At 46.1% G+C, this 285003-nt stretch overlaps 5 protein-coding genes across 18 annotated transcripts; 4 read left to right on the top strand and 1 right to left on the bottom strand.

The window, feature by feature from the left end:
• The first annotated feature begins 6442 nt into the window (after positions 1 to 6442).
• PPRC1 (PPARG related coactivator 1) lies at positions 6443 to 24602 on the top strand. 6 transcript variants are annotated; one of them, XM_033184753.1, is made up of 15 exons: positions 6443 to 6665; positions 11887 to 12075; positions 12657 to 12803; positions 12916 to 13017; positions 13134 to 14375; positions 14406 to 16032; positions 17080 to 17133; positions 18231 to 18288; positions 19003 to 19073; positions 20955 to 21678; positions 22671 to 22820; positions 22928 to 22994; positions 23117 to 23238; positions 23478 to 23629; positions 24196 to 24595. In XM_033184753.1, the coding sequence occupies exons 1-15, from the start codon at positions 6513 to 6515 to the stop codon at positions 24297 to 24299; spliced, it is 4962 nt and encodes a 1653-aa protein (XP_033040644.1). In that variant the 5' UTR covers positions 6443 to 6512; the 3' UTR covers positions 24300 to 24595. The 6 variants fall into 6 exon arrangements, with proteins under 6 accessions (XP_033040644.1, XP_033040638.1, XP_033040628.1 ...); XM_033184747.1 differs by having other exon boundaries at positions 13134 to 16032; positions 19006 to 19073; XM_033184737.1 differs by having other exon boundaries at positions 13134 to 16032; positions 24196 to 24594.
• A 2200-nt stretch (positions 24603 to 26802) lies between these two features.
• Positions 26803 to 38567, top strand: NOLC1 (nucleolar and coiled-body phosphoprotein 1). Of its 4 annotated transcripts, none has more exons than XM_033184723.1 (14): positions 26949 to 27152; positions 31448 to 31503; positions 31614 to 31759; positions 31862 to 31983; positions 32784 to 32949; positions 33884 to 33996; positions 34119 to 34254; positions 34574 to 34702; positions 34909 to 35019; positions 35123 to 35167; positions 35201 to 35803; positions 36264 to 36370; positions 36534 to 36626; positions 36808 to 38567. In XM_033184723.1, the coding sequence occupies exons 1-14, from the start codon at positions 26949 to 26951 to the stop codon at positions 36964 to 36966; spliced, it is 2190 nt and encodes a 729-aa protein (XP_033040614.1). In that variant the 3' UTR covers positions 36967 to 38567. The 4 variants fall into 4 exon arrangements, with proteins under 4 accessions (XP_033040598.1, XP_033040614.1, XP_033040606.1 ...); XM_033184715.1 differs by having other exon boundaries at positions 35123 to 35200; positions 35231 to 35803; XM_033184707.1 differs by having other exon boundaries at positions 26803 to 27152; positions 31617 to 31759; positions 35123 to 35803.
• A 74193-nt stretch (positions 38568 to 112760) lies between these two features.
• On the top strand, positions 112761 to 116499 carry ELOVL3 (ELOVL fatty acid elongase 3). Of its 2 annotated transcripts, XM_033184683.1 has the most exons (5): positions 112761 to 112811; positions 113354 to 113570; positions 114550 to 114681; positions 115335 to 115486; positions 115743 to 116453. In XM_033184683.1, the coding sequence occupies exons 2-5, from the start codon at positions 113470 to 113472 to the stop codon at positions 116168 to 116170; spliced, it is 813 nt and encodes a 270-aa protein (XP_033040574.1). In that variant the 5' UTR covers positions 112761 to 112811; positions 113354 to 113469; the 3' UTR covers positions 116171 to 116453. The 2 variants fall into 2 exon arrangements, with proteins under 2 accessions (XP_033040574.1, XP_033040563.1); XM_033184672.1 differs by lacking the exon at positions 112761 to 112811 and having other exon boundaries at positions 113197 to 113570; positions 115743 to 116499.
• Positions 116500 to 117093: 594 nt separating this feature from the next.
• PITX3 (paired like homeodomain 3) lies at positions 117094 to 129011 on the bottom strand. Its single transcript, XM_033178603.1, has 4 exons — positions 128725 to 129011; positions 118850 to 118979; positions 118474 to 118676; positions 117094 to 118006 (listed from the first exon to the last, which is right to left on the bottom strand). The coding sequence occupies exons 2-4, from the start codon at positions 118965 to 118967 to the stop codon at positions 117419 to 117421; spliced, it is 909 nt and encodes a 302-aa protein (XP_033034494.1). The 5' UTR covers positions 118968 to 118979; positions 128725 to 129011; the 3' UTR covers positions 117094 to 117418.
• A 3583-nt stretch (positions 129012 to 132594) lies between these two features.
• On the top strand, positions 132595 to 275363 carry GBF1 (golgi brefeldin A resistant guanine nucleotide exchange factor 1). 5 transcript variants are annotated; one of them, XM_033184657.1, is made up of 40 exons: positions 132595 to 132873; positions 148558 to 148663; positions 149707 to 149773; positions 237206 to 237337; positions 243254 to 243372; positions 243841 to 243949; positions 244457 to 244517; positions 245595 to 245649; positions 250061 to 250208; positions 250528 to 250751; positions 251293 to 251458; positions 252200 to 252411; positions 253044 to 253142; positions 253742 to 253936; positions 254175 to 254364; positions 254949 to 255089; positions 255401 to 255489; positions 257089 to 257291; positions 258031 to 258154; positions 258791 to 258916; positions 259180 to 259262; positions 259927 to 260163; positions 260448 to 260541; positions 260921 to 261097; positions 261428 to 261492; positions 261578 to 261701; positions 261894 to 261965; positions 262104 to 262198; positions 262427 to 262580; positions 267865 to 268090; positions 268766 to 268926; positions 269054 to 269294; positions 269429 to 269622; positions 271749 to 271899; positions 271986 to 272116; positions 272318 to 272419; positions 272713 to 272826; positions 272969 to 273149; positions 273593 to 273721; positions 274520 to 275363. In XM_033184657.1, exons 2-40 carry the CDS (start codon positions 148568 to 148570, stop codon positions 274798 to 274800), a joined length of 5568 nt encoding a protein of 1855 aa, XP_033040548.1. In that variant the 5' UTR covers positions 132595 to 132873; positions 148558 to 148567; the 3' UTR covers positions 274801 to 275363. The 5 variants fall into 5 exon arrangements, with proteins under 5 accessions (XP_033040548.1, XP_033040524.1, XP_033040531.1 ...); XM_033184633.1 differs by having other exon boundaries at positions 269429 to 269634; XM_033184640.1 differs by having other exon boundaries at positions 251290 to 251458; positions 269054 to 269291; positions 269429 to 269634.
• The last annotated feature ends 9640 nt before the right edge of the window (positions 275364 to 285003 follow it).

Below are 285003 nucleotides of genomic sequence, written 5' to 3'. Positions count from 1 at the left end.
AGTTTTTTGTTTTGTTTGTTTTTGGTCCGTTTTGTCATTGCTGTAGTGCCTGGCATATGGAAGGCACTCAACAAATAAGCGATAATGCTGGTTTAATTCACATAGAAATATACGTCACACGAACTGGGGATTTTTGTCTCACTTGATCAATACACTTTCTTCCCATAGAAAATTATTATTATTATTTGTTTATTTTGAGACGGAGTCTTGCTCTGTCGCCCAGGCTGGAGTGCAGTGGCGTGATCTCGGCTCACTGCAAGCTCTGCCTCCTGGGTTCACGCCATTCTCCTGCCTCAGCCTCCTGAGTAGCTGGGACTACAGGTGCCCGCCACGATGCCCAGCTAATTTTTCATATTTTTAGTAGAGATGGGGTTTCACCGTATTAGCCAGGATGGTCTCTATCTCCTGACCTTGTGATCTGCCTGTCTCGGCCTCCCAAAGTACTGGGATTACAGGTGTAAGCCACCGCGCCTGGCCTATTATTATTATTATTATTATTACTATTATTTTTGAGACAGAGTTTCACTCTTGTTGCCCAGGCTGGAGTGCAATGGCGTGATCTTGGTTCACCACAACCTCCGCCTCCTGAGTTCAAGCAATTCTGCCTTAGCCTCCCGAGTAGCTGGGATTGCAGGCATGTGCCACCACACCCGGCTAACTTTGTATTTTTAGTAGAGAGGGGGTTTCTCCATGTGGTCTGGCTGGTCTCGAACTCCTGACCTCAGGTGATCCACCCGCCTCAGCCTCCGAAAGTGCTGGGATTACAGGTGTAAGCCACTGTGCCCGGCCCTATTATTATTATTTTGAGACAGAGTCTCACCGTGTTACCCAGGCTGGAGTGCAGTTGCACAATCTTGGCTCACTGCAACCTGCGCCTTTGGGGTTCAAGTGATTCTCCTGCCTCAGCCTCCTGAGTAGCTGGGACTATAGGTATACGCCACCATGCCTAGCTAATTTTTGTATTTTTAGTTAAGAGGGGGTTTCACCATGTTGGTCAGGCTGGTCTTGAACTCCTGACCTCAAGCAATTCACATGCCTGGGGCTCCCAAAGTGCTGGGATTACAGGCATGCACCACCATGCCTGACCTCCATAGAAAATTACAAGTCAGTTATTATAATCAGATGAGTATTTGGCGAGCATGGAGTCAGAAAAGGACAAACGATTGGAGGTTCCCAATTTTTGGTGGCCTGTGTCTCTAAGGTTTTCCTTCATGGTCGTTAGGAATGCATTTAAGGACTAGTATTCACAACACCCCTGTTCAGGTGGCACTGAAGACCCAGAGATATATTATCTTTTTTGAGTAGATTTTATGGAGACACCAGACTTAGGTGAATAGATTGTTTTTTCAGATGCTGAATAAAGCAAAAAAGTGGCAAATGTTCTGCTTTCTTTTATATTAGTCTTCCTCTCAAAGCCTTAAAACCAGTAGCATTTTATTTATTTTTAAAAAATTTTTAGGGGCCGGGCGCGGTGGCTCAAGCCTGTAATCCCAGCACTTTGGGAGGCCGAGATGGGCGGATCACAAGGTCAGGAGATGGAGACCATCCTGGCTAACCCGGTGAAACCCCGTCTCTACTAAAAAATATAAAAAACTAGCCGGGCGAGGTGGCGGGCGCTTGTAATCCCAGCTACTCGGGAGGCTGAGGCAGGAGAATGGCGTAAACCCAGGAGGCGGAGCTTGCAGTGAGCTGAGATCCAGCCACTGCACTCCAGCCTGGGCGACAGAGCGAGACTCCGTCTCAAAAAAAAAAAAAAAAAAAAAATTTTTAGGGCTGGGAACAATGGCTCACGCCTGTAATCCCAGCACTTTGGGAGGCCAAGGCGGGCAGACCACGCCCGCCTTGAGGTCAGGAGATCGAGACCATCCTGGCTAACATAGTGAAACCCTGTCTCTGCTAAAAATACAAAAAATTAGCTGGTCGTGGTGGCCGACGCCTGTAGTCCCAGCTACTTGGGAGACTGAGGCAGGAGAATGGAGTGAACCCAGGAGGCGGAGCTTGCAGTGAGCCAAGATCGCGCCACTGCACTCTAGCCTGCAGCCTGGGCGACGGAGTGAGACTCTGTCTCAAAAGAAAACAAAAATTTATTTATTTATTTATTTATTTATTTGGAGACGGAGTCTTGCTCCGTCGCCCAAGCTGCAGGCTGGAGTGCAGTGGCGTGATCTCAGTCACTGTAACCTCTGCCTCCCGGGTTCAAGTGATTCTCCCTGCCTCAGCCTTCCAAGTAGCTGGGATTACAGGTAGGTGCCACCACGCCCGGCTAGTTTTTGTATTTTTAGGAGAGACAGGGTTTTGCCATGTTGACCAGGCTGGTCTTGAACTCCTGACCTCAGTGATCCACCTGCCTCGGCCTCCCAAAGTGTTGGAATTACAGGCGTGAGCCACTGTGCCCCGCCTTAGAGCATCTTTTGGAGTATGTATCTTCCACACAGGAAAAACTGTGCCATCTGTATTAATCCTGCTGGCTACTCATAGGCAACTTTATTCCAAACTTTAGTGTTGCTCCTCATATGACTATATTATAGAGAAAAGTGTGAACAACACTCAGTTTCCAAATTAGTGGCTTTTAAAGCCTTTTTGGGAAGACAAAATTAACTCACCTGAAACAACTAATTAAGAAACAACTGGCCGGGCGCGGTGGCTCAAGCCTGTAATCTCAGCACTTTGGGAGGCCGAGACGGGCAGATCACGAGGTCAGATCAAGACCATCCTGACTAACATGGTGAAACCCCATCTCTACTAAATATACAAAAATTTAGCCAGGCCTGGTAGCGAGCACCTGTAGTTCCAGCTGCTGGGGAGGCTGAAGCAGGAGAATGGCGTGAACCTAGGAGGCGGAACTTGCAGTGAGCTGAGCTCGCGCCACTGCACTCCAGCCTGGACGACAGAGCAAGACTCCGTCTCAATAAAAAAAGAAAGAAAAAAAAGAAAGAAACAACAGGGCTGGGCACGGTGGCTCACACCCGTAATTCCAGGACTTTGGGAGGCTGAAGCGGGCGGATCACCTGAGGTCAGGAGTTTGAGACCAGCCAGACCAATATGGAGAAACCCCCTTCTCTAATAAAAATACAAAATTAGCCGGGCGTGGTGGCACATGCCTGTAACCCCAGCTACTCAGGAAGCTGAGGCACAAGAATCACTTGATCCCGGGAGGCAGAGGTTGTGGTGAGCCAAGATTGCACCATTGCACTCCAGCCTGGGCAACAAGAGCGAAACTCCATCTCACACACAAAACACAAAACAACTAAACAGCCAGGCACACTGGCTCACACCTGTAATCCCAACGCATTGGGAGGCCAAGGCAGGAGCATCTTCTGAGGCTAAGAGTTGGGGGACAGCCTAGGCAAGATGTGAGACCCCCAGACCCCCCAAAAAATTAGCTGGGCATAGCCGGGCATGGTGGTTCACCCCTGTAATCCTGGCACTTTGGGAGGCTGAGGTGGGCAGATCACGAGGTCAAGAGATCGAGACCATCCTGGCCAACATGGTGAAACCCTGTCTCTACTAAAAATACAAAAAAAAAAAATTTAGCTGGGTGTGGTGGTGGGCGCCTGTAGTCCCAGCTACTTGGGAGGCTGAGGCAGGAGATGGAAGTTGCAGTGAGCCAAGATCATGCCACTGCTCTCCAGCCTGGCGACAGAGTGACACTCCATCTCAAAAATAAATAAATAAATAAATAAATAAATAAATAGCTGGGCATGGCAGTAGTACCCAGCTACTCTGGAGGCTGAGGCAGGTGGATCCTTTCAGCCTGGGAGATTACAGTGAGCTATGCTATGATCTGCCACAGCACTCTTGCTCACTGCACTCCACACTCCAGTGCTGGGTACAGAGTAAAACCCTATTGTCTCTCTAACAACAACATCAAAAAGAAACAACATCTAAGAAAAGGTCCAGAAAAGGTCTTCTCTTTTCATGAACATTTGTGGGGATGTATAGTGATGCAATATTTCCAAAGGGCAATTTTCTACTGTATGTCAAATACATGCATTGTTTAACTCAGCAAGTGAATTACATGGAAACTATTCTATAGAAAGATTGCACAAAAGTGCAAAGATACATGTACATGACATATGCAAGGGTGTTCATCATAACAATATGTAATAGTGAAAACTGTAAACAAAAATATTATTTATTTATTTTTGAGAAGAAGTCTGTCACCCAGGTTGGAGTGCTGTGGCATGATCTTTTTTTTTTTTTTTTTTTTTTTTGAGGCGGAGTCTCGCTCTGTCGCCCGGACTGGAGTGCAGTGGCCAGATCTCAGCTCACTGCAAGCTCCGCCTCCCGGGTTTCCGCCATTCTCCTGCCTCAGCCTCCCGAGTAGCTGGGACTACAGGCGCCCGCCACCTCGCCCGGCTAGTTTTTGTATTTTTAGTAGAGACGGGGTTTCACCGTATTAGCCAGGATGGTCTCGATCTCCCGACCTTGTGATCCGCCCGTCTCGGCCTCCCAAAGTGCTGGGATTACAGGCTTGAGCCACCGCGCCCGGCCTGTGGCATGATCTTGACTCACTACAACCTCCACCTCCTGGGTTGAAGGGATCCACCTGCCTTGGCCTCCCGAGTAGCTGGGACCACAAATGTGCGCCACCACTTCCAGCTAATTATTTCATTTTTGGTAGAGATGGGGTTTTCCCATGTTGTCCCGGCTGGTCTCCAACTCCTTAGTTCAAGTGATCCACCCACTTTGGCCTCCCAAAGTGCTGGGACTACAGGTGTGAGCCACGAGTCATGGCCAGAAACAACTTAAATATAATTTAAATAATGATACATTTGGCCGGGCGCGGTGGCTCAATCCTGTAATCCCAGCACTTTGGGAGGCCGAGACGGGTGGATCACGAGGTCAGGAGATCGAGACCATCCTGGCTAACACGGTGAAACCCCATCTCTACTAAAACATAGAAAAAACTAGTCGGGCGAGGTGGCAGGCGCCTGTAGTTCCAGCTACTTGGGAGACTGAGGCAGGAGAATGGCGTAAACCTGGGAGGCGGAGCTTGCAGTGAGCTGAGATCCGGCCACTGCACTCCAGCCCGGGCAACAGAGCGAGACTTCGTCTCAAAAAAAAAAAAAAAATAATAATAATAATAAAAATAAATAAATAAATAATGATACATTCATAAAATAGAACTGGTGCTAAAGGCTCAGTAAATATTTAGCTAGTGAATGGATTAACATATTGTTACATAAAAAAAGCAAATCGTAAAACCATATATACAGATTGATCCCATATTGAACAAAAGACCAGTTTGTGCCCCTATATATTTTTCCATTCATAGAAAAAAGTATGGCCGGGCGTGGTGGCTGAAGCCTGTAATCTCAGCACTTTGGGAGGCCAAGACGGGCGGATCACGAGGTCAGGAGATCGAGACCATCCTGGCTAACACGGTGAAACCCCGTCTCTACTAAAAAATACAAAAAACTAGCCGGGTGAGGTGGCGGGCGCCTGTAGTCCCAGCTACTCGGAGGCTGAGGCAGGAGAATGGCGTGAACCCGGGAGGCGGAGCTTGCAGTGAGCTGAGATCCGGCCACTGCACTCCAGCCTGGGCGACAGAGCGAGACTCCGTCTCAAAAAAAAAGAAAAAAGAAAAAAGTATCAATGAATACACACTAAAAGGAACAAGGGGGTTAAATCTACATTTTTTCCTCTAAACAGTTTTGTATTTTTTGAAATATTTTTTGTGCTTTGTAATAAAGTTATTTAAAATAGAAAAATAATATGAAGTAGCTTTTAAGTGGCAAATGAATGAAGAGTAGAGACAGTGATGGACTGTAGAAATACAGAGCGGGATTCCTCTTGACTAGGATAACCAAAGCCTTTCCTAGATTAAATAAGGCATGAAATGTTTTGAGGTTCAAGTATTACAGGCAGACACATAGGCAGGAGAACACCTGTTTTCTTTAGGGAACAGCAAGGAGACCTGGATCAGCAAGAAACAAATTTGATAGAGAAGGCAACCTAAGTTTCTGAGTAGCAGCAGAGAGGGCAGAGAATGAGATATTTTCCGATTAAATTTGCAGTACTGCCGCAGTATGGGATTAGGTGAGGATTAGCGCTTGGAGTGCAAGTGCCCACTAGGGGGTGGTGTTTCAAAACATATATAGGCCCACTTCGACCCATTTGGACTAAGGTGAAAGGAACGTACAGCAGGTAGAAAGACGAAGAGGACGTTCCAACAGTTGGACAGGTTAACGACAATAAAATACGCAAATATTAACTTTCCCCCTTACTGCTAAGCGCTCCCTAAATCGGTATCCCAGTGTACCACGAAAGTAAACCCTACAGGATGTCTAGAGCTAGTGCCAAACGGTCCCCACGTAAAGCGACTACTACTCCCAGGAATCTTCGCGCGAGGCCAGGGCCTTCTTCCAGGGTGCAAGTGGGTCTCGCCGCAGGGCCCTCTGGGATTCGTAGTCTTGCAGTGTCATTCGGGAGTTGTAGTTCCCTTCCCACAATCGGCTGGGCGAGGCGGCGCCGGCGATCCGAGCAGCGCTGGGTGTTCAGGGGCCAAGATGGCGGCGCGCCGGGGACGGAGAGACGGAGTCGCGCCGCCCCCGAGTGGGGGCCCCGGCCCGGACCCTGGCGGGGGAGCCCGCGGCAGCGGTTGGGGAAGTCGAAGCCAAGCGCCGTATGGGACTTTGGGCGCTGTGAGCGGCGGGGAGCAGGTGAGAGGCTGGCTGGCGGCCCGCGGCTGGCAGCAAAGCGGTGTGTGCCGGGCGGTGACACGTGGACTCCACAGGAAAGGGAGGAATCGCCTGGGAGTCGATGCCGGGTGGCCGCGGGAGCCGGGCCGGACCAAGAGGACCCTAGGCCGTTTGCTGGGGGTAGGCGGGCAGCGGCAGCGTCTCTACGGCCATTCCTGGGGGACGCCGGAGGGGCAGAGCCAGGTGTCGGAAACATAACCCGCGGGTGGGGGTCAGGGGTTCGGACTTGGGGTCGAAGGCTGAGACCTCCCTGTAAGGATGCCCAGTGGGGCTCCCTGAGCCCGGCGCCGCAGTTCCCTTTTCGGAGCCACGTGGGGTGGGGGGAGCAATTTTCCCGGGAGAACTTGTCTGCCTCCCCTCCCCCTCTAGGCGGCCCGGGCATCCACGTGGGTCGGACTCCTGGTGGAGGGGGGCGCAGGCTGCGGGTCCACGTGGGGGCGGGGAAGGAACGTCCACGTGGCTCCCGTCCCAGGCTGTCGGGCATCTAGTATCGGCCTTGGAGCCTCGCTGACGCGAACTGGGTGTGTCTCCACCGGTCCCGCCATCTCCTGCCGGGGCGAGAGGCCCGGGCCGGGAAGGAAGGTAAGGGCTGCTAGAGTCAACTTTGTTCAGAGCCTTGGAGGTTTTTTTCCCTGCTGCTTGGGTGCGCAACGTCTCCCCACTGCTGATGGTGAAGGACTCTCCAGATGTCCCGGGTGTTTGTTCCCTGCGGATGGCGGAGTGTAATGGGGAGGGTAGAGGGCTGAGGCTGAAGGGTTGTGGAGGAGTGAGTTTGTGGCGCTTCTGTCTGACCGGCTTGGGGTGGGTTGTGAGTCACGGGCATTGGCGTTTTGGTTGCCTTGCAATCTTGCCTTATTAGTGATTCAAGGGGCATGGGGAGTGTCAACATATACCTGGGACAAGGTTAACAAAGGGAAAGGGAATCCTCCTCTCTCCTCACTTTTTCCTCCAGCATCTCTTTTGGGAAGGCATGCTCCTGTAATCTGACACACAGAAACTGGGGTGGTCCATATTTAAGGCTCTTTGGATATTTTGCTGGGGATGGGAAAAGTTGGAGGCGGTTTGAGAACTGTTCAACATGTTGTTCAGCAGTTGAACATCTACTGGATGAGGGGGAATTCTGTTAGATTTTTTTTCTTGGCTTTCAAAAAGTGTTGTCCTACTCTACAGAGGAGGGCTTCTTAGAGGTTTCCACCTAGGATGGAAGGGGCAGGAATTAGTTTGAACTGTTATCTCAAACAATTAAACTGAGTCCTTGACAGCGTTTTTTGTGTGTTACTAGGTGGGAGTTGGGCTGCAGGCTGTCTGGTAATGTCAGGTCCGGCAGACCAATCCAGGCCCTTGCCCAGGGGAGAATGGTTTCTGGGACAAGAATTTGGGAGCGCTAATCCCTTCTCCCCTACTTTTTCAGAGGTCACATCTTTTGGGGCTGGTGCTGCCCACCTACCAGAGCCCCAGGGACTAGGCTGGAATCTCAAGACAATGCCTAGCTCTTTATGAACCATTCATTTTCACCTCCATCAGGTGTCCAGTCAGAGAGACACCCTCACACCTCACCTCACCCATCACTCAATTCCCAAATAGCACAGGGAGAGGCAGGAAGGATCCAAGGTCCAGCTCTAATAGGCATTAACTGGTAATTTGGGATTGGAGAAGATCTCATGGAGAGATTGTCATTCCCTTCCCCCCAAAACCAAAGATGGGTATATGTGAGCTGGTCAGTCAACCAGTTATTGATTGAAATACCATTATGTTTAGGCACAGGGTAAACCACACAAACATGGTCTCTATCCCTCAGGATCTATGTTTGAATTAGGGTAGAACATGGTAAATAATAGTGAATGAGACAAAAGTGCAAGATATTTGGGTTTATGTAATTGGTAGTAGTGATCTACTTTGTACAGTCTGGGAAGGGACATTTAAAGCTGAGATGTTAAAACTGGAAAACCTTTAATCAGGGAATAGTGAAGGCCTCAAGGAGGAAGAGAGCATGGCTTATTGGAGAAACCGAGACTGTACTGCAGAGTAGTGGGAGAGGACACGCTGGAACAGAAGTCTGGTGGGGAAGACTTTGTAAGCTATATATATATATATTTTTTTTTTTTTGAGATGGAGTCTCGCTCTGTCGCCCAGGCTGGAGTGCTGTGGCCGGATCTCAGCTCACTGCAAGCTCTGCCTCCCGGGTTTAGGCCATTCTCCTGCCTCAGCCTCCCGAGTAGCTGGGACTACAGGCGCCCGCCACCTCGCCCGGCTAATTTTTTTGTATTTTTAGTAGAGACGGGGTTTCACCGTGTTAGCCAGGATGGTCTCAATCTCCTGACCTCGTGATCCGCCCGTCTCGGCCTCCCAAAGTGCTGGGATTACAGGCTTGAGCCACCGCGCCCGGCCTGTAAGCTATATTAAGAGTTTAAACCTGCCGGGCGCGGTGGCTCAAGCCTGTAATCCCAGCACTTTGGGAGGCCGAGGCGGGTGGATCACGAGGTCAGGAGATCGAGACCATCGTGGCTAACATGGTGAAACCCCGTCTCTACTAAAATACAAAAAAACTAGCCGGGCGTGGTGGTGGGCGCCTGTAGTCCCAGATACTCTGAGGCAGGAGAATGGCGTGAACCCGGGAGGCGGAGCTTGCAGTGAGCCGAGATCGCCCCACTGCACTCCAGCCTGGGCGACACAGCGAGACTCCGTCTCAAAAAAAAAAAAAAAAAAGTTTAAACCTAATCCTAAGAGCAGTAAAATGCCATTGAAGCGACTTAGGGAGGGTCTCAGGAAGTGATCAGATATGCATTTAAAAAGCTCTGGCTGTTTTTGAACCCTGGAGGGAGAAGGTTTGGTGGGGGGGAAAGCTAGTTGGGAGGTTTTTGAAGTTAGAGGTGCTGATGGCTGGCTCACTTTTAGCCTGAGCTTAGCACTTGGATGATCTTGGTACTCTGGGAGCTGTGCTATTTGGGAATTGAGTGATGGCTGAGGTCAGGTGTGAGGGTGTGTTTGACTGGACACCTGATGGAGGTGAAGATGAGTGGTTCATAGAGAGCTGGGCATTGTCTTGAGATTCCAGCCTAGTCGCTGGTGCTCTGGTAGGTAGGTGGTGGCAGAGGAAGCGGAGTTGCAGCCTCTTGGCTCATCCTGGAGTGTTTGCTGAGCCAGGTGCTATTCAGGTGCTGGTTTGTAATTATAGGATTGTGAAGGCCTGGGAGGAGTTAGTGCCTAAAACCTACCACCTTTCACTTATTCTCTGGGCCTGGCCTCCTAACGTGTCCTTAACCAACCTTTCCTTTCCCTGGGCATTGGTACCCAGCTCTGTTAGGAGGGCATATATTGTGGGGGCGGGGAGGGGGGAGATACCTGTTGCTTTTTTCTTTTGGAAGTGGTGCAGAATTTCACTTTGTTGCAGAAGGGGAAAGGGAAAGTCTTGCCTGTCTGTATGTGATCCTGTTCTCAGGCCTTTTTACTTCATGTTTCCTATACGGTAGTTTCCCCTTATCCACAGTTTCTGTTAACCTGCCGTCAACTGGGGTCTAAAAATACGTGAGTACAGTACAGTGAGATATTCTGAAAGCCAGGGAGAGACCACATTCACGTAACTTTTATTACAGTATATTGTTTTAATTGTTCTATTTTATTATTTCTTATTGTGCCTAATTTATAACTTAAACTTCGTCGTTGGTAGGTATTGTATGTATCAATACATACCAATGTATTGGTAGTATCTGCGGTTTCAGGCATCTACTGGGGGTCTTGGAACTTATCCCTCTAGGATAAGCGGGGGACTACTGTAGCGGAGATACCTGTGGCTCTGGCCTCACCACTACCATTCTAGTCCCTTCTGGCCCGGCCAACACCCACACTCTTGACAGGTCTGGGCGGGCTGCTTGATGGCTGACACAAGAGACCATAAATGCTGCTAGTTCTTAGAGGAGTGTTGGGCAGGGCCTTTCCATCTAGGGAATCAAGCTTTCTCTTCACTTGCTCTCACCTGGTAGGAGTGGGGAAGAGGCCTTTTGCTTGGAATTACCATTGAGAGGAGGTTGAGTGTCTCACTGTTGAGCTTTCAAAATAAGTATCGGCCGGGCATGGTGGCTCATGCCTGTAATCCCAGCACTTCCAGAGGCCGAGTCGGGTGGATCACTTGAGGTTAGGAATTTGAGACCAGCCTGGCCAATATGGTGAAACCCTGTCTCTACTAAAAATACAAAAATTAGCCGGGCATGGTGGTGGGCGCCTATAATCCCAGCTGCTCCGGAGGCTGAGGCAGGAGAATCGCTTGAACCCAGGAGTCCGAACCCGGGAGTTTCATGGGGCTGGAGGTAGTGGGGTAGGGTGTGATTGCCAGAAAACTCAATGGTACAGAAAAGTCTATGATTTTAGAGTTGTGAGGAGAGATCACCGTGGGCTGGAAGCTGGGGTGTCTTCTTGAAGAAGATAGGATGTGCACTAAGCAGAGGGCAGAGACCTAAATGGGGTTTGAGGTAGGTGAGGTTGTTGCAGCTGAAGCTGTCTCCTTGCTGACCTTTTTTGTTTTGGTGAGAGCCCCTCAGACTGTTATCTTCTTTTTTTTTTGTTTGTTTGAGACGGAGTCTCGCTCTGCCGCCCAGGCTGGAGTGCAGTGGCGCGATCTCGGCTCACTGCAAGCTCCGCCTTCCGGGTTTACGCCATTCTCCTGCCTCAGCCTCCCGAGTAGCTGGGACTACAGGCGCCCGCCATCTCTCCCGGCTAGTTTTTTTGTATTTTTTAGTAGAGACGGGGTTTCACCGTGTTCACCAGGATGGTCTCGATCTCCCGACCTCGTGATCCACCCGTCTCGGCCTCCCAAAGTGCTGGGATTACAGGCTTCAGCCACCGCGCCCGGCCTCAGACTGTTATCTTCACTGCTGCCAGTAGATGATTCTGAACAATCTTGATTTTTCTGATGTTTTTACTCCCAGGTTTTAATCTCCTGTGACTTTAGCTGTTTCTGGTTGGAGCCGAAATGTTTTTCTGCCCCAGAAGGTCCTTGAAAACTATCATCCTGGCTGGGGCTTTTGCTCATAGGTTGTACTTCTCTTCCCTGCTAGCCCAGAAGTTTGGCAACAGTGGGGCAGCTGCTGAGTTTGGGCCCAGCAGTGGAGGGTACCTGATTTATGGAGCATACCAATCAGCTGCTGCCAGAGGGCCCTTACCCTTCTCATCTTCTTCTCTGCTCCAGGTGCTGCTGCATGAGGAAGGGGGTGATTCTGGCTTTGTCAGTCTATCTCGGCTGGGCCCATCTCTGAGGGACAAAGACTTGGAAATGGAGGAGCTAATGCTGCAGGATGAGACGCTGCTGGGGACCATGCAGAGCTACATGGATGCCTCCCTCATCTCCCTCATCGAGGATTTTGGGAGCCTTGGAGAGGTGAGCTGAGGCTGGGCTTGGATATCTTCAAACAGAAGCTTTACATGGGAGGCTCTAGCTAAAATTCTTGGCATGGCTCTGCTCTCCCAGCACCTTAACTTCTTTCTGGGTGCCCAACCTGAACCCTTCAAGTGTATTTTTTGTCTCTAAGAGGGAACTAGGCTGCAGGCTGCCAGATTATGTCCCATATAAGAATTCCTTGCCTAACTTGGACTGTAGTCCAAGGCCTTTCCCACTGTCTAGGCCTCTGAACTACATGTCCAGAGGGTTCTGATCTCTGTTTTTGAGCTCATTTCTAGCCTGGCCGATGGTTGTCTGCTGAGCGTCCCACGTCTTATTTGAGGGTAGGGGAATGTGTGAAACCCAAGCTTGAGTCAAGTCTGACAGGTCTCTGTTGACACCAGAGAGCTGGTGGATGGTAACTGAGATCGGAATCTATGCCTTCTGGTATTCAGATCCCTCTTGCCCCATTAGCTGAGTTGAACCTGGGAGACTGATTCTTTCAATATCCAGTCCTTAGTAGGTCCATAGTAGGTCATTAGGGATGTTGGTAGGACCTTATGGTTGTTTTTCTGGAGCAGAGCAGGTTATCTCTGGAGGACCAGAATGAAGTGTCGCTGCTCACGGCTCTGACGGAGATCTTGGACAATGCAGATTCTGAGAACCTTTCTCCATTTGACAGCATTCCTGATTCGGAGCTGCTTGTGTCACCCCGGGAGGGCTCCTCTGTGAGTGTGGGACCAGGGGAACGGGATTGGTATGAAGTTTAGACCTGTGCCTGTGGACCTACTCATATAGCTCTGAAGCATAGACTGATCTCAGGTCTTTCTTTCCTCTTAGCTGCACAAGCTGCTTACTCTCTCTCGGACACCCCCAGAATGTGACCTCATCACCCCAGTTGACCCATTGGGGCCCAGTACAGGCAGCAATAGAGGGAGTGGGGTAAGCCTGACCTAGAGGGCTTCAGAAACTCCCAGGTGGGAGGAATGTGTGGGGACAGGTCTGGAAAATACTTTCGCAAAGAAAACTCCTCCTGAGACTTCTCTTCTCTCCTGCAGGTTGAAATGTCTCTTCCAGATCCCCCTTGGGACTTCTCCCCTCCTTCTTTCTTAGAGACTTCTTCCCCCAAGCTTCCTAGCTGGAGGCCCCCAAGATCAAGACCACGCTGGGGCCAATCCCCACCTCCCCAGCAGCGCAGTGATGGAGAAGAAGAAGAGGAGGTGGCCAGTTTCAGTGGCCAGATTCTTGCTGGGGAGCTTGACAACTGTGTGAGCAGTACCCCGGACTTCCCCATGCATTTGGCCTGCCCTGAGGAGGAAGATAAAGCAACAGCAGCAGAGATGGCAGTGCCAGCAGCTGGTGATGAGAGCATCTCCTCCCTGAGTGAGCTGGTGCGGGCCATGCACCCATACTGCCTGCCCAACCTCACCCAACTGGCATCACTTGAGGCTGAGCTTCAGGAGCAGCCAGATGATCTGACGCTGCCTGAGGGCTGTGTAGTGCTGGAGATTGTGGGCCAGGCAGCCACAGCTGGCGATGACCTGGAGATACCAGTTGTGGTGCGACAGGTCTCTCCTGGACCCCAGCCTGTGCTCCTGGATGACTCGCTAGAGACTAGTCCTGCCTTGCAGCTGCTGATGCCTACACTGGAGTCAGAGACGGAGGCTGCTGTGCCCAAGGTAACCCTCTGCTCTGAGAAGAAGGGGTTGTCATTGAACTCAGAGGAGAAGCTGGACTCAGCCTGCTTATTGAAGCCTAGGGAGGTCGTGGAGCCAGTGGTGCCCAAGGAGCCTCAGAACCCACCTGCCAATGCAGCACCGAGTTCCCAGAGAGCTCGAAAGGGCAGGAAGAAGAAGAGCAAGGAGCAGCCAGCAGCCTGTGTGGAAGGCTATGCCAGGAGGCTGAGGTCATCTTCTCGCGGGCAGTCTGCCGTAGGTACAGAAGTGACCACTCAGGTAGACAACTTGCAGAAACAGCCTCAGGAAGAACTTCAAAGAGAGTCTGGGCCTCTCCAGGGTAAGGGGAAGCCTCGGGCTTGGGCTCGGGCCTGGGCAGCTGCCTTGGAAAATTCTAGCCCTAAGAACTTGGAGAGAAGTGCTGGACAATGTAGTCCTGCTAAAGAAGGCCCTCTAGACCTCTACCCCAAGTTGACTGACACTATCCAAGCCAACCCTGTACCAACCCATCTCTCACTGGTCAACTCTGCCCAAGCCAGCCCCATGCCAGTTGACTCTGTTGAAGCTGATCCCACTGCAGTTGGCCCTGTTCTAGCTGGCCCTGTACCTGTTGACCCTGGGTTGGTTGACCTTGCTTCAACCAGTTCAGAACTGGTTGAGCCTCTCCCAGCTGAGCCAGTGCTGATCAACCCAGTCCTGCCTGACTCAGCAGCAGTTGACCCTGCAGTGGTTCCCATCTCAGATAACTTGCCACCAGTTGATGCCGTCCCGTCTGGCCCAGCACCAGTTGATCTAGCACTAGTTGACCCTGTTCCTAATGACCTGACTCCAGTTGACCCAGTGCTAGTTAAGTCCAGACCAACTGATCCCAGACGTGGTGCAGTGTCATCAGCCCTGGGGGGTCCAGCCCCCCAGCTCCTCCTGGAGTCAGAGTCCTTGGACCCACCAAAGACCATCATTCCTGAAGTCAAAGAGGTTGTGGATTCTCTGAAAATTGAAAGTGGTACCAGTGCTACAACCCATGAAGCCAGACCTCGGCCTCTCAGCTTATCTGAGTACCGGCGACGAAGGCAGCAACGCCAAGCAGAAACAGAAGAGAGAAGTCCCCAGCCCCCAACTGGGAAGTGGCCTAGCCTTCCAGAGACTCCCACAGGGCTGGCAGACATCCCTTGTCTTGTCATCCCACCAGCCCCAGCCAAGAAGACAGCTCTGCAGAGAAGCCCTGAAGCGCCCCCTGAGACTTGCCTTGTGCCTGTAGGTCCCAGCCCTGCTTCTCCTGGTCCTGAGCCACCTGTAAGCAAACCTGTGGCCTCAGCTCTCACTGAGCAGGTGCCATCCCAGGAGATGCCATTGTTGGCGAGACCTTCCCCTCCTGTGCAGTCTGTGTCCCCTGTTGTGCCCGCACCTCCCGCAATGTCTACTGCCCTGTCTTTCCCTGCAGGTGGGCTGGGCATACCCCCCAGTCTGCCGCCACCTCCCTTGCAGCCTCCTAGTCTTCCAGTGTCTATGGGGCCAGTCCTACCTGATCCATTTACTCACTATGCCCCCATGCCACCCTGGCCTTGTTATCCTTCTGTGTCCCCTTCTGGCTATCCTTGCCTGCCCCCCCCACCAACAGTGCCCCTAGTGTCTGGTACTCCTGGCACCTATGCCATGCCTCCCACTTGCAATGTGCCTTGGGCACCCCCTCCTGCCCCAGTCTCACCTTACAGTTCCACCTGTACCTATGGGTCCTTGGGATGGGGCCCAGGGCCTCAACATGCTCCATTCTGGTCTACTGTTCCCCCGCCTCCTTTGCCTCCAGCCTCCGTTGGGAGAGCTGTTCCCCAAGCTAAGATGGAGTCTAGGGGCACTCCAGGCCCTCCTGAAAATATACTTCCCGTGTCGATGACTCCTCCCCTCAGTGGGCTACCTGGCCATGGAGCTCCACAGATAGAGCCTACCAAGGTGGAGGTCAAGCCAGTGCTTGCATCTCCCCATCCAAAACACAAGGTGTCTGCCCTGGTGCAAAGTCCCCGGCTGAAGGCTCCAGCATGTGTGTCTGCTGAAGGTGTGACTGTTGAGGAGCCTGCTTCAGAGGGGCTAAAGCCTGAGACCCAAGAGACCAGGCCCAGGGAGAAGCCCCCCTTGCCTGCTACCAAGGCTGTTCCAACACCAAGGCAGAGCACTGTCTCCAAGCTGCCTGCTGTCCACCCAGCCCGTCTAAGGAAGCTGTCCTTCCTGCCTACCCCACATACTCAGAGTTCTGAAGATGTGGTACAGGCTTTCATCAGTGAGATTGGTGAGTGCAACACAGTTCCCCTACATAGTCTCCAAGTTGGCTGGAGGACTCTTCTCTGTAGAACAGGATAAGCCACCCTGATGAGGCTGGCCTTGGTTGTATTTCTTTGGGGGAGTTTTTTGTTTTCGTTGTTTTGTTTTGAGACGGAGTCTGGCTGTGTCACCAGGCTGGAGTACAGTGGCGCAATCTCGGCTCACTGCAACCTCCACCTCCCGGGTTCATGCTATTCTCCTGCCTCAGCCTCTCAAGTAGCTGGGACTACAGGTGCCCACCACCATGTCCAGCTAATTTTTGTATTTTTAGTAGAGACAAGGTTTCACCATGTTAGGCAGGTTGGTCTCGATCTCCTGATCTCGTGATTCACCCGCCTCAACCTTCCAAAGTGCTGGGATTACAGGCGTGAGCTGCCGCGCCGGGCCTTTTTTTTTTTTTTTTTGAGATGGAGTCTCCCTCTGTCGCCCAGGCTGGAGTGCAGTGGCACGATCTTGACTCACTGCAACCTCCGCCTCCTGGGTTCAAGCAATTCTCCTGCCTCTGCCTCCCCAGTAGCTGGGATTACAGGTGCTCACATCCACGCCTGGCTAATTTTTGTATTTTTAGTGGAGGTGAGGTTTCACCATGTTGGCCAGGATGGTCTCAATCTCTTGACCTCATGATCCCCCCACCTCAGCCTCCCAAAGTGCTGGGATTACAGGTGTGAGCCACCATGCCTGGCCTGTTTTTGTTTTTAAGAGATGAGATCTCACTGTGTTGCCCAGGCTGGACTTGAACTCCTGGGCTCAAGTGGTCCTCCCACCTCAGCCTTCCAAGTAGCTTGGATTTATAGGCACAGGTGTGTGCCACCATGCCTGGCTGTGGAGGGTTCTTCAGAGGCAGAGCTCTGGGTTGGTTTGAATCCTTCATGCTTTGTGCTGCTACCTTGGTTCACTTAGTACAGAGGGCAGGGAGAGTGGAAAGGGAGAAGTGAGATGATTTGGGGGCTTCCTGGGACCTGTGTACTCAGTTGATAGGGGCTCGTTTTCAATCCTGTGTTGTGTGCCTCCACAGGAATTGAGGCATCGGACCTGTCCAGTCTGCTGGAGCAGTTTGAGAAATCAGAAGGTGAGGGAACATGGGTAGTTTTGTTCCAACTCTTTTTTTGGTGATACTTCTTTTGGGCCTAGCCCTGTAGTTGCTTTTAACTAGGGTGAGAGGGGACAGCCTTAGCCACTAAAGCAGCTCCCTAATTGGAAGATGGAGACAAGATTGAACTGTGATGGTAATCTAAGCCAGGGACGGCAGTGATACAGCAAGGAAGGTATTAAAGAGAGTAGACTGAGAATCCAGGCCGGGCGTAGTGGCTCATGATTGTAATCCCAGCACTTTGGGAAGCTGAGGCGGGCGGATCACGACGTCAGGAATTTGAGACCAGCCTGGCCAACATGGTGAAACCCCATCTCTACTAAAAATACAAAAATTAGCTGGGCGAGGTGGCGGGTGCCTGTAATCCCAGCTACTGGGGAGGCTGAGGCAGGAGAATTGTTTGCACCCAGCAGGCAGAGATTGCAGTGAGCGGAGATCATGCTGTTGCATTCTAGCCTGGGTGACAGAGTGAGACTCCGTCTCAAAAAAAAAAAAAAAAGGGGGGGGGAATCCAAGCAGGTTGGGGTTGTTTAGGGACATTTTTCTAGAGAGAAGTAGCTTTCAGGCTGGACATTGAAAGACAGGTAGGAATTCACAGAGAGAATATGTGTGGCAACTAAAGGCAAAGGGTAGGTATAGGAAGAATGGCATATGGCACATTCGAAAGGCAATCAATAGCTGGCTTTCTCATTATAAAGCATGGATGTAGGTGCTATGGGGGACACTGAGTTGGTAACAAGGCAAAATAGAAAATGTGATTTGTAGAACGAGAGTAGGCTGTGAGGCCAGGAAGCTAGTCAGTCAGATCGTAGATCATCTTGAACACTAGGCTTATACATTTGGACATTATCTCAAATTCAGTGGAGGAATGTGGGTGTTTCTGAGCAGAAAAGAGACATGATTAAAAATAGTACTTGGTAATCCACTGGAGGAGACTGGATCTCTTCGAGGAGATCCCAACAGGGAATATGTAGGCAAAGTGGATTTTCCTCCTTTGAGTCTCAAAGCAAGCCCTTCTGTGCCGCCTCAGTCTAGAACATCTGGTTGGGCTTTTAACTAGTATGGTTTCTTTGCAGCCAAAAAGGAGTGTCCTCCTCCGGCTCCTGCTGACAGCTTGGCTGTAGGAAACTCAGGGTAAGTATGGAGATGTGAGCGAGTTACCCTACAGCTGTTGGTCAGCAGCCGGCTGACACTCCAGGACCATCAACTGGATGCCTCTGTTGCAGGGACATTGTAGACAGCTCTAGAGTCTTTCCCTGTTTCCCCACCCCTAACTCTGCCCATCACTACTGGGCAGTATCTTGGGTGGTGAGGTGAGGATGGGCATGTTCGCTGCCCTCCAACTGATTCCAATCAGGGGTTCCAAATGTCCTGGAGGTGCCTTTTATCTCCTGGCAAGTCATGCCTTTGGGGATTTCTTTCCTTCATCTAATAACACTTCAAGTTCACTCAGTGCTGGTAATGGTGTAACTTAAAGTGGAGGAAGATATTAATGGCTAGGAATCATTTTTCATGTTCATGGTCCTCCATCCTGTTCTGCCAAGCATGTTCCCCTCCACATTGATTTTAGGTTGGTTTGAGCTGGGCAGGTGAGACTCCTGATGTGAAGGAGGTGGCGGGTATTCAAGGTCATGGCCAGCCTGCCTCTTGGAATTGGGCAGGGCTGAGTTGAGACCTAATCTGTAGTTCAGTCAATAAGACCCTTTTGTGCAGGAAGAGGATGATGGGGGCAATTTGTGCATCCCATTCTTCTCTGCACCCACCCCCTCCCATTGATTTGTGAGAAAGGCAAATGTACAAGATGTTGAGGAGGCAATGAATCAGGCTTTCCCTTTTCCCCCCCGCCAGCAGCGTTGACATTCCCCAGGAGAAGAGGCCCCTAGACCGGTTACAAGCCCCAGAACTGGCCAACGTGGCAGGTGGGTTCAGGGTGGGGAATTCTGCCTGTGATTAGTCTATGCGGCAACATTTGCTGAGCCTACTCCAAATCAGTTGTGTGTAGGCATTAAGGATATAGAGATCTGATCTCCAGCCTTGAGGTACTCACAGTCTAGAGGGCAGATGTGTGAACAAATGAGCATGTTGAGTATCAGGTGCTATGTTACAGCCTATGGGCCGGGCGCAGTGGCTCGCGCCCGTAATCCCAGCACTTTGGGAGGCTGAGGCAGGTGGATCACTTGGAGGTCAGGAGTTTGAGACCAGCCTGGCCCACACGGTGAAACCCTATCTTTATTTAAAAAATACAAAAATTAGTTGGGCGTGGTGGTACATGCCTGTAGTCCCAGCTACTTGGGAGGCTGAGGCAGGAGAATTGCTTAAATCCAGGAGGTGGAGTTTGCAGTGAGCTAAGATTGTGCCACTGCACTCCAGCCTGGGCGACAGAGCAAGACTCCATCTCAAAAAAAAAAGAAAGAAAGAAAGGCTGGGCGTGGTGGCTCACGCCTGTAATCCCAGCACTTTGGGAGGCTGAGGCGGGCGGATCACGTGGTCAGGAGATTGAGACCATCCTGGCTAACAGTGAAACACCATCTCTATTAAAAATACAAAAAAATTAGCTGGGCGTGATGGTGGGCGCCTGTAGTCCCAGCTACTTGGAAGGCTGAGACAGGCGTGAACCTGGGAGGTGGAGCTTGCAGTGAGCCAAGTTTGTACCAGTGCCCTCCAGCCTGGGTGACAGAGCGAGACTCTGTCTTGGAAGAAAAAAAAAAGAATGGGTGTGGTGGCTCACGCCTTTAATCCCAGCAGTTTGGGAGGCTGAGGCAGGTGGATCACGAGATCAGGAGATTGAGACCATCCTGGCTAACACAGTGAAACCCGGTCTCTGCTAAAAATACAAAAAATTAGCTGGGTGTGGTGGCGGACGCCTGTAGTCCCAGCTACTTGGGAGGCTGAGGCAGGAGAATGGCGTGAACCCAGGAGGCGGAGCTTGCAGTGAGCCAAGATCGCGCCACTGCACTCCAGCCTGGGTGACAGAGCGAGACTCCGTCCCACCAGAAAAAAAAAAAAAAAAAACCCTATGGATTACAGTGAGATGTGAAGAGGGACAGTCAGGGTAGGGTTATATAGAAACTAATACCCTAAGCTGAAGCTTGAGAAACTTATCAATCAGGTGGTAGATTTATGGGAGAGGACATTCTAGGAAGATGGAGCAGCTTGAATGAACTGAAGAAACAAAACCAGCCAGGTATGTTTTGGGGAATTGTGAGTGGCTTGGTTTAGCTGGAGTGTAGTAGCTGATCAGGGCAGTGGGCAGAGGTAAAGCAAGAGATAAAATTGGAGTGGTAAATAGAAGGTCAGATTATAGGGACCTCAAGTGCCATATTAAGCTCTTTGGACTTTATCCTATGCATTGAAGAAACTTTAGCAGATTGTTTTTTGGGTGCTCCATCTAGCAGGAATATAGAAGACAGGTGGATGACTCTGAAACTGGAAGTGGGGAGACCATCAGAATATGACTACATGAGTAGGCAAGATGCAGCCTAGAAGTCAGGCAGTACTGGGTGGAGGGGGCGGATCTGAGAATGGAGAGCTAGACTCTAGGACCTGCCTGCCAGCTAGGTTTGGGTAGTGAGAGGATGAGGGCTTCAGGAAGACCCTAGCTGGCTGGATTTCTCTTCCTGGTCCCCAAGTTGGGGAACATGGGGAAGGAACAGTTGAAGCAGTGGGAGAAGTTGGGCTGCTTACCTTGCTTGGTATGCTTTGTGAGATGAGGTGGGGGTTTCTGTAGGCTATATACACAGTATTTGGAAGCGTAGAATCGGATCTCACCCTGCTATCTCCATCCTCCCTCCCTACCACAGGGCTCACCCCTCCAGCTACCCCTCCCCACCAGTTATGGAAGCCCCTGGCTGCTGTCTCACTGCTGGCCAAAGCCAAATCTCCTAAGTCCACCGCCCAGGAGGGAACCCTGAAGCCTGAAGGAGTTACGGAGGCCAAACATCCAGCTGCAGTTCGCCTCCAAGAAGGGGTCCATGGCCCTAGTCGAGTCCATGTGGGCTCTGGGGACCATGACTATTGTGTCCGGAGCAGGACTCCCCCAAAAAAGATGCCTGCCCTAGTCATTCCAGAGGTGGGCTCCCGATGGAATGTCAAGCGCCATCAGGACATCACCATCAAACCTGTCTTGTCCTTGGGCCCAGCTGCCCCTCCGCCCCCATGCATAGCTGCCTCCCGGGAGCCACTTGATCACAGGACTAGCAGTGAGCAGGCAGATCCCTCAGCGCCCTGCCTTGCCCCATCCAGCTTGCTGTCCCCTGAGGCCTCACCCTGCCGGAATGACATGAACACTAGGACTCCCCTTGAACCCTCAGCCAAGCAGCGGTCAATGCGCTGTTACCGAAAAGCCTGCAGGTCAGCCAGCCCTTCAAGCCAGGGTTGGCAGGGCCGCCGAGGCCGCAACAGTCGTTCTGTCAGCTCTGGGTCCAACCGGACCAGCGAAGCATCTTCCTCCTCATCCTCATCGTCGTCTTCCTCATCCCGATCTCGGTCCAGGTCCCTCTCCCCCCCACACAAGAGGTGGCGAAGGTGAGCTTTGATGGCCCTGTAGGTTCTCTCCATTTAGGAAGTTGACGTACTTCTGTGGTTTACTTTGAAAGCTTTTACACGTTGACTTTGGTACTTTCGGGCGCTAAGTCTTGTATTTCTGTCTTTGGCTTTTGTGTTTTCCCTTTTCCTGGATTGTTGAAGGAGGCAAGCTGTGAGACGATTGCTTCTGTCCCCTGTTGGAGTTTGGGGTATCAGTGAGGTCTCCTGCTTCCTTGAGACCTGCCGTGGGGAGACTTTTAGGGTTTGAGTTTGACCATGTTGATTTTTTTCACATACTGTATCAGCCTTCATTTTTGGTATTCTGGGTGCTATGTGAGGTAGTGGGTTACCTGTTAATAGAAAATAGTTCTTCCCTTAATCATCTGCTGAGGAAGGTGTCTGGGGCAGTTCCTTTGGATGTCGCTATGGCCTCATCTATTTCCTGGCAATATCTTTTTTTCTCAGTAACCAAGTTTTCCCACTTAATGAATAATTCTTGGGTTTTGGAGATGATATATATCTTCAGAACTGGCCCATACTACAAGTCTAGCAGTTACCTCTCTCTTTACCATGGTCACAGTATTTCCATGAGACCTGGTAGGAGAGCAATAGTAACCCAAAAGACCCAGGATTGGCCCCAGCACCACAGATAGCTTGGTGTAAGACCTAGGGCTCAGCCCTCTCCCTGAGTCTCCATTTATTGTTCTTCCTCTTTCTGATTTGTTAAGTATTTTTCAGTTTTTAATTGCACAATTGAAAATAAATGTGATCTCTTCCAAAACACTCCACAACATTCCAGGTACACCTAAAGTTCCACGAAGGGCTTCAGTTTGTTCATCTGTGAAGGAAAATTGTTCTTCTAGACCTCTTCTACTCTGCTTTGTCTTTGGTCCTGAGCTTCCTGAAAGAAAGATAGGACTGGGGCCTGGGTGAGATAAGCATAGTATACTTGAACCACTCCCAGCATTCCTGCATGCCCTCTTTTTCTTCAGGTCCAGCTGTAGTTCCTCTGGACGTTCTCGAAGATGCTCTTCCTCTTCTTCGTCATCATCTTCCTCTTCGTCTTCCTCATCCTCATCATCCAGTTCCCGAAGCCGCTCACGCTCCCCATCCCCCCGCCGGAGAAGTGACAGGAGGCGGCGGTGAGCACGTGTTTAGGGAGCACCATGCACCTGGGATGCAGGTGCCTAAGAGTTCTGAGTCTTGAATTGTCTTATGTTGGGGGGCTGACAACACCTTCTCTTGTCAGGTACAGCTCTTATCGTTCACATGACCATTACCAAAGGCAAAGAGTGCTGCAAAAGGAGCGTGCAATAGTGAGTAGAGGAACAGGTCATGGGAGGAGGGGGCTTACCTGCTGAACCTTGAGCTCAGAAAGCTGCCTGCAGCTGTAGCCCTGGCTCATGGTGTGCTGATTTTTTTTCATTTCCAAACAAAGGAAGAAAGAAGGGTGGTCTTCATTGGAAAGATACCTGGCCGCATGACTCGATCAGAGCTGAAACAGAGGTTCTCCGTGTTTGGAGAGATTGAGGAGTGCACCATCCACTTCCGTGTCCAAGGGTAAGCTTGAGCCCCAAGGTCAGGATGTTCTTTCTATCCCATTCATCTACCTTGATGTTTCTTTGTCTTGCCTCCTTGCTCTGGTGTGCTGAGCAATATGGGGCACCTTCATTTCTGCAGTCAGAAGGTTGGCCACTGGGAATGAGAAGAACCACCTCTGTACCCTGGGGTGCTGTGTCTCCTCCATGGCATGGGCCCATATAGTCACTCCAGCCCCTGCCTTACCCTCCTCCTACCAGAGACAACTACGGCTTCGTCACTTATCGCTATGCTGAGGAGGCATTTGCAGCCATCGAGAGTGGCCACAAGCTGCGGCAGGCAGATGAGCAGCCCTTTGATCTCTGCTTTGGGGGCCGAAGGCAGTTCTGCAAGAGGAGTTATTCTGATCTTGGTGAGTGGAGGGAGGGCCTAAAGCTTTGGAATACTTCATCCCCTCCCCAGAAGGGTTCCTAACCCTTTGTGAGTGGGGCTAGGCAGACTTATCTTAGTTTGACATACAAAGAACCCCAGGGGGCTGGGTGCAGTGGCTCACGCCTGTAATCCCGGCACTTTGGGAGGCCAAGGTGGGCAGATCACGAGATCAGGAGTTCAAGACCAGCCTGGCCAACATGATGAAGCCCCGTCTCTACCAAAAATAGAAAAAATTAGCTGGAGGTGGTGGCACACACCTGTAATCCCAGCTACTCAGGAGGCTGAGGCAGGACAATTGCTTGAACCCGGGAGGCAGAGATTGCAGTGAGCCGAGATCACAACACTGCACTCCAGCCTGGGCAACAGAGCGAGACTCTGTCTGAAAAAACAAAAAAAGACCCAAATGGGGACTGGGGACTCCTATCTCTGACTTAAAGTTAGAGCAGTTTTCACTCCATCCGTTTTTGGGATGGGAGATAGCCATTTGCAGACCCTGTGGTTGGGAAGTGTGGTCAGAGACCTTGAAGTTTGTCTTTACCTTTATAGACTCCAACCGGGAAGACTTTGACCCTGCACCTGTAAAGAGCAAATTTGATTCTCTTGACTTTGACACATTGTTGAAACAGGCCCAGAAGAACCTCAGGAGGTAACCTTGGGCCCTTCCCTGCTACCCTTTTTCTCCTTTGGAGGTGCCCAACCTCCTCCACCCCTTCCCCTACTCTAGGGGAGAGAGCTGCTAGTGAGATGACTGTTTTATAAAGAAATGGAAAAAAGTGAAATAAAAAATGTGTTGAATCAGATTTTTTAAAAAGGGTATTTGTTTTTTTATAACAGGTGTTGAAACAAGTTAACTTGCATTCCTATGTAAGATAGGTGGGGCTGAGGGGATCCCCAGTGTTTGGAATATAAGTCACTATGCAGACTAATAAACATCAACTAGAGAGAACTCCCAACTGCTGTTGTGCTTCTTTGTATGGTGCTAATGCCAAATGTATTCACTTTTCCTATCTGAACATGGTCCAGGGACATGCCTCTCCCTGGTCAGGTGCAAAAATCCCACTGGATTTGAAACTTGGTTCCTCAGATGTATTATCTGAAATGAGTCATTTAGGACAGTACTTCTCAACTTTAAAGGGAATTTGAATCATCTAGTGATCTTTCTAGAATGTAGATTCTGACAATGGGATGATGACACCGTCCAGGAAGGGTTTTTGATAACAAGGACCTAGAGAAGCTCACACTTGTTCCAAAGAAAGGTTTTCTAAACTGGGACTGGTGTATACATTCATCATGTCAGTTATGTTCATCATGTTATAATAGTTTGAGCACACTGCATGGCACAACAGGTGCTCAAATGTTTTAAATAATGCATGTCAGGCGCGGTGGCTCACGCCTGTAATCCCAGCACTTTGGGAGGCAGAGGCGGGTGAATCACAAGGTCAGGAGATCGAGACCATCCTGGCCAACATGGTGAACCTTGTCTCTACTGAAAGTACAAAAAATTGGCCAGGTGTGGTGGCGGGTGCCTGTAGTCCTAGCTACTCAGGAGGCTGAGGCAAGAGAATGGCATGAACCCAGGAGGCAGAGCTTGCAGTGAGCCCAGATTGTGTCACTGCACTCCAGCCTGGGTGACAGAGCGAGACTCCGTCTCAAAAAAAAAGAAATAATAATAATGCATGCATGTGGGTAGAATAGGAAGCATGGGGAAGAGGGAACTGTGGAGTTTTTTGTGTTTTTTTTTGCCTTTTTTTTTGTTTTTGAAATGGAGTCTTGTTCTGTCTCCCAGGCTGGTGGCAGTGGCACAATTTTGGCTCACTGCAACCTCTGCCTTGTGGGTTCAAATGATTATCCTGCCTCAGCTTCCTGAGTAGCTGGGATTACAGGCACCTGTCACCATGCCTGGCTAATTTTTTTGTATTTTTAGTAGAGAAAGGGTTTCACCATGTTGGCCAGAGCTGTTCTTGAACTCCTGACCTCAGGTGATCCACCCACCTTGGCCTCCCAAAGTGCTGAGATTACAGGCGTGAACCACTGTGCCTGGCTTTGTTTTTGATCTTTGAGATAGGATCTCACTCTGTGACCCAGGCTGGATTGCAGTGGCAGGATCATGGCTCATTGCAGCTGTGACCTCCCTGGCTCAGTTGATCCTCCCGCCCCAGCCTCCCAAGTAGGTGAGACACAGGTGCATGCCACTACACTTGGCTAATCTTTAAAATTTGTAGAGAGAGGGGGGGTTTCACTGTGTTGTCCAGGCTGACCTCTAACTCCTGGGCTCAAGGGATCCTCCCATCTCGGCCTTCCAAAGTGTTGAGATAACAGGTGTGAGCCACTGTGTCTGGCCAGTTTTATACAGGAGAGGGGAGTGTCTGGAGAAAGGCAAAGGAGAGGTGTGTTCTATGAGAATCCTTATCCTTCTTGAGCGGCATTAGTGGGAGGTAGCCAAGGGGTAGTGGGTAGGATTGAAGCGATTGCTAACTGCTAATATGATCTGAAATGTGGCAGAACTTGGAATTAACTTGGTAGATGTGAGCATTGATACTGGAGTTACTCATGACAAAGGGAGAGTGTGAACTCTGACCCCGGAGAAAGAAGGGTTATTTTCAACAATCTCTTCAGCTTGAAGAGATTGTTGGTGTGTGTGATTCAGGTTTGGTGCATGACATCTTTCCTCTTCATGGAGCTGACCTAAGGCGGAATATAAAGGGAATGGGAGGGGCGGCTTGGAAATCACTTGCCACCCTCACGACCGATAACTTGAAGGATCCTCTGAACAACACCTCCCACCCTCACGACGGATAACTTGAAGGAGCCTCTGCAGCAGAGGCAGGAGTCTGGAGGCTGGGATGGTATCAGAAAGGGCCTCCCTGGGTGTTGGAGGCAATGAAGATGAAGGGCGAGAATCCATTGGCCGCGCCAGTGCGCCAGTGGGGGCGGTTGGGAGATCTTGTAGACCAAGTCTAGAACGGGGAAGGACTGTTCGAGCCCGCTTGTCCACTCATTACTCTGGAATCCGAATCCCAGCAGGGGCGCGGGAAACCGCTGCTCTGAGAAAAGGTACCTCCCCCAGAAAGACAGCGCGGGAAGTCCCGAGTTTCCCGCCATGCCGAGGGCGTGACCCTTGACGTCAGAGCTCCACCTCCACAAACTGGCGGCCAGTGGGCTCCGCCCTTAACCAAGATGGCGAAACGCGTGGGACCGGAAAGAGTTTTTAGATTTCCCGTCTACCCTACCCCTGAAGTGGAGGTGGGACTGTCCTGTGGAGCCCCGCCCTTTCCGCTATGCGCCCGCGCGGCGCAATGATGTACACGGGCCCGCCCACTGCCCCTGTGGGGTTCCTGAGTCGTGCTGCGTCGACGACGGTAGTGACGCGTATTGCCGGGAGGATGGCGGACGCCGGCTTGCGCCGCGTGGTTCCCAGCGACCTGTATCCTCTCGTGCTCGGCTTCCTGCGCGATAACCAACTCTCGGAGGTGGCCAATAAGTTCGCCAAAGCGACAGGAGCTGTGAGTTCCGGGCTTGGGGTGGGGACCGGGCTGAGATGACCACAAAGCTTCAGGCCCTGATGTGCTTAGGTTTCCCGGTGGGGAAGTCTATGGGGTCCGCCAATCCAGTGTCTGCAAGGCCTTTACGCCGACCCCTGGGCAGTGCCCAGAGAAAACCTGCGGCCTTGGTCGCTCCTCTTCCCCCAGTCCTGACTAGATATCGCTGAGTTTTGTTGCTTTTTTTCCTTGTGGAGCCGTGCAGCGGCGGCAGCGTGGGAGCCTCGTGGCCCGAAGTCACATGGCTGGCAGAGTGCAGCGGGGAGCTAGAGCCTTGTCCCACTGAGGACGTTGGTTCTTCGGCATCTGGTTCTTCTGGGGTGCTTTTCGTTGGGTGAGGCAAACCGCGTTTTGACCTTACCCTCAGTCACATTTACTGGGCTTCAAAAGCAAGTGAAATTGCTTTAGAATGAAGGCCGGGATTTTCGTTAGTAAGGAAGAAAATGAATGAAAGTAGAAGCAGAGTTTTGTTTTGAGTTACACCGATGAGAATTGAGCATCATAAACAGCCCTACCAAGCAGGCATAGTAGTGGGCTTGGAGCTTTGGCTAATGGAATCAAACAAACCTAGGTTTGGGACCAGGCTCTGTCACTTTTTAGATACGTGACCCGGGCAGTTTATTTAACCTCTCTGAGTCTTTCTACAGGGATGTCATCATCCACTTTCTAGGATTTTTGTGAATTTCAGTAAGATGATGTGTAAGAGTAGCAATCTCGGTGCTGGTGCAGAGGAATCTTGTAGAAGTTAAAGCTGTACCATAATTATTGCAATTTAGGATGCTCCAAACACATGTGAGAGTAAGAGAACCAGGAATGTGAAAGGTTTATAATCTTTCACATCAACAGACGTCCCTGCATGGGAAGCGACCTTGAGGGAGGAGGTCTTTTGCGGGGATGATAGCATGACTAGGAAGGATGGCTTGCACTTTTAGCAGAATCAGGCTGCAAAAGCAAAGAATCAGATCAGCTTCAGAACTTCCTTAAGCTGGGACATGCTGCCATGTGATCTAACTGCTTTCTTAGTGAAACTGTTTAGAGTTGACTGTTAAGGAGACTGCAGAGAGTACTTTCACAGTGGACTGAATGGAATTGGACATTTCAGAATTAGGATTCATTTTTTTTTTTTTTTTTTTTTTTTTGAGACAGAGTCTCTGTTGCCCAGTCTGGAGTGCAGTTGCCCAAGCTGGAGTGCAATGGTGCGATCTCGGCTCATTGTAACCTCCGCCTCCCAAATTCAAGTGATTCTCCTGCCTCAGCCTCCCGAGTAGCTGGGATTACAGGCGCGCACTGCCACGCCCGGCTAATTTTTGTATTTTTAGTAGAGACAGGGTTTCACCATGTTGACCAGGCTGGCCTTGAACTCCTGACCTCAAGAAATCCACCCGCCTCGGCCTCCCAAAGTGCTGGGATTACAGGCGTGAGACACCATGCCTGGCCTCAGAATTAGGATTCTGAAATGGTTTTATGTGAGAAAAGCTAATCTTTGTGAAGAGTTTACTAAGGGTCAGGAGCTAAGCCTTTACATGCATTTAATTTTCTTTTTCTTTTTGAGGCGGAGTCTGGCTCTGTTGCCAGGCTGGAGTGCAGTGGCATGATCTCAGCTCGCTGCAACCTCTGCTCAAGTGATTCTCCTGCCTCAGCTTCCCAAGTAGCTGGGCCTACAGGTGTGCGCCACCAAGCCCAGCTAATTTTTTTTTTGTATTTTTAATAGAGACGGGGTTTCACCGTGTTGGCCAGGCTGCTTTTGAACTCCTGACCTCAAGAAATCCACCACCTGGGCCTCCCAAAGTGCTGGGATTACAGGTGTGAGCCACTGCACCCGGCCAATATGCATTATGTCTTATCCTCTCAATAACTTAATGAGATGTGTAGTATTATCTCCATTTTATAGAGAATAAAATAATCTCAGGGAGACTAAGTAATTTGTCCAAAGGTGAGTTCCCATGTGTCCTGACTCTGGTCCTTTACTCTTTTTTGTACCCCAGAGTCTCACTCTATTGCCCAGGCGGCAGTGCAGTGGTGCAATTTCGGCTCACCGCAACCTTCACCTCTCAGGTTCAAGCGATTCTTATGCCTAAGCCTCCCGAATAGCTGGGATTACAGGCGCCCACCACCATGCCCAGCTAATGTTTGTATCTTTAGTAGAAATGGGGTTTCATCATACTGGCCAGGCTGGTCTCAAATTCCTGATCAGGTGATCTGCCCATCTTGGCCTCCCAAAGTGTTGGGATTACAGGCGTGAGCCACTGCGCCTGGCCTGATCCTGTACTCTTATGTGTATTGTTTTGTGTGTGTTTGTTTCTTTTAGAGGGTCTCACTCTGTTGCCCAGGCTGGAGTACAGTAATGCAATCATAGTTCACTGTAGCCTTGAACTCCTGGGCTCAGGCAATCCTCCTGCCTCAGTCACTGGAGTAGCTAGGACTACAGACATGTGCCACCACACCTGGCTAATTTTTTTTTTTTTTTTTGAGACAGAGTTTCGCTCTTGTTGCCCAGGCTGGAGTGCAATGGCGCAATCTCAACTCACCACAACCTCCACCTCCCGGGTTCAAGCGATTCTCCTGCATTGGCCTCCCAAGTAGCTGGGATTATTACAAGCATGTGCCACCCCGCTTGGCTAATTTTGTATTTTTAGTAGAGACGGAGTTTCTCCATGTTGGTCAGGCTGGTCTCCAACTCCCGATCTCAGGTGATCCACCCGCCTTAGCCTCACAAAGTGTTGGGATTACAGACGTTTAGCCACCACAGGCCGTGCCACTGCAGTGCCATTGCACTCTAGCTTGGGTGACCAAGAGCGAAACTCAGTCTCAAAAAAAAAAAAAAAAGAGAGAGAGAGAGATGGAGGTCTCACTGTTTTGCCCAGTGGTCTTGAACTCCTGTCTTTAAGTGATCCTCCTGCCTCAGCCTGCCAAAGTTTTAGATTATAGGTGTGAACCACTGTGCCTGGCCTAAATGCAGTTCTTTTTTTTTTTTTTTGAGACTTGCTCTGTCACCCAGGCTGGAGTATAATGGTATGATTTCAGCTCACTGGAACCTCAGCCTCCTGGGTTAAAGTGATTCTCCTGCCTCAGCCTCCTGAGTAGCTGGGATTATAGCTGTGCACCACCATGCCCAGCTAAGTTTTTGTGTTTTTGGTAGACAGGGTCTTACCATGTTGGTCAGGCTGGTCTCAAACTCCTGCCCTCATGATTTGCCTACCTCAGCCTCCCAAAGTGCTGGGATTACAGGCCTGAGCCACCGTGCCTGGCCCCTTAATGCAGTTCTTTACATTCAATACAGTACTCACCAGTCTTGTTTGTTTCTTTCTTTCTTTTCTTTTTTTTTTTTTTTGAGACAGGGTCTTGGTCTGTCACCCAAGCTGGAGTGCAGTGGCGCGATCTCAGCTCACTACAGCCTCTGCCTCCGGGGTTCAAGCGATTATCCTGCCTCAGCCTCCTGAGTACCAGGGATTACAGGCGTCTGCCACCACACCCAGCTAGGAGACAGGGTTTCTCCATAGATAGTACATTGCTAAAGTAAAGAGAGTGAGCTTTTTTTTTTTGGCATATGGAGGTCTTGCTGTGTTGCTAAGGCTGGTCGTGAACTCCTGGCATCCAGTGATCCTCCTGTCTCAGCCTCCCAAAGTGCTGAGATAACAGGCATGAGCCACTGTGCCCAGTCAAAAGTGATTTTTTTTTTTTTTTTTTTTTTTTTTTTTAAGATAGAGTCTTACTCTTGTTGCCCAGGCTGGAGTGCAGTGGCGCGATCTCGGCTCACTGCAACCTCCGCCTCCTTGGTTCAAGCGATTCTCCTGCTTCAGCCTCCCAAGTAGTTAGGATTACAGACGTGTGCCATCACGCTGGGCTAATTTTTGTTTTAGTAGAGAGGGGGTTTCACTGTTTTGGCCAAGCTGGTCTCGAACTCCTGACCTCTTGATCCGCCTGTCTCAGCCTCCCAAAATGCTGGGATTACAAGCATGAACCACTGTGACTGGCTGATTTTTTTTTTTTTTTTTTTTTTTTTTAGGACTTTGGTCAATATAGATTGGCGAGCAGGGGGTTAGATGGTACCACAAACATGGGAATAGCCCAAGTTTTTTAGATCAGAAATTGGGAAATCCACAAACAATATTTTTTTCCTGATTTATGCACGTAGCAAAAGTTTTATGAAGATGTAACATTTATACCAAATTTAGTAATTATGTATATAACAGGCCACATTTAATGAAAGCATAAGCAGGATAAAATAATTTCCTTACCCAGCTCTTTTTCTTCTACAGACACAGCAGGATGCCAATGCCTCTTCCCTCTTAGACATCTATAGCTTCTGGCTCAAGTAAGCCTTTCCTGTTCCATTTTGGCTATTTCTCCCCCAAGGTGGGCTGGGCTATGTTTCTTGGTTTGGGAAGATTCCAGTCTCCTAGAAATTGGTCTAATCTACCTTAGCAGGTCTGCCAAGGCCCCAGAGCGAAAGTTACAGGCAAATGGACCAGTGGCTAAGAAAGCTAAGAAGAAAGCCTCATCCAGTGACAGTAGTGAGGACAGCAGCGAGGAGGAGGAGGAAGTTCAAGGGCCTCCAGCAAAGAAGGCTGGTAAGGCAAAGTAGCGGGTGGGCTCGGTGGTGCCAGGAAAAGAATTTACAGCCTGCTTGTTTCACATGGGTGGTTCTTACTGGGACCTGTGTTTTTGTTCAGCTGTACCTGCCAAGCGAGTCGGTCTGCCTCCTGGGAAGGCTGCAGCCAAAGCATCAGAGAGCAGCAACAGTGAAGAGTCCAGTGATGATGAGGAGGAGGACCAAAAGAAACAGCCTGTCCAGGTTTGCAGCTCTGGGAAGAAAAGGGGGTTTAAGGATTAGAAAGGAAGAAACCAAAATCTTGGCCTCTAACTTGTAACCAAGGAGTGATGCCGGCAATACAATAGGTGATTATGAGGAAGAAAATCTGGGGATTTTCAGGGAACTGATAAAAATATGAGGTCCAGGCCAGGTGCGGTGGCTCAAGCCTGTAATCCCAGCACTTTGGGAGGCCGAGACGGGCGGATCACGAGGTCAGGAGATCGAGACCATCCTGGCTAACACGGTGAAACCCCGTCTCTACTAAAAAATACAAAAAACTAGCCGGGCGTGGTGGCGGGCGCCTGTAGTCCCAGCTACTCGGGAGGCTGAGGCAGGAGAATGGCGTAAACCCGGGAGGCGGAGCTTGCAGTGAGCTGAGATCCGGCCACTGCACTCCAGCCCGGGCGACAGAGAGACTCCATCTCAAAAAAAAAAAAAAAAAATGAGGTCTGGAAGGGATTTGTGAGGTTGAGGTCAGGATTGGAAGCTAGAGGAAATTAAACCCATTCTGCTTGAGGAGTTTGGGTTCTTCTGGGACACTATTCAGGGCTCCAAGAATAATAGAGTGCGTTTTCTTGGGAGCTTTGGCAGGAACAGGGCCAGTGTATCAAGTGGCTGAACTTTGTTGTTTCTTAAGAGTTTTTTGCCCTTTCTATATCCTGTTCTTAGCTTTCTCTTGCTCTTACTGCTGCATTAAGCCCCTAAAAATAAAAGGAACATAGGATGCCCTTTGGGTACCTGGAAGCTTTTGTTGATTTCTCTCCTTGTGTCTTTTCTAACAGAAGGGAGTTAAGCCCCAAGCCAAGGCAGCCAAAGCTCCTCCTAAGAAGGCCAAGAGCTCTGATTCAGATTCTGACTCAAGCTCCGAGGATGAGCCACCAAAGAACCAGAAGCCAAAGATAACACCTGTGGCAGCTAAAGCTCAGGCTAAAGCCCCTCCCAAACCAGGTACTGTTTCCGTTCCCAAGAGGCTGGGCTGGGGACCAGATTGCTCTGGGGACTGGTGTTAAAACTGCTGATTTGGCACAGGGGTGAAATGGTACTGTTTATTGAACTGGAGGTATTGATTACTGGTCTTTTAATTTTAAAGGTTTTACTAATAACAAGATTTCATAGGAGCTGGTAAATAGAGAAACAGTTATTGCAGCAAGGAAAAATGTGTATTTTTAAAAATGATGTCCATTTGGTATTTTTTTGTGACATTTCATAGACATTTTATGTTCTCACACATCCCATTCCACTGTAACCACTTAAATATCTATTTGTTTTGCTTTTGCCTTTTTTATTCTTGTACGTCATTCTATGAGACAAATGAGAATTTTTCTTTTTTTCTGTAACTTGAGGGTTAGGTTATTTCTCTGAATGGAGGTTGAAGTGAAAGATTTTAGAGGGCATATTGAGGTTATTTATGTCATCTTTTCTTAGTTTTATTCCTGCCATAGGATAGGAAAGGCATCCTTTGATGTGGTAAACCATGGCATTCTCCTTGATGGCTGCTCTACAGTTGAAAGAATTGGTGGACTCCTGGCCAGGCACAGTGGCTCACACCTATAATCCCAGCACTTTGGGAGGCTGAGGCAGGCTGATTGCTTGAGGTCAGCCTGACCAACATGGCGAAACCTTGTTTCTACCAAAAATAAAAAAACTAGCTGGGCATGGTGGTGGGCACCTATAATCCCGGCTACTCCGGAGGCTGAGGCAGGAGAGTTGCTTGAACCACTGCACACTGCTCTGTGCGACAGAGTCAGAGCCAGACTCCATCTCAAAAAAAAAAAAAAAGGAATTAGTGGACTCCTAAGCTCTCTGCTCATAGGAAGGAGGTTTTTCATGGTACTGACTTGCCCTAATACTCCTTACTCTTTCCTTTTCTTGGGTATTCCAGCTCGAGCAGCACCTAAAGTAGCCAATGGTAAAGCAGCCAGTAGCAGCAGCAGCAGCAGCAGCAGCAGCAGTGATGACTCAGAGGAGGAAAAGGCAGCAGCCACCCCCAAAAAGGTCTGGGCCATAAGTTGGGTCAGGGAAGAGGTGACTAGGGTGGGATGTGTGTGTCTCCATTCCCTGGCAGGATTGGTTGGATCAGCATTTTCCTGTGGTAATCAGTTTTCTTTCCAATGCAGACTGTACCTAAAAAGCAAGTTGTGGCCAAGGCCCCAGTGAAAGCAGTTGCCACCCCTACCCAGAAGAGTTCCAGCAGTGAGGATTCCTCCAGTGAGGAGGAAGAGGAGCAAAAAAAAACCCTGAAAAATAAACCAGGTGACTGGACATGGAGAGTGAAGCTGTATGACTGCGGTCAGGGCCCAGCTTCAGTAATCACATGGACCTCTCCATAGAGCTGCTTGAGCGTCCTCATGACATGACAGCTAGCTTCTCCCAGTACTAGTGATCTGGGAAAGCAAGGAGGAATCTCCAGTGCTTTGTAAAACTTAGACTCAGAAGTGACACCGTCTTCTGTTAGAACTGAGTCATTGATTCTGGCCCATACTCAAGGGGAATTAAGCTTAATTTCTAGAAGAAAGTATCAAAAAAATTTGTAGACCTATCTTAAAACCATCACACTATCCTTTTTAAACAGGTCCCTACAGTTCAGTCCCCCCACCTTCTGCTCCCCCACCAAAGAAGTCTGTGGGAACCCAGCCTCCCAAGAAAGCTGTGGAAAAGCAGCAGCCTGTGGAAAGCAGTGAAGACAGCAGTGATGAGTCTGGTGAGTCAGAGGGATGCAGCCTCCCCTCAGTGTGGGTCTGGAGGAGGGGATGAGGAATAAGGGAGAGAGAAAGCCTTCCATCCCTCCATTGCATTTTGCTTAAAGCAAGACAGAGCTAAGGCTCTGTGTGTCTTCGCATTCTTTTTATTGCTGTCCTGGTTGGGTTGGGACTCTGGACCCAGCATAATGCTACAGGTTCTCCTTAGATTCAAGTTCTGAAGAAGAGAAGAAACCCCCAACTAAGGCAGTCATCTCTAAAGCAACCACTAAACCACCTCCAGCAAAGAAAGCAGCAGAGAGCTCTTCAGACAGCTCAGGTAAGGCATATGGAGGCCCTCAGTTCAGCTGCTCTCAGGCAGCTGCTAAGGGCTCCCCTGAATCTGAATCGGGGAGCTGTTGATTCCATCCCTCTGTATCTAGACTCTGACAGCTCTGAGGATGATGAAGCTCCTTCCAAGCCAGCTGGTACCACCAAGAATTCTTCAAATAAGCCAGCTGGTACCACCAAGAATTCTTCAAATAAGCCAGCTGTCACCATCAGGTCACCTGCAGCAAAGCCAGCTGCAACCCCCAAGCAACCTGTGGGCGGTGGCCAGAAGCCTCCGATGAGAAAGGCTGACAGCAGCTCCAGTGAGGAAGAGAGCAGCTCCAGTGAGGAGGAGAAGACAAAGAAGACGGTGGCCACCAATAAGCCCAAGGTGACTGCCAAAGCAGCTCCACCTCTGCCTGCCAAGCAGGCTCCTCAGGGTAGTAGGGACAGCAGCTCTGATTCAGACAGCTCCAGCAGTGAGGAGGAGGAGGAAGAAGAGACGACATCTAAGTCTGCAGTTAAGAAGAAGCCACAGAAGGTAGCAGGAGGTGCAGCCCCTTCCAAGCCAGCCTCTGCAAAGAAAGGAAAGACTGAGAGCAGCAGCAGTTCTTCCTCTGATGACTCCAGTGAGGAGGAGGAAGAGAAGCCCAAGGGCAAGGGCTCTCCCAGACCACAAGCCCCCAAGGCCAATGGCACCTCTGCACTGACTACCCAGAATGGAAAAGAAGCTAAGAACAGCGAGGAAGAGGAAGAAGAAAAGAAAAAGGCAGCAGTGGCAGTTTCCAAGTCAGGTCGGTACCCAGTAAAAATGCCCTCTGGGTTTTGTCCCCCCAAATCAGGATGGGATATACTCTTTGAGAGTAGGGTAGTGAGAGGAGGCCCACCACTGGGCTTCCAGTTGTGGAAACTGGAAGGAAGAACAGGAAACTGGTCTCTTTTTTTTTTTTTAATAGAATCTTACTCTGTCATCCAGGCTGGGGTGCAGTGGCATGATCACGGCTTGTGCAGCCTTAACTTCATGGGCTCAGGTGATCTTTCCACCTTAGCCTCCTGAGTAGCCGGGATGACAAGCATGCACCACCATGTCTGGCTCATTTTTTAACTTTGTATAGAGACAGAATCTCACTATATTGCCCTGGCTGATCTCAATTTCCTGGGCTCAAGCAATCCTCCTACCTTGGCCTCCCAAAATGCTGGGGTTACAGTTGTGAGCCACTGTACTTGGCCTGAGTCTGGCTTTTTGTTTTGTAGGTTCATTAAAGAAGCGGAAGCAGAATGAGGCTGCCAAGGAGGCAGAGACTCCTCAGGCCAAGAAGATAAAGCTTCAGACCCCTAACACATTTCCAAAAAGGAAGAAAGTAAGTTGTCTCACTTTCCTCTCAGGAACCAGCTCTTTAAAAGTAGAAAAATCTAGGATCATCTTGACAGCTCTGCCTGGCATGACCTGGCACATGTGTCCATGTGTATCACTCAGAAGAGCTGTTACATGACCACTCTGTCTTTCATTTCCTACTTCTGTAGGGAGAAAAAAGGGCATCATCCCCATTCCGAAGGGTCAGGGAGGAGGAAATTGAGGTGGATTCACGAGTTGCAGACAATTCCTTTGATGCCAAGGTGAGAGAGAGATCTGTGCCATTCTTGAGAGGGAGGATAGGTAGTGTCAGAGGGGATAGCTCTTGGTTCAGGTTGGTGGGAATCTTCTCTGGGTTCAGGTTGCCTTGAGCAGGGAGTAGAAAGAATAAAGTGACGGCCCTGGCATGGTCCTCCTGTGTTAATCCCCCTCTCTACTTAACAGCGAGGTGCAGCTGGAGACTGGGGAGAGCGAGCCAATCAGGTTTTGAAGTTCACCAAAGGCAAGTCCTTCCGGCATGAGAAAACCAAGAAGAAGCGGGGCAGCTACCGGGGAGGCTCAATCTCTGTCCAGGTCAATTCCATTAAGTTTGACAGTGAGTGACCTGAGGCCATCTTTGGTGAAGCAAGGGTTATGATCGGAGACTACTCACTTTCTCCAGCGGACCTGGGAACCTGTCTCTCTAGGTGAGGGTCTCAATGAGGACAGAAGTTTAGGGTAGGTCCTAAGACTTTACAATGTAACATCCTTTCTGGTCCTTTTCTCTCTTCCTAGTTTTGTACAGACTTGTTTTTGAGTGTTGAGTAGCAGGGACAAAATAAGGGAATGTTATTTTTAAAGAAAATTCATTTTCATTGTTGTCTCCTTACTTTTCTGTGAAAGTCCTCATACTGAGAAATTTGTATATTTTATATTAAATCATTTCCTATTGATTTTTGTTGTGATTTTCAAAGGTGGATTCCCACAGATAAAATCTTGGCTGTTGCCCAAAACATAGTAAAGGGTCAGGTGTGACTTTTTATAATTGGAAGAAAATTCTGCCTTTGTGAGTGCACATGTCCACATTTCATCCCTCCTTCCCTCAAAACCCTAGAGAGGGGCATTAAAGAATTACTGATGTATATGCAGTGTCTGTTAAGCATGCAGTATGTATTTCATCTTCATTTATTGGGTCTGGGACTGAAGTTTTTAGCCAGCATGGACCTGACCTACTTTTTGGGATAAAATTCACTGTTTTGTTACAGGCAGAATTCTGGTGTGGCATGTGCCATGGGTCATACTGAATAAATTTTTTTTCTGTAATTTTATCATTACATGATGTTTGCAAAACATGCCTCGTTTTTTAATTTGAAAGCAAACTTTTCTACTGTTGAAAGACATTTTTTGACAACTTCACCCTCCCTAGTATTGAGTACTAAGTTGAGGACTGCATCTTCTCGTTTTTTACAGTATAGAGAACAAAATGACATTAGTTTGAAAAATACATATGACTTGGTATCGCTGTCTTGGTTGCAGTGGTGATACAGAATTGGTTTCATTAATTCCTACATGGTTGGAAATCACTGATCAAGAAAGTGGGGAAAAAAAAAAAACGTTAAAACCTCAATCCTCAGTAGGAAGGTAGATTACATTAGGTGAAATTATAGGTAATCTATGTATGTGCTAATGGGGTTGGAAAGAACCTTACAGAGCATATTACCTGATAAACTTGAGTGGAGTGGGTTTGGGAGAACAAACTAATAGGATTATTGTGTCTCGTAGTTGGTACCTGGGAGCAGTTGACATGCCCCCTTCAGAACCTTAACTGTTAGTAACAGTGGCTGTAACAACACAAACCAGTGACCAGAGATACAACTCTTAGGCCAAGCTGGCCTGACGGTATGGCTGAAGGAAGTGACTGAGCAGTGGTGGTACTCAGCGAGACCAAGACGGAGAGGCAAGAGTCCACAGCTTTCTGGAGGCTAAGGCGTTCCGGTGGTAGAAAAGTGTGCCCCAAGCCTTCATGGATGAGTTACAGGTCTTAAAATTAGTCTCCTCTTGTTTGGATTCTATACTTGCTAAATAACCTGATAATAACCTGGTTTTCCATGTTAACTGCCTCTAGGAAGAAAATGTACTGTTCATGCTGACACAGATATTTCAGTCTGCATGGTAAAAGTTCTACATCTTACTACAAAATAATAAACTGGCTGGTTTATAATGTGTCTTGGGAGTTTTATTATTGTGAGTCTAAACCCCTTCCACCCCCTACTCAAACCAGAAAAACTTTGGTGCCAGTTATAGGAGTCTGGACCTGTGATTTCACTGCAGAGGCTTTTTGGCAGCAGCTTGCAGGGTTTTCTTGGCCACAGCTTGTCTCACGGTGCCTTTTCCAGGCTATATTCTAGCCTGTGCATAGTCCACATTGGGGGTTGGCAAAATGGCCTATGGGTCAAATCCAGCCCATGGCTTGTTTTTATATTAGGAACTAAGAATGGTTTTTACATTTGTAAAGGTCTTTTAAAAAGAGAGAATATGTGACAGAGATCTTATCAATGGCCCACAAAGCCTACGATATTTAGGATCTGGCCCTTTACAGAAGAAGTTTGCCAATTCTTGGTCTAAATCAGCAATTCCTAAGACATCAGCTGAAAATCAGAATCATCTGGGGAACTTAGAAACATGGATACTCGCAAAACCACAAAGAGATACCATCTCACACCAGTTAGAATGGCAATCATTAAAAAGGAAACAACAGGTGCTAGAGAGGATGTGGAGAAATAGGAACACTTTTACACTGTTGGTGGGACTGTAAACTAGTTCAACCATTGTGGAAGACCGTGTGGTGCCTCCTCAAGGATCTAGAACTAGAAATACCATTTGACCCAGCCATCCCATTACTTGGTATATACCCAAAGGATTAGAAATCATGCTGCTATATAAAGACACATGCACACATATGTTTATTGTGGCACTGTTCACAATAGCAAAGACTTGGAACCAACCCAAATGTCCATCAATGGATAGACTGGATTAAGAAAATGTGGCTCATATACACCATGGGATACTATGCAACCATAAAAAAGGATGAGTTTGTGTCCTTTGTAGGAACATGGATGAAGCTCGAAACCATTATTCTTAGCAAACTATCGCGGGACAGAAAACCAAACTCCGCATGCTGTCCCTCACAGGTAGGAATTGAACAGTGAGATCACTTGTACACAGTGGGGAACATCACACACAAGGGCCTGTCGTGTGGTGGGGGGAGGGGGGAGGGAGAGCATTAGGAGATACACCTAATGTAAATGATGAGTTAGTGGGTGCAGCACACCAACATGGCACATGTATACATATGTAACAAACCTGCACATTGTGCACATGTACCCTGGAACTTAAAGTATAATAAACAAATAAGAATCACAGATACTTGGGCTCATCCTGAAACCTATTGAGTCAGACCCTGGTGCTCTCTGGTGAGGCCCAGGAACTAGGGTATTTTAAAGCTCCCAGGTGATTCTAGTGAACAGCCGGAGTTGAAAACCGCTTATCTAAAGAGGATTTGAAAAGAAGTAGGCTGGGCGCGGTGGCTCAAGCCTGTAATCCCAGCACTTTGGGAGGCCGAGACGGGCGGATCACGAGGTCAGGAGATCGAGACCATCCTGGCTAACACTGTGAAACCCCGTCTCTACTAAAAAATACAAAAAACTAGCCGGGCGAGGTGGCGGGCGCCTGTAGTCCCAGCTACTCGGGAGGCTGAGGCAGGAGAATGGCGTAAACCCGGGAGGCGGAGCTTTGCAGTGAGCTGAGATCTGGCCACTGCACTCCAGCCCGGGCGACAGAGCAAGACTCCGTCTCAAAAAAAAAAAAAAGAAAAGAAGTGAATTGGTATTTCCCACCTTCATGCTTCCATTTTCAAATATAGTTGTTAAAAATAATAGGCCGGGCGTGGTGGCTCAAGCCTGTAATCCCAGCACTTTGGGAGGCCGAGACGGGCGGATCACGAGGTCAGGAGATCGAGACCATCCTGGCTAACATGGTGAAACTCTGTCTCTACTAAAAATACAAAAAATTAGCCGGACGTGGTGGCAGGTGCCTGTAGTCCCAGCTACTGGGGAGGCTAAGGCAGGAGAATGGAATGAACCTGGGAGGCGGAGCTTGCATTGAGCCGAGATCGCCACTGCACTCCAGCCTGGGTGACAGAGCAACACCCCGGCTCAAAATAATAATAATACAATAAAAACTCTTCTGAGTCTTGTTTGCTTTTTTCTGACAGAACTCATTTCCTCTTAGGCCTTGCAAAGCTGAGCGTGCTATGTTTTGCAGCTAGAGTGTTACACAAATGAGGCGGTTTAGCAAATTGCCTAACAGTATTAGGAAGGTTAACCTAAGTCTACATTTGTTTGTTTTTGAGACAGGGTCTTGCTCTGTTGTGCAGGCTGGAGTAGAGTGGTGCGATTACAATCACGGCTCACTGCAGCCTCAGCCTCTGGGCTCAAGCAGATACTTTGACCTCAGTCTCCTGAGTAACTGAGATCCTCCCACCTCAGCCTCCTGAGTAGCTGGGACTACAGTAGTCACTACGCTTGGCTAGTTGTTTTTTGTTTGTTTGTTTGTTTGTTTTGAGACGGAGTCTCGCTCTGTCGCCCAGGCTGGAGTGCAGTGGTCGGATCTCAGCTCACTGCAAGCTCCGCCTCCCGGGTTCACGCCGTTTTCCTGCCTCAGCCTCCCGAGTAGCTGGGATTACAGGCGCCCGCCACCTCGCCTGGCTAGTTTTTTGTATTTTTTAGTAGAGACGGGGTTTCACCATGTTAGCCAGGATGGTCTCGATCTCCTGACCTCATGATCTGCCCATCTCGGCCACCCAAACTGCTAGGATTACAGGCTTGAGCCACCGCGCCCGGCCCTGTTTTTGTTTTTAATTGTGTTTTGTAGAGACAGGGTCTCCCTGTGTTGCCCAGGCTACTCTCAAACAATCCTCCCACCTCAGCCTCCCAAAGTGCTGGTATTACAGGCGTGCATCACTGTGCCCAGCCCAGAGTGCACCTTCTCATGTAAAATGAAAATACGGCCGGGCCTGTAATCCTAGCACTTTGGGAGTCCAAGGAGGGCAGATCACGAGGTCAGGAGATCGAGACCATCCTGGCTAACACGGTGAAATCCCGTCTCTACTAAAAATACAAAAAAATTAGCCGGGCATGGTGGTGGGCGCCTGTAGTCCCAGCTACTTGGGAGGCTGAGGCAGGAGAATGGCATGAACTGAGGAGGCAGAGCTTGCAGTGAGCTGAGATTGTGCCACTGCACTCCAGCCTGGGTGACAGAGCAAGGCTCTGTCTCAAAAAAAAAAAAAAAAAAAAAAAGAATACTATCTTTTGACTCTCTCAGAGGCTTGTTGTAAGGACTGAGAATTTGAAGCACTTAGCACAGTCCCTGGCATATTATAAAGCACTCCATAACTGCCTCTTGCTCAATAAAAAAAGCTTTGGAAATGATGTTCCTTGGTTTCCTTGTGATGTGCAACATGCCGTTTTGGCAAAGGCATCAAGCATATGTTAATGATTATTTCCCTGCAATGGTTTTTTGTTGTTTCACGTTTATCATCTTCATTCCTGATACAAAAATGGATATGCAGAATTGGTCCTATTAGAAACTTTTTAGTTTTGTGAAGGATCCGGAATTCCCACCTCTTGCTGACAGGCTCTGGCACTGAAATCCGCAAATTCAGTCAACCAGACACATTGCTCATGCCCGTCTGCCTCATGCTTCATGGACACAGGCAGGAGACTTCCTAATGTCCTGTTGGGGACTTACCCTTCTCCTGGTGTAGCCTCACTGCAACCCTGTTAGGTGGGTATCGAGTAGATCATTCCATTTGGGGACAGGTGAGTCTTTGCTTTTGAGGACTGCCCTGTGTGTTGTAGGATGTGTGGCAGTGTCCCTGGCCTCTAACACTGCATGCCAATAGTTTCCCCTAGTTGTGACAACCAAAAACGGCTCCAGGCATTGCCAAATATTTCCTGGGAAGGAAAACTGCCACTAGTTGGAAACCACTGTGGAAACAGCTCAGAGTATCAAATGATTTACTTAGGGTTGATGAAACTGCAACTTAGTGGCACATTGAGACAAGAGCCCAGGTCTCTGTATGTCCAATCATGGAGCTACCTGTATCCAATAGTCTTTCTGAACCTGCTATGTACTCGTCATAGAACTCCCAGAGAGTTCAGTGTCTAATGGGGGAAGTCAGGCATGGGAGTGGTTTCTGTGCACTGAGCTGAGTTCTGTCCCAAACTGAAGGTCAGAGTAGCACCCGTAAAGGTACAAGCAAGAAAAGACTTGGCTTGGCTCGGCGCGGTGGCTCACGCCTGTAATCCCAGCACTTTGGGAGGCCGAGGCAGGCAGATCACGAAGTCAGGAGTTTTGAGACCATCCTGGCCAATATGGTGAAACCCCGTCTCTACTAAACATACAAAAAAATCAGCCAGGCGTGGTGGCAGGCGCCTGTAATCCCAGCTACTCGGGAAACTGAGACGGGAGAATCGCTTGAAACCGGAAGGCGGAGGTTGCAGTGAGCCGAGATCGTGCCACTGCACTCCAGCCTGGGCAACAAGAGCGAAACTCCGTCTCAAAAAAGAAGGAGAAGGAGAAGAAGAGACTTGGCTGATGTTGACCTAGGATTCTGAAGACAGCAGCAGTTTGCCAGGTGTGAGAAAGGTGCATACCGTGTAAGGAAGAGTGCCTTTTCCAGTGGGAGAAGAGGGCTGTTAGAATGGGTCAAGGAGAGGTGTGCGGGAGGTGAGGGCGAGATACTGCGAAATTTTACTGAGGGTTCAATGTCAATGGCCTTTTGTACCTAAGTTAGGAGTTAGTACTTTATTTTGTCCACCTGAATATGTTAGGAGATTTGATAGTCTAATACAATACTCCTGGCACTAATCTGGTCGTGGTGAAAGCAGTATTTCTGCCGGACCACCAAGTTCTCAAATCGGTAGTGCAGAGCCTGTCTGCAGTTACTGATATAGCCAGTAGGTGGCGATCTTGTCCCCCGTTCAGGGAGCTGGGCTAGACTTAAACAGAAGCTTAACTCCTTACTCCAGTTCTATTCAACAAACTTTGCTGGGCGCGATGGCTCACGCCTGTAATCCCAGCACTTTGGGATGCCGAGGCGGGCGGATCACGAGGTCAGCAGATCGTAGACCACGGTGAAACTCTGTCTCTACTAAAAATACAGGGCGTGGTGCCAGGGCGTGGTGGCTGGCGCCTGTAGTCCCAGCTACTCTGGAGGCTGAGGCAGGAGAATGGCGAACCCGGGAGGGGGAGCTTGCAGTGAGCCGAGATTGCACCACTGCACTCCAGCCTGGGTGACAGAGTGAGACTCCGTCTCAAAAAAACAAAAAAACTTGAAGAGCCTGCTGTGACAGCCTTTGGATACACAGATGAGTAAGACACAGGCCCTCATTTGAGGCCCTTTAGTTTTGGAAATTAGAGAAGGGAAGCTTTTCTGATCTCTGGTCTGTACTGGTTATCTATGAGAGGTTGTAGAAGATTCATGTTCCTCGTGGAACCCCAACTCTACCCCCAGGTCCTGGCAGGGTCTTGGGGCTCCTGCAACGGTGACTGACTGCAGATCCCACTGCTGATGGAAACTACGGGCCTGTGTTGTTCCTAGGTCTGGGAGCTCAGAGGCTCTCCTCTCTCTTCTGTCTTCCCTCCTCTCCCAGCATAATCTCAAGGAGCTCAGGATTGAGGAGAACAAATGCCAGGCTTCCGCTTTGGAAGTGGATACTTCCAAGTGGCAGAGGGAGTACAGAGCAGTTCCAGAAATTAGCCTGCCAAACAGAAATTTATCCATTCAGCAAAAATTCTTCGATTCAGAAAATATGAGTGGCTGCCATGTGCCAGGTACATAACATGTGATCCTATGTGGTAGCTGTTGAGGATACAATCCTGAACGAACAAAAAACACAGTCCCAGCAATCAAAGTTTACTCAGACTAGTGAGGGACAAAAATATTAATCCACACAAATAAATGTGTAAATACAAACTTCAGTGTGTGAAGGCAGGTTGTACAGAGCTATGAGAGCATGTAACGGGCAGCTGACCCATGTGGTGGTGGGACTTCCTCATGGATAGCATGATCATGTAACTTTTTAAAATTTTTTTTTTGAGACAGAGTCTCACTCTTGTCGCCCAGGCTGGAGTGCAGTGGCGCGATCTCCACTCATTGCAAGCTCCTCCTCCCGGGTTCATGCCATTCTCTTGCCTCAGCCTCCCAAGTAGCTGTGACTATAGGCGCCCACCACCACGCCTGTTTAATTTTTTGTATTTTCAGTAGAGACGGGTTTTCACCATGTTAGCCAGGATGGTCTCAATCTCCTGACCTGGTGATCCACCCGCCTCGGCCTCCCAAAGTGTTGGGATTACAGGCGTGAGCCACTGCACCCAGCATGACCATGTAACTTATTGTCTGAACTGAGATGCTTTTGAGAGGGAGAGGGAGGGAAATTAGGCTGAGATGAATAGGTGTAAAGTGAGGCTATGCTAGTCATGCCAGGACATATGGTCACTCTAGTAATAGAAATCTAAGAATAGGAAGTGATGTTTCAGCTGAAACCTGAAGGTAAGAGTTAATTAGGTGAAGGTAGGGGGTTGGGAGTGCAAGATGTGTGAGTTTTCCAGTTAGAGGGAATTGCACGTGCAAAGGCCTTTTGGTGCCTTGGGAGGATGATGGAGACCCCCACACTGAAAGAAGGTCTATGCAGCTGGAATGCAGAGTGTGGAGAGAGAGCAGTGTGACATGAAGCTAGAGAGGTAGGCAGGGGCAGAGCAGGCAGAGGCTTTGTAAGGCATATTTAAAATGTTGGTCTTTAATAAGGTAATAGGGGCCGGGCTTGATGGCTCATGCCTGTAATCCCAGCACTTTGGGAGGCTGAGGCGGGTGGATCCCCTGAGGCCAGGAGTTTGAGACCAGTCTGGCCAACATGGCAAAACCTTGTGTCTTCTAAAAATACAAAAATTTAGCCGGGTGTGGTGGTGGGGGCCTGTAGTCCCAGCTACTCGGAAAGCTGAGGTAGGAGAATTGCTTGAACCCAGGAGGTGGAAGCTGCAGTGAGCTGAGATTACACCATTGCACTCCAGCCTCGTCGACAAGAGTGAAACTCTGTCTCAAAAAAAAAAAAAAAGGGCAATAAGAAGCCATTAAAGGTGTGCGTGTCTTAGCTTGGGCTGTGATAACTAAATACCAGACTGGGTGGCTTAAACAACAGAAATTGATTTCTTTTTCTTTTTTTTTTTTTTGAGACGGAGTCTCGCTCTGTCGCCCAGGCTGGAGTGCAGTGGCCGGATCTCAGCTCACTGCAAGCTCCGCCTCCCGGGTTTACGCCATTCTCCTGCCTCAGCCTCCCCAGTAGCTGGGACTACAGGCGCCCGCCACCACGCTCGGCTAGTTTTTTGTATTTTTTTAGTAGAGACGGGGTTTCACTGTGTTAGCCAGGATGGTCTCGATCTCCTGACCTCATGATCTGCCCGCCTCAGTCTCCCAAAGTGCTGGTATTACAGGCGTGAGCCACCGCGCCTGGCCGTTGTTTTTTTTTTTTTTTTTTTTTTTTTTTTTTTTGAGGCGGAGTCTCGCTCTGTCGCCCGGACTGGAGTGCAGTGGCCAGATCTCAGCTCACTGCAAGCTCCGCCTCCCGGGTTTCCGCCATTCTCCTGCCTCAGCCTCCCGAGTAGCTGGGACTACAGGCGCCCGCCACCTCGCCCGGCTAGTTTTTGTATTTTTAGTAGAGACGGGGTTTCACCGTATTAGCCAGGATGGTCTGGATCTCCTGACCTCGTGATCCACCCGTCTCGGCCTCCCAAAGTGCTGGGATTACAGGCTTGAGCCACCGCGCCCGGCCTTTTTTTTCTTCTTCTAGAAACAAGGTCTCACTATGTTGCCCAGGCTGATCTGAAACTCCTGGCCTCAAGTGATTCTCCTGTCTTGGCATCCCAAAGTGCTGGGGTTACAGGCATGAGCTACTGTGTCCAGTTATGTATGTATGTTTTTAAAAAGGATTTTATTAGGGAAATGTTCACATATATATCAAACTAGGAAGAGCAGTATAATAAAGCCCCATCTTCCCATCCAGCTCTTAACAATACACAGTCCATCTTATTTCATCTCTATTAGCCCAACTCATAGCTTCCCCTTCCTACTTCCCACTGGATAATTTAGAAGCAAAAACAAGACTTTTTTTTTTCTAAACAGTCTTACTCTGTTCCCCACACTGGAGTGCAGTGGTGCAATCTCGGGTCACTGCAACCCTGTAACCTCCAGCCAGGCTCAAGTGATCCTCCCATCTCAGCCTCCCGAGTAGCTGAGAGTACAGGTGTGCACCACCACGCCCAGCTAATTTTTCATCCCATCAGAATATGTAAACATGTGGGTGCCACGGCTCTTGTGGGTACTGTCTCCCTCATGGTGAACAAGCCTCCTGGTGTTTCATCCAAGAAAAGGAAGGGTGTCAGCGGAACCACAGTCCTTCTTCATTTATAAATTGCCTCTTCATGTTATCTGCTCAAGTTTCCACCTAGAATTGCTATCACTGTGGCTCTTTCTAAAAATCCTTCTATTTAACTGGCTCACTGAAATTAGCCATAGGAAACTTGTGATTTGGTGAAGAATCATTCCTTGTAATAACCAAATGATGGGATGGTTTGAATAGCAACAGTGTAACACTTATGGGGGCCAACTCTAGAATCCAGGAAGTCTCTGCGTCTGAAGGATGGACAGTTCTTCCTGCTATGAATAAGCGTGGACTCTTCCCCTCACCCCCAACTGAAACCACAAATACCCGAAATCTTCTGGGATTCTGACTTAAGAGTCCTTGTTATAGAAGATCTGGTTGCTACGGAATATGAAACTGTGTGTGTCAGATGGAGAGATCCCCTTGAGCCTTAAATAGCCCTGAAAGTACACTGGGACGGTTTGCAATGGAATTAAAATTAGAAGTGAATATTTTTAGGTGCCCTTGAAGCTTTCTGGGGACTCAAAATTATCAAGAGTCAGGGACAGTCCGGAGGAAGAACGTCTGCAAAACTAGGTTCCTGGAAGTACGGATGGATGTGGTTTTTTGTAGACTTGGTGAGGAGCAGTGCCTCGTGAGAGCAGAATGTCCTGGCATAGCCAGTGCTTCCCGGCAACACGCTGCTCTGCCAGCCTCCAGAATTCCCCCGTTCTGAGTTTGATACCCTTAGCCTGTCCCCCACCTACTTCCTCCCCTCCCCTCCAGCCCTCTCACACGGGTGATTGCTACCTCTCTTTTCTTGGGCCTAGAGTTCCCAAGCATTGTCACATGCCAGTGTGCTCTCTGGGCTGGATGGCCTGAGCTTGTGTGTGGCGTGAGGGCTCTCCTGGGGCCTTCCCTTTTCTCAGTCACTGTCCAAGCCACAGGAGCAGTGCACTCACTGGATGTCTGTTCTTAACATAGCTCAACCGCTTCTCTATGTTAAAAAAAATCATTGCATTTTGGAAAGCAGTGCTCATCAAAAGCAACTTTTTTTTTTTTTTGAGATGGACTCTAGATCTGTCGCCCAGGATGGAGTGCAGTGCCCCACCTGGCCCAAAAGCAACTTTTAAAACCTATTTCATTGTTCCTTTAAATGTTCTCTCCCACTGAAACTGTCCTGGGGAGGCTAGCTACTGCTCTTCCATTTCCCCACATCAGGGTATTCTCCATGTCACTGAGTGGAGATGACTCCAGATATGTTTAAAGACTGAACAATTCACCTATACTGTGTAGGAAATTACCTCCTTAATTACCTGGTAGAATTGTCAGCCGACATGTTTATCCGATGATAGTAGTGTAGTTTTCTATTAATAATTTGCTGACTTTATCTAACCTGCACTCATGTACAGATTATTAGAAGTTTTAAAATGTAACTGATCAGTATTGATCAATCATTGTCTTGATTTTTTTTTTTTTTTACAGTGTATACTTCTTTTTTCTTTTTCTTTTTTTTTGGGACGGAGTCTTGCTCTGTTGCCCAGGCTGGAGTGCATTGGTGCCATCTCGGCTCACTTCAAGCTCCACCTCCCAGGTTCATGCCATTCTCCTGCCTCAGCCTCCCGAGTATCTAGGACTACAGGTGTCCGCCACCGGGCCCGGCTACTTTTTTGTATTTTTTTAGTAAAGATGGAGTTTCCCCATGTTGGCCAGGATGGTCTTGATCTCCTGACTTCGTGATCCGCCCACCTCGGCCTCCCAAAGTGCTGGGATTGCAGGCGTGAACCACCAGGCCCAGCCTACAGTGTATATTTCTAATCATGTTTTTTAAAGCCAAGAGAACTGGTTACATGAATGTTTATTTTCCTGAATGTATTTTTAAAATAAAGCTTCCTAATGGCCTGTAAACTTTGCATATATATAGTTTGATACATATTGTCACATTTGAAAATCTTGTGAGTTGTAACTCGTTGTATACGAAATACCGAATAGTGGGCCTGGCGCGGTGACTCAAGCCTGTAATCCCAGCACTTTGGGAGGCCGAGACGGGCGGATCACGAGGCCAGGAGATCGAGACCATCCTGGCTAACACGGTGAAATCCCGTCTCTACTAAAAAGTACAAAAAAATTAGCCGGGCGAGGTGGCGGTCACCTGTAGTCCCAGCTACTCGGGAGGCTGAGGCAGGAGAATGGCGTGAACCCGGGAGGTGGAGCTTGCAGTGAGCTGAGATCCGGCCACAGCACTCCAGCCTGGGTACCAGTGCGAGACTCCATCTCAAAAAAAAAAAAAAAAAAAAAAAAAAATCGAATAGTGGAAATTGTATAATTACAATCATGTAATTTAAAAGCCCCCCAAAAATACCAAAATTAGTTGGGCGTGGTGGCATGTGCCTATAATCCCAGCTACTCGGGAGGCTGAAGCAGGAGAACCGCCTGAACCTGGGAGGTGGAGGTTACAGTTAGCTGAGATCTCACCATTGCAAGCCAGGGTGGGCAACAAGAGGGAGACCCCATCTCAAAAAAATTTAAAAAGTTAAAGCCTTCAAGGAAAAAGGCTTTACTTTTCACACTTAAAAGAATTATCAGGCCGGGCATGGTGGTGGGCACCTGTAGTCCCAGCTACTCGGCAGGAGAATCATTTGAGCCCGGTAGGCGGAGGTTGCAGTGAGCTGAGATTGCGCCACTGCACTCCTGCCTGGCGACAGAACGAGACTCCGCCTCAAAAAAAAAAAAAAAAAAAGAATTATCAGTATAGTAATTAGTTGGTATCATTAAACATCCAGTCAGTACCAACATCCAGTCAGTAGAAATGGGATTTCACCATGTTGCCCAAGCTGGTCTCAAACTCCTGGGCCCAAGAGATCTGCACACCTCTGCCTCCCAAAGTGCTGGGATTATAGACATGAGCCACCACACTGGGACTTCAAAAAAATTTTTTTCTTGAATTGAGTAGTGCTTTAGAATTATCCATTAAGCTTCATGTTTATGCTTGCTGTATTTCACACACACACACACACATACAAAGTGCTGTTGTTTTAAAGAAGAATGCTGTGTTTCCTTGGGACAGGTGAAGTGGGAGGAGAAATGTAGAAGGAGAAAAGCAGAGAGATGGAGCAAAGAGGGCTCTGAGGAATACAAGACCTGCAAGACAAAAGGGAAAAGAATGGCTCTGGGGGCCGTGGACCCTGAGAAGGTGTTTCCAGGGTTCTCCACAGAGGGACCCCAGACCTTGCATCTGCAAGCCCACTCAAGAGCTCCAGGCTTCTGGAGAGGTCTCCATAGAGCGGGACTAGAAAGGCAGCCCCAGGAGCAATGATGGTGAGCCTGCCTGGGCCAGGGCAAATCCAGGACAAAAAGCAAAGGGGCCTGGGAAGTTGGAGAAAGTTTCTTTTCATTTTCTCTTTTTCATTTGAGGAAGGCAGCAGAGAGCAGTAGAAAGGACCAAAAGGCCCCATGTCTGAATTGTAGCACTAGTAGTTGTGTGATACTGGGTTATGATATTCCGTTAAATTTTTTTCTTTTCTTTTTTAATCTCTTCAAATTTATTTTACCAGACTCCATTAATTTTTTTCTCACCTTCATTATACAGGTTGAGTATCCCTTATCCAGAAGGGCTTCAGATTTTGTGTTTTTGTTTGTTTGTTTGTTTTTGGACTTTGGAATATTTGCATGTACATAATGAAATATCTTGGGGATGGGACCAAAGTCTAAACAAGAAATTCATTTACGTTTCATTTTCATTTTATGCACATAGTCTGAAGATAACTTTATTATATATTTATGTATATAAACATTATAAAAATATGTGTATATGTATATATTTTTGAGATGGAATCTCACTCTGTTGCCAGGCTGGAGTGCAGTGGCATAATCTTGGCTCACTGCAACCTTCGCCTCCCAGGTTCAAGCGATTCTCCTGCCTTAGCCTCCCAAGTAGCTGGGACTACGGGCGTGTGCCACTACACCTGGCTAATTTTTGCATTTTTAAATAAAAACAGGGTTTTGCCATGTTGGCCGGGTTGATCTCGAACTCCTGACCTCAGGTGATCCACCCACCTTGGCTTCCCAGAGTTCTGGCATTATAGATGTGAGCCACTGCACCCGGCCAATTTTACATTATATTTTAAAACAATTTTGTGGCTGGGCAGGGTGGCTCACACATGTAATTCCAGCACTTTGGGAGGCTGAGGTGGACAGAGTGCTTGAGCCCAGGGGTTTGAGACCAGCCTGGCCAACATGTTGAAACCCCATCTCTACTAAAAATACAAAAATTAGCTATCAGTGGTAGCCGGTGCCTGTAATCCCAGTTATTCGGGAAACTGAGGGAGGAGAATCTCTTGAGCTTGGCAGGTGGAGTTTGCAGTGAGCCCAGATTGTGACACTACACTCCAGCTTGGGTGACAGAGTGAGACCCCATCTCCAAAAATTAAAAAAAAAAAAAAGAAGCTGAGGTGGGCGGATCACTTGAGCCCAGGAGGTCGAGGCCCCTGTGAGCTGAGATACACCACTGCACTCCAGCCTGGGTGACAGAGCAAGACCCTGTCTCAAAAAATAAAATAGTTTTGTGCATGAAACAGAATTTTGACTTCATTTGACTGAGACCTATCACATGAGGTCAGGTGTGGAATTTTTCACTTGTGGCATCATGTTGGCACTTAAAAAGTATCAAATTTTGGAGTATTTTGGATTTCAGGTTTTGGATTAGAGATGCTCAGCTCAGCTTGCATGTAAATAATAACAACAGCCAAGCTTTATTATATGCTTATGAATAAGGCAGGCCCTGTAAAGCTTGTAAATATGTCTCATTTGACCAGGCGCGGTGGCTCACGCCTGTAATCCCAGCACTTTGGGAAGCTGAGGCAGGCAGATCACAAGGTCAGGAGATCAAGACCATTCTGGCTAACACGGTGAAAACCCGTCTGTACTAAAAAAAAAAAAAAAAAAAAAAAAAGCCGGCCATGGTGGCAGGCGCCTGTAGTCCCAGCTAGCTGAGAGGCTGAGGCAGGAGAGAATTGCTTGAACCCGCAAGGCGGAGCTTGCAGTGAGCTGAGATCGTGCCACTGCCCTCCAGCCTGGGTGACACAGACAGACTCAGTCTCAAAAAAAAAAAAAAAAACTTTTGGAGAAAGCATTTTAGAAGAAAATGAGTCTCTGGTCTCAGGTTTCATCTGATCTCTTATAGCTATTTTAGGACACTTTATTCCTAGATGGGTAGGTCCCGGAAGCTCATTTTTAGCAGGTTGTGAAGTCTCATGTCCTATGAAGAGAAAATGGAGGGAAGAAGAAAGAAAAAAAAAACAACAAACAAAAGAATAATCTTGGAAAAATTGATGTAGGCCACTTACTCTGAAGTCCATACATTAATAGGCAAGTATGAAAGTGGCTTATGTATATAAATAGGTTGCTGCTATTTTCTTCTGACATTTAAATTGTCTAGCTTCAGTTCACAGGGTATTGAGAAAGCACAGGCTGGGCGCGGTGGCTCCAGCCACTTTGGGAGGCCGAGACGGGCAGATCACGAGGTCAGCAGATCGAGACCATTCTGGCTAACGGGGTGAAACCCCGTCTCTACTAAAAAATACCAAAAAAAACTAGCTGGGCGAGGTGGCGGGCGCCTGTAGTCCCAGCTACTCGGGAGCCTGAGGCAGGAGAATGGCGTATACCCGGGAGGTGGAGCTGAGATCCGGCCACTGCACTCCAGCCTGGGTGACAGAGCGAGACTCCGTCTCAAAAAAAAAAAAAAAAAAAAAGAAAGCACAGCTCAGTTTTTAGTGACTCCAAATTAGGAAAAATGGGGAAAAAAAAAGAAGAAAAAAATTAAAACATTATTTTGAAGACTTGTAGCTAAAAAAAATTAGAATTCAGTTCAAACTGTAAAAAACAATAAAAATTGAAAAAATATTAGGCAAGACTAGAATCTAACAACAGGCATACTATAGTTTTAAAATTTAATTTTTCTCTCTCCAGTTTCCCATTTTTACTAAAGACAAATCATGGTAGGACTGGTTTGCTTTATTACACTTGGCATAATTATTTGTATACAGTGCATAAAGAATAATCATTTTTTTAACATAGGCTTTTAAATTGGCTTTGATGGAACTTGTTCCATAGGAGGAATCTCAGATAAGACTTTTTAAAGCTAAGCCCAGCCATGGATTACAGGCGTGAGCCACCGCACTCGGCTGCTTTCTGAGAAACTTTTACTATAATGGATTATAAAAAAAACCACTTTAAGGACAGTATCAATAATTTAATTTTATTATTATTATTATTATTTTTCCCCCACCCCCTCTGCCTCTTAATTATTTATGTATGTGTTTATTTTTTTTTTGAGATGGAATCTTGCTTTGTCGCCAGGCTGGAGTTCAGTAGCGCAATCTCGGCTCACTGCAACCTCTTTCTCACAGGTTCAAGCGATCCTCCTGCCTCAGCCTTCTGAGTAGCTGGGACTATAGGTTCACACCACAATGCCCAGCTAATTTTTGTATTTTTAGTAGGGATGGGGTTTCACCATGTTGGCCAGGCTGGTCTCAAACTCCTGACATCAAATGGATCTGCCTTCCTTGGCCTCCCAAAGTGCTGGGATTACAGGTATGAGTCACTGAGCCTGGCCAATTTATTTTTTTTCTCCTCTTAATTTTAAATGCTACAGAATGAAAGAACATATTTGTTTGTTTGTTTTTTTATTTGTTTATTGAGATGGAGTGTCGCTGTGTTGCCCAGGCTGGAGTGCAGTGGTGCGATCTTGGCTCACTGCAACCTCCGCCTCCTGGGTTCAAGCAATTCTCTGCCTCAGCCTCCCAAGTAGCTGGGATTACAGGCATCTGCCACCATGCCCAGCTAGCTTTTGTATTTTTAGTAGAGACGGGGTTTCACCATCTTGGCCAGGCTGGTCTTGAACTGCTGACCTTGTGATCCACCCACCTTGGCCTTCCAAAGTGCTGGGATTGCAGACATGAGCCACTGCACCCAGCTCATATTTGTTTATTTTTATTATTTTTAATTTGTTTTTGAGATGGAGTCTTGCTCTGTTGCCCAGGCTGGAGTGCAGTGGCGTGATCTGGGCTCACTGCAAGTTCCAGATTCTCCTGCCTTAGCCTCCCAAGTAGCTGGGACTACAGCTGCCCGCCACCACACCCAGCATATTTTTCTATTTTTAGTAGAGATGGGGTCTCACTGTGTTAGCCAGGATGGTCTTGATCTCCTGACCTCGTGATCCACCCACCTCGGCCTCCCAAAGTGCTGGGATTACAGGTGCGAGTCACTGTGCCTGGCCTTGTTTATTTTTTATTTTTATTTTTATTTTTATTTTATTTTATTTTATTTTTGAGACGGAGTTTCGCTGTGTCGCCCAGGCTGGAGTGCAGTGGCCGGATCTCAGCTCACTGCAAGCTCCGCCTCCCGGGTTCCCGCCATTCTCCCGCCTCAGCCTCCAAGTAGCTGGGACTACAGGCGCCCACCACCTCGCCCGGCTAGTTTTTTGTATTTTTAGTAGAGACGGGGTTTCACCGTGTTAGCCAGGATGGTCTCGATCTCCTGACCTCGTGATCCACCCGCCTCGGCCTCCCAAAGTGCTGGGATTACAGGCTTGAGCCACCGCGCCCGGCCTATTTTTATTTTTTTAAATTGAGACACAGCCAGGCTGGAGTGGTGAGATCTCGGCTCACTGCAACCTTCACTTACAGGGTTTAAGTAATTCTCCTGCCTCAGCTCCCAAGTAGCTGGGATTACAGGCACTAAGTCCCTAGGCTGCAAACAGCACAGGGACCCTTGGCCCAGCCCACAAAACCAATTTTTCCTCCTAGGCCTCTGGGCCTGTGATGGGAAGGGCTGCTATGAAGACCTCTGACATGCACTGGAGACATTTTCCCCATTGTCTTGGGGATTAACATTCGGATCCTCATTACTCATGCCAATTTCTGTAGCCAGCTTGAATTTCTCCTCAGAAAATGGAATTTTCTTTTCTATTGCATTGTCAAGCTGCACATTTTCCAAACTTTTATGCCCTGTTTCCCTTTTAAAACTGAATGCCTTTAACAGCACCCAAGTCACCTCTTGAATGCTTTGCTACTTAGAAATTTCTTCCACCAGATACCCTAAATCATCTCTCTCAAGTTCAAAGTTCCACAAATCTCTAGGGCAGGGGCAAAATGCTGCCAGTCTCTTTGCTAAAACATAACAAGAGTCACCTTTGCTTCAGTTTCCAACAAGTTCCTCATCTCCATCTGAGACCACATCAGTCTGGACCTTATTGTTCATATCACTATCAACATTTTTTTTTTTTTTGAGATGGAGTTTCATTCTTTTTGCCCATGCTGGAGTGCAATGGTATGATCTTGGTTCACCACAACCTCCACCTCCTGGGTTCAAGTGATTCTCCTGCCTCAACCTCCTGAGTAGCTGGGATTACAGGCATGTGCCACCATGCCAGGCTAATTCTGTATTTTTAGTAGAGATGGGATTTCTCCGTGCTGGTCAGGCTGGTCTTGAACTCCGGACATCAGGTGATCTGCCTGCCTCGGCCTCCCAAAGTGTTGAGATTACAGATGTGAGCCACCACGCCCAGCCCATTATCAGCATTTTTGTCAAAGCCATTCAACAAGTCTCTAGGAAGTTCCAGTCTTTCCCACATTTTTCTCTCTTCTTCTGAGCCCTCTAAATAGTTTCAGCCTCTCTCTTTTATCCAGTTCTGAAGTTGCTTCCACATTTTCAGGTATCTTTTCAGCAACATTCCACTCCTGGTACTAATTTACTGTATTAGTCCATTTTAATGCTGCTGATCAAGACATACCTGAGACTGGGCAATTTACAAAAGAAAGAAGTTTAATGGACTTACAGTTCCACATGACTGGGAGGCCACACAATCATGGTAGAAGGACAAGGAAGAGCAAGTTACAACTTACGTGGATGGCAGTAGGCAAAAAGAGAACTTGTGCTGAGAAACTCCCATTTTTAAAACCATCAGATCTTTTGAGACCCATTCACTATCATGAGAACAGCACGGGAAAGATCCACCCCCATGATTCAACAATCATCTCCTACTGGGTCCCTCCCACATCTCATTGGAGCTACAAGATGAGATCTGGGTGGGGACACAGAGCCAAACCATGTGACTGCATGTTCTCACTTACAAGTGGGAGGTAAATGATGAGAACACATTGGCACAAAGAGGGGAACAACAGACACTGGAGCCTACTGGAGGGTGGAAGGTGGGAGGAGGGAGAGGATCAGAAAAAATAACTAATGAATACTAGACTTTATACCTGCACGAAGAAATAATCTGTACAACAAACCCCTGTGACAAGTACAAATTTGCTTATGTAATAAACCTGCACATGTACCCCTGAACTTAAAAGGTAAAAAACAAATGAAATCAACCCAATAGTTCCAGAGACTATTATTTTGGATAAACATAAAAATTGACCTTTCCGGTCTTAAAGCTTGAAACTTATATTTGTTTTATTTGAGTTCCTTCCTCAGGAAATGACCTTCAGGCCTCTCCCCCCAAAAAGAAAAGTATCAATGAACTGAAACTCACCAGATCACTACATCCAGACAATGAGACTTTGGATCCCTCGTTCATCATGATTACTTCCTTGGCCCTTCCTACTTCCTGTTTTCTTACACGCTACATTTCTTCCCTGCTGTATAAAACCCTTGTTTCAGTTGGCCAGGGAGATGGATTTGAGGTTTTGAGCTCCCATTTCCTTAGCTGCAGCACCCAATTAAAGCCTTCTTCCTTGGCAATACTTGTCATCTCAGTCATTGGCTTTCTGTACGGCAAGTGGTAGGACCTAGACTGAATCCCGATGTTTCAGTAATGTATTTTGGTTCCCTAACTGGGAACATGTTGCTTGTAGCTCGGCTGCCATGGGTAGAGTCTCAGAAGCCCTCCTACGCAGCTGCCTGACAAATTTTATTTCATTTTATTATTTTATTTCTTTTGAGATGGAGTCTTACACTGTCACCCAGGCTGTAGTGCAGTGGTGCAATCTTGGCTTACTGCAACCTCTGCCTCCCAGTGGTGATATAGGAGTTAGAAGAAATCACTTAGGCAGATAGCAAGGGTATGGGAGTCCTCGGTAAGGCTTTTTTTTTTTTTTTTTTTTTTTTAAAGCAGCCCCCAGATCATTTTCTAACAAAGAACAGCCTGAAAGCTGGGAGTTTACAAGGGTGAATGCCAGCAGGAACTAAGGAGTAGACATGTTCAAGATAGCGACTTCATCTTCCCTTCTCTGCCAGTTATGTGTACTCTAAGGAGCAGACCACATGGTGTGGATCACCTCGCCTCTACTGAAAATATATAAAAATTAGCTGCACGTGGTAGTGGGCGCCTGTAGTCCCAGCTACTCAGGAGGCTGAGGCAGGAGAATCGCTTGAACCCGGAAGGCAGAGGTTGCGGCGAGCTGAAATCGTGTCATTGCACTCCAGCCTGGGTAACGAGCAAAACTCTTTCTTGAAGAAAAAAAAAAAAAAAGATGATATCGATAAACTGGAAAGCCTATTTGCATAAGATTAGGGTGGGGGCAATCAGCCTTCCCTGAGCATTATGTAAACATCATACCTGGTCAAACCAACCTGTGAGCCCTATGTAAATCAGACACACTAGAACAGTCCACACTAAATCAGACACTGCCTCCTCAAACTGGACTATGAAACTTGGTGCCTTCACTACCAGCCGGTCCTTTCCATTCAGAGACCCCTTCTCTATAGAGGAAGCTGTTTCTCTTCTCTTCTACCGATTAAACCTCTGCTCCTAAACTCCTTGTGTGTGTCCGTGTCCTAAATTTTCTTGGCCCACGACAATGACATATACACCTGAGGGCATATACCCCTGACAATGTAGCCACTTCACCAGGTTCAAGTGATTCTCCTGCCTCAGCCTCCCGAGTAGCTGGACTATAGGAATGTACCATGCCCAGCTATAGACCAATTGTAGCTGGAAGTGAGTTTCAGTTTCTCTCTGGCCCCACCATGGTCAGCCCCAACTGTGCTCCTGATTGCCTTGGAAGAATAGCCTTTGAAATTGGACATCTGCATCCGGATAGGTGAGTATCCTTTGTGGGTCCAGACAGCAGGATATACTCCTCTCAATTTGGGAAATTTTTAAAAGAATTTTCATTTGCAGATTGAACAAGCCCAACTGACTGAGGGAGGGAAACACCCTGACTGTTTTAGTGTGGACACTCTTGGGGGCTTGTTTATAACTGTATGTTGTGTCTGGGCAAGTGAGTGTCTTGTGTGTGTACCGGACAGCGGGATCAGTTCCTCTCAATTTGGGAAATTCTTAAAGGAATTGTTTTTTGCATTTGATCAAGCCCATCCAACGGAGAGAGGAAGCATCCAGACTGTTTCAGTTTGGACACTTCTTGGGGCTTGTTTTTTGCTGCAGCAGTTGGATTGTGTTTGGTGATTATGTGTGTTTTATATAGTCATGAGAAGTTAGAATTTGGTGAACTGATACTCATTTGCAATACTGTTTGGCCCCAGTGTTGTTTGGAATCTGGAGTTTGCTGTTTGGAATCTGGAGTTTGCTGCTGAATGGGAAAGTGGGATGGAGTTGTATGTATCCAGGCTTTTGTGCTGCTGTTCTAAGCAGGGTTGGGCCCGGCAGGTGTGTGACATTCTCCTTTTTTGCTGTTTGACCGCAGTGTTCTTTGGAGTCTGAGGAGGTTTGGCCTTTAAAAATTAAACTGCCATGGAAACTTCTGTACCCAAAATTTTGGTTCACAGCCTTCACTGGATTACCCATTTGGGGCAAAGTGTAACCATGTGAAACCAGTAAGCCTGTAGTGCTATCTCATAGCTATAGTTCCAGGGTAAAAGCTATTGGATCTTTGTTTATGTGTGTATATACACGTTTAGATGTGTTTATTTGTATGTACACTTATTGGTATATGTTGTGTCTACCAAACTGCCTTATAAGTAAAAGAGCACTCATAAATTAAATAAGTCAAAGCAATTTTCTTTTTTTTTTTTTTTTTTGAGACGGAGTCTCGCTCTGTCGCCCAGGCTGGAGTGCAGTGGCGCAATCTCGGCTCACTGCAAGCTCCGCCTCCCGGGTTCACGCCATTCTCCTGCCTCAGCCTCCTGAGTAGCTGGGACTACAGGCTCCTGCTACCGCGCCCGGCTAATTTTTTGTATTTTTAGTAGAGACGGGGTTTCACCATGTTAGCCAGGATGGTCTCGATCTCCTGACCTTGTGATCCGCCCGTCTCGGCCTCCCAAAGTGCTGGGATTACAGGCGTGAGCCACCGTGCCCGGCCACAATTTTCAAGTTCATGTGAGTTAAGTACATTTTTACTAAACCAACTGGCTTTAAAATTATTGGTAAAATGAAAATAGAAATGTCTTCAAAATTGTGAGCATACATTTTTGTCTGGATTTTATATTTGTCTCTGGTAGATATTTTGAGGTTTCAGGGTTTGGCATAGAAGGTTATAAAATTATAAACTAGCCAAAACAAATGCTATTCATGCACATTTTTTGAAAAGGAGTATTATGGGATCACTGGATGTCAATTTTTCTGGCCAGAAACCTCTGTGGCCGGTAGCGCTTTTGCCTGAGTTCTTGCCCTGCATTCAGGAAGAATGAAGAACACAGACAAGTGAATGGTGAACAAGACAAAGAGAAGCTTTATTTAGTATTGGAGCAGCTCAGGGGAGACCTACAGTGGGTAGTTCCTCTCTGTTACTGGTTGTTCCAACGTCTGCTGCTCTCAGCAGAGAGGAGGCCCTGGGGAGGGTGGCTCCTCTCTGCAGCTAGTCCACGCAGTGTCTCTTCTAGTCTCTGAAGGTCTTAGCAGAGAGGGTAGCTTCTCTCTGCCAGCTGGTCATTCCATTGTCTCTAGCTATCAGCAGGGAGAATAGCTCCTCACTGCAGCTGGTCTTCTTGTTGTCTCCCGATCCCTCTGCCCTGCTATGGCTGAGCCCAGAGCTTTTATGGGGCTCAGGGGGCAGGGAGTGTGTGTTGATTGGTCCACAGGAAAAAGCACCATGAGTTCCTCCTCCAATCAGCAGGAATGGCAGCCTGGTCCCCACACTTCAGGCCTGTCCTGGCATGAAAATGGGGCTTCACTGGGGACTTGCCCCCTTCCACCCAGGAGCCTGTCTGCCTCCCACAGCCATCCATAGTGCCCAGGCTGCTGGCACCAAGGGTCACCCGCAGGTCAGCACCAATCACTCTCAGCACCTCTCAACTTCACCTCCTGCACTCCTCAGTGCCCAAGGGGGGCAAGGCAGCAGGGCACTGGCATGTCAACACTGCCCTGAGCTTGCACACACCTGGCAGCACTGTGACAGCCCCCGGACTTGGCCCCAAGCCTGCTCCAAGATCGGAGTGGGCACCAGGAGCAGGGAGAGGCCAAGTAGCAAGAGCAGGCACCTCTGAGCCTTCAAGGGCAAAGAGGGGGCCTTCTCAGGTCCCCCAAGAGTGCAGGGATGCCTGGGACTGCAGCCCCAGTTTGGGCAGCTGCAGCACCCCACAGAGGGGTGGGATTCCTGCCTGCTCTGTGGAACTGGAGGCCTGTATCTGCAGCTGTGGACCAAGTTGCTGCAGCTGCACCCAGGAAGGGAGGGATCCTGCCTGCTCCCAACCCCAACAAGAGCACAGGGAGGCTCAGATCTGCAGCGAACACCTGTAGTCCCAGGTACTTGAGAGACTGAGGCAGGAGAATTGCTTGAACCTGGGAGGCAGAGGTTGCAGTGAGCTGAGATTGTGCTACTGCGCTCTAGCCTGGGTAACAGAGCAAGACTGTCTCAAAAAAAAATAAAAGACTTTTGTCAGCCACAATCGATGTTTTGCTTTGATTCTTCTCAAAAAGTGACTTATAATCAGCTACAGTTGAGGGCTTTCTTCTTTGGAGGAGTTCATGAAAAGGACTCTTGATTGGCAGGTTTCTGATAACTTTGGAGTTTGTGCCACTGAATTAGAGAGAAAACTTCCAGGACTGTAATGGAAAAGCTGGTGTGTTCATAAAAATTGCTAACTCAATATGAAACAGAGCAAGAGTTGATTGCATGAATTGAAACTGAAATAGTTGTTATGGCTTTGTGTTTGAAATATTGCTGATTCTTTTTTTTTTTTTTTGAGTCGGAGTTTTCCTCTTGTTGCCCAGGCTGGAGTGCAGTGGCGGATCTTGGCTCACCACAACCTCCGCCTCCCAGGTTCAAGTGACTCTCCTGCTTCAGCCTCCCGAGTAGCTGGGATATCAGGCATGCATCACCACGCCCAGTTAATTTTGTATTTTTAGTAGAGACGAGGTTTCTCTATTTGGTCAGGCTGGTCTCGAACTCTCGACCTCAAGTGGTCCACCTGCCTGAGCCTCCCAAAGTGCTGGGATTACAGGTATGAGCCACCACACCCAGCTATATTGCTGATTCTTTTTGTTTTTTCAGAGTCTGAATAATTTTTCTTTTTAAGCTATTTATAGTCTTTAAGCATACTTTAAGTATATTAAGTGGAGTATACTTTTTTTTTTGAGATGGAGTCTCGCTCTGTTGCTCAGGCTGGAGTGCAGTGGTGTGATCTTGGCTCACTGCAACCTCCACCTCCTGGGTTCAAGCAATTCTCCTGCCTCAGCCTCCTGAGTAGCTGGGATTACAGGTGTGCACCACCACACCCAGATAATTTTTGTATTTTTAGTAGAGATGGAGTTTTGCCATGTTGGCCAGGCTGGTCTTGAACTCCTGACCTCAGGTGATCTGCCTGCCTCAGCCTCCCAAAGTGCTAGCCACTGTACCCAGTGAAAGTGCAGTGTGCTTTTCATTTTTTTGAGATGGAGTCTCACTCTTGCCCAGGCTGGAATGCAGTGGTGTGATCTTGGCTCACTGCAGCCTCTGCCTCCTGAACCCAAGTGATTCTCCCACCCCAGCCTCCCAAGTAGCTGGGATTACAGGCGTGCACCACCACGTCTGGCTAATTTTTGTATTTTTGCTGGAGATGGGGCTTCACCACGTTGGCCAGGCTGGTCCTGAACTCCTGACCTCAAGTGATTCACCAGCCTCAGCCTCCCAAAGTGCTGGGATTACAGATGTGAGCCATCGTGCCCGGCTGAGTATACTTTTGTAAACAGAATTTGAGTCACATATCTCTTTGCCTAATTTCTCCAGAATTTGTAAACTATTTGTGAATATTTTTAATTCATGGCAATGTGTATGTTTGCATATACTTAACATATTTTCTTTTGTAATGGCGCACAATTGAAGGAACTGGTTATTTTCTCAGGGCTTTGACTGAAATGGTCTTGTGAGATGTTCCAGCAAAGCTGATTTGGGAGAGTCTATATGGACAATGATTCTTGCTGCACTTTGTGTGGGTAATCAGGCCGAGTATATGGGACTGCAGCTTATTTTGCAGGTAGATTGGTCCTGCTGTGATTTGTCTTTGGTGGAAAGAATGGCCTGTAAGAGAAATATGTGTCAGAAGAAACTCTATATTAGATTAACCTTTGATCCCTCGATGACTACATGGTCACCCATGGTAATGGAGCTTATGGAGGTTATGAAGCAGCCAGAAAGACAACCAGATTCCTCATGATTGAGGAACTGATCAATAGAAAGGGAACACTGAAACCAACCCAATAGTCCCATAGACTGTTCTTTTGGATAAACATAGAAATTGACCTTTCTGAACTTAAAGCTTGAACCTTGTATTTGTTCTACTTGAGTTCCTTCCTCAGGAAAGGACCCTTAGGCCTCTCAAAAAAAAAAAAAAAAGTATCAATAAACTGAAACTCATCCGATTATTACATTATAATGAGACTTTGGACCCCTCATTCATCAGGATTGCTTTCTTACCCCTCTCTAGTTCCTGTTTGCTTACACATTGTTACATTTCTTCCCACTATATAAAACCTCTTGTTTTAGTCAGTCAGGGAGATGGATTTGAGGCTGAGCTCCCATCTCCTGGGCTGCAGCACCTGATGTAGCCTTTTTCTTTGGCAATACTTGTCATCTCAGTCATTGGCTTTCTGTGTGGCGAGCAGCAGGACCTGGACCAAACCCTTGGTGTTTTGGTAACACAAAAAGAAGATGGCTGACTGAAGGCCTCTTGCACTTGCCTCCTCCACAAAGAAGAACCAAAATAGCAAGTAGATAATCATACTTTGAATCAAGCATCTAAGGGAATCCACTGGAACTCAACAGGCAAGTGACAGGAAACACCTGAGGCACAGGAGGAGAGGGAAGCGAGACAGCCAGCTCTGCAGGCCAGGATTGGCTGGGAGGCCAGAGAGTTTCCCCAGTGTGGGAAAGTGTAAATGAGAGATCCCTCGTGATCCACATTCCCACCTGAAACCCAAGATATGGGAAAATCTCATGACCCTTGCAGTCCCTGAGAATAGCATAGGAGCTGCCTGGAGACTGCGTGAAGTCAGTGCTCTAGAGAGGGAGTTCACACCAGGTCCCATACCCCTCCTCCCCGAGTCCTAAGCAGCTGCAGCATGGGGCCATTTTGAGAGCTAAGCATCTATCAGACTGCATTCTGTCCTGGAGCCCAGCAGCCCTTGCATCTCCACATCCCTAGAGCCCCACTGGCATCCACCTGTGTCCACCTGGAGGGTTGAAGCAGCAGACACGGTTGGACCCAGTGGAGGTTCCCTCCAATGTGGTTGCTCTAGCACACACTATCCTGCACCCTAGGGAACAGGTAGTACAGCACACCAGGGAAGCTGCCCCTGGGGCAAATAGCCAAAGCACAAGGTCCCTAGAGCCTGAAGGAGATTGGTTAATGGACACAAACATAAAATTAAATAGAAGGAATAAGTTCCAATATTCCACAGCAGAGTAGGGTGACTATAATTTGCAACAGTGTATTGTGTATTTCAAAATAGCTATTAGAGAGGACTTTAAAGGTTCCCAACACATAGAAATGATAAATACTTGAAGTGATTGTGAGAAACCCTCACCTGTCCAAAATCAAAGAATGGACTCAGAGACCCAAAATGCAGCAGAACGAGACTTAATGGTGGTCTTGGAAGATCAGGTGTCTGGTAGGCAGGCACACCTGGGGCAGTTACAGCAGGTAATTTACCTCCCAGCACACAAGGCCCTCCCCCGGCTCTTCACTGGTCGAGTACTATGGGGTTACAATCTTCCCAGATGTCGCCTAAGTTTCATTATTCCCATATAAGGTTATACCCCAGTCCCCTTTCTCACTTAAGTTTCAATTTCCCAATAATGAAACTTTCTTCCCTTTCATGGGCTGACCCCTCCTCTACATTCTGTTCTCTCATCATGACTTTCTAGGTGCATGAGCCGTTTGGTTTGTCACATCTGCAGGCTGGCTGCTAGTACACAGATTTATCATGCCTTGAAAATAGACCATTTAAAATATTTTCTCACAAATTCCCTCTTTTCTATTTACTTTCCTTGGTCTCATTTTTATCTAAACCTTTTGGTCCTCAAATTGCCCTAGAAGTCATTTACTTTCTTCCTCATAGGAGAGTGAGTTTAATTTCGTTTCTTTTCTTTTTCTTTTTTTTTTTTTTGAGATGGAGTCTCCCTCTGTCGCCCAGGCTGGAGTGCAGTGGCGCGATCTTGGCTCACTGCAAGCTCCGCCTCCCGGGTTCACGCCATTCTCCTGCCTCAGCCTCCTGAGTTGCTGGGACTACAGGCGCCCGCCACCGCGCCCGGCTAAATTTTTGTATTTTCAGTAGAGATGGGGTTTCACCGTGTTAGCCAGGATGGTCTCGCTCTCCTGACCTCGTGATCCGCCCACCTCGGCCTCCCAAAGTGCTGGGATTACAGGCGTGAGCCACTGCGCCCGGCCTTTTTTTTTTTTTTTTTTGAGACGGAGTCTCGGTCTGTCGCCCAGACTGGAGTGCAGTGGCGCAATCTCGGGTCACTGCAAGCTCTGCCTCCCAGGTTCACGCCATTCTCCTGCCTCAGCCTCCCGAGTAGCTGGGACTACAGGCGCCTGCCACCACGCCTGGCTAATTTTTTGTATTTTTGGTAGAGATGGGGTTTCACTGTGTTAGCCAGGATGGTCTCAATCTGCTGACCTCGTGATCCGCCCGCCTCAGCCTCCCAAAGTGCTGGGATTACAGGCCTGAGCCATTGCGCCCGGCCTTTTTGTTTGTTTTTTGTTTTTGAGACGGAGTCTTGCTCTGTCGCCCGGGCTGGAGTGCAGTGGCCGATCTCAGCTCCCTGCAAGCTCCGCCTCCCGGGTTTATGCCATTCTCCTGCCTCAGCCTCCCGAGTAGCTGGGACTACAGGCGCCCGCCACCTCACCTGGCTAGATTTTTGTATTTTTTAGTAGAGACGGGGTTTCACCAGATTAGCCAGGATGGTCTCTATCTCCTGACCTCGTGATCCGCCCGTCTGGGTCTCCCAAAGTGCTGGGATTACAGGTTTGAGCCACCGCCCCCAGCCTGCATTTGTTTTTTAACAGCTGTTTCAGGTCAGGCATGGTGGCTCATGCCTGTAATCCCAGCACTTTGGGAGGCCCAGGCGGACAGATCACTTGAGGTCAGGAGTTCCAGACCAGCCTGGCCAACATGACAGCACCCCATCTCTACTAAAAATATAAAAATCAGCCTGTCGTGATGGTGCACGCCTGTAATCCTAGCTACTCCAGAGGCTGAGGTAGGAGAATTGCTTGAACCTAGGAGGCAGAGGTTGCAGTGAGCTGAGATCATGCTACTGCACTCCAGCCTGGGCGATAGAGGAAGACTCCAGAAAAAAAAAAAGAAAGAAAAGAAAAAATAGATGTTTCAATTAATCTCTGTGTTAGTCCCCTCACACAAAGGGTAATACAACATCCCACTGCTGTTAAGACTCTTGGTACAATTATGAGAGATGTAAGGATTGAAGCTACCATGCCTTTCCTTTTTTTTTTTTTTTTTTGAGATGGATTCTGTCGCCCAGGCTGGAGTGCAGTGGTGCAATCTCAGCTCACTGCAATCTCTGCCTCCTGGGTTCAAGCAATTCTCCTGCCTCAGTCTTCCAAGTACCTGGGACTACAGGCACCCACCACCACGCTCCGCCAGTTTTTGTATTTTTAATAGAGACGGAGTTTCATCATATTGGCCAGGCTGGTTTCGAACTTCTGAACTTATGATTTGCCCCATTTGGCCTCCTAAAGTGCTGGGATTATAGGCGTGAGCCACTGTGCCTGGTCACCTTTCCACTTTTTAAATCATCTTTCTAGCCAGTCTGTAAATGGGTCATCAATCCCGGCCAGTTCGTTGGCTAGGCTTGTTAGCCCTTGTAATGCCTTTGTGATAGTTCTATGTGGGGCAGTATTACTGGGAATGAAAGTCCAACATTTTCCACCCAGCATAACATATACATCTCTTTTTTCTGCTAATATCATGTCTAATGCAAACCTGTTTTCCTAGGCCATTAGGCTGGTGGCATCTAACTGGCTAGCCACCCCCTTGAGGGCATCTTGAGTATAATTAATGAAAGTCTGCTGATTATAATAGATATAATTAATCCAATCTACTTGTTTGCTAATAGTTGACCAGCAGAAGAGTGCTGACTCAAGCCCCACAGCTATTAGGTTTTGGGCCTTGAATTAATTAGGCACCCCCCTGGGGACTCACTGAGTCAATGTAGATATTGGGATTAAAGGAATTTGTTAAATGTCTCCGGTTTTGGTGGCCATGTGAATTTTCAGGTATCGTATGGAATGCCAGGGTAAAGGGAATAGCCAACTGGAATAAAGCACAAGTCCTGGTCCAGGTGGACCATAACGGGGTTCCTCTTCCCACAATACCACCAGATATCAGCCCAGGGTATATGGAGAACTGAGTAATTGCCATTGCCTGACTCACCAGTGATGTTTAGGATGTGGGTACAAGTCGAGAGTTCTCCCATGGGGTTATTGAACTTAGCCCCCTGCCTAGAGAGTCAAGAGGAGTGGTTCATACTTCCTATAGGGAATGAGGGGATTGCTGTGGGATCCAACCTCTGCAATGCAGGAAAGAGCAATGACAGACTCTTACAAGTCTCACCTCCCATGCATTCTTGTCCTGCTATAGAGCCAACATGCAACGCATTCCTTCAGGATCGGTATCCCATCCTAGGGGAAACAGAACCACCTGTGTTTGAGGTCATCCTGCAGCACACATGTGGCAGTTACTCTTGCTGAGGACTTATACCGAAAATTTGACCTATTTATTTATTTATTTATTTTATTTATTTTTTTTTTTTTTTTGAGGCGGAGTCTCGCTCTGTCGCCCGGACTGGAGTGCAGTGGCCGGATCTCAGCTCACTGCAAGCTCCGCCTCCCGGGTTTACGCCATTCTCCTGCCTCAGCCTCCCGAGTAGCTGGGACTACAGGCGCCCGCCACCTCGCCCGGCTAGTTTTTTTTTGTATTTTTAGTAGAGACGGGGTTTCACCGTGTTCGCCAGGATGGTCTCGATCTCCTGACCTCGTGATCCGCCCGTCTCAGCCTCCCAAAGTGCTGGGATTACAGGCTTGAGCCACCGCGCCCGGCTAAATTTGACCTATTTAATGCAGGCATTCACATCTCCGTACCTTGTCTCAATTTCTCTCTTTCTCTCTCTCTCTCTTTCTTTTTTGGAGTCTCACTCTGTTGCCCAGGCTGGAGTGCAGTGGCACGATCTCGGCTCACTGCAACCTCTGCCTCCCAAATTCAAGCTGTCCTGCCTCAGCCCCACTAGTAGCTGGGATTACAGGCACGCGCCACCATGCCCAGCTAATTTTTTTTTTTTTTTTTTTTTTTTTGAGATGAAGTCTTGCTCTGTCACCCAGGCTGGAGTGCAGTGGCCGGATCTCAGCTCACTGCAAGCTCCGCCTCCTGGGTTTACACCATTCTCCTGCCTCAGCCTCCTGAGTAGCTCGGACTACAGGCGCCCGCCACCTTACCTGACTAGATTTTTGTATTTTTTAGTAGAGACGGGGTTTCACCGGATTAGCCAGGATGGTTTCGATCTACTGACCTCGTAATCCGCCCGTCTTGGCCTCCCAAAGTGCTGTGATTACAGGCGTGAGCCACTGTACCCGGCCCTCTGTCTCAATTTCTAAGGTTTGCCTTAAATCCTTCCATTATTTCTACTCTTTTAAGATCATTGTTGGGTGAACTAGAGTGTTTTTTGGGGTCTGGAGGTGGAGTGGTCCTAGGCAAATGAGAGGCTGAGGTCTTGACTAACTTGAGGATAAATCAATCTAGGGGCTGGGTGCGGTGGCTCAAGCCTGTAATCCCAGCACTTTGGGAGGCCGAGGCGGGCGGATCACGAGGTCAGGAGATCAAGACCATCCTGGCTAACATGGTGAAACCCCATCTCTATTAAAAAATACAAAAAACTAGCCGGGCGAGGTGGCGGGTGCCTGTAGTCCTAGCTACTCGGGAGGCTGAGGCAGGAGAATGGCGTGAACCCGGGAGGCAGAGCTTGCAGTGAGCTGAGATCCGGCCACTGCACTCCAGCCCGGGCCACAGAGTGAGACTCTGTCTCAAAAAAAAAAAAAAAAAAAAAAAAAAATCCATCTAAAGGATCCCTCCCTGTAATATCTGCCCCTAACCCATATACCCAAGATGCTACCTCTGGCTTTTGGTTTAAAATAGCTGGATTGTCGATAGTGATGAGTATAGGGTTACACTGTAGATTCTGACAATTATTTGGTGGGGAGCCCTTGGACAGATGTATTTTGTTATTTAGGGCCCTCCAAGATGGGGTTACCCACCCCATATTGACAGTCCAACCCTGGTATTGGGTGGTCCAGCAAACATCATCCCAGCTAGGTCAGGGACTTGCCCTACTGTAGCCTGTGTCTGGTTCAGGGCAGAGATACACTTATCTGCCTGTGAAAGCTGCTTCTGGTTTTCTAAACTCCTGCAGGATAAAATCTGGCAGGCATCAAACTTTATAGTTTGGGGTGCTATTGTTCTAGTCACATTAATCACCAATTTGATCAGGTAGGAAGGGGTCCCCTGCCAGTTTCCATTTAGACCTTCCACCCTTTGTATAGTAAGCCATCCCAACCATATTAATTTCCAAAAGTAGGGCCTTCCCATGGTCTTCTTTTTAAGTTTTTTTCAGAGTCAACTTTAAAGATTTCTCGGGTAACTGATACACTTTCCACTGGTCTCTCTTCCTCCCTTCTGGGGTTTCTTTTACCAGTCTTTTAACTCGTGTATAGTAAGTCCACCCCCGTTCAGCTGTTCATACAGCTGTCTTGGTGGTCAGGAGCACTTAATAGTGACCTTCCCAGCTGGATTGGAGCATATCTTCTTTCCAAGTCTTAATCAGCACCAAGTCACTGGGTTGGAAGTGGTGAACTGGGAACTCAAAAAGCGGGGTTTGAGTTAGAAGTCCTTTTAACCTAAGGGATGACAAGGTAGAGGATATGGCCAGTATATAATTTATTAAGAATTGGTCCTTGGTTTCCATAGTAGGAAGATCTGTAGCCCTGCCCAAATGTTGGAATCCGTATAGTAACTCATATGGGGACAGTCCCAAGTCTGTTTTGGGGCTGTCCTTTACCCTAAGGAGTGCTATTGGAAGACATTTGGTCCAAGGAATTTTAGTTTTTTGTTTGTTTGTTTTGTTTTGTTTTTTTGAGACGGAGTCTTGCTCTGTCACCCAGGCTGGAGTGCTGTGGCCAGATCTCAGCTCACTGCAAGCTCCGCCTCCCGGGTTTACGCCATTCACCTGCCTCAGCCTCGCGAGTAGCTGGGACTACAGGCGCCCGCCATCTCGCCCAGCTAGTTTTTTGTGTTTTTTTAGTAGAGACAGGGTTTCACCGTGTTAGCCAGGATGGTCTTGATCTCCTGACCTCGTGATCCACCCGTCTCAGCCTCCCAAAGTGCTGGGATTACAGGCTTGAGCCACTACGCCTGGCCAGGAATTTTAGTTTTAAGATTAGTTTGGTAATATGCTTTTTGAGAGTTTGATTCATTCTTTCTACCTTTCCAGAGGAAGGGGGATGCCAAGGGGTGTGATAATCCCATGTAATTTGTAAACTTTCCATAGATTTCATTTCTGTGAAATCTATTTGAATGCTATGGAATGGTCTCAGTCCGGGAGGTCTTCCTCCTGTGGCCTGTTTTCTAATTAACTTTTTGTTTGTCCCTTGACAAGTTACACGACTTCCACATATTTGTTTAGTGAGGATGTGGATCCCTATACACCCATTATCCCTAAGTATTCCATCACACAGAGCCTGGGGTTCCCAATGACTCCCTTTGTGTAATACAGACATCAGTTCTCTCATCAGGGGTTTACTTATCATTTCTCTCTCATCAGGAATTACCCATTTCCCAGCTTTAGCTTGAGTGACCCCCTATCCTGTCTATTTCTTCTTTCTCCTCTCTGATAAACTGGGGCCTTAATACTACCTTAGGGATGTCTGGGATCAGGCTAAATAGTCTAATTTATTTCTCCAGGGAGGCTTGCTTAGCAGTTTCATCTGCAAGTCTGTTTTCTGCAGCTTCTATAGTGTTTCCTTTCTGATGACCATTCATTTATTTATTTATTTATTTATTTATTTATTTATTGAGATGGAGTCTCTCTCGTCTCCCAGGCTGAAGTACAATGGCATGATCTTAGCTCACTGCAACCTCCACCACCTGAGTTCACATGATTCTCCTGCCTCAGACTCCCAAGTAGCTGTGATTACAGACCCCTGCCACCACGCCTGGCTAATTTTTGTATTTTTAGTAGAGACAGGGTTTTGCCATGTTGGCCAGGCTGGTCTCGAACTCCTGACCTCAGGTGATCCACCCACCTTGGCCTCCCAAAGTACTGGGATTACAGGCATGAGCCATCACGCCCAGCCTGTCTGATGACCATTTATATGAACTATGGTTACTTCTGCTGGAAGAAGGAGGCTTTCTAAAACCCATCTGACCAGTTCCCCATGTACCAATTTTTTCCCCCTGCTATTTATTAGGCCCTGCTCTGTCCAGATTTTTCCAAAACTGTGTACTACCCCATAGACATATTTAGAATCAGTGTATACAGTGTCTTCTTGGCCTTCAAGGAGCTTTACGGCCTGGTTAAGAGCATATAATTCACAAGTTTGGGCTGACCAGCCATTAGGTAATCTGCCTTCCTCACATAAGGAGTGTTTATATTATTTATTTATTTATTTATTTATTTATTTATTTATTTGAGTCTCACTCTGTTGCCCAGGCTGGAGTGCAGTGGCGCAATCTCGGCTCACTGCAAGCTCTACCTCCTGGGTTCACACCATTCTCTTGCCTCAGCCTCCCGAGTAGCTGGGACTACAGGTGCCCGCCACCACTCCCAGCTAATTTTTTGTATTTTCAGTAGAGACGGGGTTTCGCTGTGTTAGTCAGGATGATCTTGATCTCCTGATGTCGTGATCCTCCCGCCTCGGCCTCCCAAAGTGGTGGGATTACAGGCGTGAGCCACCGCGCCCGGCAGGAGTGTTTATTTTTATTAATGACAGCATGACCATTATGTGTCTTGGCACATATCACTTTGGACAACTCATACACAAGCAGGCTTATCCTACCATGTAGTAGAGCTTCTCTAAGGTCTGGTGTAACTTTGATTTGGTATTCTGTGATATCTAAGCAGTTATGGACTGATGCTGCTTTGTTCTTCTCGCCTTTCCATAGGAAACTGGCTGGATTCAGGCAAGTATCTGTTGTTATGACCAAATATTTTTCTAGTAACATGGCTTCATATTTTAGAATCCGAGAATCCATTAACCATCTCTCAACTTTTTAATATATTCCTGACCTGATGTGGGGTGCTCACTCTTAGGGCCCCAGCAGAGGTTAGCTTTTGACTCTCCTCTACCAGCAGGGCTGTGGAAGCTAGTGCTTGCACACATTTGGGCACCCTCGAGAGAGAGGATTGAGAAGCTTGGAGACAAAAGCAACAGGTTGCCTCTTCCCTCCCCAGGTTTGAGTGAGCCTCCCAAGAGTCACACCCTGGTCTACTGTTACAAATAGATGGAATGGTTTCTCTAAAGATGGGAGGGCCAGGACCAGGGCTGTAAGAAGGGCCTGCTTTAGCTCTTTCACTGCCTGAATTGCCTCTGGGGACTATTGCAAGGGATCGGGTTCCTCTTCTAGTAATTTGAGATTACAAGTTACTAGAAAAAAAATACAGGATCTTTTGTCTTTTGAGCACGAGTCAATCCATAACCTACAGTAGCCAGTTAAACCTAAAAATTTTCAGAGTTCTTTCTTTGTCTTAGGCAAAGGCCCACTATTCCTGGTATTCTTTCTGGGTTTATTCTCCACCTCCCTTCACTAATCAGGTGTCCTAAACATTTAACTTATTTTTCTACAAACTGCAATTTGTTCTTAGAGACATGCAACCCCGTTTCTCCTAGGATATTAAGCAAGCTTATGGTGGATTCTGATACTTCAGTCTTCCTCTCCATAGAAATTAAAAGATCATCTACATATTGTAATAACTGGGTTCCCCTGGAAGGTTGGAAATCCTTCAGGACTGTTTCTAAGATTTGACCAAATAAGTTTGAGGCTTCTGCGAAACCTTGTGGCAGCACAGTCTAGTAGGACTGTTGTTTTCTCCCAGTTATAGGATTTTCCCATTCAAAGGCAAAGAGATCCCTACTCCTAAAGTCTAGGGGACATCTTTTCTTTCCTCCTCCTCTGTTAGGAGGCCCATCATTACTTTTATTTATCCCTCCTCTATTCCTAGTCCTAAACCCAATCTCACAATCAGGTATTGACCCAGGAGGTTAATGCCTGCTTCAGGAACATATAAGAGTGATCCCTCAATTTGTTCTGGTCCTAATCTAATTAACATTTTCTTGAATATCAGAACCTGGAATCCCTCCCCTTTTACCCCTGATACTGTCAATTTTTCCTTAGAGTTCTGTACCCCTTGGTTGATTAATTAGGGAGGAGAGAGCCAGCCCAGTATCAATCAAAAATGTTACTTCTTCCCCATCAGGTCCCACCCTCAAATTTATCAAGAGTTCCTGGTGAGACCTACTTAGAAGGAACCCCTGACCCCCCTAATCTTCATCAAAAGTCATAAAGGGGATTACTTCTCTTCCTTTTTCCATTCTGGACATTCTCTTTTAAAATGTCCTGGTTTTCCACACTTGTAACATCCACTTACAATCTTAGGAGTTTTTCCTTGTATTTCTCTTCTGTCTTTTTTGCTGAAACCTAGTATTTCCTTGTTTCCTCTAAGAGGGGTCTTGATCTGACTTCTTCCTGACTACCTCCTCTACAGTAGAAACCATTATTTTCACTTTTTGTTTCTTCTCTTCTCTTCTGACAAAGACCTTTTTGAGCTTCCCTCAGTAATTCCTCAATTGATTTTTCATTCCAACCATCAATCTTTCGTAATTTTTTGGTAATGTCAGGCTAGCTCTTAGTTACAAAGTTAACCTTCAAAAGGCCTTGCCCTACTGGGTCCTCCGGATCTAATCCAGAGTATTTTCTCATCTGATCTCTGAGCATCTGCAGGAATGCAGAGGGAGTTTCCTCTTTTTCTTGTTGAATCTTTGAGACAGTTGAGACATTCTGTGTCCTAGAAAGGAACTCTTTGATCCCTTTAATTATTAGTTCTCTGAGGTCCTGCATTTGGACTTGGTCCCTGGGATCATTATTATCCCATTCAGGATTTACATTTGGAAATTTTTTCTTTGGCTGACCAGACTCGCTGCCCGGCAGGGTGTTGCCTCTCCCAGATGGTCATTGCCGCCCTCTTAATCATTCCTCTTTCTTCTCCTGTGAATAGGATATTCATGATAGGCATTATTTCAGCCCAGGTACAAAAGCTGGGTCCTAGGAATTGGTACAGCTGATCTGCTAAACCAAGGGGATCCTCCAGGAGTGGTTTCATTACCTTCTTGAAATTCCTAATTTCAGTACTTGTAAGAGGAGTGTTTACAAAGCCAATCTCTTTCTGTCCTATGGGAACTTCCCTAAGAGGAAACATGCTAGATGTTTGCTGTTTGGAGGGGATAGGGAAGTTTTCAATATCTCTTTTACATTATTCTAATTCTTTTCTTAAATTTGGATAAGGATCTAAAGGAGCAGTTGGTTCAGCTCTCCCATGATCTCCAGAGCTTTATTTCTCTAACTCTCCTGCTGCCCCTTGATCTTCCTGTCCCCTATTTTGTGAGACATATGGAGAGGGCACCCATGATAGCGGGTCCTTTTCACTCGCAAGGGCTTTGTACTAGGCTCTTTTTCTTCTTCTTTGATGGGGGACCATGGGGGCTAATTCCTTGATCCTGCAGACAGCATAACCTATCTTCTACTGTGAGGATAGGGTTTTATCATTCACATAGAGAATTAATGTTTGGCACGCCCAATCCTCATCTGAGCCAAACTTAGGCCAAAAGACTGAAGAGTTATGAATGGGGTCTTCGGGTCAGATAAAACAGCAGCACTTTATCAACTTTTGCTTTTCCTTTTCCCTGGCTCTAGGGTTGTCCCTCCAAACCTGCAACATTCATTCACCCCAAAGGACTTTCTGGGGGAATGTCAGAGGCAGTCTCTTTAGCTCCCTCTTTCCTTTGACCCTAGGCCTAGAATTTTTGTTTCCCATTTTTGGCCACTCTCTGTGTCTGAGTCTTTCCCTATGTACTCAGCCCCACTACTGGAGGTTTCTTGCACACCCTGAGAAATGCTTCATCTGTCTCCTGCCACTTCCCTTGCAGGAGAATGGAACTGTGGATTGGGACTCCATGCTTGCTTCATATCTAGGATATGTCTCAGTCACACACACTTGACCTCCAAAAATGCCCAGCCACCAAGGTGGTACTTATAGTCTGGTTTTCCTACCTTGGTTCATGCACAAGTTTGCCTGGTTGCTGTGGTGTCTGCTTTTCTCCCTGTGTCACCTCCGCTGCCTCCTGAATAACAGTCTCAGGTTTGTCTGTGGCCTATGTGGGGAGCTGGTACATCCAGACAGAGCAGGCCACCTAAAATTGGGTGAGATGTGTCTCCCCTCTTGGCTGGAATCCCATTCCATGCAGGCATAGAGATCCTGGATGAGCCCCCAAGTTTGTGAGAAACCCCCACCTGACCAAAATCAAATAATAGACTCAGAGACAGGAAGTACAGCAGAAGCAAGGCTTTCAATGGCAATCTTGCAAGATCAGCTGTCTGGAAGGAGGCACACCTGGGGCAGTTACAGCAGGTAATTTATCTCCTAGCATGCAAGTCTTTCCCCCAGTTCCTTATTGATCGAGTACTATGGGGTTACAATCTTCCCAGATGTCACCTAAGTTTCATTATGCCCTTATAAGGTTATACTCTGGTCCCCTTCCCTGCTTATGTTTCAACTTCCCAATAATGAAACTTTCTCCCTTTTTATGGGCTGACCCCTCCTCTCTATCTTGTTCTCTTATGATGACTTTCTTTTTTTTTTTTTTTTTTTCTGAGGCGGAGTCTCGCTCTATCGCCCGGACTGGAGTGCAGTGGCCAGATCTCAGCTCACTGCAAGCTCCGCCTCCCGGGTTTACGCCATTCTCCTGCCTCAGCCTCCCGAGTAGCTGGGACTACAGGCGCCGGCCACCTCGCCCGGCTAGTTTTTGTATTTTTAGTAGAGACGGGGTTTCACCATGTTAGCCAGGATGGTCTCGATCTCCTGACCTCGTGATCCACCCGTCTCGGCCTCCCAAAGTGCTGGGATTACAGGCTTGAGCCACCTCGCCCGGCCTCTTATGATGACTTTCTAGGTGCATGAGCCATTCAGTTTGTCACATCTGCAGCGTGGCTGTTAGTACACAGATTTATCATGCCTTGAAAATGAACCATTTAAAATGTTTTCTCACAATGATGTATACCCTAAATGCCCTGACTTGATCATTACATATTCTATGCATAAAGCAAAATACCACATGCACCCCATAAAAATATACAAATATTACATATCAATAAAAATAAAAAAAAAAGAAAAAACAAGAAAGATGTCAAATCTACAACCACACTTTACAATCTAAGGAAGTAGAAAAAAAAAAATAAATCATTGCAGAAAGAAATAAAGACTAGAGCAGAGATAAATGGAATAAGAAATAGAGAAAGCAATAGAGAAAATTAATAAAACCAAAAGTTGTTTCTTTGAAAAGATCAACAAAAGTTCGGGCTGGATGGCTCACACCTGTAATCCCAGCACTTTGGGAGGCTGAGGCGGGCAGATCACAAGGTCAAGAGATTGACATCACCCTGGCCAATATGGTGAAACCCTGTCTACTAAAAATACAAAAATTAGCTGGGCATGGTGATGTGTGCCTGTAGTCCCAGCTACTTGGGAGGCTGAGGCAGGAGAATCACTTGAACCCGGGAGGTGGAAGTTGCAGTGAGCCAAGATTGTGCCACTGCACTCCAGCCTGGCGACAGAGCGAGATTCTGTCTAAAAAAAAAAAAAAAGAAAAAAGATCAACAAAAATAACAAACTTTAGGCCAGATGCAGTGGCTAACACCTGTAATCCCAGCACTTTGGGAGGCTGAGGCAGGCAGACAACCTGAGCTCAGGAGATCGATGATAACAGCCTGATCAACATGGTGAAACCCTGTCTCTACTGAAAATATAAAAATTAGCCAGGCATGGTGGTGCATGCTTGTAATCTCAGCTACTCAGGAGGCTGAGGCAGAAGAATCACTTGAACCTGGGAGGTGGAGGTTACAGTGAGCTAAGATTGCGCTATTGCACTCCACCCTGGGTAACAAGAATGAAACTCTTTAAAAAAAAAAAAAAAAATGGTCGGGCGCGGTGGCTCCAGCCTGCAATCCCAGCACTCTGGGAGGCCGAGACGGGTGGATCACGAGGTCAGGAAATCGAGACCATCCTGGCTAACACGGTGAAACCCCGTCTCTACTAAAAAATACAAAAAAACTAGCCGGTCGAGGTGGCGGGTGCCTGTAGTCCCAGCTACTCGTGAGGCTGAGGCAGGAGAATGGCGTGAACCCGGGAGGCAGAGCTTGCAGTGAGCCGAGATCGTGCCACTGCACTCCAGCCTGGGTGACAAAGCGAGACTCCGTCTCAAAAAAAAAAAAAAAGAAAAAGAAACAAGACTATAGGTTAAGGTTACTGAAGTCATCCAGGCTAAAGATCATCTTCTGTTTGTCCTTCCAGGTGCACACTGCCCTCTTCCCTGCTTTGTGCTCCAGGATGCTGACCTGTGTTGACTGACTAGCAGATTCTTAGGCCCTCTGGCTTCTGGTTGAATTTGACCAATGTGGAGCACTGGCAAGTGATCCAAGAGTGAGAGGAAAGTGACAGTAGAGTAGTTCCCTGGCTCCCAGTCTTCACATTGCTGTGGGCTGCTGTATCCCTTGACCAAAGCTCACAGCTCTTGTCAGGCAGCCTTCTCCACAAAGCTCTGGCTCTGTATTATATTAATAGTAGGCCGGGCGCAGTGGCTCAAGCCTGTAATCCCAGCACTTTGGGAGGCCGAGACGGGCGGATCACGAGGTCAGGAGATCGAGACCATCCTGGCTAACATGGTGAAACCCCGTCTCTACTAAAAAATACAAAAAACTAGCCGGGCGACATGGCGGGCGCCTGTAGTCCCAGCTGCTTGGGAGGCTGAGGCAGGAGAATGGCGTAAACCCAGGAGGCGGAGCTTGCAGTGAGCTGAGACCCGGCCACTGCACTCCAGCCTGGGCGGCAGAACGAGACTCCGTCTCAAAAAAAAAAAAAAAAAAAAAAAAAAAAAATAGTAATGGCTCGGCCGGGTTCGGTGGCTCATGCCTGTAATCGCTGCACTTTGGGAAGCCGAGGTGGGTGGATCACCTGAAGTCAGGAGTTTGAGACCAGCTGGCCAACATGATTAAACTCCGTCTCTGGCCGGGCGCGGTGGCTCAAGCCTGTAATCCCAGCACTTTGGGAGGCCGAGACGGGCGGATCACGAGGTCAGGAGATCGAGACCATCTTGGCTAACACGGTGAAACCCCGTCTCTACTAAAAATACAAAAACTAGCCGGGCGAGGTGGCGGGCGCCTGTAGTCCCAGCTACTCGGGAGGCTGAGGCAGGGGAATGGCGTAAACCCGGGAGGCGGAGCTTGCAGTGAGCTGAGATCCAGCCACTGCGCTCCAGTCCGGGCGACAGAGCAAGACTCCGCCTCAAAAAAACAAAACAAAAACAAAAACTCCGTCTCTACTAAAAATACAAAAAAATTATCCAGGCCTGGTGGCCAGCACCTGTAATCCCAGCTACTCGGGAGGCTGAGGCAGAAGAGTCACTTGAACCCGGGAGGTGGAGGTTGCAGTGAGCCGAGATCGTGCCACTGCACTCCAGCCTGGGCAACAAGAGCGAAAATCTGTCTCAGAAAAATAATAATAATAATAATAATAAAATAGTAATGGCTCCCTCCTCCGTTTCTCCTAGGGGAAAAATGGCCCTAACTAGTCTAAGGCAGGAAATGGACAGCACGGTCCGTTTGTGTGTTTTCCTTTATGTGTTTTCCTACATGAGTTTATTAGTTTAATAATTCCTTTATTAAGCTTTCATCAAATTATCCACTTTGACCATGCTGTCTATTTCCTGCCTTAGACTAGGATGGAGAGAGAGCACTAAATCTATGTGGAGGTAGAGCCTTGAGGTTTTGATAGGTTGGATGGTTTGGCAAACTTGGCCCCTGGCTCTCAGAAAAGTTCTCATAAATTGGGGGAGACAAGACACATAGCTTAGAAAAAACAAGATTCACACTCATAGCAAGTAATCATAGTGAAGTCCAGTATAGGCTCAATTTGCAAAGTGGTTGATGCACTAATTCATCTATTTTCCTATGTTGGGGACAGAATTGACTCTTCTTCAAGTAGGAGAGAGGTTAGAAGGGTTTGGCTAGCTTCCACAGAAGACTCGGCAAACTGAGGTTTCCCAAGAAGCAATGGAAATAGAGGTTCTTGGAAACGATCCCAGAAAATAGGTCTAATCATTTGGGTGAAGTGTCAGAATCCAGCCAATGACTTACAGTGGCTCAGCCTCCAAACCAGTGATCCTGAGATAAATGGGAACAACACCTGAACTGTGCAGGTGCACCGGCCTCAGGGTTTTTGAAACAATACCCTGTTACATCCATTAGCTGTCCTTCTGAGCCTGTTCCCTCCCTGAAGCCATATATGGAGCAAAAAGGGTATATTTCTCTGTTACAGGCCCTGCCTCACTTATCTCCCCCATACTACTTCCCCACTTTCCTCCTTTTCCCCAAAGGCCTCTCTACCACTCTGGCTCTTCCAGCTGCACACATCAAACCTACATCTCTGCTAGGAGACAGGGTGTCTGTGGTAGAGGAGTGACCCACACATTTGAGATTTTCCTGGGTCACACTGGAAACCCTGGATTCCTGCCTGGTTTATTTCCCTTTGATTCAATCCAGAAAACCCTGATTGGTGTGTAACTCCCATAACATGATCCTTAGCTCTTGGGCCCAGGACCCGTCATCTGGGGCCTGCCAGCTGTTTCAGCCCAGGCTTTCATGCCAAGCTCTCGAATAGATGTGGCCAGTAGAATACAGTCTCCTTTTTTTTTTTTAATTGAAAGGCAAAACTCAATAAATGTTAGCTATTATTATCATTACTAGATTTTAAAAATACCAATATGCTCATATAATAAATATGAGCCGGGCATGGTGGCTCGTGCCTGTAATCCCAGCACTTTGGAAGGCCGAGGCGGGCGGATGACCTGGTTGGGAGTTTAAGACCAGCCTGACCAACGTGGAGAAACCCCATCTCTACTAAAAATAGAAAATTAGCCGGGCATGGTGGCACATGCATGTAGTCCCAGCTACTCAGGAGGCTCAGACAGGAGAATCGCTTGAACCTGGGAGGCGGAGGTTGCAGTGAGCCGAGATCGCACCATTGCACTCCAGCCTGGGCAAAAAGAGTGAAACTCTGTCTCAAAAATAAATAAGTATGACCCACTTCACCAAATTTGAGTCTAAAAGAATGGTCACATTTCTCCTCTCTCTTTTTTTTGCGACGGAGTCTCACTGTGTCACCCAGGCTGGAATACAGTGGTGCAGTCTCGGCTCACTGTAATCTCTGCCTCTTGGGTTCAAGCGATTCTCTTGCCTCAGCCTCCTGAGTAGCTGGGATTACAGGCATGCACCACCACACCCAGCTAATTTTTTTGTATTTTTAGTAGATACGGGTTTTCACCATGTTGGTCAAGCTGGTCTTGAACTCCTGACCTGATGATCTGCCCGCCTTGGCCTCCCAAAGTGCTGGGATTATGGGCGTGAGCCATTGCGCCTGACCTCTCCTCTCTCTTTTTTAAAAATTCAAAGTTCAGTTTATTTTTATACCTGTTTTACTTTGTTTTATTTATTTCTGACATAAGTAATATGTGCACCCAGAAAAATTCTAAGAAAGTCAAAGGCCTGCCACTTTTCCCAACTCCCAAGTTTCCCTCTCCACAGATGCCAGTCTTACCAATTTCTTCCATGGACTTCAAGAGAGTCTATGCAATTACAGACACTGATATGTTTTTCCTTGTACACAAGTTATATATTTTGGAGAGTGTCAATTCTTATTGAGTTGCCTAATTCTTCCCTTAAATTACTCCCAAACCTATTGAGGTATGTATGTACTTCCCTTTTATTCTTTTCCTTCTTTTTTTTTCTTTTTTGAGACAGAGTGTCACTGTGTCACCCAGGCTGGAGTGCAGTGGCATGATCTTGGCTCATTGCAGCCTCGACCTCCTGTACTCAAGCATTCCACCTGCGTTGGCCTCCCAACAGGCATTAGCCGCCACACCTGATGAGGTATAGTTTTCTTTCCTCCCCTCCCCTCCCCTCCCCTCCCCTCCCCTCCCCTCCCCTCCTCTTACGGAGTTTCGCTCTTGTTGCCCGGGCAGGAGTGCAATGGCATGATCTTGCTCACCACAACCTCCATCTCCCAGGTTCAAGCAATTCTTCTGCCTCAGCCACCCTAGTAGCTGGGATTACAGGCACCTGCCACCATTCCCGCATAATTTTTTTTTTTTTTTTTTTTTGAAACGGAGTCTCGCTCTGCCGCCCAGGCTGGAGTGCAGTGGCCGGATCTCAGCTCACTGCAAGCTCCGCCTCCTGGGTTTAGGCCATTCTCCTGCCTCAGCCTCCCGAGTAGCTGGGACTACAGGCGGCTGCCACGTCGCCCGGCTAGTTTTTTGTATTTTTTAGTAGAGACGGGGTTTCACCGTGTTAGCCAGGATGGTCTCGATCTCCTGACCTCGTGATCCGCCCGTCTCGGCCTCCCAAAGTGCTGGGATTACAGGCTTGAGCCACCGCGCCCGGCCCCGGATAATTTTTGTATTTTTGGTAGAGACAGGGTTTCTCCATGTTGGTCAAGCTGGTCTTGAACTCCCGACCTCAGGTGACCCACCCACCTTGGCCTTCCAAAGTGCTGGGATTACAGGCGTGAGCCACTGTGCCTGGCGAAGTATAGTTTCATTAAATAAAACCCATCCATTTTAACTGTACACAGTTTGATAGATTTTGGTAATTGTGTACTGTCGTGCAACCATCACCACAATTAAGATATAAAATGTTTCCATCACCCTAAAAAGTTAGCTCCTGCCCTATTACAATTCAATCTCCTCACATAACAGCTGTAGGCAACCAATGACCTGCTTTCTGACACTGTAATTTTGCTTTTCCTAGGATTTCTTTTTTTTTTTTTGAGACGGAGTCTTGCTCTGTCACCCAGGCTGGAGTGCAGTGGCGTGATCTTGGCTCACTACAAGCTCTGCCTCCTGGGTTCATGCCATTCTCCTGCCTCAGCCTCCCGAGTAGCTGGGACTACAGGTGCTCGCCACCACGCCCGGCAAATTTTTTGTATTTTTAGTAGAGACGGGGTTTCGCTGTGTTATCCAGGATGGTCTCGATCTCCTGACCTCATGATCCACCTGCCTCACCTTGTTAGCATTGGCAGATGCTAACAATTGGTGAATATAGATAGAGTATGTGGATGTTCGTTTTATTATTAATCCCATTTATTTTTTGAGACAAGTTCTCATTTTGTTGCCTAGGCTGGAGTTCAGTCGTGCGGTCATGGTCCCTGAAGCCTCAACTTCCCAGGCTCAGAGGATACTCCTCCCTCAGCCTCTGAAGTAGCTGGGACTATTGATGCATACCACCATGCCTGGCTAATTTTTTTGTACTTTTAGTAGAGATGGGGTTTCACCATGTTGGCCAGGTTGGTCTCGAACTCCTCATCTCAGGTGATCGGCCCGCCTTGGCCTCCCAAACTGCTGAGATTACAAGCGTGAACCACTGCACCTGGCCTACATTATTAATTTAAAAATTATGGCAAAATATATATAAAACATAAAATTTATGATTTTAAGTGTACAATTCAGTGCATCAGTTACATTCACAATGTTGTACAATCATCACCACTGTCTAGTTTCAAAACTTTTAATTACCTCAAACAGAAACTCTGTACTTATTAGGCAATAACTCTCCATTCATCCCTCACACTAACCACTTGCAAGTTGTAGTCTACTTTTGGTATCTGCGAATTTGCCTATTCTAGATATTTCATGTAACTGGAATCATACAATATTTGTCCTTTTGTGTTTGACTTCTTTCACTTGGCATAATGTTTTCAAGGTTTATCCATGTTGTAACATGTATCAGAACTTCATCCCTTTGTATGGCTGAGTAATATTCCGTTGTGAGTATACACCACATTTGGTTTATCCAGTCATCTGGTGATAGTGACTTGTGTTGTTTCCACTTTTTGGCTATTGTGAGCAAAGATGCTATGAATATTCACATACAAGTATCTGACTGAATCTTTGTTTTTAATTCTCTTCGGTATATACATAGGAGTAAAGTTGCTGGGTCATAAGGTTGAGCTCTTTGGGGAACCATCAGACTGTTTTCGATAGCAGTTGCACCATTTACATTTCCACCAACAATGCAGAAGGGCTCCAATTTCTCCATATCCTTGCGAACATTTGTCGTTTTCCTTTAAGAAAAAAATAGCTATCCTAGTAGGCATAAAATGACCTCTCACTGTGTTAAGCACATTGTGCTTATTGGCCAGTTGTATATCTTCTTTGAAACAATGTTTATTCAAGTCATTTGCCCCCCCCCCCTTTTTTTTTTTTGTGACGGAGTCTCGCTCTGTCGCCCAGGCTGGAGCACAGTGGCACAATCTCCTCTTACTGCAAGCTCCGCCTCCCGGGTTCACGCCATTCTCTTGCCTCAGCCTCCCGAGTAGCTGGGACTACAGGCATCCACCACCATGCCCGGCTAATTTTTTGTATTTTTAGTAGAGACGGGGTTTCACCGTGTTTGCCAGGACGGTCTGGATCTCCTGACCTTGTGATCCGCCCATCTCGGCCTCCCAAAGTGCTGGGATTACAGGCGTGAGCCACCACACCCGGCCTGCCCTTTTTTTTTTTTGAGATGGAGTCTTGTTCTGTTACCCAGGCTGGAGTGCAGTGGTGAGATCTGGGCTCATTGCAAGCTCCGCCTCCCGGGTTCACGCCATTCTCCTGCCTCAGCCTCCCAAGTAGCTGGGACTAGAGGTGCCCACCACCACGCCCGGCTAATTTTTTGTATTTTTAGTAGAGATGGGGTTTTACTGTGTTAGCCAGGATTGTCTCGATCTCCTGACCTCGTAATCCACCTGCTTCGGCCTCCCAAAGTGCTGGGATTATAGGCGTGAGCCACTGCACCAGGCCTGTCATTTGCCCATTTTTAAATTGGGTTGTTTGACCCAATTATCCCTTTAATCTATCTGGTTTTTTGTTTGCTTGCTTTTGTTTTTTTGAGACAGAATCTCACTCTGTCACCCAGGCTGGAACAATCTCTGCTTACTGCAACCTCTGCCTCCCGGGTTCAAGTGATTCTCGTGCGTCAGCCTCCAAATACCTGGAATTACAGGCACCTGCCACCACACCTGGTTAATTTTTTTGTATTTTTAGTAGAGATGGAGTTTCACTATGTTGCCCAGGCTGGTCTCAAACTCCTGAGCTGAGGCAATCTGCCTGCCTTGGCCTCCCAAAGTGCTGAATTACAGGTGTGAGCCACCATGCCTGGTCTACTCTGTTTTTTTTTTTTTTTTTTTTTTTGACATGGAGCCTTACTCTGTCACCCAGACTGGAGTGCAGTGGCGCGACCTCGGCTCACTGCAAGCTCCGCCTCATGGGCTCAAGCTATTCTCCTGCCTCAGCCTCCCCAGTAGCTGGGATTACAGGCACATGCCATCATGTGCCCAGCCCGGGTCTCGGGGTTTTTATAGGCACAGGATGGGGGCATGGCAGGCCAGGGGAGATCTTGGGAAATGCAACATTTGGGCAGGAAAACAAAAAAGCCTGTCCATCCACACTTAGGTCTCTGGGTACAGGACCTAAGGGCGGAGCCCTAGCCAGGGACCACGCCCTTTCCTTCCCCCTCTTTCTTATCATTTAAAGGGACCATGCCCTTCCCTTCCCAGCACTTCCCTTTCTCCCTCCTGTATCACAGTGAGCCTTGGTCATGCCACTACACTCCAGCCTGGGGGACACAGTAAAACCCTATCTCAAAAAATAAAAAGAGATCAGAGACCTTAATAGACACCTTAACAAAGAAGACAGAGAGCAAAGAAGCACCCCATGATATGTCAGGGAAATGCAAATTAAAACAATAGGATACCACTACACACCTATTAGAATGGTTAGATCTGAAACACCAACAACACAGGATGCTGGTGAGGATAGGAGCCATAGAAACTAACATTCGTTATTGGTGGGAATACAAAATAGCACAGCTACTTTGGAAGACACTTTGGCAGTTTTTTACAAAGCTAGACATAGTCTTACCATAAGATCCAGCAATCACACTCCTCGGTATTTACCCAAATGAGTCGAAAACTATGTCCACACAAAAACCTGCACACAGATGTTTATAGCAGCTTTATTCATAATTGCCAAAAACTAGAAGTAACCAAGATGTCCTTCACTAGATGAATAAACTCTAGTACATCCATACAATGCAATATTGATCAACAATAAAAAGACATGAGCTATTAAACAATGAGGAAATGAGAGATCTTAAATGCATATTATTAAGTGACAGAAACCAATCTGAAAACAGTTGTGTGAATCCAACTATATAACATTCTGGGGAAGGCAAAACCATGGAAACAGTAAAAAGATCAGTGGTTGTCAGAGGTTTGCAGAAAGGAAGAAATAAATAAGTGGAGCCCAGAGCACTTTTAGGGCAGTGAAAATACTCTGTATGATACTATAATGGTAGATACATGTCATTATACACTTGTCCAAATCCATAAAATGTACACCAAGAGTGAATCCTAAAGCCAAGGGTGGTGGTGCACACCTTTAGTCCCAGCCACTCAAGAGACTGAGGCAGGAAGATCATTGGAGCTCAGGAGTTCGAGACTGCAGTGTGCTATGATCACATCTGTGAATAGCCATTGCACTCCAGCCTGGGCAACACAGTAAGACCTCATCTCTGGAAAAAAAAAAAAAAAAAGGAGTGAACCTTAACGTAAACTATGGACTTTGGCCAAGCGCAGTCACTCAAACCTGTAATCCTAGCACTTTGAGAGGCTGAGGTGAGACGATTGCTTTGAGGCCAGGAATTAAAGACAAACCTGGCCAGGATAGTGAGAACCTCATCTCTGTTTTTATTTGTTTGTATGTATGTATGTATGTATGTATGTATTTTTTGAGGCAGAGTTTTGTTCTGGTGACCAGGCAGGAGTGCAGTACGATCTCGGCTCACTGCAACCTCCGCTTCCTGGGCTCAAGCAATTCTCCTGCCTCAGCCTCCCAAGTAGCAGGGATTATAGGCGTGTGCCAAGCCCAGCTAATTTTTGTATTTTCAGTAGAGACAGGGTTTCACCATGTGCAGGCCAAGCTGGTCTCAAACTCCTGACCTCAGGTAATCCGCCCACCTCAGCCTCCCAAAGTGCTGGGATTATAGGCGTGAGCTACTGTGACCGGCCTGTATTTTTAAAAAACTATAAAAAGAAATTAAAAACCTGTGAGCTTTGGGTGACCATGAGGTGTTAACAAATATACCACCAGCTGGAGATGTGGTGAATGGAGGAGGCTGTACACGTGTTGGGGCACGGGGCATATGGGACAACTCTGTACCTTTCTCCCAATTATGCTGTGACCCTAAAAACGCTCTAAAAACTAAAGTCTAAAAAATAAAAAGCAGAGAAGGCAGGGAAAAAAAGAACAACTGTGATGAATAGAAAACAGTTATGGTAGCTGTTAATCCAACTTTATCAATAATCATTTAAAATATGAATGGTCTAGGCCAGGTGCAGTGGCTCACGCTTGTAATCTCAGCACTTTGGGAGGCGAGGCAGGCAGATCACAAGGTCAGGAGATCGAGACCATCATGGCTAATACGGTGAAACCTCGTCTCTACTAAAAACACAAAAAAAATTAGCCAGGCGTGGTGGCGGGTGCCTGTAGTCCCAGCTACTCGGGAGGCTGAGGCAGGAGAATGGTGTGAACCCGGGAAGTGGAGTTTGCAGTGAGCTGAGATTGTGCCACTGCACTCCAGCCTGGGTGACAGAGCAAGACTCCATCTCAAAACAAAAACAAAAATAAAAAACCCAAGACCCTATCAGGCAGACACACAAGCTGCTGGACGTGGAGAAGAGCAGATCCGTGGTAGAAGACACAAGCGGCTGGATGTTAAGAGGACGTCGAGGAGAGCGCTGGTGGAAGAGCACAGGATAGATGTCGGCACACCCGCAGGCCACCGACCAGGCGGAACCAGGCGGAGTTTGGCCGGGGCAGTCGGAGGAGAGCCCAGGCCGCTGAGCGGCAGACCCCAGGTGAAAACTTGACCACTACACCTCCCTCCTGGCGCCCCCATTTGCTGAGAGCTACCTCTGCTCCATGAAACCTTGCACTCATTCTCCAAGCACAGGTGTGATCCGATTCTTTCAGTGCACCAAGGCAAGAACCTGTGATACAGAAAGCCCTCTGTCCTCGCTACAAGGTAGAGGGTATAACTGAATTGGTTAATACAAGACGCCTATAGACCGCAAAACTGAAAGAGCACACAGTAGCACATGCCCACTGGGGCTTCAGGGGGTGTAAACATCCGCCCCTAGACACTGCGAGGGGTCGGAGCCCCGCAGCCTGCCCCTTTGTTTCCCCTAGAGGCTTAAGCTGCAGGGCACTGAAGAAGCGAGCCACTCCCCCGTCACACGCCCTGGGAGTGGGACAAGGGAACCTTTCCCGTTTCAACGGCAGCCTCAACCTCCTGAGCTCAAGTGATCCTCCCCACTCAGCCTCCAGAGTAGCTGGGACTACAGGCCCACACCACCATGTCCAGCTAATTTTTTGTAGAGATGAGGTCTTACTTCATTCCTCAGGCTGGTCTCGAACTCCTGGGCTCAAGTGTTCCTCCCGCTTCGGCCTCCCAAAGTGCTGGGATTACAGGAATGAGCCACCAAACCTGGCCCCTCTCTTTTTTTGAAAGAAAAAATTATTTAATGATTGATGAATACAAAACTATATACGAAATTGACTAAGTATTTCCCATAACATCTAAGATCTCATGACGTGTCAGTTTCCGAGGGCTGTTGTAACAAGGAACCACAAACCAGTGGCTTAGGACAACAGCAATTTGCTCTCTCTCTGTTCTGGAGGCCGGTAATCTGAACTCAAAGTGTCAGCTGGGCTATGCTGTCCTTGAAGCCTCTAGAAGAGCACGTTTCGTTGACTCTCTCTAGCTTCTGGTTCCAGGCATTGCTGGGTTTGTGGCAGCACAAGTCCAATCTCTGTCTCCATCTTCACATTGAATTATCCTAGTGTCTCAATGACTTCACGTATCTGACCCAATTTCTAATGAATTGTTTGTGTTCTTATTGTTGAGTTTAAGAGTTCTTTTTTTTTTTTTTTTTGGCGGGGGAGCGGGATGGAGTTTTGCCCTTGTTGCCCAGGCTGGAGTGCAGTGTCACTGTCTCGGCTCACTGCAACCTCCACCTCCAGGTTGAAGCGATTCTCCTGCCTCACCCTCCTGAGTAGCTGGGATTACAGGCATGCCCAGCTAATTTTGTATTTTTAGTAGAGACCCACCTTAGCCTCCCAAGTGCTGGGATTACAGGCATGAGCCACTGTGTCCAACCAAGAGTTCTTTATAGGCCGTGCTCACACCTGTAATCCCAGTACTGTGGGAGGCCAAGACGGGCGATTGCTTGAGCCCAGGAGTTGGAGACCAGCCTGGGCAACATGGTGAAACCCCATCTCTACTAAAAATGCAAAATATCAGCCCAGCATGGTGGCTTATGCCTGTAATCCCAGCACTTTGGGAGGCCGAGGTGGGTGGATCACGAGGTCAGGCGATGGAGACTATCCTGGCTAACACGGTGAAACCCCGTCTCTACTAAAAAAATACAAAAAAATTAGCCAGGCGTGGTGGCGGGCACCTGTAATCCCAGCTACTCAGGAGGCTGAGGCAGGAGAATGGGGTGAACCCAGGAGGCGGAGCTTGCAGTGAACCGAGATCATGCCACTGCACTGCAGCCTGGGAGACAAGAGCAAGACTCCATCTCAAAATAATTACATAAATTTTTAAAAAAACTCATCACCAAACCCAAGGTCATCTAGATTTTCTCCTGTTATCTTCTAGTTTTATAGTTTTGCATTTCACATTTGTGCCTATGATCCATTGTGATTTTGAGTAAATTTTTGTGAAAGATATAAGATGTTTGTCTACATTTTTTTTTAAGCAAGCAGAAAACATATTTATTCTTTTCCATTGATAACTCTTTGAATCCTTTCTGCTAAATCATTCTTCCTTTCCTTGGGTGAAATTTCAGGCAGACTCCATAGCTTTTCAGGTCATGTCATATTCAGTATTATTTCCAGGTAATAAAACAGTTTAATTCAGTTCAATATATAAGCTTTAATCTCAGTCCGTTCATCCCATCTCAGTTCTGGCTAAAACTCTGTAATGGGAAGGAGTATGGTGGTTTCTTTGACTCTTTTACCCTCCTTCCTCATTATCTTTGGATTCTATGAGAATGGGGATAAGAAGGATGAATGGGAAAAATACAGACACGGAAGAGGTCTTCCCTGGCTCTCTCGGCTCTCCACCCCACCAAGGCAGACATTCCAATACTGATTCATGCTGAGACTTTATGAGTGATTAGAAAAGCCCCACAGATGTGGCTTTTCCACCTGCAGGTCCCTGACACAGGTGACGCCTCCTGCAATTGGTCATTTACAATTTCCTTCTTGGCCTCTGACTTCTAGTGGCTCATGTTTCTCAGATTCTGTGGGTGTTGCTTCATCCTTCCAGGTGGGCTTCTTATTCCACATCCTTGAATTCTGAAGCTCCCACAAAGAGACTTATGACTGTGGATGGATGTAGAATTCTTGTTGTTGTGGGACGATAGGAGTAGGTTATCTTTTCTTCCACCACTGTGGTCCTATTTCCTTCATTTCTTTTCTTTTTTTTTTTAGATGGAGTTTTGCTCTTGTTGTCCAGGCTGGAGTGCAATGGCCCAATCTCGGCTCACTGCAACCTCCGCCTCCTGGGTTCAAGCGATTCTCCTGTCTCAGCCTCCCAAGTAGCTGGGATTACAGGCATGTACCACCACGCCCGGCTAATTTTTGTATTTTTAGTAAAGATGAGGTTTCTCCATGTTGGTCAGGCTGGTCTGGAACTCCCAACCTCAGATGATCTGTCCGCCTCGGCCTCCCAAAGTGCTGAGATTACAAGTGTGAGCCACCGCGCCCGGCCAGGAGTTTATTTATTTATTTTTAACCCTCTCTTAGTAAAGAAAGAAGAGTAGAGGGAGCTAGGGTTGTCCAACTACCCTTCCCTTATCTCAGATATGGCTCCAGTAAATTACACTAGTTTTCCTTGAGGGCAGGTCTTTGTTACGCAGAATAGAAGGCTCTGGGCCTATTTCACAAGGGTTATTTCTTCTCTGGGTGTATTTCAGAGTAGTTACTTTCTCTTCTCCCTGCCACAAGTATGGGAGATGTTTCTCAAACCTTCACCATGAGAACATAGTGGGTCTCTTGGAGGTAAAACACGAAAAGTGTTGGCCAGGAACAGTGACTCACACCTGTAATCCCAGCACTTTAGTAGGCTGAGGCAGGAGGATCACTTGAGGCCAGGAGTTTAAGACTAGACTGGGCAACAAAGTGAGACCCTATCTCTATTTTAAAAATTTCTAGGCTGGGCGTGGTGGCTCACACCTGTAATCCCAGCACTTTGGGAGGCCGAGGCTGGCGGATCACAAGGTCAGGAGATTGAGACCATCCTGGCTAAGACAGTTAAACCCCGTTTCTGCTAAAAATACAAAAAAAAAAATTAGCCGGGCATGGTGGTGGGCACCTGTGGTCCCAGCTACTTGGAAGGCTGAGGCAGGAGAATGGCGTGAACCTGGGAGGCGGAGCTTGCAGTGAGCTGAGATTGTGCCACTGCACTCCAGCGTGGGCAACAGAGCAAGACTCTGTCTCCAGAAAAAAAAAAAAAAATTTCTAGGCTGGGTGCTGTGGCTCACGCCTGTAATCCCAGCACTTTGGGAGGCCAAGGCGGGCGGATCACGAGGTCAGGAGATCAAGACCATCCTGGCTAACATGGTGAAACCTCCTCTCTACTAAACAAAATATAAAAAATTAGCCAGGCGTGGTGGCGGGCACCTGTAATCCCAGCTACTCGGGAGGTTGAGGCAGGAGAATGGTGTGAACCTGGAAGGTGGAGCTTGCAGTGAGCCGAGATAGCACCATTGTACTCCAGCCTGGGCGACAGAGCGAGACTCTGTCTCAAAAAAAAACAAAACGAAACAAAAAAAACCACAAAGTATAAGACAATATGGAAACCCACACACCTACAGTGAACTCATTTTCGACAAAGGTGCCAAGAACATACACTGGGAAAAGACAGTCTCTTCAACAAACGGTACTGAAAATACTGAATATCCACATGCAGAAGAAGGAAATTAGACCTGTATCTCTCACCATATATAAAAATCAAATTAAAATGGATTAAAGACTTAAGTCTAAGACCTCAAACTATGAAACTACTACAAGAAAACATTGGGTTGCTGGGCGCGGTGGCTCAAGCCTGTAATCCCAGCACTTTGGGAGGCCGAGACGGGCGGATCACGAGGTCAGGAGATCGAGACCATCCTGGCTAATACGGTGAAACCCTGTCTCTATTTAAAAATACAAAAAACTAGCCGGGTGACGAGGCGGGCGCCTGTAGTCCCAGCTACTCGGGAGGCTGAGGCAGGAGAATGGCGTAAACCTGGGAGGTGGAGCTTGCAGTGAGCTGAGATCCGGCCACTGCACTCCAGCCTGGGTGGCAGAGCAAGACTCTGTCTCAAAAAAAAAAAAAAAAAAAAAAAAGAAAACATTGGGAAAAATCTCCAGGACATTGAACTGAACTGGGCAAAGATTTATTGAATAACAACCCCAGAAGCACAGGCAACCAAAGCAAAAATGGACAAATGGGATAATGTCAAGTTAAAAGGCTTTTGCACAGCAAAGGATACGATCAACAAAGTGAAGAGACAACTTACAGAATGGGATAAAATATTTTCGAACTACCCAGGTGACAAGGGAATAATACCCAGAATATATACGAAGCTCCAACAGCTCTATAGGGAAAAAAATCTAATAATCTGATCAAAAAAATGGCAAAAGATTTGAATACACACTCATCAAATGAAGACATACAAATGGCAGACAGCCACATGAAAAGGTGCTCAACATCACTGATCATCAGAGAAATGCAAATCAAAACTACAATGAGATATAATCTCACCCCAGTTAAAATGGCTTGTATCAATAAGGCCATAACAAATACAGGCAGTAACAAATGCTGGTGAGGATGTGGAGAAAAGGGAACCACTTTACCACTGTTGGTGGGAATGTAAATTAGTACAACCACTATGGGGAATAATTTGAAGGTTCCTCAAAACACTAAAAATTGTAATCCCAGCACTTTGGGAGGCCGAGACGGGCGGATCACGAGGTCAGGAGATCGAGACCATCCTGGCTAACACAGTGAAACCCCGTCTCTACTAAAAAATATAAAAAAATTAGCCGGGCGAGGTGGCGGGCGCCTGTAGTCCCAGCTACTCGGGAGGCTGAGGCAGGAGAATGGCGTGAACCCGGGAGGCGGAGCTTGCAGTGAGCTGAGATCCGGCCACAGCACTCTAGCCTGGGCGACAGAGCGAGACTCCGTCTCAAAAAAAAAAAAAAAAAAAAAAAAAAAAAACACTAAAAATTGAGCTACCATATGACCCAGCAATCCCACTGCTGGGTACTTGAAGGAAAGGAAATCAGTGTATTAAAGATACCTGCACCAGGCTCGATGGCTCATGCCTATAATCCTAGCACTTTGGGAGGCCAAGACAGGTGGATCACCTGAGGTCAGGAGTTTGAGACCAGCCTGGCCAACATGGTGAAACCCTGTCTCTACTAAAAATACAAAAATTAGCCGGGCGTGGTGGTGGGTGCCTGTAATCCCCGCTACTTGGGAGGCTGAGGCAGGGAGAATTGCTTGAACCTGGGAGGTGGAGGTTGCAGTGAGCTGAGATCGCGCCACTGCACTCCAGCCTGGGAGACAGTGAGACTCCGTCTCAAAAAAAAAAAAAAAAAAAAAAAAAGTGGTATCTGCACTCCTATGTTTGTTGCAGCACTCTTTATAATAGCCAAGTTTGGAAGCAACCTAAGTATCCATCAAAAGATGAATGAATAAAGATAATGTGGTGCATATATACACAATGGAGTACTATTCAGTCATAAAAAAGAATAAGGTCCTATCATTTGCAACAATATAAATGGAATGGGAGATCATTATGTTAAGTGAAATAAGCCATGCACAGAAAGACAAACATCACATGTTCTCACTTATTTGTGGTATAAGTGAGAACAAAACAGTTGAACTCATGGACACAGAGAGTAGAAGGATGGTTACCAGAGGCTGGGAAGGGTAGTGAGGGGCTGGTTGGGGAGGTGGTGATGGTTAATCTGTACAAAAAAATAGAAAGAATGAATAAGATCTATTATTTGATAGCCCAACAGGGTGACTATAGTCAATAATAACTTAATTATATATTTTAAAATAACGTAATGAGAGTAATCAGATTGTTAGTAACTCAAAGGATAAATGCTTGAGGGGTTGAATACCCATGTTCCATGATGTGCTTATTTCACATTGCATGCTAGTATTGAAATGTCTCATGTACCTCATAAAAATATATGCTTACTTTGTACTGACAAAAATTAAAAATCAAATTTAAAAAAATTTTCTTTTTTCTTTTTTTGAGACAAGGTCTCACTCTGTCACCCAAGCTGGAGTACAATGGTGTAATCTTGGCTCACTGCCACCTCTACATCCTGGACTCAGATGATCCTCCTGCCTCAGCCTCCCAACTAGCTGAGACTACAGGCAAGCACCACCATGCTTGGCTAATTTTTATATTTTTGTAGAGAGAGGTTTTGCCATGTTGGCCAGGCTGGTCTCGAACTCCTGGACTTAAGTAAGCTGTCTGCCTCAGCCTCCCAAAGTGCTGGGATTACAGGCGTGAGCCACCATGCCCAGCCCCCCAAAATTTTTTCATTAAAGAAAATATAGAAACCTGCTACCCCTTAAGTTATATACAAACATACCCTTTCTTTTTTTCTTTCTTTTTTTTTTTTTTTTGAGACGGAGTCTCGCTCTGCCGCCCAGGCTGGAGTGCAATGGCCGGATCTCAGCTCATGCAAGCCCCGCCTCCTGGGTTTACGCCTTTCTCCTGCCTCAGCCTCCCAAGTAGCTGGGACTACAGGCGCCCGCCACGTCGCCCGGCTAGTTTTTTGTATTTTTTAGTAGAGACAGGGTTTCACCGTGTTAGCCAGGATGGTCTCGATCTCCTGACCTCGTGATCCGCCCGTCTCGGCCTCCCAAAGTGCTGGGATTACAGGCTTGAGCCACCGCGCCCGGCCCAAACATACCCTTTCATGCATAGATGATATTGGAAAGGGTACACAGGCCTATTCTTTTTAAGTATTTTTACCATTCACTTCAATTTCATGTGTATGCGTGTGTGTGTGTGCACATACATGTTAGTAATGAAAAAACACCATTTTTCCTTTCTTCTGATTAATTTCAGAAGACTTTCTGGATAAGGAAAGGATAATTCTAAAGTATTCAGAAGAGACAGGTTTTTCCTAGCCATGGGAGAGGGGAGAGGCTTAGGACAGGGCTTCAGAATAAGTTTTGAGGGTCATCAAAAATGGTAGAACAGGCCGGGCGCAGTGGCTCACGCCTGTAATCCCAGCACTTTGGGAGGCCGAGGCGGGTGGATCACCTGAGGTTGGGAGTTTGAGACCAGCCTGAGCAACATGGAGAAACCCCGTCTCTACTAAAAATGCAAAATTAGCTGGGTGTGTGGCGCATGCCTGTAATCCCAGCTACTCGGGAGGCTGAGGCAGAAGAATAGCTTGAACCTGGGAGGCGGAGGTTGCGGTGAGCTGAGATCGCGCCATTGCACTCCAGCCTGGGCAACAAGAGTGAAACTCGGTCTCAAAAACCAAACCAAAACAAAAGTAGAACAGGCAGCTTCAAAACCCCATCCCTCCATTAGAGCAATGATTAAACTGCAAAAACTGTCAGAATCTACTTTTTTGGAGTTCTGGAATCTAATAATAAAAAACCTGACAACCACCAGAGGAATTCTTTTCTTTTCTTTCTTTCTTTCTTTTCTTTTTTTTTTTGAGGCAGAGTTTTGCTCTTTTTGCCCAGGCTGGAGTGCAATGGCGTGGTCTTAGCTCACTGCAACCTCCACCTCCTGGATTCAAGCTATTCTCCTGCCTCAGCCTCCCGAGTAGCTGGGATTACAGGCATGCACCACCATGCCAGGCTAATTTTGTATTTTCAGTAGAGGTGGGGTTTCTCCATGTTTTTCAGGCTGGTCTCGAACTCCCGACCTCAGGCGATTCTCCCGCGTTGGCTTCCCAAAGTGCTAGGATTACAGGCCAGGTGCGGTGGCTCACGCCTGTAATCCCAGCATTTTGGGAGGCTAAGGCAGGTGGATCACAAAGTCAGGAGATCGAGACCATCCTGACTAACGTGGTGAAACCCCGTCTCTACTAAAAATACAAAAAAAATTAGCCAGGCGTGGTGGTGGGCACCTGTAGTCCCTGCTACTTGGGAGGCTGAGGCAGGAGAATGGCATGAACCCGGGAGGCGGAGCTCGCGGTGAGCTGAGATCATGCCACTGCACTCCAGTCTGGGCGACAGAGCAAGACTCTGTCTAAAAAAAAAAAAAGTGCTGCGATTATAGGCATGAGCCACAGCGCCTGGCTCAACCAGAGGAATTATTAACGACAAAAGAAGCTGCTAGATTTTGGTAGAAGAGCATTGTGGGCCAGGCTCAGTGGCTCACACCTGTAGTCCCAGCACTTTGGGAGGCTTAGGTGGGAGGGTCACTTGAGGCCAGGAGTTCAAGACCAGCTTGGAAATACAGCAAGATCCTGTCTCTTAAAAAAAAAAGAAAAGAAAAGAAAAGAAAATTAGCTGGGTATAGTGGTGCATGCCTGTAGTTCCAGCTACTCAGGATGCTGAGGCAGGAGGACCACTGGAGCTGAGGAGATGGAGAGGCTGCCGTAAGGCACGATCAAGCCACTGCACTCCAGCCTGGGCAACAAAGTAAGAACCTTTCTCAAAAACAAACAAACAAAAAAGAACATCGTGACATTTTAAACTTACTTGCCTACCATCCTTCACTGCCCATCTTGGTGTCAGTGGGAATAGTGGCCCATGTTTGTGTGTGACTTGCTGGTGCCAGAGGAACAATATGGACCTTATTCTCAAATAATTGTTCTATATTTCAACCTGTGTAGTGGTTTTCTGTAGGACTGGCTTTGGGGCTTGTCTTTGTTTTGGAACTTTCTCAGGTCTGTAGTGGCCTCCCAGGCAATATTTGTTGAAAACGTTTAGAAGAAAATGTATTAGCCACAGTGGCCTTGGAAAAGGATAAAAGACAAGGCCAGCAACAGGCAGACCAAAAAGGCTGGCAAAGGAGATACACAGAAGAATAAGAGTTTTAGAAAGCTCCTCTGTACATTGCAGAATCTACAAGGCCTTACGCATGCCCAGACTTGGACACATGCTAGAAAAACCCACAGAAGACCCTACGTTTTCACCTCTGGCTGACTTTTAGATTCCACTCAGGCAGGAAGTTAAAGGTAAGACAGAATTATAAATGGCCTGGCAAAGTGTTGGCACTTACATACAGCCGATCTGCAAAGAGCAGGAGAGTATTTTCTTTCTTTTTCTCTTTTTTTTTTTGAAACAGAGTTGCACTCCTCTTGCCCAGGCTGGAGTGCAGTGGTGCAATCTTGGCTCACTGCAACCTCCGCCTCCTGGGTTCAAGGCATTCTTCTGCCTCAGCCTACCAAGTAGCTGGGATTACAGGTGTGTGTCACCATGCCCGGCTAATTTTTTATATGTTTAGCAGAGATGGGTTTCACCATGTTGGCCAGGCTGGTCTCAGACTCCTGACCTCAGGTGATCCAGCCATCTCGGCCTCCCAAAGTGCTGGGATTACAGACATGAGCCACCGTGCCTGACCTCAGGAGAGTAGTTTTCTTGTTCTCTTTTTGCTTTCTCCTTCCTCCAATTCCACCCATTTTTTGGCTCTAGATAATGAGACTAATAGCTGATTTCTCAATAGAAGCCATGGAGGCCATAAGGTTGTGAGATGACATATTTAAAGTGCAAAATGAAAAAAATAAAGCTGTCAACCAAGAATTCTATTTTCAGCAAAACTATCCTTAAAAAATGAAGGAGGATAACAAAAACAAACAAACAGAAAAAGGCCGGGCTCAGTGTTTCAAGCCTGTAATCCCAGCACTTTAGGAGGCCGAGGTGGGCGGATCACGAGGTCAGGAGATTGAGACCATCCTGGCTAACACAGTGAAACCCTGTCTAGTAAAAATACAAAAAAAAAAAGTAGCCAGGCGTGGTGGTGGGCATCTGTAGTCCCAGCTACTTAGAAGGCTGAGGCAGGAGAATGGCGTGAACGTGGGAGGCAGAGCTTGCAGTGAGCCGAGATCGCGCCACTGCACTCCAGCCTGAGTGACAGAGTGAGACTCCATCTCAAAAAAAAAAGGAGGAATTGAGGTAACCCAGATAAACAAAAGCTGGAGGATTTCATTTCTAATAAATGGTAAAGGGAATCCTTCAGGTTGCAATGAAAGGACATTAGGTATAAACTAGAAGCCATACCAAAAACAAAACAAAAACAAAGAACAGTAGTAAAAAGTAATTACAAAGGTAAATATAAATCCAGTATTATTATATTTTTGTGTTGACACTTCTCTTTTTTCCTATACTATTAAAAGACAGATGCATAATACCATAATTCTAAATCTGTGTTAATGAGCACGCAATGCATAAAGATGTAATTTGTTACAAACAATAACAACATAGAACTGCATAGGAGTAGAGTTTGTATACTATGAAAGCTAAGTCGGTATTAATTCAAACTAAGTTATTATAAATTTAAGGTATTATTCATAATGCCCAGGGTTACCACTAAGAAAATAACTCTAAAAAATACAGAAAAGAAGCTGGGAGCAGTGACTCATACCTGTCATCTCAGCACTTTGGGAGACTGAGGCAGGTGATCACCTGAGGTCAGGCGTTCAAGACCAGGCTGATCAAAATGGTGAAACCCCCGTCTCTACTAAACATACAAAAAATTAGCCGGGCATGGTGGCGGGCGCCTGTAATCCCGGCTACTCAGGAGGCTGAGGCAGGAGAATCCCTTGAACCCAGGAGGCGGACCTTGCAGTGAGCCGAGGTTGCACCATTGCACTCCAGCCTGGGCAACAAGAGTGAAACTCCGTTTCAAAAAAAAAAATTACAGAAAAGGATATGAGAAGGCAATCAAAACAGAACATTAATTACATCCGATAAGACATAAAAGACAGCAGTAATGGAGGAATTGAGGAACAAAAAATAGACGTATAAAAAACAGTAACAAAATGACAGAAGTAAGTCCTTTTTCATCACTAATTACTTTATATGGATTCAACTTCTACAATTAAAAGGCAAGGATTGGCATAATGTAGTTCAAAAACGAACCAACTTCATACTATCTACAAGACATTCACTTTAGATTCAAAGACACAAAAAGGTCAAAAGTGAAAGGATACAAAAGACAGCCCATGCAAATAGTGAACCTGGGGATATTATGCTAATATACGAAACAGATTTTGAGTCAAAAAGTGTTACTACATGGCCAAGCGTAGTGGCTCATGCCTGTAATCCTAGCACTTTGGGAGACCGAGGTGGGCAGATAACTTGAGGTCAGGGGTTCAAGACCAGCCTGGCCAACATAGTGAAACCCTGTCTCTACTCAAAATATAAAAAGTAGCCCAGCATAGTGGTGCATGACTGTAATCCCAGCTACTCGAGAGGCTGAGGCGCGAGAATCACTTGCATCCTGGAGGAGGAGGTTGCAATGAGCCGAGATCGTGCCACTACACTTCAGGCTGGGTGATAGAGCGAGACTCTGTCTCAAAAAAAAAAAAAAAAATTGTTACCACAGACAAAGAAGGACATTATGTATTGATATGGGTCTATCCATTGAGAAGATATAACAATTATAAACATACATTCCCCTAACAACAGAACTCTAAAATATATGAAGCAAAAATGAACAAAATTAAAGAGCAAAAAAGACAGTTTTACAATTATAGTTGAAGACTTCAATACCTCACTTTCAAAAATGGATTGAACAACTAATCAGAAGATCAATAAGGAAATAGAAGACTGGAAGAATTTCATAAACAAACTAGAATAACAGACACCTACAGAACGCTCCACCCAACAACAACAACAGAATACATATTCTCAAGTGCACATGGAACGTTCTCCAAGACAGACCATATGTTGGGCCAGAAAGCAAGTCTTAATAAATTTTTAAAGATTTAAAGAGACAAATTATCTTCTCTGGTCATAGTGGGATGAAAGTAGAAATCAGTAACAGAAGAAAAACTGGAAAATGCATAAATATATAGAAATTAAACAACATGCTTTTTTTTTTTTTTTTTTTTTTTTGAGCCTGATTCTCGCACTGTTGCCCAGGCTGGAGTGCAGTGGTGAAGAAGCAATCATCCTGCCTCAGTCTCCTGAGTAGGTAGGATTATAAGTGCGTGCCACCACACCCAGCTAAGTTTTCTATTTTTAGTAGAAATGGGGTTTCACCATGTTGGTCAGGCTGGTCTTGAACTCCCGACCTCGTGATCCTCCCGCCTCGGCCTCCCAAAGTGCTGGGATTACAGGCATCAGCCACCATACCTGGCTGGGCTACTTTTTTGTTTTTCAGGCTCAATTCAATTTCTTGGACTCCTAATGAAAAAGGGTGACCATATTGACAGTACCTGGATGGGAGACAGGCTGGGGACAGGCAGGCCTTTTTAAGAGGTGGGCAGGACAGAGAGAACCCAAGCAGGACTGATTAGCAGCTGCCAAAGGCGAAGACAGAGCAGCATCTCTCCAGGCACTTCCAATGTCCCTTTTAGTGCCTACATTGAACAGTGCTGCCCATCTGCCAGAGCCTTTTTGTGGCCCGGCTGGTGGCATGGGCAGAGGAGGTCGCTGTGCACTCGTGGCAGAGCAATGGCTTTCATGCATTCATTCATCCAGACACAGTTCTTACATGTGAAATACTGAGTGAACTTTGAAGATGACTCAGATGCAGGCTTGCTCTCAAAAGCTTTGAAATGTGGTAATTTAGACTCTGAATAGCCTGATGGAGAGTTTACATTTTCTTTTTCCTGTCTCTGGACCACATGGTCTCTCTCTGACAACTCCTTAAAACACTGTTTTCAAATTACAAGGATAGGCCGGGTGCGGTGGCTCACGCCTGTAATCCCAGTACTTGGGAAGCTAAGGTGGGCTGATTACCTGAGGTCAGGAGTTCGAGACCAGCCTGGCCAACGTGGTGAAATCCCATCTCTAGTAAAAATACAAAAAAAATTAGCTGGGCGTGGTGGCAGGTGCCTGTAATCCCAACTAATCGGGAGACTGAGGCAGGAGAATCACTTGAAGCTGGGACCCACTTTGGAAAGTCCTGCTGCTTGACAGTCTCTCCCTGGCCAATTTCACCTACAGTCAGCAATTGAACAATACCCTCTACCCTGAGTATTGGAGCCCAGATTGACAGCCTGGATTCTATGTACATAACTGTATAATGGATACTTTTACCTGGATATTCCATTGGCACTCAGTATTCACAGGGCCCAGACTGAACTCATTACACCCCCTCTCATCCCACTAGTCAAATGTATTCCTCTTCCATTATTTCTCATCTTTGTGAGTGGACACACTGTCTACCGTGTTAACTAAAGATTAAAGGTGAGAGAGGGAGCCGGGTGAGGTGGCTCATGCCTGTAATCCCAGCACTTTGGGAGGCTGAGGTGGGCGGATCATTTGTAGTCATTTGTGGTCAGGAGTTCGAGACCAGCCTGGCCAACATGGAGAAACCCCGTCTAAAAATAAAAAAATTAGCCAGGCGTGCTGGCAGGTGCCTATAATCCCAGCTACTTGGGAGGCTGAGATAGGAGAATCTCTTGAACTCAGGAGGCAGAGGTTGCAGTGAGCCGAGATTGTGCCACTGCACTCCAGCCTGGGCAACAGAGCCTGACTGTCTCAAAAGAAAAAGGAGAGAGAGGAGTCAAAGGTCAAAGATGAACCCCAGGGCCAGGTGCAGTGGCTCACACCTGTAATCCCAGCACTTTGAGAGGCCGAGATGGACAGATCACGAGGTCAGGAGATCGAGACCATCCTGGCTAACACGGTGAAACCCCGTCTCTACTAAAAATACAAAAAATTAGCCCGGCTTAGTGATGGGCGCCTGTAGGCCCAGCTGCTCGGGAGGCAGAGCTTGCAGTGAGCCGAGATTGCGCCACTGCACTCCAGGCTGGGTGACAGAGTGAGACTCCGTCTCAAAAAAAAAAAAAGATGAACCCCAGTCATGGAAGTACAGTCTATGCAGTTACACAGGGCTCCGTAGTTAGCACCCTGCACTTGGTTTGATGCTCTGCTGTTGCTATCTTGAAATTATTAATAATTTTTTTTTTTTTTTTTGAGACGGAGTCTCGCTCTGTCCCCCAGGCTGGAGTGCAGTGGCGCAATCTCAGCTCACTGCAAGCTCCGCTTCCCGGGTTCACGCCATTCTCCTGCCTCAGCCTCCCGAGTAGCTGGGACTACAGGCACCCGCCACCATGCCCGGCTAATTTTTTATATATATTTTTTTTAGTAGAGACGGGGTTTCACCGTGTTAGCCAGGATGGTCTCGATCTCCTGACCTCGTGATCCGCCCGCCTCGGCCTCCCAAAGTGCTGGGATTACAGGCGTGAGCCACCACGTCCGGCCGAAATTATTAAAAATTTTTTAAGAGACAGGGTCTTGCTCTGTTGCCTAGGCTAAAGTGCAGTGGTGAGATAATAACTCACTGTAGCCTCTATCTCTAAGGCTCAAGTGATCCTCTCACCTCGGCCTCCCGAGTAGCTGGGAGTACAAGCACATGCTGCTGTGGCCCTGCTTATTTTTCATTTTTATTTTTTTGTAAAGATAACTGTCTCACTCTGTTGCCCAGGCTGGTCCCAAACTCCTAGTATTAAATGATCCTCCTATCTGAGCCTCCCATAGTGCTGGGATTACAGGTAGGAGCCACCATACCAGGCAAATTCTTCATAATTTTTGAGCAAGAGGCCTTACATTTTAATTTTGCACTAGGTACCACAAACTTTTAGCCAGTCCTGCCTAGGAATCTGATGGTGACTTTAATATAAACAAGGAATTCCGCAAAAGAACAGGTTGGGGAAGAAGGTAAACTGGATTTCTCCACACTGAGCTGTCAGGTCACCCAGGTGGAAAAGCCCAATGGGCAACTGGAACATGACCAAGCAGATAGAGGAGAGGTCAAGATAGAAGATAGGCTGGGCACAGCGGCTCATGCCTACGATCCCAGCCCTTGGGAGGCCAAGGCAGGAGGATTGCTTGAGCCCAGGAGTTTGAGACCAGCCTGGGCAACAAAATGAGACCCCATCTGTTCAAAGAATAAAAGATGACCTGGGCTTGGTGGCTCACGTTTGTTGTCCCAGTTACTCAGGAGGCTGAGGTTAGAGGATTGCTTGAGCCTAGGGGATTGAGGCTGCAGTAAGTCATGATCATACCACTGCCCTCCAGCTTGGGCAACCCAAAAAGACCCTGTCTCTAAAACAATTAATTGCTTAATAAAAATTTTTAGGCCGGGCGCGGTGGCTCAAGCCTGTAATCCCAGCACTTTGGGAGGCCGAGACGGGCGGATCACGAGGTCAGGAGATCGAGACCATCCTGGCGAACACGGTGAAACCCCGTCTCTACTAAAAAAATACAAAAAACTAGCCGGGCGAGGTGGCGGGTGTCTGTAGTCCCAGCTACTCGGGAGGCTGAGGCAGGAGAATGGCGTAAACCGGGCAGGCGGAGCTTGCAGTGAGCTGAGATCCGGCCACTGCACTCCAGCCCGGGCGATAGAGCGAGACTCCGTCTCAAAAAAAAAAAAAAAAATTTTTTAAAAACAAGATAAATCATTTGAAGTGATAGGTAAAGTCATGAAAATGGGTTAAATAGGAAAGAGAGCACAGTGTGAGAACGAGGAAGTCTCAGGGACAGGACTTTAAAACCAAGCATTGGGCTGGGCGCAGTGGCTCACGCCTGTAATCCAAGCACTTTGGGAGGCCGAGGCGGGTGAATCACTTGAGGTCAGGAGTTCGAGACCAGCCTGGCCAACATAGTGAAACCCCACCTCTACTAAAAATACAAAAAATGAGCCAGGCATGGTGGTGGGCTCCTATAATCCCAGCTAATCAGGAGGCTGAGGCAGGGGAATCACTTGAACCCAGAAGGTGAAGGTTGCAGTGAGCCGAGATTGCGCCACTGGACTCCAGCCTGGGCAGCAGAACGAGATTCTGTCTCAAAAAAAAAAAGAGAAGAAGAAGAACCAGCATTAAAGAAGCGGAAAGAAGGGGAAGAAAATCTCACAAAGGCATAGCCAGAAATATCAAGAAAAAAAAAGACAGTAAAATACTGGGTAAACTATGAGTTTAGGAGGGAATGCAGGATACCAGGGAAGGGAACTGGAAGCAGAGAAGTCAATTAGTGACAGAGCACATGTCAAAAAAAAAAAAAAAAAAGACTTAAATCCAAGAAATTTCAATATATTTATTAATACTTTTGAACATTTACTCATTATAAGAATAATTTTAAAATTCTGCCATTCAGAGACAAATTCCATTAGCATCTTGGTATATTTCCTTCCAATCTTCTTTCTCTACATGGTTTTCTTGCATATTTTTTCCTTACAAAAATTTTACAAACATTCTTCCCATCTGAATTGCCTCCATATTTTTAGTCAACAGATTTGAGACCATACTATACATATCGTCTCATATCCTACATTTTGAAACTTAACATAATATTCTGCACATTTCTTTTTTGTTGTTGTTTTTTGTTTTTTGTTTTTTGTTTTTCGAGACGGAGTCTCGCTCTGTCGCCCAGGCTGGAGCGCAGTGGCTGGATCTCAGCTCACTGCAAGCTCCCCCTTCCGGGTTCACGCCATTCTCCTGCCTCAGCCTCCCAAGTAGCTGGGACTACAGGCGCCCGCCACCTCGCCGGGCTAGTTTTTTGTACTTTTTTTAGTAGAAACCGGGTTTCACCGTGTTAGCCAGCATGGTCTCGATCTCTTGACCTCGCGATCCACCCGTCTCAGCCTCCCAAAGTGCTAGGATTACAGGCTTGAGCCACCGCGCCCGGCCTATTCTGCACATTTCTTATGCCATTAAAAAGCATTATTTCTTGGATGCAAAGCATTCCAAAATGTATATCAGTTTTAAAACAACATGAAAGAAAATTTAAAATACTTCTAAGTTTATGCCTATAATCTCACCCACACCATCAACTGATTTCACATTTTAGTGCTTCTTTTCAACTTCAGTCTTTAGGAACATTATTGCTTTTAGATAATTGAGGTAATAGGATAGGTACGGTTTTGAATATTGTTTTTTTCACATTATTTTATAAACATAGTTTCATGTTTCTCCATATTCTGATAGATGCAAGCTGTTCTGTGATGTTAGTTCAATGTTTGTTGTGATGCTAAATTCAATAATTTAATTATTCATCGGTGGGTTGTTTCTAGCTGTCTTTTTTTTTTTTTTTTTTTTGAGACAGAGCCTCACTCTGTCACCCAGGCTGGAGTGCAGTGGCTCAACCTCCACTCACTGCAACCTCCGCCTCCTGGGTTCAAGCGATTCTCCTACCTCAGCCTCCTGAGTAGCTAGGACTACAGGCACGCACCACCACGCCCAGCTAATTTTTGTATTTTTAGTAGAGACGGGGTCTCAACATGTTGGCCAAGCTGGTCTCAAACTCCTGACCTCAAGTGAGCCACCTGCTTCGGCCTCCCAAAGTGCTGGGATTACAGGTATGAGCCACTGCACCTAGCCTTCCAGCTTTCTATTATTTTAAGTCCCACTGACTTAATATGTGACTTAAAATATGACTTTCATATATATATATAGTTTGTTTGTTTTGTTTTGTTTTTTTCAGATGGAGTGTCACTCTGTTCCCCAGGCTGGAGTGCAATGGTGCTATCTTGGCTCACTACAACATCTGCCTCCCAGGTTCAAGCGATTCTCCTGCCTCAGCCTCCTTAGTAGCTGGGACCGCAGGAGTGGGCCACCACATTCAGCTGATTTTTGTATTTTTAGTAGAGATGAGGTTTCACCATGTTGGCCAGGCTGGTCTTGAACTCCTGACCTCAAGTGATCCACCCACCTCGGCCTCCCAAAGTGTTGGGAATACAGGCGTGAGCCACCTCACCTGGCCCAAAATATATATTTTAATAATGGTGAACTAATTTGGTAGTCAAAGAAACTGCTTTGAATGTTCCAGGCTATTGGGCCATTGATGGGGAATTAAAGTAGGTTGAAATTTAATCAGTTAGTATTACTTTGTAAAGCTAATTTTTTTCCTTTTTGAAATGATTTCATTAATAGCTAACATATTTATTTTGCAACAAGCTACTTACAATAAAGGAATAATAGTCTATTTATGTATTACTTATGATTGACCATTCACTGCAAATCAAATCACAAATGCCACTAAATGAAAGCATTTACAAAAGGTTTACAATCCAGTCTACAATCATCAGAAACCTGCTCTACAAATCATTACTTTTTAAAAAAGTATTTAATCGTTTTTTTAATTGACAAGTAAAATTGTAGATGTTCATGGGGGCAAATAGTGATGTTTTGATACATATAATGTATACTAATCAGATTGGGGCAATTAACATCCATCATCTGGAACATTTATCATTTCTTTGCATTTGGAACATTCCATTTTTTTCTTTTTTTTTTTTTTTTTTTTTTTTTTTTGAGACGGAGTCTTGCTCTGTCGCCGGGGCTGGAGTGCAGTGGCCGGATCTCAGCTCACTGCAAGCTCCGCCTCCCGGGTTCACGCCATTCTCCTGCCTCAGCCTCCCGAGTAGCTGGGACTACAGACACCCGCCACCTCGCCCGGCTAGTTTTTTGTATTTTTTAGTAGAGACGGGGTTTCACAGTGTTCGCCAGGATGGTCTCGATCTCCTGACCTCGTGATCCGCCCGCCTCGGCCTCCCAAAGTGCTGGGATTACAGGCTTGAGCCACCGCGCCCGGCCGGAACATTCAATTTTTTAAACAAGTTGGTTTTCAAGGGGAAGAAAACCACACTTATTAATATTTTCTGTGGCTAGTCAAGTACTCTTTATATATAATCAACAGTCTCAGCTGGGTGCAGTGGCTCATGCCTATAACCCTAGCACTTTGGGAGGCCAAGGCGGGAGGATTATTTGAGCCAGGAGTTCAAGACCAGCCTTGGCAACATAGCGAGAACCTGTCTCAAACAAAAAAAAAAGCTGATGTGGTGGCATATGCCTGTCATCCTAATTATTCGAGTGAGTGGATTGCTTGAGCCCAGGAGGTCGAAGTTGCAGTGAGCCATGATTGCACCACTGTACTCCAGCCTAGGCAACAAAGCAAGACCTGCCTCTAAGACAAAAAAAAAAAAAAAAAAGGTCTCATGTTATCTTTTTTTTGAGACAGAGTCTTGCTCTGTCGGGATCTTGGCTCACTGCAGCCTCCACCTCCTGGGTTCAAGTGATTCTCTTGCCACAGCCTCCAGAGTAGCTGGGATTCCAGGTATGTGCCACCACACCCAGCTGATTTTTGTATTTTTAGTAGAGATGGGGTTTCACCACATTGCCCAAGTTGGTCTCGAACTCCTGACCTCAGGTGATCCACCTGCCTCAGCCTCCCAAAGTGCTAGGATTACAGGCGTGAGCCACCTCACATGGCCTTTTTTTTTTTCTTTTAATCTTCCCAGACACTGATAATAGGCATCTTTCAAGCTGATCCTCACTCGAGTTTATAGGTGGTTTGACAGCTGCTTCTCCTCAACATTGCATCTGTTATGATGGTTTAATTGTTGAGTCAGAGCCAGTGAACTTTTATATTTCCTATCAACCACCTTGAAGTAAATATCTTGGGAGCTGCTGACCTGGAATGGTTGTAAGAAGGCTCCTGGCTGCTTCTTTGTCTCACTTAACATTTATTTTAAGGTCAAAGCAATATCTGCACACTACTTTCTCTTTGGTCCCCCAGATACAGTGAGCCCCTTGGTCCAGTCGTCCTTTCCACGTCTTATATGTAGTTTCACCCTAGATCAGATTTTGTGTCTTGGTTCTCAGAACAAAACAGGAACACTGCATGATTGTTTTCTGGAGCCCATCCATTGTGGATGCCAGCCTTGTCTCCACATAGGAGTTGAAGCTCCTTTTGTATTGTATTTCCTGAATCACCAGTAAGAGAATACAGTCTTTTCTCTTGTAGGCTGGGGATGTTGAAAATGCTCAGCCTTCTATAGAAATTCTTAAGTTCTCATTAACACATTTCACAAAAGTAAATGAATATTATCTGACATGGTTCAGATGGTGTTTTAATGGTCAGCATTTGAATAAATAACTTGCATTATAATTTGTCCCTTTAAAAAGTTGTAGCTGACTGTAACTTATTAAATGTTCAGTGGAATGTAAAAAATATATATATTGTAATACATACAGTTTTTTTTTCTTTTGGATTATTTCACTGAGTTGAATTCCTAGGTGAGACACTGGGTCAAAGCACGCCAGCGGCTCTTGCTAAGTGTTGCTTAAGTGTGTTTCTACAAGGATTATATCAATTTACTTGGCCACTAGCCAGGTGTGAATGCACCTGTTTCCCAAAGCTTTGGCTGGCATTAGGTATTTAATTTCTGCTTGGCTATTAATTGGAACCACATTATATACACACAGTCTTTAATTTGCATTTCCTTAATTACTAAGAAAGTTGAGTCTTTTAAAAAAATGTTTATTGTTTGTATTTCCTCTTAGGTGCCTACTCAATTCAAAGCAATAGACGTATTTTGAGTGTCCACCATGTGCCAGGTAGTATGTGCTACCCTCAAGGATGAGTGACCTAGTGAAAATGACCATTTGGGATAGGGTGAGGGAACCAGAATAGTATCGAAAATATATGACTGACTGTACTCCACAGTCAGTACAGTCTAGCAGTAATGCACGAATTACATAAGGGCATGTAAAATTAAATTGTACTTAAGTTGTTCTCTAAGAGTTGTGTCCCCTTAGAATACAGAAAGTAGTTTAGATAGAACGCCAATTTTGGGTGTTGGTGGCGAAGTTAGGTGCTTTCTTTCTGAGTTGTGTAGAAGCACAATACTGGCAGGCAGTTTGGGCAAAGGTTTTTGAATGAAAGACAAAGAAAGAAGAGCCTGACTCTGAAATATATTAGGCTTTTGCAGGGCAAGTGACTTTAGAGCTAGAGCTAGAGTTAAGATTTGTCCAGGTGAGAAAATGATGTTTGGGAAGAGGGAAAAATGCGTAGAGAGGTAAAGGGGTAGGTATGTAGAGTTGTCCATTATGGCTACAATGTGGAATGCTGGGGCTGAGGGATGGTGGGATTTTGGCTGGAAATGAATGGTCAGGGCTGAACTAAGGAATCGGATCTTTGTCCTGAGGATTATTTTTGTTCTTAATGAGGAATGACATGAGTTCATGTGTTTTAGAAAGGCTTTCCGGCAGCAAATGAGAGGCAGATTTGGAGACACTGGAGTCTATGAAATGAGCTTGTTTGTATCCTTAGCCATTTACCAAGGGTTGAAGATAAGACTATGAATAAGCTTTTTATGTAGTATGCACATTAACCCTTTATCTGACCTACTTAAAACAACATTTCAGGCCGGGCGCGATGGCTCATGCCTATAATCTCAGCACTTTAGGAGGCCAAGGCATGTGGATCACCTGAGGTCAGGAGTTCAAGACCAGCCTGGCCAACATGGCGAAACCCTGTCTCTACTAAAAATACAAAAATTGGCCGGGCGCGGTGGCTCAAGCCTGTAATCCCAGCACTTTGGGAGGCCGAGACGGGCGGATCACGAGGTCAGGAGATCGAGACCATCCTGGCTAACACGGTGAAACCCCATCTCTACTTAAAAATACAAAAAACTAGCCGGGCGACGAGGCGGGCGCCTGTAGTCCCAGCTACTCGGGAGGCTGAGGCAGGAGAATGGCGTAAACCCAGGAGGCGGAGCTTGCAGTGAGCTGAGATCCGGCCACTGCACTCCAGCCTGGGTGGCAGAGCGAGACTCCGTCTCAAAAAAAAAAAAAAAAATTAGCCAAGTGTGGTGTTGCACGCCTGTAATCCCAGCTACTCTGGAGGCTGAGGAAGGAGAATTGCTTGAAGCCGGGAGGTGGAGATTGCAGTGAGCTGAGATTGTGCCATTGCACTCCAGCCTATGCAACGGGAGCAAGATTCCATCTCAAAAAAAAAAGGAAGGTGAAATTTGTACAAAGTCACTTTTTTTTTTGTAAATAATTACTGATGCTTACTCAACACTTTACATTTTATAATGCTCTTTATTTATTTATTTATTTATTTTAATTGAGACAGAGTCTCACTCTGTTGCCCAGACTGGTCTTGAACTCCTGGCCTCAAGTGATCCTCCTGCCTTGGCCTCCCAAAGTGCTAGGATTACAGGCATGAGCCACTATGTCCCCCCAATGCTCTTTAACATATATTATTTCATTTGATCCTCATAAACATCCTTCTGAGGTAGTTATCTCCATTCTACAGATGAGAAAGCTGAGGCCATGAGGCCATGAGATGTTTGATGATGTCTTCACCAAGGTTACCTAGGTAGTAAGTGGCAGAGATAAAATCTGAATAGAAGCATTCTGATGACCATGCCACCTCCAGAAGAAATTACAGCACCTTGTGTCCTATAGAAGAATGTAACATGACCTCACAATTTCTAGCCTGAGAAATTATATAAATGGTGGCTGGTAAAAACAGTCTATTTTGGAGGTAGATAACAAATTCTATTTGGGGTGTGTATTTCTAAGGATGCTAGCAGAACATGCTGGTAGAGCTGCCCAACAGGCAGTTGGAAATAGGGAGAGAAGTTGGGCTGAGAACTCATAGATACAGCAGGCAGCTACTTGGCACCAGGTAATACAAGTGATTGGTGTTCTATAAACTTCCAAAGCCTGCTCAGTTATTCATCTGCTCACACCACCCCATGCTTACCACATCTTCCTCTAGGCTGAGGCTTTCAGGAGGGCTACTGGGGGGGAAAAAAACAAAAACAAAACCAAAAACAAACTAACAAACAAAAACCAGTGACAGCACAAAAGATAGGCTTGAAGTATTTATCCTGGAGAGCAAAGAATGTCACTCAGGTTGATATGCCAAGGATTTCCTCCATTTAATCACTTGCACAACAAATATTACCTGGGTTATGCTCAGGGTTAGGAGAATGATGAAAAAAACAGACATATTTCAGCTGGATGCAGTGGTTCACGCCTGTAATCTCAGCACTTTGGGAGGCCGAGGTGGGCAGATCACTTGAGGTCAGGGGTTCAAGACTAGCCTGGCCAACATGGCGAAACCCTGTCTCTACTGAAAACACAAAAATTAGCAAGGTGTGGTGGCACACACCTGTAGTCCCAGCTACTCAGGAGACTGAGGTACGAGAATCGCTTGAACCCAGGAGGCGCAGTGGTTGTGGTAAGCCAAGATCAGGCCACTGCATTCCAGACTGGGCGACAGAGCAAGACCCTGTCTCAAAATAAAAAAATTTAAAAAAATAGACATAGTCCCTGCATTCACGGAGCTCAAGGACTAGTAGGAAAAACGGGCATTGATCAATAAATCACAAAACTAACTGATTATAAACTCTTATTGAAGAAAAGAAATACCATGCTCTGAGAACAGTTTGTATAAAATAAGGTACCAGACCAAGTCCAAGGGTCAAGGAACATTTCCTCTAGAATATAATTTCTAAAGATTTTTCTTCTTCTTTTTTCTTTTTCTTTTTCTTTTTTTTTTTTTTGAGGCGGAGTCTCGCTCTGTCGCCCGGACTGGAGTGCAGTGGCCAGATCTCAGCTCACTGCAAGCTCCGCCTCCCGGGTTTACGCCATTCTCCTGCCTCAGCCTCCCGAGTAGCTGGGACTACAGGCGCCCGCCACCTCGCCCGGCTAGTTTTTGTATTTTTAGTAGAGACGGGGTTTCACCGTGTTAGCCAGGATGGTCTCGATCTCCTGACCTCATGATCCGCCCGTCTCGGCCTCCCAAAGTGCTGGGATTACAGGCTTGAGCCACCGCGCCCAGCCCGGCCTCTTCTTTTTTCTTTTCTTTTCTTTTCTTTCTTTTTTTTTTTTTTGAGACAGAGTCTCGCTCTGTTGCCCAGGCTGGAGTGTAGTGATGCAATCTCCATTCAGTGCAACCCACGCCTGCCAGATTCAAGCAATTCTCCTTGCCTCAGCCTCCCGAGTAGCTGCAATTACAGGCATCCGCCACTACACCTGGCTAATTTTTGTATTTTTAGTAGAGATGGGGTTTCACCATGTGGGCCAGGCTGGTCTTGAACTCCTGGTCTCAGGTGATCTGCCTGCTCAGCCTCCCAAAGTGCTGAGATTACAGGCTTGAGCCACTGTGCCCAGCCCGATTGTTCTTCTTTCCCTTTTCCACATACACCTCCTCCAAGCCTCACCATTAAACCTCACAGGGAAAGACAATGTAAAATATCTTTATAGAGAAATCCAGGACTGAGTATATATTCTCCATATGCATTTGTAAACCTCCCGTAATGATTCACCTTGCCATTGCCATGTGTCTAGTCCATAGCATCATTTCACCTACATTATCTGGCTTGCATACTAATCACAGCCTTGTGAGATAAGCAGGCAAGTATGACTATATGCATTTTTTTCTGAAGTAGAATGTGAGTCTCACAGAGGTTAGGTAACTTGCCTAAAATCACATGGCTCATTAATGGAGGTGCTGGGACTTGAACTTGGGTCTTGTAACACCTAGATGGCATTATTCTTGTAATATTCATTTTTTAATTTACTCATTCATCCATCAGACATGTGTTGATCACCTGATTAGATGTCAGGCTATATATGGAGCCATCAGGAACAACGGAAGGTTTTCTCTTTTTTTTTTTTTTTTCTTTTTTTTTTTTTTTTTTTTTTTTGAGGTGGAGTCTCGCCCTGTCGCCCAGGCTGGAGTGTAATGGCCGGATCTCAGCTCACTGCAAGCTCCGCCTCCTGGGTTTACGCCATTCTCCTGCCTCAGCCTCCCGAGTAGCTGGGACTACAGGCGCCCGCCACCTCGCCCGGCTAGTTTTTTTGTATTTTTTAGTAGAGACGGGGTTTCACCGTGTTAGTCAGGATGGTCTCGATCTCCTGACCTCGTGATCCGCCCGTCTCGGCCCCCCAAAGTGCTGGGATTACAGGCTTGAGCCACCGCGCCCGGCCTTTTTTTTCTTTTTTTTGAGACGGAGTCTCGAGTAAGGGGGTGCTATCTCAGCTCACTGCAAACTCCGCCTCCCGGGTTCACGCCATTCTCCTACCTCAGCCTCCCGAGTAGCTGGGATTACAGGCGCCTGCCACCACGGCCAGCTAATTTTTTGTATTTTTTAGTAGAGATGGAGTTTCACCGTGTTAGCCAGGATGGTCTCGATCTCCTGACCTCGTGATCTGCCCACCTCAGTCTCCCAAAGTGCTGGGATTACAGGTGTAAGCCACTGCGCCTGGCCGAACCACTGAAGGTTTTTAAGCAGGAAAGCAGAATTGTTTTTTGGATGAGCAAACAAAGTGGTGGTTTTCCAAGTACAGTCTGAGACAACCTATAGGACCAGAATCTCTGCAGCTGAGGCTCAGGGATCTGGTAATCAGCCAGGTACAGGAACTCTTTTCTGATTGCAATTCAGTGAAGAGCAGGAGCACTGTATTAGAGAAGGAGGCAGTGCGACCAGGTAACGTGATCAGGTGAGAGGTGATGAGGTACACAGACAAAGGGATGCACTTTTGAGTCACTTAGATGGCACTGATAGGACTTTCACTACATCCTCCCATAGACAGTGGCTGAGGTTCAGGAATTAGAGCTGGGGTTCCTACCTGGATCCTCTGGCCTAGAGCTTTACTGCACGTAGCCATTTATACCCACATCTTGATTTCAATTACTTTGTATCTATGTTTCTTAGAACTTTTTGCAAATCTCCACCTTATCTGAAACTGCCCTCAAGCCTTGTATTTCTCCTTCGCTTTCACAAAACCTAGGAAAGAAATAAGGGACAGTCAAGTAAAACTTTAAAAGTTTTAGAACATTTATTTCTGTGGGGCTGGTTACACAGGCGAAAAAGAAGTAGATTTGGTTAGGGAGAGAAAGCAGCAGGCCATGGGGAGATACAGTGGCTCTCCCCCTCCCTAAACCCTAAGAGGCCTCCAGGAAACCTGAAGACAATAATTCCAGAAGCCCAGAGGGTGACCCCATTTCCTCTCTCCATGGTTATTACTGTCAGTCTGGAGCAGTTCAGGAATTCAGGAAACTATAAAGAAACCACAGCAGCCTCCACAACCCAAACATCAACATCAACAACCTCAACAATAAAATTTATTAAAATTCATCTCCTTCCACCCACTCACAATCGCAGACTCGAAGCTAGGAGGTGGAAGGGACTACAGGAGAAGCTCTGCGTTGCCCAGGTTAGTGTTTCCTCATCACAGGCCTGGGTTTCCCAGGATCTCAGGGAGCCTGGAAACTGACGCCTCCATTTCTGGGTGGGAGCATCAAAGCCTAAGCACACCTTCCCTCTCTCCTCACTGCTAAGCAGGTTAAGATTAAAGCAAACGGAGGCAAAGGCCACGGTTGACAGTGCCAAGGGAAGACTGGCCTGTCCAGGTACACACACAAGGCCACACAGGATTGGGGAGACGTGTTAAGGGAGAAAAGGCTGGGGAAGTGAGCGGGCGATGGCCTATGATGGGACTTGGGGCGGGGCGTGCGAAACGCCTGGCAGGCGGGCCCGTGAGGATGACCAATCAGAATGCGGACTGCGTCCCAGGGGCGGAGCAGAGGCGTATCTTCGTCGAGATTGGATAGCGGTGCGGCGCAGGGAGGGGGCCGCGCGCGGTCCAGGCCGGTAGCTTTGCAAGTCCGGGTTATATATCGCAGTGGCTGCGCTCGGGAGAGCTGGCAGCGCCGCCGCGCACGTGCCTAGGTCCGACGTCCTCCTCGCTTTGCCCAGGGGTTCCTTCTGTGCCGGCTCTGTTCCATCTCGCCCCGAGGTTCACGACATCCTCAGAGCCCCAGGCTTTCGCCCAGCGCCTCCAAGCTTTTGGACCTCGACGTCTGCAAAACTAGATGGTCACAGCCATGAATGTCTCACATCAAGTAAATCAGCTGTTCCAGCCCTGTAACTTCGAGCTGTTCAAGGACATGAGGCCCTTTTTCGAGGAGTATTGGTGAGACTTGGGAAGAGGGAAAGGCCATGCCAGGGCCCCGGGGCCAGGGCGCGAGGGGGTGGCATTGAATGCCCGCAATGATTTTCTTACAGAGCAGAGTTACGGGACTCCCTCGTACTGGTTTCACGCTACCTTTGTCCGAGGTGCAGGTAGTATGTGGCACCTCAAAGACATTAGAGCTGAAAGCAAGCAAGCAGAAATAAGAGGATGAGGGAGAACGTGGAAACATACAGAAGCCAAAGACAGCGTGTAGTGAGAACTGGTCTTGGAGGCGTGAGGTTGATCTGAAGCCTTACTAGATGACTTCCACGTCCCCTATGGCTGTGTGTGTAAGCGTGTGTGCACAGTGCAGGGCCCGGGGACAGCCTACCCTTTACAATTATCCCATCGTTCCCCAGGTGCTCCACCGTTCCTGCTGCGGAGAAGGAGGCAAAGTCAGAGAGCTCTTCCAAGCTTTCCCCTGGAAGAGCTCTCTAGCTTTGCCCTAAAGCTCCCCAGAGGTTTTGGGGTCTGACTTTATGCTCCAACCAATTTGCCATGCCCCAACCAGAGAAAAGTTATTGCCACATTCTTCTTACACCACAGCCCTGGGCTGCTTCTAGGCGCCCCAACCAGGGAGAAGCTATTGCCACACTCTTTTTACACCACAGCCCTGGACTGCTTCTAGGCGTGGGCCAGACAGCTGTCACCCACCTCTAACCCCACTGAGAGAGCAATAATCACAGAAACCTTGGACATAGCCCCTGCCCCGTGCTAGGTACTTTGTATACATTAATACTCCCAGGAGAGATGTAGTATTCCCCCTTTACAAATTAGGAAGCCAAGGCTCAGAGAGTTAAGTTGTTTTTTCCAATGTCACACAGCTAGTAAGTGGCAGAACTGGGACTCCAACCCAGAGCACTCACCTGGAGAGATGAGTGGGCATTTCTCTAATCAGCACCCACCCATGAGCCCATCCCCTCTGCCTTCTGCTTGCCAGGGCAACCTCATTCCCCATAGCCCTGATCTACCTGCTTCTCATCGCTGTGGGGCAGAACTACATGAAGGAACGCAAGGGCTTCAACCTGCAGGGGCCCCTCATCCTCTGGTCCTTCTGCCTTGCAATCTTCAGGTAAGACCCCATCCCACTCCTTGCCTCTTCTCTAGACGTCAGACCTCCATTCTATGCCTTAAAGCTTTCCCAATTGCATCAACCTCCATCCTGTCCCCAAGTTGCCCTGTAACACTCTCCCCATCTCATTCTCAGCTTTAGTTCCCCTCCCAGCCTTCACCCTCTTCTATTATATTATTCTGTTTTCCTTCTTTTTTAGACCCCTACCTGGTGGTCTCTGCTTTTTCCCTCTTGCCTTCATAGTCTGTACTCGTAAAACATTTCTCCAGCCTCTAATGCTCTCAGCTCCTAACACCCTCTCTCAGGACCCTCCAATAACTTCCCCATATTTTCTCCCCCAAACTCCTTCAGTCTTCCCCTATCCCTCCACACATCTCCTCCTAGGCTCCTAACCCCTCCCAAGAACCCCATTCCTTAACTCAACTTTCAATCCCATCCCCCTGCATTCCCTGATCTTTCTCCAGCCCTCATCTCCTCTAGACTACTGGTTGGATCTACCAGATTGGCCTCAGGCTCTCAGGAGCTTTGACGCCGCCCCGTGGACAGGTGGGGAGGTGGTAGAGCTTGGAACACAGTAACCTGGCCAAGCCGAGGGAAGGGTGGATTGGTGCCTGGGGATGACACTTACACCATCTTCCTTTGTCCCATTTCAGTATCCTGGGGGCAGTGAGGATGTGGGGCATTATGGGGACTGTGATACTTACCGGGGGCCTAAAGCAAACCGTGTGCTTTGTCAACTTCGTTGGTAATTCTACAGTCAAATTCTGGTCCTGGGTCTTTCTTCTCAGCAAGGTCATAGAACTCGGTGAGTGGCAAGGCTTTGTCTCTCTGGTGCCTTGTGAACTGCATCCCTCCACAGGGCCCTCCCTTCACCCATACCCTTGAGAGTCCCTTTCCTACCCCTGGGTCCCAATAATACCTCTCACCCAAGCCCCTCTACAGATTCTCTGCCACAAAGACCCCCTTCCCTCCCCTGAGAATTTCTCCCTTGGCCCTACACCCAGTACAGAGGGTGGTCCCAGCACTGGGTGGTGTGCCAACTATGATTCTCCATCTCCCAGGAGACACAGCCTTCATCATCCTGCGTAAGCGGCCACTCATCTTTATTCACTGGTACCACCACAGCACAGTGCTGGTGTACACAAGCTTTGGATACAAGAACAAAGTGCCTGCAGGAGGCTGGTTCGTCACCATGAACTTCGGTGTGCATGCCTTCATGTACACCTACTACACTCTGAAGGCTGCCAACGTGAAGCCCCCCAAGATGCTGCCCATGCTCATCACCAGCCTGCAGATCCTGCAGATGTTTGTAGGAGCCATCATCAGCATCCTCGCATACATCTGGAGGCAGGAACAGGGATGCCACACCACGATGGAACACTTATTCTGGTCCTTCATCTTGTATATGACCTATTTCATCCTCTTTGCCCACTTCTTCCGCCAGACCTACATCAAGCCCAAGGTCAAAGCCAAGACCAAGAGCCAGTGAAGGGTTGGAGAGAACAGTGAAGCTCCAGGCTTTCTCTTCTCCAGGGCACCAAGAGGCTGGGCTTAGTTTTGGGAGAATGATTAGGTTGCCTTACCTGCATGGTTTCCCCAGAGGATGTGTGCCCCAAGGTGGCTGGAATTTTTGAGACAAGAAGGGTGACCCTGGGATGGGGGTGTGGTCTGTTACTTTGATGTTTCTATTTTTAATGTGAAGGCCAAGAAGGCCCTGGGATGGAGGTGGGACGGAGGAGGGTCCCAAGAGCTGAGTTGTTTAATTTCTATCCAGTCTTCTTCTTGCTCTATTTTTTAAAATTAAAGATTTCAACAAAATTTTGAGAGTTTGGGGATTTAGGGGGAAAGAGCGCTGCTGTGATGGCAAGAGGCTGCTACTAAGGGGATGATCGGCAGGTGGGACGCCTGAGGGTGTGTGGAAGGGTGAGAGGCACACACAGACACTGAAAGAATCCTAGGCCTGGTAGGCACTTAATAAATGTTGTTACAGACCAGAATTTTATTGCTGTTAAGAGGACCAAGCCCCTCATAGGAACAGTGAGAAACAGGCTCAGAAAGGCGGAGTAACTTTATCTAAAGTCATAGGCTCCCTGAATAGCAGAGCTGACACCTGCAAGCATTGGAGACCAGATCTACCAGCTAGCCTCCCTGAGACCACGAGGTGGCGCTGCAGCACCGGCTGTGGCCGATGCCAGCCAGGTAGCTGGTTTCCCACGTCCCGCGCACTCACGCACCTCTTTGCTGCAAGAATCCCGGGCTGCCCCGACCTGGAGTGGGGGCAGGTGGTGAGTGGGACTGAATCCCTAGAAGCCTGGACCCTCACTTCGTTCCTGTACATCCAGCTCGCCTGTAGACAGTGGGGGAGGATGAAGGGAAGAGGACTCAACCGCGACTCTGAATCATCACGCCTTCGACAGTCCGCGCACGTTTATTTCATTTATCTTTGAAAACGAGGGAGGGGAAGCCTGGAGAAGGCGGGATGGGCCAAGGGTGAGTTGGCCCCCGGGAAGCTGGTCCCTGTTCCTGGCTTTAGTCCCAGGGGCGCGGTCTGTGTGTAGGGCCCAGTCCACCCCTCAGGGCTGGGAGGGGAAGGCCCTCTCCTGAGCCGGCGCCCCCCAGCTGACCAAACACCCCTTTTAGACCCTGGGGCGGGCGCAAGCCAGTCAAAACGACCCCAGTCCGAGGAGGCTGTGAATCGTCGCCCCCGCCCTGGAGGATGATCTACGGGCGGGGCCGCTCATACGGGCCTTTCCACGGCGTACTGGCACGGACTGAGGTTGGCTGCTGGGGGCGGCCCGTGCACGGCAGGGTAGCTGAAGGAAGCGTGCTGTTTGGCTTTGAGCCGCAGGCTGGCCAGGCTCGAGTTACACGGGTCCCGATAGACGTAGGGGGAGGAGGCGGCAGCCGCGGCGGCGGCGGCGGCCGAGGCGTAAGGGCAGGACACGGCCCCGGAGGACACGGCTGCCGGAGCTAGCCCGGGGGGGGCCCCGCCCAGGCCCTGCAGGGCCCCAGGCCCTGGCACGGTGCCCGGGGCAGCCGCGGCGGAGGGCACCATGGAGGCGGCGATGGAGCTGGGTGGCGAGAAGACGGGCTGCGAAGCCAGAGGCCCCACGTTGACCGAGTTGAAGGCGAATGGGAAGGTCTTGGCGGCGAGTGGCGGGGCAAGCGCCTTGGGCGGCCAGTTGCCGTACGAGTAGCCGGGGTACACCTCCTCGTAGGGCGGCACAAGCCCCCCGAGCGGTGCCGCGAAGCTGCCCTTGCACAGCTCGGCCTGCTGGCTGCGCTCGCGCTTCCGCCATTTGGCGCGCCGGTTCTTGAACCACACCTGCGGGCACGGGAGAAAGGCGGTCAGGGCTCGGGGCCAGGTCCCAGCGGCTGGAGGGCGGGCCACCCCGACGGGGCTACCAGCCGGGGCCCTGCGGTCAATAAACGAGATGAGGTGGCTGGAGACGGGGTGGGAGGGAAGAAGTGCACGGAGTCCGGGGTCGGAGAACAAGGCGCGGGCGGCAGGACCGAGTCATCGGCGCCAGAGTCTGGGGGGACAGTAGGATGAGGTCGAGGAGGGGTGGAGAGGGGAAGGAGAGACGGTGTCAGGGCCAAAGAAGCGCGCGGTCCGGGTAGTAGGGAGCAGTGGGAGCAGAGGCTGGAGGTTGGCGGGCAAGAGGCCGCGTGGGGCTGCGGCCGGGAGCCAGGGTCCGGGGTCCGGGGGAGGGGAAGGTGGGGTGGAACCGGGTCGCAGGCTGAGTGCGAAGGGCCCGCGCCGGGTGCGAGTTGCGGGTCTGGAGAGCATACCCGCACGCGGGCCTCGGTGAGGTTGGTCCACACGGCGATCTCCTCGCGCGTGCTCATGTCGGGGTAGCGGTTCCTCTGGAAGGTCGCCTCCAGCTCCTGCAGCTGCTGGCTGGTGAAATGCGTGCGCTGCCGCCGCTGCTTCTTCTTCAGTGAGCCGTCCTCGGGGGAGCCGCCAGGCAGCGAAGCCGAGGCCTTCTCTGAGTCTAGGGGGCCAGAGTGGGGGCAGGTCACAGGGCGCCCAAGCCTGCGCGGATTCTCCGGCTCCGGGACCTCCTAAGCCACCCGCTGGCTCCCACCTGAGCTGCCCAGCCGGGGTCCCACCCGCACTGGGGATGAAGCTGTTATCTCCTGCACTCCCGGAAGGGGGCGCGCTTACCGCTGTGCTCCTGGCCCTTGCAGCCGTGCTCTGGGAGCTGGGGGTGCGGAGTGCCCGCGTCTGACAGCGACAGGGCAGGGCTCCGGGCCTCTGCCTCGCTGAGCAGGCCGAACTCCATGGAGGGAGGTCTCTGGAGGCGAGAGAAGACAGAGACCAGGGTAACGGAGGTAAAATCTCTGGCTTAGCTGGGTCCCAGCAGCGTTTCCCCGTAAATTCCCTGCCGCCTTTCTCAGCCCCAGCCATAAAGCTGGGGCTGCGTGGGGCTCCTTAGGATAGAATGGGGAAATAGCAGCCTAAGGGCACAGAGGTGCATGCTGACAGGTTCTCTGCATAGTATATAAACTAGACTTTGTTTTGTTTGCTGCTGGGAACTAGAACTGTGCCAGGTATACAGTTGGGGTTCAATATTTATTGAATTAATAAAAATGTAGACTACAGGCCGGGCGCTGTGGCTCACACCTGTAATCCCAGCACTTTGGGAGGCCGAGGCGGGTGGATCACCTGAGGTCAGGAGTTCGAGACCAGCCTGGCCAGCATGGCGAAACCCCGTGCCTACTAAAAATACAAATTTGCTGGGCGGGGTGGCACGCACTTGTAATCTCAGCTACTCGGGAGGCTGAGGCAGGAGAATCGCTTGAACCTGGGAGGTGGAGGTTGCAGTGAACCGAGATGGCGCTACTGCACTCCAGCCTGGGTGACAGAACAAGACACTGTCTCAAAAAACAATAACAAAGAAATCTACACTATAGCACACTACCTACCCTATACTATATCTGCAAAAATTTAAAATCCTTCTCACCTGAATGCTCAGTATCCCCTTATATTCATACATGGTCCTCAGCCAATCATACCTGAGACAGACCAGATGTCTGTTATCCATTCTCCTTGGGACAGATTGTATTTTGAACCAGACCTGATATTTCTCCTTTAAGAATAATGGCTGCTATCATTTATGTGTACTTACTGTGAGCCTTTACCTCATTCTCTGTCCCCTCACAAGAATATGTCAAGTATGATCATCCTTTTTCTGCTGAGGAAACTGAGACTTGAAGGAACTTGATGAGGCTCACAGAGCTTGTAAGCAGTGGGATTGAGATCTGAACTAGGTCTGTGAGACTCCTAATGCTTTTTCTTTGTTTGCTTTTTATTTTTCTTTTATTATTATTTTATTTTTCTGATTCAGTCAACTCAGAACACTTGTTTTCTCACACTGTGCTCTTTGGGGCCTTCCCTCGAGGTTCCCTCAGGGACTCAGCTACAGTTCTAACCTGGCCTTGCTTGGGTCTGCTTCAGCTAGGGCAGCTCTGCTTTAGTCTGTTTCGTTTATGATTTCTTTCTTTCTTTTTTTTCTTTGTTTTTGAAATGGAGTCTCGCTTTGTCACCCACGCTGGAGTGCAGTGGCATAATCTCGGCTCACTGCAACCTCCACCTCCAGGGCTCAAGCTGTTCTCCTGTCTTAGCCTCCCGAGTAGCTGGAACTACAGGCACATGCCACGACTCCTGGCTAATTTTTGTATTTTTAGTAGAGATGGGGTTTCACCATGTTGGCCAGGCTGGTCTCGAACTCCTGATCTCAGGTGATCCAGCTGCCTCGGCCTCCCAAAGTGCTGGAATTAGGCGTGAGCCACCATGCCCAGCCTGTTTTGTTTATTATTTCTGAAGAGGTTTCATTTGAAAGAAGGTAACAAGATCAAACACAAGTGTGAAAACCACTGGGTGCTTGGGCCGGGCCTGGTCTCCTGCCTGCACCGATACACACTGCATCCCACCAATGATTGCTCCACCCATGGACGGCCTCTATCAAGCCTGCTCCAGGCCGTAGGCAGAAGCTTCATAAGACCACCTTCCTACTCATAACTTCCTATCCCAAAACCTAGCCTCACATTGCTCAGGAGCCTCCCTGGGTCCCTCTCCAAGTTTCCCCCACAGAGTCCCCTTTTCTGCCTGCTCTCCCAGGACCCCTCTGCTGGGAGGAAGGGAAATGGGCAATACTGGGGTTCAAGACTCTGGGTGCCTTTTGGTTGGAGGAGAACAGAGGAGGCTAGGGACAGAGGGAAGGGGTAGAGAGCTGAGTGGGAGGGGCCTCTCTGCCTCTGTCACCCCTTCCCCATTAACAGGGCCTTACATTAGCAGGCTACACGGGGTGGCATTAATGTAGTGGATTAGCCTAGATTGAGATGTGTGGCACTTGGCTGCTCTGGATTTATTAGGAGCCTTTCTCAGGGAGGTGCAGATGGGCAGCGGCCTGTATTTGCACATGGTAACGCCCTCTTCAACCAGCTCAGAGATCACAGCTGTGCCCCCACTCCCCACCCCACCTCTCAAGCCAGGTTGGAAGTGGAACCGAGGTCAAGGCAGGAGGTTGAGAAAGAGTCCCTGCTCTTTCTACAGGCAGAGGGGTCTAGATCTTGGACCTTTTACTGGATATGAAGAGACAGGGCTGGAGGGAACCCAGGACAGGAGAAAAGTCAGGCCAGAACTGGAGGTGTGCTCAGCTTACTTCCCCTTCCAGGTCAGATCAGGGGGTTTGGAGCTGGAAAACTTCGGCCAACAATGCTCTGATGGAAGGGAAATGTCCCTGAGAAGGAACTATGGTAGCCTTGGCTGGGAAGATGAGGGAGGAAGGGTTAGAACTGAGAGCTGGAAAAAGGGGTGCTCTGAAGTCTCCCTTTACTTCATACCCAAGATGCCCTTGAAATGCAAATCATCCCCCTGACTTTTCCAGAGGCCATGGGAGCAACACGAAGCTGGCAAAAAACACAGAGAGGGGTTTACCTGTGGGAAAAGCAGTCCCACCCTTGCCACCTAGCCTTCCAGTCAGCTTTGGCTCCAGACTTGCAGTTTTCCAAATTACCCTGCCCCTGGCATTCCATACCTGCATCTTGCTTTCACTCTATTTCAGCAGAGGCAGGCAGGGTAAGAAGGGATATGGGCGAGGAAAAGACGAGGCCAGAAAGCCGAGTTCAGGCTGCGTGTTCCCAGAGACAGACGGACACGTGCAGACACACACAGGCCCCCACTCAGACATAATAAGCACTTGGACTTGGAGCTAGGGGCACACAAACATACACTCTCCCACACATGCGCTGCCACATCCAGGCAGACAGATACATACCGCCACACAGTCTCCTTTCTGTGACAGGGACAGCTGCTGGGGCTGTTTTGGAGCTAGCCATTATTACCCTCCCCCCACCCCCCCACCACCTCCCTGGCCCCTCTGAACCTCAGCTCTCGTCCCAGGAGCTAAGGACTCTGTGTGGGGGAGGAGCAGGCCAAGGGGCCAGGGGAGTGTTCTGCACTGGATGCTGCTGAGTGAGGAGAAGGCATGAGCATGCTGGAGCTAGAGGATGGGGTGGGGAGGAGGGACAGAAAGTGCCCAGGCCCTCTGGGGAAAGTCATCTGGTATAGCCCAAAGAAATTAGGTTTGGAGTCAACAGATCTAGGTTCACGGTCCTGGCTCTACAACTTACTAGCTGTGTGTCCTCGGCAAGTAACTTTACCTTTCTGGGCATATTTCTTCATCTCTGAAAGGAAGTTCATGATCCCTTCCCTACTTGCCTTCAGTATTGTTACAAGGTTTAGATAAAAACATAAACATGTAAATATGAGTAGGGATAAAACTCTACCTGAGTAGTTTTTTTTCCCCTCACTCATTAAACAAATGCTATTTAGCACATTCTATGAGCTGGGCATTGAGTTAGGCCCTGAGGGTGGAGTAGTGACTAAGATCTCATCCCTGTGTCTGCCCTTCCTCGAGTGGGTCATCTCCCCAGACTCTGTATCCTGCAGTGAACTGTTTCCCTGGTGAATGAAGGTGAGTACACTGCATTGCTGAGAGATAGGCAGCACATGCTGTGAACACTCAGTCCTGAGCATAGACGACCCAGTCAACAAGGCAACAGCAAAACAGACAGAGTAACCCGAGCTGGGAGCCACTTTGGGGACGAGGGACTGGTAAAGGAAAGAATGAAGCCTTTAGGCTCTTGCATGGGCTAGTAACATCAGAGAGAGGAGCCATGGCTGAGAAGGGACCTGACTGTGAAACTGAAGAGAGAAGGAAAGAACAGTAAAGCCAGGCAGGCAATAAGAGAGATGGAAGGGTGGGGGCATAGACCTCTAGCCGACTCACGTCCGGGTGGGCTGGTCAGGCAAAGGCTGGGGGCGCCAAGCTGTTGTCTGAGCTGGAGACAGGCTGGCTGAAGATTAAGCTCCCCCAAACTGCTGGAGGTCAGGAAGCTAGGGAGTTGGGACTGAGGCCAGGGACTTCGCCTCACTCAGTGGATAGGGAAGAACAAGCAGTAGGTCTGGAAGCTGCAGGATTAGTTGATGCTAGTAAAAAATGCCCAGGCAGGGACAGAGAGAGTCAGGAGATAACAATGATGGTGAGTCCAGCTCTGGGAGGGGGCTGTTGGCCCCACCCCTAGCCTTTTTGCCACACCCTGCTAGGGATGTATGGCCCAGTCCCACTGGTGTCAGGGTGGCAATCCCAGGCCCAGGGAATACAGAGGGCCTACCAGATATGCTCTGATTCTGCAGTACAGACTGGAATTAGAGGAAGCCTGGTCATGGACTGCAACAAGAATGAAATATCCAGGACATATGAAGGTGGAGAGTAGATCTCAGGCCAGGGAGGCCACAGTGGGGAGGTCATGGTTTCCAAGAGACACAACCCCATGGCAATAAGTCAGCTGTCATGTGGACCCACTTAAGTCCTGAAGCCAGAGGGGTAGACCAGGGACATAGTGAGAGCCCACAATCGGTTGCACTAATAATGCTTGAGGCTGGAGGCATAACCTGGAACTCAAATAGGAGAAAACCTTTCTCTTTCAGGGGCTAAATGGCGAGGAGATGAGAGGAGCTGGAGTTGTGATGTTTTCATCTTATAAACGTGAAACAGAAGTGAGGCCCTTAAGTGGACATGGCCGCATGTTCATTTGGGACGCTGAGCACCCAGACTGTATGGTCTGCTGAACTGCAGTGTGCAAATGCGAGCAAATCGAGACACATTTGCAGCAAAGATTTGAAGCATTCAAGTTATCAAGGGACAAATCGGGGATCAGAGAAATGATTCCACAGTCTTCCTGCTCTTCCTTGCTTCCTTCCTGGGGATCCCAAGAACAGTAAGGCACATACCCTAACTTGTAGGAGTCTGCAGTGTAGGGAGGCAAACAGAGCACAGGATGGAAAGATGGAATGCATGGGTCTGACTCCCAGACTGGGAGATCAGAGAGAGGGAAACCCATGGAAGGTGGTACCAAGTGTTGGGGGCTCAGAGAAGATAGGCATGCGACTGAACTGGAAGTTCAAGAGGCAGAGAAGGTGTATGGCATTCTAAATAATCAGCAGTGTTGGGAATAAGCTGGCAGGCTGGGAGGGCAGTGGTGAGCCTAGGTTAGTCAGAGTCTCAGTGTAGGCCACGGGAGATCTGCAGAGAGAAACAAGTCAAACCGGGGGGGGGCCTCCAATCGGGGACAAGGGTTAGTGATTCAGATTTGACAAAGTCTAGGCTAGAGTATGTCCAGCTTTTTCATCAAAAACCCCTAAGGTTCACACTGAGCAACAGCCCTGAATAAAGAAGAAAAACCCCTAAGAACAGTCAAAAACAGTATCTACTAGAAAACTAGAGGCATGACCTGAAACAGCTGCCACTAGTATGAAATTGTTTAGAGTTCGCCAGCTTTATGTTTAAAATGCAAGCAAATTTTTCATTCTATTCCATACTTTAGTCATGGAATATAAAATATTTTAATATACAAATAAATATTATTTTAATATAAAAATAAACCTCCCAATCTTCAAGTGATATCACCCACCAGGAAGACGGGCCCTGTTTAGACTGTGTGTCATGCCTTCCCCACCCCTGTTCTGCCCTCCTCCCACCCCACCCCACTATGAGAAGCAATGCACCAAAGAGTGGGGGTCACTGGAGGCTTGTAGCCAGGGGTGTGACAAAAGACAGCATCTTTGTGGCCTTTATTTGACCATGGTGAGCAGAATGGGTTGGGCAGGGAAGAAATAGGAAAGGAGAAACTATTAACTAAAAGGTGCAAAAAAGGCCCCGGGGCAGGACAATGGGAAAGGAGAGACAGAGTTTTGAAAGTTATTCCTCTCTGTCTTCCCCCAACTCTTACCCAACTGATGATCTTTTCCTTTTCCTCCCCCTCATTCTTTTCATGAGTCCCTGGCAGTGGCCATGGACACCCTAGACACCCCAAAGCTCAGGACCTAATGGATCCTTCATGTTAGTCTAGGAGGCATCATTTAGTGTGAATGGAGAAGAAAAGATTCCACTGGTCCCATGCTTCTGTCACCACAAGTCAGCTTTAGCCTGCTGCGTTTGCCCTCCCTTCCTGAACCCGAGTCTGGGCCAATGTTCCCATCCCTGAGCAGAAGGCAGGCAGAGATATTTGGCCTGGCAGGCAGGCTAAGTATTTGGGGAGCTCCCCAGAGTTCTTGGACAGGGACGGGGTAGTGGCCAGCATCTGAAGCCTGCGATAGCGTGGCCCATCTATCATTAAGATCCCTCCTATGGCTGCATCAGGAAGGTGGTTAGGCTGCTCTAAGGCTCAGCCCCACTTTTCCAAACAAAGATTCTGCAGTTTGGGCATAATAATAGTGCTTATTTCTATGGTGCTCCTTCATTTGCAGAGGGCTTTCACAGACATGATTTCATTTAGCTTGCCAAACTGCCCTGCATGGCAGGAGTGCCTATCCCCATTATACCTCTAAGAAGGCAGGATGCAAGGTTACACAGTTTGAAGAGATTCAAACCACCTAGTTCTGCTCTTTCCATGCCTCACTCCCTCTACCCTGCAGCCATTTGTGACTCTCACATGTGCTGATCCTTCCAAGCCCTGAAGGATTCCATTTCTACTTCCTGCCTCTACCATCTCTCTGGAAATGAGCTCTGGAAGTATGCTGCCCACTGTGTGCCAAAGAACATTTTTCTATTCATCCTGAGCTTGCATCACTGCAGTTCTAAAAGGCCCCCTCATCTCCAGTTTCAAGATTTGGGGAGCAAGCAATTATTCTGCATATCTAGGCTTTTTATTATGCTGTAGATTTCCATCTTGTCTCACCTTCCAGAGGACTAAACTTTGACATTTGCTCTCACCAGCACCCCCTGGCTCCCCATTCTGCCAACCATTCTCTGACCCTACTCTAGGCCCATGACATTCTTCCTAAGAGCCAGTGACCAGGCATGCATTCAGCTACATGGCTTTATGCAAGGTTGGGAAAAGGTTCTGTTTTTTGTTTCCAGTCATCTTCATTATGATACCATCTCTTTGGCCTTTTTGACAAAAGCCAACTTTGAGCTAAAGTCTTCAGGGAGCCATCTGTAATGCTTTCCCTATTCCTTTCCTGACACAGAGCCCTTCATTTCACCTATAATTTCAGTGATTTTTATGGGAGCACAAGCCCCTGAAAAGTGTATCAGAATGTGATGGGGATAATTGTGGTGTGTCTTTATATTGCTCAAAATAGAGCAAATGAAAAAAAAAAAAAAAAAAAAAAAAAACGTTGCAAATCCTAGCCAGTAATAAGCAAACTTTAGAACTGAGAAATGGACATGGGAGTGTAGAGAATACCTAGTGTATGTCACTCATAGGTGAAGGGTGAGAAAGGTTGAAACCACTGTTTAGATTGCTCATTGCTAAATACAGTGGCCTTGCACTTGTCCTTGTGAAAACTCAGTCCCCAGCTGGGCTATCTTGCTCACTTATATGGACTCATTCTCCCTGCTCTGTCCTCTTCATAATTGAGCTCTGTTTAGAATTGGGGTCAGGATGGGCCGGGTGCAGTGGCTCACGCCTGTAATCCCAGCACTTTGGGAGGCCGAGGCGGGTGGATCACGAGGTCAGCAGATCGAGACCATCCTGGCTAACACGGTGAAACCCCGTCTCTACTAAAAATACAAAATTAGCCGGGCATGGTGGCGGGCGCCTGTAGTCCCAGCTACTTGGCAGGCTGAGGCAGGAGAATGGCCTGAACCTGGGAGGCGGAGCTTGCAGTGAGCAGAGATAGCTCCACTGCACTCCAGCCTCCGGGACAGAGCGAGACTCCGTCTCAAAAAAAAAAAAAAAAGAATTGGGGTCAGGGTGGATGGTCACTGTAGGAGCCCAGCAGAGTCGGGCTGTATCTCAGCTGCAGGGAAAGTAAACCCGGCTGTTAGGTAGGGCCAAGACATCCTTCCCAACCAGACTGAGAGGGCGAGGTAGTCCCCTGTTGGACTCCAGAGTCTGGATTCCATGAGCCTCCTTCCCACCTCTGCTCAGCCACCAGGGTGGTGCTGGGACTGGTAGGGCTGAGGAAGCAAAAGGGAAATAGGACCACAGGGTTTGCTTTGCTAATGGGGCTGTAGTTTTCTCTTCTGGCCTGGGCTCCTGCCCATTGTAGGGAAGGAGCCATTGGTCGGCTGATACTCCAGCAAGGAGTCTGGGGGGTGTCTGGTTAATTGTATTGGAATTAGGAGGCAACTGAGGCTGCCAGGGGTTTGTGCCCAGCTCCTTCCTGTTTTCCCATTGCCTTTTGTCACCTATTCCTTCCTTTCCTGTTTTTTGTTTTGTTTTGTTTTGTTTTCTTGTTTTTGTTTTTGTTTTGAGATAGAGTCTAGCTCTGTCGCCCAGGCTGGAGTGCAGTGGCGCGATCTCGGTTCACTGCAAGCTCCGCCTCCCGGGTTCACACCATTCTCCTGCCTCAGCCTCCCGAGTAGCTGGGACTACAGGCGCCTGCCACCACACCCGGCTAATTTTTTGTATTTGAAGTAGAGACAGGGTTTCACCGTGTTAGCCAGGATGGTCCTTTCCTGGTCTTGATTCCCACTAGCAGGCTCCTCACTGGCCTTCTGTCCTCAACTTTGGATTCTGGAAGTACAGAGTGATGCTCTGATCTATTCTGAATTGAAGGAGGCATGTGTCCCAGCCCACCTCACCCCAAGTCCAGGCTGCAGTCTTTACTCTCGCTCCCTGCTCGCAGCTTCGCAGCCCGAAGGAGCTGAAACAAGTTTGCAAAGTGTGAGCTGGGATTTGAGGTGACCCACCGCAGCCGACCCCATCGCACACGCAGCAGCTGGGCAGGTGCTGCTGGGTAGATGGACATGCCACCTAGCCAGGGACATTCTGTCCGCCACTGCCCGACACAACGCCCGCTCTGGAGAGACCCACTTCGCTACCCTGGACATTCTGTCCACTCCGAGCCCCATGCGCCGCGGACATTCTGTCCGATTCTGAGGCGGCCTCAAGTGAGGACCCAGCTGGGCTCAGACACCCCAAGCCAGATCCACCGTACCCGCTGCCTGGTCACTCTGATCTGCACAGCGGCCATCTGACTCAGTCGCGGCCGGGCTCTCACAACACGGCTCCTATTCCAACTGCGGAGCAGCTGGTAAGGGAAGCGTGTGTGACCAGGCGCACCCCGGCTCCCAGCCCCTAGAGTCTGAGCCTGGGCCGAAGGGCGTCGGGCGCCGCCAACTGCCCCCACACTGGGGGCCGCCGCCGGCTCCCCAGCTGGCCAGGGCCTCTGCAACCCCTTTCGCTCCCTGACCGCCTGCCCTGTGCCCTGGGATTCCAGGGCGCTTTCTGGTAATGGTTTCCAGACTCCCTACTCCCTGCCTCGCGAAGCCCCTATCCTGGCTTCAAGTCTCCGGCTTCGTTCCGGATCCTCTGAGTCTCCCTCTTCCCTATCCCCTGGTTCTTACCCTGAGTTTCCCTTTTCCCAAGTCCTGGCCCCAGGTCTGCAGTCTGCCCTCCCTGTTCTCGACCTGTTCCCCAGGCACCAGAGTTCAGCTGCCCCAGGTCCCGTTTTAGGGATTCCAAGGTCCAGCAATAGCTCCTCGGCCCCATGAGCCCCTGTCCTTAGAATGGTCAAACACTCACAGTGCGTCCCGCAACAGGCAGGCAGACTCCCAGCAGCGGCGGTGGCGGCGGCGATCTAGAGGGCAGGCAGGGGCCAGGGGCCGGGCACCCGGCCGGAGTGGGGGCCGCCCCCCTGCTCCCGGGCCGCCTCTCCGCTCCGGCTCTCTCGGACTCGAGGAAGGAGTGAGCCTCACCGCGTACTGCCACCCCCAGCCGGCGCCCATTCACTTTATGGCAGACCAGTGCGCCCCCAGCCCGCCGCAGCGAGCCGCGCGCGTCAGGCCCCGCCCCTTTCCAGCTGCGCTGCCGGGGCTCCGCCCTTTCCAGCTGTGGATCTCCAAGCCCCGCCCATGAGGGAGGGGTCTGGCCGGCGAGACGCCAAGAACCCCGCCCTCTGGCCAATCAGAAGCGCTCCTCAGCAACTGGGCCGCGCCCCTCCCCACGTGGCAGAGAGCGCGCTCCGGCTAGGACGCTTAGGCAGAGCCAAGCGGGAGAGAGTAGAGTGGTCCCGGTAGTCCTGGGTAAAAGGGATCGACTGGCAGCGAAGTGGGGCTGGGCCGCTACCCGGAGCAAAGTGGATCGGCGCCAGCTGGGAAGGCGCACGAGGCCGCCGGGTCTCAGCGCTCAGACTTCTCTGCCGCTCAAGTTTCGCCGATTTTCTCCACTTGTCGCTGTCCGTCTCTCCTCTCCCTTTTGTCTCTGTTCCAATCCTCCCACGTCTCGCCTTTCTTTCCTCTTCTTTCTCCTCAGCCGCTTCGCTCCTGCTGTTTACCATTCTCCTTCCTCCTCTGCCACTTTAAAAGACTCATTTCTCTTTCTCTCTGCTCTTTTTCTCATGTCTTTCCTCCTCTTCATTTCCCCCTTCTTCTCCAAGGAAGGTGACTTCGTGGAGACAGCAGGGTTTGGAATGAGACAAACCAAAGTGGTATTCCAACGCCGCCACGAACTGCACCATCACTGAGTGAACTTGGACAAGTAACTATCATTTCCCTCCCTACACAAAACAATTAAGAGGAGGTTCCTGCTGGATCTCAGGGCTTGGGCTGGGCACTCCAAAGGCATGGACCGATTGCCTTTCAGTCTGTACCCTTGTCTTGCTTGGGCTGTGCTCTCCCTCCTTCAGCAGGGCTGGTTTCCCGCTGGTGGTACCAGGTTAAGTACTGTGGGCAAGGTGTAGCCTTGGTGCCTGCTGGTTAGGAATTTGCAAGGGACAGGACAGATGACCAAGTCGCAGATGACCAAGACTCCTGGCAGACTGTGACTTCGGCTCTCCCTGACTTAGGCCTCAATTTCCAGGAAACAGGCTCCTTCTCTTCTTTCAGTTAGGCTGTGTTGCTTGGATGCTCCTAAGAGCCTCAGCCCAGTCACACAATATGCCCCTAAGGCAAATCTGAACAGTCATGTCTTTACTCTTCAGTGACTCCTATTGCCCTTAGGATAAAGGTCAAGCTCCCTAGTCTGGCATACAAGACCTTTTGGACCTTGTCTTCATCTCCAATTTCCTAGTAGTTTCCTGCACACCTTTGGCCCTTCCTGTGAAAGTAACCCATCTTTGTATTGTCAATTCCTACTCCTCCAATGTTCCACTCAGGCCTTGTTTTCTCTGGGAAGCCTTTTCTGAACTCTCAGGTTAGCCTCTTGCTCCCGTGACCCTCTGTGTATACCCTCTATTACACCACCCACCATATTTAAGGGATCAGCTTATGTGTTGTCTGCTATGAGAATAAAATTTAGGAGGGTAAGGACCATGTCTATTATTCCCAGGTATAATGTAGAATCTCAATAAATATGTCACACTGAAATCTATGAGGAAGATGTTCCACCTGGTAAGATGATGATTAGTGGTTAGGAGGGACTAGGGAATTGTCTTCTCTCTCCTCCCCATCTCTATTGCACAATCACATACTTTTAGAATGATAAATTTCTGGAGATAGGTAGAAGTAGATATTGGCGAGCAGGAAGTTTTGGCCCACTTAGAGGATTTTCCAATTGGCTTTCCAGGACCTCTCAATCTGAGACAGGCCCAGGACACCAACTTTCAGTTTTCAAATGAAGAAGAAAATGGCTCTGAGGTAATGTGGAAAGAAGTGCTATGATGGTATATCCTCTTTCCCTAACTCTCTTTAGGTGAGAGAGGCTAAATCCTCAGCTGGACCCACTGACCAGAAGCCCAATGTGCAGGTGTAGGGAGTTATTAAGGGGTTCTTCAGGTCTGATGTCTGATGGGTATTTTACACTACAGCATCGTGGCCAGGCATGGTGGCTCATGCCTGTAATCTCAATACTTTGGGAGGCCAAGGCAGGCGGATCACCTGAGGTCAGGAGTTCGAGACCAGCCTGTCCAACATGGTGAAACCCCGTCTCTACTAAAAATACAAAAATTAGCTGGGCATGATGGCAGATGCCTGTACTCCCAGCTACTTGGGAGGCTGAGGCAGGAGAATCACTTGAACCCAGGAGGTGGAGGTTGCAGTGAGCCAAGATCACACCACTGCACTCCATCCTGGACGACAGAGCAAGACTCTGTCTCAAAACAAACAAACAAAAAACAAACAAACAAAAACTAGAGCATCGTAGCACATGGATAGTCTTTGGATGTCTGGTTTTGAGACTACATTCCTATGTGGTTAGTTATGGAGCTTCCCTGGACTTGGGTCATCCATAATTGGGAGGAAGTATGGAGAGAATTGGTATTTTTTTTTTTTTTTTCACTGCCTCCCAGCAGCTTCTCCAGGTCTGCAGGGACACTGGGGCTCTAGTGTCCCAAATAGGCTGGAAATTTCATGATTCAGTCTGCTAGAGAAAACCCATCCTCTTGTCCTCTTCCCACATATTCTCACTTTCAGGTAATACAGGTAATTCCAAATAGCTTAGTAACCTCTATAATCTCTTGCAAGGGGAGGAGGCAGCTGGGGGCAAGACAGTGAAAACAGGTGGGCATCCAACCCTCAGGCCCCTTAGCGTTTCTAAGGCAAACAAGAGTTCTGTTTCCTATCACTGATGAGGTGGGCTAAGCTGTGTATTTAGCCCGGTGGATAAGGCCTGTCCAAGGCTTGGTATGAAAGGCAGACCAGGAGTCAAAGCCCGATATACTAAGGCATAAGAGGTGACAAAAGACGATGAAAAGAGTTGGCCTGGGGGTGAGGAGACCCAGGGGTTCGTCTCTCTGCTCTGCTATTTACTAGTTATGTGAACATGGGCCCAGCCTTCCACTCCTGGGCTGTTTCCTATAATGTAAAATGAAGAGACTTAAATTAGATATCCAGGGCTTCTACTACGTCCCATTTTCTCTATTTCTGGATGTTGGGGATGGTGCAGAAGACGCTGAAACAGAGCTGGGACGTGACAGACACAACTGTGAGAAGCCACAACAGGGAAGGTGGACGAGAGGGCGAGGAGAGCAGGGTGTGGAATAAATCGCTGGACTTGTTTTTAGAATGAAGGGAGCCCAGAGCTGCCTCGAAAAGGAGTGATTCCTCAAGGGGCATGGTCTTGGCCCAGATAACTTTGATAATACGTGGACAGGGGAGTAGGAATGCCCGCTCAAGTTCTCAAAACGGACCCCGCCCCTTTCCAGCCAATTGTAGCCTTCCTCCCCATAATGCCCAGCAGCCACTGCCAAACCGCGCACTGCAACCGAACTCTACCTAACTCCACCTCTCTAGCCGCCCAGCACAGTTCCTCATTTTTTATTGGTTTTCTAAACTGTCACTCAGAGAGTACTCGTATGCGTTGGTTGTCCCCTAACCTACCCTTTCTTTCCCTAGTAATCTCTCCTCTTGAGGCACTACCCGCCTCCTGAAGCCAATTTCCTTTATTCGATTGGATAGTCGGAATGCTACTTTTCATGGAGCAAAGCTATGATTGGCTGCATGCGGCAAGGCTCGCGCAGTTACCAGGCAGCGGGCTAGACTGAGGCTAGTTACCACGTCAGTGAGCTGACAGGGAAGGTAGCCGGCTCCGCTGCCTGTCCCGGCCGACTCATCCTGGCGGACTGTGCAGTCCCACCCTGACTTCGGCCATAATTTCCAGGAAACAGGCTCCTTCTCTTCTCCCATCTGCTACCAGAGCTGGGAGAGCTGCTCGGAGACGCCTCCAGGGTGCGGGCTGGACATGAGCAGCGGCTGCCGGTCCTGGGACTAGGCCCCGCCATTTTGGATCCGCTGACAGGTCAGCGAAGTCTCTTCCTAGAGTTCCGGTGTGGTGAAGGCCGCCCTGACTTCGCAATAGGGAATTAGGAGGAAGGGCCCTTAAATTGGGCGAGCCAGGGTGGGCTAAGGACGCAGCGAACAGAAATAAGACGAGAGAAGGGTTGTTGTGGGAGGGAACAGGAAGGTAGCAGGGGCAAAGGTCAGGCCCCTGCCGCAGGAGGGGCGATTTCTGCCCTCATTACTGATCCTTTGCAGGTGTCCAAATCTGTTTTCCCAGGCTTGACCTAGTCTTTAGCTTCTCTTTTCCAGCGCTTTCTGCATCCTAAAGAGCCCAGTACTCAAAAGCTGAAAGCAAACCTAAGGAGCATTGTGTCTACTTTTATGGGTTTTCAGAGTTTAGATATGAAAGTCTCTCTCTAGATTCTGTACAGCGTCTACTTCTTTGTGACTACCTCACTAATACAAAGGAACTGCTTCATTTATACTGAATGATGAACTAGTGCACCCTAGAATCAGGTTGTCACCAGATGGACGTGTGGAAGGCTTGAGGTTATAGCAGCACAGGGAACTGGGCTATGAGAAGGCTTTCCTCTTACAGGACAGCTCAACTGCCAGTCTGGATCTGTATGTAAACACTAGACCTATCTTCTGGGCCTATTTGTTCCTTTATACAATCTGTCACAGACATTCTTTTCTGGTGTATGTTTTTGTTGACATTTCTCTCCCAGATCTTCTCTTCTCCAAGGAGATGAGGCTTAATCATAAGGAAACCACTCTGTTAATGACATATTTGACTGAGAGCAGAGAGATATTTGAGTACTGGCAAAGTCTGGTATTGTTGGCCTATTATTTTTAGTGGGCAAAAAGAGTCATGAGAGATTTTCAGCCAGTTGTAGGATCAGAGCCCCAGAGTGAGTGATGGAACATAACCCTGGAGAGTGTAGTTTATGGCACTGTGATGACCTTTGATAAACTGCTGTGTTGTAAATCTGTAAAAGTCCACCAAGGGTAAAGAATGCTTTTAGAAATAAGGAATAATGTAGATGGTGTTTTTTAATGCACAGTGTGGAAACTTGTATGCCTTTAATTCAGGTATACAAGGCACTCAAGGCCCTGTGGAGGATACAAATGGAAAGGTCTGCTTTGGGATTGCTCAGTTAATGCACTTCTTAAAAGTAGCAGCGTATATGTGCAATGGCCTAGCTAGAGCAAGCAGTAGGTTAAGAGCAGGATCAACCTAATGCCTTTTGGTATGTAGTGGGCACTCAATAAATGTTATCTCTCTCTGGGATTAGTTTCAATATGTGATCAGGACTTGTGGCCTGCTTTTGGTCCTGGCAGTCAGGAACACTTTGCACTTTTGCATGATGAGGTAGTAACAGGGAGGATCAAAACGTCATAGTGTTAGAAGAGAAAACTATTTAGGATCTTGGAATGACTGAACTCAGTTTTTCCTACCTTTGTCCTTATTAAATTGAAATTTCATAATTTCCCTTTTCCCTTCCTATGTTTATCCTTATGAAATTGAAATTTTTGTATGTGTTGGGAGAAGGGGGATGGCATTATTTATGCTTCACGTGTGTTGATTTAGAATTAGTGGGATGGAAATGGTACAGGAAACTATTTGCATTTTAACTTGCTGATCTAAGTGTAGAATTCCTCCCCTCTCCCCACCCCCAAAAAAGTAGTTGAACGCAGCAAATGAAATGACATAGCTCAGGGGGTACCCAGGTTTGATGATCCTGCCTTGCTCACTTGGGCCATTGCCCTGTTGAGTTGATATGCTTTGCATAACAGGCAGTCTAGCCTCTGGTTAGGCAGTGTGATCAATCCAGGATCCAGTCATCCCCAGTTGAGCCTGAGGGTGACTGTAGAGGCATCAAAACATTTTCTCTTTCTCTCTCTCTCTCTTTTTTTAATCCTAAATGTCATTTCTAGATAGGAATAATTTTCTAGATAGGAATAATTCCCACTCCTACCCACAAATCAGAAAATTCATCCTTCAAATACAAGTTCTAAACTTGTATTTGAGCTTCTTTTTAATGGTGTTTATAGACAGTGTATTCCAGTCTTGACAGTGATGCTCATTGGCACAGTGGGAACTCAGGTTATAGACATATCTCCTCAGTAGCCGGGCACCAATCCCAGTTTCAGCTCAGAGTTCTCAAAGTTCCACTACTATTTTATTTCCCTGTGTTCCAGAATTCAGGATGACTGCCACTTTTACATAATAACCTCATTGATAGGGTACTTAGACTGGCTACTGTGGGCAGCTAGAGAGGAAGAAGACACAGCTCTTGCTTTTGAGGAGACTCTATTTATAGAGTACTCACTGCAAGGATCACCCTAATCTTTGTGTGACACTTCTCATTGGTTGATCACACTCCATATCCCTGTGGCTCTGTGTGACTGATTAGAATGATTCTGTTGTTGGGTTAATGGTGGGATTGAATTTAAGGGTGTATGTTTTTATTGACATTTTATCCTCAGGCTGGAAGAGCTATGGGCTACTGTTTAGCTGTTACTCTTTTTTTTTAATATTTCAGTATGTTCAACTGCAGTTGTTTTTTTTTTTTTTTTTTTTTTTTTTTTTTTTTTGAGGCGGAGTCTTGCTCTGTCGCCCGGACTGGAGTGCAGTGGCCAGATTTCAGCTCACTGCAAGCTCCGCCTCCCGGGTTTCCGCCATTCTCCTGCCTCAGCCTCCCGAGTAGCTGGGACTACAGGCGCCCGCCACCTCGCCCGGCTAGTTTTTGTATTTTTAGTAGAGACGGGGTTTCACCGTATTAGCCAGGATGGTCTCGATCTCCTGACCTCGTGATCCGCCCGTCTCGGCCTCCCAAAGTGCTGGGATTACAGGCTTGAGCCACCGCGCCCGGCCTGCAGTTGTTTAACTAAATGAAAATATAATAAAGCAATGTGCTGATTTGGAACCCCAGTAATAATATAAGTGATCATATAAGTGATTATTTGTTCTAGTAGTAGTGGAAATTATCATAGATGCAATAGTTGTATGGAAGTATGATGGCAAAGTAATGGTTTGCCAGTCATATAAACCAGGGGATACAAGCTCACATGCCTAAATGCTGGGCAGGTAATGTAAATGAGTGAATTGAGTCCCATGGGAATGTATTAGGATTAGTGGGGACTCTGGTATACTGGAGAACCCATGCCTTTATTTTTTTTATCTTTCATTTTAATTTCTTTTTATTGAGACAGGGTCTTGCTCTGTCACCCTGGCTGGAGTGCAGAGTAGCAATCACAGCTCACTGCAGCCTTGACCTCTGGGCTCAAGTGATCTTCCCACCTCAGCCTCCCAAGTAGCTGGGACTACAGATGTGCACCATCATGCCCAGCTAATTTTTTAATATTTTGTAGAGACAAGGTCTCACAGTGTTGCTCAGGCTGGTTTCAAACTCCTAGACTCAAACAATCCTACCACCTTGGCCTCCCAAAGTGCTGGGATTATAGGAATGAACCACCATGCTCAACCCATTCCCTTATTTAAAAGAGCCAACTGTTCCTTTTTCAACAGATTGTTACTGTTTTAGAATGCGGGCACAGAATGACCACTCTATTTTTCAGGAGAAACTGGAAATTTAAATCATTGTGTTTTCTAATTGTTGGAAACTAGTTAAAAATATTTTTAAGCCTTTTTCAGGCCAAACAAAATCCAGTCTATGGACTGGATTCTGCCCAATGGCTACTGGATGATGACCCTCAATAAACAAAATGGGCAGGCCTTATGAGACTTAATCACTGCAGTTCTCTATGCATAATCACATAGACTTTTTTTCTTTGTCCTACTCTGCCAGCTGTCACCTTTATACCTTGGGTGCCCCGAGTGGCTAAAAGATGGAGTGAGATAGAGAAACTTTGTTTCATTTTTCATCTCTAAGCTGGCAGAAGGGACAGCTTTGGACATATTAGTAGCTTGATTAGTAAATGATTCTTGAGATACTCTCAGAATCTCCACAGTGGGAGGAGATGGCATGCCAGAGCTGAGGTACACTGTTCACCTGATTAGCAGGTCTGGGAGGATTTTCCAGTGATGCCTTGTCAGGGCACCAGCTTTTTTCCCAGTTTAACCTTCTTTTACTTCTACCCTTTGAGTAAATTTCTTGAGCTCAGTAAGTTGTTTCCTAGTTTAGTAACTTTGGTTATTCTCAGTAAAGCACAGAACTATGGTGTGTTCCTAGGCCAGCTCTGGAAATGTTAAAAGATCTGCATCTTTAGTGTTTCTCTGGCTTTATTTTTTAGATGGTGTCTCGCTGTGTCGCCCAGGCTAGAGTGCAGTGGTGTGATCTCGGCTCACTGCAACCTCCGCCTCCCGGGTTCAAGCAATTCTCCTGCCTTAACCTCCGGAGTAGTTGGGACTACAGGTGTGCGCCACCACACCCAGCTAATTTTTGTATTTTTAGTAGAGATGGGGTATCACCATACTGGCCAGGCTGGTCTTGAACTCTTGACCTCGTGATCCGCCCGCCGTGGCCTCCCAAAGTGCTGGGTTTACAGGCGTGAGCCACCGTGCCCTGCCTTCTCTGGCTTTTAAATTGATCGAGTGAACATAAACCTTAGAAGGGCCTATTGCTGGTCCTTTAGCTCCCTACTACCATCTACCTTTTTGGAAGGTCTGTCGGTTTTCTTGATTTGCGCAGGTCTGTATTAGACACAAAGGCATCACGAAAAAGGAAAACAAACTTGCACTTTTGCCTCTGGAGAATTTATTTGCTAGTTGGATAAGGACAATTTTTTTTGAGACAGGGTCTCTCTCTGCCACCCAAGCTGGAATACAGTGGTGTGAGATCTCGGCTCACTGCAACCTTTGCCTCTCAGGCTGAAGTGATCTTTCCATCTCAGCCTCCTGAGTAGCTGGGACTATAGGCGCTTGCCACCAAGCCTGCCTGATTTTTGTATTTTTTGTAGAGACAGGGTTTTACCATATTGCCCAGAGTGCAGTGGTGTCATCATAGCTCATTGCAGCCTTGATTTTTTGGGCTCAAGTGATCCTCCTGCTTTAGCCTCCCTAGTGGCTCGGACTATAGGCATGTACCACTATGTCCCACTACTTTTTTTTTTTTTTTTTTTTTTTTAATTTATGTTGCCTAGGCTGGTCTCTGACTCCTGAGCTCAAGCATTCCTCCTGCTTTGGCCTCCTACAGTGCTGGGATTACAGATGAGAACTACTGCACCTGGCCAAGGGCAATGTTTAAAAGTGATTAAGAGGCCAGGCGCGGTAGCTCATGCCTGTAATCCCAGCACTTTGGGAAGTCAAGGCAGGCAGATCACCTGAGGTCAGGAGTTCAAGGCCAGCCTGGCCAACATGGTGAAACCCTGTCTTTACTAAAAAAATAAAAATTAGCTAGGTGTGGTGGTGGGCGCCTGTAATCCCAGCTACTCGGGAGGCTGAGGCAGGAGAATCACTTGAACCCTGGAGGTGGAGATTGCAGTGAGCCAAGATCACGCCACTGCACTCCAGTCTGGATGACAAGAGCAAAACTCCATCTCAAAACAAACAAACAAAAACCAAACCAAACAAACCATAAAAGCAATAAAAAAAATAAAAACTTAAACACTAATGTACTAAAAACAGCTATTTAGAGCCAAAGAAAATAAGACATATATGAAGAATTGACAGTTACATTAAAAATTATATATTTCACAAAAATATGAATGTGCGAATAACACTTGAGGAGATGTCAGGAAGATAGATGTGAAGGAAGAAGCATGATTTAGCTGGTAGGTAAATGTGGGTTCTTTTTACCTGTATGGAAGGTTTATAACTTCTGGTAGAGAAGCAAATACAGAACACCAAAAAAAGGTTTGCCAGTGTGGCTCAGAGTCATTGTCTTCTACGAAGTCATTTTTTTTTTTTTTTTTTTTTTGAGGCGGAGTCTCGCTCTGTCACCCGGACTGGAGTGCAGTGGCCAGATCTCAGCTCACTGCAAGCTCCACCTCCCGGGTTTACGCCATTCTCCTGCCTCAGCCTCCCGAGTAGCTGGGACTACAGGCGCCTGCCTCATCGCCCGGCTAGTTTTTGTATTTTTAGTAGAGACGGGGTTTCACCGTGTTAGCCAGGATGGTCTCGATCTCCTGACCTCGTGATCCGCCCGTCTCGGCCTCCCAAAGTGCTGGGATTACAGGCTTGAGCCACCGCGCCCGGCCTCGAAGTCATTTTTATCGTGAGGTGGATGTGTGCTGTACCACTCTTTTTTTTTTTTTTTTTTTTTGAGACGGAGTCTCACTCTGTCACCCAGGCTGGAGTGCTGTGGCTGGATCTCAGCTCACTGCAAGCTCCGCCTCCCGGGTTCATGCCATTCTCCTGTCTCAGCCTCCCGGGTAGCTGGGACTACAGGCCCCCGCCACCTCGCCCGGCTAGTTTTTTGTAGTTTTTAGTAGAGACGGGGTTTCACCGTGTTAGCCAGGATGGTCTCGATCTCCTGACCTCGTGATCCGCCAGTCTTGATGTTAGTTAATTCATTTATTCATCCAGTATTTATTGATCATTTTTCTTACTATGTGTCAGGCTTTGGAGATAAAAAGGTAAATAAATCATGGTCTTTCCCTCTGAGATAGAGCCTGATAGTCCCATGGTGGAGGTATACTAAATAAATAATTATAAATTGGTATGAGATGTGTTTATTTTTATTTTCATTTATTTATTTGAGGCAATCGCTTCTTGGCCTTTTGGCTAAGATCAAGTGTATTTATTTGAGGCAGCGTCTCAGTCTGTCACCCAGGCTGGAGTGCAGTGGCACGGTCATAGCTCAGGGCAACCTGGAACTCCTCGGCTCAAGTGATCCTCCTGCCTTAGTCTCCCAAGTAGCTGCGACAACAGGTGTTCGCCACCACACTTGGCCAGTTTTTCTTTATGTTTTGTAGAGGCAGAGTCTCGCCATGTTGCCTAGGCTGGTCTTGAACTTCTAGGCTCAACTGATGCTCCTGCCTTGGCCTCCCAAAGTGCTGGGATCACAGACATCAGCCACTGTGCCTGGCCAAGATATGTTTAAATAGAGATAGGTACAAAGTGCTGTGGGTGGCCGGGTGTGGTGGCTCATGCCTGTAATCCCAGCACTTTGAGAGGCTGAGGCAGGCAGATCACTTGAGATCAGGAGTTTGAGACCCGGAGTTTGAGACCAGCCTGGCCAACATGGCCCAACTCTACTGAAAATACTAAAAAAGTGGAAAAAAGGGCCGGGCGCAGTGGTTCACGCCTGTAATCCCAGCACTTTGGGAGGCCGAGGCAGGCAGATCACCTGAGGCTGGGAGTTTGAGACCAGCCTGACTAACATGGAGAAACCTCGTCTCTACTAAAAATACAAAATCGGCCGGGCATGGTGGTGCATGAATGTAATCCCAGCTACTCAGGAGGTTGAGGCAGGAGAATCGCTTGAACCTGGAAGGCAGAGGTTACAGTGAGCTGAGACTGTGCCATTGGACTCCAGCCTGGGCAACAAGGGGGAAACGCTGTCTCAAAAAAAAAAAAAAAAAAAAGTGGAAAATAAATAAATAAATAAGTGGTTATAAGCTTGTTCTTAGAACCACTGTGATATTCTGACTCCCTTGTTGACTTTTGGATGGAATGAGTAAGAGTTTATCAGGTGGACAAGAGTGAGAAAAAACATTCAGAATAGAAAGGGAACTTCATATTGAAGCAAAGGCAAAGAGGCAGCAAAGACCATGACTTTAAAAAGTAGGAATGACGGGGCACGGTGGCTCACACCTATAATCCCAGCATTTTGGGAGTCTGAGGCAGGCAGATTGCTTTGAGCTCTGGAGTTTGAGACCAGCCTGGGCAACATGGCAAAATGTTGTCTCTACAAAAAATACAAAAAAATTAGCCAGGCTTGGTAACTTGTGCCTGTATTTCTAGCTACTTGGGAGGCTGAGGTGGGAGGATCGCTTGAGCCTGGGAAGCAGATGTTGCAGTGAGCCAAAATTGTACCACTGCACTCCAGCCTGGGCGACAGAATGAGACCCTGTCTCAAAAAAAAAAAAAGAACTTTTTAGGGTCTTTTATTTTATTTTATTTTATTATTTTTTGAGCTGGTGTCTTGCTCTGCTGCCCAGGCTGTAGTGGTGCAATCTTGGCTTACTGCAACCTCCACTTCCTGGATTCAAGCAATCCTCCTGCCTCAGCCTCCTGAATAGCTGGGATTACAGGCCCCTGCCATCATGCCCAGCTAATTTTTGTATTTTTAGTAGAGTAGGGATTTCACCATGCTGTCCAGGCTGGTCTCAAACTCCCGACCTCAGTTGATCTGCCCGCCTTAGCCTCCCAAAGTGCTGGGATTACAGGCATGAGCCACTGCCCCCAGCGGAGGGTCTATTTTATACAAAGAATATGTGTAGCATATATGGGGCACCAATGGCTGCCACCCAGCTTGAAAAACAACATTACCAAAACTGAGGCTGCATGTATGCCCTTCCCTGTTAGTTCCCCGACACTCCCTGCCCCTTGCCACTATTCTCAGTTTTTTTTGTGAGCTTCTCTGGGGTATAGTCCTAGAAGTGGAATTGCTGAAATACGGGGTATGAAGTGCTTTAGCTTTGTAAGATAATGCCAAATTGTTATACAAATTCATATTGATTTAGATACATAACAGCCATTTGGTCTGCATTTTTTTACCAACTTAAAAATAATTTTTTTTTTTTTTTTTTTGAGACAGGGTCTTACTCTGTTGCCCAGGCTGGAGTACAGTGGTGTGATCATGGCTCACCGCAGCCTTGACGTCCTAGGCTCAAGTGATCCTCCCACTTCAGCCTGGCAAGTAGCTGGGACTGCAGGCACATGCCACCATGCCCTACTAATTTTTAAATTTTTTGTAGAGATGGAGTTTTGCCATGTTGCCCAGGCTGTTCTCAAACTCCTGGGCTCAAGTGATTCTCCTGCATTGGCCTCCTGAAATGCTGGATTACAGGCGTGAGCACCTGGCCTTTTAAGTATTATCAGATTTAAAGTGTTTTGCTATTTCAGGAATATAAAGTGGTATATCATTATAATCTTATTTTGTAATTTTCCTGATTATTAATGAAGCTAATAATCTTTTCATGTGTTTATTTGCTATTTATGTTTCCTATTCTATGAAACGCCTATGCATGTCTGTTACCAATTTTGGGGAGGGGTTATATGTCTCGTTCTTTTTTTTTTTTTTTTTTTTTTTTTTTTTTTTTTGAGACGGAGTCTTGCTCTGCCACCCAGACTGGAGTGCAGTGGCCGGATCTCAGCTCACTGCAAGCTCCGCCTCCCGGGTTTACGCCATTCTCCTGCCTCAGCCTCCCGAGTAGCTGGGACTACAGGCGCCCGCCTCGTCGCCCGGCTAGTTTTTTGTATTTTTAAGTAGAGACGGGGTTTCACCGTATTAGCCAGGATGGTCTCGATCTCCTGACCTCGTGATTCGCCCGTCTCGGCCTCCCAAAGTGCTGGGATTACAGGCTTGAGCCACCGCGCCCGGCCTATATGTCTCGTTCTTATAGTTTTGCAGCAGTTATTGTATGCTCTGTTTATTAATCCTTTATTAGTTATATGTGCTACAAATATTTTCTTCCGGTTTGTGCCTTATCTTTTCCCTCTTTTTTATGGTATCTTTTGAACAGACATTTTTAATTTTTACATGGTTGAATTCACCGATTTTTTAAAGAGGTTTTACTTTTTGTTTCCTGTTTAGGTACTTCTCCCTTATGCTGAGTTTATTAAAATACTGTCCTGTAGCCAGGTACTGTGGCACACACCTGTTGTCTCAGCTATCCAGGAGGCTGACGTGGAAGGGTTGCTTGAGCCTAGGAGTTTGAGTCCAGGTTCGGCAACATAGCAAGACCCTATCTCTTTTTTTTTTTTTTTTTTTTTTGAGACGGAGTCTCGCTCTGCCGCCCAGGCTGGAGTGCAGTGGCCAGATCTCAGCTCAAGCTCACTGCAAGCTCCGCCTCCCGGGTTCACGCCATTCTCCTGCCTCAGCCTCCCGAGGAGCTGGGACTACAGGCGCCCGCCACCTCGCCCGGCTACTTTTTTGTATTTTTTTAGTAGAGACGGGGTTTCACCGTATTAGCCAGGATGGTCTCAATCTCCTGACCTCGTGATCCGCCCGCCTCGGCCTCCCAAAGTGCTGGGATTACAGGCTTGAGCCACCGCGCCCGGCCTCAAGACCCTATCTCTAAAAAAAAAAATCGAAAAGAAAATATTCTCATATATAAGCTTCTAAGAGATTTCAGGTTTTGCTTTTCGTATTTAAATAACCTGAGATATATTTTTGGTATTCCATTAAATAAGAATCCAACTTATTGTTTCTGTTTCTCCTGCTTTTGTTTGGATATAGACAGAGTTGCCAAGTGATACAGTGACTCCTCTTTGGATCCTGTTGAGGTAACTGGGATGCCACAGAGCACTAGGGGATGTTCTAGACCCAGCTTTAAATGGACAGTGCTTTCGGCCGGGCGCGGTGGCTCAAGCCTGTAATCCCAGCACTTTGGGAGGCCGAGACGGGCGGATCATGAGGTCAGGAGATCGAGACCATCCTGGCGAACATGGTGAAACCTCGTCTCTACTAAAAAATACAAAAAAACTAGCCGGGCGAGGTGGCAGGCGCCTGTAGTCCCAGCTATTCGGGAGGCTGAGGCAGGAGAATGGCGTAAACCCGGGAGGCAGAGCTTGCAGTGAGCTGAGATCCGGCCACTGCACTCCAGCCTGGGTGACAGAGCGAGACCCTGTCTCAAATAAATAAATAAATAAATAAATAAATAAATAAATAAATAAATAGACAGTGCTTTCAAGAGTACATGTTACTCAGAGTCTCTGGACCAGTGGCTTATCTGGCTAAGGGTATTAGTTGGTATTTATTTAGTTGTTCCCTCTCTTATTTATTTTTTTCTATTAATTTTTCATTTGTGTGAGTACATAATGGATGTATTTCTCTTGTTATCTCTGACACAAGATAAATCTTAAGTTTGTTTCTACTATACTTTTATGAGGTTTCTGCAGGCCTTTATGACCTTGTGACAAGAGATTTCTCGGCCATTGGCTACCAGACAGCAAGTGGTTCATCAGTTTCCCATCTGAAGCTGAAGGGCACAACTGTTTGGAGATTCCCTGAGTGAGGAGACATACACTCAGAGACCTAGAAGGAGATTAGGCAGCTCAGCATAATACTTGAAAATAATTCCTCTTCATTCCCTAGATGTTTCTTTTTTTTATGAGACAGAGTCTCACTCTGTTGCCCAGGCTGGAATGCAGTGGTGTGATCTCGGCTCACTACAACCTCTGCCTCCTGGGTTCAAGTGATTCTCCTGCCTCAGCCTCCCAAGCAGCTGGGATTACAGGTGCGTGTCACCACACCTGGCTAATTTTTGTATTTTTAGTTGAGGCAGGGTTTCACCATGTTGGCCAGGCTGGTCTTGAACTCCCAACCTCAGGTGATCTGCCCACCTCAGCCTCCCAAAGTGCTGGGATTATAGGCGTGAGCCACTGCGCCCAGCCCTGGATGTTTCTTTTTTACAATGATTTTTTGCTTAGACCTTTGCTATCTTAGAAAGTGGTTAGTTCTTTCCTAAAGAGCTTATTCATTTTTAGTAAATTCGTTGATTAAAATTTAAAAGTAGTTAATAGGTAATATATGTTTGTGACACAAAATTCAAAAGGTAAAAAAGAATATACAGAGAAAAGTTAGTCTTCCTTTCACTCCTCCACTACTCAGTTCCCTAGTCATCTGGTTTCTTTCCCTGGAGGCAGCAACCTCTTAGCAGTTTCCTACAAGTCCTTCCAGAGACCTAGAGCATATTCATCTTGCCTACATAATTTAAGGAAGGGAAAATACCAGGAGAGATTTAATATTTTCTCTTTTGATTCTTTAAATCATTTTTGAATTTGTCTTTCCTTTATTTCTAAGTTCTCCTCCTCCTCCTCCTCATAAGAGAGGATGGTTGTACATTCATATCATTGAACCTTCTCAGAAGAGAACATTGTTGTATTCCTAGAGCATGTGGAAAGCAGATAGTCTTCTGAGACTAACCTAGTTCTTTAAATTGTCATTAATATAAATCTTGTGTTGGATTCCCTTGTGGACTGGGGACGTGTTGTGGGCATGGACACATTATTATTATTATTATTTTATTTTATTTATTTATTTTTTTGAGACGGAGTCTCACTCTGTCGCCCAGGCTGGAGTGCAGTGGCACAATCTCGGCTCACCGCAAACTCTGCCTCCCGGGTTCATGCCATTCTCCTGCCTCAGCCTCCCAGGTAGCTGGGACTACAGGCGCCCGCCACCATGCCCGGTTAATTTTTTTGTATTTTTAGTAGAGATGGGGTTTCACTGTGTTAGTCAGGATGGTCTTGATCTTCTGACCTCATGATCCGCCCACCTCAGCCTCACAATGTGCTGGGATTACAGGCGTGAGCCACCGCGTCCAGCCTATTATTATTTTTTTAAGACAGAGTCTCGCTCTGTTGCCCAGGTTGGAGTGCAATGACACAAACGCAGCTCACTGCAGCCTCGATCTACCGGCCTCAAGCAATCCTCCCACCTCAGCCGCCCTACCAGCTGGGACTACTGGTGTGTACCACCACACCTGGCTAATTTTTGTATTTTTTGTAGAGACAGGGTTCACCATGTTGCTGAGGCTGGTCCCGAACTCTTGGACTCAAACAATCTGCCCACCTGAGCCTTCCAAAGTGTTGGGGTTTAAAAGTGTGAGCTGCTGCGCCTGACCCCTGGACAAAATTTGTACCAGTTTCTTTTTTCTTTATCATGGTGGTTTTCATGCTTTTCACTTTCTGGGGGGCCTCATGTTATGCAAAATATGCAGATCGAGCTACTTGCTGGGTACATTTCTTTCCTATATCTCTGGCTGTGTCTCAGTTTTCATATCTATTCCACTAAACTGTATAAATGCCTCAAGGGCAGAAATTGTATACCTCTTATCATTGTTAATGTTTAATTATATTGATAGTATGGTAATACTTTCTCTTTGTGAAAAAAGAGAAAGTATTTTTTTTCTCTTTTTGAGATGGAGTCTGGCTCCATTGCCCAGGCTGGAGTACAGTGGTGTAATCTCGGCTCACTTTAACCTCTGCCTCCCAGGTTCAAGCAATTCTTCTGCCTCGGCCACCCGAGTAAACTGGGATTACAGGCGCTCTCCACCACGCCTGGCCAGTTTTTGTATTTTGAGTGGAGATAGGTTTCACTATGTTGACCATGCTGGTCTGGAGCTCAGGTGATCTACCCGCCTTGGCACTCCTGAGTGCTGGGATTACAGGTGTGAGCAACAGTGCCTGACCTTTTTGTAAAAAATTGAAACATTACAGATCCATCCTGGGCAACAAAGTGAGACCCCATCTCTACAAAAAATACAAAAATTAGTTGGGTGTGGTGGTGTGCGCCTGAAGTCCCTGCTACTCAGGAGGCTAAGGCAGGAGGATTGCTTGAACCCAAGAGTTCAGGTCTGCGGTGAGGCATGACAGTGCCACAGGACTCCAACCTGGGTGACAGAGTGAGACCCTGTCTCAAAAAAACCCCAAAAGACAAAAACATTACAGATAGGGCTCAAGTATCCTCTGATTGCACCCTGATTTCATAGCACCTTCTTTAGGGATAATTATGGTTATAAGTTCGGGTATATTAGCACAGACCTTTTATTTTATATTTACATATCATATTAATGCTTTCTTGCTGTAAGTTAGTATGAGTTTTCAGAACTTTTCAAAGGTCTTGTGACTGTCACTGTCCAGTTTTCTGGAACTGACTGGGCCAGTTGGATGCAGTCACTTATTTATATTTTATGTTTATATTTATATTTATATATTTTTAGGGATAGTGTCTTGCTCTGTGACCCAGGCTGGAGTGCAGTTGCGGGATCATAGCTCTCTGCAGCCTCAAACTTCTGAGCTCAAGTGATCCTCCCGCCTCAGCCTCCCCAGTAACTAGGACTACAGGTGTATGCCACTATGCCTAGCTAATTTTTTAGTTTTGTTTTTTTGGTAGAGACTGGGTCTCACTGTTTGCCCAGGCTGGTTTCAACTCTTGGGCTCAACTGATTCTCCTGCCTTGGATTCCCAAAGTGCTGAGATTGCATGTGTGAGCCACTTCACCTGGCCTGGATGCAGCCTTTAGGCTGACATTGCAATTGTGGTTCTAAACCAACGCTATGCTTCCAACAACCTTTATTCTCTTCTTTAACTTGAATCTTCACTGTTACTTTATTGAGTAGATAAAAAAGAACAAAGGGAAGGCTGTGTATTTAGGAGAGAGCGAGAGAGAGTATCTTGTTATGTTGCCCAGGCTGGTCTCAAATTCCTGTACTCAAGCAATCCTCCCGCCTCGTCCTCCCGAAGTGCTCGGATTATAGGCATGGGCTACCACGTTTGGCCAGAAATACTGTTTTTAACAGGCTGACATTATAGTTGTATCTGTGTACTTAAAGGCATCATAGGACTTTGGGAACAATTGACTTTGAAGAATTTGACATGCTTCCTGAGGATCGTTGAGGTGCCTTTGAAAAGTTTTCTGGATTGATTTGCTTTGAGTTGTATCTTGAACTGCCTTGAACTTCTAAAGACCCCCTAGGAGAGCCAGATAGTTGGATTCATAACATAAGATGGACTTCATCTCATTTTAGTATTACAGATTTTTTTTTTTTTTTTTGAAATGGAGTTTCACTCTTGTTGCCCAGGCTGGAGTGCAATGGTGTGATCTTGGCTCACCACAACCTCTGTCTCCCGGGTTCAAGCAATTCTCCTACCTCAGCCTCCCGAGTAGCTGAGATTACAAGCATGCGTCACCTTGCCTGGCTAATTTTTTGTGTTTTTAGTGGATAGGGGGTTTCTCCATGTTGGTCAGGCTGACCTTGAACTCCCGACCTCAGGTGATCCACCTGCCTCGGCCTCCCAAAGTGCTGGGATTACAGACCTGAGCCACTGCACCTGGCTAACAGATTTTATGAGTATAGAAAATCTTGGTACTGGCTAGGTGCCTGTGCTGGCCCACGTCTGTAATCCAAGCACTTTGGGAGGCCCAGCCGGGCAGATTACTTGAGGTCTGGAGTTCGAGACCAGCCTGACCAACACGGAGAAACCCTGTCTCTACTAAAAAAACTACAAAATTAGCTGGATATGGTGGCGCATGCCTGTAATCCCAGCTACTCGGGAGGCTGAGGCAGGAGAATTGCTTGAACCTGGGAGGCAGAGGTTGTGGTAAGCTGAAATTGTGCCATTGCACTCCAGCCTGGGCAATAAGAGTGAAACTCCGCCTCAAAAAAAAACAAAATCATGGGCCAGGCGCGGTGGCTCAAGCCTGTAATCCCAGCACTTTGGGAGGCCGAGATGGGTGGATCATGAGGTCAGGAGATCGAGACCATCCTGGCTAACATGGTGAAACCCCGTCTCTACTAAAAAAAAAAAAATACAAAAAACTAGCCGGGAGAGGTGGTGGGCGCCTGTAGTCCCAGCTACTTGGGAGGCTGAGGCAGGAGAATGGCGTAAACCCAGGAGGCGGAGCTGGCAGTGTGCTGAGATTCAGCCACTGCACTCCAGCCTGGGCAACAAAGTGAGACTCCATCTCAAAAAAAAAAAAAAAAAAAAAGAAAATTTTAGTACTGAAAATCTTAGTACTGAAAAGTTAAGTCACAATTCTAACCTTATCAGGTACTGATTTTTAAGCTTTGGTATGCTTTGGGTAACCAAATATTAACCAGACTATTATCTTAACTGTTTTGGTAGGTTTGCCAAGATGGTGGATAAGAATATTTACATCATTCAAGGGGAGATTAACATTGTGGTTGGGGCCATCAAACGAAATGCCCGATGGAGCACCCATACACCACTGGTAAGTAGGAAATGGATAAATAGCCTGGTCACCAAGTTTTCGTAGGGGATCTGTTGGCTTGGTTAAAAGAGTAATCAAATTCCTAGTAATGAGAATAGTAGGAATTCAGAGTTGTTCTTGATATCTTGTTTTTTGTATCCCAACTAGCATCAGATATATAGGCTGTCTTTTTTTTTCTCTGGGACCCAAAAGATGACACCATTCTTCTTCTAAATATTTTTGTAAACAGCTTAAGCTAGTCCTGTGCTTGGGACCTTTTTAGTATGCCTAAAAGTGTTGGAAAGATTCCTTATTTTCTAATTCTTTAGGACTATAATTAGCTATCAAATTTATTTAAATCAGGGTAGTTACTGATACATAGAACATGACTTAGTGATGGTACTCCTTCTTGGGGGTTCAGCAAACTTCCATGTATAGAGTAGGCCATATCTTACCAATCAGATGAGTAAGAAACTTACCTGTTATACAGTTGGCTTTCTTTGTTATATGTGTTTGAGGATTTTTTTTGTAGAATTGTGTAAAACAATTTTTGGCACAGTTGTAAAAACAAGTTTAGAAATTGCCATCTTGGGAGTTTATATGAACATAACTGGTAAGTGCATTTGGAAATTTCTCAGGTTCTTTCATAAAAATATATTGATTTAGAGGTGAGAATAGAATCAGGAGTATCTTTGAAATGAATATGTATGATGACATAATGGTTGAAATGAATATGTATGATGACATAATGGGTATGAAAAAGGAGAGAAGACAGAATAATACACATAGAAAGGACCTGGCAGTCTGTAGTAGCTTGAGTGCTATGGTGATGATATAGATTAGCACTTAAGGATTCGCTATTTTGGATAAGCCCAGTGTGTCTCTATGAAGTAAGAGATTAGGGAACAGAAAAATATGAACTATGGCTAATTTTCTTTTCCTCAGAAGGAAAACTTACAGGATTTTCTGATTGGATTCAGAGAAAGAGCCCTTGATCTGTCCTTTATTTTCCTTTTCCTCTTTTGGCCCAATAATGACTTACTTTTAATCTATGTGTCCTACAGGATGAAGAACGGGATCCTCTGCTGCATAGTTTCGGTCATCTAAAAGAGGTTTTAAACAATATAACAGGTAAGTCTCCATATGTATGTGAATTACTAATTTTGGTAAAAAATATGTGTTTGATTTATTGAAAGGATGGACAAACTTTTTCTATAAAGGACTTTATAGTAAATAATATAGGCTTTGTGGGCCATGCACAACTGCACAACTACTTAATTCTGCCTTTGTAGCTCAAAAGCAGCTGTAGATAATACATAAATGAATGAGCAATATATTTTTTCTTTTTTGTTTATTTTATAGAGACAGGGTCTTGCTATGTTGCCCAGGCTGGTTTCAAATGCCTGAGCTCAAGGAATCCTCCTGTCTTGGCCTCTCAAAGTGTTGGGATTCCAGGCTTAAGCCACTGTGCCTGGCCTATATTTTCTTTTTTCTTTTTTTTTTTTCTGAGGAAGAGCCTCACTCTGTTGCCCAGGCTGGAGTGCAGTGTCGTTAACTCAGCTCACTGCAACCTCTGCCTCCTGGGTTTAAGCGAGTCTCCTGTCTCAGCCTCCTAAGTAGCTGGGATTATAGGCGCATGCCACCACACCCGCCTAATTTTTGTATTTTTAGGAGAGACGGGGTTTCACCATGTTGGCCAGGCTGGTCTCAAGCTCCTGGCCTCAGGTGATCCACCACCTCGGCCTCTCAGAGTGCTGGGATTACAGGAGTGAGCCACTGCACCTGGCCTATATTTTCTTTAAAAAAAGAATCTGCAAGCCAGATTTGGCCCATGGGTGCAGTTTTCCAATCCCTGGTTTATTGCATTGGTTTCAGTCTTCATGATCTTTCAATCTTCATGTGTTCCAGAATCATTTGTCCCTTTGTTTGCCCCTTATTTTCCTAAGCATGATAACCTTATATAATATATTCATATGTTTAAACTTTTCAAAGCCATTTTCAAATTTATTACCTAACTGAACTTTTATACAACCCCATGAGGGAGGCATGGCAGCTATTGTCCCCTTTTTGTGAAAGAAGTTGAAGCCCAGAGGGGTTTAAAGTGATTTAGCTGAGGTCACACTAATCCTGGGAGGTGGAGTCAAAACTAGAAATCAGGCCTCTGATGCCTGGTTTAGCGCTCTTTGCTCTATATTGCTTCTGTACATGTGACTAGAGGAGAATATACACATTAAATGCCTTATATTTGTGTGTGTGTGTTTATTTTGCATATATACATATACACACACACACACACACACACTGGCAGGGAAGGAGGAAAGTGTCAAAACCAAGGGGATGTAGATACAGGCTGAAAGGGAAAGCTTCAGAGCTGTGTTCCTTTGTTGACCATAAAGGGCTCCTGCAGTGTATAACCCTGGGGTGCTTTTTGCTAGTGACATATGTCAGACTGTAATTGGATAGTGTTTAGGCTTCTGCAAATTAAACAAACAATAAATAAGAAAATTTCTTCTTTTCATTAGAAATATGGGAGAATATCTGGAGAAAAATTTTTTTTACTTTCCTAAACATGGGCTAAAGTTGAGACGGAGTCTCGCTCTGTCACCCAGGCTGGAGTGTGCAGTGGCACAGTCTCGGCTCACTGCAAGCTCTGCCTCCTGGGTTCACACCATTCTCCTGCCTCAGCCTCCCGAGTAGCTGGGACTACAGGTGCCCGCCACCTCGCCTGGCTAATTTTATGTATTTTTAGTAGAGACGGGATTTCACCATGTTAGCCAGGATGGTCTCGATCTCCTGACCTTGTGATCCACCCGCCTTAGCCTCCTAAAGTGCTGGGATTACAGGCGTGAGCCACCGCGCCTGGCCCTTTTTTTTTTTTTTTGAAATAGTGTGTCTCTCTGTTGCCCAGGCTGGAGTGCAGTGGTGTGATCTCGGCTCACTGCAAGCTCCATCTCCTAGATTCAAGCGATTTTCATGCCGCAGCCTCCCAAGTATCTGGGATTACAGACATGCACCACCACACCTGGCTGATTTTTGTGTTTTTACTAGAGACGGAGTTTCACCATGTTGGCCAGGCTGGTCTCACACTCTTGACCTCAGATGATCCACTTGCCTTGGCGTCCTAAAGTGCTGGGATTACAGATGTGAGCCACCGCGCCCAGCCCATATTTTCTTTTTGTGCAGTGGCGCCATCTCGGCTCACTGCAGCTTCTGCCTCTTGGGTTCAAGCAAGTTTTCTGCCTCAGCCTCCTAACTGGGACTATAGGCATGTGCCACCATGGCTGGCTAATTTGTGTGTTTTTAGTAGAGATCATGTTTCACCATGTTGGCCAGTCTGGTCTCGAACTTCTGACCTCAAGTGATCATCCCACCTTGGCCTCCCAACCATATTTTCTTCAAAGGAGCAAATTTCACTCAATTGAAACAGCTTTGGAAATATTAGCCAAGAAGGATCAAGTATAGAGGAGGCAATTGTTAACTAGCAGGGCAAATACTGCTACTAGGTGGCATGTTCTTATTTTATGGCCTGTACCGACTGGTACTTGACTGCTTTAGAATGTTGGCTACTTGCACAGATTTTTTTTTTTAATTTTACAGATAAAGCTTACATATCCCAATTAGAAAAGAAATATAATGAATGGAGATTTATAGTTCTTTTTGTTTGGTTTTGAATTCAGAGTACTATCTTCTTAAGAGATAGTAAGAGGATCAAACAAGTTAATATAATTGGAAACACTTGGTAAACATCTTATACACAGTGAAGGATTGTTGTTATAAGTGGCTGGCAATACCCTAAAATGACTGAGATCACTCTGGAGTAGCCTTGTAGGCCTTTTGGGCACTCTGCAAACCTTGAGGAGCTGAGGTGGTGCTGCTATCCTGACAGAGCCACATTTCCTGCCTGCCATCAAATCCAGATCCCATGCTTATTTTCTTCATGCTAACATGTCCCAAGATTTTACCTCAGAGACCATACCTGTGGTGAGTGATGCAGTCTAGGAATTATAGACTATTTAAGAGCTATTGAAGTTGAGTCTGCCGCCTGATTTTCTTACGTTGTTGGGTTAGAAATCCAGCCAGATTATCTGCTCTTGGAACTAGTAAAACCAGAGTGTATTCAAGAGCCAGTTCTCTCATTGGTAGCAGGAATATCTCTGGGTGTTGCTAAGCTTTCCCCTAGAGTGAGAAGGAAGGTAGTAGTGTTTTCCAAGGCCGACAGCTGTGACATATATTGAAATGATGCCTGCCAAAGTTGCTACATTGTTCTTGGTTTTTAACATATTACCTGCCTGAGAAAATGACAGAGTAGACCTAAAATAGAGCATTTCATGATCTTCATATTGCTTCTGACCCCACACACAGTGCTGGCTCCCAGGAACAGGTTTACGGGTCAGCTGTCCCTGTGGTCCTGGACTCTACAACCCATGACTAATTTCTTGTTTCTTTTACGGAAACAAACAGATTTTTCTGATTGGCAGTGTCAGGAGGACTGCTTTCCTGGAAGCTTATTAATGGTAGGAGGCTGGGAAAGGGTTTTGAACTTGGAGAGAAAACTGAAGGAAATGTGCTTGTGTTATATGACCAGTTAAGGTGTACCACTTAGATTGGAGGAGGGATGGCAGGAATTCTAGGACTTCTACCCAGTTTCTCATGAACCTGACTTGGACGTGGTTCTTTTTTGCAAAGGCTTTCTGTTTGCATTTTTCTAGGCTTTCTGCTGGCTTGATTGGTAAGACTATCACTGTTGGAAATGGGTGGTTCACTGGACATTGTCAGTAAACCAATATGATTTTTTTTCTTTTCTTGTAGAAGGAATCTTTAAAGTATAGGCCGGGCGCGGTGGCTCAAGCCTGTAATCCTAGCACTTTGGGGGGCCGAGATGGGTGGATCACAAGGCCAGGAGATCGAGACCATCCTGGCTAACACAGTGAAACCCCGTCTGTACTAAAAAATATAAAAAACTACCTGGGCGAGGTGGCGGGCACCTGTAGTCCCAGCTACTTGGGAGGCTGAGGCAGGAGAATGGCGTAAACTTGGGAGGTGGAGCTTGCAGTGAGCTGAGATCCGGCCACTGCCCTCCAGCCTGGGTGACAGAGTGAGACTCCGTCTCAAAAAAAAAAAAAAAGTGTGTAAGCACTACCTACACTACTTTTCCAGGAATATCATCTGATTATTGTAAAGGAAATAAGTCCTTTTCTCCAGTAAGGTTGGCTAAGTCCATACTAGTTATTCTCACAGATGTATGTTGTTGGACCACATTTACGGTCAGTAGTTACCCAAACTGTATGATGACTACAAGGTCTATAGCATTTAGAGTAATAAGATATTCTAATAATACCAGATTTGAAAAGAGGATTGCTCTTGGAAGAAAAAGGGTGTCCAAGAGCAAAGTTTGCATACTGTTCCTTTGGATAAAGCCTTAGCTTACCACCAGTGAGAGAGACTTGACTGCTCGCCCTCATTTGGTCTTGAAGTCCTCTCAGGACTCCTTTTAGATTATTCTGAAGGAGTTAAAACAGATGTGTGGTTACCAGGGGCTGGGAGGGGTATGGAGAGTGACTGCTAATGGCTACAGGGTTTCTTTTTGGGGTGATGAAAATGTTCTAGAATTAGATAGTAGTGATGGTTGCACAACTTTGTGAATATACAAGAAATCACTGAGTTGTATACTTGAAAAGGGTAATTTTATAGTATGTGAATCATATCTCAGTTTATAAAGGAAGCAAAGGTAGGCTGCAGAAGTTGTGAATTTGCCAGTTTTTTCTCAGGTCTCAGAGCTGTGGAGGGAAGTCTCTGTAGTCACTGCTGTGCTTTGGACCCATTATCCAGCAAAGGCAGCATAAGGCTCTGTTCAGCTTCTGGCCCAGTTTGTCCTTTTATGTCTCTCTCATTAACTCAAGGAAGCACATGGCTTTTATATTTAAATTTATTCAAACTGTAATCTTTGACATTTGAGTTAGCTTTTAGTACAGTTTTGCATTTATAGTAATATATATTATGTATTTTCTCTATCCCCAAAGAATCCGTTTTAATCTTTTCCGGATGCAAATTTCAGGCTGTCTTGTCCTATCTCCCCTCTCTTGCTCTCTTTCCCCTCCCCCCACGGAGTGTGTTTGATCAGGTGTGGCAGGAATATCCACTGTCAAGCTGCGCCCTTTATATTAGTCAATATTATCCTTCTCCCCCCTCCCTGTCTGTCTGCCCCTTTGGGCTTTCCCAGTTGATTTATAATTTTGGAATTCTCATCGGAGTCTGTAATACAGTTTGTTCATTATTTAACCAAAACCTGTTTAATGAGCAGAGAGAGGCAATGTAAATGTTAGGCATGTTGCAGTGATGTACCTTTGTGCTTCTCAAAGCGGGTGGGTAGTTAACTCTGTGCTGCCTGCAGGACTGGGGTGTCCTGGCCTTAGGGGCAGAAGGGCCACTGCCTCTCTCTTACATCTGACCAAGCCCTGCCATTAGATTCCAGAGACACATTTCCTTTTATCCTTCTAGGAATCTTTTCGGGCTCTTGCATGTGGGAGTTATCTCAGTCTCGCAGCTAGACCTTGTGGTAGGATCTGTGGCATGGGATGGGGCATGGAAGGGAAAGTGACATATCAGGATACTTGATATTGCTCTTGGTTTTAGATCTGACAAGATTAGACAGTTTATAGGAATGGTTCTAGCCCATATGGTCTGTGGTCTTTGATCTCTTTGTTCCCAGACTAGATAAGCCCTTGCAAGCCTTAGTTCCCTCTATCCAGTATAGCTTTATGGAAAGGGCTATAGTCAGTTTTGAATTGTGGTGTTTGGTTGTGGTTATTACCTCCAGATATAGTCCGTCTTTGTCCTTGGTCTTTAAACTTAGATCATTACAAAGAGATTCTTTTCCAGGAGATTTTTGGTTTAAAGCAGGAGAGGAACAGTCTAAAAGTATCACAACCAGGCTAGATGCAGTGACCCACATCTGTAATCTAGCACTTTGGGCGGCCAAGACAGCAGGATTGCTTGAGGCCGGAGTTCAAGACCAGCCTGGGCAACATACCAAGATTCCCCCCATCTCTACAAAAATAAAAATAAAAAAAATTAGTTGGGCATGGTGGCGCACAACTGTAGTTCCAGCTACTTAGGCTGAGGTGGGAGGATCACTTGAGCCCAGGAGTTCAAGGTTACGGTGAGCCATGATTGCACCACTGTGCTCCAGCCTGAGTGACAGAGTAAGACCCTATTTCAGTGAGTGAATGAATGAATGAAAGTACTACAACCAAAATCTTCTCTTATGGGATCATCTTTTAATGACTTACTTTAAAGCCTTCAGGGTCAGGGCTTGAGGAGGACTTCTTAGGGTGTGCGTGTGTCTATGTGTGTATGGGGGTGTGTGGTGAGGAATTTGCCTTTAGAGATTTAGTCCCAGGTCTTTTTAGCTCTGAGGACCTAATGTCCAGTTTTGGTTATCAGAACTGGGGGTTCTCAGTGTAAGACTAAGGTGGTCTTGAGGCCTAGTATAGGTACCTGTATTAACTGTAACATTGTTCTAGTTTCTTAGACCTTTTCTTTTGGGGATTCCCCAAGATTTGAATTCTTTCAGGGCCTAGCTTATTGAGTTACTTCTAACCGATATTTATTGACTATCTGGTATGTGCCAGGCATTTTTCTTAGGTACTTAGAAAGTGGGCCTATAATGGTAAACAATCAGTCAGACTTCCTGCCCTCATAGCCACTGGTTTGACAGTACTAATGACTCTAGCTGATCATTCCAAAGCTAACGTTTTGTAGCCTCTACTTTATGCTGTATGGTCCCTGTCAGGCATGGAATGGATGACCGTGAGAGCAATCCGCTGCCATCTTTTCTTATTCCTGCTCTTTCCTTAAGAAACAAGCCAAAGAAATAAGCAAAAATAATAGCTTGTAGCTTATTATTTGCTTGTTTGGCTTTCACATGTAAAGCTGTTATGGCCAGAGTTTAGCTATTCTCAAAGACATTGGTGGGTTGCATAGCATAATTCTGGGGGATAGGATATTTTTTTACAGAGCTTACTGGGACAGCAAGTTACGGTGTGCTTGAGTTTTAAGAGGGAGAAGCAGGTGCCAGGAGAAAGTGGATGTGTCAGGAGTTTATTTAAATATAGTTTATCCTGGACAAACACACCTGTAGGGTACTGTCTGTCTCCAGCTTTGTGAATTCAGAGTCTGAGCTAGGACGTTTGAGTCCATCTAACCTCCAGAGGTTTGCAGAGAACATTTAAACAGAGTCTGGAAGCCAACCTGGGAGGAATTATGACTTAACACCTGTCTGGCCTGGGTCTCTTAGCAGTAGCCACTTAGGTAGAAAAGAAACTGTTTGAGAATGCCTGATACCTCCAGTTTAATCTGTTTCATTTGGAAAATGGGGAGGTGTAGAGAAAAGAGATTTTAGCAGTCATTGTCAGGAAAAAGATTGAATAAGAGTATATTATATGGGCCAGGCATGGTGACTCACATCTGTAATCCCAGCACTTTGGGAGGCTGAGGCAGGTGGATGACTTGATGTCAGGAGTTCAAGACGAACCTGGCCAACATGGTGAAACCCTGTCTCTACTAAAAATACAAAAATTAGCCAGGTGCAGTGGTGCACGCCGGTAGTCCCAGCTACTCAGGAGGCTGAAGCAGGAGAATTGCTTGAACCCAGGAGGTGGAGATTGCCGTGAGCTGAGATCATGCCATTGCACTCCAGCCTGGGTGGCAGATCAAGACTCCATCTCAACAACAACAACAACAACAACAAAAGCGAGTATATTATATGAAAAAAATTTGCTGGAGTCCTATTGATTAAATGCGTACTTTTATTTTTTCCTACAGGGTCTATAGTTTAGGGAGTAAGTAATATATCATTATTAATCAGCATGAGAAGAAAGTTGAATGAGTCATTAGCTTTTGTCCCACTTGAAATTGAGCTTGTAAATTGTTCAAAGCCTAAGTAGAAACTAAAAGAACCAAATGTGATAAAATTTGGCAGACAAATTTTGTGAAGGACTGAGTGTTAGGAAAGGCAATGGGCACACTTAAAAGTATCCATTTCCTGTGCCATGTTTTACTTTCTTGGTTTATAATAAAATATAAAACTGTAATTGAGTAATGCATTAGAATGTAACTTGAATTTGAGTCAGACTGACTTTGGCACCTTAGAATCTCAGTAACTTGAGTGGCCACAGGCTTGTAGACATTTCAGCACAGTTAGAGTAAATAAAGATACTGTGATTCTTTTTTTCCCTAGGGACTATTCATATTAATAGGGTGGCTCCAAGAGGCCTATATTTTGATGACTTGACTTTGCCATTTCTTTTTACTGAGGCCGTCCCCAAATGATTTATGAATGCTCTTCACTTGACACTTCTAAACCAAGAAGTTCTTCCAAACATTTGTTTGTGCTCAAGGTTAGAAAATGAAGACTCTTGAGAAGAAACAGCTCGGCATAGTCTGGCTTCTCATGGGTTCAGCTCTCTCTTTTTCTCTTCCTCATACCCAGGCACACTTAGCCATCGGAACTAGTTTGCTGGCTGGTGGGAGGGCACATTTTCTATTGCATGTATCAGAAAAGGAGTTGTGAAAAAAAGAGGAAAGAGCACTCTTAATAGTTTAACTCTCAAAAACAGAAAAACCTAATTTCTTTGTAGCAAAGGTTAGGGGGCAGTGTAACAGTGTGGTTTGTGGTGGGTATCAAAGTTGCTGGTGGTGTTACTGCTTTTGTCCTCTTTAGCACAGCTACCTCTTGAGGCCTGAAACTTCTGAGTGTATACCCAACTTACCATGACAGCAGTCAGATGAGTAAAAAGAGAGAAAGCCAGCTGCTGTTTTTTTTCTAACAAGGAGGCAGGCAGAGTCCCTTCCTGCTTTTCCACCCATTCAAACTCAGGACAAGTGCCAAAAGGGTTTCAGAAGAAGCCAAATGCTTGAAATTCAATGTGTTGTTTTGATCAGGAGAGATAGTGAAGAGTTTGTCTCAGCCTTGCCCCTCTCTGACTTCCTCTCTATGTTCATAGATACTTAGTTGATACCCCAGTTTCTGAAGTGATAGTAGATATGTTTATGGAAAGGGTGAGTACATTTGTCTTTTCTCTCCTGGAATCAGTTATAAGATAGAGTTGGCTATAGAGCAAAATGGAGATAAGATCATTTCAGCTCAGATCACTTCATTAAGAAAGGGTGATAGATGGAGAGCAATGACTACTTTAGGCTCTCAGTTTTACTCTAGGAAACCAGGAGATAATTTGCACCTCACCAGTTTTGGGGCCTTTATTCCTTTCCTTTATACTTTGAAGATCCTAAAGAACTTAGATGGACAAGCACTTCTGGCTCTCTGTTGGCTGGGTTCTCATGACATGTCTCTTCTGTAACATCAGCATTCTGTTACCACTGTTACCACTGTAGGTTGAGTTGTGAAGGGCTGCCACATGTGCACAGATCACAACTGACCTTTCCTTGTTCCACGCTTATTGAGCAATTACTTGCCCGTTTGTGGAGCTCACATTATTGTCTTGCATTTCTGGCCCAGTGTGAAGTGGGGGCATCCAGGAAGTGGCCTAATGGACTGTACATCAGAGGGCAATAAATTGGCATATGATTTGGTGGAAAGGCAGGGCCAGATGTAGTGTGGGAGCTAAGGTTTTTCTGCATTCAGCCATGCAGCTTGCTTCCAGGTGTCCTGGAAAGCAGCTTGGGAACTAGAGGGTAAGGGTAGTTGAGGACATTCATTGGGGAAGAAAAGGATCAAAAGCACTTCAGTTTTATCTGGGATTGGCCCTGAATTGAAAAAAAATCCTCTGAAAGTAGAGGGACAAATGAAATTTCCCTGACACTGACAGGGACTTTTCTACTGATTATTTTTTGTTTTCAAGTAAAGTGAGTTATTGTAAGAAAAAAAATCTAAAACTTGAGAGACCCTTGACAAAAGGATGTAGAATGAGAAAGCCTCATTCCAAATGAGTTTTTGCATTTAAGAAAACTGGTACCAAATTGATTAAATGAAGTGAGAGCTGATATGGTATTACAGCTGCCCTGGGCTAGAGTGATGTTTTTCAGACTGTAGGTTGCTTTCCATTAGTGAATTATAGCACTGTAATGGGTTGCATGGCATTCTCTCCATTTTTGTTTTGAGATGGAGCCTCGCTCTGTCACCCCGCCTGGAGTGCAGTGGCGTGATCTTGACTCACTGCCAGCTCTGCCTCCCTTCTTGGTTCATGCCATTCTTCTGCCTCAGCCTCCCGAGTAGCTGGGACTACAGGTGCCCACCACGCCTGGCTAATTTTTTGTATTTTTAGTAGAGATGGGGTTTCACCATGTTAGCCAGGATGGTCTCAATCTCCTGACTTCATGATCTGCCCAACTTGGCCTCCCAAAGTGCTGGGATTACAGGAGTGAGCCACCACGCCTGGCTTTTTTTTTTTTTTTTGAACTAGAGTCTAGCTCCGTCACCCAGGCTGGAGTGTAGTGGTGCAATCTTGGCTCACTGCAACCTCCGCCTCCCAGGTTTAAGCGATTCTCCTGCCTCAGCCTCCCAAGTAGCTGGGATTAAAGGTGCATGCCATCGTGCCCAGCCAATTTTTTGTATTCTTTGTAGAGATGGAGTCTTGCCATGTTGCCCAGGCCTGTCTTGAACTCCTGGGCTCAAGTGATCCACTTACCTCAGCCTCCCAAAGTACAGGGATTACAGGTGTGAGCCACTGCGCCCAGCCTTATTTCATATTATATCACCACAGGAAGCACATCCTGTCAGGTTGTCCTGCAATTATTGATTTTTTTTTCTTTTCTTTTTTTTTTTTTTTAGTCAGAGTCTTGCTCTGTCACCCAAGCTGGAGTGCAATGGTGTGATCTCAACTCACTGCAACCTCCGTCCCCCAGGGTCAAGTGATTCTCCTGCCTCAGCCTCCCCGGTAGCTGGGATTACAGGCCCCCACCACTGCACATGGCTAATTTTTGTATTTTTAGTAGAGACGGAGTTTCACCATGTTGGCCAGGCTGGTTTCGAACTCCTGACCTCAGGTGATCCACCTGCCTTGGCCTTCCAAAGTGCTGAGATTACAGGTATGAGCCACTGCACCCAGCCGCAATTGTTGATTTTAACAGTTTTGTTACTTGCTTCTGATGGTGACTTCCATATCTCCTCATTTTGAAATATGTTAATTTTTCTTTTTGTACTTTTAAGTAATCCGTGAAGTAATATTTTCGCACCTTGTAAATATCCTGTCCTCTAATATCCTTTTACTTAATGGTCATCCACTGATTACTATTTGACTGAATCTTTTATTTTACTGGTCAGAGAATGATTTTTCTAATTCTGTCATTTTTTTCTACATTTATTAGCTAGCATTCTCTGTAAAGAGCTTCTTTCCCTCATCAACTGGAGGATGAACCAGTTTCTTCTAAAAAGGCAGGGTAGATGCTTAATTCATTCCCTTTAATTGTCAGTTTTCAGTTTCAGAAGTGAGTATTGATAATGATCACTAGTGGTGGCAAATGTGGGTCTGCCTCCTCCTAGGGGCTTGTGAGTATTATTCAGTGTTTTACAATTAATTACAAATATGTTTTTTTCCAAACATTGTTATTTTTGGTGCTCACATTGTTTCAAGTTTGGCCAGTGAGTGTCCCCTTCAAATTGGTTCCTTTGTCTTTTGACATGACATCTTTGAACACTTCTTTGCTTTTTGGTACAATTAACCAGCACTAAAGGGGAAAACAGAATAGAATAGAAATTATCAATGTATCTGGCCAGGCGTGGTGGCTCACGTTTGTAATCCCAGCACTTTGGGAGTCTGAGGTGAGCAGATCACAAGGTCAGGAGTTTAAGACCAGCCTGGCCAACATGGTGAAACCCTGTCTCTACTAAAAATATGAAACTTAGCCAGGCATAGTGGCGCACATACCAACTACTCAGGAGGCTGAGGCAGGAGAATTGCTTGAACCTGGGAGGCAGAGGTTGCAGTGAGCTGAGGTCGCGCCACAGCACTGCCGCCTGGGTGACAGAGCAAGACTCCACCTCAAAAAAAAATTAAACAATAAATAAATAAATAAAAAAAGAAATTATCAGTATATCATAAGAAGGATAAATATTGTTTTTTGCAACTTGTTTCAGTTAGAAACCTGTATTTTCTGGGTTGCAGCATAAGCTGTATCTTTTTCTGTCCATCATGGTCAAAAAAGTTTGAAAGCCCTGGTAGAAAGTTTGTGATTTACTCCTGTTCTAGCACTGGTCTGAATTTGTCTGTCTGCAATGTTATTTCATGGGCAAGGAGTCAAGGAGGGTATTGAGTCAGGGTGCCCTTCTCACCATTTTCTTGACGTTCTGTGAAGGACTCTGTGAGGCACCTTAGCCCCCTTGACTTTTGGGAATGAGTGGATTCTTCATCCCTATCAATTTTGATTTCAGTAAGACAGTTCTATTTAGATGGTTGTTTCTGAATAAATCAGCTTTTGCTAGGCAGAGATTAATTTGAGCCTATTTGAGTCGTTTTAATCCTGGAAAATATTAGAGCAAGTATTCTTCCCCCAAGGAAATAAGAATTGTGAAAGTAATTATGACTGATGAGTCACTTTGCACCTTATCCCTTTTATGTGATGCTATACAAATTGTTTAGACATATCATGTTAGACGTGGCCACTCTTTTGAATCATTTCGGTGGGCTGAGGGAATCATTTGTCCTCGAAAGACTCCAAAAGAGCATCTTCTCTGGGAACTTTCCTGTTAGGAAGAATAATCAAATATTTCTTGATTACTTACTATGTGCCAGAAACGGAACTAGGTTCTAGGGACCTAGTTTTCAAGGAGACTGACACAGTTCCTGTTCTCATAGTTTATGGTCTAGTGGGCTGGTGATTTGAGAAGCTCTGGAATTTGAGCAGACAACTGGGCACTAGTTTGAAGTCTGCCAGTTTCCACATGTGACCTCAGGAAATTGTTGTGTGCTTTGGTTTGCTGAAAGAGGTTCTAGGATGGTCAAAAGAATAGCATTGGTGTTGTCCATATTGTCTGTCCCACCCCCACCTTCTGACCTAGCCCTGCCTGCCTGGCAGTGACCCTGGAAATTCTGTGTATGGCAGTTTCATTAGCTGCTTTTAGGGCCTTGAATGTCTTATAGTTGATTAGTCTGTTAAAAAAAATTTATTTCACCTATAATGTGTTCTATGATATGATTAGTCTCTTTATATTGGCCTTTGATTAATCAGTCTGTGCAACACAGAACTGAACTGACCACAGTTGTACCATAGGATACGTTATCAATGACTGATTGTTTTTTCTTTTTTTTTTTTCTTTTTTTTTTTGAGACGGAGTCTTGCTCTCTCGCCCAGGCTAGAGTGCAGTGGCGCAATCTCAGCTCACTGCAAGCTCCACCTCCCGGGTTCATGCCATTCTTCTGCCTCAGCTTCCCAAGTAACTGGGACTACAGGTGCATGCTGCCACACCCAGCTAATTTTTTGTAGAGAGACGGGGTTTCAACGTGTTAACCAGAATGGTCTTGATCTCCTGACCTTGTGATCCTCCCGCCTCGTCCTCCCAAAGTGCTGGGATTACAGATGTGAGCTACCACGCCCGGCCGCTGATTGTTTTTTCTAATAAAATTCAGCTTTGCATTTTAGTCCTCTTTGACTTGGGCTTCTGACACAGTTTTTAGGATATTGAAGTCTAGAGGTGCAAAACAATTTTTTTTTTTTTTTTTGATAGGGAGTCTCACTTTGTCGCCTAGGCTGGAGTGCGGTGGCACAATCTTTGCTCACTGCAACCTCCGCCTCCTGGGCTCAAGTAATTATCCTGCCTCAGCTTCCCAAGTAGCTGGGATTATAGGTGCCCACCACCACGCCCAGCTAATTTTTTTATTTTTAGTAGAGACGGGGTTTCACCGTGTTGGCCAGGCTGGTCTTGAACTCCCGACCTCAGGTGATCTGCCCACCTTGGCCTCCCAAAGTGCTGGGATTACAGGCATGATCCACCGTGCTGAAACTTTTTTTTTGGAGACAGAATCTTGCTCTGTTGCCCAGGCTGGAGTGCAGTGGTGAGACCTCCTGGCCTCAAGTGATCAGACCTCCTGGCCTCAAGTGATCCACTGGCCTCAGCCTTCCAAAGTGCTGGGATTACAGGCATGAGCCACTGCGCCCAGCCAAAAACAGATTTTAGTAGCTGTTTACCTTAAGGTGCTAAGAGAATGAGGAAAGCTCTTTTCTCCAGCCAGGGTCTAATAGTCCCAGTTCACAAATAACAGAAGTGTTTTTTAGTAGCAGCCTACTACCTTTAGCCCAAGGGTCTCATGAGGAAAGTAGTACCAAAACCCTTGTAACTTTGGACAGGATTTAGCTTCATAACTGATAGAACATTTCATCATATATTTGGTTTTTGAATCTCAGAGAAAGCACCTGGAAGTAGCCCTTGGGAGCATTAGGACCTCAGAAAGACTGTCCCCTTGTTTTTTTTTTTTTTTTTTTTTTTTTTTTTTTGAGGCGGAGTCTCGCTCTGTCGCCCGGACTGGAGTGCAGTGGCCGGATCTCAGCTCACTGCAAGCTCCGCCTCCTGGGTTTACGCCATTCTCCTGCCTCAGCCTCCCGAGTAGCTGGGACTACAGGCGCCCGCCACCTCGCCCGGCTAGTTTTTGTATTTTTAGTAGAGACGGGGTTTCACCGTGTTAGCCAGGATGGTCTCGATCTCCTGACCTCGTGATCCGCCCGTCTCGGCCTCCCAAAGTGCTGGGATTACAGGCTTGAGCCACCGCGCCCGGCCTGTCCCCTTGTTTAGGAATAGTATTCCTAGAATTTTCAAGGGTAGAAAGAGGTGGTGAGGCAGTGAAGCAGTTACAGTGGTTAAGAACTTTCTAAAAGAGAAAGTTGGAGTGGATGTTGGAGTACAAATGTAGTCCACAAAAAGACCTGTGACCTATCATTTGCTTGAATGGCTTATCGTGTTCTGAATTTAAAGTGCAGTTCTTTCTCCTTTGCCTCTTTTTTTCTGGGATGAATCTATATCCAAGTTACATTATTTAATATCTACTATAGCTAAATGCTTTTTGTGACCAGAATCTGTTGACTCTGACAGGGTGCTGGTTCCCTCTGGCCTGGGAAAAGAAGTTCTTGGTTCAACCCACCTGGACAGAAGCATTGTAGGGAAAATAGTCAAAGGAGAATGGACTTTGGTTCTCAGAATCCAAATAGGTCTCATTAATCTTCCCAAGTAAGCCAAGACTACAGCTTAATCAGTTTCATTTCAGGGGTTTTAAAGAACGTTTCTGGGCTGGGCGTGGTGGCTCACGCCTATAATCCCAGCACTTTGGGAGGCCGAGGCAGGTGGATCACTTGAGGTCAGGAGTTCTAGACCAGCCTGGCCAACATGGTGAAACCTCGTCTCCACTAAAAATACAAAAATTAGCTGGGCATGGGTGCGAGCTCCTGTAATCCCAGCTACCGGGGAGGCTTAGGCAGGAGAATTGCTTGAACCCAGGAGGCAGAGGTTGCGGTGAGCTGAGATCGCACCACTGTCCTCCAGCCTCGGCAACAGAGGGAGACTCCGTCTCCAAAAAAAGGCCAGGCGCGGTGGTTCATGCCTGTAATCCCAGCACTTTGGGAGGCCGAGGTGGGCGGATCGTGATTTCAGGAGATCGAGACCATCCTGGCTAACACGGTGAAACCCCATCTCTACTAAAAATACAAAAAATTAGCCAGGCTTGGTGGCACACGCCTGTAGTCCCAGCTACTCAGGAGGCTGAGGCAGAAGAATCGCTTGAACCTGGGAGGTGGAGGTTGCAGTGAGCTGAGATTGCACCACTGCACTCCAGCCTGGGCGACAGAGCGAGACTCTACCTCAAAAAAAAAAAAAAAAAAAAAAAAGTATCTGTTGCCAGGGTTCTATAAGGAAGAAAATGAGCAGTGTTTGCCTTTAGTAGAACTGCTTTTTATTAAGTGAATGGGAGATGGCGCCAGGGTCCTAAGTAATCCTGGGTAGGCGTAGGCTCAATAGTCAACAAAATGGGTTGTGTGCATGTAGTAAAGGAAGGTAGAGAATGGGAAATATTTGGGTTGGTAATAGTCTAACAAAAGCTCCAAAGGGAAGGAAAAAGTTGGCTACCAGAGGTTTTACTTCTATTTAGAATGTGAGTTCATCCCATTTCCCTTTTACCTAATTGGTATCAGGACATTTAATCAAATGAACAGATGGTGAATTTTCTTGAAATAATTTCAAACTTAAAAAAAGGTGCAAGAATAATACAGAGGTTTCCCATATGTCCTTTTGCTATTTACACACACACACACACACACACACACACACATACATACATATGTAAGTATAGACATAAAATTATTTTTTGACTGGGCACAGTGACTCACATATATAATTCCAGCACTTTGGAAGGCCAGGATGAGAGGATCACTTGAGCTCAGGAATTTGAGATTAGCCTGGGCAACCATAGGTAGACTCCATCTCTACAAAAAATTAAAAAAAACAGGTGTAGTGATGTGTGCCTGTGGTTCCAGCTACTTGGGAGGTTGAGGTAAGAGGTTCACTTAAATCTGGGAGGTCAAGGCTGCAGTGAGCTGTGATCGTGCCACTGCATTCCACCGTGGGTGACAGAGTTAGACCCTGTCTCAAAAAAAGAAAAATACATAAATAAATAAATTTTTCTAAATCATTTGAGAGTAGGTTGTATACATCATGACTTTTTTTTTTTTTTTTTTTTTTTTTTTTTTTTGAGACAGTCTCGCTCTGTCACCCAAGCTGGAGTGTAATGGCATGATCTTGGCTCACCTCGCCTCCTGGGTTCAACCCTTTCTCCCTGCCTCAGCCTCCTAAGTAGCTGGGATTACAGGTACCTGCCACCACACCCGGCTAATTTTTGTATTTTTAGTAGAGACAGGGTTTCGCTATGATGGCCAGGCTGGTCTCAAACTCATGACCGCAGGTGATCCACCCACCTCGCACTCCCAAAGTGCTGGGATTACAGGCATGAGCCACCATGTCCGGCCTATTATGATCTTTTATCCCTTAATACTTCAGTGCATATTTCCTAAGAACAAGGTATTCTCTTACTAATTTAAGTACAGTTATCAAATTCAAGAAATTTAACATTGATACAATAATTTACTATTCATATTCCAATTTTGTCAATAAACTTTTATTGTTTGTTTTTTTCCCCCTTCAGCCAAGGATCACAAAATTACATTTAGTTGTCACATTTCTTTAGTCTTCTTTAATCTGGGACAGTTCTTTAGCTTCTCTTTATGCTTCATGACATTAGCATTAAAAAATTTTTTTTGGCCGGGCGCGGTGGCTCAAGCCTGTAATCCCAGCACTTTGGGAGGCCGAGACGGGCGGATCACGAGGTCAGGAGATCGAGACCATCCTGGCTAACACGGTGAAACCCCGTCTCTACTAAAAATACAAAAACTAGCCGGGCGAGGTGGCGGGCGCCTGTAGTCCCAGCTACTCGGAAGGCTGAGGCAGGAGAATGGCATAAACCCGGGAGGCGGAGCTTGCAGTGAGCTGAGATCTGGCCACTGCACTCCAGTCCGGGCGACAGAGCGAGACTCCGTCTCAAAAAAAAAAAAAAATTTAAAAAAAAATTTTATCAGCCAGTGGTTTGTGCCTGTAATTCTAGCACTTTGGGAGGCCAAGCAGAAGGGTCGCTTGAGGACAGGAGTTTGAGACCAGCTTTGGCAACATAGTGAGAACTCATTGCTTCAAAAAATAAAAAAAAACTAGCTGGGTATGGTGGTATGTGCCTGTAGTCAGGAGGCTGAGGTGGGAGGATTGCTTGAGTCCAGGAGTTCGAGGCTGCAGTGAGCTATGATCATGCCATTGCACTCCAACCTGGGTGATTAAGAAAACAAACAACAAAAATTAAACAAAAACACTTTTTTTTTTTAGAGTTATGGAGTTACCTGTAACTCCATAACTGTTCACAGAGTCTGGTGGTGGGATCGTAGCTTACTTCAACTGGTCCTCCTGCCTTGGTCTTCCAAAGTGATGGAATTACAGGCATGAGCCACCACAATCAGCTGACATTGACATTTTTTATAACTACAGACCAGTTCATGTCTGTGTTCTTTCTTTTTAAAAAATTGATCCATAATAATTATACTTATTTATTGGTTACATGTGATATTTTGATAACATGCGTACAATGTGTAATGATCACATCAAAGTATTTAGGATATCCATCACCTCAAACATTTGTCATTTCTTTGTGTTGGGAACATTTCACATCTTCTCTTATAGCTATTTGGAAATATACAGCAAATTATTGTTAACTAAAATCACCCTAATTTATTTATTTATTTCAAGAATATTTCTCATTTTGGGTTTGTTTGATGTTTTCTCATGATTAGATTCAGGTGGTGTGTGTCTATCGTGAATCTGTAATACATACCACTACTGATACAGTGTCCTTCTCAGGGTATGACAACTGCAGTTGCTATTCATTGGTGATACTAGTTTTGATCATTTGGTCAGATGTTAATCTGATTTATTTACTATATAGATGTTATTTCCCCTTGCAACTAATAAGCAGTCTGTAGGGAAACACTTGAAGATCATACTCCTCTTTAAACTTTCCCCCTAATACCTAACATACATTGATAATTCTTGCCTGAACCAATTCATGGTGAAATTTGAGTGGTTGCTTAAAATACTTGTTCTTAGGTGGACATAAACTGTCTTTCTAGCTTGCTTCTGTTTGTTTCTCTTCCTATAAGAAACACAATTGCATACCCTAAAGATCTATATTTTTTATGTCTAAATCTAATAACTAAAAAACGTTGAAAATTGGAAAAAGCTTTGGCTCAACGAGGCTTGACTTGGAGCTTGGTATTTCCTAGAATGTGGCCACATCACCCAGTGAATTTTGTTCTCCACTCAACCAACAGCATAAGTGCTTTTTCTCTAAGCTGGACTGACAACAGCCATGTGAAGTGGATTTTTTCTTTAAATTTACTCCCTCTTTTAATAAGTGGGATTTGCTATGAATTCATCATTATATTTAGCTTTTGTTCTCAAATCTATTTTTTTTTTTTTTTTTTTTGAGGCAGAGTCTCGCTCTGTCGCCCAGGCTGGAGTGCAGTGGCCGGATCTTGGCACACTGCGAACTCCGCCTCCCGGGTTCACGCCATTCTCCTGCCTCAGCCTCCCGAGTAGCTGGGACTACAGGCGCCCGCCACCTCATCCAGCTAGTTTTTTGTATTTTTTTAGTAGAGACAGGGTTTCACTGTGTTAGCCAGGATGGTCTCGATCTCCTGACCTCGTGATCCGCCCGTCTCGGCCTCCCAAAGTGCTGGGATTACAGGCTTGAGCCACCGTGCCCAGCCTCAAATCTATTTTAATAGCATGATTCACCTTATTAAGAACTTCTACTTAAACTTTAACAAAATCCATAAAGTTTGGAAATGCCCATTGTCCAGGAGCTTTAAGAGAGAAAAGGTTAGGAGAAACGTTTTCCTATTCTCCTTTTCTATCATATTTTTCTTTCCTTCCCTCTTATTTTTCTGCATTTTTCCTTGTGCCTTTCCTTTCATTCCTTTGAAGCATGATTAGGATGCATGACTGAGCCTCCAAAAGCAGAGAGAAAAAGAAGTATTGCGTCTTGAGACTCAGGTTTTTTACTGTTACTACTACGGAGAATAGACTAATGATATGATAATTATGACCACTGCTAATGAATGCCTTATCAGCTATCAGTTATGTTTCTTTGAGGGAACCTTGTCCTCAAAAAAAGTGGCTTATGCCTGTAATGACCAGCACTTTGGGAGGGTGAGGCGAGAGGATTGCTTGAGCTGAGGAGTTTGAAACCAGCCTGAGTAACTAGTGAGACCTCATCTCTACTAATATATGTTTAATTAGCCAGACATGGTGGCACACACCAGTAGTCCCAGCTACTTGAGAGACTGAGGCAGGAGGATCTCTTGAACCCCAGAAATCAAGGCTGCAGTGAGTAATAATGGCACTACTGCATTCCAGAGGAGTCCCTGTCAGAAAGAAAGAAAGAAAGAAAGAAAGGAAGGAAGGAAGGAAGGAAGGAAGGAAGGAGAGAAGGAAGGAAGGAGGAAGGGAGGGAGGGAGGGAGGGAGGGAAGGAAGGAAGGAAGGAAGGAAGGAAGGAAGGAAGGAAGGAAGGAAGGGGAGACAAAAGGAAACAACTAGAAATAGAGACAAAAGGAAACAACTAGAGAGTCAGAAAGAGGAAAGGGGCAGAAGTAAAGAACTTGGGGATGGGGAAGCAAGGGTAGGAGAGAAGCACCGAGAATACAGAACTACTAAGATAGGAAAATGGGAGTCAGCTCTAACATTTACCTTTACCCAGTCCAGTGTGTGGGTTTTCGCCTTTCAGTAGAATACACTATGAGATAGGATGAGATGGGGTGAATGAAATTGTCCCATCCTTGACTCCTTGGATCTGTCTACCTAGAACTGAAGGTTTTACCCTGTAATGCGACTTGATAGCCTGATCCTAGTGGGTGGGGTTGGAAGAGGCTATTAAGTGATGTTTTTTGGATTGCTAGCATTAACAGAGTTATTTTTAACCTCCCGTTTCAATCTCTTCATTGTTCAGGTTCCACTGCTGGCTACCATGAGAGCAGTCAAAATTAGCAACTATATAAAATGAAGTACCTCTTGTCTCCCCAGTCACTTCCAAAATAAACAGGGAGTAATACTGTCCATATTTTGTCTCACTTTACTCTGAAGGCTAGCAATAGAGGAAGCATGGATTAGTGTGTAGTGATTTCTAGGCTCTGTCCTCTGGACAGATTCCCCTCTGAGTGCTCCAGTTGAGTGACAGGACCATGTGGCAGGAGTGCAGCTGGAAGTATATCATCGGCAGATTTGGGTTGGGTAAATATAGCAGGAGCAGGATGTCAGTGTGGGAGATGGATTGTTCTGGGAAAGGAAGTGTTGTCTTTCGTCTGAGAAACAATTTCCTGCACTTCTGGGACTTTTGCTTTCTTCTTTTTCTTTTTTTTCCAGGGCAGAGCAGGAGTTGGCAGGGGATGGGTACACTTGCTGAATTCTATCTCTGGATGTCTCTGCATGTTTCTACATTTGAAGTTGGGAATAGTAGAGATCAGTTAGTTCAGCCAGTTAGGAAATTGACCTAATAAATTATCATACCCATGCCTTATATTTCGCTTTTTGAAGTTTTAAATTAAAGCAGCTGTCTGCTTAGAGCCTCTTTTTAAAAACTTACTGTTGTTTTAGTGAAATAGACAGGTTGAGAGGCAAAAATAATTACATGAAGAGAATCAACTCTATTGCAAGTCAGACATGAGGCACCAGCTGGCAGGAAACAGCTGGGATATTTCTGGGGGCTAGACTCTTCCACACCAGGACTTAACTCTTCAAGTGATCTCTGTTATCTGAGCTACTTAAGATAGCTACCTACCTACCAACAATCTGCATAAAAAACTAAATTACTAAATTATATGATATTTTACAATTGACTAAACTTTATAATTTATAAAGTGGTTTTTCATTATAGCCGTTCAATTTTATAATCTATAAAGCACCTAAATTATAATCTATAAATTATATTTATATAAATTATTATAACTTAGACTATATAATCTATAATAGATTATCTCTATAAACATATTTATAGGAAAGTTGTAAATAAGTTCCCATCTATCCAATGTCCAGTTTCCCCTATATTAACATCTTACATTAATATGACACATTTGTCACAATTAATGAACAAATATTGATTCATCATTATTAATTAAAGTGCATACTTTATTCAGATTTCATTAGGTTTTTACTTAATGACCTTTTTCTGTTCAAGGATTCCATCTAGGATACCACATTACATTTAGTCATCACATCTCATTACGTTCCAGTTGGCTGTAACAGTTTGCCTGTATTCTTTTCAAGTTTCACAAAAACTCACAAAATAGACTGTGCCTTTATTAGTATCCCCTTTTACAGATAAAACTCAGGTTCCAGAAAAATTAAGTAATATTTTCAAGGTTACACAGTAAAAGCTTCTTTTAAAGTGTGATTATGATTTGGAAAAAGGCGATGAGGTTGTTTATTTGCTTTTCATGGGAATAAGGGCAGACTTATAGCTAACCTTCAGGTGGGCCATTTACTGAAGAGGAACAAGAGATAGAGGTGAATCTAGCTTGTTCCTGGACTCTTTCTTCTGTCTTACTGGAGACACATTAACATTATTATTTTAATCACAGTTATTTGGAGAAAACCCCTTTCTCTTTGATTCTGCTGTGTCTACCAAAAGAACTGATGGCAGAAATCCTGAGTTAGCCTTGTTCCCTGGTAACAGACTTGAGGCTGCTTACTGGTCCCTGTTGTTGGATACCAGGTTCAGTAGGAAAGTCTGCTGAGAGTATAGCATGAACACTAACCCAACCAGCCTATTTCCAGCACATGTGGTGGTAACTATCTGGGAATAGGGGCAAGAGTTTTTAAATTCCAGTGTCTAATTGGGTAGGCTGAAGTTCTGGCTTGAAGTTAGGAGATTAACAGAACTGTAGTGCTAAGAGATAGTAGAAAAATTTAAAAATTCAATAAGACATGGCACTTACTGACTCTGAATGCTCTGTCCAGAGGGATGAGTAAAGGGGAGAGGTGAGAGGAAGTAAAGTAGCATGTTACTAATGATCCTAGATACTATTAAAAGATTATCACAAGGTAGTGGAAACTATTGAGGTACAAACCATCAGATCTTAAGAGAAGGAGTCACTCATCTTGCCCAGAGAAGTAGTAGTGAAGATTGAACCTGGATCCTAAAAGGTAACTTTTAAAGTACTTCAACTTAAGCTGACAGAGGATAAGCAGTTTATTGATACCCTTAACAACCACTTGTTAGTAGAGCCATTTTAATTAATAGGAAAGGGGATCATTCTCTGTTTATGCTTTTATTATATGTAGCTATGAGCATAGAAGCTGGTTTGGGACCCTCTGGTGACTGTTGCCCTCTTTGGTAAACTCTTGAGGCCAGGAAGGGCCTGGCTTTATCTCCAAAAGGAAGCTGTGGAAATAGCAATGAGCAAAACAATGAGAAAGAGCTTTAGAAAATTTGCGAATATTGTGTATCTTAATGACGTGATGGAGTGGGATTAGGACAGGGGAGAAAGTATAAACCACCAGTTATAGGAGTCTTTAAGGGCTTGGGTGACTGAGGTCTTCTGCTAGGAGGCTGGGAGGTTGTTGATGACAGGAAATATGTAACAGTACTGAATACTAGAGGATAGACCTCATACTCTGGAAATGCTTTTGCCTCAACAATTTGAAAGAGAAATGTGAAAGACAAAGTGACAATATGAAGAATGACTATTCAAAGTGCTTCTACTAGTAAATCTTGTCTGTTGGCAAGTTTTAACCTGTAGGTAGGGAAAAAACGTGGGAAGATCTCTTATTCAGAATGCAAAACAGGAGACAGTGAAGTACCTGTGTTTCCAAAGAACTCTGAATTGAGCTGTGGTGGAAGAGGAGGAAATTGCTTACTGTGGTCTTGTATAATGTGAAATCTTTGTAAAGTCTCAATAGATGTAAGTCTCCAAGGAGAGGAGACTTTGTAGCAGCTAAAGAAGCTTAGGTTCAGTGAGCCTCCCATGGAAATACAGACAGAGATGCCCACTGACATTTCTGCAACCAGTTTTGGTGAGTGGAAAACAACCAGGTATATTTCACTTTTGCAAGAATCCCAAGTGACCCTTTTGTACTATGGACTGAGGTGCCTGCTTGTCTCTACAAAAACTATAGAGGAGACATGACAGGCTTTTAACTGGAAATTGTTCATGGTTTCTTAGAAGGGAAGCTCATATCCTATTAAAGCACTTTAGAAAAATAAAGTCAATTAGAGATACGAGCATCTTTTTTTTTCTTTTTTTTTTTTTTTTTGAGACGGAGTCTCACTCTGTCGCCCAGGCTGGAGTGCAGTGGCCGGATCTCAGCTCACTGCAAGCTCCGCCCGCCTCCTGGGTTTACGCCATTCTCCTGCCTCAGCCTCACCTGGGACTACAGGTGCCCGCCAGCTCTCCTGGCTAGTTTTTTTGTATTTTTTAGTAGAGACGGAGTTTCACCATGTTAGCCAGGATAGTCTCGGAGATACGAGGATCTTTACTTGCATTTTCAAGAACTTTTTTAAAAAATTGAAGTGAAATGCATATAACATAAAATTAACCATTTTAAAGTGAACAATATGGTGGCATTTAGTATAATCACAATGTACTCTATTTAATTCCAAAACATTTTCATCACCCCAAAAGGAAATCCTGTACCCATTAAGCAGTTGCTCCACACTTTCCCTTCCCCTCCAGCCCCTGGTAACCATCCATCTGCATTCTGTCTCTGTAAATTTACCTATTCTGGATATTTCCTGTAAATGGAATCATATAATATGTGACCTTTTATGTCTGGCTTCTTTCTCTTAACATAATGTTTTTGAGGGTCATCCATGCTGTAGCATGAATCAGCACTTCATTTCTTTTTAGGACTGAATAATATTCCATTGTGTGTATACCACAACTTGTTCATCCATTCATTCATTGATGGACCTTTGGACCATTTCTGCCTTTTGGAAATTATGAATAGTGCTGCTAGGGACATGTGTGTACATGTATTTGAGTACTTGATTTCAATTCCTTTGGATATATACCCTGGACTGGAATTGCTGGGTTATATGATAATTCTATGTTTAACTTTTTGAGTAACTGCCAAATATTTTTCTTTTCTTTTCTTTTTTTTTTTTTTGAGACGGAGTCTTGCTCTGTCGCCCAGGCTGGAATGCAGTGGCCGGGTCTCGGCTCACTGCAAGCTCCACCATCCGGGTTTACGCCATTCTCCTGCCTCAGCCTCCCAAGTAGCTGGGACTACAGGCGCCCGCCACCTCGCCAGGCTAGTTTTTTGTATTTTTTAGTAGTGACGGGGTTTCACTGGGTTAGCCAGGATGGTCTCGATCTCCTGACCTCGTGATCCGACAGTCTCGGCCTCCCAAAGTGCTGGGATTACAGGCTTGAGCTACCGCGCCCGGCCTCTTTTTTTTTTTTTTTTTTAGACGGAGTCTCGCTCTGTTGCCCAGGCTAGAGTGCAGTGGCGCGATCTCGGCTCACTGCAACCTCTGACTCTCGGGTTCACGCCATTCTCCTGCCTCAGCCTCCCGAGTAGCTGGGACTGCAGGTGCCTGCCACCACGCCCGGCTAATTTTTTGTATTTTTAGTGGAGACGGGGTTTCACCGTGTTAGCCAGGATGGCCTCGATCTCCTGACCTAGTGATCTGCCGGCCTTGGCCTCCCAAAGTGCTGGGATTATAGGTGTGAGCCACCGTGTCCGGCCATGCCCGTTTTCTGTAGCAGCTGAACCATATTACATTCCCACCAAGAATGCATGAGGGTTCCAGCTTTTCCACAACCTTACCAACACTTGTTATTCATGTTTGTTTGTTTTACTATAGTTTCAAAAGCTTTTGAAACTGGATAGGACTTTGATGATAAAGCTCCTTTCAGTTCTTATGGATCTTCTGACATGCTTCTCTCCTGAAATAACTGGATGGTTCTTCTGGGCCAAATAAGGTTTTGAGGTTTTAGCTTTTATACTAAAGGATTACTTTCTTCCAAAATTTGCAATAAACAGCCATCACAGTTTTTACAGATTTTACAGGTTGCCTAGACAGGGTCAAATTCTGACTTGCCAAAAGAAGAGTGACAGTTACACTCTGGGTCTTGGAAGTAGATGGTGGTATTTCTGGTTTCATTTGCCATCAGAATCCTGGACCAGGCAATAGACTATATAGTCAGTTCAGTTTGCTTACAGATTACCAGCTCATCTTCCGGCTTACAGAATAACCTTCTGGGGAGGGAGGTAACGCTAATTCCTGATCAATGACTGGCTGTTACTTCACCACTACTTATAATGATATTATATACAGATATTAAAACTCTAATGTTCCCATCTCCTTACTGTGTGGCTGGGTGGTTTCTTATTTTGATGTCTTCTACATCAAACTAATTGAGTTCTTAAGCGTTCTCTTCTTACCTCTCTCTTTTTTAGTCTCTCAGTTTCTACTTCTTGCATCTATATAGTTTGTGATTTGTCTAATAGTAGTCATTGTGATTAATGTTTTCATTTGTTTTTCTTTTGTGAAAATTATTTTCTTTTTGTGAAAGGTGAAAATTATTTTCTTCTTGTGAAAGGTGAAAATTAATTTCTTCTTGTGAAAGGAGAAAACTGTTGCAGAAATCTAGGACACTGGAACTTCCAGCTCTCTCAGTTTTTTCTAGAATTGTAGCTTTCCTTCCTTTTTTTCTTGACTGTTTTCTCCAGTTTATATGGTGAGTGGTAGGTTTTTCTAAATTTTAGAAAAAAAATTATTTTGCTATTTAATGTGTTTGCTGTATTTCCTTGAAATATTGTAAATCAGAATACATTTTAGTGTTTATTGCTGCCATTGGTTGCTTTAAAAAAAGAGGTTGAACCTGTTTTCAAAGTAAACAGAAAATTGTAGCCTCTGCTTACCTTCCACCTTTCCTTACCACAATACACAGTGGTGTTGGGTTTGCAAATTCATCCTAACCATTTGATCAAAGTCAGGCTTTGAACAAGGCTTTATAGTGAGGTGTGGTGAATGACAGGTATGTCTGGATTTGGCCTTGAGAGATTTGGGGATGTAAAAGCATGAGGGTTTTTTTTTTTTCTTTCTTTCTTTTTCCTCTCCTAATGTACTGTGGTCTATAATAGGTTGAGTTGTAACATTCATTAAACCACTCCTCGCATTCCCTGTTTTCAAAGCTTATCAGGATAACTTTGATTTAGTTATTTGGAACCAAAAAGGCAGTTTGTGGAGCCTGGTCTGGAGCTGTGTAGCAGTAATATATCAGAGATCAGACTTAGGTCCCAGTGGGATTATTCCTCGGGATTTATTTGCCTGGAAGTACACACAGGAGCCAAATGGTATGTATGGAAAGCTTTGCTGGAATGCAAATTGGACACATTTTGTTGGGACCTGCAGGGGATTTTCACTGCTTCATAATTTTTCAAAGGTTTGTTATACATCAGACAGCCACTGCCTCTTCTTTAAATCTTTAAATCCCCCCTCTTTTTCCTGTTGTAAAGGTCAGATTTTTTTTGACAACTGTGTGCAGGAACAAGATTTGCTAAATCCCTTCATTTATATTCATACAAATATCGGAATTCAGTGAGCATCAGTTATTCCAGCATTTAGAGGTGAGGAAAACTCAGGGAGAAGCTTGTGAATCTCAGCTTTGTGCTAGGCATATATCTCTGGGGATAAATTTGCTGCCTCAACTTTAACCCCTTGACTGCTCTGATGTGAAGCAACACCCTTACAATGGCTGCCTTTTATGCGAAACCTACCCTTAACTAACCCCCATTTATGGCTGTAGGAGATGTAATATAATTACTGGGAGGGGACTGTGTTGGACTCTTCTGATGGGGCCTTTTTGGCTGTGACAAGCCTTAGATTAGTGTCGGAAGAGAAGGACAATTCATTCCCTCCATTGGAGCCCCTTCTTTAGGCGTATTTAGCTTTTAATCGTTATCATAAGCAATAACCACTTTTAATTTGCAGATGATTCTTTCTCAACCAATAGATGAAATCATGATATCAAATGGTACATTTCCCCATCAAACTTGCTTAGTTTGATGTTATGTTATTATGTTATCTATTGCTGGATAACAAATTACCCCAACAAATTACCTCTCCTACCCATCTATTGCTGATTGCTGGGTAGCATATTACTCCCCAAAATGTGGCAGCTTAAATTAAAAAAAAAAAAAATTAAAATATTTCACAGAGTTTCTTTTCTTTTCTTTTCTTTTTTTTTTTTTTGAGATGAGGTCTCACTATGTTGCCCAGGCTACTCTCAAACTCTGGGGTTCAAGTGATCCTCCCACCTTGGCCTCCCAAAGTGCTGGGATTACAGGCATGAGCCACTGTACCTGGCCTATTTCACACAGTTTCTAAGGGTCAGGAATCTGGGAGCTGCTTAGCTAGTGGTTCTGGCTTAGGGTCTCTCAAGATGTCAGCCAGGGCAGCAGTCATTTGAAGGGCTGGGCTGGAAGATCCATTTCCAAGTTCATTCATGTGGTTGTTGGCCAGAGGCCTCAGTTCCTCACAATGTGGGCCTCTCAATAGGACTGCTCACAGCATGGAAACTAGCTTCTCCATAGGTGAATGATCCAAGAGAGAGAGAGCAGAAGCCACACTTCCTTTTCTGACCCAACCTCAGAAGTAAACCTCAGGAGTAACCATCACTCCTGCTATATTATATTAGTCACACAGACCAACCTAGATATGTAAAGATGTAATCTTTGGGGACATCACTGAGAGTCATCTTCGAGGCTGGCCTTGCAGGAAGTTAAATGGAAATTTTTAGATGTTCACTGGGACTTAAAGATTTATTTTTTTTAATCTGAAAAATTCTGTTCTCCCCAGTCAGCCCTGTTTCCCTGTCTTCTCCCAAACCTTTATGTCTCTGAAATTGTCCAATATGTATATGGCAAATATGTATGTGAATACTGCTTTAACATGTTTTTCTCTTCTCTTCCATTGTTATCTCAGCCATAAGCGCTAGTAAAAACTTTCCGTTTTTCTAAAGCAAGCCAGTAAGCATGATCAGTCTACCTCCTCTACCCCTGTTCCGCTGGGACATCCATGGCAGCTGGTCAAAGGAGCCTTCTGCTCATGAAAGCACTTCAACTGGATTCAGATAATCCTTTGTGGTTCCCCCACCTGTTTACCACTGATCCTCTAAAATTTGGTGTAAATGAACTAGACTGACTAGAGTTACAGTGTTACCATTTTTTTTTTTTTTAATACTTTAAGTTCTAGGGTACATGTGCACAATGTGCAGGTTTGTTACATATGTATACATGTGCCATGTTGGTGTGCTGCACTCATTTACATTAGGTATATCTCCTAATGCTATCCCTCCCTCCTTCCCCCTCCCCACAATAGGCCCTGTTGTGTGATGTTTCCCTGCCTGTGTCCAAGTGATCTCATTGTTCAGTTCCCACCTATGAGTGAGAACATGCGGTGTTTGGTTTTCTGTTCCTGTGAAAGTTTGCTGAGAATGATGGTTTCCAGCTGCGTCCATGTCCCTACAAAGGACATGAACTCATCTTTTTTTATGGCTGCATAGTATTCCATGGTGTATATGTGCCACATTTTCTTAATCCATTCTGTCACTGATGGACATTTGGGTTGATTCCAAGTCTTTGCTATTGTGAATAGTGCTGCAATAAACATACGTGTGCATGTGTCTTTATAGCAGCATGGTTTATAATCCTTTGGGTATATACCCGGTAATGGGATGGCTGGGTCAAATGGTATTTCTAGTTCTAGATCCTTGAGGAATCGCCACACTGTTTTCCACAATGGTTGAACTAGTTTACAGTCCCACCAACAGTGTAAAAGTGTTCCTATTTCTTCACATCCTCTCTAGCACCTGTTGTTTCTTGACTTTTTAATGATTGCCATTCTAACCGGTGTGAGATGATATCTCATTGTGGTTTTGATTTGCATTTCTCTGATGGCGAGTGATGATGAGCATTTTTTCACGTCCATGTTTTTTTCAGACTGAGATACATAATGATATGAGCTCTTTTTGGATTCTATCCAGGATCTCCAAAATGGAGATAAAGACCTAATGCTTGGGAGTGATTTAAAAACGAAATTACTTGTTTGTCACTAGATAGATTCATCTGGTCCTTTGTATACCGGTCAGATAAGAATCTTAGGAGTTGGCTGCGTGTGGTGGCTCAAGCCTATAATTGCAGTATTTTGAGACGCTGAGGCGGGCGGATTACTTGTGGCCAGGAGTTCGAGACCAGCCTGGATAACACAGTGAAACCCCATCTCAACAGAAAATACAAAAAAATTATCTGGGTGTGGTGATGCATGCTTGTAATCCCAGCTACTTGGAAGGCTGAAGCGTGAGAATCACTTCAACCCAGGAAACGGAAGTTATAGTGAGCGAAGATCATGCCACTGCACTCCAGTCTGGGTGACAGAGTGAGACTGTCTCAGAAAGAAAAAAAAAAAAAGCCTTAGGAGTTATGTACTATTCTTCACCTTTCTAGTACAAGCAAGTCGATAGCCACAGTGATGAGGAATGCACAGGTAGACCCTAAAGCTAACCAGGGACACTGTCCTGCCTCTGTGTTTGGTAATCATTTCAGCTATGCAGTTTCATTGATGTCTTTCCCTCCTTGGAACCTACCTTACTCTATACCTGATAATAGAAATCCTTGTGAGAATATACTTACTTACTGAGCTCTTGGTGACAGGAGGTGGGTGGAAGTGTGGGGCAGGGAACAGGGGTGTGGTTGTTAAAATGGAGAATCAGTTTACTTTTTCAAAAATTCTGGAAGCCAGACATGGTGGCATGTCCATGGTGCAGTAGCATGGTGGCATCCCAGCTACTTGGGAGGCTAAGGCAAGAGGATCATTTGAGCCCGGGTGTTTGAGACTAGCCTGAGCAACATAGTGAGACCCTGTCTCAAAACAAACAAAAATTCCAGAGCATCTTTGGCTTCCTAGGAAATAGCCTAAGGCTATAAATAAACCCTGGCCTCATATTCCTGTTGTCATTTATTGGCCTAGTAGACAATTCATAACTGGGAAAATCCTTTGGGTATTTTTTTGATTTAGGTTTTTCTTTTTTTTTTTTTGAGACGAAGTCTCGCTCTGTAGCCCGGGCTGGAGTGCGGTGGCCGGATCTCAGCTCACTGCAAGCTCCGCCTCCCGGGTTTACGCCATTCTCCTGCCTCAGCCTCCCGAGTAACTGGGACTATAGGCGCCCGCCACATCGCCCGGCTAGTTTTTTTTTGTATTTTTTTAGTAGAGACGGGGTTTCACCGTGTTAGCCAGGATGGTCTCGATCTCCTGACCTCGTGATCCACCCGTCTCGACCTCCCAAAGTGCTGGGATTACAGGCTTGAGCCACCGCGCCCGGCCTGATTTAGGTTTTATAGAATCAGAGAGTTTCCAAAATTGTGTTTAACTTCCTGTAGAATACTATAAATAAAAGTAACTGCCGGGCGCGGTGGCTCAAGCCTGTAATCCCAGCACTTTGGGAGGCCAAGACGGGCGGATCACGAGGTCAGGAGATCGAGACCATCCTGGCTAACACGGTGAAACCCCGTCTCTACTAAAAAATACAAAAAAAAACTAGCCAGGCGAGGTGGCAGGCGCCTGTAGTCCCAGCTACTTGAGGGTGGCTGAGGCAGGAGAATGGCGTGAACCCAGGAGGCGGAGCTTGCAGTGAGCTGAGATCCGGCCACTGCACTCCAGCCTGGGCGACAGAGTGAGACTCCATCTGAAAAATAAATAAATAAATAAAAATAAAAATAAATAAATAAATACAAAATTTAAAAAAAAGTAAAATAAAGCAAAAGTTAAAAAAAAAAAAAGTAACAAAGCAGGCAAACAAGAACAAAAACCTTTGTACCATAAAATCACTAGGCCAGGTGTGGTGGCTCATGTCTAATTCCAGCACTTTGAGAGAGGCCTAGGCGGGAGGATTGGTTGAGCACAGGAGTTCAAGACCAGCCTGGGCAACATAGTGGGACCCCGTCTGTAAAAAAAAAAAAAATTAATTAGCTGGCCATGGTGGCAAGTGCCTGTAGTCTCAGCTACTTAGGAGGCTGGGACAGGAGGATTGCTTGAGCCCAGGAGGTCAAGACTTCAAGTGAGCCATAATCATGCCACTTTCCAGCCTGGGCAACAGAGTGAGACACAAAATCACAAAAACACAAAAATCACTATTTATCTTCTCTAACCGTTATCATTATGTAAACATAATTTGATAGTTTAATCAGTATGCCATATTATTTTTTATTCCTTTTATTCATTTAGTATCTTTTTTTTTTTTTGAGACAGAATCTTGCTGTGTTGCCCCTGCTGGAGTGCAGTGGTGCGATCTCGGCTCACTGCAAGCTCCACCTCCCAGGTTCACACCATTCTCCTGCCTCAGCCTCCCAAGTACCTGGGACTACAGGCACCCGCCACCAGCCCCGGCTACTTTATTTTTGTATTTTTAGTAGAGACGGGGTTTCACCGTATTATCCAGGATGATCTCAATCTCCTGACCTTGTGATCCACCCACCTCGGCCTCCCAAAGTGCTGGGATTACAGGCGTGAGCCACTGCACCTGGCCTAGTATCATTTTTTAAAGTATATTTTTATAGGCACTCTAGAACCTTGCTGAAATTGGCTCAGGATACTCTTCAGTGGGGCCAGAAGTTCTTAGCATAATTTCATACAGAATTTTTCATGCATTTACCTATGTATTTATCATCTTTAATGACAATATAAAAATACATTGAACCAGAATGCTGTAGATTAACTATCCTTTTTAAATTTTGATTCGTTATATGTAGTACAACCTTATCTCTGTATTGATAATACTGTTTTTCTTTTTCTTTTTTATATTTTTAATTTTTCATTTAATTTAAATTTTCAGTCAGGATCTCTGTTGCCCAGGCTGGAGTGCAGTAGTGCAATCACGGCTCACTGTGGCCTTGACCTCCTGGGCTTAGATGATCCTCCATCTCAGCCTCCCCGAGTAGCTGGGACTACAGGTGTGTGCCACCACTCCTGGCTAATTTTTATATATTAATATTTTGTAGGGATGGGTTTTTGCCATATTGCCCAGGCTAGTCTCGAACTCCTGGGCTAAAGCAATCCACCCACCTGAGCTTCCCAAAGTGTTGGGATTACAGGCGTGAGCCACCACACCCAGCCTGCTTTTCTTTTAAATTATTTTCTTGAAGTAATAGTCCCATTAGTAGAGTGGATTTTGTAGCTATGCTGCATCCTATATGGAGTTTTTTAACTTCTCTTTTTTTTTGTTTGTTTGTTTGTTTTTTGTTTTTTTTTTTTGAGGCAGAGTCTCGCTCTGTCGCCCAGACTGGAGTGCAGTGGCGCAATCTCGGCTCACTGCAAGCTCCGCCTCCCGGGTTCACGCCATTCTCCTGCCTCAGCCTCCCGAGTAGCTGGGACTACAGGTGCCCGCCACCTCGCCCGGCTAGTTTTTTGTATTTTTAGTAGAGACGAGGTTTCACCATGTTAGCCAGGATGGTCTCGATCTCCTGACCTCGTGATCCGCCTGTCTCGGCCTCCCAAAGTGCTGGGATTACAGGCTTGAGCCACCACGCCCGGCCTTTAACTTCTCTTTAATTTTGCTAATTTAATAAACAAGATGATGCTTTTATAATTTGTTTCACATTTCTTTAATTACTAACATTTTCTCAAGTGTTTTACTGTTTGGGGTTTTTCCTATTGAATTATCTGTTCTTATCTCTTGACCACTTACTGGACAGAAGTTGGATAGGAACCTTTTGGATTTGTATTACATGTATCAAGTTCTTTCATATCTGGATAGTGTGTTTTTTATTGCCAAGTCTCTCTTTTTTTTTTTTCCCATTTCTATGAACTATTCACCGCTTGTTTGTTTGTTTTAAATAATACCCAGACTGTTCTGAGACTATAGGCTATTTCAAACTTAGGTAGTAGTGGTATTTTTTATCCTTAACAGAGAAGTGCATATATATCAACTAGTTTATTTGCATTTGAACTGTAGAAATGAGAGGTCCTGGCTGAACTTTTGGCATGGGAGTGTACATGGGAGCAGTGTGTGTGGAGAGCAGGCTATCCATGATAGAAGGAGGGGAGTTGAGGACAAGGCTGACACCAGGCCTATAAATACCCTAAGGTTTAGCTTTGTACTTTGAAATAGGAATTAGGTCACTTTTATTGTCTTCTCCATACTTTTTACTGGTTGGCCATGGAGAAAAGGCATTAGGACTTTTAGAGGAAGTGTTACTGTTTCCAGCTCTCAGAAAAGTGGAAAGTGCTGATACTGGTCAGCTCTTCCTCTTGTTTTCTCATTTCTGTTAGACTGAGGTGACCAAATGGAAAGTGTGGGAGTAGAGACTTGATATTCGGCTTCCTAAGTAAGAAGTGGATTTCTGAATGGTGGAAGGCCTTGCCTGTATCCCTTTGCCATGGCACCATGCCTTGGACAGATGGATGGGGAGCTGGTTACCCAGCATCTGTTATTCTCCTTACCATTGACAAAGGTTCTCTTTTACCTTTATCATAGGCTGCTGTGTCCAGTCATTCTAACTGGGCTCTCTGCGGAGGGACCCAGACCCCTAGAACTTTTTTTTGTTTTTGGTTTTTTTTTGAGATGGAATCTCGCTGTCACCCAGGCTGGAGTACAGTGGCGCGATCTCACCTCACCGCCAGCTCTACCTCCTGGGCTCACGCCATTCTCCTGCCTCAGCCTCCCAAGTAGCTGGGACTACAGGCGCCCGCCACCACGCCCGGCTAATTTTTTGTATTTTTAGTAGAGACAGGGTTTCACTGTGTTAACCAGGATGGTCTCGATCTCCTGACCTCGTGATCCGCCCGCTTCGGCCTCCCAAAGTGCTGGGATTACAGGAATGAGCCCCCATGCCCGGCCCCTAGAACTTTTTCTAAGGTCCTAGTTTCTAGTATTCTTTTTGGCCTTTCCATTTTCTTCTCTAAAATAAGAAAATTCTGAAATCTCTGGGACAAACAGAAAAGAAAAAGTAATTTAAATAATAAAAAAATAAGAAAATTGGACCAAACGATCTCTTAAGTATGATGTATGTATGTACTTGTTAATTAAAGACAGGGCCTTGCTCTGACACCCAGGCTGGAGTGAGTGGCACAGTCATGCAATACTTCACCAGAGCCTTGAACTCCTGGGTTCAAGCAGTCCTCAGCCTCTCCAGTAGCTGGGGCTACAGATGTGTGCCATCATTCTCGGCTACTTTATTTTTTCATATTTTTAGAGATAGGGGTCTCGCTGTGTAGCCCAGGCTGGCCTTGAACTCCTGCCTCAAGTATTCTTCTCACCTTGGTCTCCCAAAGTGCTGGGATTGCAGGCATGAGCCACTATGCCTGGCTGAAATGATCTCTGAAGTCCCCAAAGTCCTAAGATTTTTTGGAGTTTGATGTCTTCCCACACAAGTTTGGAAATACTTTCAGAGGGATTCTATTCCATATGAATGTCATTGCAATTTTAATGAAAATTTTGATGTAGCAATATTATATATTTTAAAGAGGTAAATATAACACAGTCTTCTGTGCATTTTGAGATAGTCTAACTGTATAATTTTCCTTTGTCTTTCCGTTGTCCAGTTGTCAGTTTTCAGATAAACTCTGCTTCAAACTTGCTATGTAAGCTTCTATTGGACATTTAGTTTCAAATTATTGTTTCCAAAATCTTTGTATTTCTTTAAATTTTCAGTCATTCTTAAAAATAGATTAATATAAGGCTGGGCGCGGTGGCTCAAACCTGTAATCCCAGCACTTTGGGAGGCCGAGACAGGCGGATCACGAGGTCAGGAGATCAAGACCATCCTGGCTAACCCAGTGAAACCCCGTCTCTACTAAAAAATACAAAAAACTAGCTGGGCGAGGTGGCGGGCGCCTGTAGTCGCGGCTACTCGGGAGGCTGAGGCAGGAGAATGGCGTGAACCCAGGAGGCGGAGCTTGCAGTGAGCTGAGATCCGGCCACTGCACTCCAGGCTGGGCGACAGATCGAGACTCTGTCTCAAAAAAAAAAAAAAAAAAAGATTAATATTGCATGAATGTCAAGAGAACCTCTTGTATTTTCATTAAAAAATTTTAATCATTAAACTGTACTTCATTGTCTCTATATTAATTTACCTGAAGATGCATCAGTGTACAGTCGTATGCTGCATAACAACATTTCAGTCAACAGTGGACCCCATGCATGATAGTGGGCCCATAAGATTATAATGAAGGTAAAAAAATTCCTATCACTTAGTGATGTTGTAGCCATCATAATGTCATAGAATAACATATCACTCATGTGTTTGTGGTGATGCTGTTGTAAACAAACCTGTGCTGCCAGTCGTATAAAACCATAGCATACAAATTATATACAGTATATAATACTTGATAATAAATGACCGTTACTGGTTTATATATTTAATATATATCATTGTTTTAGAATGTACTCTTTCTACTTATCAAGAAAAAGAGTTAACTGTAAAATAGCTTTAGGCAGGTCTTTCAGGAGGTATTCCAGAAAGCATTATCTTCATAGGAGATGACAGCTTCATAGGTGTTATTGCCCTGAAGACCTTCCAGTGGGACAAGCTGTGGAGGTGGAAACCAGTGATATTGATGATCCTGACACTCTCTAGGCCTAGGCCAATGTGAGTGTTTGTGGCTTAGTTTTTAACAAAAAAGTTTAAAAAGTAAAAAATAAAAAATTTAAAAACAGAAGAAACATCATATAATAAAGATACAAGAAAATACTTTGTACAACTGTAGTTTTTTTTTTTTTTTTGAGATGGAGTCTCACTGTGTCGCTCAGGCTGGAGTGCAGTGGTGCGATCTCGGCTCACTGCAAGCTCCACCTCCCGGGTTCACGCCATTCTCCTGCCTCAGCCTCCCAAATAGCTGGGACTACAGGCGCCTGCCACCACACCAGGCTAATTTTTTGTATATTTAGTAGAGACGGGGTTTCACTGTGTTAGCCAGGATGGTCTCGATCTCCTGACCTCGTGATCCACCCAACTCGGCCTCCCAAAGTGCTGGGATTACCATCATAAGCCACCGTGCTCAGCTGTAGTATGTGTGTTTTAAGCTCAGTATTATTATAAAAGTCCAAAAGCTTAAAAAAATGTAAAAGTTATAAGGTAAATTATGGTAAGGTAAGGTTAATTAATGAAGAAAGAAAAATCTTTTTTCAAAATAAATTTAGTGTCGCCTAAGCGTAGTGTTTATAAAGTTTGCAGCAGCATGCAGCAATGTCCTAGGCCTTCACATTCACTGACTGTTCACTCATTGACTTATCCAGAGCAACTTGCAGTCCTGCAGGCTCCATTCATTGTAAGTACCCTGCGCAGGTTTGCCATTTTTTATCTTTTTTTTCGTTTTGTTTTTTGTTTTTTGAGACCGAGTCTTGCTCCGTTGTCCAGGCTGGAGTGCAGTGGCGCAATCTTGGCTCACTGCAACCTCTGCCTCCCACGTTCAAGCGATTCTCCTGCCTCAGCCTCCCGAGTAGTTGGGACTACAGGCGCCTGTCACCATGCCTGGCTAATTTTTTGTATTTTTAGTAGAAACGGGGTTTCACCATGTTAACCAGGATGGTCTCAATCTCCTGACCATCCACCCACCTCAGCCTCCCAAAGTGCTGGGATTACAGGCATGAGCCACTGTTCCTGGCCCATTTTGTATCTTTTATGCAGTATTTTTACTGTACTTTTTCTGTGTTTAGATATACAAATCCTTACCATTGTGTTAAAATTGCTTACAGTGTATAGTATTCAGTACTGTAACAGGCTGTACAGTTTTGTAGCCTAGAAGCAATAGGCTATACCATATAGCCTAGATACGTAATAGGCTATACCATGTAGGTTTGTATAAGCATACTCTATGATTTTTGCACAACAATGAAATCACCTAAGAATGCATTTCTAGCCGGGCGCGGTGGCTCACGCCTGTAATCCCAGCACTTTGGGAGGCCGAGGCGGGCGGATCACAAGGTCAGGAGATCGAGACCATCCTGGCTAACATGGTGAAACCCTGTCTCTACTAAAAATACAAAAAATTAGCCGGGCGTGGTGGCGGGCGCCTGTAGTCCCAGCTACTCGGGAGGCTGAGGCAGGAGAATGGCATGAACCCGGGAGGCGGAGCTTGCAGTGAGGTGAGATCGCACCACTGCACTCCAGCCTGGGGGACAGAGCAAGACTCCGTCTCAAAAAAAAAAAAGAATGCATTTCTCAGAATGTGTCTCTGTCCTTAAGCAATGAATGCATATTAGTTAAGCCTGTGAGGTAGGCCTGAGGATGTGGAATAGCAGACACCAATATATCCTAATCCCAAGAGGGAACTTCTTTCATCTCTTTTAGTAGATTCTTTTGGAATTTACTTCCATATTTCTAATTAACAAGTGTGTATTGCTGCTTCTTAGTTTTTCGGATTAAAGGATAGAGCTCTACTCATTTGTTTTGTTTCTTTGTCAATATTTACAAAAGTGAAGTTATCTTAGAACTGGAAGAGACTTCAGATCCTCCAGAGAACCAAACTCAAAAAATGTCAAGGGCTTGGCAGATAACTTAAATGAAAAGAGTAGGGAGTAGTATGGACTGTGGCAGACTAGAATTCTATGCCATCTAAGGACATTCAGTTTTAACTCTGCACATATCAAACAGTTGCAATATATGGACCTTGTTTGGATAGCAATTTATACAACAAACTATCTTTAAAAGTTTATGGCAGTTATAGAAGTTGAATAATTGCAAATTGAGCACTAACTAAAATTTTTATATTAAAGTAATATTACTCTTTTAGATGTGATGATAATATTAAAGTTAAAGATGTATGAAATGATATGATAGGCAAGATTTGCTTCAAAACAATATGGGAATAGAAGGGAGTAATGAAAAAGCAAGATAAGCCCTAAGTTGCTAATTATTGAGGCTGAGTTTGAGGTATGTAGAAGTTTGTTAGTCTATTTACATAATTTATATTTAAATAATTTTGAAAATTTTCATAAGCGTTTTTTTAAAAGACTTATGTGGGTAAAACCTTGTCTCCTGTGAAGAGGAATATTAGAATGAGGAGAAAAGGAGTCCAGATTAAGCAACAATAGAGTTAGTTCTGTTAGCTATACTGATTAAGGGTTGTCACCAGAACCTTACTAGTATATTCCATTGAATACATATGTATTTGTTATTATACATATTTATTTGTTTGGCATATTCTGTTAAGTTTATTTGTATACTCAAATAAATACTTATGTCTTAAGTAGTGGACAGTAACATTCATTCCAAAATGTGGTTTCACTTACTCTCAATAAACTCATTTATTGCTATTAAAAAAAAATAAAACACAACGTAATACTAAGCAAAATACATCTATGGACCAGCCCAAATTTGTAAGCTGGCCTTCAGTTTGTGATTTCTGAGTCTAGTCTCACCAGCTTGTTTTATAGAAGAAACTGAAACATAAACCAAGGTTACATATTTTATCAGGAGGAAAGCTAGAATTCAGGTCTCCTGATTCCCCATTCATTGCTGCTGCTTATGAAAAAAACTGCCCAACTGACTTCAATAAGAAAGGGTTATGGTTTTGCCTGGCAATTATCTCCTGTTTCCTAACCTTGACTATTTGTTTTTAGAATATAGGCTTGAGATTTGTCTTTTCTTTTTGTAAGATGATAGGGATAAGAGATTCAGCCTTAAAGTTCTGGTAGAAATCCAGGTCTAAGGATAGTTATATTTCTTTGACTAATAAAGAATTGTAGGCCGGACGCAGTGGCTCACGCCTGTAATCCCAGCACTTTGGGAGGCCGAGGCGGGTGGATCATGAGGTCAGGAGTTCAAGACCAGCCTGGCCAAGATGGTGAAACTCCGTCTCTACTAAAAAGACAAAATTAGCTAGGCCTGGTGGCGGGAGCCTGTAATCCCAGCTACTCAGGAGGCTGAGGCAGAGAATTGCTTGAACCCAGGAGGCGGAGGTTGCAGTGAGCTGAGATCACGCCACTGCACTCCAGCCTGGGCAACAGAGTGAGACTGGTCTCAAAAAAAAAAAAAAAGAATCGTAGGCTGTGCACAGTGGCTCACACCTCTAATTCCAGCACTTTGGGCAACCAAGGCGGGCAGATCACTTGAGGCTAGAAGTTCGAGATCAGCCTGGCCAACTTAGTGAAATCCCGTCTCTACTAAAAATACAAAAATTAGCTGAACCTGGTGGCGCATGCCTATAATCCCAGCTACTTGGGAGGCTGAGGCACAAGAATTGTTTGAACCCGAGAGGCAGAGGTCACAGTGAGCCTACATTGCACTATTGTACTCCAGCCTGAGCAACAGAGTGAGACTATCTCAAAAAAAAAAAAAAAAAAAGGTAATTGTAGCATTTAGGCAAGTTATAAGCATAAAACTTAAGATGAGGCAGGACTGAAAAAATGAAACCCTTGGTTCTGTTTGGTCCCCAAGTGACATTTCACTGCCACTAAATATGGCTGCTTTTTGTGGGCTTTACATTTATTTTTAAAATTTAACTCTTTTTCTCTAAGTCCAGAGCACTAAACAAGCAGCATAGATGTACAGACTTGCCAGCTATTGGGGATGTGTTGCTAAGTAGCTGTGACAGAGTCTTTGTAAGATGCTTTGCTATAGAATTATTACTAGATTTTGCTCCCAGGTCAAACTGGGAAATAAGAATTCGAGCAGTCTTGTTTTATGTATGTTTGGTTAGCATGCTTAATTTAAAAGCCCAATAAACCTGAGCTGACTTTTGAAAAACCATTTCTGTACTAGCAAAGATTCACTTAGCAAACATCAGTTGAGGAGAGATTTCTAGAAAGCACCAGAAGAAATTCGAATGACTCTTGTAGATAGATTTGAATAGTCTTTCTACTATTCCAGTTTATTCTCTTCTTTTTTACCTTCTTACACTACTCTTGTTTGTTTATATAGTTTTCCACTCAGACCAAACGGAAGCAGAAGGGAAAGAAATGATCTTACCGAATTCCTTTGAACATAGAATTTGAGGCCGGGCGCGGTGGCTCAAGCCTGTAATCCCAGCACTTTGGGAGGCCGAGACAGGCGGATCACAAGGTCAGGAGATCGAGACCATCCTGGCTAACCCGGTGAAACCCCGTCTCTACTAAAAAAAATACAAAAAACTAGCCGGGCGAGGTGGCGGGCGCCTGTGGTCCCAGCTACTCGGGAGGCTGAGGCAGGAGAATGGCGGGAACCCAGGAGGCAGAGCTTGCAGTGAGCCGAGATCGAGCCTGGGGGACAGAGTGAGACTCCGTCTCAAAAAAAAAAAAAAAAAGAATTTGAGTCCTTTTGGACCTTTTCATAACCCCTTTGAAGCATACTCTGTTTTCCTAAAGAACTTGAAAATTTTATAAACCAGTCACTCATCAAGTAGTGCAAAACTCAGGCCTTTTATATAATTTTTTTCCTTTCACAGGTAAAAAGTTCTTAGAACAAATACTTACCACTTTGAAATTGATGCAGGTACCTGGAATGAAAGAGTTGCAACTAGTAGTTTTGTTTTTTGGTTTTGGCTTTGGTTTTTTTGAGACAGAGTCTAGCTCTGTCGCCCAGGCTGGAGTGCAGTGGTGTAATCTCAGCTCACTGCAACCTCCGCCTCCTGGGTTCAAGCGATTCTCCTGCCTCAGCCTCCCAAGTAGCTGGGATTACAGGTGCCCACCACCACACCCAGCTAATTTTTGTGTTTTTAGTAGAGACGGGGTTTCACTGTGTTAGCCAGGCTAGTCTTGAGCTAGTGATCCCCCCGCCTCAGTCTCCCAAAGTGCTGGGATTACAAGCATGAACCACCATGCCCGGCCAAAACTAATAGTTTTAAAAATGTATTCTAGATATTGACTAGTAAAGGCTTTGCTGTTATCTATACCTAGGTAATGTTCTAGACTAGATGACAAGTCGAGTCCACACCTGAGTGTTGATTTTGACTTTAAAAAATTAAATAGAAAGTTAAAGCTATTGGCTAAAATTAATTGTGAGTTTATCTCTATAGATCCAGTCACACAATTTAGCATCATATTATGTCATGATATTGGTTCTACTTTTAGAAAAGTGTGTCTTTTAGCTAGAATATGTATTCTTTGTAGTCAGGGACCATGCCTTCTAAATCTTTCAGAGATTAATAAATACTCACTTGTATATTTAGTCAGCATTTTGACCTCCCTTTATTGTCTCTATTCAATATAGGTGGTAATAATACTCTGTATCAGGAACTTTGTATGTATCATCTCATTTAGTTCCCCCAAGGATATTTCAAGGTAATATTATCCCCATTGTGTAGAAGAGGAAACAGAGGTTCCAAAAAGTGAAGAACTTGTGTAAGGTCACATACTTAGTAAGTCACAGAACTCGGACTGTAAACCTAGGCTTGTTTCACTGATTATACCTCCTACTCTTACCTCTACATCAAGATCCCTTGAGAGCTTTGGAATTGTAGCTAGAAGTCTTGACTAGTCTCATCCTCATTTTTGGTAAATATGAAACTCATTTGTTCTGTTGTTCCAGAAAAGCTCTTAATGTTTAAATCAGGATAATAGACTGCTATCCGCCTCTTCTAAGAGCTTAGATTAATAGGGGCAGTATAACAGTGGTTAAGAGTGTATATAGGTTCTAAAAAGCCATGCAGACTGGCTTTGAATACTGCCCTCACCTTGATGACCTTGGGCAAGTTGCATAACCTTGCTGCACTTCAAGTGCCTTATCTGTAAAATGAGGATGGTATGGAATACTACTCAGCAATAAGAAAGAACTAATGATACATTTAATAACCTGAGTGGATCTCAAAGTCATTCTGCTGAGTGAATGATTATTCCAGTTACGTAGCATTCTGGAAAAGGCAAAACTGTGGCGACCAGGAACAAGCATGATTGCCAGGGGTTGGAGGTGGGGAAAGGGTGTGACTACCATGGGGTAGTATGAGGTGATTTTGGAGGAGATGAAACTGTTCTGTATCCTCGTTGTGGTAGTGGTTACATAAGTCAGTACATGTGTTAAAACTCATAGATAATACACTTCCCCAAGGAATCCATTTACTATACTTTAATTTTTTAAAAATAAATGTAAAAAGGGCCGGGCGCAGTAGCTCATGCCTGTAATCCCAGCACTTTGGGATGCAGAGGCAGGTGGATCACCTGAGGTTGGGAGTTCGAGACCAGCCTGACCAACATGGAGAAACCCTGTCTCTACTAAAAATACAACATTAGCAGGGCATAGTGGCTCATGCCTGTAATCCCAGCTACTTGGGAGGCTGAGACAGGAGAATCGCTTGAACCCGGGAGGCAGAGGGGTTGCGGTGAGCCAAGATCACACTGTTGCACTCCAGCCTGCGCAACAAAAGCGAAACTCCGTCCAAAAAAAATAAAAATTAAAAAAAATGTAAAAAATGGGGCGGTAACAAAACCCACACATACCTGTGTACTACCTACTATATAGTACATAATGACTAAATGATTTTTATTATTGTTATTTTATTATTATTAAAAGTATGATATTAAATATGGTAACATTCATTTAAAGTAAGAGTAAACTCTCACACCGTCTGCATGGGGGTTATGGTCAGTAAACATGAGAAAAATGAGTAACTGTGAGTCAGGTGGAGTATGTTTTCACGTGATTTGGCAAGGGATCTGGGATTTTCTCGACGGTGGAGAAGGATTAGGCCTAGTATTTCTGGAGTATCTTGCAACTGGCTTCTTGTCTGGCTGCATATACAGTTCCCTTAATAGTATTCTTCAACAAAATAGCTTTGGTCTTGGAAGCAGCAGCTCCTTTCGTTGGCTTCAGATTAGATCTGAAATTTGGACTGAGCAAACTGGTCAAAGAAGGAACTGGAAGTGGTTCTCATACTTGGAAGATGGTAGCTGTTCCATATAACAGCTGTGGCTTCCAGAGCCATTTCTTCCTGCCAGCCACAGTCTCTGGATTAGACAGCGGTAGCAGTAGGGCAGGCATTATTCAAGAGCTAAAAAAAAAAGAGTTAAGGTCACAGTGGCATTGTAGTTACACTAGCAGTGAAAAAAGAGGTTCTAAAGTGAAACCATGACCTTTCCATCAAGTGGGGTGGTGGTTTTGTATAGGAACTCACAACCTGAATCAAAACAAGCTAAATAAATGGTAAAAAGGATTCTGACCTTAGAATGCCTGCTGTGTTAGTTGGCACTTACTGGTCTGTGTATTCATTTTTATCTAATGACACCGGAATTCAAGAAGCAGGGGGGAAAGGGGAATGTTTGTGGTTCCTGGTACCGGGCATTGGTTTAGCAGTGACTTAATTTTTCCTAATTTCTTTACAGCAGTGACACTAAATTTCAAGCAAAGCTCTGCCATTCAGTTTGCTTCTTTTATAGCTTGTTGTATTGTACATATGTGACTAAGTTATTGATTGCTATGAGGAACATCACTCTTTTGTGGCTTTCAGGAGACAATGCCAGATTGACTAGCTTATTGTTTTATTTTGGTTTTGTGTTTTAGTTCTCATTAATTATGCTAAGAGTAATTTGTTAGGACAGTGGTTTAAAATATGTAAGAGGGGCCGGGCGTGGTGGCTCAAACCTGTAATCTCAGCACTTTGGGAGGCCGAGACGAGCAGATCACGAGGTCAGGAGATCGAGACCATCCTGGCTAACACGGTGAAACCCCATCTCTACTAAAAAATACAAAAAGCTAGCCGGGCGAGGTGGCGGGCGCCTGTAGTCCCAGCTACTCAGGAAGCTGTGGCAGGAGAATGGCGTAAACCCGGGAGGCGGAGCTTGCAGTGAGCTGAGATCCAGCCACTGCACTCCAGCCTGGGCGACAGAGTGAGACTCCGTCTCAAAAATAAAAAATAAAAAATAAAATATATAAGAGGATCAGTATTTTCAAAAATCATATAGTACATGGTTATACAATTCTGAATATACTAAAACACATTGAATTGTATACTTTAATGGGGTGAATTGTATCTCAATGAAGAAGCGAGTTATATCTCAATAAAGCTGTTACCAACAAAACAAAAATGCCATACCAAAAAAAAAATAAAATCATCATACTGATCTGTGACCTTCCAATGGAAGGAATTAAACTAAACTTTTCAAAATGGGGCTATTGGCACTTAGGCAAGGTCCTGAGATTATCCCAAAATTATGGATTTAGAGTATTTAATGACTTTTCTGAAGAGTTCTTAGAATTCATCTACTAACCATTCGTGTAGTTATGATGTAGTCATTGTCAATTTTTACAAGGGAAGAGGATAAGGATCATCACTAAGACTAAAACAATGATTCTGAACTGGGTGATTTTGCCCCCCAGAGGGAATCTGGCAATATCTGGAGACATTTTTGATTGTCATAGCTCAGGCATGCTACTGGTATCTGGTGGATCAAAGCCAGGAGGGATGCTGCTAAACATCCTACAATGCATAGGACAGCCCCCATGATGAAGAATTATGTGGCCCAAACTGTCATTAGTGCCAAGGTTGAGAAACTCTGGTACAAAATGTACATCTATGTTTTCTTTCAAGAGTTTTAGCTTTTACATTTAGATCTTTGATCCATTTTGAGCTTTTTTTTTTTTTTGAGACTGAGTCTCCCTCTGTTGCCCAGGCTGAAGTGCAGTGGTGCAATCTCAGCTTACTGCAACCTCCGCCTCCTGGGTTCAAGTGATTCTCCTGCCTCCACCTCCCAAGTAGCTGGGATTACAGGTGCATGCCACCATACTTGGCTAAATTTTGTATTTTAGGTACAGATGGGGTTTCACCATGTTGGTTGGCCAGGCTGATCTGGAACTCCTGACCTCAAGTGATCCATATGCCTTGGCCTCCCAAAGCACTGGGATTACAGGCATGAGCCACCATGACCAGCCTTAATTTTTGTATATGATATGAGGTAGGGGTCCAGTTCATTGTTTTTACATGTGGATATCTAGTTGTCCCAGCAACGTTTGTTGAAAAGGCTATTCCCCATTGCATGGTCTTGGCACCCTTGTCAAAATTAATTGATCGTAAATGGCCCTGGTATAAAATGGCTAATGCCTATACAGATTTCTCCTAGAAAAAGCCTTTACACAGCCTCCCTGAGGTCTTACAAAATCTTGATGACTTTCTACTGCTATGGCTACCTTAAGAATAATTCAAGTTGTTTCCATATAAATAACTGCTACACCTGAGTGAGAACAGGTTAAAGATTATGGTGTCTCTAAGCCTTCTCCTGTCATATATTCAGGCAGCTCACACCGCACAGCTTCAGTTCTCTGGGCTAAGACATGGCATTAAAATTGTGAAGGACTCCAAAAATCTAATCCAACTTTCTACCAAGTACTCTAAATTATCTCAAATATTGTTGCTGTTTTATGATAAATCTCAATATGCAAAGCAGGCACCCTCTCGGTACTTACTTTTTCAAAAATTTCCTTAGCTATTCTTATCTGAATGTTTTATATACATTATTTTGTTTAATTATCAAGCTGAGGAGGTAGGGTTGGGCTATTTTCTTTGTCATTTTACAGATGCAGAAACTGAGACTTAGAGAAGTTTATTTGCTGTGGTCATACCAGGACTGGAATTTGAATCTAATTTTTTTTTTACTCCAAAGGCATTGCCTTTAGAGAGCACATCATAAATTACATGTGAAGTCTCCATCTTCACATATAATTAAGTTCTTCTAATAGGAATAAAATAACTGCAAAAATATATCCAAACAAAAAAATGGTACATAAGATTTAAGTTTAAGCCAATATATACTTAAGGTGAAAGTCTAAACTATATTTAAGATTCATTGGCCTTTTATAATCTGTATTCTGACTTAGAAAGGGGATGCGAACCATTCTTTGAATACTTATTTGCTTTATAACTAAAGAGGTCCTCACTGTCATGGGCCGCATCCTATAGAATTTTGAAAACATTGCAACATGCAAAGATCTTGAATGCTGTATGTGGTTCTGCTTGCAGCATCTAAGAAAGATATATATTTTTTAAATCTGAGAAAATTTCAGAGTGGTAAAATAAAATACTTTCCAGTCTTGGAACATTAAGATTTAGGAACATAATCTTCAAGGTGAAATTAGGTAAAAGGGGCTGGGCACGGTGGCTCATGCCTGTAATCCTAGCACTTTGGGAGGCTAGGGTAGGTGGATCACTGAGGTCAGAGGTTAAAGATCAGCCTGGCCAACATGGTGAAACCCCATCTCTACTAAAAATACAAAAAAAACCCAGCCAGGTGCGGTGGCACGTGCCAGTAATCCCAGCTACTTGGGAGGCTGAGGCAGGAGAATTGCTTGAACCTGGGAGGTGCAGATTGCAGTGAGCCGAGATTGTGCCACTGCACTCCAGCCTGAGCGATAGAGTGAGACTTCATCTCAAAAAAAAAGGAAAAAAGAAAAAGAAAAAGGAAAGAAATTAGGTAAAAGAAAAAGTTCTTCTTTATGTAGTAGTTAGTAAATTTTTAAAATTTTGTGCAAGCCTGTAGTGCCAGCTACTCGGAAGCCTGAGACAGGAGGATTACTTCAGCTCAGGAGTTCAAGACCAGTCTGGGCAACATAGCAAGACCCCCATCTCTTAAAAAAAAAAAAAAGAATAAAAAATTAGCTGGATGTGGTGGTTGATTCCAAAATAAAAATTTTAAGTAAAACATTGGTTCAAGAAGGATTGAGATCAGGCATTCTGATCTGGGATCCAGGAATGGGCTTCAGGAGATTAATGAACCTGCTGAAATTATATGCAGATTTGTGTGTGTGTATGTGTGTGTGTGTGTGTGTGTGTGTGTACTTGGTCACCTCAGTGAAATAATATTAAGAGGTGAAATAATATTAAGAGGTACGACTGTACTTCTAAGTCTAGGCAAATCTTTCTCCTAGCTATAGAAATGGGAGTCCTGGCTAGGCGCAGTGGCTCATCCCTGTGATCCCAGCACTTTGGGAGGCCAAGGCAGGCAGATCACCTGAGATCAGGAGTTCGAGACTAACCTGGCCAACATAATGAAACCCCATAGTGAAAAATACAAAGATTAGCTGGGCATGATGGCACGTGCCTGTAATCCCAGCTACTTGGGAGGCTGAGGCAGGAGAATCACTTGAACCCAGGAGGCGGAAGTTGCAGTGAGCCAAGATCGTGCCACTGCCCTCCAGCCCGGGCAACAGAGCAAGATTCCATCTCCAAAAAAAAGAAAAAAAAATGGAGTCCTCTGGCTGGGTGCGGTAGCTTACACCTGTAATCCCAGCACTTTGGGAGGCCAAGGCAGGTGGATCACGAGGTCAGGAGATTGAGACCATCCTGGCTAACATGATGAAACCCCATCTCTACTAAAAATACAAAAAATTAGCCGGGTGTGGTGGCAGGCACCTGTAGTCCCAGCTACTCGGGAGGCTGAGGCAGGAGAATGGCATGAACCCAGGAGGCGGAGCTTGCAGTGAGCCAAGATCATGCTACTGCACTCCAGTCTGGGCAACAGAGGGAGACTCAGTCTCAAAAAAAAAAAAAATGGAGTCCTTTCACTGTGTTTCTTTTGAGATGGAGTTCTGCTCTTGTCGCCCAGGCTGGAGTGCAATGGTGCAAGACTCTGTCTCCAAAAAAAAAAAAAAGAAATTTGAGTCCTTTCATTGTGTTTCTCTCCTAAAGAGTCATTTCAATAAATTTGTATTGAATGTCTTTTGTATGCCAGATACTTGTGGGTGCTTTGTGTAATACAAACATAATCACTTTAAATGAGTGGAGGTACTGTTCTGGACAGGTGAAGGGTAAAATGAGAGCATCCCTCTCAAAATGATGGAGATAGGATGATCGGTTTGGGGGAGAGCAAGGATCTCCAGTGGGAGAGTGATGAATAGGTAGGTTGGATTCATGCTGTGGATGCCTTTAAATACCAACTGAACAGGGCCACTATATATATACAGTTAAAAGATACCTAAGAAGAAGTCTGAAGACTTGAGATACAGACTTTTAGACTGGGCTTTGTCATAATTAGGTGTGTTACCTTTAGGTAAGTGATTTTACCTCTCTTGACCTCAGCTGCATTGCATACACACACACATAAACACAAATGAGATGGGAAATGATCTGGGTGTCTGTTTCCTTACAGCTCTAAATTCTGTTATTCCCCTTAATTCAGTTTTAATAGAAGTGGGCAATCATTCATTGAAGGTTTCTGAGCATGGGAGTTCTCGTCAACAGAATTACTGCTGTTTCACTGCTTGGTTGCTCTATTTATTAATGCTCTTTCTTCCACCCTTATGTGATTGCTCTGGGAGGGACTGTCTCTTTATTTGTTTTTTTGTTTTTTTGAGATGGAGTTCTGCTCTTGTCGCCCAGGCTGGAGTGCAATGGCGCAATCTTGGATCACTGCAACCTCTGCCTCCCAGGTTCAAGCAATTATCCGGCCTCAGCCTCCTGAGTAGCTGGGATTACAAGCGCCTGCCACCACACCCGGCTAATTTTTGTATTTTTAGTAGAGACAGGGTTTTGCCATGTTGGCCAGGTTGGTCTCGAACTCCTGACTGCAGGTGCTCTGCCCACCTGGGCCTCCCAAAGTGCTAGGATTACAGGCATGACCCACCGCACCCAGCCGGGGCTGTCTCTTTAGATAGTTACTGATGTGGCCAAGGAATTGGCCATTATTATTAGTTTATATTATTGAGAACATGGGGATGGTCAGGTATCTATTCTTGAATTAGATCTGAAGCTGGTCTTGTTTCCTCATGTTATCAGTCACTGACCTGTAAACTGGACCATGTGTCCAGAGTGTGGGCAGCAGGTAAGTGCTGACATTTTGATGGCCACATCATATTTCAGGGATCTATGAGAAGGTCTGTAATGACCATGGAAAGCCAGCCAAGAATCTCCTTGCCATAGACAAATGGGAGAAGTTACTAAATTTAGCTGACATTAAGCTGTAAATTATTTGAAAGGTGGAAAAGGATTCTATTCAGAGACTATCTAGAATTTCCATTTACTAATCAGGCCTTGTGCTGTAGAGGCTTTTGTCCCAGGAAAAGTATTGCTTTCTCTCTTCCTCTTTCCCCACGCTTTTGTTCCTGTTATAGTGGGACAATGATTTTCAGCTCTTATTGCAACATGGACTTCAGTGCATGCTGCTATTAGATGCCAAGAGCCTCAGGATGATAAAATCAGAGGATTCTGATTCTGATTCTGGTATTTAAAAATTAGAATATGAGCTTAGTTTGAATTTTTTAACTAGAGAATGATAGAGATATATATGAAATACAGTAAACTTTTGCTTTTTGAAAGGAATTATTATGGTGATATTCACAAATCACAAACCTTGGCAAAAAAAAAAAAAAAAAAAAGTTTCCTATGAGAACCAGTATAAATCAATAAGAAAAAAGCAGATTTCCCAGTAGGAAAATGGGAGAAAGACTTGAACAGACATTCACGGTAGAGGAAACCTAAATAATCAGTAAACATAAGAAAAGGTGTTCAACTTCATTAGTCATTAGGGAACTTCAAAACCACAATAGAATACTGCTACACATAGAGCAGAATGGTAAAAATGAAAAAGACACACAATATCAAGTGATAGCAAGGATGTGGAGTAACTCAGACTTTCATACCCTAAGGGTAAATAGGGTAAATTGGAAAGCTGGCTGCATCTACAAGAGCTGATTTGCCAGCAATTACATTTCTTTTTTTTTTTTTTTTTTTTTTGAGACGGAGTCTCGCTCTGTCGCCCGGGCTGGAGTGCAGTGGCCGGATCTCAGCTCACTGCAAGCTCAGCCTCCCGGGTTCACGCCATTCTCCTGCCTCAGCCTCCCGAGTAGCTGGGACTACAGGCGCCGCCACCTCGCCCGGCTAGTTTTTTTTTTTTTTAGTAGAGACCGGGTTTCACCGTGTTAGCCAGGATGGTCTCGATCTCCTAACCTCGTGATCCGCCCGTCTCGGCCTCCCAAAGTGCTGGGATTACAGGCTTGAGCCACCGCGCCCGGCCCAGCAATTACATTTCTAGGGATATGCCCAGCAGGTAATCATATATATGTTCATCAAAAGATGTTTATGAGAATATTTATAGCAATGATGTTCATAGAAGCCAAAAAGAAAGGAAACTGCCCAAATCTCCATCAGAAATAAAATGGATGAGTAAAATGTGGTATATTCTTATAGTGGAATACTGTACATAAATGAGAATTAGTGAACTACAATATCTTACAGCACAGATGAATTTCTCCAACATAATATTGAGTGAAGGAAGCCAAACCAAAGGAGCTTCTACTTCATGATGCCATTTATATAAAGTTCAGGCAGAGAAAATCAGTGGTTTAAGAAGTTAGAATAATGATTATCTTTGGAGGGATTGCAACTGGAAGAAGTCATGATTGGGATTTCTGGGTCCTAATAGTGCTCTGTGTCTTGATCTGGGTGCTGACTACATGAGTGGTTAAGTTTGCAAAATTCATTGAGTTATGCACTTAATGGTGTTATGTACTTTTTTAAAAAGGAGGAGGGAGGGCTTAAATTTGCACAACTGAGTAATCAGCTAGGCCCAGTCACTAGGTGAACAACTTACTGCTACCAATCAGCCTTAGAGCAGGAATCAAACTCATGTCTCAGAAAAGTTATTAATTACAGCTTGTCCCTTCAGAGTCACTCTTGAAAAGCTGAGATAGTAAATGTTAAATTTGTGGATGCAAGGATGTAAATTATTTTAGTCATCAGCTCTAATAAGATGACCTTTTGGGGAAATGAGTGTAAAATCACGAAAATGAAATGGCAAGAAGGAGGTCTACTATTTCCGGTGTAATACTGATTTTTACCCTTTCAGGGTCAGTCCCCAGAGGTTGTAAATGTGAAGCTTGTTCTTTTTCTTTAGTAAGCTGAGTTTGTGGCTTTTTAAAGCTTTGCTTCACCGTTCTCATTTGTAAGTAAGATATTGCATGTTCACCACCCATAGCTGATGAGGAGATTCTTGTGCACTATATTTGTTCAGATAAGGCTGGTTTGGGGTTTTGTTTTCATTTTTGTTTTTTAGAATATTTGGTCTTCCTAGTTATGATTTTTGTGTGTCCTTGTTTATGGATCTGGAATTTAATTCATTATTAGTTGTAGAATGAAAGATAAAATTTTGTTTACTGTTCTCCTGAATTTTCTCCCCATTCTAGATCTGTTGGCATAAAATTTTAACCAGAAGCTAATTTAGTGATGCTGAGTTAGTCCTAGAAATTACTTTCAATTCCAGTGTTAATATAGTCTGTGTTTCTAAGTTATAGAAAAATCTCATTTTTTGGTTCTTGGTTTTCATGTGTATAATTTAGGGAAAATACAACCAACTGTAGTTTAAACATATATAGGCCTCATCTTTTCTGTTGGGCTTGAAGAGTTGTACTGGGTATTATGGCACTGGAAAGAAGCTATGTGGATAGTTATGGGATTTAGGTGGATTTGTAGTTGGTAGAATTGGTGAATCGGATAAGTGATAGGGTACATGTGTTTCTCATTCAAAGCAAGTCTATTCTTACTGTTTGATGTTAGAGTAAAAAGTGTCAGTAGCTGAAAAAGACAAAAGAATCTTGACAGAGTGGGAAAAGTTGTGCCTCATGTTGTGTTGACCAAAGGAGGTTATATTTTCAAACTAGCTTCCTAAGATGAAATTGAAGCTGTACATATACCCTGCTTATCCTTGTTTGTCCTGATTTTGGTTTTTCAGATTATTCCTATTAAACATGATATACTGTATTAGCACTGAATATTTTAGGTCTGCTATGCCTATATTGGTTGAGATTCCTATTAATTTGTATTAGATCTCTGTTAGGCCATTTCTACTACTGGCGTTCCCTAGAATAGAGGCCTGCACGCACATTTGTTTTCCAATGGGTATAAGCACTAGGGGTTTTTCTTGGCACTAAGAAAACCTTGCAGCAGCATTAACCTAGGAGAGATTTGGGGTTTACACGTAACTATGGGAGGTTGATCAGTTTGTGGCCTATACACCAAGACTATTCTTTATCACCCCCAAGCAACATTTGAGCAGGGAATGAGGAAGGGGTTGATTTTTCTATTTATTAGAGGTGACATGAGCAGTGGGGCAGCGGCAAAGAGGCCATGTTGCTCTTGCTAAATATACATCCCTGACAGTTGGATAATAGGTTCCAGGAAGTTCAGTGGAAAATTAAAACAAAGCAACATTTATAGCTGATTGAACTTGAAAAGCCGTTTTGGTGTTGAATGGCAAATATGTGGACTTCAGCATTCCTGGAGCCTGATGCATCCCGCTGGATGGCCCTGTTCCTGTGTACATGATGGCCTGGGGACTCAGCAATGTTCAGGGTACTCTCCATTAGAGGGTGCTTTGAGGAAAGGAAGTTTGCTGCCACTTACAGAAGTCCCCTTCCCATAGAGTGATATAACACAAGTACCCCATGTCCAGGGAGCATCTTTCTTCTGATGGCTTGAGGACTTATTTATTAAAAGGACAGGAGGAATGTCTGGCAAGAAACAGAGGAGATCCTAAGTACTGTAAATACTCCTAGTCACTCTGCATTGGGGCTGCAAGTTTAAGCAGATTGCTGTGGTGTAAACACATGATAACACTTCTGTTTAATTTCCTTAGTTGTTCTGGGGCTACCACTGGTGTGAGCCTTAAGAAAGGCTAACATGGCTGTGAAGAAAGGGCTTTAGAGTCTATATGTGGAGTGGTTAATTTTCTTAGAACTAAGAGAGAAGCTGCAGGGGATAGGAAGGGAAAGTGAGGTAATGGTACAGGAAATATAAGTGAAGAGAGAATTGAGCCATTTGCAAGTATCAAGAAAAGTTGCTACACATTCCCATCTTTTTCTCCAGGATGATCTTATGCTATTGCTTCTATGTGTTTGTCTTTTGAGAAGCAAGGCCAGGGTGTCTGATGAGAACTTACGAACCTTGGTTTGGTAAGGGTGATGAGAAAACCTCTGTCATTTGACCCTATCAGTCCCTTGGTGACTTCATCCAAACCAGCTTGGCTGTCAGGAAAACATGAATTGTGGCTATGGGCCTAATTTCTTCTGTTCCCACTCAAGTGAACTGCCTTTGCTAGCTGTAGAATCAACTATTCCTGTACCCCATGAATTTCCTCAGAGTTGAACTACTCCAGTGGAACTGAGGGTTTATTGATTCCCTACCATCTCAGGGCATTTCCCCAGCAATTAAGAATTTTTCATCCTTTGCGTCTTAACTGAAAAAGAGACCCAGCCGTGACAATTCCCTCAACTCCTCCTTTAATGAAAAGCTTGAGTGGGCCCCACTTTTAAATATCTCTTCTATAAGTATGGTGCACTGTTCACAAACTTAGAAAACGTTAAATCTTGCCAGGCGTGGTGGCTCACGCCTGTAATCCCAGCACTTTGGGAGGCCAAGGCGGGAGGATCACCTGAGGTCAGGAGTTCGAGACCAGCCTGACAAATGTGGAGAAACCCTGTCTCTACTAAAAATACAAAATTAGTTGGGTGTGGTGGCGCATGCCTGTAATCCCAGCTACTCGGGAGGCTGAAGCAGGAGAATCGCTTGAACCTAGGAGGTGGAGGTTGTGGTGAGCTGAGCTCTCACCATTGCACTCCAACCTGGGCAACAAGAGCAAAACTCTGTCTCAAAAAAAAAAAGAAAGAAGAAAATGTTAAAAATCTCTCTCTGCCCTACTCTGCTGTGGGGTTGAGGGGTAATCCGTGTAATGGATCTCTTCTCTTTTGCTTAGCTGTAGCCAGGCAGCTCTATGTGTAGGTTGGTTGGCAAGCATTTATAAACTTTGGACAACCTGGCACCCAGCCCTGGGTTCACTTGTTTTCTTGCTACTAAAGTTTAGTTTCAATTCGATAATCTTTGTTGGTAGGACCTAACTATTCTAGTTAGCAGTTCCATCCATTGCAAGGGAATGCTGACGGCTGACCTGCTGTTGTCTATGCAGGTTAAAAGATCTTAGTTGGATTAAACCTATACTTTTGGTGTTCCCAGACTATGAAACTGCTGCAGGTAGAAACAACTGTTTGTTTTGGTTTCTCCAGCAGATACAGCTTTGCGCATAAGACACTGCTCCTGGTGTTTGCCTCAGGTACCTGTAAAGTCACTGAGGAAGAAACAGGTCTCCAGTGAATTGAGTTTAATAGTGGCCTACTGCTTTCTCTGTCTGTGTCTCATACTGGCATCATGAGTTTCCTTTCTGAGCCAGTTAAATCTGAACTAGTTAAATTTCCTTGTCCTGTGGAAATCTGAGACTTGACTAGGCTCATCTTGATGGTCTCCAAATGGTGAAATTGGGGCTAAGGTGTGTGGAAATGCTGGTTCCTGTGGTATCTTATAGATACAGTACTTTCTAGTGAGTGCTCACTTGGGCAGGGCCAAGAAAGTAGTTCTGAATGGGAACTCCAGAGGCCTAATCCAGATATAGCATATTATAGGTGCTAATGAAGAGGAACTGTGCTGCTGAGCAAAGGAAAGCTTCTGTGACTTGAAAGCACGTTCTGTGTATCATGGAGGCTGGGTTATTTTCCCAGCTTTAGGCAAGTGGCACTAACTGCAAGTTTCATGTTCTTCTGAGTACACATGAGTTGATACTGCAGTCAGTATACTTCTTTTTCTGAAATAAGAAAGTGATTTACGAGGTGTGGGCCCTTACGTGAAAGAAAACAAAACCGGCCTGTAAAATTCCTGTGCCATCTCAGTGGTGTGGGTTACAGGAGGAGAAGATGGAGAGGGCTAGCTGGCCCTGGCCCTCCCTTGCTGGGGCTCAGCTGCCCCAAATACTTGTGATATTGCAGGTTATTTATGAGCTCGTCTGGACTGGGATTCACTGCCCCACACCCTGGTTCACTGCCCCACACCCTGGTAGGTGAAGATTTGCAGGCAGAATGTAGAAGCCCTCATTAATCTTCCTGGTCTTGTTGAGGATTTCTTGCCGGCCTGAGCTCCTGTTGGAGAATGAACTGGCTTTTCCACTGAACTGCAATGGCTCAGATTAATATTAATCCCCTTAATGCTGCAGTTCATGATATAGTCATTAGGTGACTTGGAACTAATCCTGTCCACCTAACTAGTGTGATTTATTAAATACACATGGAGATCGAGTCTGAATACAGCTAGGCAGAATCAGCAGCAAATAAATACCTCTGTGTATCTGTATTAATGCTGGTTGATTGGGACACAATTGCAGGCTGGGCTGGGGAGAAACAAGGGCAAAAGGAGGCTGAGCTCTCTTAATCAACAGTTTGCCCACCTCTACCCTTTAATTTAGATAGCAGAAACTATTAAACTCTTGGTAACAGTTTTAGGAGCAATGATGAGAGTGTATGTCAGGAACAGGGATTATAAGTAATCCAGTTCTGTGCATGTAAAGTCAAAGAAGAGAAAAAAGGAAACCATATATGCATTTGAAAAAATGTAAAGACATAGGCTCAAACTAAGGAAGAAGAAATCCTTTAAACATACCTTTTTTTTTTTTTTTTTTTTTTGCATTCAGGGTTATGCTCTTTTGCCCAGGCTGGAGTCAGTGGTGTGAACATGGCTTACTGCAGCCTCAACCTCCTGAGCTCAAGTGATCCTCCTGCCTGAGCCTCCCAACTAGTGGGACCATAGGTGCACACCACCACACCTGGCTAATTTTTAAATTTTTTTTGTAGAGACAGGGTTCTTCCTATGTTGCTCAGGCTGGTCTTGAACTCCTGGGCTCAAGCAATCCTCCCGCCTAGGCCTCCTAAGGTGCTGGGATTATAGGTATGAGCCACTGCACCCAGCAACCTGTCAATTATTTGAATGACTTTTCCTCCTATACTTTCTTCCTTTAAGTTTTAAGAGTAACTGTTCAAATGGAACTTTCTCTATGACTTAACTTCCTTAGCTTCCTTTAAATTCTTAATCAGTAGACACCCTAGGCCAGGCACTGATCTCACTGTTCTGTTACTTCTCCTGGCCTCAAGGCTCGAATTTTTCTTTTTGAAATGGGTAAGGAGATGGAGTAGCCATGCCGTCCGTGTAACAGTTCTCTTCTCTGATATCCTTGCGCAAGTTAGCAGAAGCATAATTTCTTTGGTAAATAATTGAGGTTTATCATTTCCCTTTCTCAAACCTCCTTTTCTTCCCCTTCTTTGCTCTTTCAGCAGAGATGGCATTAATATGAAAAACATCTACCTAGCTGGCTTCATTTAATCAGGCAAGTCTGACATTTGTGAAACCTCTCATTAACATTTTCCCCAAAGAGCACAAAATGGCCTCCCCTCCAAATACAACCACCTCAAAGTTTAGGCTGCTTTCCATCACCATTGGCAGGCTGTTCTCAGAGATGTTACTTCTCTAAACTCACACTCATGGCCAACAGCCACTGGTCACATATGGGGGGACCTTCTGTTCAGGTGCTGCCCTATTCCTTGTAAACATTGCTTATTACCAGTTTTCCTGGAAATGACAAGAAATCTTTGATAGGAACACTGGAGTATAGGTTTCTTCAGTACTTGCGTAGGACCTTTCTCCACCAATTCAGAAACATCAGTTGAAGACTACTATGTTCATGGTCCTCTACTTCAGGGGTCCCCAACCCCCTGGCCACAGACCCATTAGGAACTGGACCGTATAGCAGGAGGTAAGTGGTGGGCGAGCAAGCATTACCGCCTGAGCTCTGCCTTCTGTCAGTTAAGCTGCAGCATTAGATTATCATAGGAGCGTGAACCCTATTGTGACCTGCACACGGGAGGGATCTAGGTTGCATGCTCCTTATGAGAATCTGACTAACACTGTAGAACATCGGTTCCCCAACCTTTTCAGCACCAGGGACTGGTTTCATGGAAGACAATTTTTCCACAGACAGTGGGGCTAGGGGGCGAGGGAAGTGTTTTGGGATGAAACTGTTTGACCTCAGATCATCAGGCATTAGATTCCCTTAAGGAGCACCAACCTAGATCCCTCGCATCCCTCACATGCGCAGTTCACAATAGGGTTTGTGCTCCTATGAGAATCCAGTGCCGTCGCTAATCTGACAGGAGGCAGAGTTTAGGTGGTAATGCTCGCTCGCCCGCTGCTCACCTCCTTCTGTGTGGCCTGGTTCCTAATGGGCCACCGATTGGTAGTGGTCCATGGCCTGGGGGTTGGGGACCCCTGCTGTAAGTAACAGAAAAGCAAAGAAGCCTTGTCCCTTTCTGCTTTCCAGGAGCTTGCAGACTACAATTTAGCAATTCCATAAACCAGAATATGCTATACTAAAACAACAGAACTCTATAGAAGTTCTAAGAAGAAAGAAATTAATTCTGATAGCAGACTATATAATACTAATACTAGTAATAGTACTAATATAGTACTATTAGTACCATATCCTCTTACCAATTCATATCAGGATGAGGACAGTAGTCTCTGTCATTTACCTTTCTGTTTTTCTTCCCTCCACTTTTTTTTTTTGAGACGGAGTCTTACTCTGTCACCCAAGCTGGAGTGCAGTGGTACAATCTCAGCTCACTGCAACCTCTGCCTCCTGGGTTCAAACGATTCTTCTGCCTCAGCCTCCCATGTAGCTGGGATTACAAGTGTGTGCCACCACACTTGGCTAATTTTTGTATTTTTAGTAGAGATGGGATTTCACCGTCTTGGCCAGGCTGGTCTTGAACTTCTGACCTCAAATGATCCACCCGCCTCAGCCTCCCAAAGTGCTGGGATTTACAGGCATGAGCCACCGTGCCCGGCCTTCCCTCTACTTTTTGACCTCTCTAGTTTTTGACTGAGTACAGTTTGAGTAAGGACATGGATTGTTTATACTTCTTGGTAATTTCAGTAGTCCTCTTACTCTTACCTGTTCTCCATGTCATCACAATATTAGTGGCTATTCAACAAGCATTAGGAACAGAACCACCATTTAGGTCTTCAGTGAGTCACAGATATAAAACTGTGCCACAGTTAATGAGTAGAATACTTGGCATGCCTGACAATCAGAAATCATAGTCATTGAATTTCTGAGCCATATAGCCATTTCCAATCCTATTCTTTTAGATAAATAGACAGATAGGTCAACTAATAAATTAAGACCTAGAAAATTTGAAGTTTGGCCATGGTCATAAAAGCTAGTGTAGTCTGTAGTCTGTAAGCAAGATTTTGGATTATTTTTCTTTGTATATCCAATGGCTAGCATAGTGCCAGGCCCACAGAAGGTACAAAATAATATTAATTGAAGGAGAGGACGAGGGATTTGAATCCAGGAAAGCCAGTATTGTTTCAGTAATCCTATAAATGCCATTTTTAATGATTATTTTAAATTCCCTAATAATGGGAGATTATGCTAAACAATCATTCTTAGCTATTTATGAACAACAAAGCAGTGCTCATATTAAGTTTTGGGAAGTGAGTTTTCTTTTTTTTTTTTTTTGAGATGGAGTCTTGCTCTGTCACCCAGGCTGGAGTGCAGTGGCTGGATCCCAGCTCACTGCAAGCTCCGCCTCCTGGGTTTACGCCATTCTCCTGCCTCAGCCTCCTGAGTAGCTGGGACTACAGGCGCCAGCCACCTCGCCCGGCTAGTTTTTTGTATTTTTTAGTAGAGACGGGATTTCACTGTGTTAGCCAGGATGGTCTCGATCTCCTGACCTTGTGATCCGCCCGTCTCGGCCTCCCAAAGTGCTGGGATTACAGGCTTGAGCCACTGCGCCCGGCCAGGAAGTGAGTTTTACCAAAATTTAGTAATAATAGTCTTCAGACTCTGTGATTTAGGCTGCCCAGTGTCCCCTTGTTTTTTCTAACTAACTTTTAAAAAATAACATTTAGGGCCGGGCGCGGTGGCTCAAGCCTGTAATCCCAGCACTTTGGGAGGCCGAGACGGGCAGATCACGAGGTCAGAAGATCGAGACCATCCTGGCTAACACGGTGAAACCCCGTCTCTACTAAAAAATACAAAAAATTAGCCGGGCGAGATGGCGGGCGCCTGTAGTCCCAGCTACTCGGGAGGCTGAGGCGAGAGAATGGCGTAAACCCGGCAGGCGGAGCTTGCAGTGAGCTGAGATCCGGCCACTGCACTCCAGCCTGGGCGACAGAGCGAGACTCCGTCTCAAAAAAAAAAAAAAAAAAAAAAAAAACATTTAGTAGTAATATAAGCCAGGCACAGTGGCATGTGTCGGTCGTCCCAGCTACTCGAGCCTGAGGAGGGAGAATCACTTGAGCCCAGGAGTCCAAGTCTAGCCTGGGCAACATAGTGAGACCCTGTATCTAAAAAATAATAATAACCCATGTCTACATAGACTATTATATAAATTTAGGAAGATACAAAAAAGTTTAAAGATGCTGAGCATGGTGGCTCACGCCTGTAATCCCAGCAGTTTGGGAGGCCAAGGCAGGTGGATCACCTGAGGTCAGGAGTTCGAGACCAACCTGGCCAACATAGAGAAACCCCATCTTTACTAAAAATACAAAATTAGCCAGGCGTGGTGGCGCATACCTGTAATCCTAGCTACTTGAGAGGCTAAGGCAAGAGAATCACTTGAACTCAGGAGGCGGAGGTTGCCGTGGCCAAAATCATGCCATTGCACTCCAGCCTGGGCAACAAGAGCAGACTCCATCTTTAAAAAAATAAAAAAGTTTAAAGAGATGGAAACAAAAACCTCTATAGTCCAATCACCTAGAGATAACTATTATTTTATCTTTTTTTTTTGAGACGGAGTCTTGCTCTGTCACCCAGGCTGCAGTGCAATGGCACGATCTCCGCTCACTGCAAGCTCCGCCTCCCGGGTTCACGCCATTCTCCTGCCTCAGCCTCCCGAGTAGGTGGGACTACAGGCGCCTGCCACCACGCCCGGCTAATTTTTTGTATTTTTAGTAGAGATGGGGTTTCACCGTGTTAGCCAGGATGATCTCGATCTCCTGACCTCGTGATCTGCCCGCCTCGGCCTCCCAAAGTGCTGGGATTACAGGCTTGAGCCACTGCTTCTGGCCTCTTTTATCTTTTTTTAATGCACACAAACACAATATCACCCTTAGCAAAATAGGAATCATATTCTATACATTCTTGCCTCTTTCTTCTTTTATCATGTTATGGGCATTGTCCCACATCATTACACATTAGAAAATAAGATCTAATGATATTATTCATTGTATGAATGTTACAGAATTTAAAGAGCTTCCTGTTGTTGGTTATTTATTTTCAGATAGTGTCTCACTTTGTTGCCTATGATAGAAGGCAGTGGCGTGGCTCACTGCACCCTCAACCTTCTGAGCTCAAGTGATTCTCCTGCCTTAGCCCCCCAAGTAGCTGGGACTACAGGTGTGCATCATCACACCCAGCTAATTTTTGTATTTTTTTGTAGAGATGGGGTTTTGCCATGTTGATGAGGCTGGCCTCGAACTCTTGGGCTCAAGTGATGATCCACCTACCTCAGCCTCCCAAAGTGCTGGGATTACAGGCATGAGCCACTGCACCCAGTGGTTATTTAGATTATTCCCATTTTTCAATATTATAAGCAATGTAGTATAAAAATCTTGGTATGTAATTTTTTGCTTATCACTCTTAAGGATTCTTATAATAAATTCCTTCTATTTTTATTTCTCTTTAGGTAATACATGTACATAGTTTTAAAAAGTCAAATTGTGCTGCAAAGTCCAACATCCCCCCCCTTTCAAGTTTCCTCTCCCTAAACTCTTTTAGCTGTTTATTCAGTTGTTTTCTTTTCTATTTCTTTTTTTTGAGGTGGAGTCTCGCTCTATCGCCCAGCCTGGAGTGCAGTGGCGCGATCTTGGCTCACTGCAAGCTCCATCTCCGGGATTCATGCCATTCTCCTGCCACAGCCTCCCGAGTAGCTGGGACTACAGGTGCCCGCCACCACGCCTGGCTAATTTTTTTGTATTTTTAGTAGAGACGGAGTTTCACCGTGTTAGTTAAAGTGCTCCAAAGTCTCCCAAAGTGCTGGGATTACAGGCGTGAGCCATCGCTCCAGGCCTTTCTTTTCTGTTTCTAAATGATATGTTGATGCCACATTTTTAAATAGGATTTTTACATTTTAAGCATATTCTGTTGACTTCCTACTCCTACCTGTAGATATAGCACATTTGCAATATCCGCCATCCCTATTCTCCTTTCCTCCATCCTCCCAATATAATTATCACCCCATTTGGTTAAACCAGTACTCATTCTTCACCTTATTACAACCTTATAACTGGGCACAGTGGCTATGCCTGTAATCCCAGCATTTTGGGAAGCCAAGACAGGTGGATCTCTTGAGACCAGAAGTTCAAGACTAGCCTGGGTAACATAGCAGGACCCCTGTCTCTAAATATTATTCATTTGAATTCATTATTCAAGTTTTCCCCTCCTTTTGAAAATATGCTTAATCTGGCCGGGCGCAGTGGCTCAAGCCTGTAATCCCAGCACTTTGGGAGGCCAAGACGGGCGGATCACAAGGTCAGGAGATCGAGACCATCCTGGCTAACACGGTGAAACCCCATCTCTACTAAAAAAAATACAAAAAACTAGCCGGGCCAGGTGGCGGGTGCCTGTAGTCCCAGCTACTCGGGAGGCTGAGGCAGGAGAATGGCGTGAACCCGGGAGGTGGAGCTTGCAGTGAGCTGAGATCCGGCCACTGCACTCTAGCCTGGGCAACAGAGCGAGACTCCATCTCAAAAAAAAAAAAGAAAGAAAGAAAGAAAGAAAATATGCTTAATCTTCTGTTACTATTACTGTTTCTTCTCAAATTCTACAAGTTTTAACAACTGAATATTGTTTTTCCGTGTGGTCAAACACACAGCTCTTCTCTTCCATGTTTATCTCTTCTGGAAACTCCTTCTCCGAACTTCCCATCCTCTTCTTCCTTTCTGTATTAGTTACTGTCTAGACCTCAGGCACAGCTGTCCTTCTGGAACTTCTCTTCACTTTTCTCTAGATCTCCTTTTTCTTGCTTAGGCTATGTCCATTTCTTTCTTAAGTTTCGCTCATGTCGCCCAGGCTGGAGTGCAGTGACATGATCTTGGCTCACTGCAACCTCCGCCTCCCAAGTTCAAGCAATTTTCCTGCCTCTGCCTCCTGAGTAGCTGGGATTACAGGTGCCTGCCACCATGCCCAGCTAATTTTTATATTTTTACTAGAGACAGAGTTTCAACATGTTGGCCAAGCTGGTCTCGAACTCCTGACCTCGGGTGATCTGCCTGCTTCTGCCTCCCAAAGTCAGGCGTGAACCACTGCGCCTGGCCAATTTCTTTCTTGATTTACTGTCTCATGTTGGTTTTTATTATTTTTTTAAGTCATCTAGTAGCTTCCAGGAAAGGACACCTGGGATGTATGGTTGTTTTAGACATTGTTTATCTGAAGCTATCTTTTTATTCTATACTGACACTAATTGAAGGTTTTACCGGGTATAGAATTCTAGTTTGGAAGTAGTTTTCCTTTAAAACTTGATGGTTCTGCTGCTTTTTCTTCTCATTTCCAGTATTGATCTTGAGTAGTCTGATGGCATATTAAATCTCAGTCCTTTATATTTAAACTGGAGTTTTTATAATTTCTTTATTCCCATTATTCTGAAACACTTGGTGTGGGTCTCTTTTAGTTATTCTGCTAGGATCTTAGTAAGGGTCCTTTTGATCTGCCAAATTATACCATTTGATTTTAGGAGATGATCTTAGTTCCTCAATAATTTCTCCCTTCTCCATTTTTTCTGTTTTCTCAATTAGTCCCATTTTCTGTTCCATGCCTCACCTTCTACCTGGTGCCTCCTTCCAGAGCTTGTTTCTTATTGGTACTTCCTTCTAAAGGGACTTGCTATTCAGCCTTTTCCACTCTGCTTATATTTCCTTTTCTTCTGCTAAGATTCTGTCAATGAATCTATGCTTGATCTTAGCCAAAAGGCTGAGAAGCAGTCTGTTAATGAATCTCAGTTTTCTTTTTACCTCAAGGTCATTTTATTCTACTTATCATATATTTTAGTTTTTATATTTAATTCTTTTTTTTTTTTTTTTTGAGATGGAGTCTGGCTCTGCTGCCCAGACTGGAGTGTAGTGGTAAAGTCTCGGCTCACTACAACCTCCACCTCCTGGGTTCAAGTGATTCTCAAGCGTCAGCCTCCTAAGTAGTTGGGATTACAGGTGCGCACCACCACACCCGGCTAGTTTTTGTATTTTTAGTAGAGATGGGGTTTCACCATGTTGGCCAAGCTGGTCTCAAACTCTTGACCTCAAGTGATCCACCCACCTTGGCCTCCCACGGTGCTGGGATTACAGGCATGAGCCACCATGTCCAGCCTATATTTAATTTTTAAACACTCTGAGCACCTTGTACTTCTCCTTCATAACACTTATAATTAGTGTTAAAATCATAACTTACAATTAGTCACAATTATAATTAGTTAATTGTGTGATCCCTTGCCTAATGTCTTTCCCACTACACAGGAAACTCCATGAGGACAAAGATTGTGTTGCGTTGTTCACCATCATATATCTATTATCTAGCCTGGTGACTGGCACAAAGTTGGTACTCATAAATATTTAATAAGTGTATTAGTTAGCATCTTTCTTTAATCAATATAATTTATTCTATCAAGTGGACTGAAATAGGAATTTAACTTTTCTCATCTAACATCCCATTTATTGAATACTCTTTATCATATATCATATCCTGCATATTGTCCTACCTATTCTTTTGCCAGTAGTATACTTATTTATTTGTTATAGGATTATAAGACATTTTAAAATGATACTGCAGATTTCCTGAAATTAGTTTCTTGTTTGTTTTTGTTTTGCGACAGAGTCTTGCTCTACTACCCAGGCTGGAGTGTAATGGCACGATCTCAGCTCACTGCAACCTCCGCCTCCTGGGCTCAACCAATACTCCTGTCTCAGCCTCCTGAGTAACTGAGGCCGCAGGGGTGTGCCACCACACCTGGCTAATTTTTTGTAGAGACAGGGTTTCGCCCCATTGCCCAAGCTGGCCTTCAACTCCTGAACTCAAGTGATCCTCCCTCCTTGGCCTCCTAAAGTGCCAGGATTGGCTGGGCGCGGTGGCTCAAGCCTGTAATCCCAGCACTTTGGGAGGCCGAGACGGGTGGATCGCGAGGTCAGGAGATCGAGACCATCCTGGCTAACACGGCGAAACCCCGTCTCTACTAAAAAATAGAAAAAACTAGCCGGGCGAGTTGGCGGGCGCCTGTAGTCCCAGCTACTCGGGAGGCTGAGGCAGGAGAATGGCGTAAACCCGGGAGGCGGAGCTTGCAGTGAGCTGAGATCCAGCCACTGCACTCCAGCCTGGGCGACTGCGAGACTCCGTCTCAAAAAAAAAAAAAAAAGTGCCAGGATTACAGGTGTGAGTGAGCCACTGCACCCAGCCTGTTTGTTTTTGAGACAGGGTCTTGCTCTGTCACCCAGGCTGGAGTACAGTGGTGCAGTCACAGCTCACTGCAGCCTCAACCTCCTGGGCTCAAGCAATCCTCCCAGCTCAGCCTCCAGAGTAGCTAGGACTACAGGCCTGCAACACCATGCCCAGGTAATTTTTTGTATTTTTTGTAGAGACAGGGTTTCACCATGTTGGCCAAGCTGGTCTTGAACTCCTGGCCTTAAACAATTCACCCATCTCGGCTTCCCAAAGTGCTGGGATTATAGGCGCAAGCCACTGTGCCTGGCCTCATAGTTGTTTGAAAAAATATTCTGGCTATCCTCATCTGGTTCTTCTTTCACATGAAATACAGAGTTACTTATTCAAGTTCTTTTTGAAAGTCCCATTGGGATTTTGATTGAAAAACATAAATTAATATGGAGAGAATTGACATCTTTATAATATATTTGACCTCCCTAACCAGGAACATGTTATGGCTTCTCCATTTAGTCAAGACTTCTCTGGTGACCTTGATAAAGTTTGCAGATTCTTCTTTCCCAGTTTATGTCCATTTCTTGTTAGATTTATTCCTAAATATGTGTATGTTCAATTGCTAAAGGAAATGGGATTTCTCCCCACTATAAATTCCTTTTATCTCACCTAAAACTGGGTAAGTTTTCCTGTATTCCTACAATACAGTTTACATTACATGCCCATGACAAAATACTAGTGTTAGTGGTTCTCATTACATGTGGTGGCTCATGCTTGTAATTCTAGCACTTTGGGAGGCTGAGGCAGGAGGATCTCTTGAATCCAGGAGTTTGAGACCAACCGGGGCAACATAGTGGGACCTCATCTCTGGAAAAAAAAAAAAAAGCTGGGCATGGTGGTGCATGCCTGTAGGCCCAGCTTCCCAAGTTAGCCTCATTTTTAGTAAGAGCCAGCTATTTCAATGAGAATTGCTTGAACCCAAGAAGCAGAGGTTGCAGTGAGCCGAGATCACACCACTGTAGTCCAGCCTGGGTGACAGAGCAAGACTCTGTCTCAAAGTAATAATAATAATAATAATAATAATAATAATAGGCCGGGCGCGGTGGCTCAAGCCTGTAATCCCAGCACTTTGGGAGGCCAAGACAGGCGGATCACGAGGTCAGGAGTTTGAGACCATCCTGGCTAACACGGTGAAACCCTGTCTCTACTGAAAAATACAAAAAGCTAGCCGGGCGAGGTGGCTGGTGCTTGTAGTCCCAGCTACTCGGGAGGCTGAGGCAGGAGAATGGTGTAAACCTGGGAGGCGGAGCTTGCAGTGAGCTGAGATCCGGCCACTGCACTCCAGCCCGGGCGACAGAGCAAGACTCCGTCTCAAAAAAAAAAAAAAAATAATAATAATAATAATAATAATGAGGAGAAGGAGAAGGAGGAGGAGAAGAGCCAGCCATTTCAATGATCTATTACTACATAACAAACCACTTCCAAACTTTGTGACTTAAAACAACCACCATTTTATTATATCTCACAATTTTGTGGTTGTCCAGGGCCCAGCTGAACGCCTCTTCTCAGTCTCTCCTGTGGTTGCAGTCAGCTGTGGCTGTGGTTTGGATGTCTGGCACTATGTGGCTTCCTTTGACATGATACCTCAGTCTCCAGGGGTTTTCCTCATGACCTTGCTCTCCTTCAGGGTAGCTTAGACTGTGTACATGGCAGTTTAGATCTCCAAAATTGAAAAAAAAAAAAGAAGAAGAATAAGCTTCAAAGCCTTTTCAGTGCCTGGGCACGGAAGTCCCAAATTGTCATTTTCTCTGCATTCCATATGTCAAAGCAGTCACAGATTCAAGGGGAGCAGACACAAGCTCCACCTCTTGATTGAAGGAGGAACACGTGAGGGGTGGCATTGTAAGGGACTACCTTTGGAGATTAACTGCCGTAATGGCATTTGTTCATTGGTCCTTGTCTTCTTCCTTTTCTTCTTTTATTCCAGGTAGCTACCCTAGACGTTAGTGTAGACCAAGTTCTTATAAGCATGTTTGCACTTTTTTTTTGTCTTTTTTTTTTTTTTTTTCCTTTTTGTGGACAGTGGGTCCTCGCTATATTGCCCAACTCCTGGGCTCAAGCTATCCTCCCATCTCTGCCTCCCTAAAAGCTGGGATTACAGGCGTGAGCCACCACGCCCAGCCATAGGCATGTTTAATCCAGTCAAATTTCAGTACCAAATAACTATCATCATCATAAACAGGAATCTGGTTGAAGAGGGTAGCAAGGGAAGCCTTTCTTTTAATGTTTCCATCTTCACGTTTGTTTTCCTGGATGAGGTTTAACTCTTATGGACAGAAATACAGAGTTCACTTGAGCATGAAATACCAGACAAGGAGACAGGTATAAATTGGCCCTGTTCTCCTGAATCCTGCCTGCCTACTTTCCAGGAAGGCCAACCTCCCCCTATTTTTCCCCAGCGTAAGTCCAACCCCTTCCCTCATTATGGTTTGTCATAAGAACTCTGTCTTATACTGGTGCAAGTAGAAAAAAAGAGAGTATTATTCCTTTTCTTTTTTTCACATAATACTTCTTCCTACCCTGGGTTTGCTAACCTCTGGCTTAAATACGCACCAAGCGAAGATGTATAGTCTTCCTCCCTTCCTCTCCCTCCCCTTAATCTGAAGGAAAGCAGCAGGTGATGGAATGTATAAAAGATGGGGGCAGGGCTGGAGTCTTTTCTCACACACTATGGATGTTGCTCAACAAAATGGGTGTGAAATTTAGTCAGAGCCACAGCATGTGTTTCAATTTTCCAGGGAATTTCCTCTTCCTAACTGTAGGTTTAACCCTTTTTCTGTGTAGTGAATGCCAGAGGCTACCCAAGAAATATGAAATGAGTTATTTGTAAGAAGGAGAAAATGCCAGGCTTTTACCAGGCTCCTGTGGGATCTAGGATCTCCAGCTTATTTCTTGCTAAATGATTGTGGAAAAAGACATAGACTTTGGAGTTGGATAGACCTGGCTTCATATCCCTTCTCTCTCTACCATTGAGTGGTCTTGGCAGTTACTTGATCTTTTTTTTTTTTTTTTTTTTTTTTTGAGATGGAGTTTCACTCTGTCGCCCAGGCTGGAGTGCAGTGGCACAATCTTGACTCACTGCAACCTCCACCTCCCAGGTTGAAGCGATTCTCCTGCCTCAGCCTCCTGAGTAGCTGGGATTACAGGTGCCCGCGAGCACGCCTGGCTAATTTTTGTATTTTTTTTTTTTTGAGACGGAGTCTCGCTCTGTCGCCTAGGCTGGAGTGCAGTGGCGCGATCTCCGCTCACTGCAAGCTCCGCCTCCTGGGTTCACGCCATTCTCCTGCCTCAGCCTCCCCAGTAGCTGGTACTACAGGCGCCCACCACCACGCCAGGCTAATTTTTTTGTATTTTTTAGTGGAGACGGGGTTTCACCATGTTAGCCAGAATGGTCTCAATCTCCTGACCTTGTGATCCACCCGCCTCGGCCTCTCAAAGTGTCGGGATTACAGGCGTGAGCCACCGCGCCCGGCCTAATTTTTGTATTTTTTTTTAGTAAAGATAGGGTTTTGGGCTGGGCATGGTGGCTCACGCCTGTAATCCCAGCACTATGGGAGGCCAAGGTGGGTGGATCACAAGGTCAGGAGATGGAGACCATCCTGGCTAACACAGTGAAACCCCATCTCCACTAAAAATACAAAAAATGTGCCAGGCATGGTGGTGGGCACCTGTGGTCCCAGCTACTTGGGAGGCTGAGGCAGGAGAATGGCATGAGCCTGGGAGGCGGAGCTTGCAGCTTGCAGTGAGCTGAGATCGCGCCACTGCACTCCAGCCTGGGTGACAGAGCAAGACTCCATCTCAAAAAAAAAAAAAAAAAAAGGGGGTTTCACCATGTTGGCCAGGCTGGTCTCAAACTCTTGACCTCAGGTGATCTGCCTCCCAAAGTGCTGGGATTACAGGCGTGAGCCACTGCACCTGGCTGACCTTTTTGAATCTCCATTTTTTCATCTGCAAAATAATATAAAAACTTGCCTTATGATATTCTTGTGAGAATTACATGAGCTGATGTGTACGAGGTGCCTAGTACAATGCATAACCTCTCCACAGTATGCACTCAGCATATGATTATTTTCTTCTCCAGTCTTCACCTCTGGATTCTGAGGCTATCTACTCTTCTTTTGTGCCATGCCATGTTAGGTGTTTACCATGGTATCAGCTTTTCACTAAAATTTGTTGCTTTTCTCTCTGAATCTAATTCCCTAAGTGCGTTAGGGGGAGGAGCTATTTCACATGATATGCAGAATCCCTCTTGGGGTCCTCATTAAGCTAAAGGACAAGTCTCTATAAGAATGCTGAGAAGGGCTGGGCACGATGGCTCATGCCTGTAATCCCAGCACTTTGGGAAGCCGAGGTGGGCGGATCACCTGAGGTCAGGAGTTCAAGACCAGCCTGGCCAACAATGGTGAAACCCCGTCTCTACTAAAAATGCAAAAATTAGCTGGGCGTGGTGGTGGTTGCCTGTAATGCCAGCTCCTTGGGAGGCTGAGGCAGGAGAATTGCTTGAACCCAGGAGACAGAGGTTGCAGTGAGCTGAGATTGTACCACTGCACTCCACCCTGGGTGACAGAGCGAGACTCTGTCTCAAAAAAAAAAAAAAAAAAAAATTGCTGAGAAGGACTTACAGAGCTTTCCTTTCCCGTGTCATACTGGAAGCCATATGAACTTATAAGAGTTCCTTTTTTTTTTTTTTTTAAGACACAATCTCACTCTGTCACCCAGGCTGGAGTGCAATGGCACAGTCTCGGCTCACTACACCCTCCACCTCCCAGGTTCAAGCGATTCTCGTACCTCAACCTCCCGAGTAGGTGGGATTACAGGCACATGCCACCATACCTGGCTAATTTTTGTATTTTTAGTAGAGATGAGGTTTTGTCATGTTGACAAGGCTGGTCTTGAACTCCTGACCTCAAGTGATCCACCTGTCTTGGCCTCCCAAAGTGCTGGGATTATAGGTGTGAGCCACCATGCCTGGCCTGCACTTTATAAGAGTTCTAAAATCATACAGTATTAGAGCTAAAATGAAGTATAGAGGTCACCTAGTCTATTTTATAGGGAAAGAACTGTGGCTCAGAAAAGGTCATGTCGTGCAGGGCCTCATAACGAAGTAGTGGGAGCTCTGGAACTGAAGGTCTCCCTTACTTGTCTATTACTATGGTTATAATTTAATTTTTTTGAAGACTATCTGAGTTCCAAGTGGTCAGGGCCTATTATGCAAGCTTACACTAAGTATATAAACTTGCTTCTAAATTGTAATGCTGATCATACTTTTAGCAATGGGGAAGTAAACACTGTTGAAGACGTTTCAATACCATTCCCTTTGGGAGTAATAGGGCTTCATTGAGAATATTATAAGCTACCACCTGAAAACCTCATTTTTCTACAAAGGTTGCCCAAGGGGCACCGTGATGGCAGTTCAGCTGGCTGTTGAGTCCCTCCTCCCAGACTGGTGAATTGGGAAGCAAACTTGTTTCTTCTTTCTTCATTCTCCCAAATAATACCAAGTAGGGGAAACTCACCCCAAGCCCCCGTCTGGCTTTCCTTTTTTTTAAAAATTTATGGTATAATTAACATACAATAAAATATGCAGATGTTAGGTGTTCGGTTGCTACGTTTTGATAATTGTATAAACCATGTAACCAGCATGAATAAAGAATACACAGAACATTTCATCTCCCCAGAAATATCCCCTGTGCCTCTTTGAGTCCCCCAACCCCGCACGTATACACAAAACCATTTTCTATCATTATGGATTAGTTTTGTTTTTGGATTTTATATAAATGGAATCACACGGGATATACTCTTTCATAGCTAGCTTCTTTTAGCTTAGCATGTTTTTGGAATTTATCCATGTTGCATATATCAGTAGTTTTTTCTGTTTTGCTTTTCCAAGTGGTAGTCAATTGTGTAGATATATAAGGAGAAAAGGTCGAGGTTGGTGAAGGGCTTTCATCTGGCATGTAGCCTGACTACCCTTTGCTCAAGAGCATTTGGGCCACCAGAGGCCCCCCTCCTTAAGATGAAGATGTTCACTTACCTGCTTTAAATGTACCAGGCCACAGCATATACACTATTATGTTAGCTATGTCTTGTAAAAGTCTCTAATTGGCATCCATTAGATGAGTCGAATTCTGCTGGCCAAGCCTTAGCCTATCAGGGGGCTGGCACCAAATATGGAGGCTGGAGTAGGGTTTCAAACACCTGTTTCAGCTTTTTAAGTGTCCAATTCAGGCCACTGTGCTCTGGCAGCAGGGATCATCATGATGTGGCTTCTTCTCTCTTGCCAGATCCTCAACTTAAAGAACCTACCCAGGCCCTTAGGGGAGGAAAATATAGAGCTGGTGGAGAGGGGAGGGGTGTGCAGCAACACTGAAGAACTGTTTCTTTTAAAGTTAAAGACATGTCTACCCTGTGGCTGAGCACTTTCGCTCTTAGGTATTTAGTCGAGAGAAACAAACATTCACAAAAAGACTTGTGTAGGAAAGTATACAGCAGTAATAGTGAAAAACTAGAAACAACTCAAATATCCTTTAGTAAGAGCATGGATAAATTCTTTGGGAATGGAGGACTTACAGAGGATTCTCTTGTGGACCTCCTGTCTTTCTAGGAATCATTCTTGTTTCTATCCTTATTTCTTTCTGGATTTTTCTGAATGTGGTTATGTTTTAAATGCCATATAATGGAATACTCATTATTTGTAAGTTGATTGAGCATAAAGTGTTTTATTATAAAGTGGTCATCCATCACAAGGAGGCATGTGGCTGTAAAAAACATTAACTCTGCACTCTGGGCTGGAATGCAACTTTACCAGAATAATGGAGCTTTTGTATTAAGTGTGCAGTTGGGATAAAACGAGAGATAGACAGACAGACAGTGTTGGGGAAACAGGTGTTGGCTGGGCCCAGCTTCCGTCCCATGTTTTGTGAAGTTGTTTTCCAGCCCTTTCAGGATTGCTCCTCCAGATTTAGCTGTCTTAAAGGTTCTATCAGCACCTTTTGAGCAAATAAGGTGTGACTTTTCAGGGTACTGCTGCTTCCATAAACTTTATCTGTTTACTGTCCAGCTCACAGACATGTCTAGAGACAGCAGTGGCAAGTGATTAGCGTACTTGTCCTAGCTCCATCTATTTTTGATGCCTTTGTTTCCCCATCAGTAAAATGGGAACTATCCCTTATCATAAAGTTATTGAGCCTTTTAGCATGAGGGTGACTGAAACAGCATAAAGACTTCTTAATCTGGCTGGCCACAGTGGCTCATGCCTATAATCCCAGCACTTTGGGAGGCCAAGGCAGGAGGATCACTTGAGCCCAGGAGTTCAAAACCAGCCTGGGAAATATAGCAAGACCTCATCTCTACAAAGAAAAATTGTTTTTAATTAGCCAAGCGTGGTGGCATATGCCTGTAGTCCCAGCTACTCGGAAGGCTGAGGTGGAAGGATCACTTGAGAAGTTGCAGTGAGCCAAGATTGTGCCACTGCACTCCAGCCAGGGTGACAGAGTGAAACCCTCTCTCAAAAAAATAAAAAGACCCCTTAGTCTTGGTGTCACTAAGAATTTATGGTATGCTGCTGTACTATTTCCAGCTCTTGGGAAAACATTAACTCTGTACTCTGCGAGTGCAATAAGTGAGAATGAATAAGTTAGGTTCTATACACTGAAGGGATAGGGAAAGGTTACTTAGCAGTCCTGTAATTGCAACTGGGGATTGTCTGATTCTTCTCCAGGAGGTTTGACTATTATCTCTTCAGGCTTTTTCATCATCTGCAAACTTTACTAATGTCAATTCAGAATTTAGTTCTTTTTAATTTCCTCTTTGTCTCTTTCAGGGCTGTTAGAAAAGACCTGACAGTGATAATTGATAATAAACCTATAATGCTGCTATTGAACAATGAAATTTTTTACTAGACTCTGAAGGGAATTTGGATTGAAAAAGCTGCTCCAAGTGTAATGACTGCATAAAGCTGGGGTGAATTGTTCTGTTGTCAAGTATACCAACAGAAGTTTTTAATTTCTCCTGGGCTTTCAAATTGCCTGCTTAAGTCGGGGCTTGGTCTTATACAGTGCATGCAGAAAACAACAAGGCAGAGTGAAGGGCCACAGTAGCTCTGGTTTGTCTGTGTGTTATAACTGAATTGCTTTCCTTTCAATATGTGCCAATTTCTTCTAGAAAGAAGAAAACTAGTATTTAGGGTTGGTATGCATCAAACTTGTGCTTTCAGTAAGACAGATGGATCAGTCTGTCCTTGGGCCTCTGAAATATGATTGAGACCAGTCCCTGTGGGCCTCATTTATCCCTGCCAGCCTTGTTAAAGGGGCCTCACTCTCCCTCTTTGGATTAGGAGGGAACCTAGGTAAACCTGACAATTTGTATGGCAGTACTACAATCAATAACTAACAATGTTTAGTCACTGGTTAGAAGAAGGAGAGGTGCAGAAGAAACTTCAATTCTAGGATGGTTGAGTTTTAAAATTTTTTGTTGGCCGGGCGCAGTGAGTGGCTCAAGCCTGTAATCCCAGCACTTTGGGAGGCCGAGACGGGCAGATCACGAGGTCAGATCGAGACCATCCTGACTAACACGGTGAAACCCCGTCTCTACTAAAAAATACAAAAAACTAGCCGGGCGAGGTAGGGGGTGCCTGTAGTCCCAGTTACTCAGGAGGCTGAGGCAGGAGAATGGCGTGAACCCGGGAGGCTGAGCTTGCAGTGAGCTGAGATCGGCCACTGCACTCCAGCCTGGGCGACAGAGCGAGACTCCGTCTCAAAAAAAAAAAAAAAAAAAAAAAAAAAAGGCACCCACCACCGTGCCCGGCTAATTTTTTGTATTTTTAGTAGAGACAGGGTTTCACTGTGTTAGCCAGGATGGTCTCAATCTCCTGACCTTGTGATCCACCCGCCTTGGACTCCCAAAGTGCTGGGATTCCAGGTGTGAGCCACTGCGCCCAGCCGAGTTTTACATTTTTGTCATCCAAGTCATGCAGTTAATGTATCTAGTAGCAAACTTATACAATAGGCCAGGCACAGTGGCTTATGCCTGTAATCCCAGCACTTTGGGAGGCTGAGGCAGGAGGATCATTTGAGGCCAGGAGTTCAAGACCAGCCTGGGCAACATAGCAAGACCCCATATCTACAAAAATTAAAAAAATTAGCTGGGCATGGTGGCACATGCTGGTAGTCTTAGCCACTCAGGAGTCTGAGGCAGAAGGATTGCTTTTGAGCCTAGGAGTCTGAGTTTGCAGTGAGGTATACTTGTACCATTGTACTCCAGCCTGAGCAACAGAGCAAGACTGTCTCAAAAAGACAAACAAAAAGCCCCCTGTACCATAGCATAGTATAATATTGAAGAGTATAACACAGTGGCTTTGGAGTCACAATAGACATGGATTCAAATTTTATCTCTTCCACTTACTGTATGACCTTGGGGAGGTCACTTAACCTCTTAGAGCCTTTGTGTCCTTATCTGTAAAGTGAGGACAGTAACACTGTTTCCCTGAGTTATTGGGAGGATAAAATAAAATTATATATGGTAATTATGTTTAATAATATAATGTAGCTGGCCGGGCATGGTGGCTCACACCTATAATCCCAGCACTTTGGGAGGCTAAGGCAGGCAGATCACCTCAGGTTAGGAGTTCAAGACCAGCCTGGCCAACACGGCGAAACACCGTCTCTACTAAAAATACAAAAATTAGCCAGTGTGGTGGCATGTGCCTGTAATCCCAGCTACACTCAGGAGGCTGAGGCAAGAGAATCGCTTGAACTCAGGGGGGCGGAGATTGCAATGAGCTGAAATCACGCCATTGTACTCCAGCCTAGGCAACAAGAGTGAAACTCCACTTCAAAAAAATAAATAAATAGGCCGGGCGCGGTGGCTCAAGCCTGTAATCCCAGCACTTTGGGAGGCCGAGACGGGCGGATCACAAGGTCAGGAGATCGAGACCATCCTGGCTAATACGGTGAAACCCCGTCTCTACTAAAGAATACAAAAAACTAGCCGGGCGACAAGGCGGGCGCCTGTAGTCCCAGCTACTTGGGAGGCGGAGGCAGGAGAATGGCGTGAACCTGGGAGGCGGAGCTTGCAGTGAGCTGAGATCCGGCCACTGCACTCCAGCCTGGGCGAGAGAGCCAGACTCCGTCTCAAAAAAATAAATAAATAAATAAATAAATAAATAAAAATAATATAATGTAGCTGTTGCTGATGTCTGAGGCAAATTAAGGTTGTAGTTCTGGCAATGAAATGTTATTCTTGTAAGGGTGGTAGATAGCAGCTCCTAGCACTAAGTTAACCTGGCTATTTAGCAGGAATGCCCAAGGTAGGAAACTCATTCCTCTTCTAATCAGGATTCATACATCATATTGGACAAAAGCATACAATAAACTATTTTCCCATGTGTATGCTGCCTTTTAGTGCCTATCTTATCTTTTGAAAGTGGAGGCTAAGAAAATATCTGACCCTCAAGCAGACCAGGATAGCCTTACTCAGCAAGGAGACGATGACAAAAATGACGATTTCAGGAGCAGAGATTTACCGAAAGCAGCCTGCTCTGGGATACACATGCTGTTAGGAATTTTGACCCTGAAAAAATATATCCTCTTCCTATCCTCTCTCTAAGGAGAGGTCAAACTGCTGTAGGAGTGGAAACGGGGGCAAGGCCCTGACAAAGGTGTTCAAGCCAGAGAGCATATATAGATGGCAAAAATAGTTTTCTGTCTTGGTCATCTTGAACCTTTTTGCACCAGATATCTAGGGAGGAAGAATTCTTATATAATCTCTGGGTTAGGTTGGGGCCTCATGAACATGACATTCCATAAAGTACTTATCAGTGGCAGTTTAGGAGAAAACATAAAATTATGATTTCGAATCCCTTGGATTTTCAGGCTTTAAATGTAACCTCAAGGTGTATACATCCAGGAATTCCTCGTGTTTAATCAAAGTTAAGGTTTGGGGTTTTGATTCATGAAAAAACAGATTGGGGCTGGGCACGGTGTCTCAAGCCTATAGTGCCATCACTTTCCAAAGGGTTTGTTTTTGTTGTTGTTGTCTTTTGAGACAGGGCCTCACTGTCGCCCAGGCTGGAATGCAGTGGTGCCATTACTGCTCACTCCAACCATGACATCCCTGGGCTCAAGTGATCCACCCCCCACGTCAGCCTCCTTGGTAGTTGGGACTACAGGCGCATGCCACCACACCTGGCTAATTTTTTTTGTTTTTTGTTTTGAAACAGAGTCTCGCTCTGTCGCCCAGGCTGGAGTGCAGTCTTGGCTCACTGCAACCTCTGCCTCCTGGGTTCAAGTGATTCTCCTGCCTCAGCCTCCCGAATAGCTGGGATTACAGGTGTCTGCCATCACACCCAGCTAATTTTTGTATTTTTAGTAGAGACAGGGTTTTGCCATGTTGGCCAGGCCGGTTTCCAACTCCTGACCTCAGGTGATCTACCCTCCTCGGCCTCCCAAAGTGCTGAGATTACAGGCGTGAGCCATTACACCCAGCTTTCCCATATACTTTAAATCATCCCTAGATTACTTGTAATGCCTAACTCAATATAAATACTATGTAAATAGTTATACCATATTTAGGGAATAATGACAAGGGAAAAAATTTGTAGATGTTCAGTACAGATGCAACCATCCACTTATTTTTTTCTGAATATTTTTGATCCGTGGTTGATCGTGATCGTGTACACTGATGTTGGATCCACAGACACAGAGGGTCGACCATAATTTACCTTTTTTTTTTTTTTTGAGACAGGGTCTTGCTCTGTCGCCCAGACTGGAGTACACATGATACAATCTTGGCTCACTACAACCTCTGCCTTCCCGGCTCAAGCGGTTCTCATGCCTCAGCTAACAGAGTAGCTGGGATTACAGGTGCGCACCACCATGCCCAACTGATTTTTGTATTTTTTGTAGAGACAGTGTTTCACTATGTTGGCCAGGCTGATATCTAACTGCTGACCTCAAGTGATCTGCCCGCCTTTGCTTACCAAAGTGCTGGGATGACAAGCGTGAGCCGCTAAGCCCAGCCTAATTTGCCTTTTTTCGTGTAAGTGGTTGGTACCATTATCTTCTACTGCTGGCCCTAAGTGGACCTATGGATCCTCCTTTTACCTGCATGCAGCAATGATTAAGCCAAAATCATACTTTGTATCTTAAAAATCGTAATGTCAAAGTTAATAGCCCCCTAAGTCTAGAAGCATCCTGAGAAGCTAAGAATTTGTTTGATAAAAAGAAGCAGATCTGAGAAACTGTTGTGTGATAGCTGAGAAAAGAGCCACTGTCAAGAGCTTAGACAAACAAACAGGCCTTGCCTTCCCTCCAGGCTAGACTGTCTACATTCGTGTGCATTTACTCCCAAATGGTACTTTGCGTTTAGAATCACAAGTTTTAGGGACCTAAAGGGGCCTTAAAGAATCTAGTTAAATTACTGTCACCACCAGCACCTTCCCCAGGAAATCCCAATGGATGAGGAAACTATGACCCAGAGAAATGAGGTGTTTTTGCCCAAGGTCACACAGTTAATGACAGAACCAGAACTGGGCCTAGTGCATTTCTTTATTGCATATCTCCTGTTGTGTAGGGCAGGGCTGCAAAGGCCTGTCTGGGTTTGACCCTTAAGTCCAGGCTAGGAATTACAGCTATGGGACCTGCCCGTTGACAGTGTTCTCTGGAATCTGTTCCTGAAACGAAGCCTAAATTCACACCTGTCCATTCATAGGTCTGGAAAACTTTGAAACTGATAAACAAAGGTATGGGAGGTGTGGCAGTTATTCCAGAGGCTTCTGGCTTTGCCAAAGTTTAGCTTTGATCATTCTTTGGACCACTACCCCTCCCTTTTTTTTTTTTTTCTTTTTGAAACAGGGTTCAACTCTGTTGCTCAGGGTGGAGTGCAATGGTATGATCAGGGCTCACCTCAGCTTCCCTAGTAGCCAGGACCACAGGTGCACACCACCATGCCTGGCTAATTTTTTCATATTTTGTACAGATTAAGTCTCACTATGTTGCCCAGGCTGGTCTCGAACTGCTGGGCTCAAGTGATTCTCCAACTTCTGCCTCCCAAAGTGCTGGGATTACAGATTTAAGCCACCACACCTGGCCTGGACACTACTCTTGATGTCCTCTAGTGACCAAAAAGAACACAGCTTCTTCCTGCTGAGCTTACTGTACATCAGAAATTTTTTGTAGATCACTATCAATCTTGACTTTTGCAAGAAATATATTCCTGGGGTATACAGCATAGTCAGAAAAGTAGCATATGAGACCTAACACTTTCTCCTAAAATGGAATGTACAGATATAGACAGAAAAGCCTAAAACCAAAAAGCTTTTATCATCTGTCTCTGGATACAGAAATGTTAGAGGGGTAAATGAACTAATTTCTTTTTTTATCATGCTATGATTTATTAGTCTGTTATACATGATCCATCTTGTGAATGGTGGCATTCTGTCTCCAGGAACGTGGGCCAATATTTGCAGGGTAAAGCATGGGAGCAGGCTAGTGACCCTCTAGAAAGCAAGAAGAGAGAAGTAGACTCTGAGGGCAAAAAGGTCGAGACAGGCATTTCTGAAGCCAAATGGTGTTGAAATAACATACCGCAGGCCTTTTTCCTTGTCAGCGTAATCCAATTGAGAATGCCCAACTGCCCCTGATAAAAGTCACTCAGGAGTGAAGAGCTTCGCTACCAGGGAAAGCAGCTTATGTGTGCATTTCAGCTCAGGAATGTGCCAGCCCAATGCTGGCCAAATGAGAAAAGGCTGCTGTGGCCTAGAGAACACAGCCTCCTGGGAGGATGGTGGCTGTTCCCTTGTCACTTAGAAGAGTGTTCTGTTTTGTCCAAGAGCAGCGCTTGAGGCCACATGTTGAGGCCTTTGACATAGATTATCAGAGATGGTAGCAGCTCTGACATGAGAAGAGAAAATAATGTCAAGATTCAGCCGGGCGCAGTGGTTCACGCCTGTAATCCCAGCACTTTGGGAGGCCGAGGCGGGCAGATCACGAGGTCAGGAAATCGAGACCATCCTGTCTAACACAGTGAAACCCCATCTCTACTAAAAATACAAAAAATTAGCTGGGCGTGGTGGCAGGCACCTGTAGTCCCAGCTACTCGGGAGGCTGTGGCAGGAGAATTGCTTGAACCAGAGAGGCGGAGGTTGCAGTGAGCCAAAAATTGTGCCATTGTGCTCCAGGCTGGGCGACAGAGCGAGACTTCATCTCAAAAAAAAAAAAAAAAAGTCAAGATTCATCCCCGTTTTGGACAGGTCACCTCATCATATGAGAAGACAAGAGAAATGGGGGACATCTGCAGATTCTCAGACATTGGGCCAAATTGACACTTCTGTTTTAATGTCATAATTGGGGTGTGAAGCACCCTACCCAGTCGTATTGAGTACAGTATGAACAGAACACCACCAAGACATCTCCAAAGGGCTTCACTTTGCTTTGGGTTGAAGTGACTCATGAGCCTCTCCAGAAATAATTTAATAATTCTTGTTGTAATTTGTCACTGACTGTCCAGAAATTGGACCTGGATTTGATTCTAGAAGGATCCCAAGTGTTTTCTCTAATGGGGGGTTAGATTTCCCCTCCTTGTACCCTTTTTCCCCCAGATGACTGGTTCATCTTAGAACATGTACCAGTCACCTTCAGAGCACCCTTCTACCTAATCTGCACTCTGTGTTTACTGGACTGTTTGTGCCTTGAGGTTGACAGCCTTCCAGGGCGGGAATTTTGGCTGCTTGGCTGGAGTGTCAGATGTCTCCTTGGTTGTGAAATTATTCAGCCTGCTTACTATGAGCAGAATCATGGCATTTTTCTCCTGAAGAACTCAGGCAATTCTCACTTTTCTGGAGAAGATCCAGACAATTGAATCTCAGTCCCCAGCCAGGCTGAACTGTGAGATAGGACACCAGAAACCTTTCTGTTCTAGCCTCATAGGAAGCAGTAAAGTCGGATGGCTACGAGCAGAGCTTTTAGAGTCGGATGGACCTGAATTTGATTCCCATTTCTACTACTAGCTAGTTGTATGATCTTAGCTGGTGAGGACATCTCCTTATCCTTTCTAAGCCTCGTTTTCATCTTCAAAATGGGGTTAATTATGAAGAGTGAAGGTATGTAAAGCGCATAGCACATGGCATGGCACAGGTAATAAATGTTAGCTGCTGCTGTTACTGTTAACTCTTCTAAAATGAGGATGAGTACTTTAATAATTCATTTTAAAAAGGAAGCCTGTTCTTTCTCTGATACCTTGGAGAAAGCTGAAGCCCTCAGAAATTGAAAGTGCTATCCCAAATTGTACGGTAAATAACAACTACCCGTTATCTCAGTATTTATCCTTTTTTTTTTTTTTTTTTTTTTTTTTTTTTTTTTTTTTTTTTTTTTTGAGACGGAGTCTTGCTCTGCCGCCCAGGCTGGAGTGCAGTGGCCGGCTCTCAGCTCACTGCAAGCTCCGCCTCCCGGGTTCACGCCATTCTCCTGTCTCAGCCTCCCGAGTAGCTGGGACTACAGGCGCCCGCCTCGTCGCCCGGCTAGTTTTTTGTATTTTTTAGTAGAGACGGGGTTTCGCCGTATTAGCCAGGATGGTCTCGATCTCCTGACCTCGTGATCCGCCCGTCTCAGCCTCCCAAAGTGCTGGGATTACAGGCTTGAGCCACCGCGCCCGGCCAGTATTTATCCTTAACTTGTATTCCTTTTATGGTTTAGGAGTCAAAGGTAGAATTTTTTTATATATATTTACTTTTAAGAAATGAACTGTTGGCCAGGTGCAATGTCTCACGCCTGTAATCCCAGCACTTTGGGAGGCCAAGGCGGGCAGATCACAAGGTCAGGAGATCAAAACCATCCTGGCCAACATGGTGAAACCCCATCTCTACTAAAAATACAAAAATTATCTGGGTGTGGTGGCGTGTGCCTGTAGTCCCAGCTACTCGGGAAGCTGAGCCAGGAGAATTGCTTGAACCTGGGAGGTGGAGGTTGCAGTGAGCCAAGATTGTGCCACTGCACTGCACTCCAGCCTGGTGATAGAGCGAGACTTCATCTCAAAAATAAAAAAGAAATGAACCGGTATACAATATAGAAAACACTGGACTGCTGTGACTCTAGAGCTAAAAACTAGAACAATATCTTAGTTATATTTATTATACACTTTATTCCATGCATTGTTCCAAGTGTTTTACATGCATCAAATGAGATAATATGTATAAATTGCTTAATACCATGCCTAGCGCATAGTATATGCTCAATGAACGTTTGTTGCTATTATTTATTTTAAATGTAATTTATTTAAATTCTCTAATACACATTTACAAGTAATACAATTAGAGACCCAGAACACTTAAGTAATTAAAGTCACATAGCTAAGTTGCAGAACTGGGATTTAAATCGTCCACGAAAGCCCATGATTCTACCTAGTGCCCTCAGCTTCTAGTCCTGGTTCCAATACTAAGTGGCCTTGTACAAATTACTTAACTTCCCTAAATCTCAGTTACCTCATTATAAGTTATTTTCAGGCCCTATTGTAGCTATAATATCCTAGGATTTGGAGGATTTTCCTGAATGATCAGTCAAAAAGTATGACTTATTTTTCTAGGATACTGTTTAATCTCTGAGTAACCGTTCCCTAGAAAACTGATGCAGTCTATAAACTGCTGCTTAGTACACAAAGAGATATATACGGAGGTTGAAAGTATTTAAAATTTTTTATAACAATGTGACAGTAGTTACATGTATGTTGATTCTAGCAATAAAAAGTTGGACTTTATGTTTTTTAAATTTTTCTAGTAATTCGCTGTATTTTATAAAACTATGGGTCTGCGGTGGATTGACATAAAGGAAAAAAAAAACTGACTCTTCACCACAGATAGTTTGACAAGCACTATTCTAGACGACCATCTGAACATCTCACCAGGATTATAAATTCAAATTTTTTTGTTTTTAAATTACGTTTACGAAAAGGTACCCCTTAAATTAGAAATACCCTTACTAATGACTGGACATAGTGGCTCATGCCTGTAATCACAGCACTTTGGGAGGCTGAGGCAGGTGGACCACCTGAGGTCAGGAGTGGAGTTTGAGACCAACCTGGCCAACATGAAGAAACCCCGTCTCTACTAAAAATATAAAAATTAGCTGGGCGGGGCCGGGCGCGGTGGCTCAAGCCTGTAATCCCAGCACTTTGGGAGGCTGAGACGGGCGGATCACGAGGTCAGGAGATCGAGACCATCCTGGCTAACATGGTGAAACCCCGTCTCTACTAAAAATACAAAAAATGAGCCGGGTGAGGTGGCGGGCACCTGTAGTCCCAGCTACTCGGGAGGCTGAGGCAGGAGAATGGCGTAAACCCGGGAGGCGGAGCTTACAGTGAGCTGAGATCCGGCCACTGCACTCCAGCCTGGGCGACAGAGCGAGACTCCATCTCAAAAATAAAAATAAAAATAAAAATTAGCTGGGCATGGTGGTACACGGCTGTAGTCCCAACTACCTGGGAGACTGAGGCAGGAGAATCGCTTGAACCCAGGAGGCAGAGGTTGCAGTGAGCCAAGATCACACCACTGCACTCCAGCCTGGGTAACAGAGCAAGACTCTGTCTCAAAAAAAGAAAAAGGAAAAAAAAAAGAAATATCCTTACTAGTGATGCCTTGCTAGGAGTTCAACTTTCCCCCAACCCCATGTGCTGCAGAGCTGCTCCTGTTAAAGCTTCCCTTATGCTCCTGGCAATCATCAGTTGAACCTAGAGAGCAAAACTCTTGGCCGGGCGCGGTGGCTCAAGCCTGTAATCCCAGCACTTTGGGAGGCCGAGACGGGCGGATCACGAGGTCAGGAGATCGAGACCATCCTGGCTAACACGGTGAAACCCCGTCTCTACTGAAAATACAAAAACTAGCCGGGCGAGGTGGCGGGCGCCTGTAGTCCCAGCTACTCGGGAGGCTGAGGCAGGAGAATGGCGTAAACCCGGGAGGCGGAGCTTGCAGTGAGCTGAGATCTGGCCACTGCACTCCAGTCCAGGCGACAGAGCGAGACTCCGCCTCAAAAAAAAAAAAGAGCGAAACTCTTGTTCTCCCTAGACAAAACTCTTTGAGGAAAGTTAACTTTATATATCATGATTCTCTTTTTGGGAAGAGGTAGGGAAGTGACATGATAATGAAGGTTCCTGGTGGGCTCATTAAAAAGTTTAGCCCTTCTAGTTTTTCATCAGTAGGTTTCTATAAAGCACTGACTTACAAAATGAAAGTGCTGGAATGAACATATCTTAGCAGTCATAGATTCTAATAATCCTTTTTCTTAAAAAAAACAGAGTCTCCCTCTGGTCACCCAGGCTGGAGTGCAGTGGTGCAATCTCAGCTCATTGTAGCCTCCGCCTCCCAGGTTCAAGCAATTCTCATGCCTCAGCCTCCAAAGTAGCTGAGATTATAGGCAAATGCCACCACACCAGGCCAATTTTTTTTGTATTTTAGTAGAGACATGGTATCACTCTGTTGGCCAGGCTGGTCTCGAACTCCTGACCTCAAGTGATCCACTTGCCTCGGCCTCCCAAAATGCTGGGATTACAGGTGTGCGCCACTGCACCCAGCTGATTTCAACTATCTAATTTGACAGATGAAGGTCTCGGGTATCATATGTCTGGCTATTGATAGGAGTGAGACTACTGATCCCTAGTCCATTGACTGAATTGTATGCTGTGTGAGGGTTACACACAGAGACTTGGCCGGGTGCGGTGGTTTACGCCTGTAATCCCACCACTTGGGGAGGCCAAGGCAGGCGGATCACCTGAGGTCGGGAGTTTTGAGACCAGCCTGACAAACATGGAGAAACCCGGTCTTTACTAAAAATACAAAATTAGCTGGGCGTGGTGGTGCTCATCAATACAGTGATGAGAGAAACCAAGAAGATCTGAACAGTGGAGAGACATACCATGTTCATGAATTGGTAGGCACAACATAGCAAAGATATCATGTCTCCCCAAATTGATCTATAGACTCAGTGCAATTCCTTTCAAACTTCCAACAAGGCAAGTTTATCTTAAATTGAAATGGAAAGGCAAAGGAATTGGAACACAGAATTATATTGGAAAAAAAAACGAAGTTGGAGGAATCACACTACTGTTATTAAGACTTAGTATAAGCCAGGTGCAGTGGCTCACACCCATAATCCCAACACTTTGGGAGGCCAAGGCGAGTGATCACCTGAGGTCAGGAGTTCGAGACCAGCCTGGCCAACATGATGAAATCCCGTCTCTACTAAAAATAGAAAAATTAGTCAGGCAAGGTGGTGTGTGCCTGTAATCCCAGCTACGCGGGAGGCTGAGGCATGCGAATTGCTTGAACCCGGGAGGTGGAGGTTGCAGTGAGCCAAGATCATGCCACTGGCCTCCAGCCTGGGCGACAGAGTGAGACTCTGTTTCAAAAAAAGACTTAGTATATATCGGCCGAGCACAGTGGCTCACGCCTGTAATGCCAGCACTTTGGGAGGCCGAGCGGGTGGATCACAAGGTCAAGAGATGGAGACCATCCTGGCCAACATGGTGAAACCCCGTTGCTACTAAAAATACAAAAATTGGCCAGGTACAGTGGCTCACGCCTGTAATCCCAGCACTTTGGGAAGCCGAGGTGGGCGGATCACAAGGTCAGGAGATTGAGACCATCTTGGCTAACATGGTGAAACCCTGTCTCTACTGAAAATATAAAAAATTAGCCAGGTGTGGTGGCGGGCGCCTGTAGTCCCAGCTACTCGGGAGGCTGAGGCAGGAGAATGGCGTAAACCCGGGAGGCGGAGCTTGCAGTGAGCTGAGATCTGGCCACTGCACTCCAGGCCAGGCGACAGAGCGAGACTCCGCCTCAAAAAAAAAAAAAAAAGAAGTGGAAACCTGTGTTCACACAAACACTGGTACACGAATGTTTATAGCAGCTCCATTCAAAATTACCCCAAACTGGAGATCCCACACATCCTTCAACCAGTGAACAGATAAAGAAACTGTGGTACATACGGGTAATGAATACTACTCAGCAGTAAAAAGAAACAAGCTACTGATATATGCAATATATATCAATATATATGCAATATATCAATATTTCCAGCCTGCAACCGCTTGGAAAAATTTCAAAGGCATCATGTTGAATGAAGGAAGCCAATCTGAAAATTGGCTGTAAAATTATATGCTGTATAAATCATTCATTTAAAGAAAAGAATTGATTTTACCAAATTAACAAAAAGAGACTGAATGCCCATCACTCTAGAAGTGTGGACCCCAGATGTAAAACTGCCCTATTCTTTCACCATGAAGGAAGACATGAAGCAAGTAAGTATATAGTTGTAGCAACTAAATGAAATCACAGAAAATCTGTACCTGTCCCAATTCACAAAGACTTTTTTCCTCTAGACTTTTATATGTCAAATATACCACATGACCACTTTTAAGATTACAGACCAAATTGTACATAATTCATGTGCCTAAAGCAGCAAGACTAGATTACTTTACATTTTTTGTGTGCTTTTTTTTTTTTTTTAAGACGGACTCTTGCTCTGTCACCCAGGCTGGAGTGCAATGGCGCAAGCTCAGCTCACTGCAAACTCCATCTACTGGGTTCACATCATTCTCCTGCCTCAGCCTCCCGAGTAGCTGGGACTACAAGCACCCGCCACCACACCCAGCTAATTTTTTTGTATTTTTAGTAGAGACTAAAAGTACAAAATACTAAATATGTTAGCCAGGATGGTCTCCATCTCCTGACCTCGTGATCCTCCCACCTCGGCCTCCCAAAGTGCTGGGATTACAGGTGTGAGCCACTGCGCCCGGCCCTTTTATGTGCTTTTTAAAAGTATGTTATGTATTTCAGTTTTTCCAAATATTTTAAATTCCTTCTATCTCAACCCCACCACCATCACTGCTACACACACACACACACACACACAAGTTCTTCTCTAGGTTTTTTCTGTAAATTTTACATCTCTAGGTGGGGGTAGTGGGAGAAGAGAAGCAGGTTTTTTACAGCTGATGTGATCACTGTACAGATAAGCTTGGAAAATGCTACCCAATTTGCCAATTAATTAAAGCATTAATCTGAGGAGCAGCCGGGCCTAGGGAATGTTTACCCAGGGAGGAGGGGGGGTGATAGGAATTGAGTAGGCAGCTCCCTATATTTGCATGAAAATGAAAGTGCTTAGGAAACCCTGCTTTTGTCTCTAAAGGTGGGACAGCCTAGATCACATCCCTAAACATTTTTGGTCTCTTTAGGAAACCTTTTAGGGAGCTGGTCTCTGAAAGATGAAAGCACAGCACAATCTAGAAAAACAAATTTAAATGCTGGGCAGAGTAGGGTAGAACAAGTACAGTGTAGTATTCTTTGACCTGGAATGGAATCTTCTAAACTCAGGAGTAAAATTTCATCTATTCAGGTAGAATAGATGAAGGGGTTTTACAAGTTTTGGAACCATATAGGCTGGTTCAAATCCCAGCTCTGCATATTAGTTGTATGATTTGGGACCAAGCATGTATTTGATCTGAGCCTTTTCTCATCTGTGCAGTAAAGATTATCAGTTGCCCCTTCATCTCAGAGCAGTTAGTTTTCTGCTTACTCTAGGAAGGAAACAAGCTGGAGAGTGGTTATGAACTTCCAAGATTACAGACTGCCTCCATGACTGAGAGAGTGCCCAGCCTTTTGTTCTTGTTAAACTTATTTTTCAGCAAGGGACTATAAACTTCAAAGTTTCCTCTCACCCTCCTGGAATATGCTGCACTCTTCTCTAAGAGAAGTGACCCTGACCATAACAGCAAAGGACATAAAGACAGGAACCCACCTTGGGACCTAAGGGTCACATTGGCTCTACCCAAGATGACATTACCTATTTATATCATGGGAGGGTGGTGAAATGGGCATGGAAAATTGACTCACAATATTTGATGATATTGAAGAATTATTGTTAATTTTTTAAAATTGTGATAAAATACATATAATGCAAAATTTACCATTTTAACCATTTGTTAACTCTTTAAGCACAATATTATGGGCCAGGCATGGTGGCTCACGCCTATAATCCTAGTTCTTTGGGAGGCCAAGGCGGGCACATTGCTTGAGCTCAGGAGTTCGAGACCAACCTGGGCAACATGGCATAACCCCATCTCTAGTAAAAATACAAAATTAGTGGCTCACGCCTATAATCCCAGTGCTTTGGGAGGCCGAGGCGGGCGGATCACAAGGTCAGGAGATCAAGACCATCCTGGCTAACACGGTGAAACCCTGTCTCTACTAAAAAATACAAAAAATTAGTTGGGCGTAGTGGCGGGCACTTGTAGTCCCAGCTACTCGGGAGGCTGAGGCAGGAGAATGGCGTGAACCCGGAAGGCAGAGCGTGCCGTGAGCCAAGATCGAGCCACTGCACTCCAGCCTGGGCGACAGCGCTAGACTCCGTCCCAAAAAAAAAAAAAAAAAAAAAATTACCTGGGCATGGTGACAGATGCCTGTAGTCCCAGCTACTGAGGAGGCTGAGGGGCTTGAGCCCTGGACGTGGAGGTTTGCAGTGAGCTGAGATCATGCCACTGTACTCCAGATCAGGACTCTGTCTCACCAAAAAAAAAAAGATAACATTGTGTGTTTGTTCTTTTTTTAAGATTCCTAATCTTTTAGATCTACATACTGAAAATGTTACAGATAAAATGATAGAGTGTCTGGGATTTGATTCAAGGTAATCCAGAGGGAAGAAGATTGACCCAACAACAAAGACCTCTAGCCTCATGGCACAAACAAGAACCTTTTTCCAGGGTTTCGCTTCTCTTAGATGGTACCTCTTCATTTTTGTTTATTTTCTTGCAGAACTCTCAGAGATTGAGCCCAATGTATTCCTTCGTCCTTTTCTGGAAGTGATTCGCTCTGAAGATACCACTGGCCCTATCACTGGACTGGCACTCACCTCTGTCAACAAGTTCCTGTCCTATGCACTCATAGGTAAGAGCTCAGGCTTTGTTGCATGACCACAGCACTTCATTTACCACCTTTCCTGGGGTGCCTAGGCCTTAGGCAATGAGCTGGTGATAGTGGGAAATTTTTTCCAGTCATTTCTTTTCTTGTAGAAGAGAAACAAGATTGTTACTGGTTATTCATCATGCTAGCTGACTCAAGTTGTACAGGGTGGGAAGGGCAGGAGAAGAGGTTTCCTTGGTACTCTGGCTTCTCTATGCTTTGGAAAGAGTTAAGGGTATGGTACCTTACTCTTGGAAGTTTGGTTAGGTTTGTTTGTTTGTTTGTTTTTTGAGACAGAGTCTCACTCTGTCACCCAGGCTGGAGTGCAGTGGCATGATCTCGGCTCACTGCAAGCTTCGCCTTCCGGGTTCACGCCATTCTCCTGCCTCAGCCTCCCGAGTAGCTGGGACTACAGGCGCCCGCCACCACGCCTGGCTAATTTTTTATATTTTTAGTAGAGATGGGGTTTCACCGTGTTAGCCAGGATGGTCTCGATCTCCTGACCTCGTGATCTGCCCGTCTCGGCCTCCCAAAGTGCTGGGATTACAGGCCTGAGCCACCACACACGGCCTGGATAGGTTTATTTTTAAAGTTATTTTTTCAGACATAATGCATGTACATTATAAGAAGACAAACAATAAAGAGATATTGAAAAGAAAAGTTGATTGTCCTTCCTGTATCTTTCTCAATGTTCCTCCTCCTCCTTTAGGCAAATAGTGTTAACAGCCTGGTTTGAATCTTTATGTTTTTCTATGTCTTTATAAATGAAGTACCATCCCTTTTTAAAATGAAATAAAGCCGGGTGTGGTGGCTCATGCCTGTAAGCCTAGCACTTTGGGATGCTGAGGCGGGTGGATCATGAGGTCAGGAGTTTGAGACCAGCCTGGCCAACATGGTGAAACCTTGTCTTTACTAAAAATACAAAAATTAGCCGGGCGCAATGGTGGGCTTCTGTAATCCCAGCTACTTGGGAGGCTAAGGCAGGTGAATCGCTTGAACCTGAGAAGCGGAGTTTGCAGTGAGCAGAGATCGCACCACTGTACTCTAACCTGAGCAACAGAGCGAGACTGTCTCAAAAAAAAAAAAAAGAGAGAGAGAATAGAATAAAATGAAATAAAAATAGGATTATGTGCTGCATATTTTCTTTTTTCATTTAATAATATTAACTTGCTGGGGCACAGTGGCACATGTCTATAATCCCAGCACTTTGGGAGGCTGAGGTGGGCGGATCACGAGGTCAGGAGTTCGAGACCAGCCTGACTAATATGGTGAAACCCCATCTCTACTAAAACTACAAAACTTAGCCAGGCGTGGTGGTGTGTGCCTGTAATCCCAGCTATTCGGGAGGCTGAAGCAGGAGAATCACTTGGACCCGGGAGGCAGAGGTTGCAGTGAGCTGAGATCATACCATTGCGCTCCAGCCTGGGCGACAGAGCGAGACTCCATCTCAAAAAAAAAAAAAAAAAAAAAAACCCTAGATAGTATTAACTTAAATGTACATGATATAACTATTCATCTGATTTATCCTTTTATATTGTAGAAAATATATAAAACTTGCCATTTCCATCAGTTTCAGCTTACAATTAATTGGCATTAATTACATTCACAATGTTGTGCAGCCATCACCACCATCTATTTCCCAAATGTTTTTATTACCCCAAATAGAAACCTAACATAATGGGGAGTTAACAGTAACCAATAACTCCCCATTTCTCTCTCCCGTCGCCCCTTGTATGATTTTTTTTTTTAGTAACTCTATAATTTCCATAGTGTAATATAGATATAACACAATTCATGTACTCATTCTTAATATTTAAGATTGTTTCCTAGTGAAGTCATAAATAATGCTAATATAAGCATCCTTGATCACATGTCCTTATTAATATTTTTTTTTTTTGAGATGGGGTTTCACCATATTGGCCAGGCTGGTCTTGAACTCCTGACCTCGTGATCCACCCGCCTCGGCCTCCCACAGTGCTGGGATTACAGGCGTGAGCCACCATGCCCGGCCCCTTATTACTAATTTTACTCTTGTATGAAAGATTTCTGAACTTGGGATTTCTGGATTAAAGACCATGTGCATATTACATTTTTATAGCTATTACCAGGTTGCTTCCCCAAAAGGTTACATCATTTACACTTCCACCAGCAGTGACTGAGAATTTCTACTTCCCTACCCTGTCATCAGCACTGAATATTATTAGTTTTATTTATGCCAACTTGGTAGGTAAAAAGTGGTATTTTCTTTTTATTTTTTGAGACAAGGTCTTGCTCTGTCACCCATGCTGGAGTGCAGTGGCACAATCATGGCTCACTGCAGCCTTGACCATCGGGCTCAGGTGATCCTCCCAACTCTGCCTCCCAAGTAGCTGGGACTATAGGCACACGCCACCACACTCAGCTAGTTTTTGTACTTTTAGTAGAAATGGAGTTTCTCCATGTTGCCCAGGCTGGTCTTGAGCTCCTGAGCTCAAGAAATCCATCACCTTGGCCTCCCAAAGTGCTGGGATTACAGACATAAGCCATTGTACCCAGCCTTTTGTTGTTTTTATTTCCTGGAGGCTGAACATTTGAATTTCCTGTCTTCACTTCTTTTTTAAATTGAGTTGTGTTTGTTTTTCATGTCAATTTGTAGGAGTTCTTTGTATGGTATGAATATTAACCCATTGCCTATCATAGCATTACAAATATTTGCTCCTAATCTAGGCCAAATATTTCCCCTAATCTATAGTTTATCTCTAAATTTGTTCATGGTGTCTTTCTTTGGATTTCTTTTTTAGTTGGTCTTGACACTCAATTCGGGAATTCATTTTCCCTGATTGGCAGCCCGTGTACAAGGATGAATGAAGAACATACAAAACAGGCAGCTGTCTTTGTTTCTTAAGTAGGGAGACAAAATATAAGGCTCAGGCTTTAGCTAGCCAGAAAAGAAAATAGTCTTCAGTTCAGGGCAAGAAAACCCTTTTTCTATTCTAGAAATGTTGGATTTGCTTAGCTGATGCATTCAGGATCCTGAGTCAGAATCCTGGGTACCAGCTAGCTTCTGAACAGGTGCCTCAGCCTCTCTGACATCCTAGTCCCAGCTTCATACTTTTCCTAAACAAAATCAGGCCCAGCCACTTCCAGCCTTGCCCTGAGCACCACCTGCAGGTCATCTCTCTTCACAGCCTCCCGTGACTGCCGCTGCTGTGCCTTTTCTCTCTGCTGTCTTGTTGGTGTTACTGTCTCCCCTTCCTGGACTTGGCAGACAGGCTAGTCATTGGAGACCTCAGGCCAGCTGGTCATTGGAGTTTCCTGTGGTGGGAAAGGAGAATGCTGGAGGTGGTGATTGCAATGGGCATGAAAAAAAGAGCAGGAAGGAGTGTATGAAAGCCAAAAAAGCAAAGGAGATGGGATTGGCAGATTTCCCTGAAGTTGGTTCCAGAGTAGCCAGAAGAGGAGGACATTTTAAAGAAGGGTTTAGGCTGCTCTTCTAGAAGAAAACTCCTACCTCTTGCTCGTATGATCCAAGGTTTCAGGGATTATTTTAGATCCTCTTTCAAGGACTGACCTTTTGTTTGGCCCCATACAACTGCCAGACCAGAATTTTTGTGCCGCTGATTTTATGGGTTGCTAGCAAGCCTTGCCTATGGTTCTTGTCAAAGACCTGTCACTCTAGTCTGCCTTTTTATTTTTTATGGGTTTTTGTTGAGACAGAGTTCACTCTGTTGCCCAGGTTGGAGTGCAGTGGTGCGATCATGGCTCACTGCTGCCTTGACCTCTGGGGCTCAAGTGATCCTTCTACCTCAGCCTCCTCAGTAGCTAGGACTACAGACATGTTTGGGTTCTCAGCCATCCCCTGAGCTTTAGACTCAGGAACTCCCTGATTTCAGGTACCAAGAAAGAGAAAATGGGCTGGGCACAGTGGCCCACACCTGTAATCCCAATACTTTGGGAGGCCAGGGTGGGTGGATCACCTGAGGTCAGGAGTTCAAGACCAGCCTGGCCAACATGGTGAAACCCTGTCCCTACTAAAAATACCAAAATTGCTCGGTGTTGGTGGGCACCTGTAATCCCAGCTACTCGGGAGGTTGAGGCAGGAGAATTGCTTGAATCCAGGAGGCAGAGGTTGCAGTGATCCGAGATCACGCCACTGGACTCCATCCAGCCTGGGTGACAGAGCGAGACTCTGTCTCAATTTAAAAAAAAAAGAGAAAGAGAGAAAGAAAATAACAATAATATCTTATAATTCCTGTGACTAAAATTAGGACGTGTTCCTGCATTACACCGTGCCATCTCTGGAGCAACTTTCTCTGTCACTCGCAAAGCTTTTTCATATGCCTGCCCTTTCCCCCTACTTAGGCTTCCCTTTTAGAACTAAACAACCCTGGAAAGGATCCTTCAGAGCAGACCTAGGGCAGGGGCTAGGCAAGACCCTTGATGGTGACAACTTATTTGGCTATTTCTTGTGGCTACTTAATACATGAATGAAATGGGAGCTGAGTTCCCTGCTTGATAGTATTTGTGTTCATTTCCAGCATGGTGCTGGTTGTCTGACCTCTAGCTTCTCCCCTCTTATTCTGTACAGCTGAAATCCTCCCTGCCGCCTGCCCCCTAGGTAGTCAACCTCCAGTCCTGTTTAGTTTATCTTTTTTCTCTCCTAATGCTTGTTAATCTGGAAACAGGATTCTTGCTCATCTTTATACTGTTTTAAATAAGAATGAAACTAAAAGAAGAGGTCTTTGGGCCGGGCATCACGCCTGTAATCCCAGTACTTTGGGAGGCCGAGGCTGGCGGATTACCTGAGGTCGGGAGTTTGAGACCAGCCTGACCAACATGGAGAAACCCCGTCTCTACTAAAAATACAAAATTAGCCAGGCATGGTGGTGCATGCCTGTAATCCCAGCTACTCGGGAAGCCTGAGGCAGGAGAATAGCTTGACCCAGGAGACGGAGGTTGCAGTGAGCCAAGATTGCGCCATAGCACTCCAGCCTGCCAACAAGAGTGAAACTCCGTCTCAAAAAAAGGTCTTTGATCTGCTGTCACGTGGCACCCGGATATGAGTATTGGCGGCAGTGAGTGTTCATTTCCTCCTCCTGCTCCCCTAATTCAGTTGCGTCTGAACACAAAACTCCAAAAGCAACCAGAGAGAGAAGCTGTGTTGAAAGATGAAAGGAGAAGAGGCCACAGCCTTGGCATTCAAAGCTTTGACCCTACTTAGTTCTTGTTCTGAGTCAAAAACTCTTATTTCCAGGCCCCTCCTCTATGAAATTAGTAGATTTATACTAGTGATTCCCAGAGTATGGTCCCCTGCTCGGTGGTGTTTAACTTCAACTGGGGTCTTGTTAGAAATACAAATTCTCAGGCCCCACTCTGGGCATACAAAATCAAAACTTTTTGGTGTGGGCCCAGCAATTAAGAACCAGTTTTACCCAGTAGATTTTGTGTTGAGGAGCTTGTTAAAACCAGTTATGGGGCCGGGCGCAGTGGCTCACACCTGTAATCCCAGCACTTTGGGAGACCTAGGCGGGTGGATCACCTGAGGTCATGAGTTCGAGACCACCCTGGCCAACATGGCAAAACCCCATCTCTACTAAAAGTACAAAAAAATTAGCTGGGTGTGGTGACGGGCACCTGTAACACCAGCTACTCGAGAGGCTAAGGCAGGAAAATCGCTTGAACCCAAGATGCAGAGGTTGCAGTGAGCTGAGATCACGTCATTGCACTCCAGCCTGGTCGACAAAGCAAGACTCTGTCTCAAAAAAAAAAAAAATTCAGTTGTGGGCAATTCTCATGTAGCTCAAGGAGTCGTGGGTTAGGGAACTGGAGAGGAAAAACTGTCTCTCAAAGCTAGACAGGCTGCCTTACCTTTTCTCTCTCTCCTCTCCACATCACTTAATCTTTCCTTTTTTGCTGGAGCAGATCCCACCCATGAGGGCACAGCAGAGGGCATGGAGAACATGGCAGATGCTGTCACCCATGCTCGTTTTGTGGGCACAGATCCTGCCAGTGATGAAGTTGTCCTGATGAAAATCCTTCAGGTAAGGGAGAGGGAAATAGCAATTAGACTAATGGCCAGGGGCTGGTGCCGCGGACTCTACTTACTCTGCCCACAGCATGAAGCTGTGTTTTGACTTCACTGGGGCTTAAGGGAGCTACTTTGTTTCCAAACAAGCAGCTGGGGTACCCAAAGTAAAAGCTTTTTCCAAGGAAAATCAGTAAAAGCTTTATATGAAGTGATATCAAATACCAGAAGCCTTAAATACACTTGTACCTCTGGCAGACTGTATTTGTGCCATCCATCTCTTGGGCTCATGGGCTAGGGCTGGAATGAGTTCTGAAATATGTCAGGGTCATAAAAAGTGAAGAAACAATTCCCAGGACGAGCTCCTTGGAGACCTCTCTACCAAGCTGAGGTGAGGTCAGCATTCTTGCTAACCACTCTCTCTTACCCTCGAGTACCTCTCAGTACCTTGTTTATCACAGTAATTCCTTTTTCTTCCTGATAGGTTCTACGGACTCTGCTGCTAACCCCAGTGGGTGCCCACCTAACAAATGAATCTGTGTGTGAGATTATGCAGTCTTGCTTCCGGATCTGCTTTGAAATGAGGCTCAGTGGTAGGTGCTTGGATATTAGCCCCTTCACCATTTCTGGGGCCAGTGTCTGAGTATGAATACAGGAGGCTATCTTCCCAGAGAGATGGAAAATTCAGGACTTCTCCATCATCTATCTCATGCAATCATAGGGGTCTAGAAGAAATCTCTGTACTTGAATATTATGAAGCTAGAGTAGAGACCTCAGCCCATTATGCCAGGGCAGGAGTTGGGATGGATCCCAGATTGACTTAGCCCAGGCACCAAATCACCCTCTCTTGGGGTTTCTGGGATTGACACCAACCTACAAACCCCCCAGAACACATCGATCCCTCCCCCTTTTTCCCTGACTCAGTAGTGCCACCTAGTGGGCCAGTAAAGTTATGGCTGCCAGGCTGAGCTGGAGCTGGTTTTAATAAGTTTGGCATAATCCTTGGTAAACAGGGTTTGGAGGGGAGTCTGCTCTGAGAACCCTCTTGATAATAGCACAGCAAGTAATGACACCTGTGTTATTTGTTTTTGCCTGTGCAGAGTTATTGAGAAAATCCGCAGAGCACACTCTCGTAGACATGGTGCAGCTGCTCTTCACAAGGTAAACCTGCTGCTGTTTGCTTCAGCCCGGCTGCCCAGGCCTCTTGAGTCTGCCTGCTTCCACACAGCCACGTCAGGGACCTGGCCAAACCCACAGCCACATCAGAGGCCACTGGGATTATGGATTGGGGGTAGTTCTCTGGGCCCAGGGTTACTGAGCAAGGGAGAAGGAGGAGGGAGCTGATTTGGCCTCAGGCAGAGGCAGAGGGTTATTTAGTATAGGCCAGCAGACCTCATTATGCTTCCCAAATTTGTGTTTGTTTCTGTGGAGGTGGCAGCTGGGAAAGGGAACCCAGAGAGGAAGCCAAACTCAAGGGATCCTGATTTCTGTGGGAGAGGGCCAAGGTTAGGGTGACCAGCAATTGTGATTTGCCCGGGACTGTCCTGATTTCAGCACTAAAAGTTCTGCATCCTGGCAAACCCCTCTCAGACCCAGGCAAACCAAAATGGTTGGTTACCCTTAGGTAAGGCCCTTAGCCTAGGGCCTAGGAGGCCTTTTCATACTAGGCCTGTTTCCTGCACCTCCTTTCAACAGACAGAAGAGCTGAGGCAATGGCTTCAAACCTTCCTCTGGGATTTCTTTTTGCTCTCAGATCTATAGATAATAATCCTTATTATCTACAGACTAGACTGCCCTTGGACCCTGCTGCAAAGAATTTTTTACTCCTCAGGCTCAAATTTACTGGTTTCAAAACTTCAGCCTGCCTGTTAATTCTTCCCTTTTGCCTGCTCTCCTAGGGTTTTGATAGACTGCCCTCCCCCCATCTCTTGGCAGCAGTATTTGCGAAGTGAATATAAGCAGGAAGGAATCAGTCTCAGGATAAAAAGAGCCTCCACACTCCAAGGGCACTTACCTTGCTCTCACGACTACCTCCTTTTGTCCATGTCACACATCCCCCGATTCCTGTGGCTCCTTGATGAAGCTCTGAAAAGGATGAAATTAGTCTGCTTCTCTTTTGTAGCCTTTTCTAAGACACAGGGCATGCTCTGGCTCAGAGCACCTTTGGTTTATGGCTGGCATGGAGGGGGACATTTGTCATTATCCCTAATGACAGTTAATGGATTCTCTGTCTTATAGGTTACCTCAGTTTAAAGAAGAACCCAAGAACTATGTGGGGACCAACATGAAGAAGGTATGACCTGAGAGCTGATCTGCTGTCCCTCATCCAAACCTTAATCTCCCAACTTCAATGCCTTGGGGTAGCCTTGCTTTGCAAAGATATGCTTTGCTTGGAATCTAGAAGTAGCTCTCACTCCTTTAGTGAGAAATATATTATCTCCCAGATATATCCCTTCCCCAGCTTTTCCACTCTGGCCTGTCTTTGAACCACCATGTCAGCTGGTGAGCCAGTTCTTCATGGAGACTGCATGGTACCCATCAGTCTTGGCTAAAAATGTCTGTTGACAAAGATGAAAGTCCTGCATCCCCTCAAGATTTAGCCTTATCCGCAGGTAGAAGGCCTAGAGAGGCTGTGTCCCAAATCCTATCTCAATGCTGAATTAGACTGGGCTCTTGATTGTGCTAGTCTGTATTGAAGAAATTAGTCAAGCTTGACTCCAGACATTTAAGAACCGAAGGGTTCTTAAACTGCTAGGAGAAGAATGGTGGTCAAAAGAATGGCTTCTTTCTATCTTGAACTGAAGCCCTGGACTTCACAGGCCTCTGATGAGGATTCTGCTTGCAGCCCTAAGAGGTCTTACCTATGGAGATGACCCTTAGTTGTGTGGTGCATGCACCTGACCTTCTCCTCTCCCCTGCCATCCATCCCCATTCCTGCCCTGTGCCCTGTTGGTGTGTGTCTGAGTTTATTTCACTCTGTTTAAATCGTGCGTTTGCCTGTCTTTCGCAGATATCTCCATGTCTCCTCAACAAACTGGAGCTAAGTAGTGGGGAGCAGACCAAAGCCCTGAACCAGTTAGAGAGGGTACTACTCTTTAAGAACCTCAAGGTCTCTCTCCCTCTCTCTCCCTTCCCCTTTTTATTTCTTTAAATGTTTATTTTGTATATGTAACACCTGGGTCCCATTTCCATTGTATAGAGCACAATTTGCCCTTCCCTAGTAACACAGCACGGCTTTGGAAGAATTGCACGTGATTGTAGCTTTGCAGTGTTGGGAATTCTCCTGGGCATCTGGTTGCCTGGAGACAGGAGAAGGAAGACTTGAACATCACATAGTTAGCCTAGAAAGCTTGGGGTCTGCTGTTACCTTGTGGGGAGGCTTAAGATCTACCATTTCTAGGAAACTGTGAGGGAACTTCAAGCAAGACCCTTCCCCCTTCTCCTTCTCCTTGTCTCAGAGCTGGCATAGAGAGCTTAAGCACAGTCCTCAGCTCTATCTGGATACCTGGACTGGGTTTGGAGGGAAAGAGTAGTCCATCTAGTTGGGATCTTTTTTTTTTTTCTTGGTTATCATTAAAGAGGTCATTCCAAGGATTAGAACTCTAGATTGATGGAAAGAAGCCAGGTGCCAGGATAGCCCAGGACACTGGGAATACTTTGGGATCTGCGAAGATCCCTCTGTCCTCTAAAAGTCAAGGTGTAGGGTAGCTTAGGGGAGGAATCCAAGCTAAAGATTACCCTAATCTGCATATACCTGCCTTAGGAAGAAAGGAGAGAGAAGGAGGTGTGGACTGTCTGGGCTATCCATCACAAGAGTGTGCATGCTGAAGGTGTGGTTGTGGACATACGGGTCATTGAAAATAAAAAACTCTGTGTATGTACACCTAGCTAGATAGTCCATTGGCCCGTGTTCTCTTTGAATGCGTTGTGTCATTTCATTTGTGTGCTTGCATAGTCTCAAGCTGCAGCTCTCATTAGTGGCTATCCAGCATGTTGCCATGATTATTAACCTGGGACCTGCTCCTTTTTTGTAAAGTTTACACTGTCCTTTGGAATACAGAGTCATACAGTTAAGGTGGTGTAGAGTTCCATGAATACCTACTGCCCACCCCACACCTTCAGACCTTAGGAAAAGGAGAACAACTATACCTTACAAGGGGTGAGGCATTTGTGAGAACTGGCAGCCTCTTGGCCCCTGCTCCAGCCAGGAGGCTGAGAACACTAGAACACTCATTGAAATAATCAGGTTGGAGCAAGCTTTGCAGAAGATAGAGAAGGAAATGTGAAAAACTGATCCTTATATGGGGACGAATCTCAATGACTGACTGGCTTCTCAGTGAAAGTAGGATTGCCTGGAGTCCCTGAAATGGGGCAGCCTCCTGGAGAGAAAGTCTACCTCATAAAAGTAGATCCAGTCCTTAGTTCTTTTGGGAGCTCAATGATAACTGCCAATAGAGCCAGGAGGTCCCTCATTGATCTCTTGGCCTCTTGCCCTTTTGCATATTTGGCGGGCTCTTTTCCCATAACATTTTTTACTATGAACTTGATCCAGTTGAGCTCCAGTGGTTCCTGGGGAGAGGATCCTTTTGCTTCCTGCTTAGCTACAGTGCTCAGTATGCCTAAAACTCAATTCTAGGCCTATGACTACAGGCATTTTGGAGATGGATTATCTAGAAGTATAAATCCAATATGAGGCTGTTGCTATGTTACTAAGAGCTGGGGGAAGGAAGGGCTCAGCTCTTCAGCCTCTTCTTTATTGGAAGGAGCTATGGGTAGGAATGGAAGAAGTATGTGTTTTCTAAGCAAGGAATCAAAGATTACCCAGGTTCTGAGAGCTTGGGGGAGCTTGAGGAATGGAGTCTATCCCTAACAAAAGGAATTGAACAGGCCATGGATAATAGGACATATTCAGCCTTTAGGAAGAGGCAGAGAGAAAAAGTGCTTCTACTCTCTTTAGAGTCATTCTAATGGTTTCTGGAATAGCGTTGCCATTGCCATTGTCGTTGGAATGGTCCAATCCAGGAATGGTCTATCAGTCTAGGAATAGTTTAGAATGATTCTGTAGAGGGACTGAGTTCACACCCAACTGAGAAAACATCAAGACTTAAAAAACAAAATGGGGCTGGGCACGGTGACTCACGCCTGTAATCCCAGCACTTTGGGAGGCCGAGGCGGGCGGCTCACGAGGCCAGGAGATCGAGACCATCCTGGCTAACATGGTGAAACCCCGTCTCTACTAAAAATACAAAAAAAATTAGCCAGGCTTGGTGGCGGGCGCCTGTAGTCCCAGCTACTCGGGAGGCTGAGGCAGGAGGATGGCATGAACCCGGGAGGCGGAGCTTGCAGTGAGCCGAGATTGTGCCACTGCACTCCAGCCAGGACCACAGAGCGAGACTCCGTCTCAAAAAAACAACAACAACAACAAAAAAAATGGGCCTAAACAAAGTAACTTTGAACTTAGAATGGAGGAAATACATAAAAACACAGATCCTAGGGAGTAGTCAACAGGTGACAGAGATTGTCCCTTGCCACTAAAAGGAAGCTATAGGAAGAACAGAAATACAGCAAGAGGGTAGTGGAACAGAACAAGGAGTCAACGAATCAGTGGCCTTACCATCTGACAACATAAAACTGCATCTGGAAAGACCAATAGTGAGAGGGACAGGTGGTCTCATTGATATAACAAATTGGGAGCAGCAGAGAGCACAGCAGCAGCATTACATGACCTTCTATCCTGAACTCCACAAATAAACTGGGAGGCCATTCCTTCCTTAACTCCAAGGAATGAGCTTTTGACCAGTCTGATACAGAAATTCTAGAGAGTAAGAGGTATGTTCGCTGGGTGCGGTGGCTCACACCTGTAATCCCAGCACTTTGGGAGGCCGGGGCAGGCACATCACCTAAGGTCAGGAGTTAGAGACCAGCCTGGCCAACATGGTGAAACCCTGACTCTACTGAAAATACAAAAATTATCCAGGCGTGGTGGTCCACACCTGTAATCCCATTTACTCGGGAGGCTGAGGCAGGAGAATCACTTGAACCCAGGAGGCAGGGGTTGCAGTGAGCTGAGATTGTGCCACTACACTCCAGCCTGGGTGACAAAGTTAGACTCTGTCTCAAAAAAAAAAAAAAATATATATATATATATATATATATGTTTATGGTTTAGGCCCAGTTCATAAGCAATAAGAAAGCTGGGACAGGAAGGAATAGGCTCTCATAGTTGGATAAAACTACGAGTAGGAGGCTGCTTTACAAGCTAGTTGAGGAGGAAAGCCAGGAGACCATGCACCTGTAGATCTGAGTGTCGGGGCAAACGAGACCCTGCCCTTACACTTTCTGCAAGAGGGTCATGCATCATCCATAGGATTCAGGATTTCCTGCTTAATGTAATACTCAGGACCCAGAGAAGCAGAGTGATAAGTGTGAGGACTGACCCTACCAATGACCAGCCCAGAAACAGAATGTCACCTTTTACATGGAGGCTGCCATGCCAACCTATGAAGTGGTAAATGTAGAAGCCAAGTTAGAAGAGTGGGAATGTGAACTGATGGTCTAGAGTCTTACTTTAGCACAGATATTTCTGTATCTAGAAAACAAGATATAGCTTGTTTTCTAGAGATCAGTAGGACTAAATGAAGGGAGATTAATAGGGATAGTGTCTTAGTTTGAATACCAGTGCTAATGGGGTATGATATTCCCAGCTGAAAATGAGAGCAGGAGGCATGAGTGATTCATCCAAGTGGAAGAAACAGAAGAGATCCCCTCGGCCCCCACGCCATATGACCAAAGTCACACCAGGTTCAGAGCTGCCCACTCCCAATGGAACCACCTTATCATCTAACCTCACTGGTGAGTGCCCTGGACTGCTTCCTCTGATTAGAGAGAAGAAGAGCTCCTTTCTCTCTTAGGGATTTTGAAATTGAAGACTAAGCAACTGAGGGGCTTTGGTTTTGGTGCTGAGAACAAAAAGGAAAACTCCAGGTCAAATCAGACTGTGACCATTCAGCAACTCTGCAGCGACTTAAGGTTGTTCTCTGACAACTTTAGAGACCAATATATGCAAAGATAAGCATGTAGTCTGGGAAACAGAGACCCTAGTACCATGGAGGGTTTGTTTTGCCCACAGCCTCTTTCTTCTCCTACAAGTATCACGTACTTTTCTTGGCAGGCGGCATGCCCTTCATTGATGTGCCCACTCCCATCTCCTCTGCAAGTTCAGAAGCTGCCTCAGCAGTGGTCAGTCCTTCTACAGACAGTGGCCTGGAATTCTCCTCCCAAACCACTTCCAAGGAAGACCTTACTGATCTAGAGCAACCTGGCTCTCCAGGGTACAGCACAGCTACAGAGCCTGGGAGCAGTGAGCTAGGTATTCCCGAGCAATCTGACCTCCAGGTATGACTTTGATTTTTAAATGTCCCTCTTCAGTATTCCACTGTGGGAACTGGCTTGGTCCTTTGGATCCTTTATTCAGGACTTGGCTCAAAAGAAGCTTGGGGTAGCTTCAAAAGAAGCTCTGATCTTTCCTGCTTCTCAGAATTGGTTGTGCTGCCTAGAAAACCCACAGCATGACTCACTGTGAGAGGTAGCTCATGAGATTTATCAAGTTATACATACAGGTAGTACTTGACGAAAGGGAAGGAGCTGGCCATAGCTTTTTCTGGAAGGTAATGATCGAAATTCTAAGCCTGTGAGAGCCTCTGTGTCTCTAAGGTTCTAGTTACTATAGGTCAATGAAGCCTCAGGAGATGTTTTTCTGAGTCCTTCATCATACTCCTGCCTGAGCCATCTTGCAGTGATTCATAAACCACTGAGCTGGCCCTACATCTGTAGCCCATTAGAGACAGCTTGGAAGACAGATACTTCAGGGGAGTAAGTTCCAAGTTGCCCTTGCCTCATCCCTCTTCCCATATCTCCCTGCTACTGGTCATAGCAGGAAGGGACCCATGTGGAAAAGTCCCAGTCAGCATCTGTGGAGTCCATCCCTGAAGTGTTAGAGGAGTGCACATCCCCTGCTGACCACTCTGACTCTGCCTCTGTCCATGACATGGATTACGTCAATCCCCGGGGCGTGCGCTTTACACAGTCCTCCCAGAAAGAAGGTGGGTACTCTGGCAGGCTCTGCCAATTCACTTCCCCCATCCTACCTACTAAGCTGCCTGAGCCTAGACCATCTTAGACCAAGATATTGGACTACTGCCTGTTGCTGCAAGTTCTAGGCTATTTTCTAGTCAGGAAATGGAGTCAAGCCATAAGACTGTTGGCATGGATGGAGCCCTTCCCTAACTTATACTATAGGAAGGAAGTTTGAGGGGCGATAGAAAGCAAGAAGGAAGAATAAAAAGTTTAGGACTTTTAACAGAAAGGTAGGATCATCAATTCTGATTTGCTCCAGAAGTAGACTAGTTCCCTCACCTCCCCAGGGGGAAAAAACATCCTTTTCCTTTTTTTTTCCCCCCTGTTGCCCAGGCTGGAGTGCTGCAGTGGCACAATCACAGCTCACTGTAGCCTCAACTTCCTGGGTTCAAGCAATCCTCCTACCTCAGCCTCCCAAGTATTTGAGACTACAGGCATGTACCACTGCACTTGGCTCCTTTTAAAAAATCTTTTGTAGAGATGGGGTCTCTCTATGTTGCCTGGGCTGGTCTCAAACTCCTGGCCTCAATCCTCCCATCTTAGCCTACCAAAACACTAGGATTACAGGCATGAGCCATCATGCCCAGCCCTTTTCCTCAAAGAGAATCCCTTACCTTAAATTGCCTTGTGTAATGCAGAGCAGGCTAGGCAAAGCTAGTGGACTAGTTGTTTTATAGCAGTCTCACTCTCCTCCTGGCCTTCCCCAGGCACAGCTTTGGTCCCCTATGGTCTTCCCTGCATCCGCGAGCTCTTCCGATTCCTCATCTCCCTCACCAATCCACACGACCGCCATAACTCAGAGGTTATGATTCACATGGGACTGCATTTGCTGACAGTGGCCCTTGAGTCAGCCCCTGTAGCCCAGTGCCAGACCCTCTTGGGCCTCATCAAGGATGAGATGTGCCGTCATTTATTCCAGGTAAGACAAGATTGCTAGAGGGTCTCAGAGCCTCTTTCAAGGGCCAGGGGAACACAGAGAGGTCTGGCTGATTACGAAAAGATTATAGGAACTAGGAAATCATCTCCCTCTCAGTTGGCCTGTAGTTTTAGTAAGAGGGTTTCAGTAGTTCCTCAGGGACTCTGGCAGCCAGAGAGAAATATAGGAATGGCTAGATGTAGAGTTCCCTGGAAGCACTGGACCTCAGTGACACCTACACTCAGTTTGCCTCTCCTGCCTCTCTTGGTTGAGCCATAGTCAGCTTCAGAAACCTCACAGCCGGGCTGGGCACAGTGGCTCACATTTGTAATCCCAGCACTTTGGAAGCAAAGGCAGGCAGATCACGAGGTCAGGAGGTCAAGACCAGCCTGACCAAAGTGGTAAAACCCAGTCTCTACTAAAAATACCAAATTAGCTGGGCGTGGTGACGTGTGCCTGTAATCCCAGCTACTCGGGAGACTGAGGAAGGAGAATATCTTGAACCCAGGATTGCAGTGAGCTGAGATCACGCCACCACACTCCAGCGTGGGCGACAGAGTGAAACTCTGCCTCAAAAACAAAACAAAACAAAATAAAAAAAAACAACTCATGGCCTACCCTACTCTGATCTCCAGCTACTCAGCATAGAGCGACTGAACCTTTATGCTGCTTCCCTGCGAGTATGCTTCCTACTGTTTGAGAGCATGCGGGAGCACCTCAAGTTCCAAATGGAGGTGAGTTTCTTGACGTGGGAAGAAAAGGGGACAAAAAATAGGGAAATATATGGCATCTTCAGTGGGACCAGCTCTATCATGCTACAGAGGTAGGATTTAGGGAATTCCTATAGGAGAGTGCTTTTAGCCTCTGGAGTTAGGTTCAGTCAGCTGGCCTCTTTTGCGGAAAAGTTAAAAGGAGACTAAAGGAAACTGGCTGACCCCAAATATGAGAACTGCCAGGTAACCTCACCATGAGTGGGAACAGCTCTTCTGCCCAGCAGTTACTCTGCAACACAGGCAGGTAAGTCAAGCCAGCATTGTCACTAAATTGCTAAAAGGAACTCTAAATAGGACCAGGTCATGTTCACATAGAGAGCACAAAGGGCAAGAGGCAACTTTTCTGGAACCAGGTATGTGGTAGAGAGCCAGGCCTTATCCCCCAGCATGGAGGCCAAAGAAGAGATATATTTAGGGGATAGAATACCTTTGGGTGTCTCTTAATACATGCCTCTCGGCCAGGCTTCTGCATCCTGTTTAATGTTTTTCCTGTCTAATTTTTTCTCTTCCTATCTTGAATCCTTTCCCCACCCAAATGGCAATTACTGGATTATTGCCAGATGTACATCAAAAAGCTTATGGAGATCATCACTGTGGAGAACCCCAAGATGCCTTACGAGATGAAGGAGATGGCACTGGAGGCCATTGTGCAGCTCTGGCGCATCCCCAGCTTTGTCACAGAGCTCTACATCAACTATGATTGTGACTACTACTGTTCCAACCTCTTTGAGGACCTCACAAAGCTGCTGTCCAAGGTGCTGAACACTATTAACTGGCCTCTAGAAAAAAGGCATTATAAAGGAAATCTCCCTGGTGGTAGTGAGGATGCTACATACAGAGAGGGGAACACTTTAGAGCTGGGAAACAGAAAGAAGAAAGGTGTTTTCTAAAGGCAATGTACAAGTTAGAAGAGCTTTTGGAAATTTTTAGAAAATGATCAAAGTGTAAAGTGTTCTCCTAACTATGAGTCTAATGGATCTGTTTACCTTCCAGAATGCCTTCCCTGTGTCTGGTCAACTCTATACAACACACCTACTATCTCTTGATGCCCTATTGACAGTGATTGACAGCACCGAGGCCCACTGCCAGGCCAAAGTCCTCAACAGCCTCACCCAGCAAGAGAAGAAGGAGACAGCCAGACCAAGCTGTGAGATAGTAGATGGCACCCGAGAAGCTAGCAATAGTGAGAGGCATTTTTTTCTTTGATGAACCCAGGGTTCTATGCTTATCCCTTCTCTACTCTGAGTCCTTTCTGCTGTCCTTAGATCACTTCCCCTGGGATGCTCCCAATTCTGTTTCTGGGCTTTGGCGGTTTAAATCACAGGCCAGTCAGGCAGATTAGCAGAACTCATAGCCTTCTCCCTTTTTCCTCCTCCCCACTTTGGTTTTTTACAGAACTATTTTTCTTTATGGCAAGAGAACAGAGTTTAAAGAATATAGGATTTCTGTCTCTGAAAGCTCCAGGCCCCACCATCCCTCATCCCCAATATCTGCCTCCACTCTAATTAGTCTTCTCTAGCTCCCCCCTTGAAATTTGAGGTTGCAGAAGATCAGGGAAAATGACTAGGTAATCTCTTCATTAAATTAAAGAATCTAATCCTTGGCTGGGACAGGGACTACTTGTTTTGGCTTGGGTTTGTCCTGGTCAGGGCTGGCGCCCGGTGCGGGAACCATGCAGGTCTTCTGGGCTTTGGATTTGACCTCTCCTGCAGCTCTGCTTGGCTTCATACCCTGTAAGTCTTCGCGTATCTTATTCTCTCTTACCAGCTGAGAGAGCAGCCAGCGATGGGAAAGCTGTAGGCATGGCCTCAGACATCCCAGGCCTGCATCTGCCAGGTGGAGGGCGGCTGCCACCAGAACATGGGAGACCAGGATGCAGTGATCTGGAGGAAGCTGGTGACTCTGGGGGTGGGTACTGGGTGTCCATGACCCTAAGCTCCTCACCTGGAGGGCCTGGTGGAGAGCAGAGGGAGGGAGCAGACACCTAGGATAGTAACTAAGCAAGCCTTGGTAGCTCGCCTTGCCTTCAGACTCAGAGAGGGAAGCAAACATATGGACCCTCAGTTGATAGGACTTCCAGGGAAGTGGAAGACTGGTGAGGATAAGATTTCTGAGGCTCCTCCTTGAAACTAGGGAGTATATTGGTGACCTTCCAAAAGTCCTTATCTGGGTAAAAAAAGATCTTACAGATTTTTCCCCTCTCTTCTTCCTACTCCTAGCTGACAAAAAGTTTGCCCGGAAGCCACCTCGATTTTCCTGTCTCCTGCCAGATCCACGGGAACTAATTGAAATTAAAAACAAAAAGAAGGTACATACATATATTCCCCAACCTCTGTCCACCTCTTTCTGGGTGTCCATTGTTGTGGGATTTCCATCTCAGAGGGTGAAGATGAAGGAGAGTCTAGCACCTCATTGTACAGCTTCCTGAGGCCAGCTTTTGGGCTTGTTGGGACTTCAGCAACTCCCATTTGAAGCCCTTCCCTTAATCCTAAGCTATGTAGTTGAGCATACCCTGTGTATGCCCCTGGGCAAATGCTATACCAATTGAGAACCAAGTGTCACTAGTGGCAGTGACAGGAGCCTTGAGAGTTGGTGTCCTGTGAGTCATTGAAGGTTACTGGTCATCTCCAGCCCTAGCATGATGGTTGGCAATAAAGGGGAATTGATATTTATTCTGGTGCTTTAGTAAGGTTCGAATAGCGATGTTCAAATCACTGTTTGTACTTTGGGTTTCCTGGTTTTTTTTGTTTTTGTTTTCCAGATGGAGTCTCTCTCTGTTGTCCAGGCTGGAGTGCAGTGGTGCGATCTCAGCTCACTACAACTTCCACCTCCCAGGTTCAAGCAATTCTCCTTCCTCAGCCTCCCAAGTAGCTAGGACTACAAGTGCGTGCCACCACGCCCGGCTAATTTTTTGTATTTTTAGTAGAGACAGGGTTTCACCGTATTAGCCAGGATGGTCTCCATCTCCTGACCTCATGATCCACCCGCCTCGGCATTCCAAAGTGCTGGGATTACAGGCGTGAGCCACCGTACCTGGCCTGTACTTTGGGTTTCTTAACACAAAGGAAACCTAACCCTTTCTGGCCGGGCACGGTAGCTCGCGCCTGTAATCCCAGCACTTTGGGAGATCGAGGCAGGCGGATCACCTGAGGTCAGGAGTTTGAGTCCAGCCTGGCCAACATGGTGAAACCCCATCTCTACTAAAAATACAAAAATTAGCCGGGCATGGTGGTGCAAGCCTGTAATCCCAGCTACTTGGGAGACTGAGGCAGGAGAATCAGTTGAACCTGGAAGGCGGAGGTTGCAGTGAGCTGAGATTGCGCCACTGCACTCCAGCCTGGGCAACAGAGTGAAACTCCGTTTCGGAAAAAGGAAAAAAAACCTAACCCTTTCTTTATTGCCAGCTTAAATGACTTTGGTTCATGTGTGCCCTTGAGAGCATGGCCATGACTGGACTTACATAAAGATGAGTTGCCTCCACAGTTAGTCCACTTTGTCCTTCAAACCCAGGGCATTAAGCTAGGCAACCAAAGAAGCAAAGCCAGGCTAAAAACAAGAGGCTGGCTGTCAACAAATGTAAGGGATGGATATAAAACTGGAGAGAAGAATTATCTAGTTTCTTTCTTCTGCTTTTTCCCCTATCCTAAGTTAGAGGAGAGGAACTGTTTTATGTTTCTTGAGCACTCAGGAAAGGAGTAAAAAAGAGCTCGTAAGCCAATTCACTTAGACATGAATATGGGGGAAAGCTAAGGCCACTGTGATCTAGCCTTAGTTCTGCAGTCACGAAGAACCACATCCTAGGAGCTTTTTAGCTGACCAACTGTGGGTGGGCTATGGTGGACTCCAGGCTGGCCTTGTCTAATTTAGAGGCAAAGTAGCTTCTATACCTCTAGTTTTTCTCACGCAGCTGCTAATCACTGGCACAGAGCAGTTCAATCAGAAACCAAAGAAGGGGATTCAGTTTCTGCAAGAAAAAGGCCTCCTCACCATCCCAATGGACAACACAGAGGTTGCTCAGTGGCTCCGAGAGAACCCTCGGTTGGACAAGAAAATGATTGGAGAGTTTGTGAGTGACCGCAAAAACATTGACCTGTTGGAGAGTTTTGTGAGGTGAGGAAGCTGTAAGAAATGTGGGATATAGCCAGGTACGGTGGCTCACGCCTGTAATCCTGACACTTTGGAAGACTAAGGCAGGCAGATCACTCGAGCTCAGGAGTTCAAGACCAGCCTGGGCAACATGGTGAAACCCTGTCTCTACAAAAAATACAAAAATTAGCCAGGCATGGTGGCACACGCCTGTAGTCTCAGCTGTTCAGGAGGCTGAGGCAGGAAGATCACTTGAGTCTGGGAGTTCCAGGCTGCAGTGAGCTGTGATCATGCCACTGCACTCCAGTCTGGGTGATAGAGTGAGACCTTGGCTCAAAAAAAAAAAGGTGGGAAAAGGTTAGTGATCGGATTAAAGGGACAGAACATCCCTACCTCAAAGCAGTCTCCAAAAATTTCTTCTGGAGACCCTGGCCAATGTTCTTCCTCTTCGCATCATTTATATCTGTTGGACCTGAAAGGGACTCCAATGAGATAGTTTGGAGAGCCCTTCCATTCTGCATGGAGTCCATTGCAAAGGGGTAGAGCAGGGTTCCGGGGGTGAGGGTTCTAGGCAAGAGTCTGTGGATGTGAAAAGTATTAAGGCTAGGGGTTGTGTTAAGGATGAACAGGAGATACTGCCCCTTTGCTAGACACCTCAGCCTCCTCTCTTCAAGTAAGAGTAGGTTAGGAGGACAGTGACTAAAAGAGCCTGACATGTGCAGCTTACACATTTTCAGCCTCTTCTTCCTTTCTTTCCCTACAGTACCTTCAGTTTTCAGGGTCTGCGACTGGACGAAGCTCTCCGCCTCTACCTGGAAGCCTTCCGTTTGCCTGGGGAAGCACCAGTCATCCAGAGGTTGCTGGAGGCATTCACGGAGCGTTGGATGGTGAGTTTGAGTGTCAGGGGCTGAGCCCAGGATCCAAGGTCAGTTTGACTGAGGGCTGAAGAATCCAGCTGCTATTGGAGACAGAGTCTTGCTCTGTCACCCAGGCTGGAGTGTAGTAGTGCAGTCTTAGCTCACTGCAGTCTCTTTTTTTTTGGAGACAGAGTCTTACTCTGTCACCCAGGCTGGAGTGTGGTAGCGTAGTCTCAGCTCACCGCAACCTCTGCCCCCCGGGTTCAGGCAATTCTCCTGCCTCAGCCTCCCGAGTAGCTGGGATTTCAGGCACCTGCCACCAAGCCTGGCTAATTTTTGTATTTTTAGTACAGATGGGGTTTTGCCATGTTGGTCAGACTGGTCTCAAACTCCTGACCGCGCATGATCCGCCCGCCTTGGCCTCCCAGAGTGCTGGGATTACAGGCATAAACCACCACACCCAGCCTGCTGTCTCTTAAAAAAGGCAGAGAGCAAAATTAGTGACCTTTCCACGAGGAGATCAGCTCCTGTTAAGGAGTTGGCAAGAGGCTGGCTACTTTCTGGACGGTACCTCCCCTCTGTACTAGCACTGACCAGTGGATTGGTAGTAAGGGTTTAATTGGCCAGAGAAGGGCATTGACACAGGCGGGATCTTTGCTTTTTCAGAATTGTAATGGCTCCCCATTTGCCAATAGCGATGCCTGCTTTTCCCTGGCCTATGCTGTCATCATGCTTAATACTGACCAGCACAACCACAATGTTCGTAAACAGAATGCACCCATGACCCTGGAGGTAAGCTTGGGTCCTAGTCAAGGCAAAGAAGACCCAGCACAGCTTTGGAAGTAGCAGGAATGACATAAGATTTCCAGTGGGCATGATGGATGGGGTTCTGTTCAAGGAATCAGGAAGGACTGGCCAACCTAGAAAAGAGACTGGGGTGGGGAAGTGGGTTTTTTCACTTACTTTTTCCTGAGTCCTATTTACTAAAAACCCAGTAGTCCCTTGAGTGGGGCTTCAGTATTGACACGGGAAAAAACTTACTGGCCTGTCTCTAGGAGTTTCGCAAAAATCTAAAAGGTGTGAATGGAGGCAAGGACTTTGAGCAAGACATCCTGGAGGACATGTACCATGCCATCAAGTGAGTATACATAGAGAATAGTGCAGTATCTCTGTTAAGAAGAAGCACGTTTCTTCCTTTCCGAGTTTTTACAGTCACGTCAGACTACAGTGACTCACGTGCCCTGGATTTAGCCTTAGGACCTAGTTGGGTAGCCCCGTCTCTGCCAATTTGTTTCTTCCTTAAAGAAGCCCGTATGGTACTGGGACTCTAGTACTCTAAGCCAGGGTCCAAAATGCTGCTCTTAAGTAGGATATCATGGCCCCATTTTCTGAACTTTAAACAGCTACATTTTCCTCTCTAGCTTACAAGATGCATTTTCTGGCTGGTAGAGAACCCAAGATGGGCACTGGAGTGTTAGGCCCAGGTTACAGGTCAGAAATGGGCCACTTAGTTCTTTACTGTAAATCAGAAAAGATAGAATTGTTCATTTTGTCACACCCAGTAAGAATGTGTGATCTTACTACAGAACTGAAGGCCTCACTTCCAGATAGGGCTTTGAGATTATAGGACACTTCCTTTCTTTCTCCCTCCTTCCACTGGTGGGTGGAAAGCAGACCACTGAGCTGCAGTTCTGATGACCTCTCATCAGTGGAGAGTGCTAGTATGGATGAACTCCTAGTCTTGGTTTGGAACCAGTCAGGTTCAAAGCAGTGCAACTGCTCCTTCCCTTACCTCCTGACAGGAATGAGGAAATTGTAATGCCTGAGGAGCAGACGGGCTTGGTTCGGGAGAACTATGTGTGGAATGTGCTGCTTCATCGAGGTGCCACCCCTGAGGGCATATTCCTGCGTGTGCCTACTGCCAGCTATGATCTTGACCTCTTCACCATGACCTGGGGCCCCACTATTGCTGCTCTCTCTTATGTCTTTGACAAAAGCCTTGAGGAGACAATCATCCAGAAAGCCATCTCAGGCTTCAGGTAGCCCAGCTTTGGCCTTGGTCTTCACCTCCCGCAAGCTCACCTCTGTAAGCTAACATGGTTTTCTCCATGCCTCTCTGACTCCTACTCTTCGTTAGAATGGGGATCCCCCTGAGTTTTTGGAGGGAGGCTGAAGCTTGGGTAAGCTCAGTCTTAAACAGAAACAAGACTAAAAGGTTTCTTCCTGGGACTGACTGGGGAAGAGCCCCATGCAAGCTCAGGGACTTGGAAGGGCTGCTTGGCCTTCCAGTGACTCTCTTTCTGGGATGGGGGTAACATTACAGGAAGTGCGCCATGATCTCCGCCCACTATGGCCTCAGCGATGTGTTTGACAATCTCATCATCTCTCTATGCAAATTCACAGCTCTCAGCAGTGAGGTGAGCAGGTGCAGGAACTTTGTATTTGGAGCTCCAAAGGAGGACCTCTCTTTTAGCCATGGATCTACCCTTATCAACAGACCTGGTTGCCCTCAGCATCTTCCCTCACTGCCCCTACTTGAATATACCAGAGCTTAGGCCATTTCTGTCTTGCACACTCTGGGATAAAACTAGTGTTACTTCATGTAATGGGGATGGGAAAGGAGATATAGGAGTGGGGAAGGCCTTAACTAGGTTAACCCACTCCCACCAGTATTATGGGGGATTGAAGCAGAGCCAACAAAAGGACCCTGAGGGAACCATCATAGGCAGAGACCTAAGAGATTTTCCTTTCTAGACATTAGCTCGGCCTTAAGTCTCTTCTCATCCTCTTTTCCAGTCTATTGAAAACCTGCCCAGTGTATTTGGAAGCAACCCTAAAGCCCATATTGCAGCCAAGACAGTATTCCATTTGGCCCATCGTCATGGTGACATCCTGCGGGAGGGCTGGAAGAATATCATGGAGGCCATGCTGCAGCTCTTCCGAGCCCAACTACTGCCCAAGGCTATGGTGGAGGTAATTCTAGGAGACTAGGAGACTAGTCAGCAATAACAAGGCAAGAGCTGCAACATTGTATGCTATCTGTATGTAGAAGTAAATAGTTGAGAGTAATGCTGGGCCTGATGCCTGCCGCAGCTCACCAGGAATGCCTCAAACACATAAGAACACAGATCTTAGGGGATAGCTGTAAAAGAAGGCTGGTAGATGCCATTGCCAGTCACCAATTGGAACAATAGTATAGGGGCAGAAGCCTACAGGAGGAAATCCAGAGTACTTTGGTGGGTGGAGGCAGGGGCAAAATACAAAGGACATATGGAAAGAAATTATTTTGACTTACTTTTCCAGGTGGAAGATTTTGTGGATCCCAATGGCAAGATCTCTCTACAGCGGGAAGAGACACCATCAAACCGGTAAGAGCAGACCACAGGCTCAGGGGCTTGGGGAGGGAGAGTCAGAACTTTGGGGCTCACCAGGTCATGTGCCCTTTTTCTACAGAGGAGAGTCAACAGTGCTGAGCTTTGTGAGCTGGCTAACACTGAGTGGTCCTGAGCAGTCTAGTGTGCGGGGCCCATCCACGGAAAACCAAGAGGCCAAGAGAATGGCCTTAGAGTGTATAAAGGTAACTGCCCATCCACCCCTGGTGAGAAAGCCTAGACACCTTCCTATTAGACAGATGCTACCCAGTGAACTGAAGAATAAATCATCCAGATTTGTAACGAGGGCTGACTCTGCCCTCTCTCCCTGGCTCTTGGGGACATTCTTTTCCCTTCAGCCCTTCTCAAAGACTCCCTCTCTCTTTTACCCTCTCTAGCAATGTGACCCAGAAAAAATGATCACAGAAAGCAAGTTCCTCCAGCTGGAGTCACTACAGGAGCTCATGAAGGTAAAGGATGAAGAAAGGAAACATGGAACAACTGGCTGAATCTGGGAAGGGTGATAGGGACAGTATTATTTCTGTCAGGACAGGGCCACTGGTTGGCTTCTTTTCTATGCCTACTTTTCTGCTGCTGTTCCCCTTCAGGCTCTGGTCTCAGTGACACCAGATGAAGAGACATATGATGAGGAAGATGCTGCTTTCTGCCTAGAGATGCTACTAAGGATTGTGTTGGAGAACAGGTAAGATGAGCGTAGTCTTTAGGCAGACCCCAAGCTGAGCTTGTGCCAAAGGGATGGAAGCCATCTGGCTGAGTGGGCTCTGGGGAACTGTAGGCAGCAGGGGAAAAGCTTACTCATCATTCCTGTCTACTTAGAGTATAATATCAATGAGCCCTGAAAGGCCTAGGGGACCTAATGCCCAGTGGCCTCTCTGGCTGAGACTATCTTCATTCCTTTATATCTACACAGGGATCGTGTGGGCTGTGTGTGGCAGACTGTTCGAGACCATCTATACCACCTCTGTGTTCAGGCACAAGATTTCTGCTTCCTTGTGGAGCGGGCAGTGGTGGGGTTGCTACGCCTGGCCATTCGGCTGCTCCGGAGAGAAGAGATCAGTGGTCAGGTAAGCAGAATGCATCTTGGAGAGTGGGCAGGTATGCAAGGGATTAAGGCCACAGTTGTCAATTATGAATATAGCCTGAGACAGAGAGTACATTTAGTGCCCCATAGCATGAGCCCAGTGACCAACCACAGGGCTGGTGCAGTCTAGCAGGGGGCATTGTGAGTGAGCCTGAAATGACCTCAGGCATGGAGCCTGTGCTCTGCACCTCAGCCTCCTAAGAATCTGCTTTGTAGGACTGGCCTGCTACTGCCTTATAATAGTCCCAGCTCTATACCTGGTTTCCTGTCATGCTTATGACCCACCTGAGATCTCTCTGCTTAACTACAAAAAACAACAAGCATAGAACTAATAAGTGGGTTCAGCAAGGTCACAGGATGTGATATCAATACACAAAAAGTAATTATATCTCTACATGCTAACAGTGAACAATATGGAAACTGAAATTTAAAATACAATGCCATTTACAAGTGTTCCAAATAAAGTGAAGTAATATATAGCTGACAAAACATGTATAACATTTGTATGCTGAAAACTACAAAATAAGTTGAAGAAGATGTAAATAATTGAAGAGGCATACTATGTTCGTGGATTGGAAGGCTCAACATAGTAAAGTTGTCACTTCTCCCCAAATTGTTCTGTAAATCCAACATAACTCCTATAAAAATCCCAGAAAGGTTCTTGTAGACATAGGTAAGCTTATTCTAAAATTTAGATGGAAAGGCACAAGCTCTAGAATAGCTAGAAAGAATAAAGTGGAAAGAATCATTTTCTCTGGGCCGGGTGCAGTGCTTCATGCCTGTAATCTCAGCACTGTGGGAGGCCAAGGCAGGCAGATCACTTGAGGTCAGGAGTTCGAGACCAGCCTGGCTAACATGGTGAAACCCCATCTCTACTAAAAACACAAAAATTAGCGGGGTGTGGTGGTGCACACCTGTAATCCCAGCTACTTGGGAGGCTGAGGCAGGAGAATCACTTGAACTCCGGAGGCAGAGGTTTCGGTGAGCTGAGATCATGCCACTGCACTCCAGCTGGGCGACAGAGCGAGATTCTGTCTCAAAAAAAAAAAAAAAGAATCACTCTGGTATTAAGACTTACTGTCTACTTTGGGAGGCCGAGGTGGGTGGATCACAAGGTCAGGAGATCAAGACCAGCCTGACCAACATGGTGAAACCCCATCTCTACTAAAACTACAAAAATTAGCCAGGCGTGGTGATGCAAGCCTGTAATCCGAGCTACTCGGGAGGCTGAGGCAAGAGAATCGCTTTTACCTGGGAGGCGGAGGTTGCAGTGAGCTGAGATTGTGCCACTACACTCCAGCCTGGGCGACAGAGTGAGACTGCATCTCGAAAAGAAAAAAAAAGACTTACTGTCGGCTGGACGTGGTGGCTCACGCCTGTAATCCCAACACTTTGGGAAGCCAAGGCAGGCGATCACCTGAGGTTGGGAGTTCGAGACCAGCCTGGCCAACATGGAGAAACCCCATCTCTACTAAAAATACAAAATTAGCCAGGCATGGTGGGGCATGCCTGTAATCCCAGCTACTCAGGAGGCTGAGGCAGGAGAATCGCTTGAACCCAGGAGGCAGAGGTTGTAGTAAGCCAAGATCACGCCATTGCACTTCAGCCTGGGCAACAAGAGTGAAACTCTGTCTCAAAAAAAAAAAACTTCCTGTATAGCTACCGTAGTCAAGATGATGTGGTGTCGATGGAGGGACAGACACGTAGATCAATGGAAGAGAGTAGAGAGTCCAGAAATAAGCTCAACACAAATATGTTCAGTGGATTTTTTGACCAAGATGTAAAAACAATTCAGTGGAGGAGGAACAGCCTGTTCAATAAGTGGTGGAGTGATTGAAATCCATAGGAGGAAAAAGCAAATGAACCTTGACCTAAAACTCATACCTTACAGGAAAATTAACTCCAATGGATCATAGATTTAAATATAAAGCTATAAAAACTTCAGAAACAGGAGAAAATCTTCAGGATCCAGAGCTAAGCAAATAATTTTTAGCACGTTTGGCAATCCCGTGGATCTGTCTCCTGCCTCAACACTGTCTGGATGGAACAGATCCAGGGGGGCACTCTCTTTCAAAAAAAAATAATAATTTTTACACTTGACATTAAAAGCACGATCTAGAAAAGGAAAAATTGATAAGTTGGACTACATTAATATATTTTAAAGTTTTGTTCTATGAAAGCCTATGTGAAGAGGATGAAAAGACAAGCTATAGACGAGGAGCAAATATTTGCAAATCACATATTTGAAGAAAGGTATCTATAATATAGAAACTCTCAAAACACAACAGTGAAAAACCAATCAAATTATTAATAGAAAATGGACAAAACATAGGAACAGATGTTTCGCCAAAGAAGACATACAGAGGGCAAATAGGCACATGAAATGAAGCTGGCATCATTAACCATCAGAGTACTGCAAACTAAAACCACAATGAGCCTGGGCGCAGTGGCTCCTGCCTATAATCCCAGCACTTTGGGAGGCTGAGGTGGGCGGATCACCTCCCAAAGTAGACAGTAAGTCTTAATACCAGAGTGATTCTTTTTTTTTTTTTTTTTTTTTTTTGAGACAGAATCTCTCTCTGTTGCCCAGCTGGAGTGCAGTGGCGTGATCTCAGCTCACTGCAACCTCCGCCTCCAGAGTTCCAAGTTTGAGACCAGCCTGGCCAACATGGTGAAACCATGTCTCTGCCAATAAATACAAAAATTAGCTGGGCGTGGTCACGCACTCCTGTAGTCCCACCTACTGAGGAGGCTGAGGTGGGAGGATCACTTGAACCCTGAAGGCAGAGGTTGCAGTGAGCTGAGATCATGCCACTTCACTCCAGCCTGAGTGACAAAGCAAGACTCCATCTGAAAAAAATAAAACCACAATGAGACATCACTACCCACTTTTCAGAATGGCTGAAATAAAAAGTAGTGACAGGCCAGGCGCGGTGGCTCAAGCCTGTAATCCCAGCACTTTGGGAGGCCGAGACGGGCGGATCACAAGGTCAGGAGATCGAGACCATCCTGGCTAACACGGTGAAACCCCGTCTCTACTAAAAATACAAAAAAAAAAAAAACTAGCCGGGCGAGGTGGCGGGCGCCTGTAGTCCCAGCTACTCGGGAGGCTGAGGCAGGAGAATGGCGTAAACCCGGGAGGCGGAGCTTGCAGTGAGCTGAGATCCGGCCACTGCACTCCAGTCCGGGCGACAGAGCGAGACTCTGCCTCAGAAAAAAAAAAAAAAAGTAGTGACAATACCAAATGCTGAAAGGCTGTGGAGAAATTGGAACATTCAAAAATTGCTGCTTGGGAATGTAAAATGGTACAGCTACTCTGCTGGCAGTTTCTTATAAAATGAAACATATAATTACCATACAACCCAGCGATTGCAGCCTTGGGCATTTATCCCAGAAAAGTGAAATTTTACTTTCTCATAAAAACCTGTACATGAATGTTTATAGAAGCTTTAGTTGTAATAGCCAAAAACTGGAATCGGCCCAGATGACTTTCAATAGGTGAATAAACTGTGGTACATACATACCATGGAATACTATTCAGCGATTTAAAGCAACAGACATCTCCTGGGAACTATGCTGAGTGAAAGAAGAGCCAATCTTAAAAGGTTATAGAATATATAATTCCACTTATATAACATTTTTGAAATGACAGAACTTTAGAATTTGAAGACAGGCCGGGTGCAGTGGCTCACACTTGTAATCCCAGCACTTTGGGAAACTGAGGCTGGTGAATCACTTGAGGTCATGAGTTCGAGACCAGCCTAGCCAACATCTCTACTAAAAATACAAAAATTAGCCAGGTGTGGTGGCTCGCACCTGTAATCCCATCTACTTGAGAGGCTGAAGCAGGAGAATCACTTGAACACGAGAAGCAGAGGTTGCAGTGAGCCGAGATCTTGCCTGCACTCTAGCCTGGGTGACAGTGTTAAGACTCCATCTCAAAAAAAAAAAAAAAGAAAAAGAAAAAAGAATTTGAATACAGATTGCTAAGGGTTAGGGATGGGGACAGGAAGGAAGAGGTGGGTGTGGTTATAAAAGGGCAACATGAGTTGGCCATGGTGGTGCATGCCTGTAGTTCCAGCTACTCAGGAAGCTGACACAGGAGGATCACTTGTGCCCAGGAGTTTGAGGCTGCTGTGAGCTATGATCATACCACTGCACTCCAGCCTGGATGCCAGAGCAAAACCTGTCTATAAAAAAAGAAAAAGGCAACATGAGGGATACTGTTGTGGTGGAACTGTTCAGTATGTTGTTTTGTGGTGGATACACAAACCTACACAGGTAATAAAATTGTATAGAAATTAATACACACGGCCGGGCGCGGTGGCTCAAGCCTGTAATCCCAGCACTTTGGGAGGCTGAGACGGGCGGATCACGAGGTCAGGAGATCGAGACCATCCTGGCTAACATGCTGAAACCCCGTCTCTACTAAAAAATACAAAAAAAAAACTAGCCGGGCGAGGTGGCGGGTGCCTGTAGTCCCAGCTACTCGGGAGGCTGAGGCAGGAGAATGGCGTAAACCGGGAGGCGGAGCTTGCAGTGAGCTGAGATCCGGCCACTGCACTACAGCCCGGGCGACAGAGCAAGACTCTGTCTCAAAAAAAAAAAAAAAAAGAATTAATACACACAAAAATGCAAGTAAAACAGGAAATCTGAGTAAGATCAGATAGTATCTTGATTATGATATTATACTATAGTTTTACATAATGTTATCATTGGGATAAACTGGGCAAGTATGTAAGGGACCTTTTTGTATTATTTCTTTACAACTGCATATTAACCTATAATTTTCTCAACAAAAATTTCTATTTGAGACTGGGTACAGTGGCTTATGCCTATAATCCCAGCACTTCAGGAAGCCAAGACAGGAAGATCACTTGAGCCTGGGAGTTCAAGGCCAGCCTGGGCAACATAGCGAGACCCCATCTCTCCAAAAAGGAAAAAAAAATTAGCCAGGTGTGGTCACACGCACCTGTAGTCCCAGCTACTCTAGAGACGGAGGCAAGAGGATCACTTGAGCCCAGGAGTTTCAGGTTGCAGTGAGGTGTGATTGTGCTACTGTGCTCCAGCCTGGGAGACAGACAAAGACCCTGTCTCAAATAATATAATTAATGTATTTCTATTTGAAAAAAAGAAAAGACCAGAGCAGTATCCTAAATTGGGTCCTAGCCAAACTGTCTTCACTGACCTAAGGAGACTGGTGGGGAAGAAAACTAGACAGGAAGCTGTGTGCCCACTCCCCACTTCCTACCCTAACCCCACTCCAGGTACTGCTCTCCCTGCGCATTTTGCTACTGATGAAGCCCAGTGTGCTATCCCGAGTCAGCCACCAGGTTGCGTATGGGCTCCATGAACTCCTGAAGACCAACGCAGCCAACATTCACTCAGGTGATGACTGGGCCACACTCTTCACGCTGCTGGAGTGCATCGGCTCAGGGGTGAAACCTCCAGCTGCACTGCAGGCCACAGCCAGGGCAGATGCACCTGATGCTGGTAAGCCCTTTCCCAGGGAGACTCAGGCTGGCAGATAAACAGTTAACACCCCAGGAGTTGGGACAGGAAAACAAAACACAGGTTACTACGTTCAGCAGATTAAACAGCCCTGGCTTCTGCCATTGCTTCCAGAGCTTCCAATGCCTGCTGGCCAGTATCCATAAGTTAAATAGCATGAGGGCAAATAAGCAGTGCAGACGGCTATGAAGCCAGGCTTTCTACTGTCCTGAGGACTGAGTTGTCCCGAGGACTGTTTCCCGGTTTCTGTTTCTGAGCTGTCCTGAGGACTGTTTTCCCAGAATTCTGAGCAGACTTTATATCACTAAATCGATATATCACTAAATCCCAGAAACTGGGAAAACAGTCCTCAGGACAGTAGAAAGCCTGGCTTCACAGCCTTCTGCATTGCCTATTTGTCCTTGCCACCACTCCCTAGAGTGGTACTATAGCTGCCACTAGATGCCATCAGGAGCCCAGATTAGCCTGCCACCTTATCTGGTCAACAGAGAAGCTGTTCTGGCCATCCTTTGGCCCTTTGGTGACAGAAATTAAAGTAAACCATGCCAGAGAGAAGGGAGGCCAGGCCTCAGCATCTTTTTTCTGAGAGCCTGATTTTTCCCTCATCCCAGTGCCCCATCCCTACCCTGACTCTGCCCTTCTCCCTGCCTACTGTAGGGGCCCAGTCAGACAGTGAGCTCCCATCCTACCATCAAAATGATGTGAGCCTGGATCGAGGGTACACTTCTGACTCAGAGGTCTACACTGACCATGGCAGGCCGGGCAAGATACACCGATCAGCCACAGATGCCGATGTGGTCAACAGTGGTTGGTTAGTGGTGAGTGACAATACGGGCAGCAATTGAGTCTCCCCTGCTTGACCTGTGGGAAGAATTCCTGGTCCTCTGCAAGGACATTCACATAGGGGCCAAGCCTGGGTCCCCAGCTCCTCTGTGTACTTTACAGGTGGGGAAGGATGACATTGATAACTCCAAGCCAGGGCCCAGCCGCCCAGGCCCTTCACCCCTGATCAATCAATACAGCCTAACAGTGGGACTGGATTTGGGGCCGCACGACACTAAGTCTCTGCTTAAGTGTGTGGAATCGCTGTCCTTCATCGTCCGTGATGCTGCCCACATCACACCTGACAACTTTGAGCTCTGTGTCAAGACTCTCCGGATCTTTGTGGAGGCCAGTCTGAATGGCGGTGGGTCAGCTGATGAGGGGGCAGCTGGGGAAGAGCCATGCGATTATGCAGGGGAGAGGCCGAGAGGGGAGAAAAGGCAGGGTATCTATGCCTATATAGACACGGAAATGTGACCTGAATCTGGCTCTGCTCAGGATGCAAGTCCCAGGAGAAACGTGGCAAGAGTCACAAATATGACAGCAAAGGGAACCGCTTCAAGAAGAAATCCAAAGAGGGATCAATGCTTCGTCGGCCTCGAACCTCCAGCCAACATGCCTCTCGGGGCGGGCAGAGTGATGATGATGAGGATGAAGGCGTGCCTGCCAGCTACCATACGGTGTCTTTACAGGTCAGTCAGGACGTAAGTATGGCACCCTTTACTTCCTCTCCTCCCCTGCACCTGATACTGGGAGGCTGGGGCAGCCAGGGAAAGCCAGGGCTGAGGGGAAGGGCCCATGTGTGCCAGCCCAGGCCCTGGGCCACCATCTTAACAATATTCCCTTACCCAAAACCTTACCTGTAAGTCTTTATTTGCTTAAATTTATTTATTTATTTGTTTTTATTTTATTTTATTTATTTTATGATGGAGTCTCGCTCTATCACCCAGGCTGTAGTGCAGTGGTGTGATCTTGGCTCACTGCAACCTCTGCCTCCCGGGTTCAAGCGATTCTCCTGCCTCAGCCTCCCGAGTAGCTGGGACTATAGGCGTGTGCCACCATGCCTGGCTAATTTTTTGTATTTTTAGTAGAAATGGGGTTTCACCATGTTGGCCAGGATGGTCTTGATCTCCTGACCTCACGATCCACCTGCCTTGCCCTCCCAAAGTGCTGGGATTACAGGTGTGAACCACCGCACCTGGCCTTTAAATTTATTTTTAAACTAAGGTTTACTTACTTTGTAAGTAGATTCAAAATGTACAAAAGGGTAAACTGGTAAAAGTAAGTTTCCAATCCATTCTTGTCCCCAGCTGCTGAGTTCCCCTCACTAGAAGCAACCACTGTCACCAGTTTCTTGTCTGTCCTTCCAGAGTTACCCTGTATCTATTCAAAGGCATATAAAATTAATTCTGTGAGCAGAGTATATATCACTAAATTGATGGAGAACCAATTGCCTTAAATAGAATAACCATAAAAACATGACAAAAGTGGCCGGGCACAGTGGCTCACGCCTGTAATCCCAGCACTTTGGGAGGCCGAGGTGGGCAGATCATGAGGTCAGGAGATCGACACCATCCTGGCTAACACGGTGAAACGCCGTCTCTACTAACAATACAAAACAATTAACCAGGCGTGGTGGCGGGCGCCTATAGTCTCAGCTACTCGGGAGGCCGAGGCAGGAGAATGGCGTGAACCCGGGAGGCGGAGCTTTCAGTGAGCCGAGATTGCACCACTGCACTCCAGCCTGGGCAACAGAGCAAGACTCCGTCTCAAAAAAAAAAGAAAAGAAAAGAAAAATGATAAAAGTAAAAATGTATTAAATCTGGCCAGACACTATTGCCCATCAAAGCCTCTGAGCCTGAGGTTTTCTGTTTTAAAAATGAAATTAACAGCCAGGTACAGTGGCTCACACCTGTTATTCCAGCACTTTGGGAGGCTGAGGCAGGAGGATCAGTTGAGGCCAGGAGTTCAAGACCAGCCTGGGAAAAATTGTGAGACCCTGTCTCTACAAAAATAAAAATGCAAAAATTATCTGGGCATGGTGGCACACATTGTAGTCTCAGCTACTGGGGAGGCTGAGTAGCTGAGTAGGTGGGAGGATTTCTTGAGCCTAGGAGATCTAGGAGGCAGTGAACCATGACGGTGTCATGCACTCCAGCCTTGCACAGAGCAAGACCCTGTATCAAAAAATAAGAAATAAAATTGGGCCGGGCATGGTATAATCATACCTGTAATCCCAAAACTTTGGGAGGACTATTGCTTGAGCCCAGGAGTTCAAGATCAGCCTGGGCAACATGGCAAAACCCCATCTCTACAAAAATACAAAAAGTTAGCTGGCCGTGGCAGCGCACAGCTATAGTTCCAGCTACTGGCAAGGCTGAGGTGGGAGGATCACCTGAGCCCGGGGGTTCGAGGCTGCAGTGAGCCGTGATTGTGCCACTGCACTCCAGCCTGGGTGACAGAGTGAGACCCTGCCTCAAAAAATAAATTAACAACATGAGGCTGTCTCTGTTATCAGCAGGTGTGAAATAGAATTGAAAAGAAAGTATCTTTCTCACTGTGAATCAGGATTATGAAATACTCAGTCCACACACCTCCTAAGTCTTTCTCTCTCATGAGTAATCTCTGACTTGGAGAGTCCTTTGCAAGGACTGGAACAACCAGGAAGTCAAGTCAAGGGAAAGAGTAGCAAGCGGGTGAGGTATGGCATGATTGGTGCTAGGGACACCTTGAGGACTCAGTCAGGGTCAGTGAGTGGGAAGGGGGAAAGGGATCCACCAGACCTAACCCCACTCATGTCCCCCTCCTGTGATCCTAGTTGCTAGACCTGATGCACACCCTGCACACGCGGGCAGCCTCTATCTACAGCTCATGGGCAGAGGAGCAACGCCACCTGGAGACAGATGGCCAGAAGATCGAAGCTGATTCTCGCACCCTCTGGGCCCACTGCTGGTGCCCTTTACTGCAGGGTAAACCAGGAGGGGCAGAGGTAGGGAGTTTGGGGAGCATCAGGATCAAGATGCCTGAAGGATCCTGACCCTGCTCTTGCTCTCAGGTATTGCCTGCCTGTGCTGCGATGCCCGGCGCCAGGTACGGATGCAGGCACTGACCTATCTGCAGCGAGCACTACTTGTACATGATCTGCAAAAGCTAGATGCCCTGGAATGGGAGTCCTGTTTTAACAAGGTGGGACTTCCTACTGGTCTTAAGATAAAGTTCAAATCCTAAGAAAAGGAAAGCCAGGCAGCCTGAAGAGCCCCTAATGTGAGTCTTCAGCCTGCATCATACCTTCCCTTCTGCTCTGTGCCCATCCAGTTCCTGGCTTCCTTGGGGCAAGGCTGCCTAGCTGACCCTCATAGGGAGACATTGCACATTTACCCCCACCAGGTGCTGTTTCCTCTACTTACCAAGCTCTTGGAGAACATCAGCCCTGCAGATGTGGGCGGGATGGAGGAGACCCGGATGAGGGCTTCCACACTGCTCTCTAAGGTACTGCTCACCACCCTACACCCACCCTCTCTCCCATACCTGCCTTTTCGCAAGGTGGGAAACCAGGGCTTCTGGCAGGACCTAAGATTCATTGTAGGTGCTCACAACCCCCCAGCTATGGACACTAAGCCGGACCTGGGGACCCGAGAGGATTCTGAATCTTAGATCAGAGATTCCTGTATCTCTGATCTAAGATTCTCATACAAGATAGGACAGGCTTAGCCACCCAGCCTCAGAGAGGGGTCCAGAGGCTCCTACAGTCCCCTCAGCTGAAGGGGGCTGGTGGGCCGTAGGTCTTCCTGCAGCACCTGTCTCCACTGCTGTCGCTCTCTACCTTTGCGGCCCTCTGGCTCACCATCTTGGACTTCATGGACAAGTACATGCACGCAGGCTCCAGCGACTTACTGGTATGTTCCACCTCAGCTCGGCTGCCTGCCTCCTGTCCCACCTGCTGGAAGGACTTGCCCTTTCCCCCTTGGTAGCTACCTCCCTTTACCATACTCCCCCATGCCCTCTTTCCTATTCTTATGGTCCCACTGCCACCTGCAGTCAGAGGCGATCCCTGAGTCTCTGAAGAACATGCTTCTGGTGATGGACACAGCGGAGATTTTCCACAGTGCAGATGCACGGGGAGGTGGCCCCTCTGCCCTCTGGGAGATCACCTGGGAGCGCATTGACTGTTTTCTGCCTCACCTACGAGATGAACTCTTCAAGCAGACCGTCATCCAGGGTAGGGGGCTCAGCCCAGCTTTATCAAAAAGAGTCCCCTGCCTGGGCGCAATAGCTCACACCTGTAATCTCAGCACTTTGGGAGGCCGAGGTGGGTGGATCACCTGAGGGCAGGAATTCGAGACCAGCCTGACCAACATAGTGAAACCCCATGTCTATGAAAAATACAAAAATTAGCCAGGTGTGATGGTGGGTGACTGTAGTCCCAGCTACTCAGGAAGCTGAAACAGGAGAATCGCTTGGACCCGGGAAGTGGAGGTTTCAGTGAGCTGAGATCACAGCCTGAGCGACAGAACGAGATTCCGTTTCAAAAAAAACAAAGAGTCTCCAAAGCTGAATTTATTGTCTGTGCCCTGGGTGGGTAGAAAGGCTATTTTGGGTAGCCAGGGCTCTGCTGGAAAGAAAGCACTAAGAAGTGCCATTTCGATTCTCTACCATCTCCAGACCCCATGCCCATGGAGCCTCATGGCCCAAAGCCTCTTACCTCAGCCCACCTGACTTCTGCTGCTGGTGACACCAGGACACCTGGACATCCACCTCCCCCAGAGATTCCATCTGAGCTGGGGGCCTGTGGTGAGTCTCTCTGGGCTAGCCTGATAGGCACTGAGTAGCAAGCAGGGGGCCTAAGAGGAGGCCCAAGGGGGCATGGGAATGCTGCTGAGCAGGGGCTGTGAGCCGAGGGAAGGAGGCCACTAGAGAGTCCTGTTGCCGCTCTTCCCATGACAAATGGCAGGACCATAAGCTATGAGAACTATGCAGTCTTCAGGCTTGGGAAGAGAAAGCTGGATCAGGGACTTGGAATGAATTTTCAGAGGTTTCCTTTCAGGGATTCTAATAGAGAGTAACCTGGTGGCCAGGCGCAGTGGCTCATACCTGTAATCTCAACACTTTGGGAGGCTGAGGAGGGCAGATCACCTGAGGTCAGGAGTTTGAAACCAGCCTGGCCAACATGGTGAAACCCCGCCTGTACCAAAAAAATACAAAACTTAGCTGGGCGTGGTGGTGCACCCCTATAATCCCAGCTACTGGGGAGGCTGAGGTGGAAGGATCGCTTGAACCTGGGAGGCAGAGGTTGCAGTGAGCTGAGATCGTGCCACTGCACTCCAGCCTGGGTGACAGAGTGAGACCCTGTTGCACAAAAAAAAAAAAAAAGTAGCCTGGCAAAGGTGGTAGAAGGTAGATATAAGGTAGCTGAACATTGAAATGAGTTTTGAGGGGAGACTCCCAACTTTTTAGGCTGGTGGAGGGCGGGGCGTGTTGCTTACAGGAACAAGGAGGAACAAAGATTCTATAAGCAGCCAGCTGGGCAATGTGAGAGTTGTCTTGTGCCAACAAGGGAATCTGACTGTAGCCACCTTGCTTTCCCTACAGACTTTGAGAAGCCCGAGGGCCCCCGAGCCGCCAGCAGCAGCTCCCCAGGATCACCAGTGGCCTCAAGCCCCAGCAGGCTGAGCCCCACCCCCGATGGGCCTCCACCCCTGGCTCAGCCCCCACTGATCCTGCAGCCCCTGGCCTCCCCACTGCAGGTGGGCGTGCCACCCATGACTCTGCCCATCATCCTCAACCCTGCGCTCATCGAGGCCACCTCACCAGTGCCCCTCCTGGCCGCACCCCGCCCCACAGATCCCATACCCACCTCTGAGGTCAACTAAGGCAGGTCACTCAGAGATCAGGACCAGTGCTTCCCACCAGGCTTTCCTTAACCCCACTTCTGGCTGTCCTGCGGGCCACGAGCTCTTCAGGCCAAGTCAGAGCTGCTGTTGCTGCCACTTGGATGGGGACCTGAAAAAGAGAATGTTGATAGCCCCAGCTAAGACCCCCAATCAGCTGTGGGACCTTTTTCCTCCTCTGTGCTCCATTCCTAGGGGTTCAGCCTGGAAGTGCACTCAGCTGTCATCTGCAGCCTCTGCCTCCAGCCTGGCAGCTCTGGGGAGGCATCTGTGTGCTGGCCCTGCAGTGCCTGCCCACGGTCAGGCATTGAAAACTAAGCCCAACCACTCTGCACTTTGTTTTCCACTCCCATTAGCCCTGGGCCACCTCCTCCAGTTCTTCCTCTTTTACTAATTAGTTGGTCAATTTGGAGAGTTGACTGGCACCATGGAGGGTAGGCAGGTAGGGGCTGGGTGGGGGACTGCCCACAGGAGCATGTACATATGGAAAAACAGAACAACAATGGACTTTTTATGATATAATAAATGTCTTAGTACCAGCATCATTGTCTCTCCCTCCGGTTTCCTTCTTGAGCTCGTGGGTCAGGGCACTATGTTATCAGGTGTGCAGGGCTTGGGCTTGGTGTGAGCAGAGGCTGAGCCTACCTACCACCACCACCCCCCTCCCCCACCCCGCCAGATGCTAGGCCTGGGGTCAGGATTCCTTCACCGCTGCTGACCCCTGCCCTGCCACAGGGTGCACCCTTGTCATCACAGGTGTGCCTGGGGGCTTGGGCAGTGGCTCGGACAATTGTCATCTTCCCTAACTGTTCCAAGGGAGACACATGAGACAACCTGTCCTGGGTGAGAGGGAAGAGGAGTGAGGGCTGAGGTGTAGTTATTCATAAGTCTTCTCAGACGCGTCTCACCATCCAAGAGCGCAAAACAGCCCTTGGGGTTTCAGATGAGCCCAAGAGTTCGAGGCTGCAGTGAGATTGTGCCACTGTACTTGAGCCCCTCTCTGTCATCCAGGCTGGAATGCAGTGGCACAATCATAGCTCACTGCAGCCTCAAACTCTTGGGTTCAAGCAACCCTCTCACATCAGCCTCCCAAGTATCTGAGACTAAGGTGTGCACCCCTACACTTGGCTAGTTTTTTGTGTATTTTTTGTAAAGACGGGGCCTCACCATGTTGCCCAGACTGGTCTTAAACTCCTGGGCTGAAATGATCTTCTTGCCTCAGCCTTCCAAAGAGCTGGGATTACAGGCATGAGCCACTGCACCCGGCCCTGGGAAGGATATCTTGCCCACAGCTGCAGTCATGGGTTTGGGGCTCAGGGCATTCATTTTGACCCCAAACTGAAGAGAGGTAACTTTTCCCGGCCCCACAAACCTCAAACCTCACTCACTGCAGCATGATTACAGGATCCCCTCCCCTCCTTTCCCTTGGCATCAGGGTAATACAGGTGGGAGTGTATATGGGCAGGCTGTGTGGCCCCTGCAGGGTGGAGGTGCTATGGGTGTGTGATACTGTGAAACAGATATTTGGTCTTCACCCCATTTCCTGGCATAACTCTTAAAATCCTTAAAATCTCCAAAGTGATGTGCTTTGATATATGATTGACTGACAGCTGGCAGCCCTATGTAGCTTCTGGATGGGGGCTGGTCACCAAAGCAGAATTAAAGGGTTGGAACTTTCAGCCTCAGCCCCCAACCTCCAGGGAGGGAAGAGGTACTGAAGGTTAAGTTGATCACCAGTGTCCAGTGGTTTAATCAACCGTGCCTATGTAATGAAGCTTCCCTAAAAACCCAGAAGGGCAGGGTTTGGAGAGCTTCCAGATAGCTGAATATGTGGAGGCTTACAGGAAGGTAAACAAGAGTGCATCCTGTGCCCAGAGGGTGGCGCACCACAGCTCCATGTGGACATCACTCCCAGGCTCTGGACCTTTTCAGACCTCACCCTATGTATGTCTTCATGGCTGGTTATTTGTATCCTTTATAATATTCCCTGTAGTAAACCGGTAAGTGTGTTTCCTTGAGTTCTGTGAGCTGCTCTAGCAAACTAGTTGAACCCAAATGCAAGAAGGGGGTCATGCGGAGCCCAATTTATAGCTGGTCAGTAAGAAATACAGGAAAAACTACCTGGGACTTAACAATTGGCATCAGAAGTGGAAGCAATGACCAGGCACCATGGCACATGCCTGTAATCCCAGCACTTTCAGAGGCGAGGCAGAAGGATCCCTTGAGACCAAGAGTTCAAGACCAGCCTGTGCAACATAGCGAGACCCTGTTTCTATTTAAAAAAAAAAAAAAAAGGCATTTTTTTAAAGAAGTAGAGTACAGTCTTGGGGAATGAGCCCTCAACCTATGGGACCTGGCACTATTTCCAATTAGCGTCAGAATTGAATTGGAGGCCACCCAGCTGGTGTCCACTATAGAGCTGATTGCTTGCCAACCCCCACACACACGTTTGGTCACAGAAGTCTTCTGTGGTGATTGTTTTTGAGTGAGAAAATAGAAACACTTTGAATGTGTTTTCCCCTCCCATGGTGGGAAACAAAATTCTGGGTATTAAGCTTTCCCAAGTGAAGCATCCACATCATCTTGGCTTCTTCCTCCACAATGGTGCCTTCCCTTCCCTGGGGCACAGAGAACAGTGTGGCCCTGTTGTACTTCCAGCTGGCCTCCATTACAGAGAGTTAAGGGCACTCACCCCCTGCACTGGGGCCCAGCTGGCAGTATGATTCTCCAGCACCAGGCTTCCCTTTGCTCAGCACATCCGCATGGCTGGGCATTTGGACCTGTGCAGCGCCTCCCTCAGTGTAGAAAAAGGCACCTCAGGGCCGGGCGCGGTGGCTCAAGCCTGTAATCCCAGCACTTTGGGAGGCCGAGACGGGCGGATCACGAGGTCAGGAGATCGAAACCATCCTGGCTAATACGGTGAAACCCTGTCTCTACTTAAAAATACAAAAAAAAAAACTAGCCGGGCGACGAGGCGGGCGCCTGTAGTCCCAGCGACTCGGGAGGCTGAGGCAGGAGAATGGCGTAAACCCGGAGGCGGAGCTTGCAGTGAGCTGAGATCCGGCCACTGCACTCCAGCCTGGGTGGCAGAGCAAGACTCCGTCTCAAAAAAAAAAAAAAAAAAAAAAAGAAAAAGGCACCTCAGAAGTGGGAACAACCTGATGTGGAAAAATACTGATATGAAACCGGAAGCTCTTAGGCTAATTTCTCCCTCTTCCTTCTTCCTCAAGTCCAGGCCATGCCTGATTTGCATACTAACCAGAAGCCTTGCCCAACCCTGCCCCTGGAAAAATTAGGAGGGGCAGAAAGCCCTGTGTGTGTGCAGAAAAGCCTGCATCTACAGCCAGCTAGATGCTGGGGCATTTGGCTTCAAGTATGGTGTCTCTGTTCTCCCATCTGAGCCCCACGAGCTCTGCCTTTAGAAGCTTCCATGTGTTTCCCTATGGGAGAAATAGTGTTGACTGCTGCAAATAAGTCTGAAGGCCACCCTATGAACAAAGAAACAGGACAGCTCTAATGTCCCTTATAAAACCAATCTCAAAAATTAGGAAACAAGTGGGAACAGGAGTAGAGTGGGGTGCAGTGGCTCATGCCTGTAATCCTAGCACTTTGGGAGGCTGAGGCAGGAGGATTGCTTGCCCAGGAGTTCAAGACCATGCACCTGTGGCCCAGCTACTTGGGAGGCTGAGGCAGGAGGACTGCTTGAGCCTGGGAGGTCAAAGCTGCAGTGAGCTATGATGGTGCCACTGTACTTCCAGCCTGGCAACTGAGCAAGACTCTGTCTCAAAAAAAAAAAAAAAAAAAAAGCTGGAGCAATTGCAAACTGGCCCTCTCCCTGCTGGGAAGCAAAGAAAAACATTGCTGGAAGTTGCATTCTGTTATTAAAAAGTAGCTGAGGCCAGGTGTGGTGGCTCACACCTGTAATCCCAGTACTTTGGGAGGTTAGAGCAGGAGGATCACTTGAGGCCAGGAGTTTGAGATCAGCCTGGGCAACATAGTGAGACCCCGTCTCTATTTTTTAAAAGATTTCAAAAATATATTTAAAAAACAGAAGACCAGCTCATATGCGTGATTTGTATTGTGGACAATATTGTCTCTCAGAAAGCAAAGGAAGCTGCAAGAGGAACTAATAAGTAAGCCTTAATTCTGACAAACAAAGAAGAATGGCTTGGTGATGTGGAAGTAACCAAACCTTGGGGGAAAGTAATAGCATAGTCTGGAGGGAAATGCTGGTCTTAATGGACATCTCCCATCAGAAATCCAGGATGGCAGATAAAGCCAGGAGGAAAGGCAGAGACGGTTCCATGACCTAAGACCCTAACATAGAGAACTGGCATTGCTAGAGCACCTGTATGTGTCAGTATTGAGTGCCTTGCTCAAACATTTTATTTTTATTTAATGTGAGGAGGGGGATTTTGTGTTTTTTGTGTTTTGTTTTGTTTTTCTGAGACAGAGTCTCACTCTGTCACTCAGGCTAGAGTGCAGTGGTGCAATCTTGGCTCACTGCAACCCCTGCCTCTTGGGTTCAAGCAATTTTTGTGCTTCAGCCTCCCAAGAAGCTGGGATTACAGGCGTGTACCACCACAACTGGCTAATGTTTTTGTTTGTTTGTTTGTTGTTTTTAGACGGAGTCTCGTTCTGTCACCAGGCTGGAGTGCAGTGGCATGATCTCAGCTCACTGCAACCTCCGCCTCTGGGTTCAAGCGATTCTCCTGCCTCAGCCTCTTGAGTAGCTGGGATTACAGGCGCGTGCTATCACGCCGGACTAATTTTTGTATTTTTAGTAGAGACGGGGTTTCACCATGTTGATCAGGCTGGTCTCAAACTCCTGACCTCATGATCTGCCCACCTCGGCCTCCCAAAGTGCTAGGATTACAGGCGTGAGCCACCGCATCTAGCACCTGGCTGATGTTTTGTATTTTTAGTAGAGATGGGGTTTCACCATGTTGGCTGGGCTGGTCTCAAACTCCTGGAACTCAGGTAACCCACCCACCTTGGCCTCCCAAAGTGCTGGGATTACAGGTGTGAGCCACTGCACTCGGCTGTTTTTTGTTTTGTTTTTTGAGACAGGGTCTCCCTCTGTTGCCCAGGCTGGAGTGTAGTGGCACAATCACAGCTCACTGCCGCCTTGATGTCCGAGGCTCAAGTGATCCTCCCACCTCAACCTTCAAACAACATTTTAGAGGCATTTTCTGCACTTACAGATGAGACTATATATAGGTTCAGAGGCCAAGTCATGGAATTTAGGGAGCTGGGAATCAAACCCAAGTCAGTGTCACTCTAAACCTCATGTTCTTTGATATGACACTTCTTCCATTCAGACGTAGTGATGGTGAGGCCAGGTGCAGTGGCTCACACATGTAATCCCAGCACTTTGAGAGGCCGAGGTGGATGGATCACAAGGTAAGGAGATCGAGACCATGCTGGCTAACACGGTGAAACCTGTCTCTACTAAAAATACAAAAAAAATTAGCCAGGCACGGTGGCACACGCCTGTAGTCCCAGCTACTCGGGCGGCTGAGGCAGGAGAATCACTTGAACCCAGGAGGCGGAGTTGCAGTGAGCCAAGATTGTACCATTGCACTCCAGCCTGGACGATAGTGCGAGCCTCCATCTCAAAAAAAAAAAAAAAAAAAAAAATTAGCCAGGCATGGTGGTGGGCACCTGTAATCTCATCTACTCGGGAGGCTAAGGCAGAAGAATCGCTTGAACCTGGTAGGCACAGGTTTCAGTGAGCCGAGATGGCACCACCGCACTCCAGCCTGGGCAAGAGTGCGAGACTGTGTCTCAAAAATAATAAATAAATAAATAATAAATAAATAAATGTAGTGGTGGTGGTATAGAAACCCTCCAAAGCTAAACACATTTTCTATAGCTTCTCATGTGAAATAAAAGGCTAAGCACCTGAGGAAACAGGTTATTACCTAGTGAGCTCAGAGTTTAGTAGAGTTTATAAAAACTGGAAACAGATGTCCACAACCAAGAAAAATATGTGAATTTTCTACGCACATAATGATATGAGAAAGAACAAAACATAGAATGAGCTACAATGGGCATTCCTCCCCACCCCGCCACCAAATAGAAAAAAATACTAGGAACAACAAAAGTTGTGGTTATTGGAGCCATGGGTATTTACCTTTGTTGAGGGCTCACTGGTTGGAAGACAAGTGAATGAGCAGAGCCACTCAGCCCCAGGGCTCCCATTGAGAAGGAGCCTGTAATCCTAGCTACTCAGGAGGGTGAGGCAGGAGAATCGCTTGAACCTGGGAGGCAGAGGTTGCAGTGAGCCGAGATTGTGCCACTGCACTCTAGCCTGGGTAACAGAGTGAGACTCTGTCTCAAAAAAAAACAAATAGGCTGGGTACAGTGGCTCATGCCTGTAATCCCAGCACTTTGAGAGGCTGAGGTGGGCAGATCACGAGGTCAGGAGTTCAAGACCAGCCTGACCAACATGGTGAAACCCCCGTCTCTACTAAAAATATAAAAATTAGCTGGGCGTGGTGGTGGGCACCTGTAATCCCAGCTACTTGGGAGGCTGAGGCAGGAGAATTGCTTGAAACTGGAAAGCGGAGGTTGCAGTGAGCCGAGATCACACCACCACACTCCAGCCTGGGCAACAGAGTGAGACTCTGTCTCAAAAAATAATAATAATTTAAAAAAATAAGTAAAAGGAAAAATTATTGATACCCCCTATAAATCTGCTCCTCTCTCGGTGTGCCCCACATCACTAAAGGACAATTCCATTCTTTTTTATGCCAAAACCCCCTCTTTTCTCACATCCTACATCTAATCCTCAGCAAGTCTTGTTAATTCTATCTTTAAACCTATCTAGAATTGCGATTACCTCCCACCACCTTTATCATCCACTAGCACCCAAGCCTCAGCCACTGTCTATTGGACTACTGATCTCCCTCCTTCCTCCTAGGTCCTTGCATTCGATGGTCTTTACACAGCAGCTAAATGGATCCTTATTTGTTTGTTCAAGACGGTCTTGCTCTGTTGCCCAGGCTGGAGTACAGTGGTGCAATTTAGGCTCACTGCAATCTTCACCTCCTGGGCTCATGCAATTCTCTGACCTCAGACTCCTGAGTAGCTGGGAATACAGATGCATGCCACCACACCCAGCTAATCTTTGCATTTTTTGTAGAGAAGGGATTTTACCATGTTACCCAGGCTGGTCTCAAACTCATGGGCTCAAGCAATCCACCTGCCTCGGCCTCTCAGAGTGCTGGGATTACAGGCATGAAGCCCAAATGGATCCTTTTAAGACACGTCATACCCTAGCCTGGACAACACAGCAAGACCCTGTCTCCAAAAAAAAAAAAAAATCTAAAAGCTAAAAAAACTAGGCTGGGCAATGGATCTCACATTGAGAGGTCAATGTGGGCAGATCACTTGAGCGCAGGAGTTTGAGACCAGCCTGGGCAACATGGTGAAACTCGTCTCTACAAAAAAATGCAAAAATTAGCTGGGCCTGGTGGCAGGCACCTGTAGTCCTAGCTACTCAGGAGGCTAAGGTGGGAGGATTGCTTGAGCCCAGGAGTTTGAGGTTGCAGTGAGCTATGACCACGCCACTGCACACCACTCTGAGTAACAGAGTGAGAGCATCTCTCAAAAAAAAAAAAAAGATACATTATGCAATTTTCACTCCACTGCTCAGAACTCTCTCACAGCTTTCCATCTTGATCAGAACAAAACCCAAAGTTATTACTTTATTCCACCTACTAACCTTCTTGCTGTTCCTCAAATATGCCAAACACTTGTATCAGAGCTTGGCCCTACTGTTCCCTCCACCTGGAACGCTCTTTCTCCAGATATTCCCCATGACTCACTCCCTCACTTTTTCAAGTCATTGTTTAATTGTTACTTCATCAGAGAGTCCTGCTTTGACTGATATATAGAAAATCCTTGTCACTGTCTAATCCCTTACCTACTTAATTTTTCTCTGTAGCACTTATTACCGACTGATATATATCTGTTGGAGTTTTGTCTGCAAGCAGTGGTGTTGTTTAATGGAGTGGGCTCTCACTATTTATCGGTAAATGAATGGAATAAATTTGTGGTGCATCCGCTCTGGGCTACGCATTGTGCTAGGGCTGGGTGTAGAAATAGATGATCATTAGGATGAAAATTAGTGAAACATGCAATGAAGAAGTTTGTTGTTTTTTTTTTTTGAGATGGAGTCTCACTCTGTTTTCCAGGCTGGAGCGCAGTGGCATGATCTCAGCTCACTGCAACCTCCACCTGCCAGATTCAAATGATTCTCCTGCCTCAGCCTCCCTAGTAGCTGGGACTACAGTTGCCCACCACCACATCCAGCTAATTTTTATACTTTTAGTAGGGACAGGGTTTCACCATGTTGGCCAGGCTGGTCTCGAACTCCTGACCTCAAGCGATCCACCCGCCTTGGCCTCCCAAAGTGCTGGGATTATAGGTGTGAGTCACTGTGCCCAGCCTAACAAAGAGGTTTCTTAAGCCCAGATAGATGAGGCTCTAGCAAATGACAAGCTATTTTGAGTTAGTTTAAAATCTCCAGGCTAACATGCATTAGGAATTGTTGAATCTGACAGAGGGGCACATGGGAGCTCATTATACTATTCTCTCCACTCTTCTTTTTTTGAGACAGCGTCTGTCTGTCACCCAGCCTGGATGGAGCGCGGTGGCACGAACATGGCTCACAGCAGCCTCAACTTCCTGGGCTCGAGTAATCCTCCCACCTTAGCCTTCCAAGTAGCTAGGACTACAGGCACTCACCATCACATCTGGCTAACTTAAGTAGAGATGAGGTCTCCCTATGTTGCCAGGTGATCTCAAACTCCTGAGCTCAAGTGATCCGCCTGCCTCGGCCTCCCAATGTGAAAATCTTTGTATGTTTGAAATGTTCACTAATAAAGGCCTTCTTTTGTTAATCTTTAGAAAAATTACGGCTTAGACTCTTGCAAGTAAAATAGCTGAACCCTTAGGGGTGCTTTTAGAGATATTGTGGAGACTCAAAGAATCCATGCCAATTTTGGTGGCAATTTGTGAGCACTTTGAAAGGATAGACGTGATCAGTGGTAACTAACACGGGTTTACTAAGTTAGAGTATACCAAGCTGAATTTCCTCCATTTTAAATTTTATTTTTAAATTTTTATTTATTTATTTAGAGACCTAGTTATGAGACTGGCTAAGTTTTATATTGTTTGAGACGGGGTTTCACCATGTTGCCAAGGCTGGTCTCGGACTCCTGGGCTCAAATGATCCACAAGCCTTGGCTTCCCAAAGTGCTGAGATTACAAGTGTGGGCCACCATGTCTGGCCTTAGTCCATTTTAAATAGGGTTAGGAATCTGACTTACTGGAGAAATGTAGTAGACAACATACCTGGATTTCAGCAAATTGTTTGGCAGAATCTTATGATATTTATTTGAGAGGCCCACAGTAAGGTGGAAAGGGCTGCTTTGTTTTATATAAATTTAGGGGAAAGAGCTTCATCCTGGAGTCAACAGATTGGGTTTGAATCCTGGCTCTGCCCCTTCCTAGCTGTGTGTTTGGTTACTCCACCTCTTGAGCTTTGATTTCTTCATCAGTAAAGGTAATATTCACCTCCTAGGGTTGTTGGGAGGGAGAATGAGAACTTCTAAAGTACTCGAACCTAGTGCCTGGGACACTATATTTGCAGGCAAGATGAAGGGGGGTGGGGAAGTAATAGGAAACAGCCCAAATCAAGAGCCATAATAGTCTCTCTTTACTTAGTGCCAGTGCAGGCCTGTGATTCTGTTCTTAAAAACGTCTGGGGCAAGCTGCAGGAAAGATCTGAGATAGCCTATGTTCTACCATAAGCCTAAGGGAGGAGGACTCCAGGCATGGAGATTACTCATGGCACCTCCTAAGAAGAAACACTACTGACCAGAGAGAGGTCCAGTCATGTACTCGGTACTTGGTGAATTCCTGTCCTGACCTCACTGCCTCTAGAAGTGTTCAGGTGGAAACTGCAAGGTCTATAAGAGGCAATTTGGCAGGACACAGTGGCTCACGTCTGTAATCCAAGCATTTTGGAAGGCCAAAGTAGGAGGACCACTTAAGCCCAGGAGTTTAAGACTAGCCTAGGAAAAGTAGTGAGATCCATCTCCACTAAAAATTTAAAAATTTGCCAGGTGTGGTGGTGTGTACCTGTAGTCCCAGCTACTCAGGAGAATGAGAGAA

Source organism: Trachypithecus francoisi, unplaced genomic scaffold (genome assembly GCF_009764315.1).
Source record: "Trachypithecus francoisi isolate TF-2019V2 unplaced genomic scaffold, Tfra_2.0 Contig01579, whole genome shotgun sequence".
NCBI lineage: Eukaryota > Metazoa > Chordata > Mammalia > Primates > Cercopithecidae > Trachypithecus > Trachypithecus francoisi.
Note: the sequence above shows the minus strand (reverse complement) of the source record. Positions and strands in the feature narration are given on the sequence as shown.

Bases quoted from the DNA above. Each gene is read 5' to 3' on its own strand.
- ELOVL3 (XM_033184672.1), top strand. From the start codon at position 113,470: ATGGTCACAGCCATGAATGTCTCACATCAAGTAAATCAGCTGTTCCAG. The intron at 114,682-115,334 runs GTAAGACCCCAT...GTCCCATTTCAG, and splicing joins TTCTGCCTTGCAATCTTCAG to TATCCTGGGGGCAGTGAGGA. The intron at 115,487-115,742 runs GTGAGTGGCAAG...TCCATCTCCCAG, and splicing joins CAGCAAGGTCATAGAACTCG to GAGACACAGCCTTCATCATC.
- NOLC1 (XM_033184707.1), top strand. From the start codon at position 26,928: ATGCGCCCGCGCGGCGCAATGATGTACACGGGCCCGCCCACTGCCCCT. The intron at 27,153-31,447 runs GTGAGTTCCGGG...TTTCTTCTACAG, and splicing joins TCGCCAAAGCGACAGGAGCT to ACACAGCAGGATGCCAATGC. The intron at 32,950-33,883 runs GTACTGTTTCCG...TGGGTATTCCAG, and splicing joins TAAAGCCCCTCCCAAACCAG to CTCGAGCAGCACCTAAAGTA.
- GBF1 (XM_033184622.1), top strand. From the start codon at position 148,568: ATGGTGGATAAGAATATTTACATCATTCAAGGGGAGATTAACATTGTG. The intron at 237,338-243,253 runs GTAAGAGCTCAG...TTGCTGGAGCAG, and splicing joins CCTGTCCTATGCACTCATAG to ATCCCACCCATGAGGGCACA. The intron at 272,117-272,317 runs GTGGGACTTCCT...TACCCCCACCAG, and splicing joins GGGAGTCCTGTTTTAACAAG to GTGCTGTTTCCTCTACTTAC.
- PITX3 (XM_033178603.1), bottom strand. From the start codon at position 118,967: ATGGAGTTCGGCCTGCTCAGCGAGGCAGAGGCCCGGAGCCCTGCCCTG. The intron at 118,677-118,849 runs GTAAGCGCGCCC...CTGGCCCCCTAG, and splicing joins CAAGGGCCAGGAGCACAGCG to ACTCAGAGAAGGCCTCGGCT. The intron at 118,007-118,473 runs GTATGCTCTCCA...CCGTGCCCGCAG, and splicing joins TCACCGAGGCCCGCGTGCGG to GTGTGGTTCAAGAACCGGCG.
- PPRC1 (XM_033184737.1), top strand. From the start codon at position 6,513: ATGGCGGCGCGCCGGGGACGGAGAGACGGAGTCGCGCCGCCCCCGAGT. The intron at 12,076-12,656 runs GTGAGCTGAGGC...TTTCTGGAGCAG, and splicing joins ATTTTGGGAGCCTTGGAGAG to AGCAGGTTATCTCTGGAGGA. The intron at 13,018-13,133 runs GTAAGCCTGACC...TCTCTCCTGCAG, and splicing joins GCAGCAATAGAGGGAGTGGG to GTTGAAATGTCTCTTCCAGA.